At 45.0% G+C, this 225479-nt stretch overlaps 5 protein-coding genes across 7 annotated transcripts; 3 read left to right on the top strand and 2 right to left on the bottom strand.

Annotated features, from left to right (window-relative positions):
* Window positions 1-24491: 24491 nt before the first annotated feature.
* On the bottom strand, window positions 24492-46747 carry LOC119654561 (mothers against decapentaplegic homolog 3). Its single transcript, XM_038060014.1, has 8 exons — window positions 46191-46747; window positions 45054-45147; window positions 34547-34761; window positions 34275-34459; window positions 33968-34145; window positions 33693-33898; window positions 25105-25249; window positions 24492-25033 (listed from the first exon to the last, which is right to left on the bottom strand). Exons 1-8 carry the CDS (start codon window positions 46385-46387, stop codon window positions 24910-24912), a joined length of 1344 nt encoding a protein of 447 aa, XP_037915942.1. The 5' UTR covers window positions 46388-46747; the 3' UTR covers window positions 24492-24909.
* A 7340-nt stretch (window positions 46748-54087) lies between these two features.
* On the top strand, window positions 54088-74386 carry LOC119659418 (cullin-1). The gene is made up of 16 exons (XM_038067497.1): window positions 54088-54962; window positions 55075-55160; window positions 55235-55332; window positions 71379-71458; window positions 71518-71736; window positions 71801-71991; window positions 72052-72250; window positions 72317-72475; window positions 72543-72806; window positions 72874-73053; window positions 73113-73262; window positions 73334-73465; window positions 73528-73609; window positions 73671-73797; window positions 73864-74083; window positions 74170-74386. The coding sequence occupies exons 1-16, from the start codon at window positions 54906-54908 to the stop codon at window positions 74248-74250; spliced, it is 2325 nt and encodes a 774-aa protein (XP_037923425.1). The 5' UTR covers window positions 54088-54905; the 3' UTR covers window positions 74251-74386.
* A 9228-nt stretch (window positions 74387-83614) lies between these two features.
* LOC119646914 (protein MCM10 homolog) lies at window positions 83615-121095 on the bottom strand. The gene is made up of 3 exons (XM_038047960.1): window positions 120980-121095; window positions 92835-94095; window positions 83615-84653 (listed from the first exon to the last, which is right to left on the bottom strand). The coding sequence occupies exons 2-3, from the start codon at window positions 94086-94088 to the stop codon at window positions 83715-83717; spliced, it is 2193 nt and encodes a 730-aa protein (XP_037903888.1). The 5' UTR covers window positions 94089-94095; window positions 120980-121095; the 3' UTR covers window positions 83615-83714.
* Window positions 100136-101706, top strand: LOC119647628. The gene is made up of 3 exons (XM_038049075.1): window positions 100136-100231; window positions 100305-100718; window positions 100930-101706. The coding sequence occupies exons 2-3, from the start codon at window positions 100354-100356 to the stop codon at window positions 101585-101587; spliced, it is 1023 nt and encodes a 340-aa protein (XP_037905003.1). The 5' UTR covers window positions 100136-100231; window positions 100305-100353; the 3' UTR covers window positions 101588-101706.
* A 281-nt stretch (window positions 121096-121376) lies between the features above and the next one.
* Window positions 121377-224643, top strand: LOC119660668 (serine-rich adhesin for platelets). 3 transcript variants are annotated; one of them, XR_005248760.1, is made up of 7 exons: window positions 121377-122204; window positions 178274-178603; window positions 209755-211424; window positions 211492-211624; window positions 211685-211839; window positions 223511-224058; window positions 224130-224643. XR_005248760.1 is itself a non-coding variant. In XM_038046466.1 (7 exons), the coding sequence occupies exons 2-6, from the start codon at window positions 178534-178536 to the stop codon at window positions 223799-223801; spliced, it is 2319 nt and encodes a 772-aa protein (XP_037902394.1). In that variant the 5' UTR covers window positions 121377-122204; window positions 178274-178533; the 3' UTR covers window positions 223802-223818; window positions 223900-224643. The 3 variants fall into 3 exon arrangements, 2 of the variants coding, with proteins under 2 accessions (XP_037902394.1, XP_037926487.1); XM_038046466.1 differs by having other exon boundaries at window positions 223511-223818; window positions 223900-224643; XM_038070559.1 differs by having other exon boundaries at window positions 223511-224643.
* Window positions 224644-225479: the final 836 nt, after the last annotated feature.

Raw genomic sequence — 225479 nt, forward strand, 5'->3', positions numbered from 1 at the left:
GAAATGGACTGAAGAAATGAACCTCTTCATCATCAGCTCCTACTACGAAATGACGGCGGGGGCGGGTACAACATCTTACTGCCCCTTGTTGCAACGCAATTCGCGCACGTGACTGTACAGCGAGTCGCAGACCAGAACCGCTTTATTACTCGCAGCGACACAATCTCGGCCACCATCAGACAGCGTGTTCAACTTGAGGTCATCGGGGAAACTGGTGACCGAGAGTCGATGGGGGCAGAGGCGACGGCACGCCGTACTGCAGGCACTCTTCTCCACCGTCCAGTTAAGGTTCGGGACGAATTCCAAAGAGCGTGTATAGAATTCTCGGATGTGGATCCTTTGCATAGACCAGGTATTCCCAGGCTCTATGCATCTCCAGCAACTTCGGGAATTATATCTCAAATCAATGATGAGATTGCATCTCGGCTGTGTGCTGATATGTCGCTGCTGCAGCTACAATTACTTGTGTATTGTTGTTGTTGGTAAGATGATTGCATGGTCAGAAGATTCACTTTCGTGTTATTGGTTTGAGTGACCAAAGAGATCCACCATGGAAAATTCGTCTGGAACGTCGGCGGGACTCACTAAGGCAGGACATTGCTAGACTGATTCAGATCAGCACTGGCAATGCCAGCCGACGGGTGAGAAATAAAGTGCAGAGGGTTTACCGGAACTATGCCATCCCCTGTGAGACACCCGTAGTTGAAATTCTGGACACACTGAAGCAGAAACTTTGTGTTATATGCAGTCAATTACGACGGTATGGCGAAAATCATTCCAGACGTGTCCAGAATGCAACATACGCGAGGAGCCAGCGTCGTTTTTTCAGATCTCTCAACGAATCCCAACCGAGCGTCCAGACTGTGCAGCTTTCGGTAACGGAAGCAAAAGAGTATTGGAGTGGACTTTGGGGGTTACCCGCCCAACATGCTGATTGGATCACCGCCGAAGGCACCCGCCATGCGCCTGGCATGAACTTTGCGGATGTTACGGAAGAGGAAGTTCGACGAGTCATAAACAGCTCGAAGAACTGGAGGGGCCTAGCTCTGGATCGGGTGCAGAATTTCTGGTATAAGAAATTTACCAGCATACGCAGGCGGTTGGCACGCAGTATAAATGAGGTCATGAGTCAGGCGGAGGAATTTTCACCCTTCCTCACTGCGGGGATTACCTACCTTATCCCTAAGAAGGACACGGTGCAGGACCCCGCAGACACATGACCGATCACTTGCTTACCCACCCTCTACAAATTCATTACGTCCATTATTAGCGGAAGGATCAATGCGCACCTCGAGACCAACAACATTTTGTCCGAGGAGCAGAAGGGCTGCCGAGTTGGGTCAAGGGGTTGCAAAGAGCGACTCATTATCGACTCGGTAGTTGTAGGACAAGCCAAAGAAACCTCTGTAGTTGCTATATCGATTATGCCAAGGCTTTCGATAGCGTCCCGCATACCTGACTCATCGATGTCCTATATCTGTATCGCACTGATCCGAAACTGATAAAGTTTTTGGCGACAGTCATGAAAGAGTGGCATACCACCTTACCAGTGCGTACATCTGACAGTGCTTATACCTCAGAGTCCATCCATACACAGAGGGGCATCTTCCAAGGGGATTCGTTGAGTCCCCTTTGGTTGTAAGGCACTGAACCCCCTTTCGTTGCTATTGAATAATGCTAGATGGCATGGTTTTGCATTTGTCGAACAGATGGCTGTGTGCTGGGGAGTTCTTTGCTGAGACGGAGGGGTTCATGTGTAACATTTAGGACGGCGTGGTCGTCACCCGAGCTAATAAAAAGCTCATCATGAAAGAACGGAATGTGTGAATGTGTGGTTCGGCGTTAGAGACGTTGGACCATCTCATTTCTGACTGTACTGTTATGGCACCGGTGCAATACATCACCAGGCATAATGCTGCATGTAAGACTATCCATCAAAACCTTGCATACAAGCATGGACTGATCACGGGAACATGTCCGGTTTACCGATATGAGCCGCAAGCAGGACTTGATAGTTCTGCTTACAGCATGTATTGGGACTGACTTGTTCTGACTGATCACCATACTCCACATAACAAGCCTGGCGTACTGTTAGTTGACAAGACGGATCGCTCCGCGTATATAATTGATGTTGCTATCTTCCATAACGGCAACATCGAACGGAAATACGTGGAGAAGGAGGTGAACTATGAGCCACTAGTTCGGGAAATCAAAGAAATTTGGCGCCTGGAGCGGGTAGTTATAGTTCCCATAATGTTGTCAGCTACAGGTATTGTACCTAAATCCCTCACGACTTCCCTTGATGCCCTGGGACTCTCGCACAGTCTGGCTCATTCTGCATATTTGCCCGATGTTGCGGTTAGTTCTCGACGGATTCTTTCCATGACCTACCACCAGTTCCCCTTTATAATTGAAGTAGGTAAGGTCGTCCTAGCCTAAATGCTTGGCATTTAGTGCTAGTATTAGATAGGCATCTGCCGAGTTTGTGTCAACTCGAAAAAAATAATAAATGAATGAATGGATGGAATGGGGATGGGAATGTTTCCAAAAAGCTGCGGGAGATAGTTGACGACAATTTTCGATTTTAGTACAGTGTAGAGGGTAAAAAAATCAATTTTTTTTGTCTTAAGAAATCTTCATTTTTTCCCGAATAAAACTTGGGCACTCCGAGCGCTGAATTAAAAAAAATCCGCCACTACAGTCGTTTGTTCGACTGCTTTGATCTGTCTGCTTGCCAGCTGGTCCGCTGCAGATTCGCTGGCGTGCACTCGCTCCCTTTGGGTAGGGGAGTCAAGAATGGAAACTGGATTCCTCCTACATGGTGGGCGTTCTACGTTTTTTATAAAGCAAAATTAGCCGAACTAGATAGCCGCGACGATCAGAGTACTTTTACGTACCCACCGAAATTTAATTCTATCGACCGACTTTGGTCGGACGGGTAATTTCTCATTTTTTATATTTTATTTCTCCTCGGGTGAAATCGCAACCCCAGGATGTCGAACTGGGTGAGAGTTAAGCGGAAGAAGCGCGCTAGCGCGTCACCTGAAGATGACACTACGGAGGACGTCGACTCCGTGGAAAAAGACGAATAACCGGCAGCGAACCCTACAGACGGGAACGATCCGGAAGCAACAATACAATTCATGCTGGCACACATCCAACGCCAGAACCTAACGATCCTGCAGCTGCGAAAGCAGATCGAGCAAATGGAGTGTGCACGGACTGCTCCATCTACTCCTCATCCAGGCCACGACGCACCGTGCACTTCTAAGTCCGCGTCAGCGAACACTACCGCCGTTAGTGCAGCCAACAACAATACCGTCACGGCTAATCAAGCATCCTCCTCCATCTATAGGAAGGTTAGAATACCTCTCATCATTCTGTGTGAAAATGAAGCGCAGCTTCCCGCCATTATCTCGGAGCACATCGAGTCGCTCCCGGATAAATATATTCTTAAAAATTCTTACCAAGACCAAAGTGCTCGTGAACTCAATCAGTGATTTCAATGAGACCAGGGATTATCCGGCAAGAAAGGAGAAGAACTTCTTCTCCTACACCCCCAAGAGCCTGAAACCGGTTAACATGGTTATCCGAGGCTTGCATAGCTTCCAGCTAAGAACCGACGTAATGACTGCCATCGCGCAGCGGCTTATCCGAGGCCTCTGTGGTCAGAGAATACGCGAAAATCACACGAAAATCTCTACGAGAAAATCGATCGCTCGTCCTCTGGTTAGTCATTTTCCAGCCAGGCTTTCACACGGCAAAACTCACCCGAACGTTCTTGAACACGCTCGTAAAATTCGAGCCTGTTCGTAACAAGCAGGTGACGCAGTGTAAGAACTGCCAACGAAACGGCCACGATGCGGTCAATTAGTTGCGGTTTTGCCCCAGTAGGCGCTGTTGGTGTCGGATAATCAAGTATAAATACTCCTCCATTTAATCAAGGAGTCATTTCAGTTTTGATCATCGTTGTGATAACAGTGACTAGAAAGGAAAAAAGGATGGAAAAGAGCCAAGAACGTATATTTTTTCTGTATGAGTTCAAACTCGGTCACAAAGCAGCGGAGGCGACCAGGAACATTAACAGCGCATTTGGAGCTGATACTGTAAGCAAAAGAACCACACGGCAGGGGTTTGAAAAATTCCGGTCAGGCGACGTAAACCTTCAAAGTGAGCCACGTAGACGTCCAGGACCATCGATTGACAACGACGAGCTGCGTTTGCTAGTCGAATCCCGCACTCGTCAGTCTGTGAGAGACATTGCAGAGAAACTGGGCGTACACTATTCGACAGTTTCCCGGCACTCGCAACAACTTGGAAAGGTGAAAACGCTTGACAAATGGGTTCCGCATGCCCTTATGGAGCAAAACATGGGGCTTTGGATGGAAATTTGCACTTGTTTACTCTCTCCCAACATAACCGATCCCTTCTTGCACAGAATAGTGGCTTGTGATGAAAAGTGGATATTTAACGACAGTCGTCGCCGATCAGCACAATGGCTAGATGCTAATGAGCCACCGAAGCATACGCTGAAACCGACACTCCTTTCGAAGAAGGTAATGGTGACTGTTCGGTGGTCTACCGCTGGAGTTATCCACTATTCTTTTTTGGCACCTGGAGAAACGATAAATGCACAGAAATACTATGCCCAACTCGAGGAAATGCACCAAAAATTGACTATTCAACGGCCGAGATTAGACAACAGAGATGGTGTGATACTCCTTCACGACCTCATGTATCCAGAACAATGGTTCAAAAGTTGAACGAATTGCAGTATGAAACTCTGCCTCATTCACCATATGCACCGGACCTTTTGCAAACCGACCATTACTTTTATAAGCATTTAAGAACGAAGAGGCTGTAAAAATCGTCTTCGACGAGTTTATCAACACCCGAAAATTGGATTTCTACGAAACTGGCATACAGACTCTTGTATCTCGCTGGGAGAAGTGCTTTGAATCGAATGGTACCTATTTTGATTAATTAAATAAATTTTTGTAAGCCTTACAGTCATTTCAAATTTTAGTACCAAATCGGCCTTTTCATGTGAAACAACCTAATAGCATGCCCTATAGGTGTATGAAGTGCGTCACTTCACACGCGCCAGGCAAGTGCCGTAAAAAACAGGAAGAAAAACCCACCTGTATTAACTGTGGTTCGTTTGAACATCTGAAAAACTACAGGAAATGTATCATGAAGCAGGAAACAACCCATCATTGAAAGTATGCCCAGGCTATCCACGGCATCTCGTCAAGGAAAGCCAGCAGATTCCTGCTCACACACCACCTTCAAACGTACATGAGGACATTAGCAACAAGGCGCAGGAACTCTTTAAGTGCAGCCTGCCGGAACTCAGTCGCCAAGTTAAAATTTTTCTTCCAGCCCTGTCCCGTCCCAAGGACATCTGGGAACAAAGGCTGCAAATGATTGCTTTTGTGGCGTCAATCTGCAAAGATTGAATCCTCATTAGTAGTCTACTGATGGCTCCTGATAGGGAATTTACTACCTGGCCTTACCCTGGTAATTCCCAGTTTCTAAATGGGTACGGCAATTTTCAGTCTTTGTTTGGGAAGGTATAATTTCCTGACTGTGTGTTTTACTATGGGTTTGTGGACGACGCAGATCACAACTTTTTCTTCATGTGGAAGGTGAGATGAGACTCGTTAACAATTTTGTACACACATAGGGTAACTCTCTTTAGATAACATTGCCGGAGAGATGCTAAGGAGTGGAGCCGTGTTGGGCATCACATTCCGGTTCTCATTGTTGGAAAGAAGATTGAGCTCGACCGGTTAGCTGGGGCTTCCTAGCTACTATCAGTTACCTTCCTCCTCTCCCTTCCCGTTCATGAAAGGAATTTCCTGATTTGAAGGCTCCCCAAGGCCCTGATTTAGACCCTGTGTGTGTGTGTGTATGGTGGGGGAGAAGCTACAGCTTCTGAGCACTCAGGCCGTGTTGGCCCATTGTACTCGCCTCCCCCGTCTAACGGAATATTCCGGATTCGTTAACGTATTGCAGGATTTCCGTTAGTGGATGTGATGCTACTCGTCGCAATTGGAGGACATCGGCACCAAAGATCTGATGCCTGATGCGTCCATAGGCGGGGCATTCACATAGGAAATGCTCCGTGGATTCCGCTTCCTCATTACAGGAGGGACACATGTATCATCTTCGGTAATTCCTATTCTGAACATATGCCCAGCTAGTGAATTATGGCCTGTCAGAATGCCCACAATCCACCTGCAAGTCCTCCTGCTTTTCGACAGCTACTGATACCCCAATTGCTGGCTCCGGTCCCGGCATAGGGGAGATTGACCCCTCTTTCGCTAAAGCGTCCGAGATTTCATTTCCCTCTAAGCCACAGTGACCAGGTACCCAGAGTAGTTCCACCGTATTGAATCTAGACATAGAGTTCAAACGGTTTCTGCATTCCTGAACGATTTTCGAGGTGATCAAAGGACTGCTCAATGCCCTCAGTGCAGCTTGACTGTCACTGCAGATTACGATGCGCCTGCCCTTCAACCGCTCGTCAATCACCCAGTTTGCCCTTAGGATCGCATAAACTTCGGCTTGAAAAACCGTTGCATATTGTCCCAAAGGAAAAGCCCACTTCTCGTTTTTATTCGAGAGGTAGACTCCGGCTCCAGAACCCTCTTCTGTTTTTGAGCCATCGGTGTAGAAGACTTCCGTATATCCCGCCACGCATTCCTCTGGGTTTTCCCAGTCCTCTCTACGCTTCAGGGTAATTTCATATCTTCTACCAAACAGATGTATGGGGACACGAGAATCGGAAGGCATTGTAAGAACTGGATTCAGTCCTCTCAGTAGCTCTTCCAATGCTCTGTGCCCCCCATATCCGTTGTTTTCCCATAGACTTAATCGAATTAGCCTATGAGCTGCTCTCATTGTAGTGCTTTGAATAAATATATCCAGGGGCTGCAAATTGAGTAGTGCATTCAGAGCTCAGGGCACCAGTGATATCCAGACAAAGAGTTCTTTGCAGTGCGGCTAGTTTACGGTGAAAACCTTTTTGTCTCACCTTAACCCACCACACTACGGATGCATATACGAACATCGGCCTAATGATGACAACGTATATCCACATTACCACATGAGGCCTGAGTCCCCATGTCGAGGCAAAGGTCCGTCTGCACAGCCCATAAGCTGTGAGAGCTCGTTTCATCTTTACCTCTACATGTTTGTTCCAAAGAAGTTTTTTATCTAGAGTGACCCCCAGATATTTCACTTCTTCGGAGAGTGAAGGGTAGTACCCCTCATCTCAGGGAGACAAAGTCCATCCAGTTTTCTCCTTTTTGTGAATAAAACCATTGTGGTTTTATTTGGATTAACTGACAAACCATGTTTAAGGCACCAGTTGTCTATCAAATCAACGGCACGCTGTATATTCCTACACACCGTTCCAAGATCCCGATCAACAGCAAGTACAGCCACGTCATCAGCATAAGCTTGAGCGTGTATTGGCAAATTTTGCAGTTCGCAAAGCAGTGAGTCGATCAGCATACTCCACAGAAGCGGCGAAAGCACACCTCCTTGGGGGCAGCCCTTCGTCGCTTCTGTAGTCAGGTAGCGATCGACCCTTACCTCAGCGCACAACAACCTTTGCGTTAGCATAGCATGGATCCACTTTAAAGCATCATCAACACCATGCGCTCTGGCGGCATCACAAAGTTTTTGAAAAGGCGCACAGTCAAAAGCCCCTTCAATCTCCACGAACACCCCCATCGCGTACTCACCATTCAAAGTTGCATCCTCTATCTTTGTGACCAAAGAATGAAGAGCAGACTCACAGGACTTTCCACGTTGGTAAGCATGTTGGTTTTCACTAAGTGGGTGTGACCCAAGTGCGTTTCCACGAATATGACGCTCCACCAGTCTCTCCAAACCTTTCAGCAAGAATGAAGTTAAGCTGATCTGTCTGAAGTTCTTTGGATTAGAATAGTCATCTTTCCCAGGTTTCGGTATGAAAACTACCTTGAGGGGGTCATCCCGTGTGTCGGTTTGGAGAAATCGATTTTTTTTTTTTTTGCATGAATTGTATCTATATATAGTGGAGAATATGTGGGCAAAGGGATTTTCCGATATTCCGAGTCCTTCAAAAATTACAGGGTTAAACAGGTAAGGAGTTTGCAGCCGCGGCTAGAGTACTCGATGAGAAAGCGCATCGAATCTTTTTTTACTTGTTAGTTTTGAGGTGAGCCTGAGCCTTATAAATTTGAGCACAGGTATAAATATAAAAAGATGAAAAACCAATCAATTGTCTAAACTTATTTGTTGTTTGGAATAAAAAGGATAATCCAATCTAGAATGAGCACTGAAAGGCGTTTAAGTTATACTCAGTTATATTTTGTTGTAAGTGTTGTGCTGTTTATGCGTTTAGTGATTTTTTTAAATGGATCGTACGAAGGGAGATCGCTTTAACGTTCAACGTCATGCTCGCACTAAAAAACGAGTATTTCATGGGAATCGATAGTTATCAGAGAAGAAAAAGGACTTCGCATCAACATCAGCAAAGAAACTTTCAGCCAGCATGAACATGGATGTTCCAATTGCGACAAGTTTTGTATATTGTATAATATATTGGATTTTGCTGGAGTTTTCTCTGGTATTTCTGCAAAGTTCTGCAAATAATAAAATATACGTAGTAGTAAAAAAGGAATGCGTAGAACATGTCGAGAAAAGAATGGGAACGCGGCTTGGAAATGCAAAGAAGAATCACAAAGGCATTGGTGGAAAAGGGGCTGGAAAACTTACTGATAAGGACCTCACTACATTTTCTGGGCTAGCTATTCGTCGACACGTAAATTCGATAGCAGGAATGAAGCAAGAAATTTGGGAAAGTTTCTTCCATAAATGTTCTACAGACGAAAATCCTCAGTATCAAAATTGTCCAGCAGGCGAGGACAATTGGTGCAAATGGCGCAAAGTGGAAGCTAAAGGAGAAGTGGATAGTTTTCACCACGAGAACTGGCTGAAGAAGTTCAAACAGTCATCAAACCAATCTACGAAGATTTGTCACGAGATGATCTCTTGAACAGATGTTTAGGAGCAGAGACCCAGAATAACAATGAGTCGTTAAATGCATTGATCTGAACTTTCGCTTCTAAACACCTTCATTCTGGGGCCAAGGTCGTAGAAATAGCCACTTTTCTGGCTGTAATTATTTTCAATGAAGGATTCAATGGTATTCTCAAAATCCTAGTACCAATCGGATGTCAAGTTGGTCACATATGTCAGGTTTATGCCGACCGTCGTAATGAAGCGCGAATTTGGCGGTCCGAACGACGATCAACTGACCTCGCTAAAAGAGCCACAATTGACACCAGAGAGCAACAACCGGCCTTACAAGACTTTTTTGAAAAAACGGAGGGTGCTCTCTATGGACCAGGTATAGCAGATTAATGGTGAGCTAAAATTTTACTGTTGATAATCACATTTAAATTTTCAAATGCGTTTTTCTCGAAACTGCATCTTGAAAATCGGCTGCCACCATAGCTCAAAATCTATCCAACCAAATTCGTTGAAATTTTCACAACTTCTTTAAAACATATTTCTACGGTCCGCAAACTAGGATAATTGCAATCGGACGGGTCGTTTTTTTTTATTCATAAAAAAAGCCGTAAAAAAACACCAAAATCCAAAAAATTAAGTTTAAAAGCCCACCAAAAATTTACTTTTTAATATTTTCTAACTATCCTAGTTTGCGGACCGTGGAATATTGTCCACATTAAAATGCCGTTTAGTTTTTTTGCTCAGATAAACACAGCGGCCTCCAGCGTGGCAGCAGAAAAACACCTTTTTTTGGAGATGGGTGCATAAATTAACACGTATTCCGAAAATTAGCTACGAAATCAAGCTGAAAAATTTATCACATATACTAGAGATATCAATAAACATATGGTGCAAAAATCACGTTTCTATCTTTATCCAGTCCTTCAAAATAATTTTTCAAAAAAAGGCAAAAAAACGGCCTTCACACGGGATGACCCCCTTAACCTGTTGCCAAGAAGAAGGCACGTAGCCCAGAGCAAGACATCCTCGAAAAATATTTCTTAGAGGTCGCTCTAAATGCTCCATACCCTCCTTTAGCATTGCCGGATAGATGCCATCCATGCCAGGTGCTTTGAAATGTTCAAAGGACAGTATAGCAGCTCTCACCTTTTCATGGGTAACAACCGCTTTCGCAGTGTTCCAGTTCCCCTTGCAACGCTTGCGTGTTGAAGGGGTTGCAAGAACCGTCAACTCTCCCCCTACCACTTCTCTCACCCGTTCTCCCGGGTGGTGTACTTCCAGGAGGGTCTGTACTGAGTCCAGTCTGGAGCTCGTGAAAGTACCGTCGGGTTTTCTAAGAGAATCCAACTTGGCCGAATCATCCCTTTTGAGGACTCTGCACAGCCTTGAAGTCTCCCTTTCGCCTTCCAGTTCCTCACAGTACGCTCTAAAGGAGTCTCGTTTCGAGCACCTCACGAGCTTCTTATATTCACGTTGTGAGTTCCTGAAATTTAACCAATCTTCGTCCTTGTTACTTTTGCAAGCACCATTTAGAAGTCGCCTGGTTGATTTCCTGAGTTTTTGCAGTTCTCGGTTCCACCAAGAAACCGTTTTACCGCTTTGGCCTCGGGAAATAGGACAAGCCTCTTCATAGCACCCTAAAAGTGTGCCGTTCAGAGCTTTCAATTCATCTTCCAGCACCAAAGGAGTCCTTAGTCGCCTAGGGAACTGTACTTTATTGCCAAGAAGTTCATTGAACTTTGCCCAATCCGTTTTCCTAGGGTTCCATCTTTGTACTGCAGACTGTTCGCCCGCAATAGTCAGATTGAATTCTAGATATCGGTGATCTGACAGTGAGACCTCGTCTAGCACTCGCCAGTGTGTAATCAACTCTAACAATTTTGGGGTACAGATTGTTAGGTCAATTACTTCGCTTCTTCTCGGTCCCACGAACGTAGGGGCGCACCCTACGTTTGCAATCATAAGACCAGCTGAAGTGATGAAATCAAATAGCTTCTCTCCTCTTGGATTGCATTTGCTACTGCCCCAACAAATATGTTGAGCATTCGCATCGCAACCTATTAAGAGTTCGAGACCACTTGATTCTGCATACGCCACCAGATCCCTAAGTTCTAGCGTCGGTGGAGAATACAAAGAATCATAGGGTAAATAAGCGGAGGCAACTATGATGTTTTTCCTCTCGCCATTTATCTGGTATTGTATGATGACCGTAGCTAAGTCCTGGGAACAATATTGTCTCAGCATAGTTGCCTCTAACCGTCTTGACATCAGGACGCAAGCTCTCGGTCTTATGGATCTTTCGTCGTAGAAGATCCTAGCCCCCTTTACTGATCCAATGCCACAGATTCTGTTAAATCGAACCCACGGTTCTTGCACTAGAAAGATATAGGGGAAATCCTGCAGCTTTGTCATTCTCGCTGCCAACAGGTAGGAGGGAGCTTTGGCATGCTGCAGGTTGATTTGACCAATCTTTATGTTTTTCGACATAAACTTAGTCTATTGTCGTTGACAGAAGAGTCTGGTGCGTCCAGTGTGGATCTTACCGGGGTTTCCAGTTTATCCCCACCTTCCGCCGGAGATTCCGCTTCCTTGTGTCCGATTTCTCTGGGCGTTACCGCGCCTAGTGGTACAGCCACGTCCATGTCCTCATTCCCAAGGTGCTTCATCTTCCTTCGCAGTGCTCTCTTCTGCCGTCGGCTTCGGGCCTTTCCAGGTTCACTTCCACACACCGGCGTTAAACCAGTAGCGTCCACGTCACCAGCTTCCCGTTCTTCCGCTTTTCCTGGTAAGGATGAAGGAGAAGGTTCTGACAGGCAGAATTCAGCCGTAGTCGGATTTCCAGTTTCTCCCAATTTGAAAGTTTCCGTACTTTCCTTTCTGGCTAACTTCGCCGTAGGCACCAAGTGCAAACTTTCCACTGAGTCGGAAAGCATGCCTTCTACAGATTGATCTGTAGGCGAATATGAATGTGGTGAGGCCTCCAAAATCCGCGCCTCGGCCGCGACATGATTGCTCATGGTCGCGGGTGGATTCGAAGTCTGTGACTTCTTACCACTTGGAGAGTTTAAATCCATCGTTTCCATATTCATATTTTTGGACACCCTTAGTGTAGTAGTAAACTACTACAGGCTCCCCCACCACGACAAGGTGGTGTCCGAGGGGGAGCAGACCCTGCACTTCCCCCTTAAAATCGTACCCTCCTATGTCAAAGATCCGAACTAACAAATTCTCCTATGTCAAAATGAAGATCCGAACTGACGAATTTCATTACGATTAACCTTTATTCATATATATAATATATAAGTTTAAAGTTAAATTGTTTTAACACTAAAATGATAATGTTATTTCCATATACTTTTTTTTTTCTTGCTTACGTCAAATAACACTTTTTCCTTTTATACAAACGCTCCGTTTTCTCATGTGATTGATCTCCACACACCAATCCTCTGTGGATTTCCATTGCTTATTCTCTACAAAAAAGTATTTCATAATCAATGCAATGATAAAATGGTAAATTGTATATTTTTCTTTTCAGATGAATGCTTCTTTTAGTCTAGCCCGAAAGCAATTTGTGATTATCATGATCCGTAGTTTAATGTAGAGATACATAAAAAATAACGTTTTGCATCCTAATAAAAACATTTCTTTCATTTTTTTTTTTGAATTCACAATTTTTCATTTTTGATAACATGGTTCTCGGTACAAATATAATTTTAAAGTGTAAAAAAGGATCTTAACAAAACCATATATAAAATACATATTCCGAATCTATAAAATATTCACTCTTTAGATTTCTTTTGTTTCTCTGATGCAGTTGATACAAAAATTGCAACCGAATAGAATTTCTTCGTTTATTTTCTGAATTTTCTCCGTTTTTATAATTTTTTTCCGGGGGCCAATTGCACAATCCTAAATAATGTTTAATATACGTGGCATGCATTCAATAATGCATGTTTGTGGTGCTATGATTTGTTTCGCTGTCGTAAAAAAATAGTTTCAATTTGTTGCGTAAAGAATATTATCATTTTTGTTTTTTAGTTTTAAAATTTTGTTTAAAGCCAATCTTTTCATCTTAATTTCCATCACAATTTCGTTGAAATGTTTGCTGTCGAAACATGTCAACTTCCGCTAGTTCATCTCTAGATAATTTCTAAATTATAATTTCGCTTTCCATTCTCTTTTCCTTGAATATTATACTCGCCTGCGTCCTTCTAACGCTACTACGTAATAAATCATGCGTATACATAAACAAAAATCAACATTTCACAAGTAGATATATATATATAAAAGTACAAAAGAATAATTCTAAAAAATGTGAAATATAAAGTTTGTTTCTATTGCGTAATTATCATTATTTATATATATTTATAAAAGAAGAGGCAAAATTCATTTAATGATTTATGGCAACATTGCTGCGCTAATCCCATGATAACAAGGTTAGAACAAAACGCGGGGCAAAGAGGGACAAAACAGAAATTTTTTTCAAAGGGGATTTTTCGTGTAAAATTGTAAACAATTCAACAATCAGTTCGTGTATATTCATATTATTAAAAAAAATTACTTGAATACGATGCACATCTTAGTATAATTTGTTTTAACAAATTTGAGAGAATAAAATAAGAAGAAGAAGAAGAAATAACTGAAAAATATAACACCGTTTGATTACAATATGCAATAATATCGCTTTTCGATCTAAGCTTGATCTAAATTTAATCATGAAAGATATTAAAATCGTAGGAGCACTTTTTTGTGTGCTACAATTTGGTAATATATATGATTTCAAAAAGCTCAGTGTTGGAAGTTGAATGATGTACGGCAGAATGGATGAAATTTCGTTGGTCCTGCTTCCTCTATTATTGGTTTTGATGACGAAGCAAAAGTTTTAGCGTTGTCAATCATCAAGATCAAAGGTTCAGTAAGAAGTTATCCTATCAACAGAGACATCACTGGGCTCATTGATCTCCGTGAATTATCCGAAAGCATAATAATAATTCCGTACGTGCTAATACCTCAGAGCCCATCCGTATACGGAGGGGCATCCTCCAGGGAGACTCATTGAGTCCCCCTTTGGTTTTGTATGGCACTGAACTCCCTTTCATGGCTATTGAATGAAGCTAGAGAGGACATAGTTTTGCAATAAAGTATGGCCCACGTGCTAAGTGCGAACTGATACATTTGATGGACTTAGATGACATCAAGCTGTATGCTGACACTGACGACCATCTTAGAAGTCTGTTGCGAATAATAGACATGTTGAGTCGTGATATTCGGGTGGAGTTTGGATTAGACAAGTGTTGAATCCAAGCCATCCGCAAAGGTCATCACGAGCCGGACATAGCATTGGTGATCTCTACGTCGAAGCTATGACCGAGTCAGACTTCTACAAGTACCTAGGAATTCTGCAAGGATCCCCTGCTCGAGTTGGTGATCTTAAGGATGCTTTGCTGTCCGAATGGTGTGATGTGATGTGATGTGTAAAGCTGGTGCTGAAATCGCATCTCTCGGGGAAGAATAAAATAAGCTCGTTGAATGTATTCGCTATCCCTTCACTGGCTTATGCATTTGGAATATTGCCGTGGACGAAGACCGATCTGGAAAACGTCCAGCGGCGGATACGGACAACTATGTCCAAATTCCGAATGCATCATCCAAAGTCTGCCGTGGAGCGGATGAACCTGCCTCGTGACATCGGAGGTAGAGGCATGGTTGATGTGGCGGCACAACATCATCGCCAAGTCGACTCACTGTGTGCTTATTTTTACAGCAAAGAGTAGACGAGTCCCTTGCATGCAGCTGTTTGTAAGGCAGACTGTGGACTGATTCCACTTAATTTGAAGGATCGATCTTTCAATCCTCTGAGTGGGGTGAAGTCGGATCAAGAGCGGATCGATGAATGGAAGTCGAAGGCAATGCACGGTAAACACGTGAATTGTCTTTGGCAGTCATTTGTTGATTTGCATTTGTCGAACAGATGGTTGTGTGCTGGGGAGCTCTTTGCTGAGACGGAGTGGTTTATATGGGCCATTCAGGACGGCGTGGTCGCTACCCGAGCTTATAAAAAGCTCATCATGAAAGAACAGGTGAAGAACGACCAGTGCAGAATGTGTGGTTCGGTGTTAGTGAAGTTGGGCCATCTCATTTCTGGCTATACTGTTATGGCACCGGTGCAATACATCACCAGGCATAATGCTGCATGTAAGGTTATCCATCAAAACCTTGCATACAAGCATTGGCTGATCACGGGTACATGTCCGGTTTACTGATATGAGCCGCAAGCAGTACTTGATAGTTCTGCTTACAGCATGTATTGGGACTGGCAAGTTCTGACTGATACATAACAAGCTTGACGTACTGACGCGTATATAATTGATGTTGCTATCCCCCACAATCGTAACATCGAACGGAAATACCTGGAGAAGAAGGTGAACTATGAGCTACTGACTCGGGAAATCAAAGAAATTTGCGTCCCGAGCGGGTGATTGTAGTTCCCATCATATTGTCAGCTACAGGTATTGTACCTAAACCCCTCACAGCTTCCCTTGATGTCCTGGGACTTTCGCGCAGTGTGGTTCAAACCATGCAGAGGTACACAATTCGGCATACGTGCTCAATGTTGCGGGGAGTTCTCGACGGATTCTCCCACTGGCCTACCACCGGCCACCACCACCAGCGCCCCTTTAATTTTTAAGTAGGTAGGATCGTCCGAGCCTAAATGCTTGGCACTTAGTGCTAGTATTAGGTAAAATCCGGCATCTGCTGAGATTGTGATAACTCGGAAAATAATCCCGTACAAATATTTCGTTCAGCCCTTTGAAAATAACATATCTTTTCCTACTCCAGCGATCAGCAATCACTTCCCTACTTAAAACCAGAGTCTTAAAGCGAAGGCAAACGAATGCAACTCCAATGTACAATGAACCTTTCAGAACGGCAAGGTTCGTTCTGATAGCAGATTACGTCATTCGCCGCGCTTTTCATTTTCGACAGTTACTTTTCATGTGTTTCATTCGTATGAATTCGTTGTGAAGACTAGGGAAATTGTTATTTTAGTGGCAAGTGGTAATTGTTGATGTCACTTGCATTAGCTTTTCGCGCAGCTTGGTTGTCTGCGCATACTCGGAAGATTACATGCGATGTCGTACGGGTGTGGGAAAACAATCAACCTGCGTTATCAAAAAAAACAAGTCGGGAAACCAGAAGCTCGGCGCTTCAGGTATGAAAAGTTTTTTTTTGTTGTATAAATACAGATGCGAAAAAAGTATTTGCACCGTTGGATTGCAGTTTTTCACAGTGGTAAGTTTTTGAAGTGTGTTAATTAAAAAAATGGCAAAAACACGTAGAATGAATGATATCGACAAAGGAGAAATAATTGCCTTATTTCATAAAAAAATATAGTACACAATAAATAGCGGTCGTTGTGGGCTTTAAGTCAGTGCTTTGTAGCTGACTTTTTAAAAAAATTCCGGACTACTGGGTCTACTGCTCGGAAACGGGGTTTTGGAAGGTCGTGATAAGACTATATCAGGTCGACTATGCATTACGTTATAAAAAAAATTCATGAATCATCACTTTCCACCCGCATTTCACGGCGGAGAATTCCTTCAGGATTTTTGTAAGCAAAAGTCATATCAGAGTGATAGAATGACACAAACTACAAGGCTCAGTGAAAGTTACAACAGTTATAATCAAAAAGAAAGACTAACGGTTTCGCCCAGGGCAGAGAGTTATTATTAATTTTCCCAAGGAAGGATGCACCATTTCCAAAATCACAGTCTTAAGAAGAGTAGGAAAATGGTGAAGAATTTGCTAAATCTCGGCAAATCAAGCCTAAGTTAGCGTAGACCTCAGTGTGGATACAGTCCGTCGCATTATAAGAGATTGGAGATGGGACGATAAATCGAAAAAAAACTAAGAACCTGACGCTTACAAAGATCCATAAGTTGAAACATGTCGCGTTCGTGAAAAAGCACATCCGTTCAAAGAGAACACGGCGCGGATCGTGGAATACTTTAATAGTAAAAATATTTCGATTTTGGAGTAATCAGTGCGATCTCCGGATCTCAACATCATCGAAACGCCCTAAGATAATTTGTGTTGCCACACACTGCGAAATGCTGCAACCAGAAGTGTATGTTCCCTAAGTCTTCGTTCATGCTTTTGAGAAAGCTGAGCAAATAGCGCACCTTTATTATAACAGCACTGCTCTCCAGTCGGCGTACGTAGTTCCTCGACGCTACTTCGTCTGCTTTATGGTGGGCGAATGGTCATAGTGACCCGTCAGTTTCATGTGTTTTGTGTTAGTATTATCTTGTGATTTCTTATGTGCCGTGTTGTAGGCAGAGCATTAGTTGACTGGTAGACAGGTTTCGTTATGGTTCGCCTTACCGGGCTGATTTCAGTCAACCTGTTGGAGTGCTGTCTCCACGTACAAGAGAAAACCCGAGTCTGCAGTGGGACTCATCTAAAGAGGCTTTTGCCAGAGGTTATCTATTACCATGGGAATCGGAGTGGTCCATATGCTCAAAGAGAATTCCAGGAGGCTCCTGGCCCGGAAATTTGCGGTTGATCCCCTTGTGGGTGTTTCATGGTGATTGTGGCCAAATCGTTGATAGAGCTTTTTGTGGGCTCAGATGTGGTGTGATGCCGTACAACGGGCCTCGTATTTTTTAGTTGTGGCAGAAGTGTGTGAGATAGCGGTCCACTGCTATAAATGCTAAGCCTAAACTTAAGCTTGAGATACAAAACCGGAATGATTGTGTACATGCGCAGTAAGAGAGCTATAAAATGAAGTTCATTGCACGGACTTGTATAAAGCTATATACAACAAGTCCGATACGCGAGACACAAAGAAGTTGGGAAAATTGAACTTCTGCGATGCGTGACGAATGATAGTTTGTTGACACTTCACACCATTTGCAATTTGGCGGCACTTTTCGTTTTCGGTTATTACTTTTGAATGTATATAATTTGAATGAATTTGTTTTGAGAACTGCAGAAGGCACTATTTGCGTTGCAAGTGCTGATTATTAACGTCACTAGCATTAGTCCCGTCGCTTCCGCGCAAGAAATCACGGCATACCTCCGGCTTACATTCATTTTTAAGGTTTTGTGTAAACACAAAATGAATGTAAATCGGTTTACTGTCTGTCTGTCTGTCCGTCACACGCATTTTTCTCGGAGACGGTTATAGCGATTGACACCAAATTTGGTAGAAAGCTGGGAATTGTGAACGCTCACGCATACAGTGAATTACATCCTTCTACGTCGAATTTACATGCAAAAGGGGGGTTTAAAATTTTTTTTCATCAAATATAGTCATGTGGGGTGTCAAATTAAAGGTCTGGATTAGTACTTTTCAAAGCCGATCTTAGTTTTGACATTCGTTAGAAGGGTGGGGAGCGCGGGGGGTTGAAAGTGATCACTTCTTTAAGGGGGCCATTCTCAGAAATTACCAAACCGAAAAATCTGAAAAAAATCAGGAAGCTGCCACTATATGGTGCCTGGGCTCCGAAATACCTTCCATGCCGATATCTGTTTAAATAAAGTTAATAATAGTATATTACTACAATTTTTTGTAATTGGTTAGAAACCCCCCTTAAGTGCAGTGATATAGGCTAAAGTATAGAGCATGATCTTACCAAGTTTGGTGGAAATCGCACTGTTACTAACAAAGTTATAATACCTCAAATTTGTTGCTTCTTTGAAAATTGAAGACTATGAATGTCAATATCACCCGAAAGTGGATACTCTCACATAATATATGGATATATTACGTGCTACGTACTAAGAAATACACAAAACCTTTCGTACCTGAAGCGTCCAGCTTCCGGTTTCCCGACTTGTTTAAGAATGGAAACGAAATTAATAATTCCAATGCCAATAGTGCCTTTCGCACTTCTCAAAACGAATTCATTCACATTTATTACATTCAAAAGTGACAGCCAAAACCGAAGAGCGCCGCTAAATTGCATATAGCGTAATCTGTTATCATAACGAACCTTGCCGACGAGAGAACGTTCTTCTTCTTTTTCTTCAGCCTTTGTCCCGTTCACAAGCGGAGAACGTTGCCGACCTGAAATCGTCATTGTACATTGAATGCATGCATCTTAATTGTGTTTCCGTATCCGAAGAAAACCGTGGAATTGTGCTTACACGGCAGACACTCACGTTAAATCCCTAGGATCTTCAAAATAATGCCGCTGTATCGATTATGAGTTGGGTTTGTACGGAGGTAGTCTAACTTTCGATCCGCCCTTTATCCATGTGAATGCAGGGTCAATCTATCGATCGATGGAAGCGACATAAGAGCAGCCTTACACGATCAGTTTCCCTTAAGTAAAATTACCAAATAATGTCAAAATAATCATTTTTGACAATGCCTGATGGACTGTTGAACATGACCGACGAATGTTTAAATTTTTAAATAAAATCTGGCAGCAGTCTGGCTGGGCCGATGTGTAGTGCACTTATTATTCTGTTGCTAGTCGAAGCATGACTTTTGAATAGTTCGGAAATTTAATTGTCTTATTTATTGATTTATTCCAGATTGATGAAAAACTGACCGTGTATTTGAAATAATTAGACGGTTTTTGCCTTTCAGCTAGTATTTTTTTCATTTTAATCGCAAACCCCGACATTTTGACACCACTAGGTCCCTTCATCAGTGCTGACGTCTAATTATTTCAAATACATGGTCAGTTTTTCATCAATCTGAAATAAATCAATAAATAAGACAATTAAATTCATTAGAAACACCGTAAGATTACATTTACTTGACTGTGTAAGATTGATCTTTTTCGGATCCACACGTTTGCCAAACCTCAATAAGCCATCGCAAATTCAGACTTGTGAATAGTGTTTGGCTTGGTTTGTGTTTTGTTGATTTTTTTGGACAAATCAAAGGGGAATTCTGTTCAGAGAACACTAACGCAAATGTGTGAATGGCGTATTTGGTCCTCAAAAACAAGTTAAACGTTTGTGGAGGTTTGGAGTTCGTGACAAGTGCCAAGTGGGGAGACCATGGAATCATTTTATATTTTAAAACATTTTACAGAAAAATTATATTTCGTGGCTTGGAAGAAAGTAAAGCCATTTTATTAGGTTATTGCATATGAAATGGCCGATTTGGCAATCAAGTGAACTTAGTTGCGGTTTTGCTGTATCAAACCACCACCAATTGGCGCTATTGGTGTCGAATAATGAAGTATAAATACTCCTACATTTAGTCAAGGAGTCATTTCAGTTTTGACCATCGTTGTGATAACAGTGAATAAAAAGGAAAAAAGGATGGAAAAGAGCCAAGAACGTATACTTTCAAACTCAGTCATAAAGCACCGGAGGCGACCAGAAAAATGAACAGTGTATTTGGAGCTGGTACGGTAAGCGAACGAACCACACGGCGGTGGTTTGAAAAATTCCGGTCAGGCGACGTAAACCTTCAAAGTAAGCCATGTAGACATCCAGGACAATCGATTAACAACGATGAGCTGCGTTTGCTGGTCGAATCCGACACACGTCAGTCTGTGAGAGACATAGCAGAGAAACCGCGCGTACACTATTCGACAGTTTCCCGACATTTGCAGCAGCTTCGAAAGGTGAAAAAGTCCGACAAATGGGTTGCGCATGTCCTTACGGAGCAAAACATGGCGCTTCGAATGGAAATTTGCAGTTCTTTCCTGTCTCCCAACATAACCGATCCCTTCTTGTACAGAATAGTGACATGTGATGAAAAGTGGATATTATACAACAATCGTCGCCGATCAACACAATGGCTAGATGCTGATGAGCCACCGAAGCATATGCCGAAACCGAGCCTCCATCCGAAGAAAGTAATGGTGACTGTTTGGTGGTCTACAGCTGGAGTTATCCACTATTCTTTTTTAGCACCTGGAGAAACGATAAATGCACAGAAATGCTGTGCCTAACTCGAGGAAATGCACCAAAAATTGAGTATTTAACGGCCGAGATTAGTCAAAAGAGATGGTGTGATACTCCTTCACGACAATGCACAACCTCATGTATCCAGAACAACGGTTCAGAAGTTGAACGAATTGCAGTATGAGACTCTGCCTCATCCACCACATTCAGCGGACCTTTCGCCAACCGACTACCACTTTTTTAAGCATTTGGATCATTTTTTGGCGGAAAAACAGTTTAGGAATGAAGAGGTCATCAAAATTGCCCACGACGAGTTTATCAACACCCGGAAATTGGACTTCTACGAAACTGACATACACGCTCTTGTATCTCGCTGGAAAAGTATTTTGAATTGACTAGCACCTATTTTGATCGTCGTTTCAAATTTTAGTACCAAATCGGCCATTTCATGTGCAACAACCTAATATTATTACTGAGAAAGGAGAATAAAATTCTCGATTTTAAAAGCTGGCATCACGGAGACTACATAGAAGAGACTCGTTTCCCGGCGCATTGCTTGAATTTGTATGGTGGATTAAATGCATTGTGCATGTTCGACGTTCTTCAATCATTATTATTATTCTGTTAAGGGAAAGTCGCACCGCGTCCTTAAAGAACAATTGTGCCCCTTTTACTGGTTATAGTGTACCTATTGATCATAGTATCTCAAGTAGGCCTGTAACCGTTAGGAACTTTAGTATGTTCCCCACTTCCAGAAGTTTCAGCTTTGCATCTGGTATTAAGTGTTCTCCCAGATGGCTCGACCTACTTTGCACAAGTGCCGGATACTGTCCCAGGACGTGTATAGAGGTTCTTCAATCATTTGGACGTGAAAAATTTCGCGCATTTACGATGATGTTAGTGCCATTATGCGATGGGGAACTTCACTCGCGTCAGTTAGCTACCTCTTCTTCTTTTTCTTCAGCCTTTGTCCCGTTCACAAGCGGGGTCGGCTCGTCGTGATCGGCTTCGCCATTTGGCTCTATCGAATGCCTGATCTGGGTGCAATATCGAGGCTTTCAAATCCCCATCTAGCGTATCAAATTTAAGAGCAGAAAAATGGAAAAAAAATTGCTAAATGTCGCCTTAAGTTAACGTAGACCTCAGTGTGGACACAGTCCGCCCTATTATGAGAGATTCTGTGACGATAAATCGAAAAAGAACCAAGAACCTGGCGCTTACAAAGATCCATAAGTTAGGACACGTCTGGTTTGTTTGGTTTTAATTAATGTTCAGATTAATTAATTACTTTGCTATAAAATTAAAAATGTTTCCTAGAACAGTCTGTTGTCCAACGGGCTGTAAATTGTGGGTAGACTATTTTGATGCATTTGAATTTGATTGAAAAGTCTAAAGTTGAGCTGAAACTAAACATTTCAAAGGAGGGTTATTCTCTTGCTTGGTAGTGTATGTATGTTCCCTAAGCCTTCATTCATACTTTCAAGAAAACTGCGTAATTAACGCGCCTTTATTATAATAACTCTGGCGACGGACAGAGTTCCTCGACGCCTGTAGTTCGCCGTACCGGGCTGATTCCAGTCGATCCGTTAAGGAATGCCGTCTCCACGTACTAGAGGGCGATCAGACCGGCGTCTCCAGTGGGACCCATCTAAAGTGGCTTTTGCCATGGGAATCGGGATGGCCCACATGCTCTAGGAGGCTGTGTTCCCGGTAGGGTTATTTGCGGTTGGCCCCCTTGTGATGATTGTGCCCATATTGCGGATAGAGCTCTTTGTGGGCTCAGACGTGGCATTGTGCTGTACAACTCGAGGGCCCTATTCTTTAGTTGTGGCAGAGGTGTATGGGATAGTGCACGCATCCACTGGTGTAAATGCTGAGACTACATTCAGTATAAACCAGTACCGTGGTGCTAGTCGTTGCGGGGTTCTGATAGTGTTCAAATAAATCTGTATCCGAAGAGAACCGTGGGATTGTGACTACACAGCAGATACTCATATTAAATCTCCAGGGTCTTCAATATAATGCCACTGCATTGATTATGAGTTGGGTTTGTACAGAGGTAGTTTGAAGAGTAAGTCAATCAATGTACCGATCGACGTAAGCACCTCTCACGGTCAGATTCCCTTAAGCCTGATATCATTCAAAATTACCAAATAATCTAAAACTGATCGTTTGTGACAATGACTGATTGACTGTTGAACCTGACTGATGAATGTTGGCAGTCTGACTGGGCCGATATGTAGTGCACTCATCATTTTGTTGCTGATCGAAATATGACTCTGAATGGTTCGGAGATTTTATTGTCTTATTTATACTAAACAGTTTCTCATCAGTCAATTTTTGATGTAGTGATTTAAGGAAGACAGAAAAAAAACCATATGTATTTGAAATAATTAGACGATTTAACTTAATTATTAATTATAATCTCACCCAGTTTCTCACGGGGCAAGGAGGAAATCGCCAATACCTGCACAGATTTAAATTGGAGACCTCATTGTCCAAATTGCGATGTAGTCCCAGAGGACCCAGAGCATGTATTCTTCCACTGTCCGAGATTTGTGGAAGGAGGAATTTAGAGGAGACCCTAGGAAATGCTAGCAAAACAAGAGAATTGGGATGCGACCAACTGCATGATCGCAGCATCTATCCAAAATCAATTGCGAAAGGCAGACGAGAGGAGAAAAGCGCGGTCACGAATGCCGCCTATAGAAGAAACGGGATTAAGCTAGAATGAGCTGACAACGGCCCGTGATGTAATACCTTAGGGTGGTTCCGTGGAGCAGAGAGGAAGTCGGGGGTGATTTTAGTGGATAAAAATCCCACACACTGGTGTGCCCAGACCAGTGTCTTTTGAAGATTTCCACCTGCTAAAAAAAAGACGGACAGACAGACAGACATTGAACCGACTTTAATAAGGTTTTGTTTTGCAAACAAAACCTTAAAAACAGCTTTAGGACTTCTTGTCTAGCCAACAAATGTTATCGGCCCCCCTTATAAGATTATACCTAGTCGTACCTAATAGGCCAAGATACAACAATATATTTCTGTGATTCTCCAACATAAAATCTAGAAGAAACGTGGAGAACTTCTTTTTGTATTAAAAGAGGGACGAAGACGGCTACGGTTCCTTACCAGGGCATAGGCAGCTTTTCAGACGCTACCTCACCTCTGCCCTGGGAGCAGCGTGACCGAAGCGGCTTGCAGATGTTATGCGCTCCCTGGTAAGAAACCGTAGCTGTCTTCGTCCCTCTTTTAATTTTGGAAACTTGGGTGTTAAACCTAAAAAGGAAAGGATTCCGTGGACCATCAAGAGTGGGAGCAAGTTGCTCTCATTTGGTCCGGTCCGGCATTAAGTCGATGCGGACTTAGGACTCCACTGATCCCTAAAAAAAGATTTTTTTTTATACGTATAATCCTCTGAACTTTTGCCAGGCCGTTATTATGGGGAGGAACTTCCTCATCACTCAGAACTTACGTCAAACATTCTGCCGTATAATCATTCAATTGTTGCATACCACAAAACTAATTCAGATCTAATATTTGATCCTACATTTTGTAAATTCATACAATAATACGCTCATATGTTAAAATTATCTCATATCTTTACACACATACATTGAAATAGGATCTTAATTTTGCGTGAAAGATGTTATATGTTCTATCATCATGCAATGATTTTCGTAGTAACTTTTTTGTGTCTAATTTTCTTTTGTATATCGAAATCTAAGGTATTACGCTTGCTTTCTTTTTTGCGAGTTCACTTTATCCTTTTAAATTGAATTTGAATAAAAAATCATCTTTCCTGCTTTAGAAAAAAAACTCTCGCTCGTTCTTCTACGCATTTTATAATACGTCAAAATACCTAATGATTAAGTGTGTGTGCATTCAAGCATAATCAAGAAAGAAAAATAAAACGTATTAAACTTATTACGTAATTATGTTGAATTTTTTTTTCATCTCTTTTCACTTTAATGGCCTTTGTGCTTTGCTCAACTCACAGTTTTACGACATCGAGCTACAGGGAAGCCGGGGCGAACCCATTTGTGTCAGAACCCTGTCAAGCCACTGCAAGGGCCCGTTTAAATGTAATTCTATCCAACATGGTGTTGATGTGACTGTTTGTCGTCTAAGAAAAAATCAACAAATGCATATAATTGCTTTCTAAGAACCACAACTACACACTGAACACAACTTTACCTGTACTCGGCTCCCCAACCCTTTACAAATGACATTCGTATTGTGCACATTCGTGTTAATTGGTATACTGCTTCGAATCCTTGTGATACAGATTGGGATAATAAAGCTGCGAATTCCTGATTGTTAAATATTTTCAAATTGCAACCTAGAAATAAAAAAGAAAAACTATATGAACTTCGTTTCACCAAATATTGGGTTGAAGAAAGCAATATAAATGACGAATGTATGTTGATGGTAACGACTTTATCAACCGGGATTCTCAACTACTGAGCAACACCGACCAATAGAGCGCAGAAAATAAAGAAGCTATTTCTGTGAAATTCAGAGTTGAATAGAAAGGTTAAGGATGGGGTAGGGTTTTCAGCTTGAAAAAAAAATGTATTTTTTTAGAAAAATTGATTGAGTAAATTTCTTGAAACGGCAGCAGTCAAAAAACACATCTGCACGCGCATCCGGTGCATGTAAAGAATATTTGCATATCAAAGGTGAATATTCTCCGCATGCACGTATATTTAGCATGTAATTTGCAATTTGTAATTTTTCTATATAGCAAGCAAGCATTTTGTATATTTTTTGATATTAGCATGTAAGCACTTTTGTTGCTATTTAAGCGAGATCCATCAATAACAAATTCAGTGTATTTTCAAGTCCTGAAGAACTAAGCCTTTTTATTCTTCTTCAGTGAGGCTGCTGGAGACTTCAAGATTTCAAAATATGCTCGACTGGACTAAACTTGATTCGGTGTTCCACCCAATTAAGGAAGACAGACTCATTCGATGTTTCACACAATGAACATACTGACAGACACGTGACAACCGAACTTTACTTGGTTTTGGATTGAGCATGTGTTTCACCTTATCAGGGAAAAAGACTCACTCGGTGTATCACCGAGTGGACCTGTCAGAAACAAGACATTTATTGGTGACCCCGACGTCATTGGCCGATCACAATATTAAACGGACACGAGAAAAATTAAAAACTTTGTGGAATTCATCCCAGCCAATCATGGAGGCGATACGTGAGAAAGTGAATAATCTCACTCACCAACAAGATGTGACGGACCAGGAGATTCAACGTCTTTTGAGGAACTAACGGAAGGATCCGGTAGCTCGTAAGACAAAGGAATATCTCACGATGAGATTAGAACAATTGGAAAATCTCTGGACAGCCTTTTTGGAAGAAATGAAGACCCTCAAGAGTTAGGGCATTATGTTCCGGATCATCCATATTTCGAGAAACAATATTGCTCTTCAATGCGCGAATACACCAAGTACAAGGATGAACGCCTTCAGGGTTTGGAAGGCACGTATAAGCTGAATATTGATTTTGGTAAATCAGCCACGGGTACCTTGGATGCAAGGGCCGCCAGGGCAATAAACAATGCTCAGAACGATCTTCCCAGCGATGTCGTGGTACTAATAAAGCAACAGGAATCAAGAGTTGTGGAAAATATCATTAGCGGTATCGACACAATTGAACAGGCACAACCCAAATCATACTACGAATTGAAGACAGGTACTTTATCAAAATACTGCGAAGGGTTGCGTCAAGGCCATCAGGATATATGACAACATCCCAGCGATCCAAATGAGTTGGGATACAATGAGGAGAATTTTCTCAACATCGAAGAGCGAATTCGAGACACCGTTCAAAACTAGAGCCTAGCATAGCTCCCGCTACAAGGACTTTTGCAAGCATCAACTTATCGCATGTGACAATTCCTACCATTGACGGCGATTATGCACAATGACAAACTTTCCACGACTTATTCCGCCAGATGATTCACGAGCAACAATTGGGGAATGCTCAGAAAATGTGATAATTGAAGAGCAATCTAAAGGGTGAAGCAGAGCGACCTATACGTCATCTGCCCATCACTGACAAAAAATGGCAGTGCATGGACGACGCTAACAACCCGCTAGAGAAATCAACGATTGATGATAGAAACGCTATTGGATAGGCTCACCAGCACTGAACTGTCTACGCGAAGGACATCGAAGTGCACAGTGCAGCGTAGGAAGTTGTCTTAAATGTGAAAAGAAGCACAACACTCTACTACACATGGACGCCACTAGTCAAGACAAAACAACGCCCTCTATCACCGCAATTCAAACAACAGCCAACACCACCAAACAGGGGCAAGCATCACGTACTGTAAAGAACAAGGGTTGCACAAATGTCAGCCATTCTATTGCGTTATCAACGGAAATATCTGCATCAGAAGGACCTTTTGTGTTATTAGCTACTGCACTCATCAAGGTGATAAACCAAAAGGGCAAGTCGATAAAAATGAGAGCTCTGCTAGATAGTGGCTCTCAAATAAACATAATTACAGAAACGGCTGTGAGAAAGCTGGGACTACAACCAATTAGTTACCATATACACATTCGAGGTCTGGGCGGAGCGTCGCAACGGTTACGTTGACATTGCAATCAAGAATCACTACGTTTGCACGGAAGATAGACACTATAGTCTTACCGCATATAACATACTCTCAACCATCGCAAAGTCTGAATTCAAGGAATTGGGCATACCCGGCAACATTCAGCTTGCCGATCCTCATTTTGGCCGGGAAGGGCGTATTTATTTGCTCCTCAGAGCTGACATCTACTACGAACTATTAGCTACAGGGTAGATGAGGCTATCAAAGAGCTTTCCACGGCTACAAAACATGGTCTTTGACTGGATAATGTCTGGAAGGATTGTAACATCCTATCAGAAAGAGGTTAAATGCGGCATCCTCAACACCGATGATTCCAAGCTCAGCGAGCAGATAGAGCGTTTTTGGAAATTGGAGGAACCAGAATCTACAGAGAACCATGCGATGACAACACAAGAAATCTTCTTGTTCTTTTTCTTCAACCTTTGTCCCGTTCACAAGCGGGGTCGGCTCGTCGTGATCGGCTTCGCCATTTGGCTCTGTCGAATGCCTGATCTGGGTGCAATCTCGAGGCTTTCAAATCCCCATCCAGCGTATCAAGCCACCGTTGCTTAGGTCTGCCTTTTGGTTGTTTACCATCGACTTCGATGTTCAGATCAATCTTGGCAGTTGAATTCTCGTTTGCACAAATTGCGTGACCATACCATCGAAGACGCCTCTCTCGCAACTTTTCCACGATCGGTGCAACCCCATAACGATCGCGGATATCCTCATTTCGGATGTGATCTAAACGTGTGACGCCACTAGTCCAACGTAGCATCTTCGTCTCCATTACCGCAAGACGCCGTTCATTGTCTTTTATGGTCGGCCAACACTCAGAACCATAGAGAGCGACTGGACGCACGACATTGCGGTAAATTTTAGATTTAAGACGTTCGTTGATACGTCGATCACAAAGGACGCTAGTTGTGGAACGCCACTTCATCCAGGTTGCGTTAATGTGTGAAGCAATTTCATAACGCAGTTCTCCATTGGCTGATAGCGTTGACCCGAGGTATTTAAATCGCTCAGTTCTGGGCAGATCACTGCCGCTGACAGTGATTGTGCCTGTTTCATGGGGATCGGTCGTCAAAAATTCAGTTTTGTTTAAATTCAATCTGAGACCGTGTTGCATGAGGCGATCATTCCATTTTTGAACAAGTTGCTCGAGATCATTTTTGCTATCAGATGCTAGGAAAACATCATCTGCATAAAGCAGTGTGTAGGGCGCTGGACGTTGGATATCCCGTGTGACGGTGTCCATAACAAGAACAAAAAGGAGTGGTGAGAGGGCACTTCCTTGATGAACACCAACAGAGACACGAAGCGCTTTTGATAGACCCGCCATGCTTCGAACTTTACTTTTCGGATCGTGGTAGAGCAATTGAACCCAGCGCACGAGTTCTTCTGGCATGAAGTGTGGAAATCATTTTGCTCAAACCATGAGACGAATGAGCAATGGACGTTTCGTTGTGAGACTACCTTTCAAGGTCGATCCAACAAAACTCGGCAAATCTAGGGACAATGCGGAGAGGCGACTTTTCAAATTAGAATGGAGATTAGCACGAAACCCAGAACTACGCAAAGAGTACAATAAATTAATGGACGAATACAAGCAACTGGGGCATATGACGGAAATAGAGAAAAGAAATATTCCGAGTCTTCATTAGTTTCTTCCCCATCATAGCGTTCTGAAGCCAGAGAGCATCACCACTAAACTTAAGAGTAGTTTTTGATGCCTCTTTAGAAACCTCTTCTGGATACAGTTTGAACGATGTACTTGCTACAGGCTACAGGCGATTCTGGCTGCCTTGCTTTGTTTTTACTGCCGACATCGAAAAGATGTATCGGCAAGTCCAGGTGTCGGAAGAAGACAAGAGATTTCTATGGCGAATGAGCCTTATGAACCTATAAGTTATCAGCTGAACACGGTCACATATGGTACTTCCTCTGCACCATATCCAGCCACCAAATGCCTATAAGAATTACCATCACAAACAACGCACAGATAACTACCTATCAGAGCGACATATGATGGCGTAAAATGTCACGTGTTGCATCGATGTAAAAATTTAAGAGGATATTGAGATTCAAATCGGAGTCCACCGGGGTTGCATCTTATCACCGATACTATTTCTTCTTGTTATCGATGACGTTCTTCATGCTATCTGGTCCGGTGAGTGTGGAGAAGTTCAATGGACAATTGCATCTCGATTATTGAAATCTGTTTGCTCTCTCTCACTGGATAATAGACTTTGGCCAAATGGCTCTGGATTTTGAAAGAGAGGCAAGTAGAGTTGAATTGAAGATAAACACCAACCAAACTGAGATTCTAAGTCTGATGGGCATTGCACTCTCCTTATCTACATTAATGAGCTGAGCATCGAAGGCATTGATCAATTTGTATGTCTAGGAAGCGTGGTTTCTGCCGGCGGTGGCATCGAACTGGATGGCGTAAATGCCAATTCGGATTTTCTTATACAAGAAACAAGTAAAACCTTTTTCATATCTGAAGTGTTCAGCTTCTAGCCTCCTGACTTGTTTTTTCTTTTGAGAAAAACAATCTTGTTACCCAAATAATCTGAAACATGCGTTTTTAGCATGATCATAACGGTACTACGATGACACCTGGGTATATTCTTGAAGCAAGTCAATAGCAAATTTTTCGTTTCGAATGCTGGGCCTCGGTTCCCTATGCATGTAGCTTCCTTGGGCGATCGCTCATTACCTTCGATCGTTGCCTTGGTAGGAGCTCGTTTTTTTGTTCGCTTGTCTTTTAAATATATGGAGCCCCATTGCGTTGAATTTCATAAGAAGCCGTTTCCGAGAAAAGTACATGTGGCAAACAGACAGTGAATCGAATTTAATAAGGTTTTGTTTTACACAGAACCTTAAAAAGAAATTAAATATACGAGGACAAAGGAAGTCGCCGCAGTCCTAGGACCACCCTGAGTGGCCGGAGACGACCAAGAAGTGAGAGCTATCCCAAAAACCTAAAAAAATAGCGAATTGACCGTGAAGGTCCGCCCGCAAATACTGAAGCCCCATCGAATTGCTCCGTCGACAAGTGCTTGCACGCATCTGTGCTAGGCAGGCTCGGGAATGTAGGGGGAGGGGGGTTTGAGCACTTCGATCCTCCACGTGTTATTATACAAAAATTCACCTGTCCTTTCCAATTTGCACCGAATCCTGAAAAATAAACAAACAGGGGGATTCGCGCCAACCTACCGAAATAATATCACGCGCGCTAGACTGGCATAAAAATAAGAAAAAATAACGATTCGACCGCGCGCATGAAGCCGTAAAACTCCGAACTCGAGTGCTGCAAGCGAAAAGGAGGATACACGACGGATCGCAATGTTCCTCCTGCCCCAAATTTATGGCGAGGCGCGACCTTGGAGGTTCTCCCCTGCCTTGACATCTTCTGGCCATTATATTGGAAGATGTACCTGGGAAAGGTTACACGGAAACTACACAACAATGAGCACTATAGAGCCATGCCTATTATTTCGTGCCTCAATTGAATGACTTTCTTATTGGAGACAAGTTTTTCAAATAGAATGGGGTTATATGCCACAGTATACGTAAAATAATCTTACTGAAGAAACATTTGGCGGACACGTTGTTGCTCCAAAAGGAACTGTCAATTAACAACCAAAAGATCGCACAATTTGACACCCTTGGGTTACTTTATATGGGGTTATGTGAAATTGTTGATTTATGAGAGCAAATTGGCAACTGTTGGCTTAAAATTGCATTAACCATTGCCGAGATACGTTCTAAATTAGACTTCAGAATTTGCAAAACATTCGAGGCAGATGCAGACCGTCATCAAAACAGCTTTTCTCACCCGTGCAATCGTCCCGAAAAGGCGCCATAAGGTCTGGCTGATTGCCGAAAAGAAGAGGCGTATCGAGGAGCGTACAGAACTCAACGTGTTTATTATGGAGCTCCAGTACCGTGGAAAACCTCGGGAAGTGAAGCTTAGCATGAGTCGTGATAAAAGGAAATTCATCATTCTCCTAGTCACGGAAGTAAAAGCTGCCGCAAATAATTACAATTTTGCTACCGTATACCGCATCACGAAAGAACCTAGAGGGGCTCGCAAGTCTCTCGAAGGGGGACGTTAACGGTCAACACCACATTCACGACGACGTGCAGGTTAAGTAGTGGACACACATTTCGCAACTGTTCTCAACAGTAAAAGTGGTAAAGTTCTATCTGTTGTGGAACCGTAACATGCGAATATGGACTACTTCTCCAAACAAAAGCGACATCATCCTGGTTATCAATATATTCTAGCGGAAAAAGACCGCTCGGTTTGATGGTTTCATCGCGGAACTGTTCATAATCGTTCCTGCTGTATCTGGAGGGCTGCTTCTTTTAGTCATCTGTAAATCCCGCGAATCTAACATCTTTCCCAGGGAGTGGAAACGGGACTCTGAAAGAAGCAGTCTGTCTTGGGTAAAACGTATTAAACACCACGCATTGACCACATCAAGGTTTAATGGATAATTTTGAAGCAGTGCACGGATCTTCGGTTTATCCGATCTTCATCAATAACGAGAAGGCTTTCACTAGCGTCAACAGAGCTCTGGGTCTGGAATGTTTTACGCAGGAGGAGCATTACAGGGATGCTAATAGCTGGCTGAAGCCAGGCTCTAAATTTAGAAGGAGAGGGAAGTAAAATCGGACTGAATATAGGCACCAACAAAACGAAAACTCTCAGTATGACGGGCCATTGCACTCTTCGTGTCTGCATTAACAGGCAAAATATCGAAGGTGTCGATCGATTTCCGTTGTTTTTGCCGATAGCGGCACCGATCAGTTCTCTCGCAACATTAAAAGGACTAGGTCCGTCTTCAGTGTAATGCATTTGGATTTGGAAATGCAGACAGACCAGACCAAAGTCGAGTTGAGGTTGTTCTGCACCAATGCCCTCTCTCTGTTGGGTACAGCATATGGGAAGTTACCATCACTAGCTCCTCAACTTAGTGAGACCCACCATTAAGTAGATGGTGGACTCAGGAACACTCCATCGCAAAACAGAAGTGGGTTACCACCACTCTTATTCAAAAGCCACGAGCGTTCATTAATACCGTCATCGGGATACTCTGGCCTGCGAAGATCCTCAAGTTAACGGTAGATGTGTTGATTGGGGGACCACAATTGCAGTGGATAGGTTACACTTTAAGGGACAACGAAGAGTGCATTATGACATGCGATGGAAGCCTTTTACTCACAGTGTCCAAAAAATGGGCAGTCCCAGAATCACCTGAAATGTAGGGTTCTCTGAAAGTAAAGGGGAGAGTTGAATTGCATTTCGTTGAACCGATAACGACGACACGTAGGCGTGATGGTTGGAGTGGATAGTAGGGGATGCAGAAGTTGCGCCTGATTATTGTGTTGTAACTTGGTAACCCTGTGGTAGCTTGCTTCATTCTATTTCATCGCAATTGAGGGGTAGCTCTAAAAGTTTATAAGCTAGCTGGGGATGCCACGACGCAATAGTATGAGAATCCCTTCCATTCACCTAAAACCTTTTAATTTGATTACTAACGTAATCTCTATCTTTTACACGTAGGGGGCTCCGACTGATTCCAAGGTTCTGTATTCCATTTTCACGATAAGCGATATCCCCCAGAGGTTGGATGTGATAATTTGAAAACCGGGTAGGCCCCAGAAAGTGCCTTCCGTTCTAATTATTTGCGATTGACCCTTTTGTAATAGTTTCGTGCTGGCTGCGGTTGATACCCCACATCGCAATGGATAGGTCTTTGGGCTTGGGCTGGATTGATTGCACCAATGCCCTCTCTGTTGGATACAGCATACCATCACTAGCTCCTCAAATTAGTGAGACCCACCATTAAGTAGGTGGTGGTGCGCAATGGATAGGTCTTTGGGCTTGGGCCGGAGTTTCCCATTTTTGTCAATGGCAGGAGGCGATAGACTTGGCACCCACTAGTATGAATACCGAGCCTGCTTCCCCCATAAACAAATTCTTCCATATAAAGGTGGGAGGTCGCTAGTGGACGTGTTCTCTTCTTTTTGAATTGCATCGTTATTGACGATGAAAAGTGGATTCGCTACGATAACCCCCAAAAGTTCCAAAAATGCAGCCTACCTAAGCAATAATTTCAAAAATTCAGATAAAATAAACATAAATTACCTGGCGGTATCTTGCAAACAGTCGCTGGATGCCATCCATACCGTTGATTGCAATTAGGACTTTGTACAAATATACTTGAATCGCTTAAACATTCCGCAAATACTTCGCCTCCTATGTAATACAGCCGTACCCCTTTCCCTATATGACGTCTTGTCTGTTCAACCACTTCATTCCGGTTGACATTTGATAGTAAACCAAGACAAAATCTAACAGAAAATATGAAACCCAATAGATTAGACAATTCCAAATAATTTACTTCGTATTTATGTAGTTACCTTTCTGAATTGGACGGATCTGTAAAACCGTCAACTGTGATTGAAGGTTGCGAAGCGTGGAAGGTCTCACCGACTCGTGTGTTCAATTCATAGTAACTTATCGAACACCAGAAAGCTGGTTCATGATACATTACAGGTTGAGCATCCACTGGTGGGCTAGGTGTAAGTCGTGACATGCCTAGAAATGGAGAACATCAAGAAAGTTACCACACAATCCTTTATTCAAAGTAAGAAATCTAAAAAAACATGATCAAGGAAAAGTAATATTGGAAAAATTCTTCTTCTATCGATACCAACAATCACTCACTCAAATTATCATTTTGGTCCATAGGATCACCATCCTCAGACATATAGCCTGGAGGAGGTGTCTCTGTACTGGGAATGCTAGTAACACTCAAGCTACTAGAATCCATGATGGTGGTATTGCTCGGTATTTGTTGTCCTAATGTTGCTTCCATAAATGGTGGATTGTTTTGTGGTATACTGAAATTACTTCAAAAGAATAAACGTGAATAGCATTTGCAAGGATCTTACCATCATCATTTGATCCCAAGCTGTCTAACCTATCATCATACTTACTTCAAACCATTGTTAAATTGAATATTGTGCGGTATTTGATTACTGTGATCATCCAGAGGGTAATCTGTTAGAGAGTCTGGTGGCGTGGGTAATGACTTTGGTACCAAAATTGATAGCTCAACTTTCTTGTAATGGTATGGATTGATGCAGATCTCGTCTTTTTTTAATTGATAAGCAAATTCGCAGTGATCGAGTGGTTTTAATTCATTTTGACTCTGTGATGAGACAAATAAAATTACAAATGAGCAAATTTGAACAAAACTATTTGAATAATTCATCAGAAACACAACTAAAAGTTTAGTGCCAATTTGTAAAAAGTACACTGAAATGTATAAAAAATGCCGGAGCATTCTTTAGACTCGTTTATTGACCGATATCAGTCATGCACAAATTTCAACGTGTAAACAACATATTTTGTTGATTATTTACGTTTTGTAGATACTAATCAAGAGATGGGAGGATTTGGACAGCAAATTAATTGGCGCCACCTGTACTCATTGACGGCAGCCTGAGTTTCTTTATGCTGAATTTTGGGGGATGAAATCTTACCGCACAAAGCGAAATCATGGAACTATTGGTCGAAATACATTTATTAAAATCAATCGTAGATGAAAGTACTCACGTTCTTTTGGATGGACACTGCTTAATCAGTCTACTATGTTTGTTTGTTTTTACTGTCTTTCCAATTCTGGAAATGTACTGTTATTGAACAAAATAGATACACGAACATATCGAAGAAAGATTGCCTCTCAACTAAAATGATATCATGAAGGTATTCCTCTTGACAACGTAATATGCTTGTGAGTCATTCGATGTTTACCTCTCGGTGCACAATTACTGTATTTCAGGCAGACGCTTCTGGAATAAGCCTCTGCGTCAGAGAAGTATCCAAATAAATGGCGAGGCACAAAGCTATTGACGGAAATGAAAAAATAGCTTCATTTACTAGAAAAAGATGCCAATCACCCAACAAAAACAGGAAGCCTGGCGTTTCAGACATGAGAGGTTTTGTGCGTTTTTATGTTAAGGATCTTTGGGTACTCGATGTATCCGTTTGTACAAAACTCGTAGTGTATTAATAAATAAGTGAAACTATTCGTTTTAATAATCCCACGGTCCTCTTCGGACACAGATCGATTTTCCAAACAATAACAAGTAGGAAATTTTTAAAGTGACATTGCCATATTGTTTAGATCGCCGATATCTACGATTGATTTTGCCACCAAGCTGAAATTTTTCTATTATAAATACAGCCACGTGCACTAACACCGTGACACAAATGACACAAATACCAATAAAGAAGCTCAGAACGCAACTGCTATCTTGACTGCCCACCAGAAATTATCTTTTTCATCCTATAAAAATTTAAAGCTTGCTTAAGCTGTTTCACCTCCCGTGTATAGTCTTCTTGGCAGCGACAAATAAACGTCGTCATCCTACTCAAACTTTTCAAAATCTTTGAAACAATTTGTATTTATGGTAGCGACTTGCCTAGAACTGAGCAATTTAAATACCTCGGGTCAACGCTATCAGCCAATGGAGAACTGCGCTATGAAATTGCTTCACGCATTAACGCAACCTGGATCAAATGGCGTTTCACAAATGTTCTTTGTGATCGACGTACCAACGAACGTCTCAAATCTAAAATTTACCGCAATGTCGTCCGTCTTACCGCTCTCCATGGTTCTGAGTGTTGGCCGACTGTAAAATAATGAATGGCGTTTTGCGGTAATGGAGACGAAGATGTTACGTTGGACAAGTGGCGTGACATGAGGATATCCGCGATCGATATGGAATTGTACCGATCGTGGAAAGACTACGAGGGAGGCATCTTCGATAGTATGGTCACGTAATTCGCGCTAACGAGAATTCACTTGCCAAAATTGGTCTGAACATCGAAGTCGATGATAAAAGACCAAAAGGCCGGCTGAAACAAGGGTGGCTTGATACGCTGGATGGGGATTTAAAAGCCTCGAGATGGCATCTAGATCAGGCATTTCATAAAATAAAATGGCGAAACAGATCATGACGAGCCGATCCCGCTTATGAACGGTACAAAGGCTGAAGAACACGATTAATCGGAGTATACAGCGAACGCCTCGCAAAGTGTTGTCGGATTTAGGAAAACCTATTGAGAGTATACGCAAGTTTCTCGAGAATATTGACGGTAAGCCTACAAATTCGTAAGACTCAAGATCAAAATAAAACTTCTTTTGTAGCCGCGAGGCGACCAGCTCCAGCTTATAACGAAGGTGATTAGGTAATGATTAAAAATAAATTTCAGTCGAGAATTAATCAGAAACTGTTACCGAAATTTAAAGGTCCTTACAATATTACAAAGCAATTAGCCAACGATCCCTACGTAATTTCAGATATATCCAATTTGCAATTAAGGGGGTCATCCCGTGTGAAGGCGGTTTTTTGGCTTTTTTTAGAATTTTTTTATGAAGAACTAGATAAAGGTGCAAATATGAATTTTTCACCATATATTTACTAATATCTTGAGCATGCGTAGTAATTTTTCCAGCCCGATATTCACTATATTTCAATACAGAGCAACTTAGACACTCATCTCCAAAAAAGTTATTTTTCTTCTGCCACGGTAGGCGCTGTGATCATCTTAAAGAAAAAATGAACACGGTATTTTAATGTGCGAACTTAATCACAGTCCGCGAACTAGGATTATTAAAAAATATTAAAAGCTAAATCTTTGATGCCTATTTTTTTTTTAATTTTTGTGTTTTTTAAGGGTTTTATAATGAATAAAAAAAAACGGCCGAATGAATCGCAATCATACTAGTTTTCGAACTGTAGAAATATATTCTGAATAAGTCGTTAAAATTTAAAAGAATTTCGTTGGATAAATTTTGGGTTATGGTGGCAGCAGATTTTCAACATGCAGTTTCGAGAAAAACGCATTTAAAAAGTAGAATCTGATTTTTAACCATAAAATTTTAACTGGCCGCTAATATGGTGTACCTAGTCCATAAACTTTAGGTTTCTTGAAGAAACACATGTAAAGTCTTAGGTTCAAATCTTATGATTTTAGCGAAGTCATTCAGATCGATAAATACGCGCTTTATTACGGCGATCGACATAAATCTGGCATGTGACTTATCACGTGTTTAACACTATAGTTTCCGAACGACTCCGAATATCAAAAAATCACTTTGCCCATATATAACTGATGCCAAAAAAACCGATTCCTCGAATCCAACACACGGGATGACCCCCTTAAGTCAGAAACCGTTTTCTGGTATTTATGATCACTCAAACTAACTAGAAACTAATGTCAATTGTGAGGGCGCAATAGAGTCAGAATAGCCGAACTGTAGTGCTAATTCAGCCGAAAGAAATATGGTGTACTTTTAGAGAAGAAGAAGTACAAGAGAATCAGCAGAAACGAGAAGAAGTGGAAATATACGATTATTTGTATCAGTCAAGATCAGTGTTTTTCTTAAGGGGAGATATACAATTAGAACTTCCCAGAAATTCATTTTTTAATCGATAGTGCTATATTAGAAGAATATTGCCTCAAAATTTCAAAGCGAAATTCGAAAAATTATAAAAGTTCCAGCCCTGTGAACACTGTGCCTCAATGCTCGAATTTAGACCGCTCCGCTCTCTCTGTAGAAAACGCAGAGAAACAGGTATACGAGGAACTTTCTTTCTTATTGCACTGATCGGATTCTGAAAATAGACAGAATAGAGAGAGGGGTGTAGCTATAACCTAAAAGGTGAAAGGGCAATTCCGTCTCCATCGTCAAGGCCGCGAAATAAATGCAGGTCCCCTTATAAACACTGGCCACGAAGTAAATCGTAGAATAGCGTTTATTAAATGCATGCTAGGTATTCGCATGGAAGGATTGAACTTATTTTGCGGTTTAATGATTTTTTGCGAAGGCCTTAATGAAAGCGCATACAACATCGTTCGGCATATTTACGGAAGCACAAAATTAATGTTTGGATGGTGTTCGAAAAAAGCCGTTGAAGAAGAAAAAAAGGAAAATGAAAATTATGAATGACCGATATTGAATTTTAAAGTTTCCGGAGACGGTTCTTGGAAGAAACGTGGTTTCAAATCGCTATATGGTGTAACGACGCTTATAGAAAAGTAATTGACTTGCGTGTAAAAAGCAGTTACTGCCAATCGTACGTCTGGAAAAAAAGACAACTTCCCAAGAATATGATGAATAGCTTGAAAATCACACAGAAGATTGCGTGAGAAATTACGAGAGTTCCGCAGGCAAAATGGAAGTTACTTCTATCACTGAAATGTTCTCAGCCTCTGAAGAAAAGTTCGGTGTGAAATATTGCAATTTCATCGAAGACGGTGATTCAAAAACTTTTAAGGCCATATTAGATGTTAATTCATATGGCGAAGAATTTCCAGTTGTAAAGAGTGAGTGCATTAGGCATGTGGCAAAGAGGATGGGTACTCGGCTCCGAAATGCCAAAAACCAACAGAAACTTGGTGGCAGGGGTAAATTAACGGATGCGCTAATTTAAAAATTATCTACATATTTCGTACTAGCAACCAGAAGAAATGAAAAAAGAAATCTTGGCCACTTACTACCATCGGTGTTCAACTGACGAAAATCCGCGGCATGAATATTGCCCCACTGGAGCCGACACCTTGTGTAGGTGGAGAAAAGTCAAAGCTGTATGCATTTTTTTAATTTTCGCCAATGTCAAATATTATAGAAACTACATGTGTCTAAAATAAAATCATCATCATCATCATCAACGACGCAGCAACCGGTATCAGGGCTACGGCTGCCTTAATAAGGTCCACCAATTCGACATCCCTAAAAGCTGTCTATGCCATCGCTCCATCTCAGGTAGGGTCTGCCTCGTCTTCTTTTTCTACGAAAGATATTGCCCTTATAGACTTTCCGGGCTAGATCATCCTCATCCACACTGATTAAGTGACCCATCCACCGTAACCTATTGAGGCGGATTTTATCCGCAACCGGACGGTCATGGTATCGCTCATAGATTTCGTCGTTATGTAGGCTACGCAATCGTCCATCCTTATGTAGGAGGCCAAAAATTCTTCGCTCGAACGTGGCCGAGAGTTCGCAATTTTTCTTGCTAAGAACTAAAGTCTCCGAAGAATACATGAGGACTACAGGTACAATAAGGGCTTTGACACTATGGTGAGAAGTTTCGAGCGAAACAGTTTTTGTAAGTTGAAATAGGCTCTGTTGGCTGCCAACAACCGTGCGCAGATTTCATCGTCGTAGCTGTTATCGGTTGTGATTTTCGACCCTAGATAGGAGAAATTATCAACAGTCTCAAAGTTGTAGTCCGCTATCTTTATTCTTCCCGTTTGACCAGTGCGGTTTAATGTTGTTGGCTGGTTGGTTTTTGGTGTTGACGTTGCCACTATATATTTTGTCTTGCCTTCATTCATCTCGCGCCAATCAGCGCCTGCTCGATCTGGATGAAGGCAGTTTGTACGTCTCGGGTCGTTCTTCCCATAAAGTCGATATTGTCAGCGTAAGCCAGTAGTTGGGTGGACTTGAAGAGGATGGTGCCTCTCGTATTTACATCACTTTCTCCAGGGCTAAATTGAAGAGGACGCATTATAGGGCATCCCCTTTTCTTAAACCGTTGTTGATGTTGAATGGTCTCAAGAGTGATCCTGCTGCTTTTATCTGGCCTCGCACATTGGTCAAGGTCAGGCTAGTCAGTTTTATCAATTTCTTCCGTACCGAATTCTCTCATGGCCATGTACAGTTTTACCTTGGCTATGCTATCATAGGCGATTTTAAAGTCGATGAAAAGATGGTGCAACTGGTGTCCATATTCCAACAGTTTTTCCATCGCTTGCCGCAGAGTGAAAATCTGATCTGTTGTTGATTTGCCTGGAGTAAAGCCTCTTTGGTATGGGCCAATGATGTTCTGAGTGTATGGGGTTATGCAGTCTAGCAAGATAGCGAAGAATATCTTATAGATGGTACTCAGCAACGTGACACCTCTATAATTGCTGCACTGTGCGATATCTCCATTTTTATGTATGAGGCAGATAATGCCTATTTGCCAGTCGTCAGGCATTGATTCACTGTCCCACATCTTGGGCACAAGTTGATGAACCACTTGGTGTAATTGGTCGCTTCCATATTTATCCATTCGGCTGTAATTCCATCGGCTCCTGGCGACTTATGATTTTTAAGCCGATGAATTGCACGGACTGTTTCTCATATACTTGGTAGTGGCAGTATTTGTCCGTCGTCTTCAGTTGGCGGGACCTCCAACTCGCCGATGTTCTGGTTGTTCAATAACTCATCAAAGTACTCAACCCATCGCTCCAATATGCCCATTCTGTCAGAAATCAGATTTCCAACTTTGTCTCGGCAGAATGAACATCGAGGTGTGTAAGGCTTCATCCTACTGACTTGTTGGTAAAACTTGCACACCTGGTGCGGTTGCTCCCTGTACTTTTCTAGTTCATAGACTTGTTGATTCTCCCAGGCTTACTTTTTCCGTCTGTGAGGTCGCTTCTCCGCTCGACGGAGTTCGTGATAAGTCTCTGCGCGTGCCCGCGTTCTTTGAGAATGCAACATTACTCGGTATGCGGCATTCTTCCGTTCCGTTGCTAGCTTACATTCATCGTCAAACCAGCCGTTCCGACTCCTTTTGCGGCTGGGGCCAAGTATGTTTGTGGCCGTATCAATGATAACGTTCTTCAGGTGATCATGAAGATCATTTGTTGATGCTTCATCTCCAGGATGTCTGTTGACTGCGGTTATTGCGGCATCCATTTCCCTCTTATAGGTGTCGCGGAGAGCTGTGTTGTGGATGGCTTCAGTGTTCACTCTCACCTGATTGTCAGAGGGGATTCTGGGTGGTATTGTTATTCGAGCTCGGAGCACCATGCTAACGAGATAGTGGTCCGAGTCTATATTGGCCCCCTATATGTTCTTACACTCATCAAGGCTGAGAGGTGGCGGCGTTCGATCAACACGTGGTCGATTTGGTTGAAAGTGGTCCCGTCTAGAGAGGCCCACGTATGTTTGTGGACCGCTTTTCGCGCAAACCAGATACTTCTAACAACCATTTCGTGTGACACTGCTAATTGAACAATCCGCAGTCCGTTATTATTTGTATTTTCGTGTAAGCTATGGGAGCCAACGTATCGCCCGAATAAGGGCTCCTTCTCTACTTGGCTGTTAAAATTCCCAAGTATGATTTTGATATCATATCTGGGACAGGCTTCGAGGGTTCGTTCTACTGCCTCGTAGAAGGTATCCTTCTCCGACTCTCCAGTCTCCTCTGTAGGGGCGTGAACGTTAATGAGGCTTATATTTCTAAACTTGCCTCGCAGAGTGCATAGCCGTTCGCTTTTGTTTTCAAAGCCAATAACAGCAGGTTTCATTTTTTGGCTGACTAAGAAACCTACTCCGAGCACATGATTTACTAGATGGCCGCTATAATATATGATATAGCGACTCTTCTCCCTGTCCAACGCATCTCCTGTAACGCTGTTAAGTCAGTCTTATATTGAGATAGGGTATCGGCTAGGTGCTTGGCAGTTCCTTCTCTGTATAGGGAGCGCACGTTCCATGAGAAAATGCGCAAATCGTTATTCCGTTGTCGTTGACGGATTCGTCGTTACAAAGTCCATCCTGTCCGAGGCTCCTTTCGTGGCTCCGTAACATCGGTTTTCCATGTAGGGTTGTCAGCCCTACCCAACCCCCAACCTGGAGGACCAGTTGATACAGTTTGTCCCGTTTTAGGCGCGGGAGACTCGCCTTCATCCTTCTCCGTCTGCAGCTTTTCGTTACGAAAGAGCTCCCAGCGGCCACCACGTAGAGGTGGAGATAAGGTTTGGTAGTAGAGCTGTTGGTGTTGGTTCAGCAAGCATTTGCCAGGTTTTATGCTCCATCGTGGGTACCAATCAACGTTTCGCCCTGGGACCTATACTACCCTTTGACCAAAATCTTATCCAACGTTTAAAACTACTTATAGTAGAGAAGTTAAAAGGACCAAGATGTTGCGCGTTGTAATTTTGGCAAAGGAATAGGAATCGGGGAATGAAAGTAGACTTCGAGCTCTGCAACGGGAACGTTGAAAATGTCTCCGCTATGTGTGTTATAAGACGCAGGACGGCAGGTGATGTCGTCAGCGGCGGAGCAGTCCATCAGACAAGGAAAGTTTAAAAAATGTGCATAGATCCAGATAGGATCTACGCTGCTGTAGGAAGGGAAGGATTCAGAAAGCGGAGGCGAGAGGGGTAGTCCACACGAGGGAAGCTTTTCTTAAAGAGGGAACGGGTGAATTTACGTTGTACATTTTCAATGGCAAGACAATCACATTTACGAGAGGGTGACCAAATCACGGAGCAATACTCGAGGGTATTCCTCATGAGGGAACTGAAGAGAGCTAAGGAGGGTTGGATGGAGTCAAAATCAGAGGAGGAGCGAAGTATAAAGCCTGACAATTTTGCTGCTAGATTGATGACATCGAGGCAATGGGTGTCAAAGCGGAGCTTATTGTCGAAAGTGACTCCGAGGTCTTGAGTGGAATTTAAGCAGGATAAGGAATGTCCGTTAAGAGAGTAGGAGAAAGAAGTGGGTGAGGATTTTAGGGAGTAGCACATAGAGTGATACTTTCTGACGTTTAGCGCTAAACCATTAGTCGAACACCAACGAACCAGAGTGTCCAGGTTTGATTGAAGGGAAAGACAGTCCATAGGCGACGATATAGAGGAAAACAGCTTAAGGTCGTTTGCATAGAGCAAACAGGGACAAATAAGGAGGGGAGGAAAGTCGTTAATAAAAAATAAAAATAAAAGGACAACAAAGGAGGAAAGGAGTAGATCCCTGTGGGACGCCATAAAAGAGGGAGAAAGAGCGGGAAGTACAACCGTCAAAAGAGACGCGGCAGGATAGGTTGGAAAGGTAAGAGGCAGCGCATAAAACAAGTGGTATGGGAACGTTTAGAAACGAGAGTTTGGATAGAAGTATCTTGTGATTTACAGCGTCGAAGGCTTTAGCGAAATCAGTGTAAATGATATGCACTTCTTGCCGTGAATTTAGACATTTGGCGACAAAGTTGGTAAAGTCAAGCAGGTTGGAGGCAGTGGACCTACGTTTAACGAAGTCGTGTTGCTCTTTCACTATGTGTTGGCCAAAGTGGGCGGACAACCAGTCGCTGACATATCTTTCCAGGATTTTGGAACAGGAGGAGAGGAAGGAAATGGGACGGTAATTCTCGGCAAGCGAACGATCGCCACTTTTGTGAATGGGGATAATGAGAGCCTCGTTCCACAAGTTGGGAAAATGATTCTCTTCGAGGCTTTTGTTGAAAATAAAAGATAGGGGAAGGGAGATGGACTTACCAGTTTTGAGCAAAAAGAGGTTTGGAAGACCATCGTAGCTCGGTCCCACATTGGCATCAAGTTTTCCAATGAGGATAAGGATAGTGGTAAGAAAGGGAGTGGGAGGCGATGCGGGGCAGGCTACATAAACTATCGGGAGGGATTCGAAGGAAGGAGGAAGAACATAGACACACGAAAAGTAACGGCAGAGTAAATCGCCAGATAGTTGGGGAGAGTTAGCTGAGAAGCCAAAGAATTTAATGGACGGACAGAATAACTGGGCAGGGCAGCGGAAGTTGCGAATGTGGGACCAGAACGGTTTCAGGTTTCCGCGCTTTAGTGAGTCTTCCACGCTGGACAAATATTCGTCTCTGGACTTATGTATTAAGGATTTGACCGAGGAACGGACGCACGTTCCATGAGAAAATGCGCAAATCGTTATTCCGTTGTCGTGGCCAGGCTCGTCGTTGTGTTGTCAGTCCGTCCGAGGCTTTGGTTGTGGCTTCGTAACAAGTTGTTTTCTGTGTAAGGTTGTCAGCCCTACCCAACCCCCCAACCTGGGGGAGCCGTCCCGTTTTTAGGCGCGGGAGGCTCGTCCTCATCCTTCTCCGTCTGCAGCTTTTCTTTAAGGAAAAGCTCCCAGCGAAATATACAGAACAAATAATCAGAGAAAAATTGTCCGCCCAAATTATGCATTTGTATCGCTTGGGCCTGCAGCTTCACCAGCAAATCATGCTTTGATTTTTATGCCATATTTTGCATAAAATCGGATTTTGTGCCTTTCCCCACAAATGAATCTCATTTCTCTGTTGCAACTTTGGTTGGAAAGATTTCTACCCAATGTGGTTGGTTCCTCCATTCACTTAGATAAAAAATCGCAGAAAAGACCTCGAGGCAATGGTAATGGAAATGAACAATATAAGAAGTCTCGCAATCAATATTCCAGTGAAGGTCCCGATCTGGCCTTCATATTTGTCTGTCAAACCTCGACTTTGACTGTTCCAGTGCAAGTGAATTTTGCACAATTACGTCTCAGACCAACCACCACCCACCGCCCCCACCAATTGTAATCAAAAGCGCGCAATTTTTCTTAGTCACTGCCTTGTCGCTAGACAAATATTATTAATAATTTTCAAGGCCAATTGAAATGACGGTCAGTGGTCGAGCGTGCAATTTACATACCTGCAAATCAGGCCAGCGCCACAATCTGCAATAGATGACGTGCGGGAGTCCCTTCCTGAGGGCTGCGCCATTCTCTCCGTTCACTGGTTTGCTCCTGCAAGAAAACGTACATCAAATTCAGCATCAAACTCGCATCAAGTCTGGGAAGTTGGTTACAAGCTAATTTCCACAACATTCTCTCCACCGGACCCGTGCCAACGTTCGCAAGTTACTAACTGTAGTCGTTAATTACCCTCAGGCACACGAGCACACAACAAACTCTGCGAAGCCCTCGCCGCGCTATTATCCAACACTTTTGTTTACAAAGAACCCAGACCAGAAACTGGCGAGAAAGTGGATACCGCCGTAAACAGCACAACAAAGCAAACCGCCGAACAACCGTTCCGCCAACTTCTCGCTATTATTTGCTCCGTTCGATTTTCGGCAATGAGACTTTTCCTGCGGGTCGACGACTGACATCGAACGCCATTTTCTATGTGAACTCCGTCGAAGACGATTAAAATTGGGGTAGGACACTGCCCGGCACAGTTGCGGCAATCCCAAGGAGCTGGATGCCGGGCGTTGCGCGGGCCCGGGGGGGTTCCAGACATCGGGAACGGGCAACACGGCGGGGTCCCGCAAAAAACACGCGAACTTGGAAACGTCGCGAGGCCCGGGGTGCACCGGGGACGGCGCGCCGAGCCGACTTGCTCGTGAGGCGGATGCGTGAACTTGCGAGACGGCCGACCAAGAGCAAAACGTCAAAACATGTCTGGGTTCGATTGCTCGGGCCAGGTCCGCTGGCCAAATTCCCGTTCAGTCCGCAGCAGGGAAAAATCTCGGCGCGGCTAAGCGCGCTGTGGCTAGACACGACCCGTTGACAGACTCCGCGGAACCGTCCCGGGTCGTGGAGCAGCGTGGGAACGTCTGAACTCGTTCAAGTTCACGGGAATTGTCTACGTTTCCGCGGTTGCAGTTTCAGCGCGGCCGAAATCCCGTCGACGGGGCTCGGCTGGTGCCAAAGTCCGGTCCGCACAAAAACAAAATCATCTGGTCCGGTCCAGCCGCGCGACCGCTGGAATCGCATCACACGAATTGCACCACACACACGTTGGCCGGGCATCCTCCGCTCCTGGCGGACGGCCCGCAGCCACTTACCTTGGGATTGTTACGCATTTCGTGTTGTAGTTCTGCGTCGAGATCGCCTTCTCCAACTCCTCGAGTGCGCCCGACTTCTTGAGCTTCTTCACCAGACTTTTCACCGCCTTCTCCGACCATTTTCCCTCGATCGAGTCCTCGTTGCCCTTCTTTAATGCCAACAAACGTTTCACAATCGGCGGAGTAAACGGCAACATATTTCCTGAGTCGACGTCTTCCAAGTCGTCACGGTCGTCGTCGTTGTCGTCGCCGTCGCCGTTCCAAAAATCTCCAATTGGGAACTCACTTTGCACCACACAATGTCCTCTGGCACGGACCTGGCAATTTCGCGAGCACTTTTACGCGTCCGCACACCGAGCTCTCCACGGCAAAACACCAAAAAATTATCACCGCTTAATCCGACGGGCACACAGCAAAAGCAAAATTCTAGTTGCAATTCTTTGTAGCCATTTATTTCTCCAAGCAAATAAAAAATGAAGTGACGATTAGTGCTGCCATGAGAAGGCAGTCGGCGGCGGGCGAGGTTGGCAGATTTTTACGGGCGATGAGGAAAAAGGCCTGTTCGGTCCAAGTTCGTATGGGAATATAAACAAAATATGTTAATTCAACATAAATTGTTCTCAGATAAATAAGTAATCTTCAAACTGTTATTGCGCGGTGCCTGATGTTTTGTCTTTATAGTAAAAAACGTTGAAGCTTTATTGAGAAAAATCAAAATAAAAGTACTGAAATTAAATAGATTTTTTAAAAGTTTCTTTTTAGAAAATAAAATAATATCGTGTGGCGGGTCTTCAGAATTAATTTATTGTATACATTACCAGTACTTTTTCATACTACTAAGCTTCAGCCAGGAATGTACAGCAAAAAAATTCAGTTGAAGAGAGCAATATTATTTCCCATTAAAAAAATTAAAAAGACGGTAATAATTAAGAATTTAATAACAATAAGCAGCGTCTCAGGGGCGCATTGTCTCGCCACAATCTGTGGCGACCACTTCAGCAGGTTCGCGTAGGCAGTGGACTGAGGAAATGAACCACTTTATCATCCGCTCCTACTACGAAATATCGGCGGGGGCAGGAACAACATCTTACCGCTCCTTGTTGCACCAGAGATTCGTCGAGCGTTTTCCGCAATTCGCGCACATGACTGTGCAGCGAGTCGCAAACCAGTACCACTTTATAACTCGCAACGACACAATCATCAGGGAGCGTGTTCGATTTGAGGTCAACGCGGAAATTGGTGGCCAATAGTCGGCGGCATCAACAACACCCGGCCGCACTGCAGGCAACAGTTTTAGTACTCGTCGAAGCCCTCTTCTCCACCGTCCAGCTGAGGTTCCCGCTGACTTTCAGGACGAATTCCAAAGAGTGTGTATAGAATCCTCGGATATGGATCCTTTGCATAGACCTGGTATTCCCAGGCTCTATGCATCTCCAGCAACTCCGGGAATTCTATCTCAAATCAATGATGAAATTGCATCTTGATTGCGTGCTGATATGTCGCTACTGCAACTACAATCATTTGTGTATTTTGGTGCAGTTACGGCTGTGAGACTGCACAGTCAGAAGATTCGGTTTCGCTTTATTAGTTTGAGTGACCGAAGAGATCCACCAGGGAAAATTCGTCTGGAACGTCGGCGGGACTAACTAAGGCTTCACTCTAGGCAAATCAGATTTTCTCTCTGTGGCAAACGATGGAAAAACTCTTCAAATATGGACATCAGTTACACCATCTTTTTATCGACTTTAAGGACGCCTATGATAGTAAAGCCAGGGTAAAATTGTACACGACCATGAGAGAATTCGGTGTCCCGACGAAATTGATAAGACTGAATAGGCTGACCAATGTGCGAGACCCGATAAAAGCAGCAGGATCATTACCGAGATCATTCAACATCATCCGTCCTTTCTAACTTGACCTTGGAAAAAGTGATCGAGCAGGCAGTACGAGGTCTTGGGCTGTACATCATTGAAGGCAAGACAGAATAAATGGTGGTCAGCACCAAAAACCAACCAACCAGCAACATCAACCGCACTGGTCAAACGGGAAGAATAAGGATAGGAGACTACAAATTTGAGACCGTTGATAATTTGTCCTATCTACGATCGAAAATCACAACCGGTAACAGCTACGATGATGAAATCCGCGCACGGTTGTTGTCAGCCAACAGAGCCTATTTCAGCTTACAAAAACTGTTCCGCTCGAAACGTCTCACCTAGGGCCAAAGCTCTTTCTGTACAAGACATTGATCTTGCCAGTCCTCATGTATTCCTCGGAGACTTGGGTTCTTAGCAAGAAAAATTTTTGAGGATGGACGATTCCGTAGCCTACATAATGACCAAATCTATGAGTGATACCATAACCGTCAGGTTGTGGATAAAATTCGGCTCAATAGGTTGCGGATCATTTAATCCATATGGATGAGGATGATCCAGCCCGAAAAGTCTATAAGGGCAATATCTATGATTGAAAAAGAAGACGAGGCAGACCCTGCCTGAGATGGAACAATATCGTAGGCCAGGACGCCAGACAGATTTTAGGGATATCGAATTGGTGGACCTCGGTGAAAAACCGGGATGTCTGGAATTCCTTATTAAGGCAGGCCTAGACCGGATACGGCTTGTGCCGTTGATGATAATGATGATGATGACTGGCAGTGCCCGCAGACGGGTGAGAAATAAAGTGCAAAAGGTTTACCGAAGCTATGCCATCCCCAGTGAAACACCCGTAGTTGAAATTCTGGGACACACTAAAACAGAGACTTTTTGTCATATGCAGTCCGTTACGACGGTATGGCGAAAGTCACCCCAGATGGGTCCAGAATGCAACTTACGCGAGTTACCAGCGTAGCTTTTTGAAATCACTCAACGAATCCCAACAGAACGTCCAGACAGTAGTAGTCTTCGATGACGGGAGCGGAAGAATATTGGGGTGGACCTTGGGCGCTACACGCCCAGCATGAAGATCGTCGCCGAAGGAAGAATATCAACGTCACCTCGAGAGGTCTACAGGCAGTCAAGTTCCAGGTCAACTAGGACAAATGCCAAATCGACCAGTCTAAAGTCATATTCGCTGGCAACCATATCAGCAAGAACGACTTCCGTCTACCAGAGCCTAAAATTCAGGCAATCACGGATTTCCTGAACCCCACACAGACTCCACGCAGCTAAGACGTTTTCACGGCGTGATTAATTATTATCGCCGCTGCGTCTCGCACCCCGCTGAGCTCCAGGTTCCGCTAACTGAGCTACTCAAGGGCTGTACAAACAAGAAGTCCAATATCACTTAGACAATCGAGACTGACTCTTCGTTTAAGCGTTGCAAGCAGGGTATCGCTTCTGCTGCGACTTCAGTCTTCCTATCATCCAGCCAAATGATAGATTTGCGCACCAGTGATTCCAAGATGGCTATCGTGCGGCCTTGGACTAACAGCGAGCAGACGGCACATGTGCTCCATTAGCGTATTTAGTGGTTTCAACCAACGGAATGTTGGAATGGATGCATTGCACTCTCGAGGGCGCCTTAAAATGCAAGCCCGAGATTCCATGGTTCCGAACGTTTCCAGTAGTCCTCATTGGGCTACGCACCACTTTCAAAGCGGATTTGTAAGCTCTTTTGGCTGAAAAGGCTTTCGGCTCATTGCTCGCATTCCTGGCGAATTCATCGCTCCTCAGAATAAATCAGCCACCAACCTCAAGGACTAAGTTACCGACCTGCGCAGCCTTTTTAGAGCTATTTGTCCAGTGCCAGCGCTGGGCATCGAGACCATCATCTTTTCGTCTTTAAAGATTTGGCCACCTGCGAATATGTTTTCGGCTGCATCGACGTCATCAAGAAGCCGCTAGAGTAGTGTAGAGTAGAGTAACGGTTTGACGCCCGTACATTCCTCGTAGATTCTATGGACCACCTGAAAACTGCCTATCTCGAGTGGACAGACGCGCGATTCTCGCAGGTTTACTACCTCAGCCGCCGCAGACCCAGTCACCTCAGCAGCCGCAACCTCTTCCTATTAATATCCAGTCTTCGGATCTGCAGTTGGCTTCATTCATCATCATCAACGGCGCAACAACCGGTACCCGGTCTAGGCCTGCCTTGATAAGGAACTCCAGACATCCCGGCTTTGCGCCGAGGTCCACCAATTCGATATCCCTAAAAGCTGTCTGGCGTCCTGACCTATGTCATCGCTCCATCTTAGGCAGGTTCTGCCTCGTCTTCTTTTTCTACCATAGATATTCCCCCTTATAGACTTTCCGGGCTGGATCATCCTCATCCATACGGATTAAGTGAGTCTCCCACCGTAACCTATTGAGCCAGATTTTATCCACAACCTGACGGTCATGGTATCGCCCATAGATTTCGTCGTTATGTAGGCTACGGAATCGTCCATCCTCATGTAGGGGGCCAAAAATTCTTCGGAGGATTCTTCTCTCGAACGCGACCAAGAGTTCGCAATTCTTCTTGCTAAGAACCCAGGTCTCAGAGGAATACATGAGGACTGGCAAGATCATTGTCTTGTACAGTAAGAGCTTTGACCGTATGGTGAGACAACTGCTTGTAGCAATTCCGCTTACTTCTTAAGGCTAGTTCGAAGATTGCGGTATTCTTTCTCCGACTGCCGATGTTCTGGCTTTCCTCTTGTTCTTTGGTAAAGCCTCCTCGCTCTTAGACAGGATGCGCGCGATTTCTTGGTTCCATCAATAGTTTGATTTCCTACTGTGGTCGAACTTCCGACGCGGCATTGTAGAGTCGCATACCTCAGTACACGCTGACATAGCTGGCTCAGCTTTTCCAGCGCTGTCCCCTTCGGGTCATGACCTCCTAAAACCGCCAGGAAAGTTTCCTCCACGAAAGCTCCAGTGGACCACCAAGCTATCCTGGTATTCGTCACTGGACTTCCCTAGTCTAAGGCCCACGCGTTGAAATTACCGACAATAATTTTGAGGCTATAGTCTCTACCGTCTACCACCAAGCCGCCTAGCATCTCCTCATATTGCGATAATGTTTCACTAGGACGGGCATAATAGCTGCAGATATGGACGCCGATGACTTTTCCCTTACAAAACCGGCTCCTGGGAATGCCATTGTTTCTTGAATGGCTTGTCGTCCGCATACCCATATCACCTTGTTTCCAGATGAGTCTGTCACCCACGTACCACTACCGTAATTTCGGTAAGGTTCACATATTATCCACTCCTTTTCTCCCTTCGCACAACATGGATCGCGGGCCACCAGTGCAGCCTTTGATAAGATGGCCCTGATCTCCACACTTCCTGCAACTTCTCGACATATCGTGCTTATTATTACGGAAACTATTACGCCTAGATCGTCTGCCAATGCTTGTGTGAAGACCTTTGTGTCCTCCAGAAGCCATTGCAAAGTATCTATAACTATGAGTCATAACATAGGAGAGAGAACTCCCCTCTGTGGGCAACCCGTAAGACATCGTGCCTCAATAGACTTCTGTTCGACCAATATGTGGATCCTTCTCCTACTCTAGCATATGCTGCATTACAAATCGCCGCGAACGAGGCATAATTGAAAGCGTCTTCGATGTCCATGAATGCGCCTAAGGCGTATTCTTTATCGGACATTGCTTTCTCAATTTTTGCCTTTACCTCATGGAATGCTATCTCCGTGGATTTGCCTTTCTGGTAGGCCTTTGCCTACAGTGAAGTGGCCACCTAGGGATATATGTATCCCTTATGAACCTATCTACTAGTCTTTCCAGTCCTTTTAGCAGAAAAGAAGTTAGACTGATCGATTGGAAGTTTTTTCCGTCTGTGTAGCGGAGTTTCCCTAGTTTGGGAATAAATATTACCTTCACATCACCCCAGCTGGTTGGAATATAAGCGTGTGCTGAGCAAACACGGTATATATTCCGAACACGTAGACCCAGGGCATTCATTCCCTCTATTACTATAATAGAACAGGAATAATGCCATCGGGACCCCTAGATTTGTATCTATGGAACGAGTTAAATGCCCATTTCACCCGTTCCAATGAAACTACTTTGCATGCCAGAATCCAATCTTCCGGTTGAGGGCTGTATATATCTGTTGGCCCCGAGATGAGATTTTGGATGCTGCCTAAGAAATGCACTTCAAGCAAATGGTTTGTCGTTTCTTCATTGCTTTCTGTGTGCTTCCCTCTCTGTAAACATAGATAAACTAACTGCTAGCTAAGTTTTTTGATAAGGATCCGCTTTAGCTTCGAGGTTGGTTCAAGAAGATTGATCTCTTCGCAAAAGCGTCTCCATAATGATCATTTGGCTGACCTTATCCTGTTCTTTAGAACTTTTTGACCCTCTTTGTAACAAATCCAGCCAGCGGCTGAATCAGACTTTAGAACTCGGTTGAGAAGCACCTTTGTCGTTGTCCTCTGTTTCGCCAAATCCGAGTTCCACCGTAGTGGGTGGAAATGGCTCCATGCCAATTACGAAATCAATGCGCCTGTGATCTGAGGGTGTGGTATACTTCGATACTCTGCACTCTCCGAGAAAAACCGCAATGTCAGGGGAAGTCACGGTGATGTCGATAACCTCTCGCCTGACCTCGTTGAAGGAAGTGGGTTCATTACCCAAATTGAGGATCTACAATTCGGTTCCTACCAGATACTCTAGTAGCCCTTTAATTTTGGCATATTGGTTAGCTCTGATGAATGTTCCACTGAGAATTACGTCTATGTTATAAGGAAAATAAGCAGAGTACCATAGAAACTTCTTATCTGTCTGTTGGCGTTTTATGGTCAATTTGATCGTTGTGACGTCCATTGGCATACAACAAGTTTAAGCCCCTAATTTCCCATTCAAAAACCCATGGTATGAGGTACAATGCAATGACATATTATATCATTTTGAGGTACCACCGGTTAGTTGTCAAAGCCACAACGACAATTTGCTCATATTGTGCGCGCATCATATATTTTCAGGCAATGGAAAGCTTTAAAAACTGGCAAAAACAAATCAGGATACCAGAACCTGGGCTCCTCGGGTAAAAGGTTTTGTGTTATTTTTTGAGAATTGTGGGTTTCTAAGTCCGTATCAACTTAATGCTGGACTGAACCAAATGGGAAACAACTTACTCCCTCTTTTTTTGGTTCCTGGACCCCTCGTTTAGGATTTAGCACCCAAATTTTAAAAAAATTTCAGGTGATGGTGGCTTTACGGTTTCTTACCAGGGCCAGCAGATAAATCGTCAGACACTGCCTCACCTCTGCCCTGTGAGAAGCGTGACCGAAGCGGCTCTCAGATGTTAAGTGCTCCTTTATATTATTTGCAGAACACAACATGACTACGAATTATATTGAGCGCCAGTCCGCCTTATTGACCAGAGCTTGGCCAGAGGGAGTAAGTTGCTTCCCATTTGGTCCGGTCCGGACTGTGATTTTTTTTCAGATTTTTCGGTTGGATAGGTTCTGAGAACGAGACCTCCTTCACTTTCAGGGCATACATTTTGAGCCCTCACTCCCCTATGTTTCACCCAATATCAGAAATTAGATCAGTTTTGAAACAACTAATCGAACCCTTTCATTCAAAAATCAAAAAAAAAAATTACACTCTCCTTACCCATGTATGGGGACCCCCTCAAACTCAACAGGAAATGGCGTCACTGGCTATATGTAAAGGGCATTTTCTCAACAAATTTCGTGGCATTCGGTTCAGCGTGAAAAGTGTGTCCTCTAAATTGCATCCGGAAATTTGCAACTCATCAAATGAACCAATTTCAAATCAGAACCGAACAGGCCTTCTCGCTTGCATCGGAATCCAACTGGTGCCGACCATCCCATCGACACCGTTCCAACTGTCATCATGACAGCCGTGAACTAATCAAACAGCGCAGACCCCTCGTCTCCTGCCCTTTCCAATAAGTTTCTCTGCTCAACTCCTCTAAAATTACCTGACAACGGCTCTCAGTGGCGAGCGCGCCTCACATTCCACCTCTTTCTGGCCGACACAGTCCGTCCCGTGAGTAGCTGCTCGCGCTCGCTCTTGCATTTATTATCCGTGACTGTGCGCTGTCTGACGAGGCCTCACTTCTCGTCGTCGCGGTTTCAAGTTCCCACAGGGCCCGAACGCCTCAGATTCGCATTTTGGAATTCGCTTCGAGCGCAATTGACGTCTCGACCGATCGGCTCCGGGCCAAATCCATTGAAATTCTAGTAATTCGCTTTTTGTTGTGAAATTCGTGGCCGTGCGTGTGTGTGAGTCAGTTTTCATCGACTTCCGTCCATTTGTGGTTTTTTCTGTTCTTTCATTTCGTGGTGAAGTCGTGCGAGCGACAGAGAAGGCGGCTGTGTTTGCGAATCAGTCTCCCAGCCAACGGGAATCCGAGAGCTCAGTGGAGAGAGAAAAACAAAAAAGAAAAAGTGCTTCGACAGCAGCAGCCTGAAATTGTGTGAAAAAATTTAGTTTCCTGTGGTGCGTTCGCGTAACCTTCGAGTGAGCAAATCGTTTAGGAACGACGGGCAGCAAGTGCATGTGGTGTGCATTCTAGTTGGCGGACAATCGCGGAGCTGGGAAAAAGCTGAGGTCGCTCACGGATGTGCGAGTCGCCCGAGTCGCATCTGACAGCAGCAGCGCGAGAAAATTCCTCGGCAGACCCCAGTTCGGTGGCAGCAGACGCGACCGCGATCGCATCCCGCTTTCCCTGAACCCGTCCACCGCAGCGGACACGCGCCTTTCATTTCGACACCCAACGGCACCTTCGGACTCCTGCGATGGCCAGGCAAAATTCATATAGCTCGCCTGGGAACAAGCAAAACACCTTGGAGGAGGTAAGTGCCAGTGCCATCGCCTCGCCTGTGGCCGCCTGTCAGTTGTGCAACTGCTGCGGCCAGCGGGCCATTGTTACGAGCCCTCTGTGATTGGGTCCTCCTATTCTTGCAGATATGGACCGACCTGAAGAAGGGCATTACCGAGATCTATGCGAAGGATAGGAACCTGTCGTATCCCCGGTACATGGGACTCTACACGTAAGTCACCGTTGTTTACGGTTTCTCGACCCCGCTGCCTGCTGAATCTCATTAACCTCCGATCTTTGTTGCAGATACGTCCACGACTACTGTACGAGCGTGCACCAGTCGACGAGCCGCGCGACACCTCCAACTAAGCAACGGGGAAAGGCCAACACTCTGGCCCCTATAGGTAAGCGTGTTGAATGTTGTTCTGGGTGCATTTTCCACGATAGGAGCGACTGAAATCCAACCACAACGGTTCGGGGCGAATACCAAGAGTGACCTTAGATCATTGTTCGACTCAGAAGATTCAACGAGACGGAAGGAGGAAGGGGCTAATCCTTGCCGGGCCGAAGTTTTTCCTTTGGGGCAGGAAATAGGGGTTTTAGCATGTTAGATTTGTTTGACAATATAGAGGGACCCGTATCCACCTTGAGTCCGCATATTCTTTCTATGGTTCTGATCATCCATGAAGATTTCGCAAAAATAGATAACGAGAGTGTTGGTCGTTCCATGATAAAAGCCGGATTGTCAGCGAGTGCGACATCGGGCACTCCACCGGTCGAAGAACGAGAAGATTCTGGACGTAATGCGCAACATGGCTCCATCTGTCAGCGTTCCTCAGCATCTGTTGTCTGGAGAGAGATTCGCTGTTTTCAGATAAAATTGTTGAAGAATTTCATCCCAACTTCCACAAAGAAAAAAAGATATGATGGGCGTCGTCCACAACCCCATTGGAAAACATACAAACAACAGATCGTGCCTTCCCAATCTAGTGTAGAGAGACTGAAGAAGACTGAAAATCTGCCTGTCCACTTACGAGTTTGTAAGGAAATAGTGAGTCTCACCACGCTTCCGATTTAGCCACGCACCTAAGTTGTCAATGGGACGTGCAGCCCATCTGCCTCTTGCCTCATTTTGCCAAGAGAGTTGCCACTCATCTAGTGTACGTTGCCGTTCTTCATAAGCAACCACCTCCCTTGGTTATCCTCTCTTGCGCTTGTATATGGCTTTACGCTCCTTAGCAACAAGGGAATCACTCCGGCGATCACCATCGCGGGCGGTTCAGAGAAAGTGCGGTACACAGGCGCCCCCCGCGAAACTCCTCGTTTCTGTACTTGCGCAAGGGTTTGCGGTATACTTCCTTGCTAAGAGCGTCAGTCCATAACTCTGCGCCGTAGAGGAGAACTGACTGTGTTGAACTTATTAGCCGACGTCACCTGCTAGACGTAGGACTACTAATATTTGCCAATTCAGCTTTGTTCATCTTTGAGTCAAAAGTCAGCCCGAAGTACTTTACCGCTGGTTTTGACTCGATTATTGACTCGCCGAACGATATGGGGCCCAGGATCGTAATTCTCCTTTTAGTCAGGATGACTACTTCGCTTTCCAGTGCAAGGTTGAAACCATGAGTAGTCATCCATCCGCTTAGCCGTCGCATCAATATGCCGAGTCTGCTTTGCGCCTGTTCGACAGTGCGTCCAGCAACAAGCGCCGCTGCTACTCCCGACGTGACCTTCATGTTCCTATGATCCTCTAGCGTTTCATAGAGCAGGGAGCGGTTCCTCAGATAGTTCCTCCATATCCGTAAGAGATAATATTGTCTAGCGCGTTTCTGACGTCAAGCGTTACGCGGAGCACCACCCGACGAGCTCGGCGGCTATGTGCCTGCGCTCATCGAACGGCATCTACGACTTGCATGGCAGCACCAGTATATGGAGATAAGTCTCAAGCATCGCGTATCGCTTCAGCTGATGAGCTTTTCGGGGTCGCATGTCATTTTGCTGATCAGCGTAAGCCTTGCCACCTTCCAACGAGCAGAGAAAATACCCTCTTTCAGGCAAGCATTTAAAGCGCCGAACAGTAGGTCTGGTCGGTATTGGAATACCAGTTTGTATACCTCTGCTGGAATACCATCGGGTCCTGGCGCCTTCTTGCTTTTCATAGAGAGGACTACCTGTTCCAACTCTTTTATAGAGACGTAGACAGTCCCCGGCGCTCTCCGCGCTGACGTCATTATCCTGTACGGGTTGCGCAGGGAATAGTGCCTGTACAATGAGTCCATTTGCTCGGCCGTACGTGAACAGGATTTTCGCAGAGCGCCGATTTTTCGGATTACCAGTTTGTAATCGAGTCCTCACGGGTCTCCATTCCCCTCGTCGACCACAACCGGCCAGCAGCGAGCTTTGCTCCTGTTCATTGCGCTGCGGTGTCTCCTTTTGGCTGATTTGTACTCCGTCATTATGGTACATGCCTTCTCTCGGTCGCTTAGGCGTTGTGTTAAGCGGCGGAGCCTGTGACACTCTTTGTGAAGCTTGTAATTTCCATTTCCACCAATACATAGAAGGTTCGCCACGTCTTGATACCCTCCTGGCATGGCGGCTCACCACGTCGTTATTAGGTTCATAATTGAATCTACGACAGTGTCAGCTGTAGCGCGACCACCCCCAGGAATACCTCCAGCGCGGCGCCACATGTTCCAAGCGTTTCGACAAACGTCCCGATGTTTACTTCCCAACGTTCCTTGCGCAGAAAGAACATCGGGGTGGCGCACACCGAGAGTTTGTGTTCACCACTTCGAAGGCATTGTATTAGTGAGTCTTCCAGAACTCGTCATCCGTTCACCAGCCACACCATTGACTCCGACGCGAATGCTACGTCTAGAATACTTCCCCCGCAGCCAGGGTGGATTCGGTGTTTAGAACTACCAGTCCTTTTCTCGCCGCCATTTCGAGAATTCGTTTTCTTCTGAAGTCTGAGTGACGTATGCCCTATTCAAGTGCCCTGACATTGAAGTCACTCCGATTAGGATTCGCCCCAAAATAGCAGAAGTTCGCTAGTGTCCGTCAAAGCGAACGATTCGTTCTGCTGGTTTAACGGTAAATCATCGGCAATTGGAGATTTAGCTCACGTGCGTTACTCGATAACAAAGAGATATTGGAACAAGCCTTTTGACGTGAGTGCGGAATCCACCTTTACTTGAGGGATGCTAAACCACAGCGTGTAACGGACGCTGAATCTGCATACACCATTGCCGCCCATGGACAAGGCACTTCTAACATCACATATAACTCCTTCATCTGATCGTTACGGTCGATCATCATCATCATCATCAACGGCGCAACAACCGGTATCCGGTCTAGGCCTGCCTTAATAAGGAACTCCAGACATCCCGGTTTTGCGCCGAGGTCCACCAATTCGATATCCCTAAAAGCTGTCTGGCGTCCTGGCCCACGCCATCGCTCCATCTTAGGCAGGGTCTGCCTCGTCTTCTTTTCCTACCATAGATATTGCCCTTATAGACTTTCCGGGTGGGATCATCTTCATCCATACGGATTAAGATGATACGGTTACGGTCGATGGCATGATTAAAGACGACTGCCCTCCCATAATCATCAACAACGATCAGAGCTCCCCTTCTAGGGATCAACCGGAAGCTTGGAATGAATTCCTCAATCAATTACATTCACGGACTTGAGGATGAGTTAACCTTGCCTCAGGTAAGTCTGTCTTCAAGCGAAAACAAACTGCTTTGGGCATCTCGGACACCGTGACCCAAACGAAAAAAAGCCGTTGCCGTCTTCACAGACAATGAGGCTCGTCCCGAAGCGACTCACGCACGTCTCGGAACTTCGAAATCTGCCGATTCAGTCAGCCCGCCGGTAGTTAAGGATGGCAGTAAAATTTATTTTCTCCCGCCGATATTCCTGTACGGAATGACTGCCAGGGCACTGGGCCTAGTTATTAAAAACATAGACAAGCCGTCACCGTCACTCAGACTCTTCCATTTAATCAAGGCCTCCAGACTAGAAGGTCATGCTTTCACCATTAAGCAGAGGAGGGAGCTAACCTTCATTCTCAGAGGAATTGCCCGCCATGAATACACTTCCGACGACGTGGCAATGGAAATTAAGCAATTAGCCCAGGTTACGCCGATTCGCGTCTCAAGGCTCTCCACATCTGGTCACGGGCCAATGATACCAAGCCTGTTTCGCGTGATTCTCCACCTCGTGGTCACGGGCCAATGATACCAAGCCTCTTTCGTGTGACTCAATTCCGAGGCAGATGGCATCGTAGTCTGTAAACTAAAAACCATACTATAGCAGAGGATCGGCTAGGAGAAACCTAAAAAAGGGGATGTCACTTAGTGCTTTAACTGCCAACAATTTGGCCACGTTTCTTCGAATTGCGGCTGCGACCCCAGATGTGTGAGATGCGCGGGCCCACAAGCCTCTAGGGAATGCCCTCGTTCGACTGTCCAAGACAACGCCGATAAGGAGTTGGCGGTGCCCCTGAAATGCGCAAACTGGGTCATTTAGCCAATTTCTCGAAATGTCTCCGTAGGTTAGAGTTAATCCAACGTAAAAAGAGAGCTAAAAGTGGCCCGCACTCCCGCCCTGCTTCGTTCCTCTCCCTAGACAGACTTTCCGCTGAGCGTGACCCTCAGCCTCGCATTCTGCCTCACTCCAGCTGGCCCAACCCACTCTTACTGACCCCTTCTATGGTCGGAGTGGTTAGAGGTCGAGTAAGACCCGAAACTCGCAGCTCTTCATGGTTCCTACACTCTTCCATAGCCATTCTTCACGGGAGTCAGGTCCCTTTTCACAGAAGATCGGCCTATTCGCCTCTTTCTTTACCTCCCAAGAAGAAGTTGAACTTACAATCACCCGGTCCAACAATAAGAAATCATCAGGCACTGACGATATCTCCAACTTCATCCTGCGAAGTGTGCGCCCACCTTCAGTGAACGTCTCGCCATCCTCTTCAACAACTGCCTGAATAACGGGCACTTCCTTGTATGCTCTTCTGATACCTATTCCTAAGAAGGGTTGCCCAACTCAATTCTATCCAATATTGGAAAAATTTTCGAATGTATCCTATTAATTCACCTCAATAGGCACTACTCCTCTTTCATTCTACTTAATCAATTCCGCTTCGAAAACCTCAGATCCACCGAACAGGCAATCCTTTACCGCAAGACCACATCCTCAATCACATGGAAAATAGGAAATGCACCGTAGCCTGCGACTTCAATCTGGAAAGAGGGCTTGCTTTTCAAGCTAATCCAGACTAATTGCCCCCTCCCCTTATTTAGAATACTTGTAGGCTTCATCTCCAACAGAACTTGTCACGTGCGCTTCGGCGGACTTCGCTTTATTGAGTTCCCCGTAGACTTAAGGGTCCCCCAGGGCTCCATTCTAGGTCCCGAATTTGTTAAAATTTTTCTCTACGATATTCCCCTGTCCATCTGCCGCCAATGCTCCTGCAGTAATTCCTCGCGCAGGTGTCGATCACCTATTCATTATACATTACTTAGTCTAGATTAAGCCAGTCAACATCAATTGTTTCATTAAATATGGTCATGTGGGGTATCAGATGAGAGGTCTCGGTTAGTACTGTTGGCATTAGTTTTGACATTTGTTGGAAAGGTGGGGGGTGCGGGGGTCGAAAGTGATAATTTCTTTAACGGACCCATTCTCAGAAATTACCCAACCGAAAAATCCGAAAAAAATCAAGAGGCTGCCACCTTTTCGCTAAGTAACTTTGAAAAACAACTTTTTTAGTCTGAGGGTAATTATGCGGTGTTTCCAACGATTAATTATCTGAAATAATAAAAAACCTGTTGTTTCTTTTTCGTTGGTGTGGATGTTTATTCTTGCAAATACCGGCACTCCACTCCCAATTGAAACCAAAAGGGGTTTCAGCAAAGAATCACACCTTTGGCTCCTTCAGCTCGGCAGCCACAAGTCAAAGTGGATTGTCGTGTGCCTACCTTTCGGGAAGAAAGGCTTTATTTGAGCCAGGGAGATTCTCTAGATTGTGCCTCCGACGTCGAGACTAAAATTGTGTGGGCCTTGCTTGAGGACCTCGAAGGACCTTCATAAGGCGGTTGCAGAGGTCCCTAGGAAGGCGTCCGCCTTAATTAGGATATCTGTTTTTTTCACGTGGTTGGCGGGTGGTGGCGGCTTTAGCTTCCGGGCAACAATCCGGTGGTGTTAATGCCCGACCTAATATCGAGTACAGGGTGGCTGGGGGTCTTAGGTTATCCCCTACGCGGGACTTGCAGCAAATTCTTCCTAATTGGCTGCCTGGAGGCCAAGTGTAACGAGTGGCAGACCTTCACCGTCCTGTACCATAATTCAAACATCCGATTGGACTGCGGATATGACGCCGAAGAATTTGACTAACTCCGAGAAAAAGGAGGACTCGAACTGCATTCAATGGTCCGCGATTATAACTGCCGGCACACCAATGTGTAGAGCTCCCCTCCCAACAGAAGGCGCAATATTATGCAGAAATGCTTTTCAGAAGTATCGCCTTAAGTCACCGTGTGAACCTATCGATGATTATAAGGCAAAACCTGAAACATTTCAAGTCTCGCAAAGTGCCAATTAAGTCGAGATGGATTGTGTGGATGCACTTGGTGGATCGAATGAACATGCCTACCTCACATGTTTTGTAATCTGCCACTTCTGGTATGCGATGCACTGTCTGGCCCCAGAAAAAACTTTCTCTTTAAGCTTACAGTGTGGCGTAATGCTTCGTGAATGTGCAGAGTTCCCGAGGCACTACCGTCTAGGATGTACTGTAGTCGTAATGTTTCTCTTTCCAACATCTGGACTCACGTAGTCTGACAGCTTTGTATGATATTTCTCATTTAATGTGAAGATCCAGGGTGAGGAGGGTTAGCAGGTATATTAAGGGCTTCACTTGATATCGTTTTTAAGGTTTTCTGTAAACACATCTTGGAAATCTTCAAAAGACACTGGTCTGGACACACCAGCGTGTGGGATTTTTACCCACTAAAACCAGCCCCCAATTCCCTCCCTGCCCCGCGGAACCACCATAAGGTATTACATCACGGGGCGGAGTCAGCTCACTCTAGCTTAATCCCATTTCTTCTATACGCGGCCGCACGTCGCCGCGCTTTTCTCCTTTCCTCTGCCTTTCGCAATTTATCTTGAATAGATGCGATCATGGATTAGACCGCATCCCAATTCTCCTCCTAGAGTCTCCTCTAGGTTCCTCCTTTCTTCCACAAATCGCGGACAGTGGAAGAATACATGCTCTGGGTCCTCTGGGACTCCCTCGCAATTTGGACAGTCGGGTGAGGTCTCCAATTTAAACCTGTGAAGGTATTGGAGATATCCTCCATGTCCCGTGAGAAACTGGGTGAGATTATAATTAATCTCACCGTGTCGTCTCTCCAACCACACTTTGATGGCAGGAATGAGCCTGTGAGTCCACCGACCCTTTCCCGAGCATTCCCACCGCTCTTGCCATCTATTTATGGATCTCTCCCTCTCAGCGTTCTTCGTCTGCGATAAGGGAGAGATTGGCTTCGCATTGTATATATTCGCCGACTCATCTGCCAAGATGTCAATGGGCATCATTCCAGAGATGACGAATGCTGCGTCATCTGAGAGAGTCCTGAAGGCAGAACATACCCTCAGAGTTGCCCTCCTGTAGACTGCATTCAGTTTGCTAGTGTTAACTGACATCCGCAATGCCTCACTCCAAACTGGGGTCGCATAGAGCATGATTGAGGTCACCACCCTGGCTATAAGCAACCTAGAGGTATGCCGTGGCCCTCCCGCGTTCGGCATCATCCTCGCCAGGGCCATACTGTCTGTCTGTCCGTCACACGCATTTTTCTAGGAGACGGTTATAGCGATTGGCACAAAATTTGGTAGAAAGGTGGGAACTGTGAACGCTCACGCATACAGTGAATTACATCCTTTTACGTCGAATTTAAGGGGGGGTCCCCATACATGCAAAAGGGGGGTGTAAATTTTTTTTTCATCAAATATAGTCATGGGGTATCCGGGCCTTGGGTCGCAAAGTTAATCCAACCCACCATATCATGAAAATTTGGATAATTTTTGTTAGTTTGGCTCATCAATCATTACGTCAATTTGACCGACGTCAGAATGATCGTATAGAGCACGTTATCTAAATTTTTAATTCTTACTGCATTTGTTGTTTGGCCGGATGTGATGACTACTATAGGCTCGTTGATAAATGATGAAAGATAAAACACAAGTTATTCGTTTTTTTTAGACATGTCAATTTCGCATAAGGTTTTAATCGAAACTGATGCATTTTCTTTTCATCGCAAAGTTATTAAAATAATACTCGAAGCCAATAATTATCGACAGAATGGCAATCGGTCTCTATTTTGAATTTTCCGTGCTGATGGAATAGTATGTGCAAAAAGATAGTCTGAAAATTTCTTTTTATTTCGTAAAATACTAGCTGCAGGCCGATAAGATTGTGTTATAGTATTCGCGGCTCCGTGGCTTGGTGACTATCTGGTTCTTTGTTATTGCGGTTAGAGTCGGCGGAGAAATTCATTCAATTGCATGCAGCATTTCCTCTTTTTTCCTATAAAGTGTTTTTCTTTAATTTTAATTTTTCATGCACAATTTCCCGTATCAACTCTACATCGATAAAAATTAACCACATTTACATATCAATTCCAGACGATCAACTTAATTCCGCTTTGAAATTCTTTCCAAAATATCCCCCTCTTCCCGACAACCCTAAAGCTCCCCTAAGTAATCATTCTTTTGCATAAATTGCAAACTATAATGATTATTGTCTTTGTAATTTTTTGATAATTGCATGCCATCGGATGCATTTTTCCTAACTACTCGATACTGGCAATAGAGAAATTTTTCATCTTATGACTGAGGAGAATCATCTAATCAGGAGAAGATGGTCTAAGAAAAGACTCATTCAGTGTATCATATTAGCTCCTTCTAGCCAGTTATATACAAAAACGTAGTGTCGTTCGTTTGTTCTCTGTGAAGCTTTGAGGACAACTAATCCTGTTGATTTTTCTTATACGACATATTTTCCGGGGTGGATAATCCTCACCCATATGGATTAAGTGATCCGCAAACCGCAACTTATTCAGCTGGATTTTATTCACAACCAGACGGTCGTGATATCGCTCATTAATTTCGACTAAAGAATCGTCCATTTTTATGTAGAAAGCCGAGAAATCTTCGAAGAACTCTTTTTTCGAACGCGGCTGAGAGTTCGCAATTTTTCTTGATAAAAATCCAAACCTCCGAAGAATATATGAAGACTGGCAAGATCATTGTCTTGAGACATTTCAAGGGGAAAAGTTTTTGTAAGTTGGAATAGGCTTTGTTGGGTGCCGTTGTTGCTGTTATCGGTTTTGATTTTCGATCGTACATACGAGAATTACTAATGCTCTCAAGGTTGCCAGCATGCACTTCGTCTTGCTATCAAAAAAGTGCAGCCCACCGAGCTGCCTGCTCGATTTGTATGAAAGTAGATTGAACATCTCGGTTTGCTCTTCCCATAGTGTCAATATTATTAGCATAGGCCAGTAGTCAGGTGGACTTGAAGAGGATGGTGCCTCTCGCACTTTTGCATTTCGAGTCACATTTTCCAGGGCTAGGTTATAGAGGACGTATGGAAGAGCATCCCCTTGTCTTAGACCGTTGTTGATGTTAAATGGTCTCAAGAGTGATCCTGTTGCTTTTACCTGACTTTGCACACTACTCAGAATCAGGTTAGTGAGTGTTATCAATTTGGTCAGGATGCTGAATCCTCTCATGGCGTGTACAGTTTTATCCTAGCTATGGTATCATAGGCGGCCTTGAACTCGGTGAAAAGAAGAAGCAACTGATGGTCATATTCCAACAGTTGTTCCATCGCTTGCAGCAGAGAGAAAATTTGGTCTTTTGCTAATTTGCCTGGAGTGAAGCCCCTTTGATTTGGGCCAATGATGTTTGGGCGTATGGGGCTATCTGGCCTAGCAAGATTTTATAGATGGTACTCAGCAACATGATACCTCTAATAATTGTTGGCCTGTGTGATATCCTCCGTTTTATGTATCGGACAGATAATGCTTCGTTACCAATCGTCAGAGATTGATTCACTTGGCTGAGATCAGTTGATGAGTCGTTTGATTTAGTTGGACGCCTTCATATATAACCGGTTCGACTGTAATTCCATCGGCTCCTGGAGATTTTTAAGCCGATGAATTGCACGGGCTGTTTTTGCTGTGCTTAGTGGTGGCATTATTTATCTGTCGTCTTCAGTTGGCGTGACCTCTAACTTGACGTTGGTTGTTGAGCAGTTCACCAAAGTACTCAACCCATGGTTCCAATAAGCCCATACGGCCGGAAATCAGATTTCTTTCTTTGTCTCGGCAGGATTAGCATCGAGGGTCATAAGACTTCTTCCTACTAACTTGTTGATAAAACTTGCGCATCTGGTGTGGTTATTCCTTGCACTTTTCGAGTTCATAGACTTAACGAAATTCGTGGTAGGTTTTTCGTTTGCCCGCGTTCTTTGAGAGTGCATCATTGCTCGGGATGCAATATTTTTCCGTTCCGTTGCTAGCTTACATTCATCGTCGAATCAGTCGTTTCGAATTTTTTTTTATAGAACTGGCCAGACCCCTTGGAAAAATGACGACCATATTCCAAGCGGAGATATATGTGCGAAGAATGTCTGCGAAAAAAGTGGAGGGGTCGCACCATTCGATTCTGTTCCGACAGTCGGGCGGCATTATCAGCACTAAATGGCAGCGATATATCAAGCCACTTGGTGTGGAGTTGTCATCAGGTGCTGCTGAAACTTGGCTGACTGAACGAAACGTTCCTGATGTGGGTGCCGGGGCACTCTAACATCGCCGGTAATGAGGAGGCTGACAGACTGGCTCGCCGAGGGTCTGGATCCACAATGGTGGGGCCAGAACCAGCCCTTGGAATCCGACCATCTACTGTCAAGTCTACTCTGAAGAGTGAAATTGCAAGGATTCACGCAGCCGAGTGGAGAAATTTGGACTCTTGCCGGCAGGCGAAAATCCTTGTGAAAGATCCTAGGGCCACTTGAGCCGCATTTTTGTTTTCCCTTAAGAAGTGGGACATGAAAACCCTAGTAGGGCTTTTAACGGGACACTGCTCCTTAAACTACCATATGGAAAAGATAGGGGTAGTGGGCTATGTGCAACCAATGTGAGGAGGTGACGGGGCTGCACTTTTTATGCAGCTGCCCGGCATCCTCAGATCTCAGGCAAGGTTTTCTTCAATGAAGAATCTGGACACTCTCTGCCTCTGGAGAATGTTCTCAGATTTGCTAAAGCTTGCGAACTCCGTAGGCGGGAAGCCATTGAATAGGCAATTTATGGGGATAGTACAATGGGCCTAACAATGGCCTGAGTGCGGGGAGCTGCGGCTCCCCACGGTAAACTAAACTATACTAGTTCTACTGCCTCGTAGAAAGTATCCTTCTCCGAATCTGCAGTCTCCTCTCTAGGGGTGTGAACGTTAATGCTATATATGATATTTCGAAATCTACCTCGCAAACGCAGGATGGAAGCAGCTTTCGGTTGATCGGCGCAGGAGGGTAAGATTTGATAGATGTCAGGTGTATCGAAAGATTGTTCGACTGTAAACACTAGCAACGAGTATGATTGGGTTTCGAAGGAGATAAGGATAATGAAATTTGGAACTATTAAGTGGTTGGATAGGAATTTATCAGAAATAAGTATCGCTGTGCCACCACAGGTGGCTCGACCTTGGGGATTGGATTGTGGACGGTCACAACAACAGGAAGAAGAGAAAGCTAGAGAAGAATGCTGAGTGACTGAAGAAAAGTTCAACGATTAGCTGGCATGTAAAGCGAAAACCAAAGTCAAAACATAGGCGTAGGAGCCCGGCAGCATGGTTCCTCTACTTCGAGGCTCAGTTCGTTTTGGCTAGCATCACAACGGGTGCCGTTCGCTTCAATTACGCGCTGGTCGGGTTGTCCCATTACCACTGCAGAAGCTCGCAGTTGCGCGGTGACTACATGCGTCTAAATGCTCAGACGATTCCAGACCGATATCCCATGCCATTCATTGCGAATTTCGCGTTTCTGTCGCAAATTGCCTATATTCCCGACTTTGGACTTAGTCAAGGCATACCATCAGATTTCTGTAGCACCCGAAGAAATTCCGAAAACGGCAATATGCACACCCTTCGAACTCTTTGAGTTCACTAGGATGACTTTTGGACTGTGCAACGCCGCGCAAACCTTTTAGACATTCATCCACTCTGGGCTGCGAAATCTCCACTTCTGTTTTGTATATTTGGATAACGTTCTGGTCGTGTCTTCCTTTGACTACGAGCAGTTAGAACACCTCCAGTGCATTTTTCAACGTCTCATTGAGGCCAAGCTAGTTCTTAATGTTGAGAAATGCAAATCCTTGATTATCCCAGAAGGCATCCAACCGGACCCAATCAAGGTGCAAGCTCGGGGATCTGAGAAGGTTCTTGGGCATGTTAAACTTCTATCGTCGTTCCTTGCCTAAGACCGCCCACCATCAATCCATCCTTAACGCCTTATCTGAGGCAAGAATCAAAGACTCCCGTCTGATCGCGTGGTTCTCAGAGGCTGTCCATGCGTTTGAGGTCACCAACAGCTTCCTTCAGGAAGATGTACCCCTAGCTGTACAGCGCATCGCATGCCAGAATTTCAAGACTACAAAGCATGTGAGATTTGTGAGGTGTGAGGCTTTACCTTGCAATCGTCGATATACAGAATTCGAAAATGAATTCCACACTTTGGTGTACCGGCAATAATAATCATCGACCAGGGAATGCAGTTTGAGTCCTTCTTTTTCTCAGAGTTGGGCAAACTCCTCGGCTTCAAACGCTACCGGACAACCGCGCCCCCCTCCGCAGTCCAATGGGATGCCTGAAAGGTGGCACAGGACGCTGAGGGCCGCTGTGATGGCCCAAAACAACCCTTCTCGGTCGCCGGATTTGCCACTTGTTCTACTTGGCCTCCGGACGGCCAATCGCGAAGAATTTGTTGCAAGTCCTGCCGGGGCAGCCTGAGACTCCTCAGTGACCTTGTTCTTGACATCAGGTCGGGATTGAACACTATCGACCTGTTGCGACTGCTCAACGACGCAAGCAAGCAAACTAAGCACCACACACCAACCAGGGGGCCTTCAGTCTTGGGCAGCAACCAAATTTTCAAAATTTAAATGACTTATCGTTTCGTTCAGAACATAGGCAACTCATCAGACACTGCCTCACCTCTGCCTTGGGAGTAGCGTTGTGCTTATGGATTTGTTTAAAGGAGCAAATACCAACTTGTAGCTACTTCGGTCACGCTGCTCCCAGGGCAGAGTTGGTGACCTATAGAGTAGTTTTAGTGGGATGCAGGTTTCTGTGGCGCTAACTTGAAACCCCTTTCCACATGATGTCACTCATGGCCAATAAGTTGACAAAATATCCTGTCCGTCAGATCAAAAGGAGTCTCTTTGAGATCATAATCTACCTTTTTCTTTTTCTTCAGCCTTTGTCCCGTTCACAAGCGGGGTCGGCTCGTCGTGATCGGCTTCGCCATTTGGCTCTATCGAATGCCTGATCTGGGTGCAATCTCGAGGCTTTCAAATCTCCATCCAGCGTATCAAGCCACCGTTGCTTAGGTCTGCCTTTTGGTCGTTTACCATCGACTTCGATGTTCAGACCAATCTTGGCAAGTGAATTCTCGTTTGCATGAATTGCGTGACCATACCATCGAAGACGCCTCTCTCGCAACTTTTCCACGATCGGTGCAACCCCATAACGATCGCGGATATCCTCATTTCGGATGTGATCAAAACGTGTCACGCCACTAGTCCAACGTAACATCTTCGTCTTCATTACCGCAAGACGTCGTTCATTGTCTTTTATAGTTGGCCAACATTCAGAACCATAGAGAGCGACAGGACGGACGACATTGCGGTAAATTTTAGATTTGAGACGTTCGTTGATACGTCGATTACAAAGGACACCAGTTGTGGAACGCCACTTCATCCAGGTTGCGTTAATGCGTGAAGCAATTTCATAACGCAGCTCTCCATTGGCTGATAGCGTTGACCCGAAGTATTTAAATCGCTCAGTTCTTGGCAGATCACTGCCGCTGACAGTGATTGTGCCTGATTTATGGGGATCGGTCAAAAATTCTGTTTTGTTTAAATTCAATCTGAGACCGTGTTGAATGAGGCGATCATTTCATTTTTGGACAGGTGGTCGAGATCATTTTTGCTATGAGATGCTAGGAAAACATCATCTGCATAAAGCAGTGTGTAGGGGCTGGACGTTGGATATCTCGTGTGACGGTGTCCATAACAAGGACAAAGAGGAGTGGTGAGAGGGCACTTCCTTGATGAACTCCAACAGAGACACGAAGCGGTTTTGATACACCCGCCATACTTCGAACTTTACTTTTCGGATCGTGGTAGAGCAATTGAACCCAGCGCAAGAGTTCTTCTGGCACGAAGTGTTGTCGTAAAGCATACCAGATGAGTTCGTGTGGTACACGGTCAAACGCTTTTTCTAGATCCAGAAAGGCAATGCAAAGAGGGCGATGCTTCTCATGGTGTTTCTCCATGAGTAACCGCGCAGCGTGTATAGCGTCAGTAGTTCCGCAGTTCTTGACAAATCCGGCTTGATTCACGGTTATTTCAACGATTTCGCGAATACGGTTGTCAAGAATGCGTTCAAAAATCTTCATGGTATGGGAAAGTAACCGGATCGAACGGTAATTTGAACATTCTGCTGGGCTACCTTTCCTTTTTCATATTGGAACAGTGGTACTTTCTTGCCAGTCAGATGGTGTTCTTCCTTCCTGAATAACCCGCTTAAAGAATTCACTGAGCCACAGTGTTGGGTCCCAGCTCTTCGCTTTCCAGAGCTCAGATGCGATTAGGTCAGGTCCTGTTGCTTTCCCCGATTTCATTTGTTTTATTGCCTCCTCGAATTGCGCTGACAGGTGGAACTGCTCCCAATGTCGGCAATGATTGTGGAAGTGGAGGATGAGCAAATTCTTCAGTTGAAATCTGCTCGAAGTATTCTCGCCATCTATCCGTTGCGGCTCGACGGTTGATAAGCAAAGTACCGTTCTTGTCATTAACACAACAGAAGTGTTCGATATCCTGTGTGCGTTCATCACGGGGCTTTTAGCAAGTCGATACAGATCTCTCTCGCCATCCCGAGTGTCCAGTTTATCGTAAAGATTGCCAACCATTACGAATGTGGAAAAATCATGGAACCAAATGAAAGACACGATCCACAAAGCGGCCTCTACAACCCTCCTAGCGTCTAATAACAAAAATGATCTGGAGCAACTTGCCCAAAAATGGAATGATCGCCTCATGCAGCACGGTCTCAGATTGAATTTGAATAAAACTGAGTTTTTGTCCGATCCCCATGAAACAGACACAATTACTGTCAATGGCAGTGAAATGCCCATCAATTGCTTCACGCATTAACGCAACCTGGATGAAGTGGCGTTCCACAACTGGTGTTCTTTGCAATCGACGTATCAACGAACGTTTCAAATCTAAAATGTATCGTAATGACGTCCGCCCTGTCGCTCTCTATGGTTCTGAGTGTTGATCGACTATAAAAGACAATGGACGGCGTCTTGCGGTAATGGAGACGAAGATGTTGCGTTGGGCTATGGGCGTGACACGTTTTGATCATATCCGAAATGAGGATATCCGCGATTGATGTGGGGTTGCACCAATCGATGGTATGGTCACGTAATTCGCGCTAACGAGAACATCGAAGTCGATAATAGACCGACCGAAACAACGGTGGCTTGATACACTGGATGGGGATTTAAAAGCCTCACGATTGCATCCAGATCAGGCATTTGATAGAGCCGAATGGCGAAACCGATCACGACGAGCCGACCCAGCTTGTGAACGGGATAAAGGCTGAAGAAAAAGAAGAAGGTCAACCTATCTGTAGTGCGTACGGTGAAGTAGTGAATAGTACGATCAGCGTTCGCGTTCTTAGTCGCAGCTTTTTGCAGAGTGCAAATAGCTATGCGCCTTTTCCGAAGGGCTCTTGCGAGTTCCTTGTTCTTTCCAGTTAGGGTCCCAATATTTGGTGACACATTTTCCCCAAAATTTATAGACACGTTTTTGTTTTGTTCGGACTAACTTACGTCCTGACGTCATCCGTGCGTCAAGAACCCTTGCCCATTTCTCGACAGGACCGGGGCCCGTCCTGCGGGGTCGACTAATGTGGACGCCCTAGCATTTTTCCGAGGCTTGTTACTCGATCCGATTATCTTGTTTCTAAGCACGTTGGATGCATCTTCACTGTCTGCTGCCTACTTCTATTAACCTGATCTCTACCCTAGATTGACATTTTACAATTAGATCAACAAAATTTTATCCTAGCGCTTGTTTTCTCTCATTTTCAGGAGGTGCTCAATTAGTAGGACATGAATTATATAAAAGGCTGAATCAATTTCTCGAAGACTATTTAACAGAATTACTAAAGGTAAGTGTTGACCCCTTCTCTCCCCCGCTCTGAAATTGTAACAACCGATTTTCTTGCAGAAACGCGATAATCGCGTTAGTGAGGAACTTCTCACTTTTTATACACAAGAATGGGAAGCTTACCAGTTTTCAAGTCGTGTACTGCACGGCGTCTGTGCTTATTTGAACAGGCATTGGGTCAAGAGAGAGTGCGAGGAAGGTCGCAAAGACATTTATGAGATTTATCAATTAGCTCTTGTAACATGGCGAGGTCATTTGTTCAAAGAATTAAGTGAGCAGGTATTGGTCGTTGATGTGTTCTTTGTGAAAGGGTTTTGAGGTAGTAACTGTATTAATTGTTAAGGTAACAAATGCTGTTCTGGAGCTGATTGAGAAGGAGCGAAACGGCGAAACCATCAATTCGCGACTGGTTTCTGGTGTTATTAATTGCTATGTCGAGCTTGGCGTTGGCGAGGACGATCTAAACAGCAAAGAACAAACGCTCAATGTATATAAGGAAAGTTTCGAAAATATATTCTTGAAGGATACAGAAACGTAAGAGTTTTTGATTGTACCCGGTTTTGGTTTCGATGCTGATTGGATGTTGCGTTTTAGGTTCTATGGAAGAGAGAGCGCAGAGTTTTTGCGCGATAATACCGTGACAGAATATATGAAGCGAGTGGAGCGACGCTTGAAGGAAGAACAGAAGAGGGTACAGATCTATCTGCACGAGAGCACTTCCGAACGCTTGGCTATGACCTGCCAGCGTGTTTTGATACAAAAACATTTGCATATATTCCAAACTGAGTTCCAGGTAAGTGGTTACAACGAATGGAAATGGGTATAAGCATGGAAAGTTACAAATTGTGGTCAATTGCAGTTGTTGCTCAATGCAGATAAGGATGAAGACCTGGGTCGGATGTATTCTTTAGTCTCACAAATTTCTGAAGGTCTAATTGAGCTCAAAATCATTTTGGAGGATCATATTCAAAACGAGGGTACCGCAGCCATTGAGAAATGTGGTGCGCCTGACACGATTGTAAGAACTCTTGTCTGTTCGATTTGGTAATCCATTCTAACGTTGACGTCTCCCTTACTATCCACAGGATCCTAAAATATACGTTCAAACTATTCTTGGTGTCCATCAAAAGTACAATGCTCTGGTGTTGACTGCATTTAAAAATGACAAAGGCTTTGTTGCTGCCTTGGATAAGGCCTGCGGTAAATTCATCAATACAAATGCAGTGACAACAGCTAGCAAAAGTACAAGTAAAAGTCCAGAATTATTGGCAAAATATTGTGATTTACTTTTGAAAAAGTCCAGTAAAAATCCAGAAGAAGCTGAATTAGAAGATACATTGAATCAAGTTGTAAGTTAAGAGCAGGGTATGAGGTATGAGTGGATGTCTCCTAAGTGTTTTATTTTTGGTCCTGCAGATGGTAGTATTTAAATACATCGAAGATAAAGACGTTTTCCAGAAATTCTATAGTAAAATGCTTGCCAAACGACTGGTCCATCACACATCGGCTAGTGATGATGCCGAGGCATCTATGATATCAAAATTGAAGCAGGCCTGCGGTTACGAGTATACAATTAAGCTGCAAAGAATGTTCCAGGTAAGATGCTTGAGTTATGCAGCCAGAGTGGCTATGAATCTCTCACTTTATTTCTCCAGGATATCGGCGTTTCGAAAGATCTCAATGAACGCTTCCGGGAGCACTTGAAAACAGCAAATATTTCAATTGAAGTTGACTTCACAATTCAAGTTCTTTCAAGCGGATCTTGGCCTTTCAATCAAAGCACTTCATTCAATCTCCCGACTGAGGTAAGTACAGTGCACCACATGCAACGGTCTCGTTTTGGATTGAATCCTGAAACCTCCTTTTTGTTTTCTAGCTCGAACGATCTGTGCAGACGTTCAATAATTTCTATGCCACACAGCATTCAGGTCGTAAGCTAAATTGGCTGTATAACATGTGCAAGGGGGAGCTGGTGACTAATTGTTTCAAAAATAGATATACGTTACAGGTAAGGATCCGGGTTTGTCTTTTCGCTCTTACTCGCTCAATTAACTCGTTCCTTCCAATCAGGCAAGTACCTTCCAAATGGCCGTCTTACTTCAATTCAATGACCAACTCAGTTTGTCAGTGCAGCAATTGGAAGATCATACAAGTAAGCTGGTTCTTTGATCAAATCTTTTCAAACTACTAAGTCTCTACTTCCATTAATCTAGAAATCAGTCATGAAAGTTTAATCCAAGTCCTCCAAATTCTGCTGAAAGCAAAACTTCTGACATGTACCGACGATGAATCAAATTTGACACCGAACTCTATCATGGAATTGTATTTTGAGTTCAAAAAGTGAGTTGATACCTTGCAATTGCTTTTTATGACCGCGCTAAAATCTTTCATTTCCTTTATTTATAGCAAAAAGTTACGAATCAACATAAATATTCCGCTGAAAACTGAACTTAAGGTCGAACAAGAAGCCACCCACAAACATATTGATGAAGATCGCAAGATACTCATACAAGCCGCCATAGTAAGAATCATGAAAATGCGTAAAATGCTCAATCACACACAGCTTGTGGGTGAGGTCTTAAATCAACTGTCAACACGATTTAAGCCAAAAGTTCCTGTTATTAAAGTGAGTATAATGCTAGGTCCCTCCCCACTCGGTATATGGGGCACGTAGCACACTAAAAGGCTAATCCATTTCTATTTCCATTACAGAAATGCATCGATGTCCTTATTGAAAAGGAATATTTGGAAAGGATGGAAGGACAAAAGGATACGTACAGCTATTTAGCGTGATTAAAATAATTAGGCATTTTATATAAAACGGTAGCTCCTTTCTCATTACTTAATCCAACTTAAATATAATTATTATTTTTAACCAATAATTGGTAATAAACAATGAGAAAAAAATAATAATTTCAATGGGCTCGAATTTGTGTTTAAGATTTGTTTTTTTTTTGCGAGGTTACGGCATGATCAAATGGTCAACTCGCCTGGGATATTGCCAACCAGGAGAGCGGAGCTATTGCTCGATATGAAAATTGAAGACTCACAACCGTTCAGCTCCACTCGTACCCAAGTGTCCCCGGCGAGAGGCACTTGCCGACTACTTTGCTAACCAATTCGGGAAGGCATCCTTTGACATTTCGATTCCTCGACAGCAATATTAACGAACTTATAAGCGTTTAAAGTGTTTCCCAAGGTTCCTCCGCAGCAATCATCAATTTTTCCGGCACCCAGGCAACCCAACCTATATACCATTTTCGAGCTTAGACCCTCCCCCAAAATTCTCAATATTAACGGAAATATAAGCGTTTAAAATTTTTCCCAAGATTCCTCCGAAAGGAGGAGGATACGTACCGCAGTCCTGGAGGCGCGCACGGGTGGTTTTCATACCGAAAGCCGGCAGGCGAGGTCATGAGTCCGCGAAGGACTTTCGACCAATCAGCCTGACCTCTTTCGTGCTAACGACCCTAGAACGCGTCCTGGACATTCACTTAAGGATGATTATGGAGAGAACGCCTTTCTCTAAGTCCCAGCATGCCTACCTCAAAGGAAAATCCACAGAAACCGCCCTCCACGAGGTAATTGGCACGGTTGAGCGGTCGCTGCAGTACAAGCAGTATACCCTTGCTGCCTCTTTGGATATAGAAGGAACTTTCAACAACGTCAGTACCAACGCCATCAAGGAAGTCTTGACCGGTATTGGATTGGAGGGGTATCTCACGCATTGGATTATATCCATGCTGAGTACCAGGATAATCCAATCCGATCTGGGAGGCAACCACTTGACCAGAGCTGTGAACAGAGGCACGCCCCAGGGTGGTGCTATCTCACCGGTGCTCTGGTTAATAGTAATGGACAAAATTTTAGGTACATTGGACAGCAACGGGGTGAAGGTGGTGGCGTATGCCGACGACTTGGTGATATTAGTATCAGGAATGTTTCTGTCCATTATGAGCGACATCATGGAAGGAGCGTTGCGGAAGGTGTGCCTGTGGGCCGCAAGATGCAGACTCAGCATAAACTCAACCAAAAAGCAATTGATGCTATTCACCACCAAGACAAGGATACCTGAATTCCATCTACCACGGCTGAATGAACAAAGATTGGTTCTTTCCTCTGATGTAAACTATCTGGGTGTAATCCTGGATCCAAAGCTAAATTGAGGATTGAACATAGAACTGAGGTTTAAGAAGGCCTGTATAGCCTTTTATGCCTGCAAGAGAACCTTTGCAAAGAAATGGGGTCTCCGGCCGAGGATGGTTCTCTGGATGTACACCGCTGCAGTGCGCCAATCCTAACCTACGGCTCTATTGTATGGTGGCGGGCTTTGAAGAAAAAATACAATAGAACGAAGCTTAATAGGATTCACGTGCAGGTGCTACTGGGCCTTGCAGTCCTGCCCGGCAGATGCTCTCAATGTACTTCTGCATCTTCTCCCCCTAGACCTCCACATTAAATATGTTGCAGTGTGCAGTGCCATCAGACTACGTGAGTCCGGATGCTGGGCAGCGAAGTTCTACGGCCACAGCAACACCCTAGATGAAATATCTCGAGGAAATCTGGGCATCCCCCACGGACTATGCCACACGCAAGCTGAACTTCACGAGAAACTTCGCTGTGGATCTTCCAACCAGGGCAAAGTGGAAGACCGGCGGCGTGTTGCAAGACTATGATACAGTATTCTTTACGGACGGATCAAAGATGGCCTGTGGAGTCGGCGCGGGGGTTTTCTCGAATACACACGGTGTATCCAACTCGTATGGTCTCCCAGGTTTCGCCAGTGTATTTCAGGCAGAAGTACGGGTGATATTGGAAGTCTGTCGATGCCTGGAGGAAGATTCGAGCCCCAAGCGTAACATAGCCATTCTGACCGACAGCCAAGCGGCCATCAAGGCCTTGTACTCAGCGAGGGCATCTTTTAGGTTGGTGAGGCAGTGCAGAGACGCGCTGAGCCGTCTGGGCGGCACGCTCAAGGTGACTCTCCGCTGGGTTTCCGGGCAACATAGATGGGAGTGAGCGGGCTGACGGATTGGCCAGGCAAGGCTCTACTCTTCGCAGTCCTGCGGCGAATACAGTCGGTGTTCCGCTGGCGGCTGTCGGGGGCCGAGTCTACTCGCACTACCTAGCAGTCGCGGGTCTGAGATGGCGAAGGTTACGTCGGTCTGCACGGGGCACTGGTCCATGGGGACCATGCCGCTAGGCTCGGCATATCCTTCAATTCGTATTGCCGAAGCTGCGGAGAAGGAAGGGAAACCCTCATGCACTCTGCGATTGCCCAGCTATAGTCGGGCTGCGGACACTGGGTAAACCATTATTTGGGGACCTCAGAGAGATTCCTAGCTGCAGGGTGGGAGAGCTGCTCTCTTTCGTGAATGTTACGGGCTGGCTCAGAAGATCCGAGCCGGCTGGACTCTGCCTCCCTGCTCCCATAACAACAGTCACGGTCTTAGGAGTTTGTGGGATCAAAACAGCGCACCAAAGCGTTAATTGGGCTCCTCGGAGCGGTCACTGAGGCTTGAAAACAGAAGAATTTCGATAAAAACAATGTGGGCCGACTTGGAAATACAAATAAATGGAAAGAATCATAACTGATTTTATCCCGGTGACATCTTGTATGGACTGTTGACCAGGTAGGCGTGGTTTCCCGTCTAGAGTCTGTACCACGCATGTTTGTTCTCGTCTTCTTGTTTTTCTTCAACCTTTGTCCTGTTCACCAGGGGGGTCGGCTTGTCGTGATCGGTTACTCCACTTAACTTTATCAAAAGCCTGATCTGGATTTAGTCGCGAGGCTTTCAAATCATCATCCAGCGTATCAAGCCACCGTTGTTTTGGCCAACCTTTTGGTCGCTTATCATCGAATTCAGTTTAATTCAGATTCAATCTGAGACCGTGTTGCATATGGCGATCATTCCACTTTTCGACAAGTTGCTCGAGATCATTTTTGCTGTGAGACGCCAGGAAAACATCATCTGCATAAAGCAGTTGTTATAGAATCCTTGCCGCAACTGGGTGATACCGATTTACGGGTTAGAGCAGCGTGATGCGCAGTAGCTCTAGCCAGGTGCGGTGGTAAACACCTTCCCCACGGGTTAGGCCAGTGCTACAGCGCCCACGCTGCACTGGAAGTCGAGTTAAAGCTATTTAGCTGCTCGCCCCTGATCCCGTGTTTATCACCGCAACTGGCTAGAGCTACAGCGCCTCACGCTGCTCTAACCCGTAAATCGGGATTATCCAGTTGCGGCTAGGATTCCATAACACAAGAAAAGTCCCGCAGTCTGTGTCTAGCTCTCGACTAAGTCGAACCCGTTTTTCAGAGCGCGGATTTTTTTCAAGCTAGTGTCAAGTGGAGCGATTTCGTGCGAAAATTTATTTTCTGAACATAGTGAGAACATTTATTTTGGAGTGAAAGAAGACATAGAAGATAGTAACCAGTGCTGAATAGAAAAAAAAACGAGTGCGCCGCAACCAGGCGAGTTCACAAAGGTGACCCGGAAGAAGCGCCACAAGGTGACCGATAGTCCAACCACCGATCTTCAGACGGAAAGCGCTGACGACGGAGGGGAGACAGCGTCCGAGGTGACGTTCTCGAGGGACTGCGAGTCCGACTCGCAAGCGGGCCCTGATCGGACAGTGAAGAGATCGGTTTGGCTTGGCGCGATCTGCGATTCGATCGCCCTGCGCAAGCAAAACAAAAAGTTAATGAAGAAGCTCGAGGAAGCTCTCGAGAATAACCGTCACCTTACTGCAGTGATCGCGTCGCTCGAAGCCATGATCGCCTTTTCCTTCGGGGCATCCGGCCCTCCTCCGGCGCCAACTACACCAACCGAAGTGATGGACACCACCGTTCACGTGGAACAGGTGCCATCGGCACCACACGCCCTACCGTCCGGGTCCCACCCCACAGTCAGCGAGACGAAGAAGCTGCATCTCGCCGGCACAGTCAAACACCCACCACCGAAGCAACCTCAGGCGAGACCAGCTGCTGCAGCGCCATCCAAGAAGGAGGTAAGTCAAAAATACCTCCACTCGTTGCAGTTGAAAACCCGGATACTTTCAAAGCAATATCCCGTGCACTCCCTAACAACTACCTGATCAAGAAATTAAATAGTTCCCACTATATTATCATCAAAGCGCTGGAAGATTACTCGACCGCGAAAAAAAACCTTGTGGAGAACCATAATAAGTTCTTCACATACACTCTCCTGTCTAAAAAAACGACTAGCCTCATCCTCCGAGGCTTTGATACGACGTTCTTCCCTCAGGAGATCGTCGAAGAATTGAAGGTTTAGGGAGTCTGAAGCGCCCTGAGCGCTAAACCCTTTGCCACGACCTGGGCAAAAACAAACAGTGTCAATCTCGACTTGTGGTTGATCACGTATGACGCGACCTTTAGCGAGGAACAGTTACGCGAAATAAAGGCCATACAGCACATGATTGTCCGCTTCAAACAGATAAAAAAAAAAGCAAGTGCTACAATGGAAAAATTGCTAGCGCATCGGACGGTTACCGCGTGTCCAACTTCCACCTTGCATACAAGTGCGTTAAGTGTGACCAGTTACACGGCCCTGGCGAATGCGCCAAAACGGTCGAGCAGACACCAAAGTGCGTTAACTGTGGGGGCAATGACCACCCTGCCAACTACAGAAACTGCCCACGGTTTGTTCAGGTGGTGGCAAGGAGAAACGCACAAAAACGTGCGCCTCCCACCCACCCGAAATAAATTTCGAATATTGTTAATCCTGCTGCGCCACATCACTCCGCCCCCAGATGAAACCTAGGGGTTTCAGCGACTGAACCCAGAACTGCGTTCCCCATCATTCGGCGAAATGAACGCGACGTTGATTTGGGGCGCACACGGGCTGGATAAGGAGACAACCTTTTTGTGTTCTCCGATCTCGAGCTGGAAGAAATGCTCTCCCCGCTCGAGAACACAGTACGGGCCTTCGTATGGAGGCTGCAGCGGCTTCCGGACAGCATCCGTGCGAAGGTGCAGAGCAGCACCTACTGCGATGTCAGAGCCATCAACAAAAACGGCTAGCGGTGCATCTTGTCGAGGAAATGCCAAGAGTGTAGTATCAGCTAGTTGCTGTTGAGATTTATCAAACGCGCGGACAGCCTCTTCAGACCACACCATCTCTCTTGTGTCCTTTGTTTTGGGGTCAGACAAGTACGCGTTCAAAACGGACTGGTTTTGGGTGGCCTTGGGCAGGAAACGACGATAGAGTTTTCGGACAGACACAGTTTTCGGACGCGGAAAGCTGGTAATTGCTTGCACCTTGTCTGTATTCCGTCAGGGGAAATGAAGTGGCCCAGGAATCTCACCTGTATTTGGAGAAACTTGCATTTATCAACGTTTGGAATTAAACCGGCCTCAAGGAGACGTTGAAAAATGCACTTGAGATGGGCTAAGTGCTCAGACTCTGAGGAAGAATCGACTAAAACATCATCCAAATATACGAAACAGAAGTCGAGGTTTCGCAGGACCGAGTGGATGAACCTTTGACAGGTTTGCGCCGCATTGTACAACCCGATATTCATCCGCGTGAACTCGAAGAGTCCAAAGGGTGTGCATATTGCCCTCTTTGGAATGTCTTCTGGAGTTACAGGGATTTGGTGATACGCCTTGGTTAAATCCAAGGTCGAAGGTGCTGCACATTGTGCTTTACTGGTTTAGAGAGACTACATTCGGTAGTAATCTGGCTGAATTTTTGGAGGAGTGCCCGAAGACGAGAGTCGGTAATGTCCTCTAAAAGTAGAGAAAGATTGTTACTTGGGTGAGATGCCATTTGGCCCGACGAATTAAGGTTGGTCGTGGGACCTATAAGAGACTTGTTTTGCAGGTCCACCAGCAACCCATAGTGACACAAGAAGTCTGCGCTTAGTATGGGGAAGGATGAATCGCCACGAAAACGTCCTACGCAAGCCAAGACTCACGTCCACTTGCCTATACCCGTAGGTGTTGATTCGGGAGGAATTTGCTACCGCCAGTTTCAATGGTTGCGGAAATAGCCAATGGTGTCGGGGTACGGGAAGAACCGAAACCTCCGCACCAGTATCTACGAGGTAGTTGCGCCTGCTGAGGGGATCAAAAATCTTTAGGCGACATGGCGCTGCGTTCTGGGTGGCCATCGCCAGGACCCCCCGCGGACCTAGTTTTTTGTGGTAGACGCGAATTTACACGGGAGCGTACATCTGATAGCTTTATCGTCGAATCTACGATGGTACCAACAAATGCTTGGGTCCGTACGTTGTCCTGACGACCTGCTACCCGTCCGCCCTTTTCGAGCAGAAGACCGCGAGCGAGTTCGCGACCTGGCGCCCGAACGCTGAGCGTTAAGCGTCGTGCGGAGTAGGCGTTGATTTAACAACATTCGAAATAAATTTCCAATGCTGTTAACCCCGCTGCGCCACACTTGTACCGAAGTGTGTCCGTCAAGAGACACTTGTCGGCCATTTTGCTAGTCAGTTTGGGAAGGCCCTTTGGCATTTTCGTTCCTCCACACATCATGCTATGCTATGAAAACCGAACTTTTTTGAATGAAGATAATGCTTTATTTCAATTGAATCGATGAGTGGAAAAACCGTATAACTACAAAATTGTTATTTTGAGAAAAACACAAAAATATATTTAGAGTAAAAAATGTGCATTTTACATCAATCAAATCTTCTTCTTTTCCTTCGGCCTTTGTCCCGTTAACAAGCGGGGTCGACTCATCGTGATCGGATTCGCCATTTGGTTCTATCAAGTGCCTGATCTGGATGCAATCTCGAGGCTTTTAAATCCCTATCCAGCGTATTAAGCCACCGTTGTTTCGGCCGGCCTTTTGGGCGCTTACTATCAATTTCGATGTTCAGACCAATCTTGGCAAGTTATTATACCACCGAAGACGCCTCTCTCGCAGTTTTTCGACGATCGATGCAACTCCATATCGATCGCGGATATCCTCTTTTCGGATGTGATCCAAATGTGTCACGCCACTAATCCAACGCAACATCTTCGTCTCCTATTATAGTTGGTCAACACTCAGAACCATAGAGAGCGACAGGCCGGACGACATTGCGGTAAATTTTAGATTTGAGACGTCAACGCCACTTGATCCAGGTTGCGTTAGTGCGTGAAGCAATTCCGTAGCGCAGTTCTCCATTGGCTGATAGCGTTGACTTGGGGCATTCAAATCGCTCAGTTCTGTCTTTTAGACACTATGGAGAAGATATTGGAGAGGGTGATATACAACACGCTGCTTCCGTTCGTCGCGCTAGCGGGTGGTCTATCGGAGCCGCAGTATGGGTTTCGCAGAGCACGATGCAATAGCAACGGTAGTGGACTTGGGTCGGGAGGCATTGTCCGCTGGCAAATGCGGCGCAGGGGTGACGTTGGTTGTCAGGAATGTTTTTAACTGGGCCAATTGGGGTTAGATTAAGGGTACTCTGGCTAATCTGGGTGTCCCTGGTTACTTAGCTCGGATAATCGAGAGTTCTTTGGTACGAGACAGACGACGGGGCGGAAGAATATGTTGTGACAGTAGGTGTTCCCCAAGGGTCCGCGCTGAGGGTGTGCAGTGCCATATAGGACGGTAAACGGTGAGACAGTGTGTGTCATCGCGGGGATGATTCCCTTGGATCTTCTAGCGAATGAGACACACTGTCTTCGCCGGAGAAGGTGGGCGAATCCAGCCGATGCGACTGCGTGCTTCTGGAAAGCCACTAGGAAGGAGTTGTACAGGACATAGCAGCAACGGTGGGATATATTCAAAAAAGGTCACTGGACCCATACACTAATCCCGTATATTGAGAGTTGGATCAAGCGGAAGCATGGAGAGTAAAATTACCCCTAACGCAGTTCCTTACGAGACACAGTGGATGCAGGAAGTGTTTATATCGCTTCGGATTGGATGAGTCTCGAGACTGTCCCGAATGCGCCGCTACACCCGAGGATCCGGAGCATGTTATGTTCCATTGTCTGAGATTCGCGGATAAAAGAAGAAGGTTAAATGATGCATTCAACGCAGTTATCAGACCCGACAATTTCGTGGAGGAGATACTATAGTACCCAAGAAAAAAACATTTTTTATGGTGGTCCAATGCTCATCGATATTCTCAGGCTCAGGGTTACTCAGTGTATTTGCCTTCCGAACAGCAAGATAGCTCTCCCACTGTCGGGCGACGGCTGGATCAGACAAGCCATTGACGCTGAACATTGGGAGTCGCAGCTCTCCAACCCAGCGAGAAGTGGGGGAAGCTACACACAAGCCAATGTAAGCGGCCATCAGATGGTTCCTTCGAGGCCGATGTCAGCGCCTCTTTTGTTACGCACATCCAGAAGACAATTCCTAAATTTAGTTCTGATTGCAAAGTGGTTGATCTGATTGCTCGTACGGTGCCGGTCAGTTGAAACCCAACTGACCTTATAGCAGCCTCCGTGCGGGAACAATGTATCATCAATGACGAGGCCCAAAACCTTACTTCCCCATGACATGTCCTAGCATACTTTGGCACTCAGATCACCCATCAAGATCACAGAGCGCGACTTGCGTTAGCTATCAGAAATGAACCGACATCGGATTGACGAGCAGGAGAGGAGTACACTCCAGAGTACTACCATCTTATTTCGCTTAGGCCCAGAATATCCAACTTATATCCCTATTGTTGTCGAGGATTGTGCGCACATTCCAGAAACTAGTCATAGTCCGTTTTTGATAGTCAAAGGTCATAGCCGTGAAGTTTCGAGAAGCAGTAAGAGGAGAATTAATTAGCTCACCGTCGAACAAAATTAAGTGCAATTGACTCGTCAGATTGCGCTCTGTATTTGCCAGAATAAAACATAGCCCAGTCAATGTACTTTTACATAATTGGCGCTCATTGTTACCCCAATTATGTAAAGATATTGACTAAATAGGACTATTCGCATCAAAGATCAAAGTAAGCAACATAGAAGAGGCTCGAAGAGATGAAAAAGGTTCTAGGCTAGTATGCGAAAAATACGGGAGATACTTGTAATGAAAAATGAGGATACAATACGACCCATTGAGCAGACGATGTGATCGAACAACAAAGGGAGTACACCTAGGAAAACGTTCTTTAAAACAGTTTTTCGGAGTCCATGACCGGATGAAACTCTGAGACTGCAGTTTCACGAATAATACCACTCAAAATGTATGTTTAGAAACAATTTATTCATTGCGTAAAATGAGTCAAAAATATTCTTAAACACTAACCTACATTTGTTCGTCCTACTTTTCATGTAAACACATTTATTAATCCTCATCAGGAACTAATAAATTAAGACTAGGTGCCCCAGAAAATGATCCAATGAATGTCTCCTCATCACCACGGATGGATAGGTCTCTTCCTTGTCCAACTGTCTTCTCTCGAATCATTGCGGCGCGTTTCCATCGCGACCCTGAGCAATTCTTGCAGCTCATTTTCGGAAGTTTATGAACCGTTGCCGTACGATTACCGCAATCCTGACATTCGAAGAATCGCTTTTCGGCATCGATTACTTTCAGAGGATGTCGCTCCTCCTTGCAACGATCTGCTGCCGAAAAGGCAGTGTACTTACATTGCTTACAAATCACAGCCTTACATGCTATTTTGAATGTACCCAACATTTTTTCTTCAAGGGCTTCTTTCTTCTCCATCTTATTGAAATACTTATCACGTTCCTCGTCCTCGCGGGATTTTATAAGGTTCGTGTGAGAAGAAGTCGCGTCGATTATTCTTTGGATACGGGATTTTCGCTCCGTCTCTTCAATCTTGCGACGCTTTGCTTCGTTGTCCTTCTCCTCGTTCATGATGTCGATAGCCCGTTTTTTGCCTTGTACTGTGCCACGGTATTTTATGAAATTTGGATCCGATTTTACAATGGGATTTTTCTTTAGGGTGGCAATTGCTTTCGCTTTGGCTACATTAGCATTTTGTTTACCCACGTCTATTTCAAAGGAGAACGCAGCTTGACTTAATGTTGGAGTTAGCTTACCGAAGCTGAACTCTCGATTTTGATATTTTTCCGGGACGTTTACTTGTGTTTTAGGACTCTCCTCAGTCTTTTCTTTCTCGGTATCCATGGACCCGTTGAGGAGTTTTAAGCGTTCTAAATCTTTTTGGCGCTGTTTGGCATTTGATTCAACTGTTGAGGCAATCTTGGACACCGGTCCTGTGCGACCTGCATACGATGGTGATGCATTTTTCCTGACCTGCAAAGAATGATACATTGTTGTTGGCAATAATTTGAATAAAGCATTGCAGTTAGTGTGTCCTCTTACTAATAAGGACCGGAATAGAGTATTGTGACGAAAATCACTTTGGGAAAATTATGTGTGACGTCAATGTAAATCGTGGTAATGACAATCAGCCAGGACACCAAAATTGTATGACAGTAGGGCGAATATTTAGGATAATTGTTAACAGATGACTCTAAAGGTAGCAAGGAGATCTTGTCAAAGGCGCAAAGTAGTTTTCTGGTAAAGTGTTTGCATGTTGCGGGATATAAAAGGGCCGAAAGTCCGCCCAAGAAGTCACAGAGTTCAGAAGTGACCGGCAACGGAAGCAGGCGTACTTACTCAAAAGTGCTGAAAATTCGAAAAAATTTTGCTAAAATAACTAATGCGACGGAAAAACCTCATCTCGACAAATTTACGCGACCTAAAATACTAGACGACAAAAAAACCAAGCGGCCGAATCCGCGCCACACCTTAAGTGAGTGGAAAGAACAGTGACGTTGTTGCAGTGACGTTTTTGCAACAACGTCAGTGGAAAGAACAGTGACCTTGTTGCAAAAAAGTGTAAATTAACAACAGAATCTGAAAAGTAAACCCAAAGAGTGAGATGAAGGAAAGTGAAAAACTAGACAGTGCTAAAAGATAAACCTCAATCATTGTAGGGTCGCTCAAGATTTACTCGAGCAGACCATCTACGAATCCGAGGTGGAAATTGCCATCATTAGCGAACCCTATAGAAACCGTCACGGTGGCGTGTGGGTTATAGACTCTTCTGGTGGAGCGGCGATATGGGCATGCGATCGACAGGCCATACAATGTACTGGGAATCAGACATACAGCGGCTTTGTGTGGGCGAAAATAAACGGGGTATATGTGTACAGCTGTTACGCTCTACCAAGCCTAACACTGCCCGAATTCGAGGAAATGCTTGACAGTCTTGTTTTCGACGCAAGGGGTCGTAGTCCAAGGGTGATTGCTGGTGACATTAATGCTTGGGCTCGTGAGTGGGGTATCAGAGAGACAAATGCAAGGGGCCGCAGTCTATTAGACGCTTTCGCACAGTTAGATGTCGTTCTGGCCAACGATGGATATGTAAACACCTTTCAGAAAGGGGGGTCTACCTCAATCGTAGACCTAACTTTTGTTAGCCCTGCACTGGCACGTGGTATTTCTTGGTGCGTCAGCAACCATTACACCCACAGCGATCACCAGACAGTCTTCTTTGGGCTATGAGTGGAGTCACCGGGCATAAGATCATCATGCCCGAAACCGAGAAAGATGTCAGGTTGGTCCGCTAAAGCTCTGGATGAGCAGACCTTCATGGAGGTGTGGTTAGACCAACCTAATAAAGCAGGCGCCTCTACGGAAAGAGTTGCCCATGTGGTCGAATGCATCGCCAAAGCGTGTGACGCGTCCATGCCGAGGAGGTGCTCATTCCCCAGTAGAAGACCAAACTACTGGTATAATGCTGAACTGGCCAGCCTTCGATTAGCCTGTCACCGAGCCAAAAGAGCGGTAGGCAGAATCGACCAAGGGCAAAAAGAGCGCGCCTATAAGGAAGCCTGCAAAACCTTCAAGCTCGCCATCCAACGGAGCAAGAGGGAATGCTTTAAGGAGCTCTGTTTAGAAGCGGACGTAAACCTGTGGGGGAGCGCCCATAGAATCGTGTTTGGGCGATTCAGAGGCCGATCATCCACGCAGTTCACGTGCCTTTCACTCTTGTTAAAAATTATCCAGGGGTTATTCCCTCAGCAAGAGGAGGGCATACACAGCTTCCAGCGACCTCTGAACGACACGGCAATACCGCCAGTCACCAGTGATGAGCTGCTGGAGATCTGCACTAGGATAGGAGATAACAAAGCTCCGGGTCTGGGTGGCGTGCCGAATAAGGCCCTTAAGGTTGCCGTGAAATCCAGACCGGGCATGTTCGCTGAGTTGTTCGAAGTGTGCATGTCCGAGGGGATATTTCCTGCATCATGGAAACGACAGAAGTTGGTGCTACTGCCTAAGGTTGGCAAACCTCCAGGTGAGCCAACCTCCTACAGACCTATTTGTCTTTTGGACACTGTGGGCAAAATTCTAGAGCGAGTAATCTATAATAGATTACTCTCGGTTGTTGAGAGCCAGGGAGGCCTCTCAGATCGGCAGTATGGGTTCCGTAAAGCCAGATCAACCATTGATGCCATCAAAATGGTTACTGGTTTGGCCGAAGATGCAATCCACGGAAGGGGCAGTACTAGCAAATATTGCATAGTAGTGACCCTGGATGTGAGAAATGCATTAAATTCGGCCAATTGGAACCTAATACGGGAATCACTGGCGAAGATTGGTATTCCCGCTTATCTTGCAGCTATTGTCAACAGCTATTTACAAGAACGGAGGCTTTGGTATGACACCGATGACGGACCCCAAGAGTACGTTGTCTCCGCGGGTGTCCCACAGGGCTCTGTACTGGGCCCAATGCTAAGGAACATCATGTACAATGATGTTCTTAATCTTCCCCTTCCGGAGGAAGCCACGGTGGTGGGCTACGCCGATGATATAGCGCTGGTTGTTGTCGCAAAGCATCTCGAAGATGCTGAGTTATACTCATGCGAAGCGATCAGTGCTGTTAAGGGTTGGCTTGAGAGTTCTGATCTGACACTTGCGGAGGAAAAAACGGAAGCGGTCCTTATCACCAAGCGCCGTAAAAGAAATTTTGCCCGTATTGAAATTGGGAATCATATCATCACTTCTAAGCCTGCGATCAAATACTTGGGAGTGATGATAGATGGGAAGCTTAGCTATAAAGCACATGTGCAGTATGTTTATGACAAAGCATCCACTGCGAGTGTGGCCCTGGCAAGAATGATGCTGAACGTGGGAGGGCCACGGCATGCTTCCAGGTTGCTTATAGCTAGGGTAGTGAGTTCGATCCTGCTCTATGCAGCTCCAGTTTGGGGAAAGGCATTGCAGGTTACATTTAACAGTAACAAACTGAGTTCAATCTACAGAAGAACAGCCATAAGAGTGTGCTCGGCATTCAGGACTGTCTCAGATGATGCAGCATTCGTCATTTCTGGAATGATGCCCATTGACATCTTGGCAGATGAGATGACGAATATATATAATGCGAAGTCTATCTCTCCTTTATCGCAGGCGAAGAACGCCGAAAGGGAGAGATCGCTAAATAGATGGCAAGAGCGTTGGGAATGCTCGGGAAAGGGTCGGTGGACACACAGGCTCTTCCCTACCATCAAGGAGTGGTTGGAGAGACGGCACGGTGAAATTAACTATAATCTTACTCAGTTTCTCACGGGGCATGGAGGATATCGCCAGTACCTGTTCAGGTTTAAACTAGATACCTCACCCGACTGTCCAAACTGCGATGGAGTTCCAGAGGACCCAGAGCATGTATTCTTCCACTGTTCAAGGTTTGTGGAAGAAAGGAAGAACCTAGAGGAGACTCTAGGAGAGGTGCTCGTACCAGAGAATCTGGTGCGAAGAATGCTAACATGTCAGGAAGACTAGGATGCGATCAACTCCATGGTCGTATCTATCCAGAGCAAACTGCGAAAGGCAGAGGAGACCAGAAAAGCGCGGTTACGTACGCCGCGTAGAGAAGAAAGGGGACCAAGCTTAGTGGTGGTTCCACGGGGCTTGGAGAAAGTCGGGGGTGGTTTTAGTGGGTAAGAATCCCACACGCTGGCGTGTCTTTTGAAGATTTCCACCTCCTCAAAAAAAAAAAAAAAAGACAGTGCTAAAAGAGTGACCAAACCCGACAAAATGGAAAACTGGGCCCAGGTAAACCCGAAGCCCACGAACCAAAACTGCGACAAAGATGGAATAATAGCCTGCCTAGAGAAAAGCTTGGATGAGATCACCAAGCAACTATCGGCAACGCAAGATGACCTGCGCGAACAGCGGAAACTCAATGAAAACTTGTCGGAGTTAATACAGGGACTCCAAAAGCCGCTGGATACTAAACAGGAAAATTCGGCGCTTAACAAAAGGATGAGGCCGGAATCACCACCCACCGAACCCAGTGCATCCTCGTCCGAAGAAGAGATGTCAACAGATATATCGGAAAGTCAGTCCGAAGAAGAACAGGAAGATCCGAAATTCCCAGCACTGCCATCGATGAGCCGATAAGTTTTTACCACCGTCTTCAATGAAAAAGCCAGAGCCCAAAAAGGACTCAGTAAGTAGTATTAATATTTTAAATCAAAATACTACCCCAAATACGCCCCCAAGAGTGCCTATAATATTAAGACAACGCTATTAAAAAAACGCTACGGATCTAGACTGGGGAGTCGAAAACACCTCCCCCAATCCAGGGTGTCATACAAACCGTGCCCATTGGATAGTTTGCAGTCGGCGGTAACTGACTGTATTCGAACAGAGCCTCCCTGATACCTGGTCGCATCAGTGGGTAAGTTAGACCTTATCGTGTTGCGGGGGGCTATGGCACGGCGGACGTCCGAACCCTCATACAGAAGAGGCCCTTAAGAAGGCTCAGGATAGGCCTAAGCTATCTTTATCGGAGTCAAGAAAACGGGGAGCAGCAGAGATTAGCCCGCATGAAGGGAGCGCTCCCAAAAATTCAAACCTGAACCTAAGACAGAAGAAAATCGGGCAAGTCAGGGGTAAAGGTAGGGATCAGGAAGCCGCCATTAGCTATGCTAGTGCGGTCAAGGGCATTCAGCTGGCCCTACTGCCAAAAATGTTTCCCGAGCAAATACTCACTCGTGAGAAGCAGGAAATCATTGAAGCCCTTGTCGTCAGGCAGATGTGCAAGGGATGGACTGCGAAACTTGTGTTCATCGGGATACGCTTTCGACCAGGTCATATAGTGGTGCACTACGCGACGGAAGACACTGCAGTTTGGCTTAGGACCATAGTTCCTAAATTGCCAGGCTGGGAAAGTGCAGAACTGTCAACATGTGTTGCGGATGATATACCAGGAGCACACATGGTGACAGTTTTTCTCCCAAAAGTCGCGACAATAGAGACGGAAGATCTCATCGACCTCTTAATTGCTCAGAATGAAGATTTCCATACGCGATAATGGAGAGTCTTCAAAAGCAAGGTGGAGGGCAAGGGAAAACTCCTCACGATCGGAGTATCTACCCGATCCGTGGAGGCAATCAAACGTCGGAGTCGATTGGCAACACACCTGTGCACCTGCATAGGGAAAAGTCGAGGAAAGGCACTTCGAAGAAGTCTCGAAAGCCATAGAGGCGGAAAGGACTGGATCAACCAGGAAAGTAGACCTGCTGCCCAGTGAAGAGCAGGAGCTGGACGTCCTAGACCTAGGACTTTTAGGGCTCAGGGTGGACAGTGACGCGCAGGAAAGCGCCATGTCGGAGGAGGGCGATACTCTGACAGTGGAGAAGAGCTCCAAACAACAACGGAGCCAATGGCCAGCACTAAGATAGCCTAGACAAACCTATACCATGCAAAAGCTGCATCTGCGTTAATTGCAAGGGTAAGTTCCAAGGAAAACACTGGAATAGTCTGGGGAGGCAGCGACACAATCTAAGAGGTGAGTACTTTCTTGAATTTATTCTTAGCAATAAGTTGGAAATATATAACTTAGGGAACACTCCAACATTTGTGACCAGCACTAGACAGGAGGTACTTGGCAACTCTACGAAATACTCTAATGAACGGGCTGGTCAGGAATTGGAGGATGTCGGATGAGTCCTCTATGTCTGATCACAGAATAATCAGATTCGACATTGAGGGTAGCTCCGAAATAAAAAGAATAATAAGGAATCCCAGGAGAACAGATTGGGAATCCTATGCAATGCACTTAGGCAACAACATTGCCCACCTTCAAGGGGGCGGTGACATCAGGAGCGAACTGGAACTAGAGACAGTGGTGGAAAACCTCAATATAGTCGTCATTGACGCATATGAGGCCAGTTGTCCGGCTAAGACAGTTAAGTCATCAAGGGATGTATCATGGTGAACAGGAACTTGGTCACAATGGGAACAGAGGTGCGAAAACGCTTCAACCGGGGAGTAGCAGAGGTACAAAATGAATTGACTACGTATAGCAACGCCATCAGGGAAGTAAAACGGATTAGCTTCAAGAAATTCTGTGAAGAGATCGAACAGATCATAGAAGCAACCAGGCTTTACAAGGCTGTAGCCAAAGACGCGGCAATATCCTCTGTCCGTTTGAAGAAGGAAGAAGGGACTTTTATCGAGAATGAGGAGGATAGAGTACACCTGCTTCTCAGAACTCATTTTCCGGGGTCCTATCCCACGGCGACGCTCTGCCTGACACCCTAACAATCAATAAAAGGGGATGAAAGGAGAATTGGGAACTAGCAAAAGAGGTATGCTCAGAAGCTAGGCTAAGGTGGGCAGTGGAATATGGTAGTGGACGAACTCCTGGACGTGCTAACAAATACTGGAATACAGGTCCAGGGTTACGCAGACGACATTGTTTTAATTTGTAGGGGTAAATATGAGGATACCCTATGTGATAGAATCCAAACTGGACTAAGGGTTGTTAGTGTCTGGTGCAGGAAGGTGGGACTGCGGATCAACCCAGCCAAAACCACCATTCACTAGGAGACGTAAGCTCCTGAGAGCCATAAGGTTACATGACATGGAGGTGAAACGAGAAACAGAGGTCAAATATTTGGGAATTAGGCTATACCAAAAATTACTCTGGAAGACACATTTCGGAAACACTTGTCGGAAAACTTCGAGGGCTCTGCTGACTTGTAGATATTGCTTTGGATATACACTGCAATAGTAAGGTCAATGATTAACTGTGGGGCGGTAATCTGGGCAGAAAGAGCTGAACCCAGCACACAAGCCAGGGAGTTACATAAACTCCAAAGACTGGCTTACGTGTGTATCAGTAGGGCAATGGGGACATGCCCAACGGCATCTCTGGAGGTACTTCTGGGACTATACCCCTGCTATTTGCACATACAGCTGCAGGCAAGGGGGCAATATTCAGGACGGCCGCGAGTATCAGTGAGGCGGGGAGTTGCCTAAATCGAAGGAAGATTGATATTCTTTCTAGGCGGTATGCCAAATTACTGATACCAAGGGATAGCATGACAACGAGGTTTCACTTTGATAAGAAGTTTGAAACACGTTGGAGTAACAAGGCAAACTGGGAGAGCGTGGCTGGGACATACGGCTTAAACCAGCAACTGATTACTTGGTACACCGACGGATCCCTCACAGCAGAGAGAGCGGGTGCCGGTGTCATTGCTACAAGGAAAATGTGCTTGAAGCCAATGGGTAGGTACACTAGCATATTTCAGGCGGAAATATACGCCACAGACAGATCTGCCTCCTTTAATCTCCAAGGGAACTACAGGGGGCGGAACATTGCTATTCTCACCGGCAGCCAAGCAGCGATCAAGGCACTTAGATCTAACCAGGTGAGCTCTAAATTGGTAAGGGAATGCTTTGAAAGACTGAATACGCTCGACTCGTCTAACAAGGTCTGGATACTCTGGGTTCCAAACTATGTTGGGTTTGAAGACAATGAGGCAGCGGACGAACAAGCTAAGAAGGGAGCAGGGACACTATAACCAGCAAAAGGAGTACAATATTTCTTTCAGGAGGCGATGTAATAATACGAGTAACAACACGGGGCACTATTTTGGAGCAACATGAAGAAGTAAGCAGTGAGAATTTGGATGTCATCGAAACAATAACGAAGGGCAAACGGCGGTTTTATTGGACTAGATGCTTAGGATCAGATTGCGTGAGATCATGTCAAATGTATGACTTTGCGAAAAGGCCGAAGAGACGAAGACGGAAGTACATGCTCCTTCCTGAGATTGGAACTACATTCAGAAGGAGTTTTATGGTTGCGGTAAAATCGTTGTCCGAGAACAGTAAGGAAAAATTGCACCCTTCAAGTAATAGGAGACAAGCAAGACTTGATGTGAGAACCAGTTCTGTTGGCACCTTCAAGGATTAATTGGTGTTGCTCCAAAATTTACAGCACAAGAAGGGAGATAAACGAAAGTCGAAATCGGAAAGATATCGTTGGAAAATTACGGAATTTAGTTATGAGTTTTTTTTAAAGGGGGTACTATACCCCTTCAGACAATCACATCATCGGCACGATTTGAACCCCGGACGCGAAACCGAGACCGTCATATCATCAATTATATAATATCATATACTACTTACAACTCCATTATTTCCGTTCGGCGACTGATAGTACTCCGACAGTGTCATCAAGCGATGCTCATCCCTAGCAGTTTGTTTTGCACTTTTCTTAGCAGGAATCGCCGTAAATGATCGTCCAGCATAGAAAACTTCAGACTTTCCCAACACTTTATTTCGAAGATCATGAAGCCCGCGACCTGCTGTTGACGATTGCAGTTCTGATCGTTTCGACATGTTGTTGAATTCTTGCTTCACGTGGTAGATACAATATTCGCAGTCAGTCACATTTACAATCGCTGTACATGGCTCGCCATTTTTCTTTCTCGATCTGCAAGTTCCCAGATCCTTTGACTGACCAAGCACCATTACCTTCTGAGCGGTATCAATTGTCAAACAGGCTACATCGTTGCTTTCCTTGCGTTTATCGAAAGCGCCGGGATTCAAAATTGCGACAACGGTACCTTCAGGTGTTTTCCATAGATCTTTATGGGCGCCCCGAAAAAGGAAAAGTGATATCGTTTTGATGTCTCCTTTCAAGTCTGAAATTTTCCATATAGAAAACCCATCCCCCTTTTTGGTCTTTTTCACGGGGCTTTTACTAACCACCACCCCGGCTATCACCCAATCTTTAGACAAATCACCGTGTTCTAAGTGGCGTTCAATCATTGCCATGTTGATTGGAGTTCGTCCCTCCATTCGCTCTTTTAAGGCAGCACCAGACACCAAAGGCCGGACAATTCGCAACCCAAATATCGGATCCGATATATGCGGTGTCGACGGGGTTTCTCTTATGGGCAACGGGGTAACAACAGGTTTCACAGCAGGCTTTTCGTTAAAATTCTGCGAAAGGCGATTTTCTTTGGTCTGACCTTGTACAGCGCTCTTTTGCAGGGCTGCACTGAAGCTTTTCGTTACATACTTAGTTATGCTTGCTTCGTGTTTCTCGGCTTGGTCTTGTTTTAGTTTGTTGTTTATTTCACGCCCGTATTCGTTGTATTTTCTATCAAGAAAATTTTGAATCCCTTCCTCATCTGACGAATCCAGTTCTTCGTTTGGAATCATGGATTTGCTGCCAGCTGCAATATTGTTAGAGAAAGATGCAGATACATTTGTCAGGTCTAGCCCGAACGATGGGTCGTCGCGGAGTTTAGGTGTGGGTTTCTGTGGTGCGTTGTGATTTTCAATTTCTTCGGCGGCTTCTAGAAGTTTTGCAAGTTCTCTGGCTTCTGTTTCATCGTCTATTGGCGGCTCATTGTTGAATGGAATTGGTGCCATTTTCTAGCTAGAAAAAATTATATTTCAGTTAAAACTAGATACAATTCACAGTTAAAAAAGTAATTGAAATTTCTTGAGATGGAGGACAGTATTTTCTTCTTCTTATGATTGGGAGCTAAAAAGAATCCGAAATTGCATTTGCCATTCTGTCTACTTGAGAATGCTTTTGCTGCAGAAACCAACACCACTGCGAGAGCGACTTTCTATTAATCCTATCAAGGGTAATCTTTTTCACTTTGAATGAAAATGGCAGCAGATTGGCCAACGCATCCAAGAGGGCAATTCGTGGACTGCAGAATAGACTGATGCGGAATATAGCTCTTTGGGAACCCACCTATTTCTCTATCTGGCGTGTATGTGGCTCGTCTACCGTCTCTCTCGTAAGTGGGTGGTGATGGCCGGAAAACGGGATAACTGACTGGTATCTGCACTATCCAAAAGAAGGGTTGAAACCAGAAGAGGTCCTCAAGAAAGCTCAGGAGAGATCAAAGCCTACAACACCGGGGTTAAGAAAGCGGAGAGCAAGGGATATCAGCCCACAAGAGAGGAATTCTCCGAACAAACCCAAACGTGAGTCCAAGAGGGGGAAATCTGGGCTAGGTTAGGTTTCAAGGTGGAGCCAAGAGGCCCACCGTTAGCTATGCTAATGCGGTGAAGAGCATTCAACTGGCCATACTGCCAAAAGTATATCCGGGTTAAATACTTGTGAGGAACATCCCGTCATCATGGACGGGAATGTAGTAAGAAGCTCGTGTTCACCCGCATACAGTTTTGACCAGGCCTTCTACTGGTAGACTGCGCGATAGAGGACACGGTAGACTGGTTTAGGATTATAATCCCTAAATTGCCAGGCTGGAAGAGGACAGAACTGTCGACATGTGCTGGGGATGATATGCAAGGGTCACACATGATGACAGTCTACCTTCCCAAAACCACAGCGATTGCAACGAGGAAGCTTCTGCTTCTCCTCGCCACTCAAAACACAGATCTAAATACGCGATTATGGAGAGTATTTACAAGCAAGGAGGCAGGTAAAGAGAAATTCGTCACGATCAAGGTAGATGACCGACTTTTAGAGACAATTGAACGCCGTAACTGCCTCATCAATTATATATTTGGCAGCATACCAGTGCACGACCGAGCAGGGAATTGATCCCCACAGAAGAGAAACTGGACGACTTAAACCTTCTAGGGCTCAAATTGGACAGCAAAACGTAAGTAAGTGTCATATCGGAAGATGGTACTCCGATATTGGAAAAGAGATCTAAACACTAATGGAACCAATGACGAGCACAAGATTGTCTAGGTAAACCTTCACCATGCAAAAGCTCCATCCGCAGTAATTGCAAGAGCAAATTCAAAGAGATAACATTGGAATAGTGCTGACTCAAGAACCCTAAGTGTATCAGAGAGAGATTCGGTGTCTACAAGGAGGAAGCATGCAGGCAACTTGGGATTCCGGTTGTGAAAAATTAACAGCTTGCATCATTATCAAACGAAGTTTAGAATGTTTTGTAGAGTTTTTGATTGGAGACTTCATGGTTTTCAAGGATTTCAAGTCTGGCTAAGGGTTGACCAAAACATCTGCGAACAGCTTCGGTCATGTTACTCCCAGGGCAGATGTGAGGCCTTGGCAAGAAACCGTAAAGCCGTCTTCGCTTACTACCCTATGGTTGTCCAATTCTCACTGAAAGCCTGGAGAAGGACTTGAGAGGCAGTTGTGGCATGAGGATACTTCCCAGAAAACGACACGTGAATTCCAATTCTGCGATAGGAAGGCGCTACCACTTCTTCTCGATTGCGATGCCAAGGCCCACTAGCAGATCAGGTGAAGCAGAAACACCAATCGAAGAGGTGAGTGCTTTCTTTATCCTTAGCAATACGCTGGAAATGCATAACACACCAACATTCATGACCAGTATTAGGCAGCTTAGGGAACACTCTGATGAATGACTTGAGCAAGAATTGGCGCTCCAATGCGCTTTGCGGCACCCCTGGCAAGGACCAAGCTGGAGGTCTTCAATTTATCCGCGCTAGCTGAGCAAGACCATGCCATCTCTGAAAGCGAGACGATGTCATATTAAATTCCGAATTCACAGTGGAGAGCAATCCATGATTAAAAAGCGTATAAAAAGTACTTGTTGAACGTCGAAACACGCCCTTGTCCGCGCTAACTTGAAACTGTTTTGATTCCGCACTCACTTTTCCCATTACCCTACCCAATCTCTCCCTTCTTCCATCAGTTTTGCTAACTCCCCACAACAATCCTGCGACCTTCTCTGCTCTTAGTTCTCTTCTGTGTTTTCTCCCTCGGCCTAGATGCAGACTGCTCCAAATCTCTGGCCCATGTGCTCTCTAGAAAACCGGGATCTGGAGTGCCTCACAGAAAAGGTCGAAGTAGAGGAGGCGATAAAGCGTGAACTTCCAGAGGTAACCAATGCCCGGGTAGGTAGCACCTCTGTAAATGCTCGAGGCCAAAAGCTCGTCGTGGTGGAAGTCCCTTTGCGGCAATGAAAACGAGAGTTGCGTTCTCTGCAGAGATCGTGGCGTGTCTGGTGTGAGCGTTGCACATACTGCGAGCTCGGGACGGTGTCCGATCTTTAGGGATAACGTGGTGGGAGGTGATTTTAATGCGAGGGCTCTTGAATGCGACATGCCTCAGTCAGACTCCAGAGGGAAACGGATTCTGGAAATTACGGCGAGAACCGGGCTCGTAATTTTAAGCACCGGATCCACGCCAACGTTTCGGCGCCCAGGTTGTGAAGGAAGGATTCCTGACGTCACTTTTGCATCGGAATCTTTTTCATCATCGGTGGACGAGTGGCGCGTCCTAGAAGACTTCTTAGCAAGTGATCACTAGTACATCGAGTTCGAAGTGGTTAACGCTACTTGCCGGCGAGCACCAACGTGACGCACCCCCTGCCTGTGGAATGTCGCGAGGGGGGACATCGGGAAGTTCGTCGAAGCTCTTGGAACTTGGACACCGTCATAAATTCAATAATGAACCTGATAACAACCGTGTATGAGGCTTCCATGCCCCGGAGGGGTCCTAGGCGCGACAATCCTTCTATGCACTGGTGGACGGCAGAAATTGCCGACTTAAGGAGGGAGTCATAAGCTCCGCCGTTTGGTACAACGTTTGCATGCCAACGGGGAGGCATGTACCATAAAGGCACAGTATAAATCAGCAAAAAGAAGACCCTGCAGTGCTATAAATAAAAGCAAAGTTGGCGGCTGGCAGAACCTTGTTAACGCGGTGAATGAGGACCCGTGGGGACTTGGCTATAAGCTTGTCACCCGGAAAATCGAGGCTCTGCGGAAGCCCTGCATACTAAGTACCGACCAGATGGACCGCATTATGTGGGCATTGTTCCCCAGACTCCCAGTACGGGTTTTCACAATGAGAGAGAGAGCTCGAAGAAGCAATTCTCATAGTGAAAAACAAGAAGGCGCCAGGCCCTGATGGCATCCCGGCGGAAGTTTATAAACTGGTGTTCCGCCAACGGCCAGAATTGTTGCTTGAAGCGTTCAACGCTTGCTTGAAGGAGGGCATTTTTCCTTCTCGCTGGAAAGTGGCCAGACTCGCGTTGATCAGTAAGGGTAAATTAGACCCGGTGCTCCCGTCTGCATACCGACCGCTGTGTATGCTTGACACGGTCGGAAAAGTGCTCGAGAAGTTCATCAGGAGTAGAATTGCTGAAGCGATCCGCGCTGTCGGGGACTTATCCCCAAGGTAATTCGGGTTCAGAACAGGGAGATCCACAGTGGATGCTATTATGGAGGTCGTAGATGCGCTTCATCGAGCCGAGACACACAGCCTCTCGACGGATAGGGCTCCTCATAACGCTTGATGTCAGAAATGCCTTCAATTGCGTAAGATGGACAGATATGCTAGGCACACTAGAAAACTCATTTCACGTGCCAAGTTATCTCTTGCGGATATTCAGGGATTATCTGAAAGACCGCTCCCTGCTCTATGAGACGCTAGAGGGCCAAAGGAGGATGGAAATCACGTCGGGAGTAGCACAGCGATCCATCCTAGGGCCGGACCTCTGGAACGCTTCTTATGATAGTCTGCTGAGACTCGATATGCCCGAAGAGTTGCGCCTGGTCGGTTATGCAGACGACGTTGCGGTACTAGTTGCCGGACGCACTCTTGAACAGGTGCAAAGCAGACTTGGCATATTGATCCGAAGGGTAAGCGGATGGATGAGTGTTCACGGTTTCAGCCTTGCGCTGGAAAAAACCGAAATAGTCATCTTGACCAGAAGGAGAATCTCGACCCTGCATCCCATATCGATCGGCGAGTTGACTATAGAGTTAAAACCAGCGGTTAAACACCTTGGTTTAATGCTCAACTCGAAGTTGAGCTTCTTCGAGCAAATCAAAGCAGCAGCGGATAGGGCTGCAGCTGGAGTCGCGGCCTTGAGTCGGCTAATGGCGAATGTCGGGGGCCTTATATCAACTAGGAGACGTCTGCTTATGGGAGCAACGCAGTCGGTTCTGCTCTGTGGTGCGGAGGTATGGGCTGATGCCTTTGACAAGTGCAGAGGCTTTGCGAGTGGCGTCCCCGAACCGGCTGTGATGGTGATTGAGGGAGCGATCCCCGTTGCCCTCCTTGCCAAGGAGCGCAAAGCGCCGTAAGGGCGAGAACTTAAGAGAGGTGTTTGCCCGTGAAGAACGTCAACGCACCCTTGGCAAAATGAGCCGAGGGGCAGATGGACTGCGCGGCTCATTAACAAATTAGACCCGTGGTTGAACCGAACGCACGGTGAGATTGATTACTTCCTTATCCAACTTCTAAGTGGGCATGGAGGTTTTCAGTCTTATCTGCACAGAATTGGGAAAGTGCGTTCTGCAATGAAGTGGCGGACGACGCTGAACACACCTTTTTCTTTTGCGGGTGGTGGAACGGTTTTAGTCAGCAGCTTTATGCAGACACAGTGGAGCTCTCTCCAGACAACATAGTCAGGGAGATGCTGAAGAGCGCTGGCAGTTTGAATCGTATTGGGCATTATGTTCGGGCTCTTCTTATTGCGAAGAAGATTGAACTCGACTGGCGGAGGGTTCGGACGGTAACGGGTTCCCTGAACTGACAACTCCCTTCCTCTCCTCCCCTCCCATTGATGAAAGGAATTCCCTGATTTGAAGGCTCCCAAAGCCGGGAGAGCGGGAGGACCAGTCCGCCGTAATGTGTCAAACCGTTCCAGGCTAGTTTTTTGATGGCAGGGAGGTGGTTAGTTGGTAGTCCGACAGGGTGCTATTGCGGGAGTCCAACACTCTGTGCGTAAACGCATTCACCTACCTTACTCCCGAAAAAAAAAGTGCAGACATTTTTGAAGTCCCCTTCGCGGAGCTTGACCTCTACTTTCATTCCCCGATCCCGCGACTATGCCAGTCCTACAACACCCTACAGTTTGGGTCGTTTGGCTCTGTCTCCTTCCTTAGTTTTAAGCGTGAGTTAGGTCACTTACTCGCTCTTCCCTCTGAGGACATTAGGTACTAGCAGTTTAGTTTCTGTCTATTGTCATTAAATAAATAATGTCTGTGGCCTACCGAACTGCTTTTCTAACACCTGGGGAACATCCCCCTTCAAAGCACTCTTATCTTTTTATTCTATAATGATCTCAGAGAGATGTTTCTTGTTCCCTCTCAAAAACTGCTCCCACCTATCAAATGCTCAAAGCCGATTTAGGCTGAAACGCTGCCTCACCTATGCCTTTAGCCTGGCTTAGGATTAAAGTACTGGCGGTTTTAAGATGGATATCATACGCACCCTTGTCGTGTTTGTTATAAAACGGAGCCATCTCCATCTGTTGCCATGTTTCCACTTTTGATCACGCTGCTCCCAGGGCAGAGGTGAAGCAGCGTCTGACGGGTTACCTCTGCCTTGGACGAGATCGTTAGTCATTCTCTCTATTTTTTTTATAACACGAATTTACAACGCAATCGGGGCCATTATTTCAAACAGGATTATAATGAGACCCAATTTCAATGGGAGGTTTCTGGGATTAATTTTTCGCTGATTTTGAAAATTTCAGTAAGCGTAGAAGTTCCCCTCACTGTCATTAGTGAATGTCTGCTACAAATTTGTAGACGTGTTCTAATATTTATTGTTTATGAAGAATTTCGACCCTGTCACCGTATGTATACTAACATTTTGAAACTTTCCACGACAGAAGGAAAATGAAATAAAAAAACATTCCTCCAAAATAGAAAAATTGTGAAGCCTCTGAAGAGATATATCCGATAAAACTAAAATATAATGGCAGATGAAACCCCAGAAGTACCAGCCGAACCCGAAGAAGAGGAAGCGCCACCAATCCCGGAACCGCCATCGGAAATGCATGATAAATCGGGAGAGTTAACTGGGTCACCTGAAAACAGCGCCGAACTCTTAGAAGAATTCGAACCTGTCCCCTACGTATTCCTTCTAAAAGACGCTCTGGGCCAGGACTTATCGCTTTCGCCCAATAACCTGACCAACGCCCAAATGGAGTGTCCCGCGTTTCATGTACTTCTCGATCATTTGATAGCGGTTCTGTGGTCCTTCTATTCGAAGAAACATGAATTATTGGGAACCACTCAAGCTCACTGGGCGTTGAAAATATTGGAAGGCACCAAAGACCGGCAAGTTGAATAAAGGTAGCAGGTTAGGAAAAAGTTTTCAGCTATGAGTATTCATGGGGAACACAGATTTGAAATATGTGCAAAGGAGGTGCTTCCCTCTACTATTCTGGCTGCTTTTTCCTAATCTTATATTGATCGACAGACCAATTCGGCCTTCAGCCTAAACGTAAAATTATTGTTTTTGTCTAATCCTATTCTTCCGCCCTCCTAGTCACGGGATATACAGTGCCGATGTTGCCAGAGCTATAGATGACTTACAGGACGCCTATATGGACATTTGCTCGAAAATCGACCCCAACGAAGTATCTAATCGCGAATACTCTTCTGTTCTTGAATCCACCCGTATCAACCTTAACACCTCAGCAAAAGAGAAGGTCCAAAGCTTGGATTCGTACGCTGAATTCGAAATGAGCCTTCGGAATAGAGATCCCAATTCTACAAAAACATCAAATAAAGCGGAACCTGCGCCACCGCAAACTGGTTCTTATGATGTCTTCGAAGCAGGTATCCAACATCAGAAGCGCCAAGATAGATACAATGCGTCCCAGAAAATAGATATTTCTTCGATTCATTTAGCTGATATGCTGCAAAAAGCAGAATCTGCAGTTATTGAAGAGTTGCTGGGAAGTGGATCAACCATGGAATATGAAACGGCGATTGATGAAACACCCCCGAAAGTTAGTTTCCGACCGCAGGAAGAGGACTCTCGTCTCCGACAGCAAGTGATGCTATCAGAAAGAAGTAATAAATTCCGCGATTTGGATGAACTGTTGCAAGAAATAAAGAGAATCGATGATCAGTTAGAAAGTATGAGGAAGGAGTCGGAGTCGAAGTTGGCTAACCAACTTAAAAATATTGCGGAGGATTAGATTCGGGTGCTGAACAATGAAATCATGTTTCAAATTAGGGATATGCATACAATGTTTGAAATTCCAGTGTTCATATTATCTTAGGTGAAAATTTACAGATATTTATATACAATATTCCAATGCAGTAGCTCAATATAATTATAATTAGAAGGTCCTTGTCTTACTTAGTTTCTACTCTGCTTGTTTCAACCCAAGCCTGGTTGTTGGTGTTGAGAGAGTTGGTTGCCCTTCCATCCACTAGTCACCAATGGAAACAATGGCATTCCGTTCCTTGCTCATAAACTCCGCGTTTTAAGCTTTGCTAAGTACTTTTTTGCTCCGCCCCTTATTAAAGGCAATCACGTCCCATATTCAGTCCGCTACATTGTTGATCTTGATAACCTTCCTGGCATCGTCAACCCGCAGAATGGCATTGTTCGACGATATGGAAACCGGTAGCATGGTCCGCAACCATTCCCTTGCTTGTTGACTCGCGCAGACCGTGATTAGGACCCCTTTGTTCAGATAGCTTTTGGTGAACCAAGGCTTCGTAGAGGGTCCATACCTTCATAGCCCCACTGGACTGCCTTGTCCTGCTCCGAAATTCCGCTTCCGGGTATTGATTGTATAAAACTGTCATTTTCAGGGGGATGATGATGATCACCATCAACGGCGCAACAACCGGTATCCGGTCTAGGTCTGCCTTAATAAGGAACTCCAGACATCCCGGTTTTGCGCCGAGGTTCACCAATTCGATATCCCTAAAAGCTGTCTGGTGTCCTGATCTACGCCATCGCTCCATCTCAGGCAGAATCTGCCTCGTCTTCACGGTGTCACGGGGATGATCACTTCCTCAAAATTTTCCTGAGCGTCATTGATCCGTTAGGTTTGCACTTGAAATTTTACTGCACCTACAACGATGATCAGGAAATTTCCTTTGAACTCCAGCCGAAAAGGATATCAAGCTAATCCATAAAAGCATTCGATGCTAAGGCTGGCGGCCCCACGGAAAGAGCTCTCTGTGTGGCACAATACATCACTATGTGAAGTATCCATGTCTAGGAAGTTCACATTGCCCAGTAGAAGACCGAGCTACTGGTGGAATGAACTTCAATCAGCTTATCAGTGAGCCAGACGAACGGCATAAAGGACGGCAGGTAGGATCGATTAGATGCAAAAAGAGCATGTACATAGGGAAACGCGCAGAAACCTCAAACTAGCCATACAGCGGAGTCAGACGGATTTAAATCCGTGGGGAGTGCCTATAAAATCGTGCTGGGACGATTCAGAAGCCGGTCATCACAATAAATCACGTGTCCTACCCTCTTGTTGAAAAACATTCAGGGGTTTTCCTTCAGCAAGTGAGAAGCACTGACACTTTTTGGAGATGTCTGAATGTGACGGCATTTTTCACAGTAACTATAGACGAGCTATTGGAGACAGCAGAATACACGCGCGACGGAACATCAAAAGGGGCCCTTAAGTTCGCCATGACATGTGCGCAGTTCGAGTTATTCAAAACGTATATGTTCGGGGGATATTTCTTCCAGCATGAACGCAGCAGAATCTTGTATTGCTGTCTAAGGCTGGCAAATCTCCAGGTGAGCCATCTTCGTCCTATAGACCCATAAAATATTAGAGCGGGTAATCTATAATAGACTTGCGGAGAGACAAGGAGGCCTTTCCGATCGGCGGTTGGTAAGGCCAGATCAACCATCGATGCCATCAAATTGGTTGCATGCTTAGCCGAAAATGCAAATAAGGTAAAGGATAGCAGCAAATATTGCGTGGTAGGAACCCTGAACGTGAAGCATGCATTCAATTTGGCTAATTCGAGCCTCATAAGGAACCTCCTGATGACAATTCTGTTTCGCTACTATTGTCGACAGCTACTTGCAAGAACGGAAGTTCTGGTATGACATCGACGTTGAAACCTAGAAGTACATTGTCTCTGCCAGTGTTTCACAGGGTTCCGCACTGGATCCAAAAATATGGAGGTAGGTAGGTAGGTATCAGTGGCCGCTCCGAGGAGCCCTGGCTTGTCGGGGGAACCTGGAGGAATTCAATGGAAGATGACATCTTTCCTCAAATACCTCAACCACGCTGATGACATTGGTCTGCTCCCTCTTCGGGTCATGGACTTTGTGCAAATGGCTTTGGAAAGAGAGGCAAGTAGAGTGGGATTGAAGGAACATCAACAAAACCAAGTTTTGTAATGAACTTAGGGGAAGTAGGAGGATCAGACGATCATCCTACTTCCCCTAAGTTTATTACAAATGGCGCCCAACGTGGGGCTAGGAAAATTGAATTCTTGCGATCCCATTTTGTTTTTTTTTATTTAATACCCTGTGACGGGGAGCAACGCGATTGTTGTTTCTTCCTGAACAAATACCGTGTGTGGAAGTTTTTCGACACACACGTGAAACAATTTTTGAGGTTGGGATGGCTTGACCTGCCAGTACGCCGTGACGACTGACGGTGGCATGAGTCTGCGAGGAGAGATCCCGTGGGTTGGGTGGATTCTGCTGAATCTGAAGACGATGTTGACATAAAGAACATCTCAGGAAGTCCTCAGCCTGAAATTCAAGATTGTGATTTAGACTTGGTCTGCTGGAATTGTCGACAAATTGGACATTCGTTTGAAGACTGTTTGTAGGATCCCAAAGTCTTTTATTCCGGTTGCGAACGCTCGAATACACGTAAGCCCGTATGTCCAAAATGTCGAGTTCCAGAGCCTAGCCCCAGTCACCAGGGCGTTCCTCCATTGGATGCACGCGACTGCGCAGGAGTTCCGACAACGTCTTCCACAGTAACTCCGAAAATTACCGTGTTGAAACGGTCTGACAACTTAGATATGACTTACCCGGATTTGACCCCACCACCAATTATTTCGAGAAAACCGATGTTTTCGGTTCTGAGGCTGTTGCACGTACGACTGCAACAATACCAAGCGGCCAGAGAACGGATGCGTATGCGGATGCCACAGTCTTGTCGGTACAAGTGGGAGAGACTACGTATCGATCTCAGGACAATCGACGGGACTAGCCACTCAACAGTAGGCAGAGTGCCGGCTGACATCACGTTTCGTGATCGGACGGAATCGATGTAGTACCTCCTTATCCCGTCGTTAACTCAAAATCTTTATCTTGGACCTGATTTAGTGCGCAAAGGACCTATTTGCACCTTCCATATGTTTCATCGAAAAGGTCGAGAACGTCAATCAACACCAGTTGACGACACATCAGCGAACAAGACTGGAGGCTGTCATTGGCAGTTTTCCGTCTTTCCAGTCGGAGGCCTTAGGACGTACAAGTCTGACGACACACGCCATTAATGTCGGGAATAATAAAGCGATTAAACAGAGATACTTCGCAGTCTCTTCGAAAAGCTCCTCTATGAAGAGATTGATCGGATGCTGGCTTTGGGAGTCATTGAAGAATCGCAAAATGCCTGCTCTTCGCCAGTCACCCTTGTGGTGAAGCCTGGAAAAGGGCGACTTTACCTTGATGCACACAAGAACGCTTATCCTTTACCTCACATCGAGGGGATTTTCAGTCATCTCCCGAAGGTTACGAGTCTCGATCTGAAGATGCGTTCTAGCAAATTCCTCTGGATGAGACGTCCAAGGACGAAACTGCCTTCACTGTTCCAGGGCGGCCGCTCTATCAGTTCGTGACCATGTCGTTTGGGCTCTGCAATGCACGTCAAACCATGCAGCGACTGATGGACAAAGTCATCCCTGCCCACTTACGTCATCAAGTGTTTGTATATCTGGATGACTTGTTGCTGATTACAGAGACCTTCGACCAGCCCCTGTTGCTCTTAAGCGAAGTGGCTCTCTGTATGAGAGAAGTTTGTCATGAAGGACGTTCGATACTTGGGGCACATTATCGATAACGGGACGATTTGTACCGATCCCGACAAAGTGAACGCCATCAAAGATTTTCCGCGGCCGAAAGCCGTCACACAACTACGGCAGTTTCTTGTGATGTGTGGGTGGTATCAGCGATTTGTGCCAAATTACGCTTGGCTGACTGCACCGTTGGCAGACATGCTCCAGAAGAAGCGTCAGTTTTGCTGGTCTGAGGAAGCCATCTCGGCCTTCCACGTTCTGAAAACGAGTCTCTCTTCGGCTCTAGTCCTGCATAGCCTCGACTTCTTCAAGCGTTTCGCCATACATTGTGACGCAAGTCAACATGACATAGGAGCGGCGCTGAAGCAGAAGACAGAGGAGTGAGATGAAGTTCCTATAGCGTATATGTCGAAGAAGCTTACTCAGCCTCAGCGGAAATACACTGTCACTGAACAGGAATGTTTGGCAGCGGTGGAGGCAGTGCGCAAATTCCGAGCGTGTATTGAAGGCACAACATTCGAAGTAGTAAGGAACCACGCTTCGCTCAAATGGCTGATGCACCAGTCCGACCTTAAGGGCAGACTGGCCAGATGGGCATTGAAGCTTCTAGGATTCTCGTTCATCATCAAACTCAGGAAGGGATCATAACATCTGGTTCCGGATTCTTTATTTCGAATGTGTTCACCAGCGGAGGTGAAGGGTTTGGAGAGAAGTGGGAACAACGCAGACGTGGATGTTGATTCACTACATTTTCGGTCTTCGGACTATTTGCAACGTATTAGGGAGAATACCAACAAACTCCCTGATCTGCAGGTGTGCGATGGATTGGTTTACAAGCGAACCAATCATGCTTCGGGAGATGAGCTGCAGGAACAACAGGCTTGGAAGCTTTCGATTCCGGAGGAGCTGACGACTGAGGTGCTCATCCGTGCATATGGGGGGTTGGTAAAACCTTGAGTAGACTGCGGTTGTGGTTTTATTGGCTTAAAATGGTTTCCCACGTCAAGGACTATATCCTCAATTGTGAAACGTGCAAGACGTCAAAAGTTCCCAACCAAACGCTCTAGACTCTAATGGGAAAGGGGCTCATCTCCAATCAAGTGTTTCAACGCTTGTATATCGATTTAATACCCTAGATCTCGCGTCGGAAATATACAACCAATAGTCGTTCTCGATTCTCTCTCGAAGTTTTCATTTGTGGAGCCGATTAAACGGTTTACCGCGAACGTACTGACTGAATGCTTGTAGAAGAGAATCTTTCATGTGTTTGGAATACCTGAGTCAATCACGTCTGATAATGGGGTACAGTTCAAATCCGTGGCTTTCAACGATCTTTTGAACCAGTATGGCATTCAACACATTTACACTGCTTTATACTCCCCGCAGGCAAACGCCTTGGAGAGAGTTAATCGCTCACTGTTGGCTGCTATACGCGTTCATATCGGTTCTGATCAAAGAAATTGGGATAACAAGCTGTCATCCATCAACTGTGCCTTTTGTTCAGCGAAATACGTCTAGATAGGGACTTCCCCTTATCACGTCATTTTACGACGACTGAACCCCTTGCATGATGCGACCTTAGAGGACTGTTCTCAGGATAAACTTGCTATTCTGAAAGCAGAGGTTCAGAGGCACATCCTCCAAGTAAGAGAGACATAAGAAAGGGGTTACAACTCCCGAGCTCAAGAGGGAAATTTTTATTTGGCAGGGGAGACAGCTGTGAAGGCGAGAAGTGAGATTCGAAAAATTTCCGCGGGGAGCAGCTGGTGAAGCGGATCTTTTCCGACGGATGCAGAGGCAGGAGGGTAAAAGGATACGTTGGAGAAGAGGAAGTTGCGGATGGTTTTAAAGGCGCCGATGGAGTTGTTATCCCAGCGAGCGACGTGAACCTGGAGGGACTCGAAGTGATTGCTTCAATACCAATGCTGGTATCGTTCGCGATTTGACTTCTGCCATTGCGGACAATTGTCCAATAACTCCAATCGTGATTATTACAAATCCTGTGAACTCGTGTGTATCAAGTGTATCTAAAATCCAAAGGAAACAACTATCCCCGTAGTCCCCCCGGTGTTTCTATTTTGGATATTGTTCTTGCTCGAAAATTCATTTCGGATCCACGTAAAGTTGGTGTGAATACCGTTTTATTCAGGTGATCGGTCGATATTCTGGTGTTACAATTATTCCGGTGATATCACAATGCAAACCAAAAGTGTCGTTTTCGCAGCCCGATCTTGAGAAAATCCCAGCACTTAGCATATAAGCAACCGCGAAATCTAAAAGGGTTTTATTTACCTTTATAGGCACATCCTCTGAAATATTGGCCTGAGGATGTAAAGGATGAGTGGAAACCTCAGGGGCCGCGCATCAATAAATATCTGAGGCAAAAGATTGTGACCCGTCGTGGATCTTCCCTCTCGATCGCGGCTCTCGGGCCCGGAGACTTACGGCTCCACGCGCGCGGTCCGGTTTCCTGTGTTAGCTCGCGTTCTGTTTTTTTTTTTTCATTAGGCCATCGCGAATTCCTTCGGTTGTTGTCTATTTTTAAATCCGATGCGGAACCACGCATCGGTATAGACACGTTAATTTTGAATCAATGGCAGGTGAGGAATCAAAGCGCTCAAAGAAACTCCATCCCCCCACATTCCCGAGCCTGGCTAGCACAGAAGCGTGCAAGAACGTGTCGACCAAATGAAAGACGCGATCCACCCCCTTGGGGTCACCAAGCCGGGTAAGCGGTACATCAATCGAAATACTTGACTTTGGAATGATGATGTTGAAATCAAGGTCCGTGAAAAGAAACGCCTCTACCACAAATTTCTCGACGATAAAACGCCTCCTAATTGGCAAATTTATAAGAATGCAAACCGGGAAGCAAAGAAAGTGGTCGCTGTCACCCGAGCGGACTATTACAAAAATCTTTACGATAAACTGGAAACTCGGGATGGCGAGAGAGATTTGTATCGACTTGTTAAAAGCCGTAATGAACGCACACAGGATATCGAGCACTTCTGTTGCGTTAATGACAAGAACGGTACTTTGCTTACCAACCGTCGAGCCGCAACGGCTAGGTGGCGAGAATACTTCGAGCAGATTTCAACTGAAGAATTTGCTGATATTTGGACCAGTTCCACCTGTCAGTGCAACTGAAGTCGAGGAAGCAATAAAACGAATGAAATCAGGGAAAGCCACAAGACCTGACGACATCGCATCTGACCTCTGGAAAGCGAAAAGCTGGGACCCAACGCTGTGGCTCAGTGAATTCTTTAATCGGGTTATTCAGGAAGGAAAAACACCATTTGACTGGCAAGAACGTACCACTGTTCCAATATGGAAAAAGGAAGGGAGTCCAGCAGAATGTTCAAATTACCGTCCATGAAGATTTTTGAACGCATTCTTGACAACTGTATTCGCGAAATCGTTGAAATAACCGTGAATCAAGCCGGATTTGTCAAGAACTATGGAACTTCTGACGCCATACACGCTGCGCATGGAGAAACACTGTGAGAAGCATCGCCCTCTTTACATTGCATTTCTGGACCTAGAAAAAGGGTTTGACCGTGTGCGACACGAACTCATCTGGCATGCGTTATGACAACACTTAGTTCCAGAAGAACTCGTGCGCTGTATTCAACTGCTCTCCCACGATCCGAAAAGTAAAGTTCGAGAACAGAACCCTGTGTAACACCCATGGAGACAATGTATTCTTTGGTTCCATTGTCTGGGTCGTACTAGAGTCTTCTTGTGGATGTCGATTAGCGCAGCTAAGTAACTGGGTACACCAATCGCCATCAATGACCTTATAAGGTTCGAACTGGCCGAGTTGAACGCATTTGCTAGTGCCACTCCTCCCGTGCATTATTTTTCAGCTAAGCCAGTAACTAGTTTGATGGCGGTGACGGTTGATCTGGCCGTGCGGAAGCCGAATTGTCGGTCTGATAAGCCTCTCAGACTATCTACAGCCGGAAGCAATCAGTTGTAGATTATTTGCTCCAACATTTTCCCAATAGTGTCCAACAGATATATAGGTCTGTAGGAAGATGGTTTACTAGGAGGCTAACCAGATTTAGGCAACAACACTAGCCTTTGTCTTTTCCATGTCTCGGGAAAGATCCCATCCGCGAAGCATGCTTCAAACAACTCTACGAAAATGTCTGGCCTCGACTTAACAGCCAACTTAAGGACTTAAGGACTATTTTGGTATGGCGTATGGTGCTTTGGTGTTTTCCAACCGACCGCAAATCTCCAATACTTCGTTTGTCGTTACCGGAGGTATTACAGCCACATCTAAAGATGTCTATAGATTGTAACCGCTTCTACGGTTTCCTGAGAGAAGAAACTCTGAACCATTTTCAGTAGGAGATAGGTACATGTAATTTGCGGAGCTGCCTGATCTCTAAATCTCCCCATCACAACCCTGTAGGCGCTTCCCCATGGGTTTATATCCACCTTTGCGCAGAGTTTCTTCAAGCAGTTCCTCTTGCTTCTCTGTATAGCCAGCTTTAGGTTTCTTCGAGCTGCCTTGTAATTTCGCTGCTTCACTTTCTGGTCAATCCTGCCCATTGTTCTCTGAGCCGCTCGTCTTGCCCGATGACACGACCGAAAATCAGACAATTCACTATTCCACCAGCAGTTGCGCCTTCTACTGGCGAAAATATAACGTCTTGACATCGATTAGTCGCATGCCTTCGCGATACACATTATGATATGGAGGGCTCTTTCCGAGGATATACCTGATATAGGGTCCTGGTCCAGCACACACCTGTGAATATTAGCTTGATTTCGCAGACCAAACTGACGTTCTCCTTATTCTTGGAGGAGCAGATTTCCAACCGCTTGGCTTGCTTTTCAGGTTAAAGACTATTGCCTGGTGATTACTATGGATGTACTGTTTACTGGATCGTCAGTGAAGGACTAACAAAAGTCAGGTAAGTATTAATGTGACCGTCATTAACCAATATGATATTTATTTGCGCGAAAGCCTCCAAGAGACAACGCTCCCTGGCGGGGTATCAAAACCGCTTCGTGTCTCTGTGGGTGTTCATCGAGGAAGCGGCCTCTCACCACTTCTCTTTGTTCTTGTTATGGACACCGTCACACGGGATATCCAACGTCCAGCGCCCTACACACTGCTTTATGCAGATGATGTTTTAATAGCGCCTAATAACAAAAATGATCTCGAGTAACTTGTCCAAAAATGCGCGGGTGGCGTGTCACATTTTGATCACATCCGAAATGAGGATATCCGCGATCGTTATGGGGTTGCGAGAGAGGCGTCTTCGATGGTATGGTCACGCAATTCGTGCTAACGAGAATTCACTTGCCAAGATTGGTCTGAACATCGAAGTTGATGGTAAATGACCAAAAGGCCGGCCGAAAGAACGGTGGCTTGATACGCTGGATGGGGATTTAAAAGCCTCGAGATTGCATCCAGATCAGGCATTTGATCGAATCAAATCGCGAAGCCGATCACGACGAGCCGACCCCGCTTGTGAACGGGACAAAGGCTGAATAAAAAGAAGATGGAAAGTGACCCCCATTGTCAGTCGAAAGCTCCAAGCATACTTTAACACCTGTGTGTGTGGGATTATCGGAGTATGATGGTCTCACATTATTAAAAACGAAGAACTTGTTCGGCACACAGGCCCGGCACCTGTGCGTCATATGACCGGAAGGCGGAAGTGGCAGGAGGTGCCTATCAGTGGCTGCTCCGAGGAGTCCAATTAGCGCTGTGGTGCGTCGTTTTGATGTCACAAACACCTAAGGCCATGACTGCTGTGATAAGAGCGAGAGACTGAAGGGCATTTCAACGAACCGCAGCAATGGCTGACGCGCTATACTTCACCAAATGTAAATGTCAAACATTCTACGATGATGGTTCATAAACAGAACAGGCTGCTGGAACAGGAGTCTACCTTCCGAATAGAAACAAAGAATGAGGTTTCCTTTTAGGACTATATGTAAGTCGATCAGACTAGAGTGTAAGCGGTTCTAAGGACAACAACCTGGATGATTGACGATCGGTTGAAGCGCAGGCGCATCATAATCTCAAAAATCGTCCAAGAATGTAGGAATCGTTCGTTTAAACCCTATTTCTAGATACAATACGCTGGGACTACTGTGGAACATTGTGGTATAGAGGCAAATGAAATATGGGATGCCTTAGTAAAAGAACGTTCAATTTCCCTCAAACTTGGACTATAACCAGCAATTTGAGTGCAAGAAGTGTTGATTAATTCCCCACCCCCCTTCAAAAAACTCCCCGTTATTCGCGACCCTCATCCTGGCTTTCTGCCTTATTCCAACTGCACCACCCCTCCATCACTGACCCCTTCTTTCGCCGTAGTTACCAGGAGACAAGTAAGATCCTAAACCCTCAAATCTTCATCGCCCCAACACTCTTCCATTCACAGGGGCTTCTTTTATCACAACTACCTCTGTCTGCCTCCTCAAGATAGACCCGAAGCGTACTTACAATTCCTCTTCAAATTGCTAGACAGCCAAAATTAAGGTGCTCATACTCAACACTAATTCGCTCTTCATAAGTTCCTCGAGAAGACTGAACCCAATCACACTCTCCTAAACGAAACCAGACGTGAGGAAGGCTCCAATGTTAAGCTGAACGTTCTCGGTTACATCACATTCCGCAATGATGCGGGAAGAGGCACAATTGGGACTAAGAGCAAATACCATCCCATCGGATGCACTTGCCTGTTAGCAGTGGTCAGACTACCTGTCAGGGGCGGCGGCGTCCTCCGAGTCCTAATCGGGTCTCTCTACTTCCTGGGCGGTACCAGCGGTACAGGTCGACACCTCACTCCCATTCTGCCCGTTTTCCTCTTCGATAGTGACCTTGAGGCCAGGCATGGAACCAGGGGCGACTCAGTTAATAACGATCGGTTCCGTTAGGCGCATTCCTTAGCGCGGACATCATTAAAGCGGGGGAACCAACCTTTCCACCATGGTCCCCTTCCTAGACGGCTTTATAATCTCATCCAATCTCTCAGCATGTGTTACTAGCTTTTTCTCACTGGCAGCTCTCTCCGACCACCATGCACTCAGTCTCTCGTCCGCACAAATGCAGACTGCGACAATTTTCAACGCGACTTATCCCGAACGCTGCGTCCTCCTCTGAACAAATCGCGTATTCACTCCAATGAAGAGCTAGCCACTTACATTTATAAATTCAACTCTTCCTTCGAAACCACAGTTGACAAAAATGCTCCCGACAAAGTCTGGTTACTACAAATACAGATGTCTTTCCACCTCAACCTTCCTCTTACTGACTAATCAGTGAAGGAGATGATTACTTTCACCGATACAACATTGACTACCGTCTTCTCCCCGAGATCATTAAAAACCTGGCCCCCAAGTTTTCTCAATCGATTGGCTGGATGGAAAAAGCCTTTTCTCAAGTTAACTACTCCCCGATAAATGCTACGCGGTTACTCATGGAAAAACACCGTGAGAAGCATCGCCCTCTTTACATTGCCTTTCTGGATCTAGAGAAAGCGTTTGACCGTGTGCCACATGAACTCATCTGGTATGCTTTACGACAACACTTAGTGCCAGAAGAACTCGAGCGCTGGGTTCAATTGCTCTACCACGATCCGAAAAGTAAAGTTCGAAGTATGGCGAAACCGCTTCGTGTCTCTGTTGGTGTTCATCAAGAAAGCGCCCTCTCATCACTCCTCTTTGTTCTTGTTATGGACACCGTCACACGGGATATTCATCGTCCAGCGCCCTGTACACTGCTTTATGCAGATGATGTTTTCCTAGCATCTGATAGCAAAAATGATCTCGAGGAACTTGTCCAAAAATGGAATGATCGCCTCATGCAACACGATCTCAGATTGAATTTGAATAAAAATAAATTTTTGACGACCGATCCCCATGAAACAGGCACAATCACTGGCAGCGGCAGTACTCTGCCCAGAACTGAGAGATTTAAATACCTCGGGTCAACGCTATCAGCCAATGGAAAACTGCGTTATGAAATTGCTTCACGCATTAACGCAACCTGGATGAGGTGGCGTTCCACAACTGGTGTTCTTTGTGATCGACGTATCAACGAACGTCTTAAATCTAAAATTTACCGCGATGTTGTCCGTCCTGTCTCTCTCTGGTTCTGAGTGTTGGCCGACTATAAAAGACAATGAACGGCGTCTTGCGGTAATGGAGATGAAGATGGTGCGTTGGACTAGTGGCGTGGCACGTTTTGATCACATCCGAAATGAGGATATCCGCGAATGTTATGGGGTTGCACCGATCGTAGGAAAGTTGCGAGAGAGGCGTCTTCGATAGTATGGTCACGCAATTCGTGCTAACGAGAATTCACTTAGCAAGATTGGTCTAAACATCGAAGTCGATGATAAACGACCAAAAGGCAGGTCGAAACAACGGCGGCTTGATACGCTGGACATCGGGAAACCGATGCTGTAGAAATTCTGGCGGAGCCAACTTCCTGACAAATCAGGACAAAGCTCGACATAAGGGGAATCCTTCTCTCCCAATGAAGTCTCAATGGGGGCTTTTTATAGTGACCTTCGAGCCCTCTCAAGAGCTCAACGACGCCTTCAAGGTGAAATACATTCTACATCAGAAGGTTACCTTTGAAAAAATAAGACCATTGGGACAAATTCAATGTTTCAATTGTCAAAATTTTGGGCACGTTGCTCAAAATTGTACAACTGTACATCGGTGCGTTAAGTGCACCACAAAACACTCCCGTGGCGACTGCCCACGCCCCTCAACGGAGGTGCCGTAATGCTGCAACTGCGGCAAACTCGGACATCCCGCCAGCTTCCGCGGTTGCCCAGCATATAAAGATATGCTGGCCCGAAAAGAAGCTGCCAAAGTCCGCAAATCTAAAGAAGCACAGCAGACCAAACAGGCAGTAGCACAACTGTCGCAAAGTTTGGCCAAACCAAGCATATCTTACGCCCAAGCCATGAAACAATCACTGCCCCGGGTGGCCCCTGCACCTTCCCCTCCAACAAAGTCTCTCCCAAACCAGCCGGCTGCATTCCCTGAATTGGTTGGAGCCCTCACCTCAGCCAGCACGAATGAACAACGGCAATTCGCTGCCATTAAACTTATTCTTAATTTATGGAGTTAAGTATCGTTACTTTTAACTCCGCGTCCCTTGTATCTCACACCAAACGTGCCACTGCCCAGGTGTTGATCGACTCTTTGAAAGCAGACATTTATTGCGTTTCGGAGACCCATCTTAAAAGCAGGCATAACGTGAACTTCACCGGATATAATACCATCCGGGACGATAACAACACCGGCTCTGCCCTATTAATCAAAAAAGATTATGAATTCGAGGAAGTCGCCATAGACAACCTGCTAACCTGTTCCGCTGCCGCGGCTTCCATTAAAACGGCTGGCAATAAACGGATTCTCATTGTCTCCGTTTATATTAGGTGCCAATCTAGAAATGAGGAACTGGGCCATGACTTAAAAGTCTTGAGCGATCTCCAATTGAAATCTAATTACCATGTCTTTGGAGGCGACTTCAACTCTAGGTACACTCACTGGGGCGACACGGGCATTAACTGTAATGGGCAAACCCTGCTCAAATGGATCCACGACCCTTTCTCGCCTACCAATCTCGTGATGGTCTTGCCGAATTCTCCGTCAAGGCCCAGTAGTCAATCTATATTAGACTACTTTCTTCTGTCTATGGAAATGAAGCAAAGCTTTCAGGTAATATCATGTGAGACCTCACCAGGCATGTCCGACCATTTCGCGGTCAATCTTAAACTGTCCTCACCTCTTTCTATGAAAAAGAGAGTAATGACCACAATTAGGTCTTTCGCCCACACTGACTGGGATAAATTCAGGGCTGAGTTAGCACCAAATCTCAACTTGAAAAAGAGGGTCGAAATCGATCAAATATCTAGGAATCAACTTCAACGAATTCCTAAGATTTAACGACCATGTTAAACTCGCCATTGGCAAAGCAAATGGTGCATTGCGCAAGATCTACTTTCTTCTTCGCAAAAAAGTGGGTCTAAGCACCAAAACTAAGCTGATCCTATATAAGACCCTCATCAGGCCCATCATATGCTATGGAGCCCCTTCGTGGATCACTTGCTTTTCGAAAGCTATGGATAAATGCATTTCTTTCGAAGGCCGTGTATTAAGACATTGCACTGGATTGTCTTACAATTGGGAGACTAAGAAGTGCGGCAGGAACGCCATAGTATACCGGCGAGCAAATATAGACCCCATTAGAAAATATATTCTCAACATTACGGAGCGGTTTTTCAATAAACTTGTAAACCATTCAAACCCAAAAATTAGAAGACTGCATGAGCAGGGCAAAACAGGGCTTCGGAAACCCAGTACCGGCGGTTTTTGGGAGTGAGCAAGCGGGCTCCCGGCCGTCGATATCCAACGACCGCATTGCCTCAGTAGTGGGAACCTTGGCTACTGTGGCATCTAATGTTACAAGCGTACGGGAGGAACTTGAACTGGCTCCAGTGATGGACCCGTTCAGAAGGAGCTCGATTTTTCGCAGATCCCCTCCCACACGAGCACAAACCCCCACGATCGCTACCCCCAGTGGGAAGCCTATAGCGGGAGTCTTTGATGTGGAAGAATCACTGACGCCTATTCACTCGAGCGATGTTTTGGGCAATGATCAGTCTGGAGCTGCCTTTACTGCCCTCGGTAAAAAGATCATGGAGCTGTGTGAGTTTATAAAGGAGCGCAGGAACATTCACCAAAATATAAGGGCCATGATAAGAAGCATCCGTTTGACGTACGGCAAGGCCCAGGATGAGCGAGTAGGGAAGTCGTCGATTGGGAAAGTGATCCAGGCAACTCAAGTAACGCCGGTTCAAAACCGGGGAAGAGGCTGCGCGAGAAGCTGATTGACTCAACAGGCCAGCAAACCCCGAAAAGAAAAAAGGACTCAACTCCCAAAAAGGCGGGGTTCATGAAAAGTACGTCTGAAGCTGCCAGTGAAAATACTGCAGTGGCTACCTCGAGAAAAGAGATTGAACCTTCAAAGGCGGATGCAGAAGCTTGGAGGAAGGTAGAACCGTGGAAAAGAAATTATCGGAGGAAGATTAGACCGGAGGTGATTTTCATTTCCAAACGGGGCGAAGGGTCATACGCCGACATTCTCAGGAAAATGAAGGCAGACCCCGAACTCACCAATTTGGGAGACAATGTCAGCCGCATTAGACGGTCCCAGAAGGGAGATCTTATGTTGGAACTTAAGAAATCCAAGGATGTAACCGCGGACAAATTCTTAAGCCAAATCGGGAAGACATTAGAGCAGGAAGCCGACATAAGAGCTAGCAGGCCGGAGATCACTATAATCTGCAAAGATATAGATGAAATCACGACGAAGGAGGAGGTTCGCGAAGCGTTGGAGAAACAGTTCGATCTTGCCGAACTACAAGAGTCAGTGGTGAAAACGCTAAGGAAAGCCTATGGGGGAACACAAACCGCCATCATCAGCCTACTAGTAGAGAACGCACTCAAACTGTTAGCAGCAGGGTGAGTGAGAATAGGCTGGGTTATGTGTCACCTTAGGGAACAGGTGGCGTTAAAACGGTGCTTTAGATGCCTTGGCTTTGGTCACATTGCGAAGGCATGCACTAACCCAAATGACAGGTCAAAGCAATGCAGGAGATGCGGAGTGGAAGGCCATATCACCAAGGACTGCGGAGCTGACCCAAATTGTCTACTGTGCAAAGGAAAGGAGGGTGTGGACCATCGGCACATTGCGGGCAGCAGCAGGTGCCCGGAATACAGAAGAGCCCTTAGCACAAATCGCAGATGAGGTTGATACAAATCAACCTCAACCACTGCGAGGCGGCGCAGGATCTACTCGCGCAAACCATCCGCGAGAAAAACATCGATGTGGCCATACTAAGTGAACCATACCGAAACCACGGTGGTAGCGTTTGGGTCAAAGACCAAACGGGCCAAGCAGCGCTGTGGACTTGTGGAGAACAAGCCTTCCAGGAAATAATGGAGCACCCGGAGGAGGGCTTCATCAGAGCGAAGGTGAAGGGCATCCACATCTACAGCTGCTATGCTCCACCCAGCGCTACACTCGTCGAGTATGAGCGGATGCTTGCTGCTCTTGTTTTGGATGCAAGAGGACGTTGGCCGATCATAATAGGAGGCGATTTCAATGCGTGGGCTCTTGAATGGGGCAGCCGGATAACTAATGTCAGGGGACGTGTTCTCCTCGAGGCATTCGCGGAGCTGGACGTGGTGCTGGCGAATGTTGGGTCTTCGTACACTTTCCGGGGAAGGGGCCTGGGGTCCATAGTGGACCTGACATACGTGAGTGCCACTTTAGCCAATAGAATCGCTTGGCATGTCAGTGAGGACTATACTCACTGCGACCACCAGGCAATCTGCATAGAGATCAAGAGCGGATCGAGCTCGAAAAAGAGTTCTCGCAGAATGCCGGGTGGTATGGTTGGCTGGACAGTGAAAGCTTTCGAGGGGGACACGTTTTCCGCGGTGCTCAAATCCGACATATCCCTGAATGGTACGGCTGGAGAGAAAGCCACGCAGATCACTCGATGGGTGACGGAAGCATGCGATGCTACTATGCCCAGAAGGCGATTGCTCCCCAGTAGGCAACCCAACTACTGGTAGAACAACGAAATCGCAAGTTTGCGAGCCGCATGTTTTCGGGCAAGGAGGCTTTGCCAGAGGCTCAGGGGAAAACCCGGTGGCGACGGTCGAGAGGAGGCACACAAGCAATTGCGTGGCCGCCTAAAGGAAGCCATTTGGAGGAGCAAAAAGAACTGCTTCAAATAGCTGTGCGACCATGCCGACATAAACCCTTGGGGCGAGGCTTACAGAGTGGTGATGAAAAGGCTGCGGAAATCACCCCAGGTGACCTGTCCGCGCCTCCTGAAACAGATTGTTACCACTCTGTTCCCTCACCACGAAAATAGGGGAAGGCAAATTTTTGTCCAGCTAAATGACGGCATAATACCGCCTGTAACTGTGGAGGAGCTGGGGGAAATATGTGGTAGGTTCGGTGACAACAAGGCCCCAGGTTTGGATGGCATCCCCAACCGAGCTTTGAAACTGGCAGTGAAGACTAGGCCCGACCTTTTCGCCAACACCTTCCAGGCGTGCCTAAAAAAAGGAATATTCCCTGCCCAGTGGAAAAAGCAAAAGTTGGTGTTGCTTCCGAAGCCTGGCAAGCCACCTGGAAACCCAGCGTCGTATCGTCCTATCTGCTTGTTGGATACAATGGGGAAGATGATGGAGAGAGTCATCTACAACAGACTCCTGTCCATCGTCGAAGCCAGCAATGGTTTGTCGGAACGCCAGTTTGGTTTCCGACGCGCCCACTCTACGGTGGACGCAATTGGCATGGTGGTAAACCTGGCAAAAGGTGCACTAATTTCTGGCGGCTGCTGTGCCGCGGTGGCGTTGTATGTCAAAAACGCATTCAACTCGGCCAACTGGAATAGAATTAAAGGGGCGTTGGCTGACATAGGTGTCCCCGGATCCTTAGCGAATTTGGTGGAAAACTACCTCTCAGAGAGGACTCTCTGGTACGGGACGGATGAGGGCCCCAAAGAGTACATTGTCACAGCCGGGGTACCACAGGGATCGGTACTTGGTCCCCTGTTGTGGAATATCATGTATAATGGGGTGCTTGCTCTTCCCGTCCCAGAGGGGACTACGATTGTCGGCTTTGCTGATGACCTAGCTGTGGTTGTTGCAGCAAAACACCCAGAAGATGTGGAGGTTTACACAACGGAAACAGTGAGAGCGGTAAAGTCCTGGCTAGAAAAGGCCGGGCTGACCTTGGCGGACGCGAAAACGGAAGCGGTCTTGATAACGAAACGCAGGAAAAATAACACTGTAAAAGTGGAGGTCGGTGGACATACGGCCGTATCAAAGCCGGCTATCAAATACCTGGGGGTAATAATTGACACCAAATTGAGTTTTAGGGAACACCTAGAGTATGCTTGCCAAAAGGCAGCCAGTGCCACCACGGCACTTGCAAAAATGTTGCCAAATATTGGTGGACCGAAACATTGCTGGAGATTGGTGCTAGCCGGAGTGGTGCGCTCCATCCTGCTCTACTCGTCGCCTGTGTGGGCAGAGGCGCTTGCAAGCTCTCAGAGACGGAAGCAGGTGAACTCGGTTTACCGGCGGATGGCTTTGAGGGTTTGCAGTGCTTTTAGAACCACATCAGATGAGGCAGTATTGGTGGTGGCAGGCATGATCCCGGTTGACGTTCTGGCCGAAGAAATGAGTGTCCTGTACAATGCAAGACATATGGAGGGGCATGCATAGCGTAGAAATGCGGCAAGATCAGAGTCGTTTGATCTCTGGCAACGCAGACGGGGCGAGTCTACGAAAGGTCGGTGGACGCACAGGCTTATTTCCAACATTAGGGTGTGGCTTGAGCGAAAACATGGGGAGACCAACTACCACATTACCCAGTTCCTCACGGGACACGGTGGTTGCTACAGGCAGTATCTGCACCGCTTTGGGTTGGATGATTCTCCGAACTGTCCCAGATGCGATGGCATACCGGAGGATCCAGAGCATGTGATGTTTCACTGCCCACGATTTGCTATGGAGAGAAGGAGCTTAAACCAGGTGCTGGGCAGGAGCGGGACCCCGGAGAGCTTAGTTACTGAGATGCTGGAATCCGAGGAGAAGTGGCTTGCGGTTAGCTCCGCAATCATCCAAATGCAGGAGGAGTTGCTGAAGGAACAAAGAAGAAGGATGAGTGCCTAAGAGCAAACCTATCCCGCGAAGTAATACCTGAACGGTGGTCCCGCGGGGCTGGGGCTGGAGAGACCGGGGGTGGTTTTTAGTGGGTGTGAATCCCACACGCGCCCGATGTAGTTCCGCCATTCGGGCTTGTCGCTCAAAAGCTCCAAGCCATCGTGAATACAAACCCGTCTACGTCGTATCTTCGGTATCCTGGCCTGATACTATCTCAAAGCAAGAATTTGGTCGGCACATAGGCCTGGTACTCGTATGCACTGTGATCGGAAGACAAAAGTGGCAGTGGATAGGTCACACATTAGAAAGGGGCGACAATTGCATTGTTTGCTACGCCATGCAGTGTATCCAACTCTCACAAGATAATCGACGGGAGGGTCGTCCGAAGCGCATTTGGCGCAGAACAGTGGAGGAGAAGTGCGAACGTCTCGGCAAGTCCTGGGAGGGAACCCTTTTTATTCCTTTTCTGGACACTTGGATATGTCTGCCGTCGGTGTCCGATGTGATTTACTTTATCTTCCAAACAAAGGAATATCTCAGAACTTCATTCACTCTTTTCTCAAAAGTACATTCTGATTCGGAGAAAAGAAAAATTGAGTAAAAATTTCATAAAAAATTGCAATCGCTCACAGACCATTCTGAGAATGAACTAAAATATGTGTTATAGCGACGAAATTACCTGCATAATAGCAAGGGTCAGCATAATTGCAGCCCACACCAAATAATTGACCCATTAACGCACTTGTTGCACTTTAATCAGCAAAAAATCCATTGTTACCCTCTTGATTTTCGAAATTTGAAAAGTTCGTGGCACTTACCTTGAAGGACCCGCTTTCACAATATAATGAGGAAGGAAAATATATCACAAATCACCAAACTAGATTGCGTTTTCAAATCTGTTGAATTTATTGTTTTGATTTCTGTGACGTATGACATTCAGATTGCCCGCCAATTTCTATCTGGTGCAAATCGGACGTTTGTTCACACAACAGACTGGTTGAGAAGTTCGTTCCAATTGATTCAAGAATTTCTTTGAGTCCAAATGTCAGACCTGCATGTTTTGTATTAGAATCCTCCTCCAGGCACAACAACAATCCCACTGGTGCCAACATACAAGTGACAAAAACTTCTTGAAATTCTGCCGTCAACATTTCACGGGAAATGGGGGAAATTTCTTTACTCAATCCAACTGGACCACTCATCGTGGACGTTTTCATCGTTTCATGTCGCATTTGGCCTGTCGGAGCGGTTCATTCATTTCTATTTCGCCTTCGATCGAGTGTTTAGTGAATTGTCGACGTCGTGCGCTGTGCGAATCGGGAAAATCGGAGTCTTCGTCGTTGAGATTGTGAAATGCCAAAATGTTTTGTTTTGTTCTGGCCGCGATCCGTTGAAAAGATTTGACTCAAATGAAAACTTTCGAGGTTGGTTCGATTTTCGCAGTCGTCCAAGTGTAGAGGATTTTGTTGGAAATTGTCGGGAAAACCTGTAGTTGGTCTTGCGCTTCCGCTTTGCAATTTGCATTGGTTTGTCTCGCGGTTTTTGCAGCTTCATTGGATTCGGGTGGAGTTTTGAGTGGTCTCGTTTTCTTGTCTGCTGTCGGGGCCAGTGCGTTGTCAAGTGTTTTGGTGTCGTTTGCCTTGTGAACGGGAGGACTCGTAATCATCCATCGAACGGCAGAGAGGATTGGGCCGGAAAGCAAGAAGCCGCCCGTCGCGAGCTCGTCCAAAAAGTCCGAGGAAATCAACCTCAAGTCGGCCGAGTAAAAGGTGAAAAAAAGAAGGTACGGGAATTTGGGGCGTCTCTGGCTCTTCGGTGGCTGGTTTTCGAAAGCAGTCATCGCCTCGCGTACTTGGTCACGGAATTTGTGTATTTTCGGTGGAGCGTGTGTGCACGGCGGCAGGGAGGCTGGTGCGATTGCATTTCGGTGTAATTAATTGGCGGAGTGGACACGGACCACGTTGGCCAGCGAACAAGGAAGAGGTGTGTAGCCCATTGGACGGGAAGCAAGCGCATTCCGATCATTCGGACGGGAACCGCAAAGTAAGTACCCAGACGGGCCGGAGCTGATGCACAGATCGATCGGGCAAATCTGCTGCGGAACTCACGGGCTAACTGTGATTCCCCAGGTGCGGCTCTCTTGCCCGGCCGCTGGCACGTCTAGCGGACTCGCAAGAGTTTTCCGCCGACTTCATTTCACCATTTCACCTTTCCCGATCGAACTCTGCAGAAGACTTCTTCCCATGCGTGCCGCTCTTGTGTTCGGTGTTGAGCGTATTTTTGTGTGCGACTTGTGTGTGTTTATTTGTCGGATGCCTGCCTGCCTGCCGCACTGTTGTTTTGTACATAGACGAGTTGTTAAGTTCCGTTGCATGAACCTTCCTTTCACGTAGTCTTAACTCACAACTGTACCTAAAATTACTCGAATTCCACGTTGTCTAATCCGAACTGATTGAATGCTTGCGCCCTGCACGGAAATCGACCGGGGAGCGGGCCAGCGAAGCACCTGGCATGCTGGCGAGCGCACAATGTCGGTCGCTGATACACGGCGAAAAGCGGTCAGTCGGCGTTTTGTGTGATTTGCTGGAATGCCGTGCGATATTGACGATGATCGGGTGTTGTTGAATAATAATTTGTTTGTCGCAGTTTTGTAGTTTGATTTTTGAAGTTTGCTTTGCACTCGTTGAATACAAGACACTGTCAGCTAACCCCCTAAGACGGGGTTGCAAATCGTTTCTTTACAAGGTCACATAGCAATGCCTGCTACAGACTCTCAGCTTGCTGTCTGCAATCGGGAGATATAACACGTCCACCCTTAACTACCGAAGGCGCTCCTTGAGCTAGCTCGCTTTGTTTCCCTGTTCCCTAGTACACAACTAGGAAGGGTGAGGCCGAGACAACCATAAATTTCTCGGAGTTGTTCGACCTGATTATGTCCCTGCATTGTCTACCTGAATCCTGAATCCGGGAGGAAAATGGGAGTGTATTACTTGAATGCGCTCCTTTTAGCCTTTCTATGAACCCCAGCCAGTCTCTTGCCACGTTCTAAACTGAATTTTCTTTCACTCCCTTGGAATCAGGCTTTGTCCTTTCGTCTGTGTTATCTGGAATTGCCTTCATTATTAGTCTCTCCTGTTTTCTTATATGAATGGGTTTTTTTAAAATAATTTTATCGCTAGAAATACCGCAAGATTACACTTAGATTTTTGGAAGGTTGGAAGGTGAGAGGTTTGGGAACTACCCCTGACTTCTACCAGAATGTTTTGTGGCTCCTTATCCACGAGAACCAGCTCACTTTTCATCTACTCTTTTCCCCGTGCTGTTTGGAGCAGAGTCTCCTTTCTCTGGCCAATCTCATGCATGTCCACGTTTCTCTTTAGTTGACAAGAAGAAGGTTATCAACATGTTCGCAGGGAGCACTCATTGTTCAATCGGGGGGATGACAGGGATTTGAAGTAGATACCAAATATCGTTCTGCCACAGCACTCCTCACTCGGCTGAAACCAAGGGATTTCGGAGAGCAAATCCATGGCATGGTTACTTGGTGGCAGACACTGACTGGCGGGCGTTAAAACGGACGTTCTTCCTCGCAGAGATGTTTGCCCCTTTGAAGAAAGGGTGAAGATACCGTCCCCTCTGAAAAAAAGGCTTCAGCCAGGCTAAGACTACCCTATTGGGGTTTTCCCCCAACGTCTAGTCTGAACGAGGACTGTATAGGAGTTCTTCTACGGTAGCCGTATTGTCCTCCAAATAGCGTCAGTCCTCACCAGGACGTGGGTGCAGACATCAAACTCCTTAGGACTGGTGATCCTTGGCTGGACGAAGCGAGATGGCTGCAGCGAATTCAATTTGTCAATAACACCCTGTAGTACGCAGAACAGTCTCGTCTCTTGTCGAGCACCACGTCACCTGGGAGCCAAAGATACTCTCCGTATAACAGATCAGCAGGGTTGGCAGCAACCTCCTTGCGGGTATGCGGAAGCCAAGCAAAACCAAAGGCAAAACCTGCAACCAGGACGGATAGACTTTAAGGTGCGATTCCAATCTTTTATCATCCCATTGGACTGCGTATGGTATGCAGTTTTCCGAACTCCGAGAAGAGACCATATTCGAACTGCATCTCTTGTTCTGTGATATAGGGCCGGGAGACCAAGTGCGGAATCCACTCTCGACCGAGGTTCTCAGCACAGTTATGTTCTTCAGAGGTAGATCAATAATCGTGAGGTAATACTTGCAGTCGTGTGAGTCTCACTGTAATGTTGGGATGTATCGCGTGGCAGCGTTTTGCTGGTCTAGGGAATACACTCACTTTCTTTTTAACATGCCTTGTGATCTTACACTTCTGGCATGCAATGCCCAGAATTAATGTTATATCTAGTACCTCCTGTCTAGTGCTGGTCACAAATATTGGAGTGTTCCCTAAGTTATATATTTCTAACCTTTTCGAATGGTGTCATTGCTTCCCCAGACTTCGTGATGGGCGTTGGAATCGCAGCCGAGCAGAAGTGGTAACGCCCTCTTCTCGCAATACTTCGTCAGTTTTGCGACTTGTTCCGGTCGAGCCCGGATTTCGTCTCCTGGGAAGTATCTCGATGCCGCAACTCCTGCTCCTCCCTGCTCTTCCCGGCTTCCAATGAAACTTGGATAGCCACAAGATCCCCGCTCAGGAACTCTGAAAGACATATATTTTAAATTACGTTTAAGAATTATGCCAGCTCTTGGTTTTTCAAAAGAGGAGTCTCAAATTACCTGCATGCTTCCTCTTTGCAGACCGCGAATCTCCCCCGTTACACTCAGGGCTCTTGAACCAGCACTATTCCAATGTTCTCCTTGGAACTTGCCTTTGCGATTACCGCAAATGCAGCTCTCGCATGATGGAGGTATATCTGGTCTATTTTATACTGGCCACTGGCTCCGTTATTGTTTGGAGCTCTTCTCGACCAGACTGTTATGTGGGGTCTTTCTCAAGAACACCGCCTCACTTTCCATTCACTTTTCTTCCGGTACTAGATGAGAATTTATCTGCTTCTCGTGCTCATGTTTGTAATACTGACTTCTAGTCCAGTCAAAACTACATACTAAAACTAAGCAATATCAAATGAAAAATGCTTTGCGCTCGGCAACTGCTTAGAACGGAATGAGCAGAGTTTCCTTTCATTGAACAATCTCATAGCTGTCTGTGATCTTCCTTGGTTGAATGAAAAAAGGTCAGCGAGTTCGCCGGGAGCACTCATTGTTTAGTTGGGTGATGACAGTAATGTGAAGTGGATATCGAGTATCAGTCTGCCACAGCACTCTGTGCCCAGTTGAAACCAATAGATTTCAGCATGGTTACTTGGTCGCAGAGGCTGACCTTTTCTCCTAGGAATGATTGCCTCTTTGAAGAAAGGCGTTCAGCCTGGCTAGGGATACCCTTTTGGCTTTGTTACCAACATCTGAACGAGTCCTCTTCGCCCTCAAAGACTTTATAAGGGTTCGCCTATGGTGGCTGTATCAGCTCCGGGTAGCGTTAGTCCACACCAGGGGGTGGGTGCAGAATTCGAGTTCCTTAGGAGTGTTGCCCATTGGTTGCGCTTGGTGAGGTGGTTGAGGCGGATTCAATTTGGCAATAATCCCCCGTAGCAAGCAGAACAATATTGTCGAGGAGCAGGTCACCTGGGAAACGAAGATTCTATCCGTACAAAAGATAAGCAAGGTTGGCAGCAAACTTCTCTCGGGTGACTATGCGAAGGCCAAGCGAAACGAAAGACCAAAATTGTAAGTAGGGGACGGAAGGCCTTCATAGTCCGATTTAAACCTTGCAGCAAATCTATTTTATTAATAAAGCACAACTAAAATCTGTCCGCACTCGTCGACTGTAACTCGAAGAAGAAGGCAGCCTCGTGGCTAAATTTAGCGGTGCCTCCGACGTCGATTTTAAAGTGGTGCGGACCTCGCTCCAGGATTTTGTGAGATTCATCGTACGGTGGCTGCAACTCAAGATCGCTGGACACACTAGGGACATTTTTCGCATGGTTTTCGGTAGTTTGATCCGACTCACGGCGTCTCTAAGCAGATGCAACAGGCCGGTTGAATTTATGTTCGACAGTACGTCGATAACTGGGTCACGGGAGAGTGTCAATTTCGGCGGGGCTTGCAGCAGACTCCTCGTGGTTGATTGTCCGTTGGCCAAGTAGGACGACAGGCAGAATTTCCGACCAAGAAGGATCATTTTGTGACTTTATAGCGGCCCTCAGCGTCCTGTGTCATCTTTCGAGCATCCCGTTGGACTGAGAGGTCGTAGGCAGTTGTCCGGTGGCGTTTGAAGCCAAGCAGCTTTCCTAACTCCGAGAAAAGAGAAGATTAAAACTGCATTCCTTGGTCAATGATGATGATCATCGGCACACGGAAGCGTGGAATCCACTGTCGACAGAGGGCCTCGTGGATGGTGTGGAAGCGCTTGATGGACCTGGGGAATATACCTAAAGTTCAAAGTTCAAAGTTTTACACTTTTGACATGCGATGCACTGTCTGGCTCAAGAATTGATGTCCTTGTTCATGGACGGCCAGAAATATTTCACAGTGACTAACCGGTTCATTGTCCGGATGCCTGGGTGCGCCAGACCGTGAGCTGCGTTAAATACTCGCTTGCGAAAAGCGGCCTGAATATATCGCCTTGGTCTCATTACTGAGGTCTCGCAGGGTAAGTAGGAGTTTGAGCCGAAGATAGGAAACTTCTTGAAATTGTATTTGGAGTTTGCCCTCAGGCTCTGAAGCTCTGTGACATCTGGCTGGATTCTGTGATGGGTAATCATGTCTCCGAGAAATTTCACATGAGATCGTAGAAATTTGCATTTTTCTACACTTAGAACCAATCCGGCCTTAAGGAGACGTTGAAAAATTCACTCGAAATGGTCCAAATGCCCAGATTCGGAAGAAGAGGCGATTGAAACACCATCTGTGTAAACGAAACAGAAGTTTAAAGTCCTCGAAAAACATTGGAAAGAGTGTCGTTTGCGCAGATGGATATTTTTACTGACGATTTTAAAGAGGTAACGGGGTCTATTAAGGCTTTGTTCTACAGGTCATTAAACTTTGAAGCCACAATTCCCTCCAATGAAGATTACACAGGAAAGCAACTTGCTTCTTACGTACCAAATACGCAATTTTCCAAGTTTCCTTAAAGTCAGGTCTGTTTGCGTCGGCGAACAAGAATGACGGAAGTTCGCACGCCAGCTTCGTGCAGGCCGCAGTACAGCGCGTCGACGCAAGCGATTTCACCACCGGTAATGCAGTAGTGGTTTTTGCCTCCGATGTGCCGCCACACATTCCCTCCTTATAACAAATCAACAGGGCAGCACACTTCTCGCGGATGGCTATGCCGAGGCCAAGCAAAACGAAAGGCAAAACCTGCAACAAAGACGGACGGTCTTCAGGGTCCGATTCCAAGCTTCCAGCATCCGATTGGGCTGCGGGTGGAATGTACAGACACAGAGTGTCGGGGACTAAGTTGTCTTTTCCGGACAAAGTCCGAAATAACTAGTTTATGAAGGTCGTAATACAAATGTGAGAGGCTTATGAGCGGAAATATTGGCGATACTGTCGATTGCTGGGTGATGGTCCTAGCCCCAAGCGTCACATTGCCATTCTGACTGACAGCCAAGCGGCCATTATGGGCTTGTACTCAGCGACGACATCCTCCAGGATGATGGGGCAGTGCAGAAACGCGCTGAACAGTCTGTGTGGCAAGTTCAAGGTTACCCTTATCTGGGTTCTCGGTCATAGGAACATAGAGGGCTCTGCTCTTGGCAGTCTGCTCAGATGGTGAAGGCTTACCACCTGTGCCAAGTCAAGGAGGATTCGGCCGATTGCCTGTACCGGACGCGTGCAAATGCATACAAGATTTCGGCGATGTGCCGCCAGGTTCGGCATATCCTACCCTCAGGCACTTCCTTTGCGATTGCTCAGCTCAGGCTACGGACACAAGGTAAACCATTCTTTAGGAACCTCAGAGATTTCCAGCTGCAGGGTGGGAGTGCTGCTTTCCTTTGTAAATGCTACGAGCGGGGTCTGAAGATCTGAGCCGGATTGACTCTGCCTCCTTTCTCTAATAACACCAGTCACAATCTTAGGAGTTGGTGGCATCGACACGGTGCACCACAGCATTAATTGTGCTCCTTGGAGCGGTCACTGATACCTAGCTACTTACCATGGTCCGTGAACAAGGTGAACAGCCTGCCTTCAAGCGATGACGTTCAGCTTCGCGGTCAATAGCTTACGATCTAGGTGCTGTAGTTCCGTTGAGCGGGATTTAATTGCTTCGAGAAGAAATTTAACGCCAACTATGATTCACCTTCTGGTGAAGAGGAGCGCCAAAATTCTGGCGTCTACCAGCTGCTGCTTGGTGGTCTCAAACGCGTGAATGGTTTCTGGATATCAAACAACTTCCCTCGATTCCTTGGTTTTAGACTCAGACAGGAAGACTTTAAGGAGGGTTTTGGCGGGAAACCACGGTAATAGTCTTCCATGCCTAAGAACCCTCTGGGGTATTTTATCTTCTTAGGCATGGGAAAGCTCGTGATCGGTTGTACTTTTTCTGGGTGAGGTTTTACGCCGTCAGGGGTGATTAAGTGATCCAGAAATTCCACCTGCTGTTTGAGGAGTATGCACGATCATGGCCAAAGGATCCTTTAAAAATGGTCTCGACATATACCGAAGCTCTGACTCGGCGGAGGAGGCGACCAGAACATCATCGAAGTAGACGAAACAGAAGTCCAAGTTTCGTAGTACAGTGTGGATAAATCTCTGGAAGGTTCGCACTGCATTGTACAGGTCAAAAATCCTCCATATAAACTCCAAGTGTCCGAAAGTTTTCCAAATTGCTGTTTGTGAAATATCTTCAAGAGCTACAGGGATTTGGTGGTATGCTTTGTCGCAAACCAAGGTCGAGAAATACGAAAGTTTGCTAAGTAATAGGTCAGGTCTTGAATGAGAGGAATGACGTACCGGGCTGGAATCGTCTGAGCATTCTCCATTCCATTCCATCTCCACCAGTTTGCCATCCGCCATGAGGCTTGGCGACCAGATAAAGTGGAGATGACCACGACTGTTGGAATTTTTACAGATAAATAGTGAGCTTCTAAGGTGCTGAGGGTCGCTCCTCTGGGGAGCTGGTAGTGTTGATGTGGTGCTGAGCATCATGTTTAGCTGGCTGAGAGATACTACGTTCGGTAGCAATATTGTGGTATTGAGGGGAGTGCGCGAATATGTGGATTCACAACGTCCTCAATAATAAGTGGAGGATTATTGTTCTGGCAGGTTGAAATTTGTCACTGTGCCAAAATGTTGGGATTCAATTTTCCGCTTTCCAGAGTTCAGATGCGAAATCGTCAGGGTCTGTTGCTTTACTTGGTTTTGTTCGTTTGATTGCCTCATTATCCTCTTGATTTGACAGATTGAACTGCTTCGACTTTCTTTGAAAGTGGTTATATCTGCTTGAAGTATTTCCAACGACTGTCTATCGCATCCTCGTAGGTTAGTAAGCAAAGCACCATTTTCGTCATTACCACAAGAGAAGTTTTCGATATCTTGCGGGCGTCTATGTCGGCTTTTGACAAGTCTATACAGTTTTGTCCCACGGTTCTGAGTGTTCAATTGTGTATCATCTCACAGCTTTTGACGCCACATCATCGAGTTTCTTGCAGATCACAGATATCGATGCAACTCTTCCGGAGTGCGAGTTCATTCGTCTTACCAGCGTCTTAGCGTGCACTGATTTGTATGTCGCGGACTTATTTTCTTGCGTACTGACGCTGTCCATTGTGTCAAAAACCTTTGCCCATTTCGCGATAAGACCGATGCTCATCTTGCGGCCTTGTTCCTTGGCCCGAGGCTGGTCAAATGGCAGTAATCACAATTAGTGCGATTTTTTGATCAACCTATCGTGGGAAATATCAATCAGGATTTAGCATAGTAGAATAACTTTAATTATACTTTATCTCCTTCCTTGATCTCAGCTTTTTTTACTGATGACAGATGTAAGTGCATTGCTCCAAACCCTCCTCCTTTATCTGGACTTGGGACCAGCATGGTGTGAATAAAATGGCGGAGTTGAGCTGCCCACGGTACTGAATTGGATAAAGGCTAAAGAAGATGAAGAATTACGTGACCATACAGGCCAAGCATTCGTGTTGATCAGAAGACGGAAGTGGCAATGGATGCCATAGTAAATCTACTGCTAATGCTGCTACTACTATCATAGAGTGGAGGAGAAAGCATATGCTTCTCGAGAAGTCCTGGGCTGAGCTACAGCACATTGCCAAGGACCGCAAACGGTGGGTATGGTTGACGGGTTGTACTCCACTTGAGGGTCGATGGCAAACATTCCATATTTAGAAGGACAGCTCATTTTGAAATGACAAATCGACTTTCATTTGTTTCCCCAATCCACAATTTTGAACCGAAGTTATAGGCAAAAACGTCAAAAATGTTACCTAATGCGCTCCTCTGGACGCGCGTTGCCTGGTAGTCAAAAGTATGAAAGGTGATGTCAGGTCATGGAAAATAGATTGCTAAAAGATAAAAATGGATCTCATATTTGTATTCTTCCTTATCTTTTTGGGATTTGTCATATTTATACCATTTATCTCTGCATAGCTGGTGAGGACCACCCGATAAGAGCCCAGATAGATATAGGTGGTCCATACTACTCGTTTATAGCTTCTTAGACGTCTCCTAAATTTCTACGAGTGGCCAATCCATGGAATGTTTCAACTTTGAGGATCGCGTCATCCGCGGCCTCCTATGCATGTTCGATCAGAATAACTGGATGTATGTTGTTTTGAGTCCCTTGGACCCGGTATCTGATCTTCCTGCAATGCCTCGGTCCATCACTTTAGCTGTTAGCCCCATTTAATTCAAATAAAAAGTGATGTCGGCAGTTTATTCATTAACCACGGCGACGCGATTTAAATTTTATCCCCGCTTTATTTTTATGATAGCAAAGCTATTCTTGATTGCTTAATACAGAATTGGAGAAGTGGAAACTATTGAAAGAAAGATAGTAGATAAGACAAAAATTATCTGTTGACTGCAATATTCCTTAAAATTCGAATAACTTACGCAGTTTTCTAAACTCTCCTCCTCCCTGGAATGAATGGAAATATGGTGCATAGGGAAACCGTATCCAAAGGATTGTTTAAAAGGTTTGACCAAAACGGTAGTGAGATATGAAAGGACAAGAATGATCATGTTCGCTTGCACACATTTTGCCGTTTCCATCGTGTGATCACAACGACCTACCAAACAATTGATGCCCTTCGTCCTTTTGTACAGGATTTAAGGAAGGGTGTGAGTATATCATTGATAAGCTTTTCGCTTTGGTTCCGATTAAAGACAGGGGAAGAAATATGGTCCTTATAGGCTTTTATAGAAAGTTCAATTTCAATTGGGCTCAACATCCTTGATCATTTTTTTTCCAGGGCCAGGTTAAAGAGGACGCATGATAGAGCATCCCCTTGTCTTAGACCGTTGTTGATATTAAAGAGTCTTGCAGTGATTCTGTTGCTTTTATCTGGTCTCGCACTTTGATCAGGATCAGCCTAGTCAGTCTTATCAATTTCATCGGGATACCGAATTCTCTCATGGTCGTGTACAGTTATACCCTTGCTAAGAAAAAGAAAATGAGAGAGACCCTGCCTGAGATGGAGCGATGGCGTAGGCCAGGACGCCAGGCAACTTTTAACGATATCGAATTGGTGGATCTCGGCCCAAAATCGGATGTCTGGAGTTCCTTATTAAGGCAGGCCTAGATCGGGTACCGGTTGGTCCCCCTTTTGATGATGAGGGTGATCCTTGATCAACCAACCTTGCTTAGATATTAAAACGACCCGTATTAATATCGTTAATATTGTTTTGAGCTAAATAAGGGAGTAACGTTTCGCCTAAATTAAAACAAAGTTACTTATGAAGGCATGGATACCAGGTGCAGGGAACTCGTATGCTCTAAAGTTCCGCTAACTGCATCAGGAACGTTTTGTTCATGGCGTGAATTTACCCTGGAATATGATCAACATTTTACCGAAGTATTTAGGGCCGAGTTACAAACCTAAATACTTGACTATTCGTACTTGTTGGATTTTCACCCCTGGTAGGTGGCTAATAGCAGTTTCAATGAGTTAGATTACGAACTTATGAAAACTAGGGACCGAACCCTACTTGAAATCTTTGTGCAGCATTCGTTAGTGGGAGGGATGGTCTAGAAGTAAGCGAGCACTACATATATGCCGGCCACCAGGTTATTTTTTTTTTCACATTGAAAACGCTGGGAGGAACAATTTAGAATCTCAGGCGCTGGATGTGAAGTGGGTGTCCTAGCTTGGTTACTTTTCGGCGAAGATACGGAGAAATATATTGTGACACCAGAAGTTCCTCCTAAAATTCTTGTTATGGATCAGTATCTACGATTGAAGGATTGGATTTATGGGTAGACCCAGGTACATCATCCGCATCAACCGCCAGATCGAACAGGAAAACGATGCTTTGTGTTTGGTAAGACTGGAGGGGTGTGATTTAGCTACAGGCTGCTTATCGCAGGAGTTTGGAGATTCTCCTGCTATACTCGATTCCTCTCTGGGCGGGAGTAGTGGATAATACTGTGAATCGGAGGAGGTCAAGTTTGGTATTCCAGGCAGGAGCACTGAGAGTGGGGTTGTATGCTATCGAGACGAAAATTTTGGCCAACTTTTGTGAATTAATTGTGAAGGAACTATCGATTTCTATGCTTTGAAAATTATTAATAACCGCTCCTGGGATCTTGAAACTTTCTCGACTTATCGCTGCATATTTGTGCTGTTAAGCCTAGTTTCACCGTACCAAAACTTACGAACTAATACGAATCACCTGTGTCTCTTGCAACAGCATTTCGTTGGTATGTTGCGCTTACCGTCGCTAGAGAGAACATGAAAGATGAAGAGAGGAGTTGTCGACCAGGTGACGAAAGTTGACGAAAACATCGCCCGTGTAGGTTGATAGAGGAGGAAACGGGTATCCCCAAAAACCATCATTTAACGGATATTGCGTGAAGATTTGAAAAAGAGAAAAATGAGCAAAAGTAGGAGTGCCTTCAAAAAAAGTTGGTTTTAAAAGTCAAAAGTGAAGACTCATTCTTTTTTTCGATAGCAGAGGATTCATTCACCATGAATTTGTTCTGGAGGATCAGATCGTCAACGCCGAGTTTTACAAACAATGAAAAGAGGGACGAAGATAGCTACTGTTTCGTACCAGGACAGAGGCAACTCATCAGACGCTGCCTCATATCTGCCCTGGGAACAGCATGGCCGAAGCGGCTCGCAGGTGTTGTACGCTCCCTTGTATAATTCGTAAAACAACAAAGGTACGAATTATATTCAGCGTAAATCCGCCCATAGTTCGGATCAAAGCTTGGTCGGAGCTAGACAATTTCTTTTTAGGAATTGAGGAGTCCTATCCATTTCATGTCGGACCGGACCAAATGAAGAGTAACTTGCTCCCACTCTTTATGGTTCACGGACTCCACTTTTTTGGGTTAACACACACAGTTCAAAAATGAAAGGAGAGACGAAGACGGCTACGGTTTTTTTTAACTTTGAGTGTTAACCCAAAAACAGGAGTCCATGGACCATAAAGAGTTGGAGCAAGTTGCCCTCCATTTGGTCAGGTCCGACAATCAATGACTCCTCAATCCCTAGGAAAACAAGTTTTGATCAGTTTGCGCAAACGTACCGCACGTGCGAGGCCAGAATTATGGAAAGACCGTAACTTTTGCTTCCTCCACGATAATGCCCGGTTGCATACGGCCACTGTTGTTCAGCAGTTTCTGGCTAAAAAAGGTGTAACTAAGTTGAGCCATTCCCCCTACTCTCCGGATTTGAGCTCTCCCAGACTACTTTGCCTTTCTAAGCTTGAAATTGAAGATGAAGGGATAATACCTCGTTGCTAGCCGTCAGGCATTGATTCACTGTTCCACATCTTGAGCGTCAGTTGATGAACCGCTTGGTGTAATTGGTCGCCTCCATATTTAACCAATTCGACTATAAGTCCATCGACTCCTGGCGACGTATGGTTTTTAAGCCGGTGGATTGCACGAACTGTTTCTTCTTTGCTTGGTAGTGGCGGTATTTGTTCGTCGTCTTCAGTTGTCCAACTCGTCGATGTCCTGGTTTTTCAATAGCTCATCAAAATTCTCAACCCATCGCTCCAATATGCCCATTCTGTCGGAAATCAGATTTCCCTCTTTGTATCGGCAGGATGAACATCGATGTGTATAAGGATTCATTCTGTTGACTTGTTGGTAAAACTTCTGCGCCTGGTGCGGTTACTCCCTGTACTTTTCGAGTTGACTGACTTCTGTCGGATGCTTTATAATTCTGCAAATTTATCTGAGAGATATGACATCTCATCTATGGTTCAGATGAAGACGCCGTGGGCTATACGTCCCCTTCGATGGTTTTTGGAGCTGATACTTGTAATGTGATGGTTCCAAGCCCGTAGTAGAGCCGGTAACCTGTTTGTTCCCGAATCTTCTTAATATCCGATTCAGGAAGTCCGATAGTGAAGAAACTTCTCGGCTTATCGGCTTTTCCTCCTGCTTTTTTGCCTAATAGCATTCAAGTGGAGGTTGTAGACTCCAAATTATTGCAGGATTTCAGCACCATTACGCTCCTCTTCTGGAGAAAATACTTTTTACACGATGATAGCTCGGAAACTCTTCAGGGTCAGTCGCCCATCCTCTCATACATCGTTGAAGAAGGGGCAGTACTGTCTGAGCCATTCGTCCGTGCTTTTGTCGGCAAAGTTTATTCGACACATTTTACGATATGCACCTGCCAACTCAAAGTTTAGTGTAATCTCTTGCAAGGATGCAGCCCTTACAGCTAGGAGTAGCGGAAGAGTTGGGATCGTCAGAAGACCGCGGCGGCTTTGCCCTTAGCCAGAGATGCCCCAGACGATCCTTTCCCTTGGCATTGTTTTGTCCGAAGGCTGTTTGCCTGGAGGCTATTTGTTGCTAGTAGATAAGACTTTCTCCTCAGCAATAGGCTTCGATAGCCTTGGCTGCAAATGAAGACTTGGCCGTTGCGGGCCGAGCCTTTTTTGAAGCCATTTGAGCTGAAGAGTTGAGATTGTCAGAATACCGGCGGTGCGTTGGTTTGCCATTAGCCGTGATGCGCCAGACGATTCTTTCAATTCAACTTTGGCACAACCGGGGGTTTTGTTTTGCCAGAAGGCGGTTTGCCTGGATGCGGTTTCCTCAAATTTGCCCGGGGGCATTGTTTTGCCAGAAGGCCGTTTGCCCGGAGGCTGTTTGGTGTCCGTGGGTAAGACTTTAACCTTAGTAGGAGTGCTGACAGAAGGGGACTGCTTCGGCTCGTCCGTTAAGGACGGTTTCCAGTTGAATAAGTGGAGAACCTAAGTCTAGACTCAACTTTTTCATCGAAGAGAAGGATTGCTTGTTCGCTCAGGGTTGGATCGTCATGATCGAAGTGCTGTTGTTTTCTTTTGTATTTTAGGCTTTTAATTTCTCCATAGTTGGCTGCCATGGCCTTTGTTTTACTAGGAAAAATAAGTTGATCTCGGCAGTGTCTAATCTTTCCACTAACAACTCCGGTTCTTTAATGAGGTATATAAACTTCTTGTAATAATTGATTTGCCGGCTAATTATACACTCTATTGTATGTTGCACATCATCTACGTATATTGAAGGTGCGTAAGTGACGCACCTTCTTCGCTGGTCCTGAGAATCGACACTGGTAACGTGATGATCTGAAATCTCTGACAATCCCGTTTTCCGTATTCTCTTAATATCTGCTTTGAGAGGGCCAATAGTTGAGAAAATACTTAGCCTATCTGTTCTTTCTCCTGGTCTACTACCTTAACATTATCCAGAAATAATGAGATTTCTTTCGGTACCAAGTTATCCTAGAACCTCAATCTTGTTTCGTTTTTCTTCTGGAACACAGAGAAAATTGGTTGTTGAACAACGGCAGTTCGGCAACCTTCTTTGGTAAAGTTTGGCCGTAACATTTTAGAGTATACACCACGCGAATTGACGCCTTACAATAATGCAGTCCTTATAGCTAAGAAGTGTTTCTTGGATGGATTGGTGTTGTCATGCAAGGCCTATTCATTGATTTTATAGCCAATTTGGAGAATTTCGTCGAGATCGACTTCGTCCTGGTTTTTTGACTTGAGTTCCCGTGGTTTAGACCTAACGGTACGGCTTTCTAAAAAACTAATTGTTGTTGTGAACACAATCCTCGCTGTGATAAGCAAAGTACTGGTGGATGCAAGACCTACACCAATCTTTACCGAACTAAGGAGTACGGCATTCGAGTTGTAAGAGCAACTTCACGCTTGAAGCTGGAAGGTCTCTTGTCCAATTGGGTCCAACTTTTGAAGTTATAAGACAACCACGTCAGGCTGCAGATTCCAAAATTTAAATGTTTTCGTGTTATTTATAAATTCCTCCGTTCAGTATTCAAGTCATAACCCTTTCACTATAATTATGAAGAACAACACAGGCACCAACAATATTCGCCACATTACAATATTCGATATCCGTCTTTTTTTTTACTGTGACATAAGTTAAAGATTGAATGGGTTTACTTGGTTACTCAACGTTGAGCGAAAAAAGTAATTGCCAGGAAAAATATGAGTTTGACATCTCACATTTTTTGCCGTCATCTACTCTGCTCTTCATCCCTGTAGCGAGGTCTGAACTGAGTGGAGAGCGCCGCTGACGTCATCTGTTCGCTGATATTCGCAACATTCGAAATAAATTTCGAATGCTGCGTATCCTGCCGCGCCACATCACTCCGCCCCCAGATGAAATCGAGGGGTTTCAGCGACCGAATCCGGAACTGTGTTCCCCATAAGTTCTTGAAGCGAACGCGCCGTTGTTTAGGGGTGCACACGGGCTTCAGACTGGGCAGGGAGACCGCCTTTTTGTGTCCACCGATCTCGAGCTGGAAGAAATGTTCTCCCCGCTCGAGAACGCGGTACGGGCTTTCATAAAAAGGCTGCAGCGGCTTCCGGACGACATTCGTCCTGGCCAGGACGTGCGTACACGTGTCCAGTTCCTTGGGCGCACAGACAGGTGCGGACGAGTGTTGGGTGGGAGGAGTGGCCTCGATGCATCGGAGATTGTCTCTCAGCAGACGCACCAACCCCGACTCTGTGAGACCCGATCTCTTGTCGAAGACCGGATCACTTGGCAGTCTCGGGCTCTTCCCGTATACCAGCTCCGCGGGGCTGGCAGCAAATTCCTCTCGGCGTGTTGTACGTAAGCCAAGTAGGACGAGAGGCAAGACTTGGGTCCAGGACGGATCGTCGCGTGCCATAATGGCGGCTTTCAGCGTCCGGTGCCAACGTTCTAGCATCCCATTGGATTGCGGGTGGTATGCAGTAGTCCGCTGGCGTTTAAACCCTAGGAGTTTGCCTAACTCCGAGAAAAGGGTGGACTCAAATTGCATTCCCTGGTCAGTGATGACCACTGCAGGGACGCCAAAGCGAGGTATCCACTCTCGGCAGAGGGCTTCGGCACAAGATTGCGCCATAATGTCTTTCAGAGGTAGTCCCTCAGGCCACCGCGTAAACCTGTCGATGATTGTGAGACAATACCTATAACCGTGCGAGTCTCGCAAAGGCCCTACTATGTCGAGGTGTATTGTGTGGAACCGATTGGTAGTGCGGGGGAATGAACCCACTGCTTTCCTTACATGCCTGGTGACTTTACACTTTTGGCATGCGATGCACTCTCTGGCCCAGGAATTGACATCCTTGTTCATGGAGGGCCAGAAGTATTTATCGGTGACTAACCGATTTGTTGATCTGATCCCTGGATTCGCTAAGTCGTGAACCGCGTGGAACACTTCTTTGCGAAATGTGGCCGAAATGTAAGGCCGAGGTCCCTTTTCCGAGTCTTCGCAGCAGAGAGAGTGGTTCGAGCCGAAGATGGGCAACTCTCGAAATTTGTATTTGGGGTTGGATTTGAGGCTCTGAAGTACTGTGTCATCCTCATGGGCCTTGGCAATAGCCGAGAAGCGAGACAAAGCGTCAACAACTATGTTGTCCTTGTCGGACACGTGCTGGATATCTGACGTATAAAGCTCAGATGTCGAAGCTGACGAGGGGACGCTTTGTCGGGCTTTTGTTTCAAAGCATATGTGAGAGGCTTATGGTCCGTGAACACTGTGAACGGCCTGCCTTCAAGGGAGAAGCGAAGGATTTAATGCTCAAGTACGCGGCGAGCAGTTCACGATCGTAAGTACTGTAATTCCGTTGAGCGGGGTTCAACTGCCTGGAGAAGAAGCTCAACGGTTGCCAGACGTGATTCACTTTTTGGTGAAGAGCGGCACCTACTGCGGTGTCAGAGGCATCAACAAAAACGGCTAGAGGTGCATCTTGCAGAGGAAATGCCAAGAGTGTAGTTGCTGTCTGTCACCTACTCTGCTCTTCACCTCTGTAGCGAGGTCTGAACTGAGTGGAGAGCGCCGGTGACGTCATCTGTCCGCTGGTATTCGCAACATTCGAAATAAATTTCGAATGCCGCGAATCCTGCCGCGCCACATCGCCCATGAAACTCCCAATAGAATACCAACCGATAATAATCGGCCTAAAAACACAGGTCCCAGGAATTCTCCTAAGACATATGAACTCAGTGGGCTATCCTGGCTCCCATGTTACCAGTATACTCGTGACCGAAACCATTTCAGATGAGCCTTCGTGAATGCTACAGCGTTCTCCGGTGTCATCACGAAGGTTCTTCTACGCTACTTGGTTTTGGTCTGGCCGACAGGGTTTGCAGAGCACATTTGTGCAGACTAGTGCTTCCTGGTGGACCTCATTTTATTCATTTGGTCTTCATTGATATCAAGGGGCTAGAAAAGCTTGGAGCTGGTTATACTAGGAGCCGTGGGGATTGATAAAGCCTGTTATCAAAGGTTAATAGTGACAGTACTTAGGCATGGTCGGTGCCTTGCTCCATTTATTGGTATTTTGCAATAGTCGTCATAGTCAATGCACCGCTGACTTGCTCACCATATGCTGCGTTTTTTGGTAGTTACTCAATCCAACAGGTGAATTCACCTTTCCATAACCAAATGCGGAGTTTTTGATCTGTTGGGTGGACATTATTTGTGGTTATGAAATATTTCCTCTGCAATTTCCATCCACTCGACAAATAACCCACTTCCATGGCGAGTGGTTTCGTTAGTATTCAGCTCCAATGGCTTGGATTATTCACTTTCAATCGCACACTGTCCATGGGATCAATTATGCAAATGAATGTAGGCGGATCTCGAAAAGCCAAGTTTAGTGGATAACTCACCGCGGCTTATGAATATCTTAGGCGTATTATACGCGATATAGACGGAATAACAACAGCAAACAATGCCGGGAAGGACGTTACCCTCTTCCCGCAAGTGGAAATGATACGCAATATTGATGTCGATTTTTTCTGTTTTCATGATAATCCGTGGCAATCCGTGGCAGCCCAACTTGCCGGTTTTCGATGCCCATTAAGTGGGAAAATATCTGCGACAAAAAAAAATTCGAGCCAATTTGGCTACTGACGTTCGGGAGCGGTTGAAGACCGTATGCCAGGATGTCCTTGGCGCGACTGGGTACGATATGGAGGCAACTTCGCCGGTGTGGTGGTGCCATTGTGCCATGAGGAATAGCTTCACATAGGTCGACTTTGTGCACAGAAAAAGATATCGCCAGCATAAGAACGTCATCTGAAGCAATAAATAAATTTTGACTTTGCTTTGCCTGCTCTCTGTGGTGTTCATGCCCACCAGTTCTTTTGCTCGGCGACGACGAAAACGACAACGTGCCACTCCGCGCCATGCCTGCGCCGGGGTTCAGTTTGTATCTAGTTGACAAATATAGATACATTTATTCAGTTCTCAAGTTCTTGCGTTCACATGATATGTGTCTTATATGACATGATCTTGTATTTGGGCGTTAAAGAATGATGATGGCGATGGCGATTTTTCTGGATACGAACGAAAGCGACGATGGAGAAATTAAATTCAGTGCAAACTTCCACATTTGGGGCAAGAAAATAGAATGCAAACATGCAAACTTTGGAGATATTTCCTGTTGAAAAAGGAAAACTCGGTTGGCTTCATTGGGAAGATTGAGCCGAGTTGAAAGAGGTTCGTGCCAAAAAGAATTTGCCATTGGGACATTGTTGGGGAGAAATGGTGTTTTTGGCTTGCAGTTGGAATGGAGACAGTGTGGTGAGCATGTTCGACGCCAACAGAAATATTTCATGGAATCCAGATTAAATGCCTTTATATGGGATAATGTCTGTGGCGCCTGTGGGTATTATCCGAAGAAAGTTTCTGTTGGAGTAGATAAAGATCTCTGAACTTGATTTAAAGTGCATTATGGAGCTCTTCTACTTGTTCATGTGAAAAATGCAATCTCTCTACTGTCGTACTATTCCCAGCAACTATTTCTACAAGAAATAGCTTGAGACGCAGTAAGATTCGATCATAGTCGATAGATATTTTCAAATGGGTGTCCTCACCCAAAATACCGAACCTAACCACCTTGAAAATCGGTAAACAAGTTTCCAGGTCCGGGCTCTACCGCGATCTAAAACCGGCTGCATGCCTTCCGAAACATCTTTATTCTGCATTTGAATTGCAACCCATATAACTGGATGATTTAGTTTATGAATAAAATTGTGGGCGTATCTTTATTTTTTATCGACCAAGCTTCAGTTGACTCATGTGCGTTTTCTGAAGACACAGGTCTCCGCGAAAATGGAAGGTTAACTTTTGAATCTTGGATTGTGTTTCAATTAAAATGAACTGAAACGCACTTTTTGCGGACAATCATTTTCCGTTCTCGTTGGTTACCGCGAAAACGTGGAATGATATTTATGCTCAATATCCAATTTTATGGTATTATAATTATTCTTTTAAGGGAAAGTCGCACCGCGTCCTTAAAGAACTATTGTGCCCCTTTTAACGGTTATAGTGTACCTATTCATCATAGTATCTCAAGCAGGCCTATAACCGCCAGGAACTTTAGTATGTTCCCTTCTTCCAGATCTTTCAACTTTGCATCTGGTATTAAGTGTTCTCCCAGATGTCTCGACCTACTTTGCACAAGTGCCGGACACTGTCCTAGGACGTGCATAGAGGTTTCGTCCTCCTCCTCACAAAACCTGCAGGCAGTGTCCGTAGATATCCCTAGCTTCCGTAGGTGATAGTTCAGCCGACAGTGACCTGTGAGAATTCCCACTATGATTCGGAGGTTCTGTTTGATGAGGTTTAAGCAATCGTTTGTACGCATGGGCTCGTATCTCCCAATAAGCACCCTGGACTGCTCCATCTCTGGTAGGCCCGCCCAGTATAGTTCCCTCAACCGTTCCTCTTCATTTCTTAGAGTCATAGCCATGAAACCGTTTCCGATTCCACAGGATTCTGGCCCGTGTGACGGCGTCCCTGCTCCCTTCTTGGCTAGTTCGTCGGCTGGCTCGTTGCCTTCCAATCCAGCATGGCCTGGAACCCAAAGTACCCAGACCTTGTTGGACGAGCCGAGTGTATTCAGTCTCTCAAGGCATTCCCATACCAGTTTACAGTTCACCTGGCTGGACCTAAGTGCCTTGATCGCTGCTTGGCTATCGGTGAGAATAGCTATGATCGGCACCCTGTAGCCCCTTTGCAGATTAAAGGAGGCACATTTGTCTATGACGTATATTTCCGCCTGGAATATGCTAGTGTACCTACCCTTTGGCTCAAAGTACATTTTCCTTGGACCAATGACACCGGCACCCGCTTCCTCTCCTGCGAGGGATTCGTCAGTGTACCAAGTAATCAATTGCTGGTTTGAGCCGTATGTCACAGCCACGCTCTCCCAGTTTGCCTCGTTACTCCAACGTGTTTCAAACTTCTTATCGAAGTGAAACCTCATTGTCATGTTATCCCTTGGTATCAGTAATTCGGGATACCGCCTAGAAAGAATATCAATCTTCCTTCGATTTAGGCAGCTCCCCGCCTCACTGATACTCCCGGCCATCCTGAATATTGCTCTCCTTGCCTGCATCTGCATGTGCAGGTGAAGAGGGGTTAATCCCAGAAGGACCTCCAGGGATGCCGTTGGGCATGACCTTATTGCTACACTGATACACACGCAAGCCAGCCTTTGGAGCCTATGTAATTCCCTGGCTTGTGTGCTGAGTTCGGTTCTTTCTGCCCAAATGACCGTTCCATAGGTAATCATTGTCCTTACTATTGCAGTATATATCCAAAGTAGTATCTTCGGGCTACAGCCCCATTTTTTTGCTGCTATGGATCTCATTAGAGCCCTCGTGGCTTTCCGACAAGTGTCTTCCAGAGTAATTTTTGGTCCAGCGTAATTCCCAAATATTTGACCTCTGTTTCTCGTTTCACCTCCATATGATGTAATCTTATGGCTCTCAGGTGATCAAGCTTACGCCTCCTAGTGAATAGTACTATGGTGGTTTTCGCTGGGTAGATCCGCAGTCCCACCTTCCTGCATCAGGCGCTAGTAACCCTTAATCCAGTTTGGATTCTATCACATAGGGTATCTTCATATTTGCCCCTACAGATTAAAACAAACCCTGGACTTGAATTCAAATATTTGCTAGCACTTCCAGGAGGTCATCCACTACCACACTCCAGATCAACGTGATAGTACCCCGCCCTGTGGAAAGCCTTGAGTAGTGTTCATGACAATAGAATTTGTACCTGTCGGTACTTGTATTTGCCTGCTTTCTAGCATTTTGACCATCCAGAATGCCAGGGTGTTTCCCACTCCCTTGCGGCTCAGGGTATCTTATATCTCTGTGTGCGATGTGTTGTCGAATGCTCCGTCGATATCCAAAAACGCGTACAGTGCAATTTCTTTTGTTTCTATGGCATCCCGTAGTACCTCTGTCAGCTGATACAGAGCAGTTTCAATTGACCGTCCTGCCCGGTAAGCGCGTTGATAGTGATGTAGGGGATTACGCTTTAGAACGTTAATTCTAAAATAGTTGTCTATGACCTTCTCCAAAATTTTGAGTACGAACGAACTGCAAATTGGTCTGAAAGATTTAGGGTGAAAAGGATCCTTTTTACCCGCTTTCGGAATAAAGACCACTTTTGCCCGTCTCCATGCTCTTGGTATGTATCCCAGTGCTAGGCTCCCCCTTACCACCAACCTCAGAAGAGATTCTAAGATAATTCCTGGGCCTCTCTGGATTAGTGCTGGGAAAATGCCATCTACTCCGAAAGATTTCAGTGGTTTAAAAGTTCCCACTGCCCACTTTAGCCTAGCTTCTGAGCATACCTCTTTTGCTAGTTTCCAGTTCTCTTTTCTTCCCCTTTTATTCGTTGTTGAGGTGTCAGGCAGAATGTTGTCGCTTGCCACCGTGGGGTAGGATCCCGGGAAATGAGTTCTGACAAGCAGGTGTACCCTGTCCTCTTCATTCTCGGTAAATGTCTCATCTTCCTTCTTCAAACAGACAGAGGATATTTCCCTGTCTTTGGCTACAGCCTTGTAAAGCCTGGTTGCTTCTGTGATCTGTTCGATCCCTTCACAGAATTCCCTGAAGCTGTTCCGTTTTGCTTCCCTGATCGCCAGTACCCGGTTTGTTTTGCCCGGTTGAAGAGGTTTCTGTTCCACTATGGTACATCCCTTGATGACTTAACTGTCTTAGCCGGACAGCTGGTCTCATATGCGTCAATGACGACTGTGTTGAGCTTTCCATCACTGTTTCTAGTTTCAGTTCGCTCCTGATGTCACCGCTCCCTTGAAGGTGGGCAATGTTGTTGCTCAAGTGCGTTGCATAGGATTCTCAATCCGTCCTGGGATTCGTTATTATTCTTTTTATTTCGGAGTTACCCTCAATGTCGAATCTGATTATCCTGTGATCAGACATAGAGGGTTCATCCGACACCCTCCAATTCCTGACCATTCATTAGAGTATTTCATAGAGTTATGTCTAGTACCTCCTGTCTAGTGCTGGTCACAAATATTGGAGTGTCCCTTAGTTATATATTTCTAACTTATTGCTAAGAATAAATTCAAGAAGGTGCTCACCTCTACGATTGATGTCGCTGCTTCCTCAGACTTCATGGTGGGCGTTGGCATTACAGCCGAGGAGAAGTGGTAACGGCCTCTTCTCACAATACTTCGTCAGTTTTGCAACTTGTTCCGGTGGAGCCCGGATTTTGTCTCCTGGGAAGTATCCCGATGACACGACTGCCTCTAGAGTGCTCCTCCTGGCTTCCAATGAGACTTGGATAGCCACAAGGTTCCCGGTTAAGAACTCTGAAAGACATATGTATTTTAAATTACGTTTAAGAATTATGCAAGCTCTCTCTCTCAAGTTTTTCACAAGAGGAGTCCCAAATTACCTGCATGCTTCCTCTTTGCAGACCGCGAATCTGCCCCCGGTACACCCAGGGCTCCTGAGCCAGCACTATTCCAATGATCTCCACGGTGCAATTACCGCAGATGCAGCTTTCGCATGGTGGAGGTTTATCTGGGCTATCTTAGTGCTCGCCATCAGCTCCGTTATTGTTTGGAGCTCTTCTCCACTGTCGGAGTATTGCCCTGCTCCTCCGACATGGCGCTTTTCTGCGCCGCGCTATCCACCCTGAACCCTAGGTCTAGGTCGTCCAGCTTCTGGACAGCAAGTCTACTTTCCTGGTTGATCCAGTTCTTTCCGCCTCTATGGCTTTCGAGACTTCTTCGGGGACCTCGGTATGCTTTTCACCCGGTGTCTCCTTCGAGGTATCTTTCCTCGGCTTTTCCCTGTGCACATACACGGGTATGTTGCCAAATCGATAGTTGATATGGCAACTCCGACGTTTGATTTCCTCCAGGGATCTGTCATCTATCCCGATCATGAGGAGTTTACCCTTGACTTCCACCTTGCTTCTGAAGACTCTCCATAGTCGGGTATGGAGATCTTCATTCTGGGCGCCCATAGCCCATAAGGTCTTCCGTTTCTATTGTCGCGGTTTTTGGCAGAAAAACTGTCACCATTTGGGCTCCTGGTATATCATCCCTAGCACATGTTGACAGTTCCACCCCTTCCCAGCCTGGCAATCTAGGAACTATGGTTCTAATCCACTCTGCAAAGTCCTCCGTCGCGCAGTCCACCAGTATGAGGCCTGGTCGAAAGCGTATCCCGGTGAACACAAGCTTCGAAGTTCATCCTTTGCACATCTGCCTGACGACAAAGTCCTCAATGGTTTCCTGCTCCTCACGAGTGAGTATTTGCTCGGGAAATATTTTTGGTAGTATAGCCAGTCGAATGCCCTTGACCGCACTAGCATAGCTAATGGCGGGCTTCCTTAGTCCTGCCTTCACTTAGATTTTTTGGCAGCATTCCCTTCATGCGGGCTGATCTCTGCTGCTCCCCGCTTTCTCGGCTCCGGTAGAGATGGCTTAGGTGTGTCCTGAGGCTTTTTAAGGGTCTCTACCATTTAACACCTGCGCCACTGAGGCCTGTCTCCTCTCTGACGTCTGATATATTTATCTCAGACGTGATTTTGCTGGTCCCTGTTCTTTGAGCAGTGGTGTTCTTTGGTTGTTGTCTACGCAGTATACTAATATTAACCTTGGATCCACTGCTTGACGTGGGTGTAATCACCTGGTTCTCAGTATTTCGGAGATGTCCCTCCGCCTGATTAACTAGTTTTTGTGCGGTGCGGAGCCCCGCTTTGTTGGTTTTTGTTTTCTTTGTTTTTGTACTCATTTGATTCCAACGAATATAGGGGTTAGGAGGTCCGCCGTGCCATAGCCCCCGTAGCACGGTAAAGTCTAACTTACGTATTGAGGCGACCAGGTATCAGTGAGGCTCCGTTCGAATACAGTCAGTAGTATATAGCTGTACTAGGATAACTTCGTACAGGGTGTGGCTACCACCACTCAATAACGGTCTTGGTAGATGAGCGGCTTGGCCTCTGAAAAGCCACGCACCGCCCGAGAGGAGAGACAGCTCATCCTCAGAGAGAGATAGGTTCGCCTCAGGGAGCTATATTCCGCGTCAGTCTATCCTGCAGTGCACTGCTTGACCCCGCGCTCCCATTAAGTAGAGTGGCTAAATCTCTACCACCTAATTCATAAACTTTTTTTGGGGGGGGGCACCCTTTGCCCTCTTTTCGAGTGCTACTTGTAGTCCCGGGCGGGCTTTTCAATCCTACTTGTGTCTATTCTTTACATTAGTTCGCCAGCTCGCCATTTCTTCTTTCAAGGTTGCCTATTCTTACTTTGGCTTTTTTGAGGTCTGGATCCTCCTGGTTACGGACTCCACGGCCGATCCGAGTGCCGCTAGGCCTTATCGTGAGGGGTCGTCCGTTCTCTTCAAATGTCACCCTAATATTCAATCTTGGATTGTTTTTCAACTAAAATGAACTGAAACGCACTTTTTGCGGACAATCTTTTTCCGTTCTCATTGGAACATTGCTATCGGTCAGTTTGGTTACCGCGAAAACGTGGAATGATATTTATGCTCAATATCCAATTTTATGGTAATAGCAACAAGTTTTATCGCCAAACGAAACTGGTTTCAGTTGATTACGTTTATGACCTATCAACAACTTGTTTTTTTAATTTCTCGCTCTGGAAATGTGTTGTTCGCGGTCTAAGGTGTTCGCCATTTGATAATCGCATTAGGCATAATTAAAATGGTCGTTTGTAGGTTGTTAAAGAGTCACAATTCGGACTGGGCGCAATTATTGTAACTATTTTGAGTTAGTACTAGATAACCTTAATCTTTCTATAAAATCTTTTTGCCACTGTCCATGGATACGACCTGGATTAAGTACTTTCTCATGATTCACTCACTCAACACTTTTTTCCCATATCGGGATAAGTGAGGAAGGTATTAAGTTGCGTTAGTGGATCTGAGGTACCGAGGGGAGTTCGAAGTGAATGAACAGATCTGATGGACGTGTAATTATAGGTTAAGGAACGAGGTAAGAACACTTAGTCTACGTGTCAGTTGGAATATGGCAGTATCTTAAGTAGAAGTGTATGCTTGAGAGCTAAGATACTTTCCCAGTCATATGTGATTTGTGCTTCCATTTATTTCTTTTCATTAATTGAGACCAACTTTGAGTGGAAAGTTCATTTTCAATTCTACTCATTCTATCTGCATTTCCACTTGAAAATTGATTCTCGGATTTGCTGTTCATATATGCTTCATAAACAGGATTTTGCACTGTATCTCTCTTTATTTCCTGAGGAGGGGTGTAGGGCGTACTTATCGAATCCCTTTAGTTGCAACCATCTTCGTGGTGGAAATGAAGAGAATTATCCTTAATGAGAAATACCCTATTAGGGAAAAAATATGTCTTTTTCTCTCCTAACTTATATAACAAAGATAGTCTGGGCATCATGACATCTGGGTTTGGATCGTTTCGTGCTTTCGCAACTATCTTTCTTTCATTACTTGAAAAAAAGGGTTATGAGAGGAGCTCTCTTGTTTATTGACGCTAACTTGCATTGAAATCTGGAAACCTCAATATCTTTCATTTTTCCTTAAATGTCGGGCCTGGGAACTGTTGACAGCTGATGGGTTTTTTCAAGAACACCAGCATTTTGTTAGCCGGTGTTACTTTGTGGTTGTTGCGAATATCAATCCAGAAAATGTTATCCAATAGCAAAGCAACTTTGGCTGTGCTATTTACCGGTTGGTGGGATGTAGCGCGTCAGCAACACCTACGCGTCAACGTTCGGGGTTTGCTAAAATGTGTTCAATTCCCCTAGAACTGGGTGCCTTTGGACCAATCCACTTCCTTTATGTGTGACCTATTCACTGCCATTTCAGCCTTCAGTTCGGTGTTTTCGTCGGCAGAAACCACGCTTCATAGATATTTGGTAGAGGCTTTCGCTGCTCTGTCCATTAACGCAGATAGGGAGATTGCGATGACCTGTCAGACAGAGAACCTTGGTTTCGTTTGATTTTATTTTCAGTTCAACTCGTCTCCCTTTCCAAATCCAGAACCATTTGGCCAAGGTCCATGACCCAATGAGGACGACGGATGTTATGGGCTATTGGGGGCTATAGTCTATTGAACGTTCCCGGGTCTTCTGCAAGCATGAATAACGTCTCTGATAATAACTACAAATTTCTTGGGAATGTTTTTCCTGTGTAAAGCACGCAGGGTATTGGTGTGGCCAAAGCTGCTTCTTGCCGAACCTGTTCTTTAATGCTTTCCTGGATTATTTAAGCTATTATCTTTACGACAATAGGGAACACGTAGATTTCCCTACAATTGTCACACTCAAACCGGGTGGTCAGGCAATGGACCTAGGTTTTGTTGGAGCTTCTACTTCGCATTATAAATCCGTGAAAAGCAATTGAAAAGTGTCAACTGAATTTGGGTTCCGATAATAGAATGGCTTAATGAAAAATAAGAATCTAGGTTCTGACAAATTTAATGGAAATTTTTGACACGCATTCAAAATAACAGTGGAGTTCACTTTCCATGTGTTACACCCAAATATCAACACAGGGAGAACACTAGCCCAGAACAGCCTCAACTTGATCTTGGTGTTGAGATAACTACATTTCCAGATTTTCGACAGGGCAGTGAAAGCGGATTCAGGCTGTTCGGTCGTCATCCAGCTCGTTGCTACCGTCCGTAGAAACCACCCTTCCTAGATATACAAATTTATCGACGCTTTCGATGCTCTGTCCATTAATGTAGATAGGGGGAGTGCATTGAACTATCAGGCTGAGAACCTCCGCTTTGGATCTCAAAATCCTCCGAGATTTTACCTCGGTGCAGTACGTGAAATTTTGCGCCATCATATGTCGCTATGATAGTAGTTATTAGTGTCTCTGGAATGCTCCTCCTGCGTTTAGCACTCTAGATGCACTCTCCCTGTTCACGCTATCCAAAGTTTTCTTGAAATCGATGAAGAGCATGTGCAGCGAAGATCTAAACTCTGGGCACTGTTCCAAAATGATCCGTAGGATGTTGATGTGGCCAATGCTGGAGGATCCCGAACGGAAACCAGCCTGCCCTCTGTCGATCAAGCTTTCGAGATCTTCTTTAATGTATTTCAGAATTATTTTAACTATTATCTTTGCAACGGTAGGGGGCACGCCAATATCCCTTCAATTGTCGCACTCAAAACGAGTGCCCTCCTTTGAGATCTTGACGATCATCCCCTTCTTTCACTCTCTGGGAAAAGTCTTGGATTTCCAATATTTTTGTACGAGTGGAAGGAACACTACTTGCAAAAATTACACATTAGCGTATCCAAGCGTATCACTACCAGCAAGACACTAGCTAAAATCAAAGATACCGTTCACTATATGAACGCCCATTTCACCTGGATTGTGGATGGTATAGTACGCTGGCCGTTCTATGAATTATACACATAGAACCGTGCTGTGGCAAGTGAAATTCATTCAAGTTACCATGCCCCGTCATGATGATACAGTTTCCTCTGGCAGACACACTTTTTGAGACGTACAAACTGCCTTCATCCAGATAGAACAGGTGACGCGAGATCATGGCAACGTCAGCACCGAAGACGAATCAACCAACAACATCAAACCGCACTGGTCAAACACGAAGAAGAATAAGGATAGGAGAATACAACTTTGAGACCGTTGACAATTTCTCCTATCTAGGGTCGAAAATCACAACCGATAACAACTACGATGATGAAATCCGCGCACGGTTGTTGTCAGCCAACAGAGCCTATTTCAGCTTACAAAGACTGTTCCACTCGAAACGTCTCATAGGATCAAAGCTCTTACTGTACAAGACTATGATCTTGCCAGTCCTCATGTATTCCTCGGAAACTTGGGTTCTTAGCAAGAACAATTGCAAACTCTTGGCCGCGTTCGAGAGAAGCATCCTCCGAAGAATTTTTGGCCCCCTACATGAGGATGGACGATTCCGCAGCCTACATAAAGACGAAATCTATGAGCGATACCATGACCGTCCGGTTGTGGATAAAATCCGGCTCAATAGGTTACGGTGGGCGGGTCACTTAGTCCGTATGGATGAGGATGATCCCACCCGGAAAGTCTATAAGGGCAATATCTATGGTAGAAAAAGGAGACGAGGCAGACCCTGCCTAAGATGGAGCGATGGCGTAGGTCAGGACGCCAGACAGCTTTTAGGGATATCGAATTGGTGGACCTCGTCGCAAAACCGGGATGTCTGGAGTTCCTTGTTAAGGCAGGCCTAGACCGGATACCGATTGTTGCGCCGTTGATGATGATGATACTAAACTTAAAAAGGGTTATGGGAGGAGCTCTCTTGTTTATTGACACTAGCCTGCATTGGAATCTGGAAGCCTTAGTATTTCGGAGTTTTCTTCCAATTAACGTGGAATAAAAGTCCACCTCAGTTGCCACTCGCCTGCTCTGGGGACTGGGGAACTGTCGACAACTGGGGAGTTTCTTCAGCAACACCAAAATTTTATTAGCTAGTCTCACTCTGCAGTTACTGTGAATATTATTACCGAAAACGTTAACCAATAGCAAATCAATTTTGGCATTCTACATAAGGTTTCTTCTTTTTCTGTTTTTCTGTTTTGAAAAAGAAAAACGATCCTTATTTGTTTCAGTCGAAGGTCGGGTAAATATAGGAGGCGTGTTGTATGAACATCGACATTAGTGCTAAACCTGATTTTTGCTGATTTTCAGATGATTTTGATGATTTCAATTGTCAAACATTAAAAAAGTTGAATCCATATTGTCCATAAGGTTCGAGATTATCCTCAGTTGAATTTGTCTCGATTGAAGTTATTGATGTACGGTAGGTCGTTTGATGGTGATCCTCTGAGATTCACACAGGGAGGTGTTTGCTTGTCTTCTTGATATTTCCTGTTGAGCTAGGTGACTTTTCGAAATCTCAACTACCTTGTCGTACAGGCGCATCGCAATCTGCAGTGACAGTCAAGCTGCACTGAGGGCATTGAGCAGTCCTTTGATCACCTCGAAAATCGTTCAGGAATGCAGAAACCGTTTGAACTCTATGTCTAGATTCAATACGGTGGAACTACTCTGGGTACCTGGTCACTGTGGCATAGAGGGAAATGAAATCTCGGACGCTTTAGCGAAAGAGGGGTCAATCTCCCCTATGCCGGGACCGGAGCCAGCAATTGGGGTATCAGTAGCATTGGCTAAATCTGTTTTCAAAAACTGGGAACAAGTTTCCCATAACGACAGGTGGCAGAGCTTAAATGCTGCTCGACACACCAAACTTTTCCTGCCAGAACCCAACATACGTACCGCAAAGTTTATCCTGTCGAAAAGCAGGAGGACTTGCAGGTGTATTGTGGGCATTCTGACAGGCCATAATTCACTAGCTGGGCATATGTTCAGAATAGGAATTACCGAAGATGATACGTGTCCCTCCTGTAATGAGGAAGCGGAATCCACGGAGCATTTCCTATGTGAATGCCCCGCCTATGGACGCATCAGGCATCAGATCTTTGGTGCCGATGTCCTCCAATTGCGACGGGTTGCATCACATCCACTAACGGAAATCCTGCGATACGTTAACGAATCCGGAATATTCCGTTAGACGGGGGAGGCGAGTACAATGGGCCAACGCGGCCTGAGTGCTCAGAAGCTGTAGCTTCTCCCCCACCATACACACACACACACACACCTTGTCGTAACTGGAAGTGGGCTAGACGATGGTTGAATCGTTTATTCCTATTTTTGTCAGTTGTATGTCTAGGTTGTACTCGTCACTCGTTATATTTTGTCTATTGGACTTCTCGTTTGCAACATCATTTTCGTGTCGTTTTCATTAACTCGTAGGCCAACTTCGTTGGCTTTTTTACCAAGGTTTATAAAAATCTCCTTTGCTGATGTGAACGATCGCGCCATGATGTTTATATCATCCAGGACTTATAGAGCAGCGTGCCTTTGTATCTACAGATAACCTGCTTCAGTGCCAAATAGAACAGTAGACGCGCCAGCCCATCTCCTTTTCAAACCGGCGTTTGTCTTAAACCCATCTGTCAGGCTATTATTAACTCTGACCTGCGTTGTTCTGTGAGACATTGCCATTCTGGTAAGACTTACCAATTTTGTTGGAATTCTCAAGTCGAGCATTACTTCGTACAGTACTGGACGAAACCGCATGTCTTTATACAGCACACTTTGATCCATACTGTCATATGTCTGATTGATGTCCACGCATGTACCGGCAAATATGGTTGGATAAGAGTCAGTGAGATCTCCAACGCATCCTATGGCGCAACAGTCTACAGAAACCAATCAAAACATATTGCCTCAAAGCAGTGACATTCGGGACAGCCTCCGCACCATACTGACTGACATTTTCGTCCAGATTTTTTCGGTCGGGGTCATATTTCACCTTTTAGAATCTCCGTGTAAAACAAATTGCCCTTACTGGAGATAACGATTATCTCTCGGCGAGTTCGCACTTTTGCTTTGTTGTTCGCCTTTTTATTAACGACCTTGGTCCATCCACCATTTTCGTTCCTTTTTGTTTTCCCTTCGATTGCTGATGTTCGCACTTGGGGCACAGGCCCACCGTGCTTTTAGTTCCGTTCTTCGAATGCTTGTATACTTTTTTCCACTTAGACTCCTGCTTATTCCCTAGAAGATCACCGTCTCTCTGTCGGACTCCTTTCTTTGCTGGCAGGTCGTATTATCTAACTCAACGTGTCATCAATCTCTTACCACCTTTGACAATATCCTGTCCAATTTCCACTCATGTTATGTGCCTTCCTCTCTTGCTTATCTGCCTTTTTACCCAACTTGGCTTGCCACTGAGATCCATAACAACATCCGCCTGAAACATGGACTGCATAAGAAGTTTCGGACCGCGCCATTCCCGTAGCCCCATCCAATCTTTCCCTTCCATCATCCCATCATTGCCATCAATTTCGCTGACTTCATTGCCAATTTCCCATAAAAATCATGCGACCCTCTCTGTTCTTACTTTTCTTCCGTGTTTACTTCCTCGGCCGCTGCACCTTGTACGTCTTTCTAGAATGCTCCAAATCTCTCGTCGTTCCTCTTTTAAGGCCTTTCTTAGTTGAGTTTCTCATTGGTAACACCAATGTCAGACCGATGAGCCTCGTAACCACTTCTTTGTCTGTAAACAATACATTTCCCTTCCTCGATGTATAATTTTCAACAAGCCTCGAAGAATGCTACTTTCATCATCTTTGGAAAGAGGCGCTTATCCTTATTCCTATCCTTAAAAGGGGAGTCCCTTCTCCAGCTGTGAACTAGAGTCCCATCTCTTTTTTCTCTTTTTGCTTTCATCGAAGCCTCGAGAGGTACGCATTTCGGTAACCTCATTTTGAAAGAACAGCGGGGTTTTGTGAAACATCAGTCTACTGCTTCAAACTTCAGCAACTTCACTGCTAAATGCCTTATGGTAATTCACGACCGGGGGTACATGCTGTTAACACCGATTTCTCCAAAGCCTCTGATACGGTGGATTATATTATACTTCTCTATAAACTCTCTGTTGGGGTGGTAGATTGAGAGTGCGGAGTCGTGACGGATAATCAGCCCGTGGAAGGTCCTTTTTGTAAAGAAGGGTCAACGAAGTGGGAATTGAAACGAAATTTGTCGTCGAATTTTACATCCAGGACTTTAAAGAAGGTCAGTAGTGAAAGGGATTGTCCACTGAAAGAATAGGAATAGGTTGTTGGGGAGGGTTTAAGCGAATAACACATCTAGTGGCATTTGTTGACATTTAAGTGTTAGCTTGTTGACCGAACAACAACAGATTAAATTATCAAGGGTGGACTGTAGGAGAGCATAGTCCAACGGAGACGAAACAGAGACAAACAATTTAAGGTCGTCTGCGTAAAGCAAATACGGGCAGGTGAGGATGGAGGCGAGGTCATTGATAAAAAACAGGAAGAACAGCGGGCCAAGTATAGAGCCTTGGGGAACACCAGAGGAGGGAGGGAAGGATCGAGATGAGAGTAAACATGAAAAGAAATTTTGCCGGAACGATATGAGAAATAGGAGGAAAACTAGGAGATGATTGAGGGAGGGAAGTCTAGTAACAAAAGTTTAGAGAGGAGAATGTTATGGTCAACGGTATCAAAGGCTTTGGAGAAATCGGTATAGTACGTACATGTGCATTAAAGCATGTAGCCACAAAGTTGGTAGAGACCAGAAGGTTTGAAGCCGTAGATCTGTTTCACGAATGCTCTTTGACAATAAGGTGCGCGGCCAACTAGTCGTTGACGTATCTTTCCATGATTTTGGAGCAAGAAGAGAGAAGAGATATGGGGCGGTAGTTCACAGCAAGAGAAGGGTCTCCGCTCTTGAGGATAGTGATTATAAGGACCTCTTTCCAGAGATGGGGAAAGTAGCATTCATCTAGACTTTTGTTGTAGATTATATTCAAGAGGAGGGAAATGTGTTTTCTACTGTTAAGGAGGAAGAGGTTAGGAAGCGGGGGCCAGGTCCGACATTGGGGTCAAGATTACCAATGAGGAACTCAACCAAGGAACGAGAGGAGAGGAATGGCCAGAGATTCGGAGCAGTCTGCAGTTATGAAAGGTGTAGAGGGTGGAGGGCTTGAGGGAGAAAACACTGAAGAGAAGTAGATGCAGAGAAGGTCGCAGGGTTGTTGTGGGGAGTTGGCAGTGGAGTCAGTGATACTGATAGAATAAGGGAGAGATTGAGTGGGATTACGAGGCCAGTGGAACATGGGGAGGTTAAAATCTCGGCAAAGGAAGAAAGGGAGGGAAGGGAATCTAATAGTAAGGAGTTCAGACAAACTGTCAAACAATTCTGCATACAGGTGAGAAGGGCAACCACAGGGGACATATATACAAGGCGCAATGAACGGAAGGAAGTTGGGCGGGGAGACATGAAGAGCAACACAATCAAAAGGAAAAGACGAGTTCGGCGGAGAGTGTATCTTTTATTGCCATTAGGACCCCACCGCGGGTGGGAAGTGGAGTACCTTTCGGAGAGCTCGGGGTTTAATATGGCATCGCCCAGCTTGGTTCTTAAACCCCTAACGTTCTGATAAAACAGACGGACAGTAAACATGGATCCAGTTATATAGCTCGGCGAGGCAGGCGCGCTGTCCTGAAATTTATCGAATTGGAGCGCTTGTATGGCTTGATGAATACACCTTCAGACCAGAAAGAAGGGTTGTCGAGGATGTCAACTTCGTGTGGGTAAGTCACCTTGAAAGATGCAATCACCCGGTCGTTGTTGTCTTTTGCCAGTTTGACGCAGGACAGAGGAGAAAGTAAACCAACTTTGCTCTGGAGTATATCCGGAACATACAACAACATGGAGATAAAAAGCTGTTTAGGTGGGGACGCCACCTTTAGCTTGGGGCCACTGGTATGGGTGGATGAAGTGCTAGGATATATGGCAGCGGCGGGAAGTGGAGCTTCATTGGCGAAAAAGTGGGCTGCGGGGCTGAGGAGGCTGCGGATATTGTCCCGTTGTAGGCGAGATCGAGCGAGACAGGATCGGAGGCTCGGTGGATCGTAACTGGCCGCTGGGTCGAAGTGTAGAGCCAGTGGAAGCAACCCTGATGTAGGAAGGCATTGCAGACGAATTTGTTGTCTATCGCTACATTTGTTATTGAGGTGAACATCCTAATTACCATATTCAGTGGCAGTCGATAATGGTTTGACTCACAGGGTCTTCGTGCCAGGTCATGAGTGATTTCTAAGATACATATTTCACTCGTTCACATCAGATGGCTTTGAATTTAGATAATAAATTCTAATTTATCCAAATCAAATAGGCATAGATACTCATCTCCTTGTGAAGAAAATAAGATTGAATTTACCAACTAAATGATAGCTACCAAATGTGAATACTGTCAATTATTATTGTCATTATCATTCCTGCTAGAAAAAGAACTGAGCTCGTGACGAAGCGGCTTGATCATGCGCTTCCCCACACCACACATAGCGCACTCATTACTCACTTAATCATTTCTAAGTACATTTCGTGCATCATTGCGCACATTCATATCTTCGAGAAAAGAGCCCAACATGAAAATGAAAGAAAACTCCTTCAAGTAATAATTCCAATATGGGCATGGTTTCGATATACGAGTCCACAATCATTGGGAAAACAGAAAATAAATAAATTAAGCCGCTACTGCTAATTGCATCTACTTGCGGGAGGGCGAAGTAAACAATCTGAGGGAAATAACGTATTCTGTACGTATGACTCTTCCCACTGAATTCGCGAATGTGAGATACGAACGTTGTGGTTGCCATTAACATATCTTCATTTTATAAATAAATATTCAGAGAGAATCGTGCTAAATTCACTTTCAATCCATGTTTTCACTATCTTTTGTGAGATTAATAAACTTGACGATTGATATTGAGGGGAAAAAACTATCTTTTTCCTTTTGAATATTGAGGAGCTTTGCGATTTGTTTCCAAAAACTTTTTCGTTCAACAAAATTCAAGATAAATGTATTTATAAATTAAACATTGGAAGATTTTTCTCTTAGTTTTCGCCTGAATAATGCTAATTTTTATAGTTGGGAAAATATTGTTTTCGATAAAACCCAATTCATTCGCACGAAGCTCTTGAACTCAGGCGTGGAAAACCATTTTAATAAATAACCCTGTCATCTGCTCGTTTATTATTTATTCGTGGAAATGCTTTGGAACTGGTCGGAAGAGCACGTTAGATATGGAGTTTTATGTTTTCCGGGACCGCATATGGCAAAATGAGACTGGTTCGCAGGTGCCGACGAGGGCTATGAACTTTCTATCAAGAGGGAATGTTGCTCCAACAAGTTCCATAAAAGTGCATGTCACTGCATATCAAATCTCCATGGAATGATTATCTTTGCATGTCTTTTACTCAAAGGGATGGTGGCATGACGAAGGTTATATAAATAAGATTGGAATTGTCAAGCTCAAATATGACTATGTACACTAAATCATCCGAGGATACACTCCATGGAGAAGTAAATATTGATTTCCTCTACCATCCGCTCTTATCAAAACATAAATCAAAATACCCGTCCCTAAATCAATATCCAAGCATTTAATATGTTCTAGAAATTCTTTTCAAATATGAAACACGATACTTCCTTCAACGAGGACCAAAATATTCATGTAAAAGCCGACTCAAGAACGCAGCATCCGCCTCAGATGTCGGAGTTGATCTCTCAAGGCTACAAAGGCTGAAAATAGACTCCGATGAGGATGTCGAGGATTCAATAATGCATCGACTTCCTCAGTGTTGGGGCTAGTAAGAGTACAAGGTTGTCCTAATGGATATGCGAAATTGAGAACCATTCCGTGTAATCATGCAGTTGATTATCGAAATTGTTAGTTGAAGTGATGAACGGATGGAACTCTTAAGATATTGGCCTTTATTCATTATAATTGTACTAATTAAAGTAATCATCAGCGGGTCCAATGAGGTATGAGTGGATTGCCTGGTTGGCTCTATCAAATGCCTGATCTGGGCGTAATCTCGAGGCTTTTAAATCCCCATCCAGCGTATTAAGTCACCATTGTTTAGGCCTGCCTTTTTGTCGTTTACCATCAACTTCGATGTTCAGATCAATCTTGTCAAGTGAATTCTCGTTAGCACGAATTACGTGACCATACCATCGAAGACGCCTCTCGCAACTTTTCCACGATCGTTGCAACCCCATAACCATCGCGGATATCCTCATTTCGGATGTAATCAAGACGTACGACGCCACTAGTCCAACGTAACATCTTCGTCTCCATTGCCGCAAGACGTCGTTCATTGTCTTTTATAGTCGGCCAACACTCAGAACCATAGATGTTGTGGGCGTATGGGCCTATCCGGCCTAGCAAGATAGCGGAGAATATCTTATAGATGGTACTCAGCAACGTGATACCTCTATAATTGATGCACTGTGTGATATCTCCCTTTTTATGTATGAGACAGTTAATGCCTGGTTGCCAATCGTCAGGCATTGATTCGCTGTCGCATAGCTTGAGCGCAAGTTGATGAACCACTTGATGTAACTGGTCGCCTCCATATTTAACCAATTCTGCTGTAATTCCATCGGCTCCTGGCGACTTATGATTTTTTAGCCGATGAATTGCACGGACTGTTTCTCCTAAACTTGGTGGTGGCAGTATTTGTCCGTCGTCTTCAGTTGGCGGGACCTCCAACTCGCTGATGTTCTGGTTGTTCAGTAGCTCATTAAAGTACCCAACCCATCGCTCCAATATGCCCATTCTGTCGGAAATCAGCGCTTTCCGCGCAAAGCAGGTACTTCCAACAACCATTTCGTGTGACGCTGCTAATTGAATAATCCGCAGTCCGTTTTCATTTGTATTTTGGTGTAAGCTATGGGAGCCGACGTATCGCCTGATATACGGGCTCCTTCCCTACTTGGCTGTTAAAATCCCCAAGTATGATTTTAATATCATATCTGGGACAGGCTATGAGGGTTTGTTCTACTGCCTCGTAGAAGGTATCCTTCTCCGACTCTACAGTCTCCTCTGTAGGGGCGTGAACGTTGATGAGGCTTATATTTCTAAACTTGCCTCGCAAGCGCAGAGTGCATAGCCGTTCGCTTATGTTTTCAAAGCCGATAACAGCAGGTTTCATTTTTTGGCTGACTAAGAAACCTAGTGTCCGGATAGCTGAGTGGTTAGAGCACAAGGCTGTCGTACGGAAGGTCGCGGTTCAAATCTCGCTGGCGGCAGTGGGATTTGTATCGTGATTTGATGTCGGATACCAGTCGACTCAGCTGTGAATGAGTACCTGAGTCAAATCAGGATAATAATCTCGGGCGAGCGCAATGCTGACCACATTGCCTCCTACAGTCTACTGTAGTGTACCGTTACGGTCTTGAATGAAGTGCTCTAACACACTTCAAGGCCCTGATCCAATATGGATTGTTGTGCCAACGATTATTATTATTATAAGAAACCTACTCCGAGCACATGGTTTAGTGGATGGCCGCTATAATATATGGTGTAGCGATTCTTCTCCAGGAAACTGGTCCCTGTCCAACGCATCTCCTGTAACGCTGTTACATCAGCCCTATATTGGGACAGGGTATTGGCTAGGTGCTCATCAGCTTCATCTCTGTACAGGGAGCGCACGTTCCATGAGAAAATGCTCAAATCGTTAATCCGTGTTCGTTGTCAGCCCTACCCAACCCCCAACCTGGAGGACCAGTTGGTACAATTTGTCCCGTTTTTAGGCGCGGGAGACTCGCTTTCATCCTTCTCCGTCTGCAGTTTTTCGTTAAGAAATAGCTCCCAGTGGTCACCACGTGGAGGTGGAGATAGGGTTTGGTAGTAGAGCTGTTGGTGTTGGCATTTCGCAGGTTTTATGCTCCATCGTGGGTACTAATCCACGTTTCGCCCTGGGACCTATACTACCCTTTGACCACCACAGATACGGATTTTAACAGAAAATAATTCAACTTACTCTGAAGCGAGTGGTTCAACCTGTTGAAAGCCGGAAGATTCCCACTTTTCCACGTCTTCGAAATTGAGATATGGAGAGATTTTTTAGCCAGTGTTCAAATGAAAGAAGGGTGTTCCTTTTCCTGCTAAAATATTTGGTGTAGTAGGAACTTCAATTTTTGACATGAAATTGAAGATACTCTATTGGATCTGTTGTCCGGATAGCTAAGTGGTTAGAGCACAAGGCTGTCATACGAAAGGTCGCGGTTCAAATCTCTGAATGAGTACCTGAGTTAAATCAGGGTAATAATCTCGGGTGCGGTCTGCCGTCGTCAAGTTAGGGAATCTCGCATGGTTTTAACTTAGCCGTTGTCATGTCTCTGGACAACAAAGACGCGGAACGCTCATCGGACCCTCAAGTGACCGCACTTCCTGTGCGCGTCCCCCCTTTTTTGGCAGAGGAACCCGGCTATGGCTCGTCTATCTGGAGGCGCAATTCCAGATGTCCGGAATCACAGCGGACGCGACCAAATTCAACCGCGCCATTGTAGGCCTGGATGAGGAGAGTATCCTCCTGGTGGCAGACATTGTCAAAAAGGCCCACAATGTACTAACAAGTCGAGAAACCGGAAACTGGACGCTTCAGGTACGAAAGGTTTTGTGTATTTCTTAGTAGGTAGCACGTAATATATCCATATATTATGTGAGAGTATCCACTTTCGGGCGATATTGACATTCATAGTCTTCAATTTTCAAAGAAGCATCAACTTTGGCGTATTATAAATTTTCCAGCCAATTACAAAAAATTACAGTAATATACTGTTATTAGCTTTATTTCGGTATGGAAGGTATTTCGGAGCCCAGGCACCATATAGTGACAGCCTGTTGATTTTTTTTAGATTTTTGGATTGGGTAATTTCTGAGAATGGCCCCTTAAAGAAATGATCACTTTCAACTCTCCACGTTTCCAACAAATATCAAAACAAAGACCGGCTTTGGAAAGTACTAACCGAGACCTTTAATTTGATACCCCACATGACTATATTTGATGAAAAAAAAATTGACACCCTTATTTTGCATGTACGGGGACCACCCCCACCAAATGTGCGATCCCGTGTACGCCTACTTCAAAAAACTAGGTCCCCGTGGGTCCTGGCGACGGCCACGCAGAACGCAGCACCACGTCGCCTAACAATTTATGACCCTCTCAGCAGGCGCAGTTATCTTGTTGATACTGGTGCGGAGGTTTCGGTTCTTTCCGTACTCCGGCACCACCGGCTATTCCCACAAACTTTGAAAGTTGCGGCGGCAAATTCCTCGCGCATTAACACCTACGGTTAGAGGCAAGTGGACGTAAGTCTTGGCTTGTGTAGGACTTTCCCGTGGCGATTCATCCTGGTGGATGTCAGCTTCCCCATTTTAGGTGCAGACTCCTTGTGTCACTATGGGTTGCTAGTGGACTTGCAGAACAGGTCAACAATCTTTCCGTACTTTTAGAGGACATTACTGACTCTCGTGTTCGGGCACTCTTCCAAAAGTTCAGCCAGATTACTATCAAATGTAGCTTCTCTAAACCAGTGAAGCACAAGCAGCACCGCATTAACACCACTGGTTCCCCTATTTTCTCAAAGGTGGGTCCTCTATAACCCCAGAAGCTGGCTATTGCACTGAAAGAATTTGGGCAACTTATCCAACAGGGTATCTGTAGACCTCCAGACAGCTGTTGGTCTTCCCCACTCCATATGGTCCCTAAGCCAAACGGCGAATGCTGCCCCTGTGGGGATTATAGAAGGCCAAACGCACAGACTGTTCCAGACCGATATCATATTCCATTCATCCACGACTTTGCGCATCATCTCGCAAACTGCCGCATTTTTCGACCTTGGATTTAACCAAGGCCTATCACCAAATCCCTGTAGCTCCAGAAGACATTCCAAAGAGGGCAATATGCATACCCTTTGGACTCTTCGAGTTCACACGGATGACTTTCGAGTTGTGCAATGCGGCGCAAACCTTTCAAAGGTTCATCCACGCGGTCCTCGAACTTCTGTTTCGTATATTTGGATGATGTTTTGGTCGCTTCTTTTTCAAAGTCTGAGCACTTAGCCCATCTTGAGTGCATTTTTCAACGTCTCCTTGAGGTCGGTTTAGTCCTAAACGTTTATAAATGCAAGTTTCTCCAAATACAGGTGAGATTCCTCAGCCACTTCATTTCCCCTGTCGGAATACAGCCCGACTCAGACAAGGTGCAAGCGATCACAAGCTTCCCGCGTCCGAAAACTGTGAAGGATTTGCGGAGGTTCTTGGACATGCTAAACTTCTATCGTCGTTTCCTGCCCAAGGTCGCCCAATACCAATCCGTTTTGAACGCGTACTTGTCTGGCCCCAAAACAAAGGACACACGAGAGATTATGTGGTTTGAAGAGGCTGTCCACGCGTTCGATAAATCCCGACAACAACTGGCTGATGCTACATTCTTGGCATTTCCTCGACAAAATGCACCCCTCACCGTTTTTGTTGATGCCTCTGACATCGCTCTTCACCAAAAAGTGAACCATATCTGGCAGTCATTGAGCTTCTTCTCTAGACAGTAAAACCCCGCTCAATGGAACTACAGCACTTACGATCGAGAACTGCTCACCGCGCACTTGAGCATTAAGTACTTCTGCTTCTCCCTTGAAGAAATGTCGTTCACGGTGTTTACGGACCATACGCCTCTCACATATGCTTGTTTCAACAAAAGCCGGACAAAGTGTCCCCTCGTCAGCCTGAGCTTTATAAGCCAGTTCACGTCCAACATACAACACGTGGCAAGGACAACATAGTTGCTGACGCTTTATCTCGTATCTCCGAAGTTAAAATCCACTCGACTTCTCGGCTCAAATCCAACCCCAAATATAAATTTCGGGAGTTGCTCATCTTCGGCTCGAACCTCTCTCTCTGCTGCGAATACTCGGAAAAGGGACCCCGGCCACACATTCGGGCCACCTTTCGCAAGGAAATGTTCCACGCGGTTCACGACGTAGCGCATTCAGGTATCAGGACGTCAAATCGGTTAGTCACCGAGAAGTAGTTCTGAGCCTCCCTGAATGAGGACATCAATTCCTGGACCAGAGAGTGCATCGTGTCCCAAAAGCGCAAGGTCACCAGGCATGTAAGAAAAGAAGTGGGCTTATTTCCCCGCACTACCTGGACTGAGGTCTTGCCTCTCGTCCTACTCGGTCTACGAACAACCCGCCGAGAGGAGTTTGCTGCCAGCCCCGCGGAGCTGGTATACGGCTCCCAAGTGATCAGGTCTTCGACAAGAGATCGGGTCTCACAGATTCGGGATTGCTGCGCCTGCTGAGGGACAACCTTTGTCGCATTAAAGCCACACCTCCCACACGACACTCGTCCGCACCTGCCTGCGCACCCAATGAGCTGGAAACCTGCACGCACGTCCTGGTCAGGACGGATGCTGTCTGGAAGCCGCTGCAGCCTCGATACGAAGACCCGTACCGTGTTCTTGAGCGTGGAGAGCATTTCTTCCAGCTCGTAGTGTTCTCATTAGGAGGCACGGCTATTTCCGCTTCCCGCGGATTTTCTTTTACTCTCCATGTCCGCCTATAATATGAAATTCTGTCCAGGAGTTCCTCCAGCTCCATCAGCCCGTTTTTCACCCCTTTCCTGATTTTTTTCTGGAGGAACGCTTCACTACTACCGCGCATTTCTTAATAGGCTTTTCCTCTTCAACTTTCACTAAAGTAGTCCAGCAGAATATTCAAATTACCGTCCGATCCGGTTACTTTCTCATACAATGAAGATTTTTTAACGCATTGTTGACAACCGTATTCGCGAAATCGTTGAAATAACCGTGAATCAAGCTGGATTTATCAAAAACTGTGGAACCACTGACGCAATACACGCTGCGCGGTTACTCATGGAGAAACACCGTGAGAAGCATCGCGCTCTTTATATTGCATTTCTGGATCTAGAGAAAGCGTTTGACCGGGTGCCACAAGAACTCATTTGGTATGCTTTACGACAACACTTAGTGCGCTGGTTTCAATTGCTCTACCACAATCCGAAAAGTAAAGTTTGAAGTATAGCGGGTGTGTCGAAATCGCTTCGTGGCTCTGTTGGTATTCATCAAGGCAGCGCTCTCTCACCACTTCTCTTTGTTCTTGTTATGGTTACTGTCACACGGGATATCTAACGTCCAGCGCCCTACACACTGCTTTATGCAGATGAGTAACTTGTCCAAAAATAGAATGATCGCCTCATGCAACACGGTCTCAGATTGAATTTGAATAAAACTGAATTTTAAACGACCGATCCCCATGAAACAGGCACAATCACTGTCAGCGGCAGTGATCTGCCCAGAACTGAACGATTTAAATACCTCGGGTCAACGCTATCAGCTAACGGAGAACTGCGTAATGAAATTGCTTCACCCATTAACGCAATCTGGATTAGGTGGCATTCCACAACTTGTGTTCTTTGTGATCGATGTATCAACGAACGTCTCAAATCTAAAATTTGCCGGAATGTCATCCGTCCTGTTGCTCTCTATGGTTCTGAGTGTTGGCCGACTATAAAAGACAATGAACGCCGTCTTGCGATAATGGAGACGAAGATGTTACGTTGGACTAGTGGCATGATACGTTTTGATCACATCCGAAATGAGGATATCCGCGATCGTTATGGGGTTGCACCGATCGTAGGAAAATTGCGAGAGAGGCGTCTTCTATGGTAGGGTCCAGCAATTCGTGTTAACGAGAATTCACTTGCCAAGATTGGTTTGAACATCGAAGTCGATGGTAAACGACCAAAAGGCAGGCGGAAAGAGCGGTGGTTTGATACGCTTGATGGGGTTTTGAAAGCCTCGAGATTACACCCAGATCAGGCATTCGATAGAGCCAAATGGCGAAACCGATCACGACGAGCCGACCCCACTTGTGAACTGGACAAAGGCTGAAGAAATAGAAGAAATCGACAGCGCTCCCACTCGGTTTATATTTGAAACCATTTGGCTAGTTTCGGCAGTTTTCACTGTGCCTCCTTCCGCAACTATAGCACTGCGTAGCATTGTCTGGGTTCCCGTCTTCGTTGCAGGTGCCGCATCACTTTGTGAGTCTTCTTCTCTATTGTGCGGGTGGCCCATTTTCGTGCTGCGTATGAGCGCAGTCAGGTCATTCTCCATTACCACTATCTCCCCGTTCGTTCTGTTTGTGTTCGTCACTTAAGTGGCCGCAATAGTCAGGAACGGGTATACTCTTGGGTATACCCGTTCCCTGAGGCCTGACCTACGGACCTCACGGACTGATCGGGGCTCGGACTAGGGGCAACGCAGTCAACTAATACCGGTTTACTGCACATTACCCGACCAGGGTCCCGAAGGGGTTGGCTCCTGATACACACCACAACTACCACTTTGGCAGAGCTAGGTACACATCACCTCATCAACGTCGATAAAGAGTTGTCGATGACTCTGGGGACTCTGAGTGTGTCCCGGCGTGTATCGGTCATTAGCAGTTCGCTCTTTACCGATAAACTTCTTCAAGGCTACCACCTAGGACGACCTACTTACTCCGTTATCTCGGGGACGTCACTCCCCGTATCGTAAGCGACCCGCTAAGGATCGTTGACGACCCCTGAGGGATATATCGGTGCAGACGGTATTTCGAAGGCTAGGCACCATATAGTGGCAGCCTGTTGATTTTTTTCAGGTTTTTCGGTTGAGTAGTTTCTGAGAATGAGTCCGTGAAAGAAATTGTCACTTTCGACCCTTCGCACTCCCCATTTTTCCAACGAATGCCAAAACTAAGGCCGACTTCGGAGAGCAAGTGGCATTGCCGGTGATGCACTTATGAAAATCCACTCCACTCCACTCTGAAAACTCATCTCAATTCCCCAATTAATTTACTGCTTTTCATTAAGTAATTCAGTAGCCAAAATGCCCAGGTATTAAACGAAATAGCTTGAAATTTTAACAATGGCTACAAATGTTGTAGAAATTCGCTGGTTGCTTCCGAAAAGTCATAATAAATTTAATAGATCCGTTGTTCGATAAAAACACAGCCGCACTGCTAGAGTATCTAACATTGTTTTTGTATCTTGTATCTTTTTTCTCTCCTTCCAACCAAAATCGCTCGAATTAGCTAATAACCGAGCAATGCAGCCATTCACCATAAACTTTTGATTGTACTTTATATCATTGTCATTCTGCAAAGTACTAATTTGTAGATGATTGTTCCAATCTCCGAACGCTTTCATAAGATACGAGATTTCTCGTAAGACATCAAATGGGATTGGGTTGAATTAAACTTACATAAAAAGATCGGAAAGTGGGCAAAGTTAATCGGGAAATTTCCAATTTGAACTGAAATTCAACTTTCCAAAGTGCATCCCTCGTAAAAAGTTAAATGAATTTCATCTTCTCGGTGAGTCTGATGGGCTGCACGACGAACGTTGTCCCTTTCCCTTTTTGTATCTTGGTCTATTTATAATCCTCCACAAAGAAGATGTCGTCTATTGACTATGTGGCTAGAAGTACGTTTAGCTGTTCTGGGACTGAGACTGGGACTCACTAAAGCAGATAAAAGACGAGCAAAGAAAACGATAAAACGGAGGAGACCAGGACCAAATTTAAAGAACATTTCCATATTTTTAGAGTAATACGATGTGCAGAAGGCACCGAAGACGATGGTGATGATGAGGTTTGAGAATCTACCGAGAATCCTATTTATATCCATGAATTTTCATTGATGCTATTTTTGGTAAAGATGAAAAACTGTCCCTGATAAGGACCATCACTAACTCAGTTCTACTCGTTCGAGGCTGAAAAGATGCACGGTTGCGTTCAATTAGAGCAAGTTCCCGAAGACAGTATTTGATTTCAGAATTGATTTTCCAATCTATTTGTTGTGTATTTGTGATGATTTAAATGATAAGATACATGAAGAGTGTCTAGTGTTTATGTACAAAGTTCAGATGAACCTGAGTGAGTGCTTCGGGTACGTGGTTAGGTTGCTCCGAGGAATTGATTGATCCCAGGCGAATGTGTTATGATGTCGACACACTCAATTTAAGAGGCGTTCATTGATTTATTTATTTTGGTAAGTGTTGAGCACGTGACATTTTCACACTGTTAAGAAAAGGTGGCTGCACTTCAAGTGAACCCAAAATCATTTTGTTACTCTGGAAAATTTCGTCCCAAAGATGAGTGCATTTGAAAAGATGTTGACATTCAGGGTACATCGTCATTGAATCTGAAGAAGTCGAACTGTTTTGAATTTTAATTTCTATTCCGGTTGGATTCCGGCCATGCTTGAAATTCCATCCGAAATCATGAAAAGAGGCTGCTTCGGCTTTATTCCGATGACTTTTAATTTTAAACTTTGGAGTGCACACTAGATGAATGCATCTAATTGATTAACAGTTTTATAAATGCAGTTGACTTTTAAAAGGCATCCAGTTTGGGATTTGAATACCAGAGAAAACCATCGAGTCTTTTACCCACTCTGAAACAATTTATTGCCTTTTAAACAGGGTCCAAAGTAAACAGCCTTTCCTCATTAAAATTCGAGGAGAAAGAATAAATTCAACTGGTCAACTGGTTTCGTGGTTGAAATTTAAAAACGCCGCTTGTTGATTCTCTTACTTTCATCTAATTCAAAAGATCCATTTTCATTGACTGAAGTGAGCTTTCTCTTTCTAAATTTTAAGGCTCGGCCGGCACTTTCCTTTAAAGAAGATAGGAAACCGAGGAAAAATCTTGAAATCCTTAATGTCCTGAATTACAGCATAATCTAACGCTGTCACCATGAGGAAGAAAGAAGCGAGGCCCCTATTCACTAGGCTCATAACATTCTATAACTCTCCATGGTTGGGTGCTAGTTACTGATAATAAATGCTTCCACGATATTTCCGCAATACTAGATAATCAACCGGAGAATCGCCAATTTACCGTTTATTAATCTTTGCGTTTGAATGCGAAAAATGCGAATAGTTTCTGAATCTTATTAAGAAAAATATCAACCTCATTAGCTTTGCAAATTAGTTTGAGGCTATTATCTTTTCTAAAACGTGTTTTTTTCCCCCAAGTTTAGATGATACTCATTTGCTCTGTATAATAATGGAAACTTGAAATGAAAGAGTTGTGCGTTGTTTTTGATTTTCACCAAACCAGGGTGTATTATGTGGGTTCATCGGCAGTCTTGAAAAATCAACGATTGATAGTTGCTTCCTTAAACGCATAAGGCGGCTCGCAAACATCCATTGAATTCTGTCACGTTTTTGTAGCAACATGAGCTGACTGTACCTGAGAACTTGCTCATACTACTGGAGGTCAAAGACTGATTTGATCTGTCAAATCATTGAGGAAGATGTTGTGGGGTGAAACCGTCAATCTTTGGGATGCAAAGTTCACTGTTGTCTGAATGCATGGGTGGTTATTATTATTCTGTTAAGGGAAAGTTGCATCGCGTCCTTAAGGAACTATTGTGCCCATTTTGCTGGTTATAGTGTACCTACTAATCATAGTATCTCAAGCAAGCCTATAACCGTCAGGAACTTTAGTATATTCCCTACTTCCAGATCTTTCAAATTTGCATCTGGTGAGAAGTGTTCTCCCAGATGCCTCGACCTACTTTGCGGAAGTGCCGGACAATGTTCCAGGACGTGTATGTAGATATCCTTAGCTTGCCTGCAGTGAGAAATCCCACTGTGATTCGGAGATTCTTTTTGGTGAAGTTTAAGCAATCCTTTGTGCGCATGGGTTCGTTTTCCCCAATAAGCACACTGGACTGCTCCGTTCCTTGTAGGCCCTCCCAGTATAGTTCCCTCAACCGTTCCTCTTTATTTCTTAATGTCATAGCCATGAAACCGTTTCCGATTCAACAGAAGGGTTCTGGCCGGTGTGAAGGCGTCCCTGTTCCCTTCTTGGCTAGTTCGTCCGTTGCCTTGTTGCCCTCCAATCCAGCTTGGCCTGGAACCCAGATTATCCAGTCTTCTTGGACGAGCCGAGCGTATTCAGTCTCAAGGCATTCCCATACCAGTTTAGAGTTCCTCTGGTTGGGCCTAAGTTCCTTGATCTTTGCTTGGCTGTCGGTGAGAATAGCAATGTTCTGCCCCCTGTGGTTCCTTTGGAGATTAAAAGAGGCACATCTGTCTATGGCGTGTATTTCCGCCTGGAATACGCTAGTGTACCTAACCATCCATCAGGCTCGAAGTACATTTTCCTTGGACCAATGACACCGGCACCCGCTCCCTCTGCTGTGAGGGATCCGTCAGTGTACCAAGTAATCAGTTGCTGGTTTAAACCGTATGTCGCAGCCACGCTTTCCCAGTTTGCCTTGTTACTCCGGATGGGTGGTTACATAACCTTCAATTCTCGAAACAAACGTTCTCTAGTTTTCACGTCTGAGTGAAGGGAATATTGCATCTAATTTTAGGATAACTGTCTTCCTCAAAATAATAGCTTCACCCACTTGCATAGCCACAATATGAGTAGTGGCTCTTTATAAAAGCAATAAGAATGAAGTCTGGTTGAACTTCTGGAAATCACTACGTGAATATAAGAGACTCGTAAAACGTTCAAAGCGAAACTCCTTTAGAGCATACTACGAGGAACTGGAAGATGAATGAGAGAATTCAAGGCTGTGCGGTCTCCCTTAAAGGGCTGAATCGATCAAGTTGGACTCCTTTAGCAAATCGGATGGGACTTTCATGAACTCTTTAGTCTGTACAGACTTGCTGGAAAGTACATCATTCGGGAGAACAGGTGACAGAAGTGGGAGGGAGAAAATTGGCAGTTTTTGCAAACTTTTCAACACGAAAGTGTTACAAGGGTAGTTGAAAAACTGTGAGAACGGTAGTTACAAATTAAAAAGTGGAAGCGGCTATACTGTCATTCGAATATTTCAAAGCACTTGGCGTGGATGACATCTACTCAGCGATTCTAAAGGAGGGTATAGAGCACCTACAGCGACTTTTAAAAAATACGTTTCTAGCACATCTGGCTCTGGGCTACGTGCCTACCTCTAGGCAGATGTTAAGGTAGTTTCTATGTCGAAGCCTGTGAAGGCATATTCAAACCCAGAGAATTTGAGAGAGATCAGATTAATATCATTCTCGCTGAAACGTCTGGAGAGACTGGTTGAGCGTCAAATTGATGAGAAGGTGCTAAGGTCGTCGCACCTATTAAATGAAACTGACATGCTTATCAGCATAAGTCCCGTGAGTTTGTTCTTCATTCCTTGGTTTCAAACGCAGAAGACGCGATTCTGAAAGGCTAGTACGCGATGGGCAAGTTCGTCGACATTTAAGGGGCCTTTGTGTCTTTCCAAACACTTTGTGATGCTAGCAGAGAGCATGCTGTCGATGATACTTTGAATCAAGTGGATATACGCCACGCTAACGCAGAGATGTGCGCTGAAGTGGGTGTTGATGATTGCTACCTATCAAGAGAAGCAACGAGCCGCCAGAGAGGTGTGCAATCGCCACATCTGTGGAGTATGCTGATCGATTGACTGCGAACTGCAAAAGCTAGTAATGCAAGTTGTTCGAGATCTCGGAACTGTATGAACACAATTTGATCGCTTCAGGCATGAACTTTCAATAAATCAAAAAAACAACTACAATGGTATTATTTACAAAAAGAAGGAAACTGAATGGTCTTTGCCTTTCAAAGATAAGGAGTACAACCCTTCAACTCTCCGCAGAAGTGAAATATCTGGGAATCATTCTAGATGGGAAGTTTTTTGGAATAAACATGTCGAAATAAAGATGAAGTCAGCTCTCACAGCTTATGGGCTGTGCAGGTATTGTGCTCCTTCAAATCGGACAATATTTGGAAGTGATGCCAGTCGTAAATTCAAATTTTTATCAACTCCTTTATACTTGTTTTCAAACAACAGCATGACTCAGGGGAGGATCATGCCGAATGCCGATGCAAAGGTGCTTGGTGTACTTTTAGTTTGCCCAGGCCTGAGGAGAGGAGGGAGAAAGAATTGACTTCGCTAAGCCAAGAAATTTTTTCAAGGTCCTTAGCGGGGCTGACATAATTTTCAAGGCCGGATCTTCTCTTTACGGCATGTCATTCAGCGAAGATTCCACTTCGGTGTATTCAAACTTTTTTTCTGAATCTTCTTTTGGTTTTATTGTTCATGTCAAAATCATCCTCTTAATGTGTTCAATCTAGTGCTCAGAAGCTGTAGTGCTTAGATCACATTCATAATAAGTTTCTACTAACAATTGATGGTTTTCAGTGATACTTTTCTATAGCTTCAAGAATATTATTGCTGGTGTTGTTGGATTTCGACAATGCGGCCCATGGTTTCCGCCAATTTGTCCAAATTTGCGTCTTTGTCCACTACTGTCAGAATATATTGCGCGTATTTGGATAACTGTTCTATGAACAGTGTCTTGAGCAGAGTGGAGAAGAGGCTTGACTCGGCGAGTTTTCGTAAACCATGTAGATGATGCGATTCACCTGATCCGCATTTCCTTTTACTTAAGCCGCTATAATCCGGCCTTTAGGGCCTGATACGGGTGCACCTCCTCGTTGCTTGCACCTCCAATTATTCATCGGATACGGGCTTTGCACTGGAAGGTTTCTAATCCAATTGACTACTAAGTACGTCCACCAATTGATGCTGCAGGAGTTTGGTGTGCTCTTCAGTTGCACGAAGTGTCTGCCGTAAACCGTCGTAGCAGGGGCTTATGGCGTTTTGTTGGAATGCCATTTTTTGTACGTCGTACTCTAACCTCGATGATCCGGGTTTTGGCATCAATTATGGGGACTTAAGGAAGTCAGAGGCTGAAATCCGCGCAGATATACAGTCAACCAATTAAAGAGTTGGGCAGTTACTACAATCTAGTTTGAAGTCAAATATCTCAAGTCAGTTTATATTTTCAGATAACCTATTGGAGAAAAACACTACATTTGTATGTGCATTTTCTACCGTTATTGTTATTTGATTAGTTTTATTTTAAGCAGAAAAATAGCGATAAAACAAAAAAATTAGTGTTTTGCGTAGCCAAAAAAAAAATGTGGACACTTCAAATTTAGTCCAATTTATTATAACAACTTAACTTTTAAAATTGCGAGAGGTCTTCTTTTCATTTATCCTACAAGTTTTACGGTAACTTCTGCAGCAACAGACCACCAGATATTCTTTACGTGTTCTTCAAATCCTTTTTGCCTTTTACCTCTCTTTTGCGTAGCTCCTTTTCGACGTGTGACCACACGTGTTCTATCAGATTTAAATCCGAGCTCCGAGATGGCTGAGCAAGAGCCCCTTTGACATTATAAGGGACCCATTCGTTAACGACCCTGGTTTTGTGTTTTGGATCATTGTAATGTTCTAACATTATATCAGATGACAGCCAGCGTGCTGGCTTGGTATGTCAAGTTAATCTATAATAATGGCGTTTTCTTGGTTTATAGGCAGTAATCCTCGTCCTTTAGAAGCGTGTTTTATTAACGACTTCTTGAGCATATTCAACTGATATTTTTCAATATTTCTTTGGGAAACCGATGGCTTCCTCTTTGGAGTATAGGCCCTCAATCCCTTTCTGTGAAGAAAATTGCGAACGGTTTTAGGAAGATCTGTTACTATACCTTTGTGCCACATTTTTTTGCAGAAGATACTGCATTTGTCTTGGAGCTGTTTCTTCTGTTTCGCAAACTCTTTTGTTTGCTCTGAATACATTTTCATAGTTCCACCACCACCTGTTTTGTTGCAAACGGAACCAATTTCTTTAAAGTTTTTTATTGCGGGATGAGCAGTAAATGTTGGCTTTTTCGTTTTTGAGTTATTTTCTTAATGCTTTTGTTATATTTAATAATCAGCTCATTGGAATCGCAAGACAGCTGCTTATTGTTCATTTTTGGCCATTTTGTGGCGGCACATCGGAGGTACGAACCACGAGCATCGTGGTGAGTTCGCTTTTGCTGACGAGCTGATACGGCGACTTTCAGTATGTGAGGAAGAACGGTTAATCGCTTGCTGAATGAGCTGACGCTAGGCGACCGTACCCGCAGGCAGTTGCTTCGATAAATGAGGCAGCTGGGTGGGGATAAGGCCGGCTACCGGGAAGTACAATAGCATCCCCATTTTAAGCGCAGGCTTCCTGTGTCACTATGGGCTGTTGGTGGTGGTACAGAACAAGGCATTAATAGACCCCGCAACCTCTTTACAGACGTCAGGGAAAATTTCCACCTGGGCAAATGACACTCTTTCGATTACGTTCGAAGATGTTGCTGATCATCGCATTCACGCACAACAACATCACTACTGAAAACCGCTTCTCCCAGCCGGTTAACCACGATGTATAGAACCACATTAACACTACCGGCTCTCCAATCTTTTCAAAGGTGCGTCCTCTTTCACCCTGGAAACTTGCTGTTGCAAAGAAAAAGTTAATGACTTAATGAAACAGGATATCCAATAGCTGTTGGTCCTCTCCACTTCATTTGATTTGGCTTAGGGCCAAGCGGCGGATGGAGGCCATATGGACATTACAGGCGTCTGAATGCTCAGACAATTCCCAAACAATACCCCATTCCACTCATCCATGATTTCGTGCACTCGCTTACGAACTGCTGTATTTTTACGACCTTGGATCAAGCCAAGGCGTATCATCAAATTCCTGTATGTCCCAAAGATATTGCGAAAATGGCTATCTGCATAGTTTTCGGGCTCTTTGAGTTTACCAAGATGACTTTCGGCTTGTGCGATGCTCCGCAGACTTTCCAGAGATTCATCCACTTTGTCCTGCGAAACTTAAATTTTCGTTTCGTATAAATGGATGATGTTTTGGTCGCTTCTTCGTCTAAATCTGAGCGTTTGGACCATCTAGATTACATTTTTCATCTCTTTGAGGCCTCCAAATACAAGTTCCAGGACGACATCATTGGCCCTTTACCAGACTCGCACGGAGGTGTTGCCCCACAATCATCGACAAGTTTACGCGGTGGCCTGAAGTAATACCTCTAACTGATATTATGGGACAATCATATGCCGAGGCCGTCTGTCGAAAGTGGATCTCGCACTTCGGTGTACCAGCCGTAATTATTACGGACCAAAGAATGCAGTTTGAGTTTACTCTTTGCCCGGAGTTAGGCAAGCTCTTTGGCTTCAAACAGGACAGGACTACTGCATATCATCCACTCTCCAATTGTATGCTAGAACGTGGGCACCGGATACCAGGCCGCTTTAATGGCTCGCGACGACCCGTCGTGGTCGCGGTCTTTGCTTTTCGTCCTCCTCGTCCTTCGAACGGCCTTCCGAGAGGAGTTCACCATCAGCTCCGCGGAGATAGTGTACGAAGAGAATCTGCACTTTCCCGCCACGAGGGCAGGATTAAGCGACTCCGGCATGCTGTGTTTGCTTAGAAACGGGGTTTCGAAGCTGCGGTCGATTCCACCTTATCGACACACGACAACGGAGATCGACACCCCCAGAAACCTCTAGACATGCTCACAGGTCCTCTTCCAAGTGGACGCTCCTCGGAGGCCAGTGCAACCTCCATTCGAGGACCCCTTTCGAGTTCTGAAGCAAGGTCAACACTCTTTCAAGCTCGACGTTCGAGGAGCATCCAAATGGGTCTCGTTGTCGAGATTGGAATCTTTCGAGGAGCAGGCGAACGATTCAAAAAAGGTCCCGCGAAGCGAGAGGTTCGCCAAGTAACCCTGGTGGGGGGATCATGCGGTCAGGTTTGTTTTCTCTTGATATGGTTTTTGAGATATTTGACTTCAAAGTGTACTGCAACAACTGTCCAATTTTGTAATTGGTTTATTCTTTATACATTTAAACGAAACATATTTCGTAAATTGATCTCGGTTTAATCGAATATGGCGGTGAAATAATCGCTTACCACAAGTCGTGTTGATTCACGGGATTGCTCGTAAGGAGATCGCTCGTTGCCGGTTGATTGATTACTGTTTAGAATGTCATCTCATCGAATTGTCGCTGCTCAGTACCCACAGCATTGTAGCGTACGGGGCCGCAAATTTTTAGCGGGTTGAGCAATGATGTTTGTGTATTACTGCTACGTTACTTTGCTGGAGGAATTTTGCTGCAAAATATGCCGAAAGAGAAATACAAAATAATACCTTAATAACTGTATATTTATTATATTTGGGAGAGTCCCTCCGACTACTAGAACATGTTACACTGGAATCATCTCCATTTCATCATAATAGAGAGGATGTGTTTACATGCTTGCTACATGCTGATGGCAACGCTCCTGGCGGTCAATCGCTGAAGGTCAGATCGTTACTGCGCTGGGGTGAATTTTTTCGAGAAGAATCCGAGCGGCCGCCATTCACCACCGGTGAACTGTTCCAAAACAGCTCCTGCTGCTAGATCGGATGCATCAGTTGAGATTCGAAGTGTGCATCGGCGGCTGGAGACCCGAGTAATGACGTTTCAGCGATGGCTTGCTTGATCTCTTCAAAAGCTCAAGAAGATTCGGGGTAGGTAGACGTTCAAAGGGGCTAAGATCTTGGCTGCGTTCCGAAGGAATCGCCTGTAGAAATTGACGACCCCTAGAAAACGTTGAAGATCTTTGACTTTCTCCGGCCTTGGGAATTCCTGAATGGCTTGGACTTTCGCCTTGAGTGGGGCTCAATACCATCCTCCGTGACCATGTGCCCAAGATATTCGACTTGATCAACCCCGATTGTGCACTTTTCAGGATTGATGCGAAGCCCATGTTCAACCAAACGTTCAGACGTCCGAAGATGTTCCTCATGCTCCTCCATCGATGTTGACGCGACAAGGATGTTATCAAGGTAATTGGAGCAAAATGTGAAACCGCGGAATACGGAATCCAACAACCATTGAAATGTCTGCGTGCCGTTCCGCAATCCCAAAATCATCACGTTAAATTCGTATAGCCCAAATGGAATGATCACCGCCGTCTTGAGATCGGGACCTGGTGGAATGCCCGCATCAGATCTAATTTTGAGAATATTGTTTTGCCATTGATCCCTTTCACAATGTCATGGATGTGAGGAATTGGATACTTATCAGCAATCGTGACTGCATTGAGTTGGCGGTAGTCTCCACATGGGCGCCAACTATGTTTTTTCTGTTTCATTAATAGCGCGGACTGGCCCAGGCGCTCTTGGACGGCAGATCCCCTGCTCGATCCTATAATCGAATTCATTGCGCGCTGCCTTAAACTTGTCAGGTGGCAAGCATTTTTGGCGTTCGGCTTTTGCCTGTCCTTTAGTCTCAATGCAATGTTGGACATCATGTTTTCCTGCTCCGCGGGAAAACGTAGTAGTAGTTAACTGTGGAAATTCACTCAAAATAGCGTGGAATCTACTGCTCCTGCTCAAAGAAGATATGACTTCAGCATTGCGTCCAAAAATCTGGGCGTCGATGGACACCCTTGATATGGAGTCTACTAGCCTTCTGCGATGAAGGTCTACTAGTAGTACAAAATGGTTTAAAAAGTCTGCGACCAGGATTGGTCTGGACACGTTTGCGACTCGGAACACCCTATCTGGTGGAGTGGCGGATACGTCCGCTCCCGTATCAACGAGAAAAAGTAGGCTTCCCTCCTTGTCCCTTATCACTAAGCGATTGGTTTATGCCTCGCTGCCGCCAATCACGCCTACCGGCGACGAGGTGTCTAGTTTCCCGGAAAAGCTCACGGTTTTGTGCACTTTCGCGCCGTGTCACCGAAACGACGGTGGTAGAAGCAAATGGCGCTGTCGCGGTTAACTTTTCGATTTCGGGAATGTACTGGGGTGCGGAAGTGAGGTCGTCCATTTCGCGATGTTGAACGGTTCCTAAATTGGCTTTCAAATCGGCTGAGTCGTTCGCTTATGTTGATAATTTGCCTCGCTATGTCCCTGGGGTACCCAAGGTCGGGTGTGTTACCGCCCGGCGTGATCGCTGCGACGTACGGGAAGTCCTCCTTCTCGTGGAGAATCTTGTCCGCCGTTTGGGCCAGCGCTTCAACATCGACTTGTGCCGTAACGCTTAATATCTTCTGGACACGGGCGGATAATTTGTTAAACCAAAAACATACGAAGTGTATCTTGGTTTAGCTGTTCGACGACAAGGTATCGCATGCGTCATGGTAATTGTGTTGGCCTAGGATCGCCCAACTCTAGATCGGATAACGCCTTTGCCAAAGCGTCTTCCGAGGATTCCGCGAAACGATTCATTAGCTTGGTTTTCAGCTCAGCGTATTTATTGTCTTTTGGCAGATACTCGATGATGTCCGTTATCTTGTCGAAAACGGACATGTTAAGCGCGGCGACGACCCCGTGGAATTTGGTTACTAGCAAATTGTGACTCGATGTGATTGAACCTCAATTTTGGTCGTGGTCGCCAAAATGCAGGTATTTTCACCTGGACGGAGGCGACATGACCGGGCGGATAATACGGCCGAAGATCAGGGCTATCGCGTGTTGGTGTGATAGGCGTTTTCAATATGGCCGCCGATTGGGACTGCGATGTTGCACTGACGCCGGCCACGTGTGTAGGTGCGGGTGGATGTGGATCGTCAGGCATGATGCTCAGAAATTAAAAAAAAACATAGCTTGGGTTTTGTGATGACAGTTGAATACAGATTTCCGGTATCGAAAAACGTGGATCGATAGTCGTAAATCCAATTGCTGGCTGTCGAGATACCCTGCTGCTGGATATCGGGAACTCGCTGACGCACCGTCTGATTGTCATCACGATGCGATGTGCGATGTTCTACTGCCCGCGTTGGGTGCGCGAAAAATACGGGAATATCGGGGTCACCACTATGGGTACTTGAATTTCTATCAAATTAAAACACCGGCGCTTGATTTGGACACCTTTATTCGTCGACGGCTTCGTACGCTGTGCGAGGAGTGGAAACGCGACACGATTGACATGACAAGAGTCCATGTGTCTCCTGTCTGAAATGATCCCTTGTATGGATCGGTATGACTTCTCTCGCTTTTAGATGGCGTGGTGATCACTGTCGCCTTACCACAGCATAAACTGACAGCGCCATCTAACATTGTAATTGGCATTACATACTGATAGATTTGATATTAATAGTAAGAATATTTATACTGAATCGCTACCTTTCAGTGATTTTAAATAATGGAAAGAAGGCTGCTGCCCCACCCTGAATTCTTAATTCCAATCCCATAACAGCTAAAGAATGATTTATTGTACAAAAACCAAAATTCTTGATGTAAATAGAAACCTGCACCATTTTTGTATAGCCACCAAGGAATGTTATTGTTGTCATAATTATTGTTATTATTGATCGATGTGATTAACAATTGATTTTGCTTCACCTTTTTTCTGTATAAAAACGATTTAACAGCACAAAGAATGCGAATCAAAGCATAGTTTGTTCGCTTTACGTGTAATTAACAAAAGCCAATTTTATTTTGACGAAACCGTCCCCTCACCTGTAAATAGTATTGATCCCCATAGCGAACGGCTAGAAGCACTTACTCAACTCTATGGCGGCGTGTGATTAAGCCATTCAGTTCTGTGTAAAGCGCAACACGATTTTCCTTTTAATTTTTCTCTCACATAGTATTTACCTTGCACTCTTGTATATTCTGCAATTTTTCTTTTATTTTGATTTCCGCTGGTGTTGCATATTATTTTCTTCCATTTTTCCATTTATTGCAAATTTGGTATTGCATAGAGTTTAGGAAATAATCAACCTGAAAATATGGAATAGAAGACAAACCAATTTCATTTCTATACCTTTCATTTAATTTTCTCCTGCAGTTTTCTCTCTAGAAGAAATTGAAAAATTGCAAGAAAAGCTGCTTTTTCTCTTTGCCCCTTCTGGAAAGGAGGGAAAGGAAAAATCGTCGCCGTCGTCGTTGCAGCGCTCTACTTGATATTTTTCTTCTCCGCGTTGTCAATGATAATAAAAGTATCAATTAAAGCTGGCTTTAAAAATCTTTACCCATTGTCTGGATAGTAAAGACAAACAGAAAAAGATCCAATTGAATATCGTACATGATAGCTCTCCATGTGCAACAATGGACAGAAGTGTGGATTCGATTGGAAGTTGCTCCCTAGACGTTGATGCCGATTCAACAGATTTCTCAGGTATAGATAATAATTATAGAGATAATAAGGTAGATAGTTTGGTTTTTGTTTTTTTTTTCTTTTCTTTCTTCATACGATTAAGCCGCGCCACCATTGTTTCAAATTATTGGTTCTTCATCGATTAACACATTAAGCTGGCAACTAACAACCCACTTTCATTCCACCGCACGAAGAGTAAATGATGATGGGCACTTGAATTGCAGATGTGTCATTTCTTATTATAAAAGATTTCATCAGTCCATCTCCGCAACGTTTGTCATTAATAAAATAGAAAGAGTTAGAGAAAGTAAATTAGATGAATTCAGTTTGAGCCGCTTATTCCTTTGCTTTCATTTTACACGCACAGTTTTATGTTGATTTCCTACCGCTTGTTATCGCATATATGCTGGATTTGTAGCTTCCGCTGATGCATAAGGGTGAAAGCATAGTGTGGTGTGTTAAGGGATCTAAAACGAACATATTTCAATCAAAGCCAGGGTCATTGTGGAAAAGTTTTATGGTGTAATGCCACCAACTCCGTGTTTGCAAACGTGCGGGTTGGAATTCAGTTTGGGTTTCGGTAGCAGAGTTTATGGTCTTATGATTGCAGTTTAATGTGTTAACCTTTGGTATTTGAGCATTAAAATTCAAAGTTTCAACAGTGCGTAAAGCGAGGGTACTTGTTTAACCTTTTCTGAGAGAGAAATTAAAAGAGCATTTGAAAAAAACTGAAAATGAGGTGAACACATTCTAAACTCAGAACTCGTTGCTGATTGTTTACCAAAAAGTTCAGTAGTTTAGCGATGCCAACGAGCGAACTTTACGAGGAGCGCAATACACCTACCCAAACGCTTTATTGATAATTCGAACCTGCTTTACACTTAACTCCTCTATTCTCTTCTAAGAGCTTTTAGGTTTCCTACCAAGGTAAACTGCATCAGATTGCCTCAAAGATTTTCCCTTACATTTAAGTTTAGACTATCTGAAAACATCGTAATTACACTAAAATATCCGTTTACCAAAAGGTTGTGTAGTTGGGGCGAAACGTGGATTGGTACCCACGATGGAGCATAAAACCTGGGAAATGTCTGCTGAACCAACACCAACAGCTCTACTACCAAACCCTATCTCCACCTCCACGTGGTGACCGCTGGGAGCTCTTTCTTAACGAAAAGCTGCAGACGGAGAAGGATGAAGGCGAGTCTCCTGCGCCTAAAAACGGGACAAATTGTACCAACTGGTCCTCCAGGTTGGGGGTTGGGTAGGGCTGACAACCCTACACGGAAAACAACTTGTTACGAAGCCACAACAGGAGCCTCGGACATGACGGATTTTAAAACGGCGGACCCGGCAACTACAACGGAATAACGATTTGCGCATTTTTTCATGGAACGTGCGCTCCCTGTGCAGAGATGAAGCTGATGAGCAGCTAGCCGATACCCTGTCCCAATATAGGGCTGATATAACAGCGTTACAAGAGATGCGATGGACAGGGACCGGTTTCCTGGAGAAGAGCCACTACACCATATATTATAGCGGTCAGCCAGTAAAACATTTGCTCGGAGTAGATTTCTTAGTCACCCAAAAAATGAAACCTGCTGTTATCGGCTTTGAAAACATAAGCGAACGGCTATGCACTCTGTGCTTGCGAGGCAAGTTTAGAAATATAAGCCTCATAAACGTTTACGCCCCTACAGAGGAGACTGCAGAGTCGGAGAAGGATACCTTCTACGAGGCAGTAGAACGAACCCTCGAAATCTGTCCCCGATATGATATCAAAATCATACTTGGGGATTTTAACAGCCAAGTAGGGAAGGAGCCCGTATTCAGGCGATACGTTGGCTCCCATAGCTTACACGAAAAAACAAATGATAACGGACTGCGGACTATTCAATTAGCAGGGTCACACGAAATGGTTGTTGGAAGTACCTGGTTTGCGCGGAAAGCGGTCCACAAACATACGTGGGCCTCTCCAGACGGGACCACTTTCAACCAAATTGACCACGTGTTGATGATTGTCAGAACATGTAGGGGGGCCAATATAGACTCGGATCACTATCTCGTTGGCATGGTGCTCCGAGCTCGAATAACAATACCACCTAGAATCCCCTCTGACAATCAGGTGAGAGTGAACATTGAAGCCATCCACAACACAACCCTCCGCGACATCTATAAGAGAGAAATGGATGCCGCAATAACCGCAGTCAACAGAGGACCTGGAGATGAAGCATCAACAAATGATCTTCACGATCACCTGAAGAACGTTATCATAGATACGGCCACAAACTTGGCCCCAGCCGCAAAAGGAGTCGGAACGGCTGGTTTGATGATGAATGTAAGCTAGCTACGGAACGGAAGAATGCCGCATACCGAGTAATGTTGCATTCTCAAAGAACGCAGGCACGCGCAGAGACTTATCACGAACTCCGTCGAGCGGAGAAGCGACTTCACAGACGAAAAAAGGAAGCCTGGGAGAACCAACAAGTCTGTGAACTAGAAAAGTACAGGGAGCAACCGCACCAGGCTCGGAAATTTTACCAACAAGTCAGCAGGATGAAGCCTTATACACCTCGATGCTCATCCTGCCGAGACAAAGAGGGAAATCTGATTTCTGACAGAATGGGCATATTGGAGCGATGGGTTGAGTACTTTGATGAGCTACTGAACAACCAGAACATCGGCGAGTTGGAGGTCCCGCCAACTGAAGACGACGGACAAATCCTGCGACCACCAAGTTTAGGAGAAACAGTCCGTGCAATTCATCGGCTAACAAATCATAAGTCGCCAGGAACCGATGGAATTACAGCCGAATTGGTTAAATATGGAGGCGACCAGTTACACCAACTGGTTCATCAACTTGTGCTCAAGGTATGGGACAGCGAATCAATTCCTGAGGATTGGCAACGAGACATTATCTGCCTCATACATAACAAGGGAGATATCACACAGTGCAGCAATTATAGAGGTATCACGTTGCTGAGTACCATCTATAAGATATTCTCCACTATCTTGCTAGGCCGGATAGCCCCATACGCCCAGAACATCATTGGCCCATACCAAAGAGGCTTCACTCCAGGCAAATCAGCGACAGATCAGATTTTCTCTCTGCGGCAAGCGATGGAAAAACTGTTGGAATATGGACAACAGTTGCACCATCTGTTCATCGACTTTAAAGCCGCCTATGATAGCATAGCCAGGGTAAAACTGTACACGGCCATGGGGGAATTCGGTATTCCGACGAAATTAATAAGACTGACTAGGCTGACCCTGACCAATGTGCGAGGCCAGATAAAAGCAGCAGGATCACTCTCAAGACCATTCGACATCAACAACGGTCTACGACAAGGGGATGCGCTATCATGCGTCCTCTTTAACCTGGCCCTCGAGAAAGTGATCCGTGATGCTGAGGTAAATGCAAGAGGTAGGATCCTCTTTAAGTCCATCCAACTACTGGCCTATGCTGACGATATCGACATCATGGGAAGAACCACCCGAGACGTACAAACTGCCTTCATCCAGATCGAGCAGGCGGCGCGAGATCTTGGGCTGCACATCAATGAAGGCAAGACAAAATATATGGTGGCAACGTCAGCACCGAAGACGAATCAACCAACATCAAACCGCACTGGTCAAACACGAACAAGAAGAAGAATAAGGATAGGAGAATACAACTTTGAGACCGTTGACAATTTCTCCTATCTAGGGTCGAAATCACAACCGATAGCAACGACGATGATGAAATCCGCGCACGGTTGTTGTCAGCCAACAGAGCCTATTTCAGCTTACAAAGACTGTTCCGCTCGAAACGTCTCACCATAGGGTCAAAGCTCTTACTGTACAAGACTATGATCTTGTCAGTCCTCATGTATTCCTCGGAAACTTGGGTTCTTAGCAAGAGAAATTGCAAACTCTTGGCCGCGTTCGAGAGAAGAATCCTCCGAAGAATTTTTGGCCCCCTACATGAGGATGGACGATTCCGTAGCCTACACAATGACGAAATCTATGAGCGATACCATGACCGTCCGGTTGTGGATAAAATCCGGCTCAATAGGTTACGGTGGGCGGGTTACTTAATCTGTATGGATGAGGATGATCTAGGTGGGAAAGTCTATAAGGGCAATATCTATGGTAGAAAAAGAAGACGAGGCAGACCCTGCCTAAGATGAAGCGATGGCGTAGGTCCGGACGCCAGACAGCTTTTAGGGATATCGAATTGGTGGACCTCGGCGCAAAACCGGGATGTCTGGAGTTCCTTATTAAGGCAGGCCTAGACTGGATATCGATTGTTGCGCCGTTGATGATGATGATGATGTGTAGTTTAGTGATGCCAACGAGCTAGCTTTGCTATAAAACGAACTGAGAAGTGGACGCGCATAGTGGTCAGCAAAGAAATACATTCCTACAAGAATAGAGCCAAATTTATGCCGTCCTGTGGAAATGTAATGTAAATAGCTTTACCTTTACCTCTTATTCCCTTCTCAGAGCCTGCCTAGTTATTCCAGTGATTTTCTGTAACATTCGAGCTTAGACTGCCTGATTTACAGCCTCTCCCTCAAACTTGTGGCTCGTTTACCCCTCTTAAGAAAACCTTGACAAATTCACCAACGTCCATTCTCCCACTGTTCCACCCTGCCTACCGGGTGTCACTTCGAAGGAAATACACTAGTGATCACTGGGCGTCAAAACTGCCAGTATCGACCATCGTTGCAAGGCTCACACTAGGGACTGCGTAGCAAAGGTCACGTCTGGAAAAGCCCTCTCGCAACCAAGGCGCCTGAATGTCGGAGTGCTACCGATATTCACGACAATAAGTCCTGTCCTGAAAATCATATGCCCTGAGAATGTGGCTGAGACATGTCTCATTTGAGGACTCTGGCGTTAGTCTTCTCCAACTAGAACTCTTTTTTTCCGTCCACCAAGGCACCGAGCGTATTCCAAAATGCAGACATAGATTCGTTTGATGTGAGGTAAACGTCGAAAAAAGTTACTTCCGCACGACGTACCCAAACGAAGCCACCTCCTCGGCCATGGCCCTGAATTCACAAGTGTAATTCGCATCCTGATGGCAGTAGTGTCAATATATCGGCATACCACGTTGGTAAATTCCTATCTAGGTACTGCTGGCTAAGGAGCAACAAGTCAGCTATCCTTTCTAGCACTATCTGCCCAACTAGGTAGTGAGTAGTTGCACTCATGGGCACATTTTCTCGTAGGTGCTCGACTTTTCACTTTTTGCAATTTTTCTGGCATTGCCCGGAATCGGAAACATAAGCCACATTTTCTTTCTGCAGCGTCAGCAGCGTTTTTCCGACGCGCAAGTCTTCGCCTTGTACCCGGATTCGTCCCACTTGTCACACAAATTGTCATCTGCAAATCCCTGCTATGTGCCCGTGTAGGCCTAATATTTAAGGTCACAGGTTGGAACTACCCTTCACCGTATCCTGTGAATGATCCTCTATTTTTGTTTTTCCCCAAGGAAGAAGTTGGTTGAGTCGCTGTTTTTTTCAGGGACAATGCTAATTTTTGTCCTCTGGTGTTGACAGATGTAACTCCTACCTTGAGGTTACTCACATCTGGGTAAAACGTTTTTATCGTGTCCACCCCTTCTGCATTCGCGAGATAATCCAGATCCCTCATTTCGAGGGTGTACATGAGTTCTGGGCTGGAAACCGCTGCTTTTGTGCCTAGAATGTCTCTCATTGGCTTGTAGAACGTATTCTTTTTGTGTGATTACGATCTAAGTTCGGGTATACCGCCGATTCGAGTCCACTAGATAGATTTGACATCTAATCCAATATCTTGGTTTGTCGTTGTGGTGTTTTTTTTTTCGAAAAACTTGATGAGAAGAACCTCTGATGGAAATTTGCCCCTTCTTTTTTCTTTGGCGCTGATGTTGTCATATTTGACCTCGACTTTGCTACAATTGAGTCATTACTGTCGCTATCCAACTTACACTGTTGTTGTAATTTTCAAAGAAAGATTTTGACGTCAGCAGGAAAGGGGAGGAGCGTGGAGTCCGAAAGGGCTCAATTACTTCAACACCAAGTTCTCAGAAACAACTGCCTGGAAATTTTTAAGAAAATCATGGTTGTCCATGCGAATTGTATCTAGGCCCAAAATACTCTCCGCATCGAGCTCCCAGTTTCCGGATTGTTTTCCATTTAAAACTGACTTTACAAATGACAAAGTTTAATGGAGGGTGTTAGAAATCACTTTTGTATTTTGAACCCATATTCTGCCTGCTACATTCCTAATAAGACTTCAATGGTGATGCCTTCGGCATCGATTTTTTTCCGAAGAGCATTCGTTTGGGTCCCAGAAACAGTCAGAAGTCATTTTGAGAGCCAGATATGAAGAATACAATTGGGTGGAGTAATTGGAAATTTAATTTAATTTAATGAATGTTAGCCATTGTTGCGACCGATTTGTGATATTGGGCATTGTCTTGGTAAAACATCACCGAATATTATAGCCAACCCGTGGAGTTCACGAAAGGTAACTGCTCTCTTACCCTTCGTAGACTTCTTTTGCTGCCCAAAGAAGAGTTACCTAGTATCCGCTACCTGATTCTAGCTAGACATGGACCGCCTCTCGGAAGGTATGGGCAGTCCGGTGGCTCCGTGCCTCGTGCCGATTGCTGTAATCCTGTAAGCATTTTCATTTGTTTGGCTCATAAACTTCCATATACAGTCTCTTTCGTAGCAGCACCAAATCTTCCTCGAACGTGCGCCATCTGGAGTCGACAGTTGATAAGTAGCGAAAGTAGATTTCACTTCATCTGCAGGACGCAGACTGCACCCGCGAGCAGTCAACTGCGGAGCCTTTTTCACTCCTTTTGTTCTCCGAAAGTTCAGAGGAGAGAAACTTTTAGCGAACTGCCCAGATGGTTCAGTTAGCCTCTGAGGATATCACTGCTGATTCTATAGCTTGGAAGACAACTTAATTACTGCCAACTATATTTCGCTTAGAACTCCGGCGTTCAGCGTCCAGTATCGTCAGAATCATATCACCGACCCCACACTCTGTCGCGAATTTTTGGGAGTCAAATCTTATCTCCAAAGAATCTTTCATTCAGCTTAAATGTACGCTCTCAATACGGATCTTTGGCAGTCAAATGTGGGCAACAGGTTATACGGGATCAGCTTGATTTTTACGCTCTTCTATGCATTACTGATAGTTAGTGGTTAGTTAACTGTATTGGCCCTTCCGTGTTTCGATGTGTGGTATCCACGGATTAACTGGAAGAAGTCAAAACATGGGATAGGGTTTCCCTAGTCCCACGCACTATCAAGGATTTACTAAATGATTATTTTGGACAGCTTGGTTTTCACATTCTGCCACACCTGTGACGATAGTTTGCCACAAGTACAACTGCTATCCCTCAGTGTTACATGTAGGTGACGGTTGTTCACCTCGATGAAAGGCTTCGACTAGAGTACATTGTTGGGCGGTCGTTGCTGTCTTGACAAATATTCTGTTTGGGGATGTTAGTTGATGGTTTGGTTTCATCATTGTTTTGTTTTCGATGAGGTCGGTTGGTTTTTTTTTCCGTGACTTTGCAATTTTTGTTTGCTGGTGTGATCAACTTCGGAGATTGATTACGCTCAGTTACGGTGGGTTCTGTTCTATGTTGCCTCTCTGGCCCCGCCCTTTTCCTCCTGCATAATGGCTGTATCGAACTCCTTATTCGTAGCAACCTCATATGCATTTTAAATTTCTTCTGTGGTTTTCGTCCCTGTATTAGTTTCGCGGAGATTTCTGCCACGTCGGCGGGTATTTTGACACCAGTTATTTCCGGACTGGAAACCAACGGTCTCATATTCATTGATTTTAGCACAGGGTCCTATGGTGGGTGCTGTTCCCTGATTGGGGGCAAGCAACTGGTTCTTCGATAGCGCTCTTGTGATCATTTCCTTTATAATTTACGTTATTGTATCGGGGTAAGCACCGTTTGCGATTTTCAAATTTTGCATATTCAAGGTCAAAAGCTTCTCCTTGACCATGCAGTCTTTGTCGTATGTTGCTCCACCTTGGCTTAGGAACAGCCTTTCAACACCTTTCACTGTATAAGGTAAGGATGATAGTTTCCTAGTTGTCGCTTCTGTTCATCCATTCCCATTGTTATCGCGCGTCAACCACACCTACACCATGGTCCGCGGTTGGCCGAAATACGTTTCAGTTCCTCCCACGATTTTCCGAGCCGCCTCAATTCCTTCTCTGCTGTTTTGCGCCAAGTGCTTCTGGGATGATCCACCCGTACTCCGATGATACGACGTAGATTGACGAAGGCTTAGAGCTTTTGAGTAATAGTGGGAGTTACTTTCCATGTGCTACTCACTAACACGGAAAGAACACTAGCATATAACAGTCTGAACATGATCTTAGTGTTGAGAACAGCATTTCTAGATTTTAGACAGGGCAGCGAAAGCGTTTGTAGCGCTGTTAGCCCCGTTCAAATATCGCGGCGGAAACCCCCCTCTAAAAATTTGAGTAATAAGTCTCTTTCCATTTTGACGAAGCTTAGCGTTTTAATAAAAATGACTGCGTGGTTTCTCAAGGTTGGAGAGGAGGGAATTCTCGCTTCTCCTTACATCGCGCCCCCAAAACCTTACCGTTCGGGAATGGGATTGAAAATTCAAACTTTACTATTATGAAATTAAAGTTCTCCGACTTTGAGGCTGTCTAACTTTTTAAGGAGCGACTATTGAGATTTTTCAACGGAGTTGGAAAGGCAGACACCCTCCTGGGGTTTGGATTGAAAATACATCATGTGAATTTTATACTAAAGTCGCCAACTACATATGGACCGTGTCATTTTCGCAATTCTTTTATGGGATTGAAGAGGGGAAGCGCCGTCTTTTCCCCTATGCAAATACCCATCAACGCATGAGTTTGGTGACCATCGGGATTTGTCAACGGGGGTGGAGGGAGGGGAGTTGTGCTCGTTATATCATAGCTCAACTAAATTTGGGTGATTATTCTTGCAGGGTATCGAATGCCTTTTTCAGATCCCCGACCTTTTAATCGTCTGTCGTGCTAATTTTACCAATTTGCGCATCGGAGAGTTTGTTCTTAATTACTTGACCAAACTTTCTCCAGTCGATCCTCCTGGGGTCTCTGAAGGATTTGGAGACCTCTGCGGCGAGATTTAGACTGAAAAGTATCCAACTGCGATCGGAAGGATCTCTGGTCAGACACTCTCCAGTCCTCCACCTTAAGAATCCCATTGTCGGTTATTAGGGTGATATCAAGGACTTCCTCCCAATCGCCACAGTTCTCCGAACAGGGTAAATGGAAGGTTGGTGTAATGCCCCTGTTACACACCGATAGGTAGGTTTGAAGTAATAATAAAATCAAAGAATGACTCACCTCTCTCGGTGCTGCCCCAAAGCGTATGCCTTGCATTGGCGTCGCAGCCTATCAACAGGTTGGCCTTCTTTGTTGTTATGGTCACAGTTAGATACTAGACAGCTACCACACTCCCCATTGCCCCTCAATGGGGGAAATCAGTGTGATTAAGCACGATTTCAAATTCTTGAGCATGAGCGAGATGTAACGAAAATCCGATCATCTGTGTTTGACATACCGCCCGGACTTGCCAATGTATTGGTGAAATCGGCAAGTTTTTGCTTATGGATAAGTGAATACGTGAAACAACTTTTTGCTAAATTGGTGAGCACGCCGTAGTACCAGAATAGCAAAAGCTCACCGATCTCTCTCTTACCAATACGATTTGACGAAGATTATGCCTTTTCCTTGTTTAGCGTCTCTGATGTGTACAGATAAGCTTCTGCAAGCACATTCGCAAGTGGGGTCATTTTAGTATGGGTACTGCCTATAGTAGATCTACTGTGGTTATGGTGCTCGTCAGATGTTGTAGTTCTACTGATAGAGCTGATCGGTCGTGTGCAATGTAAGCTGAGGTAATATGCACGTTTTCTGCCGCCGCCTGCTCCAACTTGACTACGACTATGTCGCTGGAGCTCAGGTCCGGACACAGAAAAGCGTGCAAACCCTTCCTCGCGAGAATACCGGCTCTAAGTCTGTCCTGATCAGCGTCTCCTGTGCTGTGGAATAAATTAAAATATTTGTTGGGGAGAAGTTTGATGATTCTGTCGCCTCCGGCCCAGGGCGCCTGTATTAGTGTGATGTCGATGTCTTCCTCTAAGAGGAAGACAAGCAGCAGTCGTCCATGGGAATCCTGGGGTTTTGAAGGCGCAGGGATTGAACGAATTGAATTGAATCCAAGCGGATCTTCGTCAACCAGATGCGAGCGACCGGTTTCCTGAGAGTCTCGTCGTAAGGGATGACCTTGAGTTTTACGGCCTCCCAGGCGTCGCTGATTTTAGCGACGCACAAACCGAGGAAGTCCCTAGAGAACTGATCCATGCAAGCTATAATGTGGAACCCACGAACCACCTGAGAGGAATCAAAGCAGGGTATGAGTCCCGCGTGTCTGCCTTCGGTATTCAGGAGATACTCAAAGACCATCCCCGACAGCCTGGCCTCAACACTGGTCCACACCTCCGGCGTTAGTTTGTCGCTAGCAGAATTACCATCTACCAGCGCCACACGTAAGTGGCTCCTAGCCACGTCGGTGAAGGGTTTCGCAGTTCGTGGCCCGTCGGCTGACTGTTGCTGCGCAATTTTCTTTGGATGTTGCTTAGCGTCTGAGCACTTGGCCAATCTGCTCCGTTTCTGATCTTGCTCGACCTCGTCTTGAGATCCATTGCGTTTCCTAGTGATGGGCTTCGCCTGGTATTTAGTGAGGTCTTTTTCATCCCGCTCATCGACAGTACCGGCCTCCTAATTCCTAGCAATCTGGCTGCGAATATGCATGGCCTTCTGTTACTGGCTCTTGAGCAGGATACCTTCGCTTTCTTAGTGGATTTCTGGCGATCGACGTTCTTGTTTGTTTTCACTTTCGAGGAATCCCCCGACTTTGAGGGTTTCGTGTTAGGAGTACTATGTCTGATATTCGCTACATCCAATTTGACGGCAGTGGATTCCACTAGTCCGCCTGCCGCCTCGCTCCGCGAGGTCCCTGCAGTTGGTTTCAGCACAACGGTGCTACGGCTGGCACCGAGTGTAGTGCTCTCGACGGCTACTGTCTCCTGGCTGGAGGCCAGCAGCTCGTCCTCCGATGATGCGTCTGGCATCACCCCCTATTCTTCTATCGTAGTTTTTTTGTTTTTTAAAAATTGAGTCCATGTCTTGGTCTCACTTGTAGTCCAGGAAGAATGTCCACCCTGGCTGGCTCGGCCACCAGTGGCGATCATAGTTTTTCAATGGGGGGAGGTACACTTGCTTTTCGTAGTTCCGGCTAATCAGAAAATCCACGAAAGGCATTGTCCTGGATGGTTCAGGTTCAGGATCAGTATTTTGGAGTGGTGGGGAGTGCATAGGTGCCTTTAAAAGAATCTTACTACTATCATCGGCCATAGTAATAATTTCTGCTTCGAAGATAAGTTGATGCTTACTTAATTGGATGGAATCTATTGAAAGTCTCTCAACGTCTAAGTTTAGTAAATTTTAAGACATGAAGTAGCTGGAAACTGATAAAACAACTTGACTTTATCTTTCCTATTGCAAAGTATGCACTGGCACCCCAAAAATATATTATGACTTTTTGTAGAAATATTTCGACGCCAAGCGATATTCGAACGTTGTTTATTATATTCCATTTATTCGACGTTATATATCATCCTTACATAATCACCTTATCTCCCAATAAAAATGCACAACCCCATAAAAACGGCAAACAACTTTGTCACTCTAGCAATAAAAGGAAATCTCTCTCGATGTTGTTACTAATTAACAATTTCAATGTCACATTATTATGTTAACGAGATCTCAAGAATTACTTGCCCAAATTGCACACCTACTTCAAAAGTATCTTATTTTTTCTACTTCATGCTCTTGAACCTTAGTACAATAGTCCATGAATGACTACTTGACAAATTTGACTGAATAGCGTTTGCGTTTGTTTTTCATGTTCCTCCCGAGGTTTCGCACAATTGGAAGTTGACCATGAAATTAAAAGTAAAAATATTTTTTTCTTTACAATTTATTCCAATAATGTGCACTTAATATGATCGCTATAAATAATAATGAGTAATGAAAGCGCCAAAGATTGCCTAAATATGAGATGTGGGTATTCTTCTGCCAGATTTGTTTTTGCGCGGATTATTGGGTTTCAATATTAATTTTTTTATTCGGCGTTTATTCATTGAAATGCGAATAAAAATGAGTGAAATGGGGCATATCGAAACTGGCTTCGTTGTTCCAAGTCGAGGTTTTAGGCTACGATTTCCACTATTATTCTTATTCAAATATTTTCACTAATTAAAGATTGTAATGGAGTGTTAAATCGGTAGTTGCTTAGTGAAAAAGCCATTCCAGGTGTTTTAAATATTTCAAGGTTTTCTATGTGGAAATCTGTGTTTGTGGCGCACAATAAATAGGATTTGGAAACCCACTTGCTTTTCAATGATTTTCTTTTTGTCCGATGTCTTCAATTAAGAAACTGATTACCGGAAATATTAGCAAAAACCTATGATCCGACCTAATTTACCAATGGCAGTTACTATTAATTCAAATATGATCTTCACAAAAAAACTATATGGTAGGACTAAGAAATTTCGGCCACAGAATGATTGTTACTTTGACCCTCCAAAAAACTATGGGTCCGGAGGAATTACCTCTATCTCCTTCCTTTCATCAAGTCTAAGTGTGATTTGCCAAGGAGAGCGTGTTGTAAATGTAAGTTCAAAGAGACGTGACTGTCGATGCAGGGTTCAATGATAAGTTTACGTTCTTAGGTATACCAATTTGATAGGACCGCTTACTACTTTGCAGTTGTAGACGCACCCCTGTATTTTCCGATCGCATGCTCTCGATCTTCCTGGGAAACGTAATATTGATTGAAATTCGGCTTAGTTCGGAAATCGAATCCTGTCAAGGGCTGCCTCCTATTGGCTTCGTACAAAGAGTTCAAAAGAGGGCTCTACGATGTAGAAATGAGGACAATGTCGACCGTCTTCATACCGATATCATGGATAAGAGAATAGTGCGATTCACTTATTTGAATGTGGTTTACATCTAACAGTTTCTGAAATCGAAGTATAGATTGAATGCAAAGGAAGGGAAGCGTGTTTTTCTTCGACTGGCAGGGATGTTGGGAAAATCGGCTCCGGGGGTGAAATTTATGTGGGCCTCTTATCCTTTTTTTCAGTTTTCTATTTCGGGAATCCAAAAAAAATCCAGAGTTCCGCTTCTAACACGGAATCGTTAGACCTATCGACTGGCGTACCCTTTTGCATACTGATTTCTTGTATGTACGTCGTGTACTTTGAACTTATTAGAGCACACTCAAAAGCACACACATCTAATTTTAATGATCTTGTGGCGCAACAATAAATTTCGAATGTTGTTAATTCGAGCGGACAGATGACGCCGCCGGCGTTCTCCGTGGCTTATTCGAACTCGCCACTAGAGGGGAAAGCCAGCGATGAAAAAGTTCCATTGGTTGGAAGCAAAGGGACCCCGTAGAAAACCAACCGGTCTCTTCTGCTCCAACCGTCGTAGAGAAAACACACTGTTCGATGGTTTTGACTAATCAACAAAGAAAATAATAAAGCAGAATTTCTACCTTTTTACTCACAATTAGTGATTTTTTCGTACTTGCCTAGCAGTGAAGGTTGTTCGTAGATAATATTGATGGTGTCGTTCCAGTAAGATCTACAAATCGTTCAAAGCAAAGCCTCATTCGAGTTGATTTCGACAATTTGTACTTCCGCGTTACTCATCTTTGGACCCTTCAAACTCTTAGAAGGAAGACGACCAAATTGTTATTTACGATTGCGAAAAAGGGGACTCAGTCGTGAACAGTGAATTTGAAAAAATACGAGGTTGACTTGATACATTTCACATTTGGTTGGGTATTTACCTAAGTTTTCAAAAAAAAAAAAAAGAATGAACAAGTTGACTGACGGTTTCGTCTAGGACAGCTCATCAAGGACTACCTCACTTTTGCCCTGGGAGCACCGTGATCGAAAGTAGCAACAGATGGTAACCTTAAATGCAGTGAAGAATAGACAACATTATATTGGAAAGTTTGGTGCAAAACATACTATCACTAGCAAAGTGATTATAGGTCGAAATTATCCACTTTGCACAAATCTACTGTACTCCAAAACTCTATATGTACATCGAATATTAAAATTATCAAGTTCGACTTACTTGGTACATATACACTACAAGCTTTGTACAAATAGAATCATCGAGCATCCAAATATTTCTGCTTAAAAATACCACAAAGTCATTTATTCCGGTTTCCGATTTGTTTTGGGACATTTGCGGAAGTTAGTCTAGCCCATTTCTTCCCTGGCTTCTCCAACGTTTCCTGGATGTTCTATTTTAGCGGACAGATTCAATGGAAAAAATTGATTTTGTAGAAAGTTTTTCAGAAAATATGTTATTCTATGGCGGTCGGTAGATCTTAGCTGCTTAATATAATTTATAGGTTTACCATTCAACATTTTTTTCTCTTAAAGTGTTGATTGATCGAGTCTCTGAAAAAAGTTAGTTCGCTTTCTGCTACACAGGGTGAAACATAATTTCGCAAATACGAATGTCAACCTATGATTGATAGATTCGGAAAGGATAAAGGGTTATAAAGTCTTCTTCTTCTTCTTTTTTTTCAGCTTTTGTCCCGTTCGAAAGTGGGGTCGGCTGGTCGTGATCCGTTTCTCCATTTTATTCTATCAAATGCGTGATTTGGATGCAATCGCGAGGCTTTTAAATCCTCATCCAGCGTATCAAACTACTGTGGTTTCGGCCGGCCTTTTGGTCGCTTACCATCGACTTCGATGTTCAGACCAATCGTGGAAACTGAATTCTCATTAGCGCGAATTACGTGACCATACCATCGAAGACGCCTCTCTCGCAATTTTTCCACGATCGGTGCAACCCCATAACGGTCGCAGATATCCTCATTTCGGATGTGATCAAAACGTGTCACGCTACTAGTCCAACGCAACATCTTCGTCTCCATTACCGCAAGACGGCGTTCATTGTCTTTTATAGTCGGCCAACACTCAGAACTATAGAGAGCGACAGCACGGACGACATTGCGGTAAATTTTAGATTTGAGACGTTCGTTGATACGTCGATCATAAAGAACACCAGTTATGGAACGTCTCTTTATCCAGGTTCCGATAATGCGTGAAGTAATTTCATGGAGATCGGTCGTCAAAAATTCAGTTTTGTTTAGATTCAATCTGAGAGCGTGTTGCATGAAGTGATCATTCCATTTTTGGACAAGTTGCTCGAGATCATTTTTGCTATCAGATGCTAGGAAAACATCATCTGCATAAAGCAGTGTGTAGGGTGCAGGACGTTGGATATCCTGTGTGACGGTGTCCATAGCAAGAACAAAGAGGAGTGGCGAGAGGGCGCCTCCTTGATGAACACCAACAGAGATACGAAGCGATTTAGATACACCCACCATACTTCAAAATTTACTTTTCGGATCGTGGTAGAGCAATTGAATCCAGCGCACGAGTTTTTCTGGCACTAAGTGTTGTCGTAAAGCATACCAGATGAGTTCGTGTGGCATACGGTCAAACGCTTTCTCTAGATCCAGAAATGCAATGTAAAGAGGGCGATGCTTCTGACGGTGTTTCTCCATGAGTAACCGCGCAGCGTGTATTGCATCAGTAGTTCCGCAGTTTTTGACAAATCCGGCTTGATTCACGGTTATTTCAACGATTTCGCGAATACGGTTGTCAAGAGTGCATTCAAAAATCTTCAGGGTATGGGAAAGTAACCGAACGAATTTTTGGCACCTGAAGTCAGGTGCGCTTGAGTTGCTACATAGCTCCCCCTGTGTTCTGTGACTGCAGTCGGTACTACCTCTGCTTGAGCTGAAATCAGAGGTTTGACCTGACTTGGTGATGAATAACTTGATCTGTTGACTGGTGTGGTTACCCTCGAGACGAATGAGGGCATTTTCTTTGCAGGCCGAAACTTGTCGAGGAGCTGCATGTGCCTTTTCTGTTGGCTGGGAAATCGTGAGTGGCTTTTCCACTGGAGTTTCTAGTTGATGGCCGAGGTGCAGTTGCGATGGCATCGGAAAATCCGCATCCAAAATTCGTAATGTGCTGGGCCTTAGTTCGAAAGGCCGTGTTATGGGCTGACTATATTCCGATTGCGACATCGGATTGTCCGCGTCGTATTCTAGGAAGGCTGGTTTCAGCCTTTCGGTGGTAATATTACCTGACGACTATTAGCCCTTAATAAAATCGGCACCAATGATTGGTCGCTGGGCGTCGGCGACGAAAGCAGCAGAATTTCCTGTGCAGGCCAAAGCTACCTGTAATCACTTGTTTGTCGTAGGTGTTAATACACGATCAGTTGGCGGCGATAAGTTTGGTGTCGCCGGCTTTGAGTTTGCGGATATTTCGCGGTGGCGGTAGATGATACGTCCGCGTCCGTATCTATTAAAAGCTTCAGTCCGGTATGTTCGTCAATGATATGGAGGCGCTTGGTGGCACTTCCATCCGCCGCATCTGCAAGCGCCGTAACTAGTTTTCCGATGGCTCGAACTGAAAATCCAAGAACACGGTTTTTGGCTTACTTATTCTCGGCATTTCCGGTGGAAATAGCACAAAGAGCTGGAATATGATTCCCAACGTTTTTTGGAAGCCACGCGTTTACCCCGGTTGATATCACGACGACTTGAGAATCAGTTCGCACCCATTCGATCTAAGACGACTGCGGACTTATGACAACTCCTTTCGCAAGCTTTCTTCCGCTGGAAACTACAAGGAGGAAGATGGAACTGCCGCGCACACTTTTAGCGGCACTCGAATCTTTAAGATCCTGTCGGCCAATTCCGACAACCGTCACACATTGGTAGCCTTTGAAATGCTGACGATGGCCTGTACGCTAGCTGGTAGGCGTTGTACCATTACGATTTGAGGATGGTGTTGGTAACTTTGTTGCCCGCTTTTATCTTCATCCCGCGGAGAAGCTGTGACGATTTTTGATTTTCAAGTTGTAGATCTGTAAGTAGCTCACCAAGTTAAACCTCCGACACCGCATAATTTTTTGATTGTTCAATATCTGTTAGTGAGTGGCGGTGACTCAGTGATGTCGGCCACTTGGCCAAGAATCTCCGGATCCAATTCGCTCACTATTTTGTCAATCTGGGCATGTGTGGAATTGCGCTTCTGGACGTGCAGACCACAGAGATGGCTGCGCCTTCCAAAAGGGGGTAGCCGAAAAGCAGCCAGGCTGTTGAGTTCGCTCTCCTGCTGGTCACTTGGAGAGCTGCGGGCATCATCGAGTTTCTTCTCCACCATGTTGGATTGCGCCGGGAGCATGCAGGACCAGTAAGGCTGATACGGAGAATCCGTGCCGAATTGCGCATGAACTATACAGACGATGCGTTTGATTTGCGTTATTTCCCTCGTCGGGAGGTCACCAATGTAGGAGCTTCACAGGGTTTTGGAATTAACAAGGAAAAATGAATATCATTTAATATTCGCAATTCCGTTACAACTCCAAATACAATAAAGTATTGCAATAACGACGCCAGCCGGTTGGCTGCTCCAATTCGACTGTTATGTTGCTAATCGAATAAGTGTCCGTGGTGATGAGAGTTTTTGGCATCTGAAGTGAGGTGCGCTTGATTCGCTACAAGGCAATGTGGTGCTAGTTGCGCACCTAGTATGTGTATTTGACAGTGTAGATTGCCAATCTCTCAATTTCGTTGTCCTGAATTCGAGTCCCAGCCATTATGGATGTTTGTGTCTTTATATTTGGTTTGGTTGGTTGGTTTATTAAATTTCCTGCACTCCACAAAGGGTTGATCAGAAGACATACAATTAATTTATTTAACTTTAGAACATTTCAGAATGACCGCTAGCAAGAACTTAGTAGTAGATCAGTAGTAGATTCGTTGATTTTCCTTGGATAAAACAGCGTTAGTTTGTTTATATGTAGATTCCAGATGTCCTAAATAATCGCCTTTTAGCAAGAGTATCTTTTGGACGTGAATACTGAACCTATTATTATTATTCTGTTAAGGGAAAGTCGCACCGCGTCCTTGAAGAACTATTGTGCCCCTTTTACTGGTTATAGTGTACCTATTGATCATAGTATCTCAAGCAGGCCTGTAACCGTTAGGAACTTTAGTATGTTCCCCACTTCCAGATGTTTCAGCTTTGCATCTGGTATTAAGTGTTCTCCCAGATGTCTCGACCTACTTTGCACAAGTGCCGGACACTGTCCCAGGACGTGTATAGAGGTTTCGTCCTCCTCCTCACAAAACCTGCAGGCAGTGCCCGTAGATATCCCTAGCTTCCCTAGGTGATAGTTCAGCCGACAATGACCAGTGAGAATTCCCACTATGATTCGGAGGTTTTTTTTTGGTGAGGTTTAAGCAATCCTTTGTGCGCATGGGTTCGTATCCCCCAATAAACACCCTGGACTGCTCCATCCCTGGTAGGCCCGCCCAATATAGTTCCCTCAACCGTTTCTCTTCATTTCTTAGATGCATAGCCATGAAACCGTTTCCGATTCCATAGAAGGGTTCTGGCCCGTGTCTCTGCTCCCTTCTTGGCTAGTTCGTCCGCTGCCTCGTTGCCTTCTAACCCAGCATGGCCTGGAACCCAAAGTATCCAGACCTTGTTGGACGAGCCGAGTGTATTCAGTCTCTCAAGGCATTCCCATATCAGTTTAGAGCTCACCTGGTTGGACCTAAGTGCCTTGATCGCTGCTTGGCTATCGATGAGAATAGCAATGTTTTGCCCCTGTACTTCCTTTTGAGATTAAAGGAGGCACATTTGTCTATGGCGTATATTTCCGCCTGGAATATGCTAGTGTACCTGCCCATTGGCTCAAAATACATTTTCCTTGAACCAATGACACCGGCACCCACTCCCTCTGCTGTAAGGGATCCGTCAGTGTACCAAGTAATCAGTTGGTGGTTTAAGCCGTATGTCGCAGCCACGCTCTCCCAGTTTCCCTTTTTACTCCAACGTGTTTCAAACTTCTTATCAAAGTGAAACCTCGTTGTCATGTTGTCCCTCGGTATCAGTAATTCGGGATACCGCCTAGAAAGGATATCAATCTTCCTTCGATTTAGGCAGCTCCCCGCCTCACTCATACTACCGGCCATCCTGAATATTGATCTCCTTGCCTGCATTTGTATGTGCAGATGGAGAGGGGTTAATCCCAGAAGGACCTCCAGGGATGCCGTTGGGCATGTGCTCATTGCCCCACTGATACACACGCAAGCCAGCCTTTGGAGCTTATGTAATTTCCTGGCTTGTGTGCTGAGTTGGGTTCTTTCTGCCCAGATTACCGCTCCATAGGTAATCATTGGCCTTACTATTGCAGTATATATCCAAAGTATTATAGTATCTTCGGGCTTCAACCCTATTTTTTTCCTGCTAAGGATCTGCAAGTCATCAGAGCCCTCGTGTGTCTTCCAGAGTAATTTTTGGTATTCCAATGAACATGCCTCTTTATTCCATCCCGACGATGAGGTCGTCAATTATTTTCTGCTCCTCACCAGTGAGTATTTGCTCCGGCAATAGTTTTGGCAGTATGACTAGTCGAATGCTCTTGACCACATTAGCATGACTAGCGGTGGGTCTCCTGGCTCCTGTCTTTACCGCTGATTGCCCCGAAATCCCCTGTTTTGGGCTCGGAATTATGTTACTTGGGAGCATTTCCCTCTTGCGGGCTGATTTCCGCTTTTTTGGCTTTGATGTTGATGGCTTAAGTCTAGCGCAGATATCATTTAGAACTTGCGTTACTGATGCCTGTCTCCTTTCTGATGTTTGATATGGTGACCTCAGACGTACCCTTGCTCGTCCTGCTTGATCTCTCAACTTCTCCCTTGTTGGGTGCAGTCACCTGACGTGGCGCGGATGTGTCTCTGCCTGATGAGCCAGTTTTTGTGCGGTACAGGATTCCGATTGTTTGTTGTGTTTAGCATTTTTCTTTACCACATGTGTACTCATTTGAACGCCACGAGTACGGGGGTTGGGAGGTCCTTTGCGCATAGCCCCCACAGCACGGCAAGGTCAGGCTTATTCACTGAGGTGACCAGGCATCATTGGAATACAGTCAGTTACCCCCGACTGTAGATCCGTAGTGTTTTGTGAATGGTAGGACCACCTCGTACAAGGTGTGGCTGCTGTCACCACGCACAAACGATCTTGGTAGACGAAAGGCTTGGTTGTTGTAGGGCCACATATCGACGCCAGAGAGAGATAGGTTGGCTCCCAGAAGGCTGTATTTCGCATCAGTCTATCCTTCAGTCCACTGCTTGATACCATTTTGCTTATTAACAAATCCTTTCAACTAAAAAAGTGCCTTATCAGAAAAGATGATTTCCCGATGAAAGTTTTTATCAGTTTCCATCAACCCTGGAGCCCAATTTGCGTACTCGCAATGTAAACGATGATCATTTGACTTGAGTTCTTGTGCCAATAGCACCTTATGCAATCCAAGATCCAAGCGCAAAATATACCAGGTGTTTATCGTAGATCCAACTTTTGCGAACGGTGCGGAATTGACACATTATCGTTGGCGGCTTGGTGGCTTGGAGGCGTGTAGAGTAAATTTAATTTCCAGCCGATCAATTATACGGTGTATGGCAAGCTCAGAGAGAGCGGAATGGCGCCATGTTTTACACGAAATAACCCAAAGGTTATGTTCAAAAACAGCAACAAAACTTTTCTAATTTTGGTAAAACATTTAGACGATTTCCAAACGTTGTGGCAACGTAAGCTGATTTATGGAAGAATGGCCAACAATACTGTCAAAAATACATCCATAAACATGCCTCCTATGAACTGTCAAAATCCTATCATCCTTAGTGGTAAACCCTTTATATTTCTATAATGACAAACAAAAAAACACATTTTATTTTTTAATGCTGAATAGTGAGTTTTTACTCCTGATATACCGGTATTTAGAGGGCGATAAAGTAAAATAGAAGATTAGTAACAACGAGGTTCAACGAACAAATAAGGGAAGCAAATCTGACGAAAGCAAAAAGCAGACCAACACATGCCCTCAAGTCATTGGTAGCCAGACACATCATCGAAGAGAAACATACGATAACGGAGGATAATCTAAGGGTAATTAAGGAGGTTAATGACTTCCGCAAATTGGAGGCATTAGATAGTTTCATCATCCACAAGATACGGGAGGAAAAAAAAAATTTAATGATTTAGGAAACGTCAACAGTTGGCTTTTTGGCTTAATTAGGTTCAGACAAAAATTCACTGATGAAGAAGACAGCTGGTCCTTGAAATATCGGTATATGAGGAATAAAAACTCACTATTCGGCATTAAAAAATCTGTATTTTTTTAAAGGTTTTGTTTGAAAAACAAAACTTTATTAAAATCGGTTCAATGTCTGTTCGTCTGTCTGTCTGTCACACGCACTTTTCTCAGAAACAGCTATACCGATTAATACGAAATTTGGTGAGAAGGTGAGAACTGTGAACTCCCAGACATGCAGTGAGTCATATCCTTGTACGTTGAGATTTAGGGGGTGTTTCCCATACATGTAAAAGGGGGGTGTAAATTTTTTTTTCACCGAATATAGTCATATCGGATATCAAATGAAAGGTCTCGATTAGTACTTTTCGAAGCCGGTGTTAGTTTTGAGATTTGTTAGAAAGGCGGGGAGTAGGAGGGGTGGAAAGTGATGATTTCTTTAACGGAGCCATCTTCAGAAACTACCCAACCGAAAAATCTGAAAAAATTCATGAAGCTGCCTCTATATAGTGCCCAGGCCTCAAAATACTCTCCATATCGATATCTGTTCAATTTAAGTTCATAATAGTATATTTTTGGGGAAATTGAGCAATATCAAATTTCGGAAAAAAAATCGGTTAAAATCGGTTATGGCTCATCCTACATTTTTGAAGAAGTATGGTCCATTACCATGCCATAAACCCCCCTAAACAGCGAATTTTTCCAGAAGTAATGGAGATTCATGAGCCACTTGAGGATTTGACCCAATAACGCCAAACGATGTCAAAGATTCATTCATAAACATGCCTATCATCCCTAGTGGTACATCTTCTATACCTCGATGTTTTGGAAGATGAGATTAATTGCAAGAACCCAATTAGTTAATGATATTGTACAATAGATGATAAAATTGAGAAATTTAGTACAAATCTTTCCATTATTAACGAAATTATAGAATAAGCCATTTGTATAGTAGACAATGCAGAATGACAGAAACAATTTTGTTGATTTGAACAGCGTTGATTTGTTTACATGATTATATGTAGGTTGCAGTTGTCCCAAATAATCACTTTTCAGCAAGAGAACCTGTTGAACATAGATTCTGAATCTAACCGGCGTATCTGAATATGATATCTTCTTGTTTAAAGGCAATGCTGTTGCTGGAAAATAAACCCGTGCGCTTTTAAATGAATCCTTTTGTTCTTCCCTGAAGTCAAATTCAGGACATCTCGTGCCCATTTAATGTTTAGTTTAAACTTTAACCTTATTGATGTACTCCTATACAATCTTCCTTATTGATTATATTCCCCGAAAGTAACTCACCTTTGTGGCATTGGGCTTTCATTCGCGAAACGCTATAAACTACATTCAAATCAATCACGCAATCAATAAATCGTCTTCTAGACAAGTGGATTGACCTAAAATAGGGCTCCATGAAAGCAGGAAAGTAGGAAAGCACAAAACAATAAACGAGAATGCACATTGTGATTTATGGGTTCGCTATTACATATCGCGAAGTATAACGCGGCTAATCTGGTGAGGTCTAGAAACACAGACTTGCCACAGCGAACGTGCCATGCCTATATAGACAACGACATGATACAACCATTTAAGTCATAGTTTCCGCATCATTTATCTTTCTCCATCACTTCATTTCAGGCCTAGCCCCACAACAACTTCACGTACGCATTTAGACTATGACAGTTTCTCAATTGCATAATTAACTTCCATATATAACAGATTAAACTAATTTAGAAAAAATATATATGTACTGGCGTGTAAGCGAGAATTTTGCGTAATCTAGTTCCAGCCTGGTACCGGTGAGCTCTCCATGTATGTCTCTCTCTCCCTGGTAAAGGTACACACGGGAAAACTTCGCATGCACTTTTCAATAAAACAAGTCGGGCTAATTATTCTGTTTGCGTTACGTCATGCGAGACTGTTCAAGGCGACTCAATTTGTCTTTTCTTGTACTCGCTATTTATCCAGCAATGTTGCTCATTTACATTGTTATTATCTGGATCGGCCGAAAAGCCAGGGGGCGGGGGCGCAAACAATTCAGCTTCGCCTATGCCCAAAGCATTATTGGCTGATCTGTATCGTTGCAATAAATATATCAAGACGGAGTTACGTGCCAGGTAATGGCTTTAAATAAAATCAAACACTCATTGCCGAATGCTTCTCATATGAATAACGTGAGTATCTAAGGAGCTGAGATAATAAGCCGGTCATATTTTCAAGTGTGAACATTTTTGGCGAAACTTGATACGTGGATTAGTTGATAAATATTAGGTAAGCGAATTCGGTCAGCGGCTTGAAACATTTTGACTCGTTTTGTTTAGGTTTGTTTTTCTTGAGGGGGTTCTAAATTAGATACAAAAGATATCTTTATGCATATCAAAGCTAACACTTGTGAGATTTTGCTAGAATGAAAGAATAATTAATAACCTTGGGAGATTATCCTCTGTCGAATGAAATATCTGCAATACTTCAAGCGCTAAAACGTGCACAAGATTCAAACTTCAGATCGGAATGCATAACATTATCAAAAATTCTAATTGAGGCCTTCATCTCTAAGATTGGAGCAATGCTTGTTCTTGCGTCATTTGCCTTTTTTTCCTTAGTAAAATATTTTAAAGAATAACAATGATGCTATATTATTTGATGACATCTTATTATCTTAATCGTTGTAACCTCTGAATAGATGGCAATCAGACCTCTACAACAAAACCCTCCTCCAAATCCACGGTAACGGTGCGATCGTCGAGGTGGTTGAGAGCCAATCTTTCGACCTCATTACCTCACCTTCATCATGGATGTTTTGTTCGCCTTTGTGCCAGCCTGCTGCGTAGGATTATCACCTGCACTGCACAAGATGGCGGTAGCGAACTGAAGCCCCATTGAAAACTGTTGATGGTGTGGAAAGGTCTAGAAAAGTTTAAACCTGCACACAAAATAAGGACTGCTGTTGTCCTTGATTTGAGGGTTTCGCTCAGCAAGCTACAATTTGAACCCGCTCATCTGGTAAATGCATTGACTGTCTTGAGACGTCACTTCTTACCGATATTCGTGATCACGTCGTTAGCGCTCTGAAAATGAAAGCACTATCATCAACATGATTTGTTGTTTCATGGGGTCTGAATACTCGTTCCTTGGGGGAATCCAGTAACGCTTCGAAGAATCCAGTAATGTCTCCAGAATGCTAGCAGGAAACTCTTCGTGATAGACTATTCAGGGCTCTAGCAGCACTAAAGGTGTCCCATTTACGCCGATCATAGGTGCAGACGATTCTGAGCCGCTCGCCGTTCTTCTCTTGACTCCTTTCTTGATGGATTTGGAGGAATCTTGGGAAAAACTTTAAACGCTTATTTCTCCGGTATTATTGAGAATTTCGAGAAAAGGAGCTCATTCACAAACTTGCCACCACTATCGGACCTAGTCCCTTTAAGCTTCCTGACCTTTTTTTTTAGCTAACTAGAAACAATACATCCCTCTCTTTTCGCGTAATTTGTTACCAAAAGCTTTAAAGAATACTATCTCCCATCCCCTTAGAAAAAGGGTACTATTATCCCTATTCTCAACAGCAGTGACCCTACTTAATTGTAACCTATCGCACTACTCTCCTCTTGGTCTAAAATCTTTGAGAGATATACCAACGACCGTCGTGTAACTTCGGTTACCACATAGCGGAGGAGGTGAAACGTTGATCTACTGCTTCTAACTTTCTCGACTTCATCAACTTCCTTGCTAAAAGTGCTTAATTCACTGCAGGAAGGAAACGTTATTTGTACTGATTTCTCTGGATCCTTTGATTGCGTCAACCATTGCATATTCATCTAAAAACTCTTTTTGCTCATCTCCTTGCCCTCAATTATCGCGTTGCTGACTTTCTTCTGTTTTAACCAATCCTACAGGACTTTTAAAGTTTCTCTTAGCTCTATATAAAACCCCGTGACTTTAAGCAGACGATTTTAAATTGTTTGCCTCTATTTCGTCTCCGCTGGACTGTGCTTTCTTTCCATCCAATTTAGATGCTTTTGTGCTTGCTTTAGTGCTCGGTGAACAAACTGACACTAAATGTCAAGAAATGCCACTCGATGTGTCACTCACGCAAATTCTCCACAACAGCCTTTTCCTACTCTCTTGGTGGGCAACATCTATTATTTCTATTTTCCTTTTAATTGGCACAATTATAAAAATATTAAAATAATACTTTCGGTATTGCGTCCCGTAACTCATTTAGCGCGGGTTTCTTTAAGGAGTTCCAAAGTTGCTTACATTCCTTGACCCCGAGCTTATGCCGGTCCTACAATGCCTACCGCTTGATTCCATTGACTGTCTCTCCTGTCCTCTTAACACAAAACGTAATGCTGCCTCATTGTATTCTAGGAGAGGGGGCGGGCGGACTAAATCTAAAGTGGCTCTTGTCGCCAGCTATACCGGAGGTTATCTGGTACGGTGGGAACCGGGATGACTTGGGAGCATCAGAGGAGAATTCTTGCAGGACGTGCTCTCGTCCCGATTATTTGCGGTTAGCCTCCTTGTACGGTGGTTGTGCACATATCGTGGTAAGAGCTCCTTGTGGGCTTAAGCGTAAAGTTGCGCTGAAAACCGTGGGGTTAGGATGAAACGGCGGGTACTCACCTAAAACCACCACACTCGAGGAGGGTGATCAGAGCTATGTCTGCAATGGGACTCATCTGAAGTGGCTCTTGCCACAGAGACTCTTCAGAGGTTATCTAGTATCATGGTAGCAGGGATGGTCCTCTGAGAGCATATTTCCAGAAGAATTCCTGCCGCCCTGTTACTTGCGATTGTCTTCATGATGATTATGGTTGTGTCTTATATCGCGGGAAGAGCTCCTTATATGCTCAACCATGAAGTTGCACATGTTCAAATCGGGCGCCGTACCTCCCTGTTGCGCCAGAGGTGCAAAGTTAGACCTCATTGGTATGAACTCTAAGCTTGCACTCAATATAAACCAGTACCGCTGTGCCAATCATGATGGCGCTCTGATTTTGCCCGAAAAGGACCGTGGGATTATGCCTAAACGGCAGGCACCCATATTTAACCTCCAGAACTTTCATGTCCTGATTTATAGACGACAATCAACAGTATTTGCTTGTCACTTAGCTTATTTGTTATTCAAATGCCTGAATGTGCTGGATCATTAATTGCCCTCAAAATATCCTTTTGAAATTCGACCGGAAGCTTAGTTGCTTTATGAGATACTTCAATGAATTGAATTAAAAATTGGAAATTCCTCGAGTATGTATTTGAAATTGGTCGAAAGATTTTGAAGGATGATGTCATCCTTTTGAGCCTCTGCGATTTCTGAAAAGTTGATAGTGCGCGCTAGCAGGCCTATCAGAAACTCTTGCAAGCCTTGCATGCCTTTCAATACTCCTCTTTTCACACACTGTTTTCGCATATTTTGTTTTCTTTATCAATGCAAAATGATCGCCTTGTATTTCCATCCTTAATTGACGAACAGGAAATAATCAAGAGAACTAAGGTTAAGCGATCATGGCGGGTAGCTGAACAGTAAATCATTTTTTTTTTGTCAAAAATTACGTGTTAATTATCGCAGTATGCGCTGGTATGTTATCGTTTAAGGGTTCAGTTGGTTGAGTGTCTGTTTCGATCTCATAACCCCGGTTCATCGTGGACGTTTGTGTTTTCCCTTTGTGCACTGTAGGCGTTCAGCAATGTGGTAAGTTCTAACTAAATCGTGAATGGGAGGTGTGAACAGGGGAGCTTTCTGAGCATTTTGTCTGCAATAAATAGACTAAAACCGCGCAGAGAGGAACAACTAATTTAGCCAAAGTGTTCTTAAGCCAACCCCAGTTGGCCGACTTAGTCATTATAATAATAATAATCGTTGGCACAACAATCCATATTGGATCAGGGCCTTGAAGTGTGTTTGAACACTTCATTCAAGACCGTAACAGTACACTACAGGATTAAAGTACCCCATAGGAGGCAATGTGGTCAGCATTGCGCTCTCCTGAGATTATTACCCTGATTTGACTCAGGTACTCATTCACAGATGAGTCGACTGGTATCCGCAGTCCAGTCACGATAATAAATCTCTTTGCCACCAGTGAGATTTGAACCGCGACTTTCCGCTACGACAGTCCAGTGCTCTATCCACTTGAGCCATGTCATTATCGCGCAGCACTTACCAACGGTCACCACTGGAACCACCATCGTTTCTATTGTATCGACGCGGCTTCGATAGACCACCCAATAGCGCGACGAACGAAAGCAGCCTGTTATATATCACCCTCTCCAACATTTTCTCGATAATGTCTAAACAACAGGTAGGGTAATATATGAAGGGAGTGCGTCATGTGGTTTTTGGGGCTTCGGTAGCAGAACTGACCATACTTTCTCATATGGCCTTCTTAAGATTGCTTCGAAGGTGGCGTTTGTTCTTTCTACATCTGCCGATGCTGTAGTTTCCATCTTGTCCTTTGGTAAAGTCTTCTCACTCGCAGACACGATGATCAGCAAGATTTCTGAGTTCCACTAGTAGTTTCGTTTCCTACTGTGGTAGGAAGGCCGTCGCAACAATATAGAGGGCGATTCAATAGGGAGTTAATCATTGAGTTGATGATTAAAATAAAAATGAAGAGTTCTTTTTCCAAACATTTTTCTTATCCCTCCGGTTAATGATGTAATACAGTGTCATTTATATGCGCGCCACGGTTAGCCTTGACGTGGCCGATTCTGTCAACCCAATTTTTCAGTACATTTTCCAAAATATGCGGCATTATCTCATCAATGGTTACACGAATGTTGGTCTTCAAATGTTTCATCGTTGCTGGGGCATCCGCATAACATTTGTCTTTCTTGCTTCCCCACAAAAAATAATCCAACGGAGTTAAATCTTAGCTTCGCGGTATCCGCGGCGAGATTACACGATTTTCAAACTGTTCGTGAAGAAGAGCGATTGTTTCGTGGCTTGTATGGCACGTCGCCTGGTCTTTTTGGAACGACACACCATTCAAGTCTTTTTCATCGATTACTGGGAAGAAAGTCGTGCGTTGCGGGCATTGGCTTCTCAATAATTTCTTTTGGCTGCTCTGAGTCTCATTATAGTACATGCTTCCTTCCGGTCGCTTAGGTGTTGTGTTAAGCAGTGGAATCTGTGACACTTTGTCTGAAGCTCTGTAATTTCCACCGTCCACCAATACACGCCTCGAAGCCCTCCTGGACATGGAGGCTCCGTCGTTATCAGGTTCATAACTGAATTTACGACAGTATCAGCTGCAGTGCCACCACCCCCAGGAGTATCCTGCAGCGCGGCCCTAATTCTTCTAAGAGTTTCGTGTTCTTCTAGTTTAATTTTGCCAAGAAAGTTGTCACTCGTCTAGGGTGCGTTCTTCACGGGCAACCACCTCCCTTGGCACTTTTCCCTTGCGTTTGTATGTGGCTTGACGCTTTTTAGCAAGAAGGACAACGGGGATAATACCATAATTCATCATCAGGGTCGATTTAGAGATAGAGCGGTACGCAGACGCCACCCGCAAAGCACCCCGTCTCTGCACTTGCGCGCAGTCCATACCCTATTCATCGTAGAGCAGGACAGCCTGTTTGAACTCATCAGGAGACGTCGCCTGCTAGATGTAGGACCCCAATATTTTCCATCAGCCTACTAAACGTCGAAACTCCAACTGCAGCCTTGTTCGTTGTTGCTTTGATTTGCTCAAAAAAGCTCATCTTTGAGTCAAGAGTCAGCTCGAGGTACTTTACCGCTGGTTTTGACTCGATTATCGACTCACAGAACGATATTGGACGCAGGGTCGGGATTCTTTTTTTAGTCAGGATGACTACTTCAATTTTTTCCTGTGCAAGATTGAAATCGTGAGTATTCGTCCATTCGCTTACCCGTCGCATCAATATGCCGAGTCTGCTTTGTGCCTATTCGACAGTGCGTCCAACAACAAGCGCCGCGACATCATCTGCATAACCGGCATGTTGAGTTTAAGTAGACTGTCATAGGTACCGTTCCAGAGGTCCGACCCTGTGATACCTTCGATGTGACGTCCATTCTCCTTTGATCCTCTAGCGTTTCATAGAGCAGGGAGCGGTTCCTCGGATAGTCCCTCAATATCTATAAGAGATAGTTCGGCACGTGGAATGTATTGTCTAGTGTGCCTAGAATGTCTTTCCATCTTCTGACGTCAAGCGTTACGAGTTCGGCGGCTATATACCTCGGCTCATCGAACTGTGGATCTCCCTGCTCTAAAACCGAACTGCCGTGGAGATAAATCTCAATGGGCAGGGAAAATGTCCTCAGTAAACTTTGAAAGCGCCGAGCAGTAGGCTTGGCCGGTGTTGGAATACCAGTTTGTATACCTCTGCTGGAATACCATCGGGTCCTGTCGTTTTCTTGCTTTTCATAGAGAGGGCTCTCTGTTCCAACTCTTTTATAGAGAAAAGTGGACAGTCTTCGGCGGTCTCCGCGCGTCATTATCCCGTACGGGGTACGGAGGGTCCATTTGTTCGGCTTTAAGTGAACAGGGTTTCCGCAGAGCGCAAATTTTTCGGGTTACCAGTATGTAATCGAGTCTTCACGGGTCCCCGTTCACCACGTCGACCAGATCTGGCTAGCAGCGAGCTTTGCTCTTATTTTTTTTTGCTATGGAGCCTGCTTTTGGCTGATTTGTACTCTGTAATTATGGTACATGCCTCCTCCAGGTCGCTTAGACGTTGTGTTAAGCGGCAGAGTCTGTGACAATTCTTCCGAAGCTGCAATTTTCACCGTCCGCCAATACATAGAAGGTTTGTTATGTCTCGATGCCTTGCTAGACATTGAGGTTCTGCAGGCCGCCGTTTTCAGGTTTATAACTGAATTCTCCCATCCGTGCCTAAGATAGCGTTCTCCAAAGCATCAAGCCTTCGTCGAAAGTCCGGTATCGTCTCATTCGGCGTGAAACAGACAAATAGACACTGAAAAACGTTATCCTTGTACACCGAATCTAGACAAAGCCGTCTCCTTGGCCTTGGGTAAGAATCCTAAGGAGGATGCCGTCCCGAACCCATATGGCAGCCGTATCTGATATGTCAGTGTGCCATGAAGCTAGGTCCTTGTTTCGGTACTGCTATGCAAGTGATAGGCCTCAGCAGAGGAACAGCACAAAGACGGACACAAACGTTCATGACGACACCAGATTCGAACTTGGGGCATCTCTACGGCCCTCATCGATGTTGATCATTTCCATTGTTAATCCGATCCTTCTACTTCGTTTCTTTGGGGTTGCAAATCATCGCTACTTTTGAAAACCTAATGAAATTTTAATAGATTTTCACTGGCTAAATTTCTATAGTTTGATCCTTTGATAAACCTGAAAAATAAGCCAATTTGTGACGATTGCCACCAACAAAACTATGATGATCTGCTATGATACGATGCAAAGCTATGGTGTGTATGAGTATATAAAGGCTTGAAATGCTTCAACAAAACATGCTTCGCTATCTCTTTGGTCTAGTTTAGAAAGGGCTATTTGGAAGTGGACAACTGTGCTTGTCTCTATCCTGCTATGCATAAGTTCTTAGAAGCACAAATTACTATCTTAATTTGATCTTGCTACGGATCAAGTGCAACCAAACAAAGGAATTTACAGATCAAAGTGGCCTATTGCCTTTGGATTTGCAATTTCTGTCGTAGCTTTTGTCATCGGTTCTATTCAAAAGACAGGAGATTTGTCGTAATTTTAGAAATTACATGTTTGTTTGTTCAAATAATTTTTTTTCCAAAATACGTTTAGGCAATTCCCTTCTATCCATTCGAATCGGTCCAATATTTGAATTTCTGATTGCAGATTAATTCTACTCGATGCAGTCCTTATAATTTGGTTTTATTTATTTTCTACGTCTAGACACGAGCGGAAGTCTAAATTTAGCAACACCATCATCCGGAAAGGATATTCCACGCGAGTTTACATCAAGGATAAAGGAGCGTTGTCAGATCACGACCCAAACCCAGATCAATTACAACTGTCACCAGCAAACATCGGCTATCCTAGACTTGAATTCTGGGAAGATTAGTACGATAGTGTCGCCAGCTTGTATCGTTGAATCGCCGCTTGGCAGCCCCGTGAAGAAGCCTAGCTATCTGAATTTAGCTTGTTGTGTCAATGGTTACTCGAACTTGACCACCTATGATTCAAAATTACGGCAAAACATCAATAAATCTCGAGAGGTATCACCGATTCGACCAGCAACAAATAACAACTTACCATCACAAAATCATAGGCTTTCGGGTAACTTTCTAGCGGTGCCGCTAACATCGTACGGTCACAAATCAGCATCCTCGTCGCCGTCCTCGAGGGAAGGAGCAGCGATGGAGAATCGACACATTTTCACCCAGGTCCAGAACGTAGACACAACCGACAATGTCGGAAGTGATATATATTTTAAATCATCTAAATTCATAAGTACCACAAATCTGAAGGGTGACCTCCATGAAAATGACACATCGAAAACGACGAAGAGTTTCATACAGCAGCGGGTGGAACGGCTGTATGGTCCCGGTGCTCTGGCGCAAGGTTTCTACAGTCCGAAAAAGACACGGAGTCAGGAGCTCTCGATTCTTTCGGAACGTTCGTCTAATTCACAAGTGAAATTCTCATCGTCTAAAACGATAACGACCTTCGAACGTGAAATCACATCGTCGTCAACGACAATAAATGGTAAGACCACGATGACAAGTTCTTCGAGCTTAGACCGAACGACGGTTAGTCAAGGAACCGGCAACGAAAACTGTGAGAACATCCAAAACGGTGGCGGACTATGTGACCTTCCGGTCCTACGACATTTAAGGCCTGAATTTCGTGCTCAGTTGCCTATCATGTCGCCAAAACGCTCACCTAACAAATTCTCACTAAACGAGTCAAGTTCATGTCCCGTTTTGCAAAACGGTACCAGTGGACTGCACATCAATGGGGCCAGTAATGGGAATGGGAATTTAAGTGTGAACTGTAAGGTCGATGGAAACGATAAACAGAAGACGGGAACGGCAATTACTGTCCATTATATCGCTGACACAGAAACTCCCAAGAAACATTCAAGTCAAATGAATGGAAGTGCGAACAATAGCCTAACATCTGATGGGAAAATTATCGCTCCGAATTCAACGCCGGCGGTGGGATCCGCCGATAAATCGTCATCTGATATCAAAATATTGTCAGAAAAACTTACGCAAGAGAAAAGTGAATGTGATAAGCTATCGTCATTGAAGCAACAGTCGCTGGACACAGAAGCAACAGGTAAAACGTGTCAGAGTGGAATCAATGCCATGACTGTGGAAGTGACTCATTCTTCGCCAAATCTTACGCATGACATCCCGGACAAATCGGCAGGACCTTTGCTCGTACCAGTCACTGCTCCTTCACAAACAACCGACAAATACTCAGAGGAAAGTGGTTGCAGTAGCAACAATGTGTCTACCGTGCGCGACGGCAACTATTTTCTTCAAATACTTAAGACTGAACAGGATCGTCTCCTAGCATTGGCCGATCAGGCAGAGAAGGAATTAGAAACATTATTAGTAAGTGTTGAGAAAAATCTTGTATAAATGTCGCGCAAAATGTCTTATTTGTAGAAATGTTTTACAGGCGTCTTCTACATGTTCTTCAACGACTACTGCTACGTCAACGGTGGAGGTGTCGGATGATGTTTTGGGTTACCTTCGATCGGCATCAGGGAAAGCACGCTTACTAGTGTCGCAAAAGATGAAACAATTTGAAGGTGAGATCATGTGGCTTTCATGGACCAATTTTACGTAACGTAACGCTTTTACTCTTCCAGGTCTATGTAGAAATAATTTGAATCAGTTACCAGACGAGAAATTCCCAACAACAAATGAAGACCTGCAAGGATTCTGGGATATGGTCATGTTACAAGTAGCACACGTCGATTCGCTTTTTAAAGAAATCGAAACTCTGAAAGCGAACAATTGGAAGGTAAGACGACCTTGATCAATTCAGAATTCAAAAATTTGCATTCGTGACATGTTAAATTGATGGAGTGCGATAAGATTGTTGCCGAGCGAGCAATTGACTCCGTTTTGATCAAAGAGAGAACAGCGCAATCCAGAAGGTTTTTGTTTATAGAAATCGCCCCGTGAACATTCTTCCCAATCATTTATCTTTTCATCCAAACACGAGTATAAATCTGAAAATGTTGATCTTTAATGTCAACATTGCAATCGGAAGATAAGCAACAGAAAATATAAATTTATTGTGTTGCTCTCAATAAGATCGAAAATAACGAGGTATTATCAGTTGTGCTATTTCTGGGGATGATGAGAGAGGTGGAGTTACTTGTGCTTTAATGCACGCTAATTAGTGCGTTAGATGCCTGATAATTGATTAGAGTTCAAGGCAGTCAATATTTTGATGCTGCGATGAGTGATTTGGAGGAATGAAAGCGGAACAAATGCAATTCGGAATATAACTAAAATGAGTTCAGGGAGATAGTAAACATGAGGCATAAAATAGTTTTCTGTGTATAACATTCTGGGTCAGGTCTATTGAGAGGGAAGGAGAGAAAGTGTGATCTTCCTCGGAACCCGATGGGTTTTAACAAAATTAATTGTGCGATTTGGTGGGAGTGCGCGCATCATTTAATTTAGAATGACTCGGGTTGGATTTTCTCCGTACGTTGTTCTGTTCTGAACAAATATATTTATATAAGTATTGAGGGTAACGAGGTTCAATTGGTATCCAAAGTTTAACGTAAGACAAAAGAGCAGAGATTCGATGTTTCTCTTCTAGCCCTTGGCATTTTCATTGCGCCTATAGGAGTATTTACATTTATAATTTGTGATCGACTCATCACGGAACATCTGAAATCTATAATTTACCGCAATGGCGTCTGCCCTGTCTCCTCTGTGTTTCCCAGTGCTTGGCGACTATAAAAGACAATAAACGGCACCTCGCGGTAATGGAAACAAAGATGTTGTGTGGTGTAATACGCCTTGATCAGATCCGATCACATCGATATAGGGTTTCACCGATCTTGAGAAAAAATTGCGAGAGGTGTCTTTCATGGTAGAACACGTCCAAAACAACGATGGTTTCATCGAGATTCGAGAACTTCTAGACTCCTTCGCAATCGATCAAGACGAAGAAGCCTAAGTCAACTCAATGAGTGGTGGCAGATGCTTTTCTTTTTCATGTATTGCTTTTCGGAGGTTAGACACATCTTCTACTTTCTGTTGCGTATAAAGAAAATTCTGCTTTTTTCATCTATGTAACCCAAATCGAATCGAATATTCCTGATCTTCTCACCTGTATGAAGAATTGTTTACCATTTTGTCTGAACTCCTTGCTGTCAGATTCCTTTACTTCCCTTTCTTCCTTTGCGGAGATTTTAACCTCCTCATGCTCCACTGGCCTAGTCATCCTAGCTTTCCAATTCCTTCCAACAACCTCTCCCATTTTTCGCTTCCACTTTCTTCCTTTATGAACACTCAATACCACCGAAAACTCCTTGGGCCCCACTCTCGATCTCTTCCTTTCTAACCTCCCCGAGCGCCACCTCTCTTTATTTCCCTGCACATCCCCATATGTCAAAAATGACGCTCACCACCCCGTGGTTGAATTTGAAGCGGAGCTCCCTCGTTCAAAACCCAAAACCAAGCATAAATCCACTAAGTTCAACTTCCGCAAAGCCAATTTTGACGGCCTGAACTCAGCTTTAGCGTCTTTCAACTGTGTACATATATTAAGTAACTAATCGTGTGATGAAGCTCTAAACACCTTTTACAATATCCTGTCCGATCTCCTCTCCTGTTATGTCCCTTCTTCCCCTCCCTGCCTGCGTTCGTACCCAATTTGGTTTACAACGGAAATTATTATTAACATTCGCCTGAAACATACACTGCGGAAGAAATTTTGAGCATCTAAGAATGACGCCGACCTTGCTCACTTTAAGGCTATACGCTCTACTGTGAAGTCAATGGTCAGATAAGCGTGTAAAAGGTACTTATTGAGCGTCGAAGCCGCCCTTGCCCGTGGTAACTTAAACCCCTTTCGGTCTCAATCTCTCCCTTCTTCTATCAGTATCACTGATTGCACTGCCAACTCCCCACAACAATCCTGCGACCTTCTCTGCACCTACTTCTCTTCAGTGTTTTCTTCCTCGAGCCTTACACCTCTCATAACTGCAGACTGCTCCCAATCTCTGGCCATTCCTCTCCTAACGCCTTCCTTGGTTGAGTTCCTCATTGGTATTCTTAACCTCAATGTCGGATCTGGTCCCGATGCGCTTCCTAACCTCTTCCTCCTTAACTATAGAAAACACTGAGTATAATCTACAATAAAAGTCTAGATGATTGCTACTTTCTCCGTCTCAGGAAAGAGGCCCTTATCATCCCTATCCTCAAGAGCGAAGATCCTTCTCTTGCTGTGAACTACCGCCCCATTTCTCTTGCTCCAAAATCCTGGAAAGATACGTCAACGATTGGTTGACCGCGCACTTCAGTCACTTCATTGTCAAAGAGCAGCATGGTTTCGTGAAACATAGATCTACGGCTTTAAACCTTCTGGTCTTTACCAACTTTGGTGCTAAATGCTTGAATTCACGACAGGAGGTACATACTATTTATACCGATTTCTCCAAAGCCTCTGATACCGTTGACCATAACATTTTCCTCTCTAAACTTTCATTACTAGACTTTCTTCTCTCAGTCATCTCCTAGCTTTCCTCCTATCTCTCATACCGTTTCGACAAAGTTTCTTTTCACGGTTACTCATCTTGTTCCTTCTCTCCTTCCTCTGGTGTTCCCCAAGGCTCTATACTTGGCCCGCTACTCTTCCTGTTTTTTATCAATTGCCTCGCCTCCATCCTCACCTGCCCGTATTTGCTTTACGCGGACGACCTTAAATTGTTTGCCTTTGTTTCGTCTCCGTAGGACTGTGCTCTCCTACAGTGCAACCTTGATAATTTAGGCCGTAGGTGTTCGGTCAACAAGCTAACACTGAATGTCAACAAATGCCACTGGATTATGGGTATTCGCTTAAACTCTCCCCAACATCCTTTTCCTATTATCTCAGTGGACAACCCCTTTCACTACTGACCTCCTTTCGACAACAAATTTCAACATCAATAGAGCTTCCAAAATGTCTGGTTTTATTTGATTAAAGGGGGAACAGATTGGAATGGTGTGATCCCTTAACTTTTGTCGCAGACATTCTTCTGCTGCCAATGAAATGGGCAGGGAAGGTAGATTTAGGATAGCTTCAAGTGCCGCAGTCGGCGTAGTATTCATTGCTCCAGTAATACTTAGGCAACTAAGCCTCTGAATCTGCGCTAGCAAAGTTCAAACTCGGCCACGAGACGATGCATGCATATATCAAAATGGGTTTTATTAAGGATATATGCATCCAGTGTATCCGTTTTGGTGAAAGTCCCCAGGTCTTACCTATCGCATTCCTACAGCACCAGTGCAATCTGTAGGATTTCTGATATTGTTCCTGGATATGGTGTTTCCACGTTAACTTGGAGTCGAAATGTACTTCTGAATAGTTGACTGTTTGTGCCAGCTGGATTTCCACCCCTGCTAAGGTGGGTAGCGTATAGCTGCACCACCTGACGTTTCTAGTGAACATAACTAGTCCAGTCTTCCTAGCGTTCGCCGTGAGTCCATTGTGGAGGCATCAACTGTGGATTTCATGCAGAGTTGCATTCAAGCGGTCACGGCTAGGTTGTCCGCAAATGCTTGCGCGAAGACTTTTTTGTCCTCCAGGAGCCACAGCAGGGTATCCATTACCAAGAGCCATATCAGCGGAGAGAGAACCCCTCCCTGTGAGCAGCCCCTAAGACATCCTGCTTCAATAGACTTCTGGCTGACAAATATGTGGATTTTTCTCCACTCTAGCATATGAAATATCCAACTGATTAACAGCGGTTCGATTCCATGCTGTTTTGTCGCATCACAAATTGTCGCGGCATAATCGAAGGCACCTTCGATGTCCATGAATGCGTCTAAGGCGTATTCTTTTTCGGATATCGGCTTTTAAATGTTTGCCGTGAGTTCATGGAGTGCTGTCCTGGTAGGCGTGTTGCCTACATTGAAATGGCAACTTAGGAATGTGTGTGTATCTCTTATGAACCGATCTACTAGCCTAGCCTTTCTAGTCCTTTTAGTAGGAAGGACGTTAGAATGATCGGTCGGAGGCTTTTTGCGTCTGTGGGTTTCCCTGGTTTGGGAATAAATAATACCATCATGCTAGTTAATTGGAATATAAGCGTGCGTTAGGCATGCACGATATATATTCTCAACATGTAGACCCAGGGCGTCCGTTCCCTCTATTACTAGCGCAGGAATGATGCCATCCGGACCTGCAATTAACTGTCCATTTTACTCGCTCCAGTGATACTTTGCATGCCAGATTCCAGTCTCTCGGTTGAGGGCTATATGCACCTGTTGGCCCTGAAATTAGATTTTGGATGCTGCCAGAGAAGTGTACTTCCAGCAAATGGTTTGCCGTTTCTTCTTCTTCATCGCTTTCTGTGTACCTCCTGTTCTATCATATAAACGTAAATAACCCAGCTTCTGGCTACGCTCTTTAACCAGAATCCGATTTGACTTTGAGGTTGCCTTGACTAACTCTCAGTCTCTTCGCAAAACCGTCTCCATGATGATTGTTTAGCCGATCTTATGCTCATCTTTAGAGCTTTCTGTGTCTCTTTATAGCGATTCCAGCTAGCGGCTGAACCACACTTCAGAGCACGATTGAAGAGCATCCTTGTCGTTCTCCTCGGTTTTGCCAAATCTGAGTTCCACCATGGTATTTTACCTTTCTTTGGCATCTCTCATGTCAGTTGTGATTATCTGGGTTTTCTTCTCAATTCCAGCAATGGATTTGATGAGCTTCCCAGGGATCGTGACTCGCGCGGTTAATTCTATTTTATACGTCACCCAATCTGTCTTCCGCGGATTCCGAAATGGAGTGGGTGCCCATTACGAAATCAATGCGTCTGTAAACCGAGAGTGTGATATCGTTTGATACTCTCCACTCTCTAACCAGAGCTGCGATGTCAGGGGATGCCACCGTGATGTCGATGACCTCTCGCCTGACCACGTTGAAGAAAGTGGATTCATATCCAAATTAAGGATCTGCAAATCGGTTCCTACTAGATATTTCAGTAGTCTTGATTCTCTTGCCTTTGAAAAATTTTCACATTATCGTTTTTATGGTGCGATGATCGAGTTTATTGCCAGTCTCTGGATATCCTGGCTCCGGGTGCGAATTGCATTTGTCATGGATGTTTGTGTTATCCCACATAGTATAAAGTGTGATGACAGCGATAATGGAAAATCACATTGAAGGAAAATAATACGAAAAAGAAAATATGTGGAGTGGACAGGAGACGCAGGAGGACGTTTTTCAAATCATCATCATCATCATCATCAACGGCGCAACAACCGGTATCCGGTCTAGGCCTGCCTTAATAAGGAACTCCAGATATCCCGGTTTTGCGCCGAGGTCCACCAATTCGATATCCCTAAAAGCTGTCTGGCGTCCTGGCCCACGCCATCGCTCCATCTTAGGCAGGGTCTGCCTCGTCTTCTTTTCCTACCATAGATATTGCCCTTATAGACTTTCCGGGTGGGATCATCTTCATCCATACGGATTAAGTGACCCGCCCACCGTAACCTATTGAGCCGGATTTTATCCACAACCGGACGGTCATGGTATCGCTCATAGATTTCGTCATTGTGTAGGCTACGGAATCGTCCATCCTCATGTAGGGGGCCAAAAATTCTTCGGAGGATTCTTCTCTCGAACGCGGTCAAGAGTTCGCAATTCTTCTTGCTAAGAACCCAAGTTTCGGAGGAATACATGAGGACTGGCAAGATCATAGTCTTGTACAGTAAGAGCTTTGACCCTATGGTGAGACGTTTCGAGCGGAACAGTCTTTGTAAGCTGAAATAGGCTCTGTTGGCTGACAACAACCGTGCGCGGATTTCATCATCGTAGTTGTTATCGGTTGTGATTTTCGACCCTAGATAGGAGAAATTGTCAACGGTCTCAAAGTTGTATTCTCCTATCCTTATTCTTGTTCGTGTTTGACCAGTGCGGTTTGATATTGTTGGTTGATTCGTCTTCGGTGCTGACGTTGCCACCATATATTTTGTCTTGCCTTCATTGATGTGCAGCCCAAGATCTCGCGGCAGTTGCCGCCTGCTCGATCTGGATGAAGGCAGTTTGTACGTCTCATGATGTCGATATCGTCAGCATAGGCCAGTAGTTGACGATATCGACTTGAGGGATGCCGGAATAAAGGAAAGGAAGAAGAGAACAATTGATGGAAAGCCGAAGTAGAGAATGGTCCATAGAATTAGAGGCTTTGAAGAAGTCAGTATTGACTGTCTGAACATTTTTTCTATCGTTCTGGAACTTTACAACAAAGCTAGCAAACTCTAGCAAATTAGTGACCGTTAAGCTCTGCTATTCTTACACAAAATGAGACCGGATCGAGGCTTTTACGGGGCTTGTTTTTGCTCAGTGTCAGGACCACAACCGCCAGATTTTGGCGGTTTTCGGCGATGGCTGATTTGAGCCACTTTTGAGCACTTTTTGCAATGTAAATAAATTCTGGCTGATCGAATGTCACCTACTCAGCTTATCGACGAGCTTACAGTTGCTGGTGATTCAGAAGGCGCCTCTAACGCTTTCGACCCCCTCGATTGTTTGGGAGACTGTCGTCAGGTCAATGATGAGGGAATGCGTTGCCTCACAGTTGCTTTCTGAATTTGTAACGTCATAATTTGTTAAACGCTGACATTTGAAAAGGAGATGAGAAAACGTATGTAATTGAAAAGTGCACCATGGACACTGGTTTTCTTTCGAAGAGGAAATCCTCGGCTCTGATGTGGGATTCTTTTTTTTGCTGACTCTCGGCAAATTCCTCACATCAGTCAAAGTAACTCGTCCTCTCGAAAAATTTTCACATTATCGTTTTTATGGTGCGATGACCGAGTTTAGTGTCAGTCTCTCGATATCCTGGCCCCGGGTGCGAATTGCATTTGTCATGGATGTTTGCTCCCCCTCGGACACCACCTTGTCGTGGTGGGGGAGCCTGTAGTAGTTTACTACTACACTAAGGGTGTCCAAAAATATGAATATGGAACTCTCCAAGTGGTAAGAAGTCACAAACTTCGAATCCACCCGCGACCATGAGCAATCATGCCGCGGCCGAGGCGCGGATTTTGGAGGCCTTACCACATTCATACTCGCCTACAGATCATTCTGTAGAAGGCATGCTTTCCGACTCAGTGGAAAGTTTGCACTTGGTGCTTACGGCGAAGTTAGCCAGAAAGGGAAGTACGGAAACTTTCAAATTGGGAGAAACTGGAAATCCGACTACGGCTGAATTCTGCCTGTCAGAACCTTCTCCTTCATCCTTACCAGGAAGAGCGGAAGAACGGGAAGCTGGTGACGTGGACGCTACTGGTTTAACGCCGGTGTGTGGAAATGGATCCAAGCGGTCCGGACACCGTGAACCTGGAAAGGCCCGAAGTCGACGGCAGAAGAGAGCACTGCGAAGGATGATGAAGCACCTTGGGAATGAGGACATGGACGTGGACGTGGCTGTACCACTAGGCGCGGTAACGCCCAGAGATATCGGACATAAGGAAGCGGAATCTCCGGCGGAAGGTGGGGATAAACTGGAAACCCCGGTAAGATCCACACTGGACGCACCAGACTCTTTTGTCAGCGGTAATGCGCTCAAGAAGCGTAAGACCAACACATCTGCTGTGGACAATGCTTTATTGTGCTTCGCACCAGGGCTTATATCCACGCGTCTCGCGGGGATTAGGACCGGTGTGCCCCCCGTATGGGGGCTCGCACTGGGGAAGGGACTACAGAGTGAATCCTACCTGCTAGTAACTTCTCCTACACCTTCCAAGGAACAGGCGGAAGGAAGCGAAGCCAGAGTCGTGAACGGAACTGACTTGATGCCAGTTCGAATGATCGAATCTATGCAACCCGGACACCGCAAACCAATTAAGGTGCTAAGTGGAGAACAGACGAATGCTCTGCGGGATGAGATGAGATCTTTCGTGGATGAGAACATGGGAATTGCGGTACTTACAAGTACGGCTTTTCTCAGAGAAATCAATCACGAGGGGATCGAGTCTCTGGCAGTACGGTGTGGGGGAAACCCCGTCATACGCGGACTGCCGCATACGCTTCTAACTGTTTTCCATAAGACAATAGACTAAGTTTATGTCGAAAAACATACAGATTGGTCAAATCAACCTGCAGCATGCCAAAGCTCCCTCCTACCTGTTGGCAGCGAGAATGACAAAGCTGCAGGATTTCCCCTATATCTTTCTGGTGCAAGAACCGTGGGTTCGATTTAACAGAATCTGTGGCATTGGATCAGTAAAGGGGGCTAGGATCTTCTACGACGAAAGATCCATAAGACCGAGAGCTTGCGTCCTGATGTCAAGACGGTTAGAGGCAACTATGCTGAGACAATATTGTTCCCAGGACTTAGCTACGGTCATCATACAATACGAAATAAATGGCGAGAGGAAAAACATCATAGTTGCCTCCGCTTATTTACCCTATGATTCTTTGTATCCTCCACCGACGCAAGAACTTAGGGATCTGGTGGCGTATGCAGAATCAAGTGGTCTCGAACTCTTAATAGGTTGCGATGCGAATGCTCAACATATTTGTTGGGGCAGTAGCAAATGCAATCCAAAAGGAGAGAAGCTATTTGATTTCATCACTTCAGCTGGTCTTATGACTGCAAACGTAGGGTGCACCACTACCTTCGTGGGACCGAGAAGAAGCGAAGTAATTGACCTAACAATCTGTACCCCAAAATTGTTAGAGTTGATTACACACTGGCGAGTGCTAGACGAGGTCTCACTGTCAGATCACCGATATCTAGAATTCAATCTGACTATTGCGGGCGAACAGTCTGCAGTACAAAGACGGAACCCTAGGAAAACGGATTGAGCAAAGTTCAATGAACTTCTTGGCAATAAAGTACAGTTCTCTAGGCGACTAAGGACTCCTTTGGTGCTGGAAGATGAATTGAAAACTCTGAACGGCACACTTTTAGAGTGCTATGAAGAGGCTTGTCCTGTTTCCCGAGGCCAAAGCGGTAAAACGGTTCCTTGGTGGAACCGAGAACTGCAAAAACTCAGGAAATCAACCAGGCGACTTCTAAATCGTGCTTGCAAAAGTAACAAGGACGAAGGCTGGTTAAATTTCAGGAACTCACAACGTGAATATAAGAGGCTCGTTAGGTGCTCGAAACGAGACTCCCTTAGAGCGTACTGTGAAGAACTGGAAGGCGAAAGGGAGACTTCAAGGCTGTGCAGAGTCCTCAAAAAGGATGAGTCGGCCAAGTTGGATTCTCTTAGAAAACCCGACGGTACTTTCACGAGCTCCAGACTGGACTCAGTACAGACCCTCCTGGAAGTACACCACCCGGGAGAACGGGTGAGAGAAGTGGTAGGGGGAGAGTTGACGGTTCTTGCAACCCCTTCAACACGCAAGCGTTGCAAGGGTAACTGGAACACTGCGAAAGCGGTTGTTACCCATGAAAAGGTGAGACCTGCCATACTGTCCTTTGAACATTTCAAAGCACCTGGCATGGATGGCATCTATCCGGCAATGCTAAAGGAGGGTATGGAGCATTTAGAGCGACCTCTAAGAAATATTTTTCGAGGATGTCTTGCTCTGGGCTACGTGCCTTCTTCTTGGCAACAGGTTAAGGTAGTTTTCATACCGAAACCTGGGAAAGATGACTATTCTAATTCAAAGAACTTCAGACAGATCAGCTTGACTTCATTCTTGCTGAAAGGTTTGGAGAGACTGGTGGAGCGTCATATTCGTGGAAACGCACTTAGGTCACACCCACTTAGTGGAAACCAACATGCTTACCAACATGGAAAGTCCTGTGAGTCTGCTCTTCATTCTTTGGTCACAAAGATAGAGGATGCAACTTTGAATGGTGAGTACGCGATGGGGGTGTTCGTGGACATTGAAGGGGCTTTTGACTGTGCGCCTTTTCAAAAACTTTGTGATGCCGCCAGAGCGCATGGTGTTGATGATGCTTTAATTAAGTGGATCCATGCTATGCTAACGCAAAGATTGTTGTGCGCTGAGGTAGTGGTCGATCGCTACCTGACTACAGAAGCAACGAAGGGCTGCCCCCAAGGAGGTGTGCTTTCGCCGCTTCTGTGGAGTATGCTGATCGACTCATTGCTATGCGAACTGCAAAATTTGCCAATACACGCTCAAGCTTATGCTGATGACATGGCTGTACTTGCTGTTGATCGGGATCTTGGAACGGTGTGTAGGAATATACAGCGTGCCGTTGATTTGATAGACAGCTGGTGCCTTAGACATGGTTTATCAGTTAATCCAAATAAAACCACAATGGTTTTATTCACAAAAAGGAGAAAACTGGATGGACTTTGTCTCCCTGAGATGAGGGGTACTACCCTTCAACTCTCCGAAGAATTGAAATATCTGGGAGTCACTCTAGATAAAAAACTTCTTTGGAACAAACATGTAGAGGTAAAGATGAAACGAGCTCTCACAGCTTATGGGCTGTACAGACGGACCTTTGCCTCGACATGGGGACTCAGGCCTCATGTGGATCCACATTATCACATTACGTTGCCATCATTAGGCCGATGTTCGTATATGCATCCGTAGTGTGGTGGGTTAAGGTGAGACAAAAAGGTTTTCACCGTAAACTAGACGCACTGCAAAGAACTGTTTGTCTGGGTATCACTGGTGCCATGAGCACGACATCCGGCGTAGCTCTGAATGCATTGCTCAATTTACAGCCCCTGGATATATTTATTCAAAGCGCTGCAATGAGAGCAGCTCATAGGCTAATTCGATTAGATCTATGGGAAAACAACGGATGTGGGGGGCACAGAGCATTGGAAGAGTTACTGGGAGGACTAAATCCAGTTCTTACAATGCCTTCCGATTCTCGTGTCCTCATACATCTGTTTGGTAGAAGATATGTAGTTACCCTGAAGCGTAGAGAGGACTGGGAAGACCCAGAGGAATGCGTGGAGGGATATACGGAAGTCTTCTACACTGGTGGCTCAAAAACAGAAGAGGGTTCAGGAGCCGGAGTCTACTTCTCGAATAAAAACGAGAAGTGGGCTTTTCCTTTGGGACAATATGCAACGGTTTTTCAAGCCGAAGTTTATGCGATCCTAAGGGTGGCAAACTGGGTGATTGACGAGCGGTTGAAGGGCAGGCGCATCGCAATCTGTAGTAACAGTCAAGCTGCACTGAGGGCATTGAGCAGTCCTTTGATCACCTCGAAAATCGTTCAGGAATGCAGAAACCGTTTGAACTCTATGTCTAGATTCAATACGGTGGAACTACTCTGGGTACCTGGTTACTGTGGCATAGAGGGAAATGAAATCTCTGACGCTTTAGCGAAATATGTGGAGTGGACAGGAGACGCAGGAGGACGTTTTTCAAATGAGTGGGGGAAATATCACATGGGCTTGATGTGGGTTCTACTCATTAAGTGAGACAAAGAAGTAATAAATTAACCGACACAGAGCGTTTTGCGTTCGAATATTTGACACAGTTTCTAAAGCATTCTATTATTTCTTTTCAGAAACCAGTGCAACAAGTTCCTAGTGCACCGCAAGGTTCAAAGCTTACACGTAGGCCGAACACCGCAAAGTCATCATCCAGCTCCACCAATGCTACAACAACCAATGGCAACGCAGCTGCAGCTAAAAAGACGAACGCTTCGAGTTTAGCGGCACAGCGGCGTGAAGCGCAACGCAAGCAACTGATGGAGCTGAAGCGCAAGAACAAGCTGGCCATGTCTGCAGGCGAACAGCAGCAACCCAATCAAAATCAAGTGGTAGAAATTTTTGTAAACGAGCAATCCAATAGCTGATTATCGAAAATTATTTGGTACATTGTATTTAAAGTGACTAAACAACAAGAAAGATTACTATTTATACCACTTTTCCATGATTTTCTTCTCTTCTTCAGAAAAAAACAAGAAATTTTCTAGATTTTAACCGAACCATGGAACGAAATTTGTGGCTTTCCAAGAGTTTTATTTCTATTCTTCCTTTCAAAATTCTCTATTGCTAGCGAGACTTAGGAGAAGAGCGATAAAATGACTACTTATACAAAGTGATTTAATTGGTAACTGCGTTTTTTTTTACTATTATTATAATTACAACAATTACTGCGCTTTTTCCCCTCAACACAAAAAGACAAACTTTTCTACGATTACAGTAACAACAGAAGCATAACCTAAAGTTCTGTATGGTATGAAATTATCAATCTAGAATAATCTATATTTAATGGTAAACTTGAGGACGTTAAAAATGTTAGGAAGGAAAGCAATGACGTAAAATGAAGAACAAAGCAAACGTTAGACCTAGAAAAAAAGGCAAAAAATTGAATCAAACTTTCACTAATTCAGTAATACTTGTAGTGGTCCTTGCGAATTGAACATGAAATTAAACGAATTCAAAATATAGAAAAAAACCAACACATATATATTTATAAAACGTGTATGTAAAAGTTTCTCTCAGATAATGCAAAAAACGGATTTATTTATTTTCAAGCAACTCCAGTGTCACACAGTCTCGAATAATTTAAATGATAATAAAAGAAATTTAATGTTAACTGATTGATGAACGTATTGGAATTTAAATATATTTCTATGATATTGTTATTAACATAAATTTATTTAAATAAAAACAAAAACCAATTTTAATATTAGATTCGCGTTTCATTTTTTGGGTGAACGAGTCTCCCTTCAAGTGACTGTCAGTCTGTCACAATCGAGTATCTCTAGAACGCCTGAATAGTTCGCCAAACAAATCCTTGTAAAGAGCAGCATTCTCCTGTTTTTACTTGTTTTTATTAAATCCATCTTGGTTTTGGGAAGACCGATTAATCCATGATAGTATGCATGGATCAAGTCAATAATCGCAACAATTGGTTCCCCATCAAGATCGTTCTTTAAACCTTTAAAGCTTCAGCTCTCGCCGCGACTTACTGAGACGACGGCACTTTTCCTCTACTGCTCTGAGCCAAGTACCCTTGGAGCGACCCACCTGTCGGCCAATTTGGGAGAGTGGATTCCACTGCACGGCATAGTCAGTAATGCAATTGTCGCTCGTTCTTAATGAATTATCTATCCACTGGCCCTTCCGCCTTCCAATCATATTGGCTTGGGTGCCGACTAAGTTCTTCGGTTATAATAATTCAGGTCAGTGTACTCCGATGATATGGGGTAAACAGGTGTTGACCAAGACTTGAAACTTTCGTGTAGCAGTGGAGTTCACTTTCCATATGCTATTTTCATAGAGCAACACAGAAAGAACACTAGCACAGAACAGTCTCAACTTGATCTTGGTATTAACTGCATTTCCAGACTTTAGACAAGACAGCGAAAGCGAATTTTGCACTGTTAATGCGTCGGGCAACGTTTAGTTCGGTGCCACCGTTGGTAGAAACCACGCTTCCTAGATATATAAATTGATCAACGCTTTCGATGTCCAGCCCAGTAATGCAGATAGGGAAAGTAGGATGACCTGTTAACTGAGATTCTT

This window comes from Hermetia illucens, chromosome 1, assembly GCF_905115235.1.
Source record: "Hermetia illucens chromosome 1, iHerIll2.2.curated.20191125, whole genome shotgun sequence".
Classification (NCBI taxonomy): Eukaryota; Metazoa; Arthropoda; class Insecta; order Diptera; family Stratiomyidae; genus Hermetia; species Hermetia illucens.

Coding starts and splice junctions, on each gene's coding strand:
- LOC119659418 (XM_038067497.1), top strand. CDS start 54,906: ATGGCCAGGCAAAATTCATATAGCTCGCCTGGGAACAAGCAAAACACC. Junction 71,737..71,800: donor TCAAAGAATTAAGTGAGCAG/GTATTGGTCGTT, acceptor TTAATTGTTAAG/GTAACAAATGCTGTTCTGGA. Junction 74,084..74,169: donor CAAAAGTTCCTGTTATTAAA/GTGAGTATAATG, acceptor TTTCCATTACAG/AAATGCATCGATGTCCTTAT.
- LOC119654561 (XM_038060014.1), bottom strand. CDS start 46,387: ATGTTGCCGTTTACTCCGCCGATTGTGAAACGTTTGTTGGCATTAAAG. Junction 45,148..46,190: donor AAATGCGTAACAATCCCAAG/GTAAGTGGCTGC, acceptor GTTTTCTTGCAG/GAGCAAACCAGTGAACGGAG. Junction 34,146..34,274: donor GGACCAAAATGATAATTTGA/GTGAGTGATTGT, acceptor CTCCATTTCTAG/GCATGTCACGACTTACACCT.
- LOC119646914 (XM_038047960.1), bottom strand. CDS start 94,088: ATGGCACCAATTCCATTCAACAATGAGCCGCCAATAGACGATGAAACA. Junction 84,654..92,834: donor CGAACGGAAATAATGGAGTT/GTAAGTAGTATA, acceptor CATTCTTTGCAG/GTCAGGAAAAATGCATCACC.
- LOC119647628 (XM_038049075.1), top strand. CDS start 100,354: ATGGCAGATGAAACCCCAGAAGTACCAGCCGAACCCGAAGAAGAGGAA. Junction 100,719..100,929: donor TTGGAAGGCACCAAAGACCG/GCAAGTTGAATA, acceptor CCGCCCTCCTAG/TCACGGGATATACAGTGCCG.
- LOC119660668 (XM_038070559.1), top strand. CDS start 178,534: ATGGACAGAAGTGTGGATTCGATTGGAAGTTGCTCCCTAGACGTTGAT. Junction 178,604..209,754: donor CGATTCAACAGATTTCTCAG/GTATAGATAATA, acceptor TTCTACGTCTAG/ACACGAGCGGAAGTCTAAAT. Junction 211,840..223,510: donor TGAAAGCGAACAATTGGAAG/GTAAGACGACCT, acceptor ATTTCTTTTCAG/AAACCAGTGCAACAAGTTCC.